Source organism: Pongo pygmaeus, chromosome 6 (assembly GCF_028885625.2).
Source record: "Pongo pygmaeus isolate AG05252 chromosome 6, NHGRI_mPonPyg2-v2.0_pri, whole genome shotgun sequence".
NCBI classification, from domain to species: domain Eukaryota; kingdom Metazoa; phylum Chordata; class Mammalia; order Primates; family Hominidae; genus Pongo; species Pongo pygmaeus.
The window spans coordinates 38,660,526-38,948,883 of NC_072379.2; the positions used below are offsets into that span (position 1 = coordinate 38,660,526).

The 288,358-nt window shown below is 44.0% G+C and overlaps 2 protein-coding genes and 2 long non-coding RNA genes across 6 annotated transcripts; 2 read left to right on the plus strand and 2 right to left on the minus strand.

The window, feature by feature from the left end:
* The first annotated feature begins 3,848 nt into the window (after window positions 1-3,848).
* HUS1 (HUS1 checkpoint clamp component) lies at window positions 3,849-26,242 on the plus strand. 2 transcript variants are annotated; one of them, XR_008503738.2, is made up of 9 exons: window positions 3,878-4,083; window positions 4,736-4,863; window positions 4,958-5,134; window positions 6,724-6,831; window positions 7,883-7,957; window positions 14,211-14,310; window positions 15,609-15,728; window positions 18,081-18,239; window positions 18,905-26,242. XR_008503738.2 is itself a non-coding variant. In XM_054495770.2 (8 exons), exons 1-8 carry the CDS (start codon window positions 4,032-4,034, stop codon window positions 18,161-18,163), a joined length of 843 nt encoding a protein of 280 aa, XP_054351745.1. In that variant the 5' UTR covers window positions 3,849-4,031; the 3' UTR covers window positions 18,164-26,242. The 2 variants fall into 2 exon arrangements, 1 of the variants encoding a protein (XP_054351745.1); XM_054495770.2 differs by having other exon boundaries at window positions 3,849-4,083; window positions 18,081-26,242.
* Window positions 26,243-33,072: 6,830 nt separating this feature from the next.
* On the plus strand, window positions 33,073-214,302 carry PKD1L1 (polycystin 1 like 1, transient receptor potential channel interacting). The gene is made up of 56 exons (XM_063667326.1): window positions 33,073-33,185; window positions 38,041-38,156; window positions 40,901-41,025; window positions 44,212-44,324; window positions 49,245-49,365; window positions 49,958-50,175; window positions 51,760-52,082; window positions 73,415-73,588; window positions 75,703-75,822; window positions 76,336-76,504; window positions 77,033-77,272; window positions 79,117-79,249; window positions 91,095-91,301; window positions 95,226-95,407; window positions 98,537-98,758; window positions 101,159-101,319; window positions 103,255-103,623; window positions 104,654-104,713; window positions 107,258-107,434; window positions 108,538-108,615; window positions 111,719-111,861; window positions 113,143-113,263; window positions 115,358-115,469; window positions 122,731-122,926; window positions 124,074-124,130; window positions 130,416-130,628; window positions 131,458-131,685; window positions 133,706-133,816; window positions 133,932-134,089; window positions 135,735-135,835; window positions 141,888-142,080; window positions 143,880-143,963; window positions 145,784-145,991; window positions 148,371-148,477; window positions 149,287-149,503; window positions 151,878-152,051; window positions 153,719-153,829; window positions 153,923-153,995; window positions 154,575-154,621; window positions 155,707-155,869; window positions 157,609-157,744; window positions 158,837-158,921; window positions 159,359-159,535; window positions 161,494-161,612; window positions 167,817-167,927; window positions 173,559-173,682; window positions 175,013-175,096; window positions 175,730-175,902; window positions 176,972-177,206; window positions 179,440-179,544; window positions 180,617-180,757; window positions 185,669-185,803; window positions 188,128-188,358; window positions 192,837-192,998; window positions 196,187-196,357; window positions 213,894-214,302. The coding sequence occupies exons 1-56, from the start codon at window positions 33,142-33,144 to the stop codon at window positions 213,915-213,917; spliced, it is 8,382 nt and encodes a 2,793-aa protein (XP_063523396.1). The 5' UTR covers window positions 33,073-33,141; the 3' UTR covers window positions 213,918-214,302.
* LOC134739843 (uncharacterized) lies at window positions 47,044-48,911 on the minus strand. The gene is made up of 2 exons (XR_010126885.1): window positions 48,537-48,911; window positions 47,044-47,810 (listed from the first exon to the last, which is right to left on the minus strand). It is a non-coding gene; the product is annotated as an uncharacterized LOC134739843 (long non-coding RNA).
* LOC134739842 (uncharacterized) lies at window positions 192,764-225,759 on the minus strand. 2 transcript variants are annotated; one of them, XR_010126884.1, is made up of 3 exons: window positions 225,496-225,759; window positions 210,159-210,369; window positions 192,764-195,394 (listed from the first exon to the last, which is right to left on the minus strand). It is a non-coding gene; the product is annotated as an uncharacterized LOC134739842 (long non-coding RNA). The 2 variants fall into 2 exon arrangements; XR_010126883.1 differs by having other exon boundaries at window positions 209,757-210,369; window positions 225,496-225,746.
* Between the last annotated feature and the right edge of the window lie 62,599 nt (window positions 225,760-288,358).

Here is a 288,358-nt window from a genome sequence, read left to right on the forward strand (position 1 = left end):
GTCATGAGTTTGAGACCGGCCTGGCCAACATAGTGAAACCCCATCTCTACTAAAAATACAAAAAATGGTCTTGGGTGTGGTGGCAGGTGCCTGTAATCCCAGCTACTCGGGAGGCTGAGGCAAGAGAATCGCTTGAACCCAGGACTCGGAGGTTGCAGTGAGCCAAGATTGCACCATTGCACTCCAGCTTGGGCGACAAGAGCAAGACTCTATCTAAAATAAAATAAAATAAAATGGGAATAATCATACTTATTTTACGTGTGTTTATATTATCTAAGTGGTGATATCAGTGCAGCGTGCTATAAAATGAGAGCTATTTATCTCACCCTACTGATCAATAATATTTAAATAGTGCTTTAAAGGCATCCAATAAATGTTGATCACCCTCCTCTTGAGTGGGGGCTGGTCCCCTTCCTTAATCCCCATCACTCACCACCATGCCTGACACTTCTCATGTGCTCCACAAATGTTCATTTAGAAAAGTATCTATGGAATTTATTGAAGAATTTTTTTGACACCTAAAAGAGGAGAAGAGTCTTTGAAGAGCTGCTTAAGCAAAAACCCATCTCTTAGAACAAGTACAATTCTCAAAAGACATTCATTCATGCCACCTGTAGGGTATGCTTTCCTTCATTTTACAGTTTTCTCATGTTAAAAAAAGACGACAAATACTGCCTTTCAAATTTGATGCGTAACATCTGAGCTAGTCACGTTGTTTCCCTTGGGTAATTTTTCCAACATTAACTGCTAATAACAGGGCTGCAAATTGCTGTCTCTTCCCCCAGGGACTAGAGAAGATGAGTAAGTACCTGAAAGAGACTGGCCAAATACTTACCTAGACAGAGTTTACCATCTGCAGCTGTAGAGAGGTTATTTCCCTTACTTCCAACTATATGCATCCTGAATGACATTTTATTTGCACCACTGTTTATTTCAGTTTCTAAGACAAGATTAAGGCATTTACCTCCCCACTAAACAAACTTAACGAACAGCGTCAACACTGTTTCCCAAATCATTGTGTGACTGAATTACTAATCACTGATATTTGGCAGTTCTTAAGTCAGAAGGCAATTTACTGTAGCTAGACGAGAACATGAATATACATTGCATTAGAAAACTCAGTGGTACATGGGGTTTCTAGAAATCTCTAGAGATCACATTCCTTCCCTCAAAATCATTTGGAAAGTAGAGAAGTAGTGTCAATATATTTAATTGTCAATTCTGAAGTTAATGAATTAATTTGCTAAACCTGTTTAAGAAAATTGCAAGAGCACATAAAAGATTCCTTTCTTCTTCCAAGAAAAGATAATTGCAGCTTTATTTTCTGTTTCTTGAGTCAAATTCGTATATTATTTGGGCTTTTGTCCATGCAGAATGTATCATATCACATCTTCTTAGGAAGTTTAAAAAATTGCTTTATCAGTTTTTATGGCATAAAATTAAGCAATTTACAGTAAAGATCAAGATGTTACAAAACATTCTTTACAAAGTTTATTTAGATACATTCTTTAATTATATTCATTTATCTATTAGCAGCCACTTTATTTAATGTGATGCTCAATTCTTCAAAACTCATTCATGAGGAAATTTAAAAACATGGTTTTTCCTGAAGATCATATGGGGCAAATAAGAAATGTTGGCATGGCCGGGCGCGGTGGCTCACGCTTGTAATCCCAGCACTTTGGGAAGCCGAGGCGGGCGGATCACGAGGTCAGGAGATCGAGACCACGGTGAAACCCCATCTCTACTAAAAATACAAAAAATTAATTAGCCAGGCCGGGCGTGGTGGCAGGCGCCTGTAGTCCCAGCTACTCGGAGAGGCTGAGGCAGGAGATTGGCGTGAATCCGGGAGGCGGAGCTTGCAGTGAGCCGAGATCGCGCCACTGCACTCCAGCCTGGGCGACAGAGTTATGCCAAAAAAATGTTGGCATAACTTTTTTTTTTTTTTTTGAGACAGAATCTCGCTCTGTCGCCCAGGCTGGAGTGCAGTGGCAGACCTCGGTTCACTGAAATCTCCGCCTCCTGGGTTCAAGTGATTCTCCTGCTTCAGATTCCTGAGTAGTTGGGATTACAGGCACAAGCTATCACGCCGGGCTAATTTTTGTATTTTTAGTAGAGACGGGGTTTCATCATGTTGGCCAGGCTGATCTCAGACTCCTGACCTCGGATGATCCACCCGCCTCGGCCTCCCAGAATGCTGGGATTACAGGAGAGAGCCACCCTGCCCTGCCTGTTGGCATAACTTTGAAAGTGATCTATTAAGTTTGGTTTGGCAAACACTCGCATATGACAATGAAGATTAGAATTTTGCTTCATGTTATGGTCTTAAAATAGGCAAAAACTGCAATTTTTGTATTTTGCACCTTTTTATTATTATACTTTAAGTTCTAGGGTACATGTGCACAACGTGCAGGTTTGTTACATAGGTATACATGTGCCATGTTGGTTTGCTGCACCCATCAACTCATCATTTACATTAGGTATTTCTCCTAAGGCTATCCCTCCCCCAGGCCTCCACCCCCCAACAGGCCCCAGTGTGTGATATTCCCCTCCCTGTGTTCATGTGTTCTCATTGTTCAACTCCCACTTATGAGTGAGAAAATGCGGTGTTTGTTTTTCTGTCCTTGTGATATTTTGCTGAGAATGATGGTTTCCAGCTTCATCCATGTCCCTGCAAAGGACATGAACTCATCCTTTTTTATGGCTGCATAGTATTCCATGGTGTATATGTGCCACATTTTCCTTATCCAGTCTATTATTGAGGGACATTTGGGATGGTTCCAAGTCTTTGCTACTGTGAATAGTGCCACAGTAAACATATGTGTGCACGTGTCTTTGAAAATAATCTGGGCCTGGTGCGGTGGCTCATGCCTATAATCCCAGCACTTTGGGAGGCCGAGGTGGGCAGATCACCTGAGGTCAGGAGTTCGAGACCAGCCTGGCCAACATGGTGAAACCCTGTCTCTACTAATAATACAAAAATTAGCAGGGCATGGTAGCTTGTGCCTGTAATCCCAACTACTCGGGAAGCTGAGGCAGGAGAATCCCTTGAACTCGGGAGGTGGAGGTTGCAGTGGGCCAAGATCATGCCACTGCACTCCAGCCAGGGTGGCAGAGCCAGACTCCGTCTCAAAATCATCATCATCATCTGCATTATCGTTATCTTGATTCTATATGTCAAGTTAAAGACAAGGTTCTAGTCTCCTATTTGCAAAGGACATTAAAAATAACAATTGTTAACACAGATAATCTTTAGTCTTTGAAAAACCAAATTAGATACAATTGTTGCTTCATTTCCCCCTTTAAAATTTCTTTCCTTTTAAAAAAATCCTAATGACATTATTTATGCTAATAAGAATTTTATCGGATGTAATAAAGTTCGTCTTGAGGCAAACTGCAGAATTATCACTTAACGTCAGTGTTCTTTAAGCATCCCGTCTTTACCAACTAGCCAGTAATATGTTCAATTTTTTTAGAAGTCATTTGACACAATTTTCAGAACCTTAATCAACCAAGATGCTTCAATACCAAAGTACCAGTACCGTCATCTGAGGCTGGAGGGTTTAAAGCTGCTCTACCTTAGGTATATTTAAGATAATATTGTTTAACCTTTATAAACGATTAATTTTATTTGGATATTTTAAAATAACACTTGAAATAGGTGTCACAAAATTCTTTCAAAACGTGAATTCTCAGAACCACCTCCCCAAATCTGGGGCTTGAAGCCTCCGCCTCACTAAAAGTAGATCCCACCATTACCCGGCAGCGCGGAGGCATACCCGAAGACTGGGACCCCACCTTCCCCCGGGCGCGACCTGCGATCCTTGACCCGTGACCCCACCTCCTCTGGGGCGTGACCCCTGGCCCCACCTCCTCCGGGGCGTGGCCCGGAGGCAACCCTGGTAAGAGCCGCGTAGCCGGAGCCCGGCGGAACTAGTGTTCGCGCCGCCGTGTTTCCGGGCGGGGACACTCAGGGGGCGACGCTTGTCTGTTACCCACAGAGGCCTCCCGCGGCTGCGCCAGGCGCGGCCATGAAGTTTCGGGCCAAGATCGTGGACGGGGCCTGTCTGAACCACTTCACACGTGAGCAGGGAGGCCGGAGGGGAGGGAGGGAGGAACGGAAGGAAGCAGTGAGTGCGCGGTGGGGACCGCGCAGGAGGATCAGAACGGGGATGGGCGCCGGAAGGGGCCGCGGGAGGATGGGGCCGGGATGGGGGTGCTGGTGTAGGCCGCGGGAGGATGGGGCCGGGAGGGCGCGGGGCGGGTTGGAGGGCACTTGTTGGGGATGAAGGCGGCTTTCAAGGGACGTTTCTGAAACTTGATTCCGATCACGTGGCTTTAAAAAAAAGCGGCTACTGCTCCCATAGACGGCTTTATCAGGCATTGACATTCCTTCAAGGCCCCATTCGTCGCTCCACCCTGACAGTGCCTAACCTTGCATTTAACTGTGTATTGCAGTACCCAGTAGTCAATAAATCCATGTTGAATGAATGAATGACTGGTGGGTGCCTGTTTTCTTATTTGAACACTGATGATGTGTGCTGTACATCTCCCCTAGTTTGTTGGGAGAATTGCGTGACATCAGGGGTATTAAAGTACTTTCCAGTGTGATACCAACGTTAAGTGGTTATTTTTCCACCGAGAAGTTGATGAACAAGAAATTCTGCAAAATAAGTTGGTCTCTAGGATACATGATGTGCATTTTAGTAACTCCTTATTTTAACCCCTGCTTTAGGAATCAGTAACATGATAGCCAAGCTTGCCAAAACCTGCACCCTCCGCATCAGCCCTGATAAGCTTAACTTCATCCTTTGTGACAAGCTGGCTAATGGAGGGGTGAGCATGTGGTGTGAGCTGGAACAGGTGAGCAAAAGCTTCTGAGAGGCCTGCACACTCTGCAGATTGTCACTGGAAAGATCACAAATACCCTCCCTCATCCCCAATTTTTTTCCCTTAGGAGAACTTCTTCAACGAATTTCAAATGGAGGGTGTCTCTGCAGAAAACAATGAGATTTATTTAGAGCTAACATCGGAAAACTTATCTCGAGCCTTGAAGACTGCCCAGAATGCCAGGGCTTTGAAAATCAAACTGACTAATAAACACTTTCCCTGCCTCACGGTCTCCGTGGAGCTGGTGAGTAGGAGAGTCAGGGTTTCTGACACAGAAGTCTTGGCCTCGAAGGAATAGACATAGTTAGCCCAGCCTTTTTAACAATAAATATTGTTGAAAGCTGTTTGGTTTATTTAAATTTAAAGATCTGGTCCATAACTATATTTTGCATTAGAGTTAGTTCCTCCTCATTTTAAAATTATGTTGTTATCCTATGCATTCAGCTAGAATGCTGCTTTTTCCAAGCTGTAAAACTTCCAGCCTCTCTGTTTCTTGTAGTGGTATTGTCACCTTGTCTAGAAATCATGGTTTCTATCCATTTTCACCTTTAACATGTTTTCTCCCCACTCCCACCCTGCCTCATCTGCTGTAATAACCTTTAAATGGCCCCTCATTCTTCAGTGTACGTATGTTTTATATGCTACTGCCAGATGAATTTAGTGCACAGCTGTCCTCCAAACACACAAATACACAAACTCATGTGCACACATACAAGCCAGAGTTGCCCCCCTTCCTACTCATAGAATGAGGTTCGTATTTCCTTTTTTTTTTTTGAGACTGAGTTTCTCTATCACCCAGGCTGGAGTGCAGTGGCGCGATCTGGGCTCACTGCAACCTCCATCTCCCGGGTTCAAGCGATTCTTATGCCTCAGCCTCCTGAGTAGCTGGGATTATAGGTGTCCGCCACCACACCCAGCTAATTTTTGTATTTTTTTAGTAGAGTCGGGGTATCACCATATTGGCCAGGCTGGTCTCGAACTCCTGGCGTCAAGTGATCCACCTACCTCAGCCTCCCAAAGTGCTGCGATTGTAGGCATGAACCACCGCGCCCGGCCCAGCTTTCTTCATAACTCTCAACTCTTTGCAGTCAGGCAGTTCTCAGAGCTAATTAGGGCATTTCATGTCACAGTATAAGTTTGGTATGTTTTTTCTATTGCTTAAGGAAAAGCAAGATAGTAACGTATAATACTTTTTGTCCGAAAGTGCAAGATATTTTGGTCTGTGAGTCTCATAGGAGCCCCTAGAAATAAATACAGTTTGCCTTTTAACTGTTTAGAAACTGCAGCACTCTGAGTGTCCTATGCCCAAAGAATGGCCTTCTCTTGGTTGCCTCAACATAGCAGGCTTGCTTCTTTCTGCCTCACGGCTTTACATGTGCTGTTTCCCCAGTCTGAAACCCTGTCCCCTTGTTCTTGTCTTCCCATGGCTGCTGCTTCTCCTGCTTTTGGTGGTATCTGAAATGTCACCTCCTCAGTCTAAGGAAACTCCCCCACACTCACCCTGGTCACTGTGGTGTGCTTTCTCACGGCTCTAATGAGCATTTCATACAATTTCATTTGTTTGCATTTTTATTGATCTGTTTGTTCCACTGGAACACTAAGGACCTTTTTGTCTTATTCACCATGCTTCCCAGTTCCTGGAAGCACCCAGAGTCTGTTCCATAAATATTGGCACCATCAATATTGGTCGAATGGCTTTTGAGTGAATAAATTGACAGCATTCCACTTAGATTTGGTATTTCAACTTTTTTGTCCCGGGTCTTTGGGTTTGTTTTGTTGTTGCTTAATATTAACAACATAAAAACATTTTTAAATTAATTCTTTTCTTGGCAGTTATCTATGTCAAGCAGTAGCCGCATTGTGACACATGACATCCCCATAAAGGTGATTCCTAGGAAATTGTGGAAGGACTTACAAGAACCGGTGGTCCCAGATCCTGATGTAGGTGATGCCTGCAGTCCTGTTGTACACCCCACATTAAATGGCATGACTTGAATTCTCTAATTTTAGTTGTAGTCTTGGAGTATGTTTTATTTTTAAAGGATACTTAACGAAAACATTAGAATATTTGCCTTTTGTTATTTACATAAAGCATCTTAAAAATGTTGCATATGATAGAAATGTCATGCCATCCTGTGTGTAGAAAATGTCTCGCTCAGTAACATCACTTAAAACAAAACACAACTGAAATGATACTTTGGAGGACAATTAGTATTTATTAGTATTCTTGGCCTTAGACACCAATTTGGGTTTCACAGGACTTGATCTTTTCCTCAGCCGGTCAGGAGCGATATCTGGATGTGCAAGAAAGCCAAGAAGAGAGGAATTTCATGGCTTAGGGCTAACATGGGCTAACAGTCATGCTGATGGTTAACCCTGGAGCCCCTGAAAGTAAAGATGATGCCAAAGGGCCCATTTCCTCTTGCTCACAATTTATTTGAGAAGAAAGTACAGAAATATGCTGGGTAAAATAATTACTTGACTTTTACTAGACGGCACCTACACTGATTTTGAAAAAGCCTGTGTTTTATAGAGCACTCTTGGTAACAGTCTCAGGTGTGATGCAGTGACTGTCTGCCATGTTTTTGCACAGAGCATGGAAAAGGCCCCTGAATCATAGGTGTAAATGTCCCTTAGAGGAGGGCCTCCTGCTGATTGCCTGAGTTTTATTCCCCCTGGACCAGTATAGGGTCATCTCAGCTGAAGTGCCCTATTCCTTCTTGAGCCAAAAGAATGCCCACAGGGACATGGTTGCTGAGGTAACCAGAGGCAGGCATTCCATTCTTTAATTTTGCTTGAGCATCCTTGAGTTAGTGAAATAGAATTGGTTTTCTTTTTATATTTTTAAAAGAACTTTATTCAGAAAATTGTAAAATAGTATCCCATAGTTTTTGAGCATGCATGTGTTCTAGAGTTAGTTATGGGGCCCTTGTCATTACTAGAGTATATTAATATTTTTAATACTTGTGCTTTTTTCTCATTGGTTTTGTAGGTTAGTATTTATTTACCAGTCTTGAAGACTATGAAGAGTGTTGTGGAAAAAATGAAAAACATCAGCAATCACCTTGTAAGTCACAACTTCTTTAGAAAAGAACTCTGAAGTATTTGGTGAGGTGGCGTGGGTTCTCCAGCTCACCCTGCGGCAGTCCATGCAGGTGGACACCTCCTAACCGAGTTCCCGCTCATGAGGACCTGGCCTGGTGCTGAGAACCTGCAGATTGCTAGTTGGATTTAGAAACCTAGTCCAATAGTTTTCAACTCTAATTCACTGAGGAAAGCTTTTATATTTGCCTTTAATCTGCCTGTTTTTCCTCTTATATTTTGGATGAAACATTGTATCTTTTTTTTTTTTTTGAGATGGAGTCTCACTCTGTTGCCCAGGCTGGAGTGCAATGGTGCCATCCCAGCTCACTGTAAGCTCCGCCTCCTGGGTTCATGCCATTCTCCCACCTCATCCTCCCGAGTAGCTGGGACTACAGGCACCTGCCACCATGCCTGGCTAATTTTTTGTTTTTGTATTTTTAGTAGAGATGGGGTTTCACCGTGTTAGCCAGGATGGTCTCGATCACCTGACCTCGTGGTCCGCCCACCTAGGCCTCCCAAAGTACTGGGATTACAGGCGTGAGCCATGGCGCCCGGCTGGAACATTGTATCTTTTACCTGCTAACGTGCCCATATTTTTCTGTGAGTCACTGATATGACTGACAGTGAGTTTGGAGTTTCCTGTCTGTATGGCAAGTGTCTTTCAGTGAGCCAGGGACAAAGATATGCCACACCATAGCAGCCTTTATTCCAAGCACACCTCACACCAAGCTAGGGGGCACTTTTATATTTCTGTTTATTTTCTGTTTATTTTGTGAAAGTCTCCTATGGGCACATGGCTCGAAATGTTACAGTGTGTGACATTGGTGGGAAATGTGTAGATTATCCTCATTCATACCTGGGATTATTGTGAATTCTTCCTTCACTCACTGCCCCTCCCTCCGCCCCCTGCTCCCTCCTTTCCCTCTCCAAGAAACACCCTTGGTTATGTCCCTGAATCTTCTAAAAACCACTGTCCACCTGATGAAGCATAAACTTTTGATCTTCACAGTGTACCAGGCCACCTTTGTAGCCACATCTCTGTTGTATTGCCACACCCTCCCTGCAGAACCAGGCTGGGTTCTGGTACTCCCCCACAATGCCTCTTCTTTTTTGTTCAGTTTCTTTGCCATTTTGCACATGGCTTCTTCTCTCCATCTCCCTGGAAGGCACTTAGCCATTCTCATGCTTCATCACAGACCTTTCCCCATCACCCCTCTGGAAGCTCCTCCTCCGTGGAGCTGAGCTGTCCAGTGTACATGGTAAGTCACCTGCTAAGATCTCTGAAGGTCTCATGAACCACCAGCTTCTTGATAAGGGAAACCCCATCTTAATCATCTTTGTGTCCCAGCTGCCCAGTGTGGGATTGCCACTCAGTAGGCAGCAATAAGTGTTGCATGGATCTGGAACAAAATTTAGCTTAAAGAAGTCTTTGAAATCACAAAAGTATTTTGAAGCCTAGAAAATGTACATTGGACTGGTTTTTTCTAGAGTTCTACTCACTAAGAGCAATGCTGTCATTGGACCTGTGTAACTCAAAGCTTTTCCATCATAACTTAATCTATAAAATCTGTTCTCCTTGAAGCAGTGTGCACTGTGCTGACATTGGTGTCACCTGTGACTGCAGTGATGTTGATCCAGTTACCAGGCTGGCTTCATCTGGGGATACCCTGGGGACTTCCAGAGAAATTCAGAGAGGCCCAGGAGAGAAAAGACAGGGCCGTTAATTGAAGGATGGCATTTGTTTGTTCTTTCTGTTCAATGAAAATGAGTTAGCAAGGTAGAGAGGTAGAAGGGTAGCTTAGAATCATTAGAGGTGTTTTATTTTCTCTTTTTTTGGAGTTTAAAAAAACAGAAATGTTGTGGAGAGGCTACTACAATCTGGAATTACTAAATGGAAAGTTATCAAGTTACTGTAGCAAAGTACATAATGAGGTCTTCCTGGGTATCCAGAATTCTGTATCTGAATATTACAGTCAGTAGAATTAAGGAAAATGGGTAGACTCAACACACTAAAAATGCCCACCTTCCCATTAGAGATGCCCAGTCACTTCCTTTCATTAAATGCGAGGTGTGACTGACGGGGTGGGTTGTATGTGACTCATGCAGGAGCAGAAAAAGAAGCAAGAACTGGAGGGAATCAACATCATGTTCTAAGACATTGCTTGTAAGTTCTACCATGCGTGTGAATCCCCTGGAATCTGGTTAAAGTGCAGGTTCTGATTTGGGAGGTCTGAGCTGGAGCCTGAGGCTCTGTTTCTGACCAGCTTCTGGGGGATGTCAATGCTGCCTGCCTTCAGACCACATCATGTAGCAGTACTTTGTGATGTGTGCCTGTATTACTTCATTTTCACACTGCTATAAAGATATTACCTGAGACCAGGTAATTTATAAACAAAAGAGGTTTAATTGACTCACAGTTCTGTATAGCTGAGGAGGCCTCAGGAAACTTACAGTCATGACAGAAGGCAAAGGTGAAGCAAGGCACGTCTTACATGGCAGCTGGAGAGAGAATAACACAGGAAAAACTGCCATTTTTAAAACCATCAGATCTCATGAGAACTCCTTCACTATCATGAGAACAGCATGGGAAAAGCTCCCCCAATGATCCAGTTACCTACCACTAGGCCCCTTCTCAGCACTTGGGGATTACAATTGGAGATGAGATTTGGGTGGGGGTGCTGAGCTAAAACAAACCATATCAGTGCCATACTATATTGTACTTCAAATGTTATCTGAGAAACGGCTTTGCAGGGTCACCTAATGATAGAAGCCAGAGGGTCTACGTTTAGGAGTCATGATGTGGAAGAGGGGAGTCATTGGAGCCACACGCCTGGGTTCAGCTCCAGGCTGCGCTGTGCAGTGAGTACCCTAGTGCTGGGTTCTACCCCAAATGGGGATAACAGTGCAGCTATGACAGGGGCTTTGTCACTTTTTATAAATTTAGAGATAATTTTTACTAGGTGCCCAGTATAGTCAGCATTCCATAAACAGTAGGTGACTATTTTAAGGAAATCATTGAAAGATCTTACCCTGATACTTAAGAAATCAAGTGTGTTGTTGTGCGTAATATTCCAAATAACTGAATCATAAAATAGACATGAGTGACCAGTGTTCAGAGAATTAGTTGTTTGTTAGTTTCTTCAGTAAGTATTGACTTAAGGCCACCATGTGCTAGGCACCAGGTGTTAATGGTTAGGAGGGAGTTGGAATCTGATGTTCTGTTACTGAGATTTTTAGGAATTCGAAGAAAACGCAAGAGAACATTTAAGCCTGAAGTGCATCTAGGACCATTGCAAGTTGCATTTTTTAATAAGTATTTATTTATTTATATCTAAAACCATTGCTTTTCAAAACAATGGGAATTTACAGATCTTGGGTGTGTGGTTGTTTGGAACAAATGAGCGTAAGTCATGTGTTAGCCTTAGCCCCACTAAGCGGTCTAGCATATTCACAAAGATTGTTTTATATATTTTATTTCAGTCAACTATTCTTCCAGATTGTAGGAAAGCGGGTTAGGAAATATAACAATATATTTTTTGGATTAGTGAAAGAAAAGGGTTGAAAATGAGTATTTCTCATTCAAAGTAGATTATAGTACAGGTAAGTTTGGGGCACTATTTTTCTATTAATGTGAAAAGCTCAGAAATAAGAGCTCACCCAAGTTAGAAAAACTTTGTTTCTGGAATGAAAACTATTCAGAGTTCACCAATTTTAAGGAATAAGAACAAGGAACACTAAATTGTATTCAATAAACATGGACACTGATACAGAGCCGTGCAGACAGGGTGCCTTCTCTGTTTTCTCTGTGGCACTGTGAGGATGGAATGGCCCTAAATAAGACCAGTTGCTAGGTGGCACTTTCGTAGTACTAGATGGCAAAAAGCTGTCTAGCAGACTACACACTGGCTTTCCAGAGACCTCCTAGGCTTTAACATTGGGCAAATATCAACATCAAAAAGAGAAATAACAGGTACTGGTTCTTTTAGGAGGAAGTTTCATTGTAGGTGTGGGAGTGGACCAGGATAGGTTAGCAAAACCTCAAACCACACTGTGGCATATGCTTCATTTCTAGGTTCCATCCAATTAAAAGAACTGATTGGTTGTTGGGGTGGGTAGAGGAGCTTCAAAGGAAAGGAGTCCCTTGTGACCCGTGGAGACAGTCCCAGGGCAGCAAGAGCAGGAGTAGAAGAGGGGTGCCCGATGGTATGTAAGGGGGTGGCAGAAGTCTGGTAGCCTGGGCGTGTGGAGTTTGGCTCAGCCATCCTCAGTCCTGGTAACCCAACAGCAGCCCCAGACCCTTCTGGATTTGGACATTTCATTTTCCAACATGTGAGTTTATTTTCTAAATAAATGGCTATGTTCTCGTGAGATTCTAAAGGCCTTATAGTCATATTAAATAATGTATTTATGACAAATGGTTGATTTTTATAAAAATAAGACACTGATTTCCACATTCTTTTCTCGTTTTCCTCCTTCCTGTTTTGTAATGGTTATATTATGTCTACATCATCAGAGCATAAAATTTTATTACCACACGTTATTCTGTCCTCTTCATTCCTCTTGTTTAGTTTTGGTTCTAAAGGTCAAAATAAGGCTCACACTGTTTATGCTGTAACTTCTCCAATGATTTTTTTGGTTATCAAAAGCCTATTCTCTAGCATATCACTCAAGAAGGACTCACAGGAGTAGGATTTCATTGGTTATCATGTGTTTATAATGTCAGTTTGGCTCACTGCACTGCATTGTCTGCTGGTGTATATTATTGCTATCAAAAAGACTGACTCCATTCTGATTTTGTTTCATAGCTTGGATTTATTCCTTTGAAAGTGGGGACTAAATACCCTGGGGATTTTTCCCATTTTCTTTCAATCCAATTGTCTTGACCATCCGGGGTCAATTTTCCCAGGTGTGTGGTGTGTCCTTTCAATATGTGGGCCAAACTCTTCATTCAGGAAAGTTTGGAGCTGTAGTTCATAGCATTTCTTTTCCAGTGCTTTGTTTTTCTTCTGGGACTCAGAGGGCTTGGGTCTTCTCCACCATCTTTATTATTGTCTGTCAGATCCTTTTTATCTCTTTGTTTCTGTTTGGTAAATTTTATTTTTCTCTTTTCCATCCCAGTTTCTCTTACTATTCTCTCTGTGGTGCCTATTTGCTCTAGTCTTCCTTCTAAACTAGTTTCTGTTTCTGAAATTTTTCCTTAAGTTTCTAATTACTTCCTGTGCTGTCAGCTGTGTTTTATGTGCGTGCTCTCTTGTCATCTCATGTCTGAGCTTCCCTGATTCTGATTTATGTTGTTGTGTCATAGCTTCTATTACTGTTCATTTCTTTCTTTTTTTTTTTTTTTGCGACAGAGCGAGACTCTGTCGCCCAGGCTGGAGTGCAGTGGCGCAGTCTCGGCTCACTGCAAGTTCCGCTTCCCCGGTTCATGCCATTCTCCTGCCTCAGCCTCCCGACACACCCGGCTAATTTTTTGTATTTTTAGTAGAGACGGGGTTTCACCGTGTTAGCCAGGATGGTCTCGATCTCCTGACCTCGTGATCCGCCCGCCTCGGCCTCCCAAAGTGCTGGGATTACAGGTGTGAGCCACCGCGCCCGGCCGGTTTTTCTGGTTCTTTTAGGAGGAAGTTTCATTGTAGGAGTGAAAGTGGACCAAAATAGTTTTCTAATTTAATGACTCTAGAATTCTCTATTCTCTGTAACCACAAAATATTAAAACATGCATCTTCACCACGTCCCCAGGACTTTCTGAGATCTGTCCCTCTTTTTCCTTCATTTAAAGTTTCATTCCCTTTTTTTTTTTTTGCCTAAGGTGCCCATTCTGCTCAGTTGAGGCTCTTACTTCCCATGGTTCCTTCTCAGTGCAGGACTCTCTCCTGCTGTGAGGGAATTCTCATCAGCTCCACCCAGCCCTCCCTAGAGCCCTGCCCTTGTGCTGCTGTAGTCTCCTGGCAAGTCCTCTCGGAGTTCCACCTGTTTTCACATCTTCACTGAGTTCTTCATTCCGGGAGGCAGGCAGGGGGACTTCCCCTTTGAGATTTTTGGGAGATTTCTGAGTTCTTGGCTCTTGGGCCTTATCTTCTCACTTTCGCTGATAGCACGGGGGTCTCAGTGTGCTCTGAGGTGTTTTGAGGTTTTGTAGGGTGTTTTGTCATCTGGTTGTGTGAAAGCTGTTGCCCATGGAGTTTTTTTCCTTTTGTCTTCCTTTTCTAAAACTATGTAAAATACTCAATTTGCAGGTTATTGAAGCAAACCTAGATGGAGAATTGAATTTGAAAATAGAAACTGAATTAGTATGTGTTACAACTCATTTTAAAGATCTTGGAAATCCTCCATTAGGTAAGTTTTCTAGTGGGTTATATTTTGCTTTTGATAAGTTAATTGTTTCAGATAACCTACCTATTGAGGTCTCTTCATGTAAAAAGGTTGAAATTCAGTTGACTTTGTTTCATGCTTGGGTGAAGAACAAAGGAATTGAGATTGGACTACGTATCCCTGTGGTGTAGTGGGGCAGTTAGCCACCAGGGGGAGAAGCTGTGCTACCAAGTAGCTGACAGATCTGTGCAGGGTCTCCATCCTCTGTAGAATTCGGATTAAGTTAAATAACCTCCAAGATGCCTTCCAGCTATTCAACTCCTGTCCTACTCCTAAAGATTTCTATTTCTCACCTGGCATGGATTCAGAAAGGTAGATACATTTGTTCTTATATTCTCCTCCTTCAGTTACTTCCATATGTATGAAATTAGTGTAGCAGATGCAAAACTGTTTCACTTGATCACATTTCTCATCTCATACAAGGTAATAAGGGACGATAGAGTCAGTTCAGCAAGTGGGGAGAGAGGGGACAGTTGGACAGTTTGGTGAGTCATAAGCCAAGAGGGGGTTAGAATCATGGCTGGAAAGTGGCAGCTGCACAGTAGCAGGGGCTTCCTGAGCAGGAAAGCAGGCAAAGGACCAGGGGAGAAACACCTGGGGATGATGAGAAAATCATTTTATGATACATAGGTGTGCCAGAACCAATAAAATCGGCCCTAGTCACATTTAGAATTGTTATTACGAGTCTGCTTGAATATAAACACAGATTTTAGCATAGAGTTGGAAGGAATTTTTACTTTCTAGATAAGAGCATCCTAGTCCAGCAGAGTGAAATCCATACGGTTATGCCTTTGATAATATTGTGTAAAGTGATTCATTCTGATGTCACTCATTTTGTTTCTTTTAATAAACATAAGGTGGGACTTACCTTTGGTACTTTCTCAGAAGTAGAAAGGATGTCTTCTTTTTTTTTTTTAATTTCGCTTTAGAATGACAGGCCTTGTATTAGTTAATGTATATATTTTCACTCTTAAAATACATAGTGAGTACAAATAAATACAATTTTCTTTGATCTAAAGAGGGAGATTGAGTTATATTTCAAGTCCCCTGTAAATAAAGATGCCCTGGAAATTATCATAGTATTTTAAATAGTTAGGACCTAATACTTAATGAATGACAACATTTATAAGTTGCAGTATTTCTTCAGGATGCTAAAATCAGTGCTAAAGTGAATCATTTATTTAAGTAAAATGCATTGAGTATCTCCAGGTTTCCTGTTACATGGGAGGATGTTGTGTTTAAACGCATTCCTATCATTTTAGCCTCTGAAAGCACCCATCAAGACAGAAACGTGGAACACATGGCTGAAGTGCACATAGATATTAGGAAGCTCCTACAGTTTCTTGCTGGACAACAAGTAAATCCCACAAAGGCCTTATGCAGTGAGTGTGCTTCTCTGTTTTGTTTTTCATATTCTTTCATATTCTAAATACTGCAGTCAAGTCTAGTCTGATTTTGCATATAGTCTCATAAATCCAAAAAAAAAAAAAAAGCTCAATTATGTGGACTTTAGCTTCCTAGAACAGTGGGGTTTTTTTAATTTTCCTAGATTTAGAAGTACCTAAGGTGGCAGCAGAGAAACAACCCCTGGGCACTCTGTTAGGGCCTGAAACCTGCAGCCACACTGGTTGGTAGGTGGGTTGTGTGCTGCCTCAGTTGGCCAGTACACCTGGAGATGCCATCGGGAGAATGAGTGCAGATCATCCCACCTTCTCCATGGTCATCTAATTTGACCTACTCGGAGTGCCAGACACGGTTTGGCTTGAATTTAAGTTTTCTCTTGTGATGCCTTGTTTCCTTTCTGTGGCTACGCTGGCCTGCATTCGCTGCCCCATATCTGTCCCTTGGCTGCTGGTTGTTAACAGTTGCCTCTTGATTCTGGCTGGGCCCCATCTTGTGAGGTCACACACCTGCTCCAGCGCTCTTCATCTACTGACCACACATGAGAAAGGCATTACCTGCCAAGAGCTTTTCAAGGCATTTTTGTCAACTTACTGCTGAAATCACAGCAACCTAAAAGCGACTGCATCCTGGATTTGAAGTTCCACGTTTTGTAGAATAGCTCCCAGGCGGAGCTGAGAGGGAGGTTGGGCCAACACTGCACCTCATCCCCTTCGGATCTGCAGTGGAATGTAGAGAAGGAACAGAAGATTCTAGGTGGCAATGTCAACGACCAGCCCTTTTGAATGAGAGACATGAAGAGAATCAGAAGAGACCATGGGAGAGGCGATGGGTGTTTGGGAACTGGGGAAGGTGTCACACAGTTGGAGTGATCTGCACAGAAGGAGATACCACCAGAGAAGCAGCTCTGAGGGTAGAGATGGAGAAGCTAGACTAGGGCAGATCATGGGGAGTTTTGGGGTGAGGTACCTGTGCTGCATTTTAAGGAACTCTGACATGGACGATGTCATATTTCTAGGGCTGAGCATAGTGGGAGCTGTGTGGCAGTGCAGGGTCCTTAAAGGTGCTTCTGAGAACGTTGATGTGCATGGAGATGGCCTGAAGGTCATGTAAAGGGACTCCTTATTCATAGTTTGGGCTGGGCTTCATGGCTGCACTTCTCCCAAGCTCCTGTACAATGCCCAGATCCTTGGTCCTGACAAGCACAGTGTGAATGGTGAGAGGGTGAAATACCCCTCCTGTCTGCACAGTGTGGAAACACAGGGTGTGGCGGGCCCCTGTGCTGCACAACATCAGTCTTTGAACTTGGTATTTTGGGGACCTTCTGAATCCAAGGCTGATGAGGAACACAGAAGAGTTCTTATCAAAGGTGGTTGTCTTCCCAACATTCACTTTGGTGTCCCCCCATGTAGCAGAGAAAGGAGGACCAGCAAATTGTGATGTAGCAAAAGTTTTTTTTAAGAAACCCTAGGTTGAACTTCTCATACCTTCTTAACTTCACAAAGCCCCTTTTCTGTCTCTGTTAGTCTCCTTCAGGTGTCAGCTCAGTTGTCCCCTCCTCTAGCTAGGTCCTGCCACCCTCAGTCTCTGCCTCTCCTGTGCGCTTGTACCACCTCTCCTAAAGAATGTTTGTCTTCCTGCTTGTCCTTTCTGGTCCTTTCCCCAACCTCCCATCTCCTGGGATTGGCCTCTCTGCAGCCTGCTCACACATGGTTTCTTGTCACTCACTCATATCTGCTGGAGAGCTTTCCTCGGCTGCTGTGCTGCAGCTCCCCGAGCTCTCGGTGGTTGTCACACTGTGTGCTCCTGCCCACCCTCATGTGCTCTTTACTTCCCTGCTTGGTTGCATGCCTGATGCCTTGGATTTTAGCCATTACCCATCGCCCTCATGGGATTGGCAGGACTGTTGAGATGCAGGGATCCATCCCATGTAGCAGTGTGTGACACAGCCTGCCCCAGGTGTTAGGGGATCCTGGCTCTTGGCTCTTCTCAGCACAGTTCCTCCACTCACTGGTGAGGAGCTGCTCTTCCCTGCAGAAGGATGCTCATGTGGGTGAATGTGGTTTGCCAGGAAGCCAGCCTGCTGGGTGTTTTGCCAAGGGCTTGGGCCGCTTCACTCTTCCTCTCCTCGCACAGGGAGCCGCCAGGGTTGGGGCCGTGATGCAGCCTCAGCTGTGGCAGTGAGAGTGAGAGACTGTGGTCTCTGCAGCTGCCTCAGGGAAGACAGATGCCTACAACAGGAGGTGCAGGCTGGGAAGGCTGTTCTGAAAAAGTAGAGATCAAAATGTGTGCACTGCACTAGGTCTCTAAAATCATGGCTTTTCTCTTCCCAGATATTGTGAGTAACAAGATGGTGCATTTTGATCTGCTTCATGAAGACGTCTCCCTTCAGTATTTCATCCCTGCGCTGTCCTAGCACCCTGTTGCTGGAGTTGGCATGCAGAGACTTTGTCAGGATGGGAGAGGCCATAGGCGTTGTGTTCTGATCACTGGTCTGTGTCCTCACAGCACTGCACATCGACACACTGTACTTATTTGTCCCTCTCTAACATTTTAACTAAAAGTTGATTTAACGACACACAGTTGGATAAACATATCACTTCATGTTGCTCATGTCTGTTTTGTTTTGTCTTGTTTTGTTTTATTTTTAAGACACTGAAAAAAAAAGCCAGAATTTATTTATTCAGACTTTAAAGAACAATTTCTCATTGATGTTGTGAAAATCCTTATGTATTTAGACTTGGTGTAGTAGCCAGAATTCGTAAAGCTCTTACCTGGGAGCTTGGTACTTTCCCTCCAGGCAGAGGCTCTAGCTCAGCATGGCCTGTAGCGCACAGTCAGTCTTGCATTTCAGTGTGTTCACCCCACTTGCTCCTGCCCCTTGGAGCCCAGTGTGACACAAAGAACAGCCTCTGTCACCCCGCCGCCACTGCCTTGGTTACTCAGAGCGCTGTGGGGTGTCACAGCTACAGCATTTGGAGTCTCTCTCTTGCTGAGGACTCAAGCCCACCTGAGTCCACTCCCCTCTTGATGTCTAGAGAGCTGGCCCAGGCAACACAGCTCTTAGCTGGGTGCTCCTTCTGCCATTCCAATTAGTTTCTCTCTGGGGCCAGTTTTGGGTTTAGGTTGTAATTCCTTATATTTCTTTCTTCCACAGTGCATCGGATCTGTCGTTCTGGAAAGAAGACCCTTCTATTTAGAGTAGAAACAAATGAAACTTCTAAGGTATCATCAAGTGTGTTAAGTGATGAGACCATATTTCTTTGATGTTTCTGAACATCAAAGCTGATTCAGTTATGGTAGATGTGCTCATTGTCCCTGAAACATACCCGTCATATTTCCTATTATAATTACATCTCATTGTCCTGTGGAGGTGGACATGATAAACATTATCTTTTGTTTTCTTGTTTTGTTTTGTTTGAAACAAGGTCTCACTCTTGTCACCCAGACTGGAGTGCAGTGCCACAATCATGGCTCACCGCCTTGACCTCCTTGGCTCAAGGCATCCCCCCACCTCAGCTTCCTGACTAGCTGAGACTGCTGGTGTGCGCCACCACACGCATCTAATTTTTAATTTTTCATAGAGACAGGGTCTTACTGTGTTGTCCAGGCTGGTCTTGAACTCCTGAGCTCAAGCCACCCGCCCACCTGGGCCTCCCAAAGTGCTGGGATTACAGGCATCAGCCATCACACCCATCCATAAACATTATCTTAAATGTCACATTACAAAACTGAGACCTACTAAGTTGCTTAGGATAAGATGAAATTGGAAGACTAGCTAACATGAAAATTTATATTTTGGCTTTTTCATGTTTTTTGATAAAACCACTGTATTTGAATGATTCTTTTGATGTTTCGGTTTCTTTTTGAGACGGAGTCTCGCTCTGTCGCCAGGCTGGAGTGCCAGTGGCGCGATCTTGGCTCATTGCAACCTTTGCCTCCCAAGTTCAAGCGATTCTCCTGCCTCAGCCTCCTAAGTAGCTGGGACTACAGGCGCATGCCACCATGCCCGGCTAATTTTTGTATTTTTAGTAGAGACGGAGTTTCACTGTGTTGGCCAGGATGTTCTCGATCTCTTGACCTCGTGATCACCCGCCTTGGCCTCTGAAAGTGCTGGGATCACAGGCGTGAGCCACCACGCCTGGCCTATGTTTAATAATGTTGAAATAGGATGGAATATTTTGTTAAATTAACATTTTAAAATTAGAAGACACCGTTTTAATTTTTAAACCCTTCCTCCTCTCATTGTAACGAAATTAATTCCAGCTGCAGTGAGAAAACTTAAAAATCATGATACAAAATGAAACAATATCTGAAAGTAGTTTTATAAAACTGAAATTGCTGTTAAAGAGAATGTGTTAGTAGACTTAACCATTTGCTCTATATGATGTTTATTATCAAATACACATAATTTTGAAGATTTTAATGAATGGCTTAAGATTTTATCTTTGTGTAGAATGTGGCTAAAGAAACCTTAGTTGAGATTCAAGAAGTTGGTGTCTGTTTCTGATTCTTATCACAACTTGCTACTTAGTGTCTACCAAGTCCTCCACCTCTTTGCTCCTCAAAGAGCTGTGAAAAATGATGGCAGGAGCCGGTACAAAACCACAGACTTAGAGAAGGGCACAGTGCTGCTTTTATTGAATGATCTACCAAGGTAAAATTTTGCCGAGTTAAGAAATAGCAATTTCATCCATTTAGGGGATTGAATATAATTTGAAAAATTAACTTATTTCAAGACTAACATCTCAAAGTGTTGAGACCTTTTTTAAAATAGCTTTCTGGATTTTGAGGCATACTTTTACTGGCTGTGATTTATAAGAATTTGTGGTTTGTGGAGTACTGTCCTAAATGCCAGGGTAAAATAAGGCAGTCCCATGCCTTGCCTGCCCTGGGCTCAGGGCCTCACATCCTTTTGGTAGGCACATCTTTTCTCTCCTCCCTTGTTCTGCTCTCCCCCAGCATATACCTCCTAGCCCCAGGCAATTACTTGTCTAATATCTATCTCTATATACTTGCCTATTCTGGTTTTTAGCTTTTTTTTTTTTCCTGAGGGAGACAGGGTCTGGCTCTGTCCCCCAGTCTGGAGTGCAGTGGTACAGTCATGGCTCACTGCAGTCTCAAACTCCTGGGCTTAAGCAGTCCTCCTGCCTCACCCTCCCAAGTAGCTGGAACTACAGGTGTGTGCCACTGCGCCCAGCTAATTTTTATATTGTTTTGTAGAGGTGAGGTTTTGTACGTTGCCCAGGACTCCTGGGCTCAAGCAGTCTGCCTGCCTCAGCCTCCCAAAGTGCTAGGATCACAGCTGTGAGCCACCACACCCAGCAATTCTTTTTATCCAAGAATTTTATCACCTGAGTTTTGAGGTCATTCTGTGCCATATCAGAGACACTTAAGAATTTCCCATTCCAGTTGCTCCTGGCTAGCATCCAAGTGGCCCTGCCGTCGTCCTCCAGCCCTTCCTTGGCCCAGCAGGGAACTGCTTAGCCATCAGGTCTGTAGGCTGAGTTTACAGTGAGGGACTGTGCCTGGTGTGAAGGAGCCCACTCTTGGGGACCTAGAATGTGGCCTCAACAGTAGTCCTGGGGCTGGGGTTCTGGTTCAGCCACTAGGCAAAGGTGTTTAATGACATTCATGTTCTTAGTGTATGTTGCCAATTTAGCAAAGCATCCATCGTTTTGAAGAGATAACAGTTCAGTACTTTTTAAAACAGCTGTATTGAGATATAATTCACATATCACACAATTCAACCATTTAAAATAGACTGTCTAGTGGTTTTTAGTATGTCCTCAGAGTTGTACAACCATCACCACTATCAATTTTAGAACATTTTTATCACCCAATAAAGAAACTTCTTAACCATAAGTAATCATTTTTCATTTTTCTCTCCTCCCTTATTCTGCTCTCCCCCACCATATACCTCCTGGCCCCAGGCAATTACTTGTCTAATATCTGTCTCTATATATTTGCCTATTCTGGTTCTTAGCTCTTTTTTTTTTCTTGGGGGAGACAGGGTCTGGCTCTGTCCCCCAGGCTGGAGTGTAGTAGTACAATCACGGCTCACTGCAGTCTCAAACTCCTGGGCTCAACCAATCCTGCCTCACCCTCTCAAGTAGCTGGAACCACAGGTGTGTGCCAGTGCGCCCGACTAATTTTTGTATTTTTTGTAGAGATGAGGTTTTGCCACATTGCCCAGGCTGGTCTCAAACTCCTGGGCTCAAGAAATCTGCCTGCCTCAGCCTCCCAAAGTGTTAGGACCACAGGCATGAGCCACCACACCCAGCAGTTCTTTTTATCTAACTCTAACTATATATCGTTGACCAGGATCTGCCTTCCCCGCTGCCCCCAAACACTTAAGCATCTGGTAACCACCATTCTACTCTCTCCTATGAGATTTGCTTTTTTAGATTCTAAATATAAGTGAGATCGTGTACTGTCTGTACCCGGCTTATTTCACTTAACATAATATTTTCCAGGGGTTCAACCATGTGGTTGCAAATGACAAGATTTTGTTCTTTTTTATTGCTGAATAGTACTCCATTGTGCATATGTCCATTTTGTTTATCCATTCATCTCTTGATGGTCACTTAGGTTGCTTCCATATCTTGGCTATAGTGAATAATGCCGCAGTGAACGTGGGAGTGCAAGATGCCTTTTTGATGTACTGATTTCATTTCCTTTGGGTAAATACCCAGTAGTGGGATTGCTGGATCATATGCTAGTTCTATTTTTAATATTTTGAAGAACCTCCCTACTGTTTGCCTTAATGGGGATACTAATTTACATTTTCTCCAATAGCATACAAAAGCTTTTTTTTCTCCACATCCTTGCCAACACTTACCTTCTGTCTTTTTTTTTTCCAAGAAAGGCCCAAACAAAACTAATATTTTATCTTTTTGGTAATGGCCACTTTACCTGGTATGAGTTGACTGAGGTGATATTTCATTGTGGTTTTGATTTTCATTTTCTTATTGATTAGTGATGTTGAACATTTTTTCATATACCAATTGGCCATTTGCTTGTCTTTTGAGAAGTCTATTCAGGTCTTTTGACCATTTTTAAATAGGGTTATTTGTTTTCTTACTATTAAGTTGTTTGAGTTCCTTTTATATTTTAGATATTAAACCTTTGTTGGATGTATACTTTGCAAATATAACATTTTCTCCCATTCTATAGGTTGTCTCTTCACTCTATCGGTTGTTTCCTTTGCTGTGCAGAAGCTTTTTAGTTTGATGTAGTTTGATTTGCCGATTGTTTGCTTTTGTTGCCTGTGCTTTTGAAGTCTTGTTCATAAAATTCTTGCCCGTATAAATGTAATGAAGCATTTCCTCTGTGTTTCCTCTAGCAGTTTCGTAGTTTCGGGTCTTACATCTATGTCCTTAATTCATCTTGAGTTGATTTGTGTATATGGTGGGAGATAAGGGTTTAATTTCATTCTTCTGCATATGGATTTTCAGTTTTCCCAGCATCATTTATTGAAAGACTGTCCTTTCTTTTCAATAAATGTGTGTTCTTAGCACCTTTGTTGAATATCAGTTGGCTGTAAATGTGTGGATTTATTCCTGGGTTCTCTGTTCCATTGATCTATCTGTTTTTATACCAGTACCATGCTGTTTTTATAACTTTAGTTTTATGGCATATTTTGAAGTCAGGTATTATGATGCCTCCAGCTTTGTTCTTTTTGCTCAAGATTGCTTTGGCTATTCAAGGTCTTTTGTGGTTACATACGAATTTTAGGATTTTTTTTTCTGTCTCTGTGAAGAATGTCATTGGTATTTTGATAGGAATTGCACTGAATCTGCAGATTGCTTTGGACAGTATGAACATTTAAGAAATAATTCTTTCAATCCATGAACACAGGATAACTTTCCATTTATTTGTGTCTTCAGTTTCTTTCATCAGTGTTTTATAGTTTTCATCCTAGAGATTTTTCACCATGGTTAAGTTTCTTTCTAGATATATATATATATTTTTTATATTGTATTGTAAATGGGATTTTCTTGATTTCTTTTTCATATAGTTCACCATTAATGTATAGAAATGATACTGGTTTATGGCTGTAATCCCAGCACTTTGGGAGGCCAAGGCAGGTGAGTTGCTTGAGCTCGCGAGTTTGCCACCAGCCTGGGCAACATGGCAAAACCCTTTCTCTACAAAAAAATACAAAGTTAGCCAGGTGTGGTGGTCCAAACTACTTGGGAGGCTGAAGTGGGAGGATTGGTTGAGCCCAGGGGGTTGAGGCTGCAGTGAGCTGTGATTGCAACACTGCACTTCAGCGTGGGCAACAGAGTGAGATCTTGTCTCAAAAAAAAGAAATAATACTAGTTTTTGTGTGTGGGTTTTGTATCCTGAAACTTTACTGAATGTTTTTTAGTTCGAACAGTTTTTTTGGTGGAATCTTTAGGATTTTCTATACTTACGATCATGTCATCTGTAAACAGGGACAGTTTAACTTCCTCCTTTCCAATTTGGATGCCTTTTCTTTCTCTTGCCTAATTGCCTAATTACAGCATGTTCCTATTCTGTAAATGTTCAATGAACTAGAGAATGATTCTTGGGTAGTTAATATTGTCAATGTTGATGAACTCTTTTCCTTCTCTGAAAGCAGCTACTTTCTTGGAGGTTTCAATTCTGCATGGCAATTTGCAGCATTTGTAGTGGTACTGCTCCACATTTTACAGCTTTATGAAGAAGGTGTTTACTTTTTTTGGAATTACCTTGAGACATTTCAAACTGTGCAGAAGATAATGATATGCACGAAAGCAAATGTCTTGCAGTTTGCTATAACCACTTATACATCATCTGGCTCTTGAATAGCTTTAAGTCAGCTTTTAAATCTCACTTGAATTTGAGCAAAACCTTCATCTTTATATGTATCTGGACAAATTACTTCAATTGCTTGACAGTAATGACCAATCAATTTATTTAAAATAATATCATTTAGTAGGACAGTGTTTTTCTCTGGTTTGAGCAACAAATTCAACCAGTCCTCTGGGTTGATCATCATCATCATCATTTGGTTATCAGTTCCTGAGTTATTTTTACCAGGGAGTTTTATACTTTTAGATAGCTATTTTGAATTATCTCAGGAATATCATATATCTCTGCCTCTTTAGAGTCAGTCACTGGCACTTTGTCTGTTTGGTGACATCATGTTTCCCTGACTGTTCTTCATCTTTGTAGTTATACATTGATATCTGTGCATTAAATATGTAGGTATTTATAAACAGTCTTTGCAATCTGGCTTTGTCTGTGATTGTCCTTGTACAGTAGGTCTGTCCAGAAGTTGTAAGCATACTGTCTTTTTTGGTCTTTAAGCCCGTGAGCGCTACAGCCCGTGTAGTGCCAAATGGTGCCCTAAGCCCAGGTTCCCTGCAGTCCACTCTGTGATTTGTTTGTTGATTGCTGTGAGCCCCACCCCCATTCTTTGTTTCTAATTTACACCTAGCAGGCTAACCCTGCTGGCACCGCAGTGCTTCCAGTGGGAAAGGACCATAGTGTGCCCCTGTGAAGAGTCTCAGAATGGTGGGGAAGGTGAATGCCCACCTCCCACTCTCTTTTCCCACTGTAGAAACTGTGATTCCAGAGAAATTCTCCCAGTGCGGTGCTATGTGGTCTTGCGGGAGGGGTGTTATGATCAAACAGAACCATTCTCTTTACCCTCTGATCATGGTTTTTCTTGGCTTTGTGGTCCAGTGAGTTGTCACAGCTTCACTCCCAATTTCTGGGATATTCAGGGCAATAATCTTGCCACTGGGTATTTGCTAGTTGAAATTATGTGGTGGGGAGAGAAGCCAGTAACTTTTACTCCTCCGTTTGGCTGATGTCACTCTCGAATTCTGTACTTTCATATGGATTGTAATAGGGAGGGTCTAAAAGGAAGCTTCAGTTTTGGATTTTTAGAGCTTCTTCTAAGTACAATTGTTGAATCAAGAGATAAAAGTGGTATGTTATAACTGGAAATACCCTGAGATTAAAAAGGAGATAAATTAGCCCCACTAGGACAGTGCTATTGGGAATGTGAATTGATATCACTTTCCTGGAGTCTAGTTTAGTATTTATTTTATATGGAATGCCTGAAAAGATGTGTGTCTCCTTTGATTCAATACTTATAGGAATTTACACAAAGGTTATAATCAAAGATTATACAACTGTTATACTGGAAAAACATGAAATATTCTAATTATGAATTAATTGGGGATTGGTTAAATAAACTATGGTTTGATATGCTCTAAAAAATAATGTTACAGAAAAAAGTGTACTGATACGGCAAAATGTATATGACTTATAGTTAAAAAAGCAGGTTAGATGTTGATAGATACAGTATGATAGAAAAAGATCAGGAAGGTATATGCTGACATTTAAATCTGGATATTTATGAGTGTTTTTTATTTCAATCTTTGTACATGCATGTATTTTCTAAAAATTGTATTACTATCTTTGTAATAAAGTAAATTATTTTTAAGGGACTAAATAATAAATATTTGTTACTTGAGTGCCTTATACATTCACTTGGCAATTACAGTTTCCTGAACATTGGACTTCAGACTCTTCACAGCACATCCTTATTTTCATAAATAGAAAATTAAACTTTCTATTTGTCACTTTGATATTATGCCAGGTTTAGAATACTGGAGTCTCGATCAATAAGGTGGCACCACATTGCAGAATCATCTCTTTTTACCATGGGCCCAACATGGATGAGGATCAATCAGTATCTGTAACAGTCTTTGCAGTGAGGTCAGAGTGACCACTTATTAAGTTCTAGGCTAAAAGATCCTGGGAGAGACCAGCCACGCACAGGACTTCACAAATCACTGGACAGTAAGGAAGATGACCCTGTGGGTAGCACGAGAAAATGTAGCCGTCTTCCTGGAATCTAGTTCCTATTCGCCTGTAGCACCAAATGAACCAGTCTTATAACCATAACCAGCATATGTAGCTTGGAAAGATGCTGAATTCCACACCCTAAGACCTGGGAATGGATTTTAGCTCTTTCCAGCGTCCTAGTCTTGGGCAAGTCATTCAGCCTCTTGAGACAGTTTCTCTAACAGTGACTAAACATGCTGACCACCTGTGGTGGTTGGAATAAGAGGAAATAGCATTACTCATTGGCAGGTTTCTAAATTGGGAAGAGTAAAATGTGAGCATTTATAAGCGGTCTTAGTCTGTGTTGTGTGGCTATAGCTGATTCCCACAGACTGAGTCATTTATAAAGAAAAGAGAGTTATTACAGTTCTAGGGGCTGGGATGTCCAAAGTAAGGTAAGGGGATGCATCTGGTGAAGACCTCCTTGCTGTATTGTCCCCTGGCAGAAGGGCACAAGGCAGAAGTGGGTGCAGGAGACAGAAAGGAGGCAAGAGGGGCAGACCATCTTTGATAACAACTCATTTTCATGGTAACAGCATTAAGCCATCATGAGATCAGAGCCCTTGTGACTTCATCACTTCTCATCAGGCTCTACCTCCCAACACCACTGCAGAGGACCAAGCTTCTAACATGAATTTAGGGGACACACTCAAACCATAACATAAGCCTTACCAAACAAAACAAGCAAAAATTGGCTTTTTTCTCAGTGAATATATGCTGCTAACCAGAGGCTGCCAGTTCACGTCAGCACACAGTGCAGACTGGGTGACTTCCATGGCTCTTCCGAGGCTCATAGAGGTTTGGTTGGCGTGTCTTAGCACACCATGACATCATCCAGTGACCTTAGGGCTCAAACCTTGTGACCAGACAGCCCTGCATTTCTAACCTCAAGCTATTTAAAAATTTAAAGGAATCTACACATATACACTAACCATTTTTTACCAGACTAGTTTCAATTTAAAATTATCTGTTTGGTTATCTTCCTTATTGAGAGAAAATTCTAGTGAAGTCTTCTGGGGGAGGATCCTCCCCTTACAGGGGAAGAAAAACAGATGACCAGACACAAGTGAGAACCAGAACTGAGTGAAGGGCATCTACCTTGTGTTTTTGTACTTTTCTGTGTTCACTTCTTTCACTGTTTGCAAATAAACCCTTCCAAGGAGGCAGAGGACATAAGGGGCCCTTGTGAGGGAAGTGCTTGATGGGATGCTGGACTTCCTCATTAACACTTCACCTAGTTCAAATTTGGCCTTCCCACAGCAGCTCCTACTTGGGGCTTTACCAGTTTTTGGAGCATGCAGTCTTAAATCTGGAAAGAAATGCCCAGTGTGATTCTTAGGTGTTTGGTGGCTTAACCTGTCCCAAATGACAGGTGGGCCTCCCTTCACACTGGACAAGTCTAAAATAACCAAGAGAAACAGTGGTGCTCCAACTCAGCTCCATGGGGAAGCTGAGAGGGACCATGGGACTTGTCCTGGGTCTGCCTTGGAATGTACCATCGTACGATCTGGGCTCACATAAGTAGCAGTCCTTTCCTAAGAGGATTCTATTCATACTTTATGAAATATCAGTTTTCTATATCAAATAATCAGTGTGGAGAAACCACTCCAGACGAAAGGACAGACTGATGAAAACAAGGTGGGCGGGTGAGGGTGAGGAAGCTGAGATGATACGGATAATTGTATACTACTCAAAATATGTGCTTGAGAGCCTAAAACATCACCCCATGTAATACATGTGTTGTGCTTTTCTTAACAATTGCATTGGAACAAGATAAATGCAAAGGTGGTTATGGCAATTCCCTATTTGTAATGTACTTTTGAGACGGAAAAATCAAAGTGATCACCAAACTCTAGTGCTGAAAGATGATTCCTACTGTGAGCATCGCATTCCTTCAGTGGAATTGCTGCATGTGACTTTTCAGAGAGAGAACAATTAGGGTGTGGTTATGTTCCCCTACACTCCAAGTGGCCAAAGGACCCAAGGCATTTGGGGGCAGCCTATCAAGGTGTTTAAATATCAAGCCGTGATATTTAATTTTATTTTAAAGCCAATGGAAAGCACGGAAGACTACAGAAGAGAGAGGGGCCATTCATAATTCAAATTATTGAGGATTTTATATAAGACAAAGTACCTACTTTTAGTCCCAGGTATAGCAAATTTGTCTTTTCTAACTTGACAATGGCTTTAAAAGTGTCCCATGATGCCCTTCCACTGCAAATTACAGGGCACTCAGCTATTTTTAACAAAATCATGATACTTCAATAACTATGTTGTTTTTCTTTATTGGAGCTACTACTGAGCTTCACAGATAATTGACACATATTTCCCTGCAAATTAACATCACTTAGGACATACTCATCTCAGAGGAAACGGCCCAGAAGCATATTGGGGTGAAGGGAGGCTAAGGCCCCAGAGCTCTTCTGGGCAGTTTTTTTTCTCAGGGGGTGCTTATGATTGGCTGTTTGTCCCAAGATGCTAATGGAGGCAGGGAAGGCTCACTGCTCCAGCCCATGGGGCGGAGCAAAGCCAGTCCTTGTTGCTTCGGGATCCATTTATGGGCTTTCTACCTGCGCTCACTTCCACAAAGCTACCCCTGATTTGAATGCTGATCAGCAGCCCCATGGGAGCAGCCTGCTTGCAAATGGGGTGGAGGGGGCTGATCGCAGCCTTGCTCCTGCTCTCCTTGGTGCAGCCCGCTCTGGGGACCAGCTCAAAGGATGGTAAGTTTGACATTCTACCAAGATCTTATCAATTTTTCTTTCTTTTCACCACAATTAATTACAAAAATTTGCCCAAGCACTATGTTTGTCTCCATGAGTGTGATGGGACCCAGAGCGTGGGCTGGGAGTAGGGATAAGCTGTTAATTAAAAAAAGATGTAGAATATCTAAAGGTAAATGAGTAGAGGTCCACAAGCTGCCTCAAGGAACAGAATGGAAATGACAGTGACTGGCAGTCTTGCTAGGAAGGGACATGTCAGCATGTGCGACTGCTCATCCAAAGAGAAGAAGGTCAAGTGATGCTGGCCGGCCAGGTGCTTTCCCGGGAAGCTCCATTTGGAGGTGAGAAACCGAAGCAGGCAGAAGATGAGATGATAATGATCAGAACCTGGGCTTGCATTGAAACCTGAGAAACAAAGCTGGTTGCTCATGATAACCATCATTCTAGTGTTATTTTTCCTTGTATATTTTATGTATACACTTGCCTGAGTTGCAAATGTAATATTTCCCCAAATCTGAAACCTAATATCATTAAATGCCATCTATTACATCTTCAAGTATGAAAACCCATGTGAGAACAATTGCTGAGGTTTCCATCTGAGGAGGAACCCTGTGCTGTGTAAACTGCAGCTCTGTTTGTGCGTTTTTACACTGTGAACTGTGTAAACACCTGTGTTTGCTTTTCTACTTTGACTATTGAAAGTCTTCAGGCAGTGCTACCTACTTTCAGGTATCCATTCTGAACTATGTGCATACTAAGCACCTTAAGTCTGTGGAGTAAGGCAGGGGTTGACTAAGTGAACTATTACCTAAGAAGCAGTATTAGAAACTAAGTATTAAATCTGAAATACAGAATGTGGCTTAAAACACAAATTCTAAGGAGGTGCCTTTTGTTTAAAACAATGAAGACAAAGGGAAAGACCTCCCAGGATCTCTACCAGCCAGGGGGTTCTGTCCTTGCACATTGATTTCATGCAAAGAAACGATTTTTCTTGTGTTTTTTCCTCCTTTCATCAAGGTCAGAAGGAGAGTCAAAATCCTGATCGAGTCTTTGTTTCTCAATGAGGAGCTTAGATAGTGATTTCTTAAAATGGGCCATATTTGGAAGCCATTTACCTAATTTCATTCAGAATATTTTTACTTAAAGCAGTTTTTAAAACTCGACGTTTTCCAGTTTGCTTGGCTGCATCCACGTCTCACCTTAAGCGGCACACCCCTCCGTCCTCGGGAGGGAAGCAGTGAGTTTGGTTCTGTGTTGTGCTCCCTGTTGTACCAGTGCAGTGCTCCGCAAACCCCAGGTGGAGGAGTACGGCCCAAGAATGTAGATGAACTGGGAACCCCTCCCTTGTCTGGATGCAGGTGCTCTGAGGAAACAATGCTGGCTGCACTGCCCGGAAAAAGAGGCGAGGCTGCCCAGCCCAGCGCTGGCCCCGGGGGTGTTCTGCAATGACGGAAACATTGTATAGTTTGTATCTTGGCTACTGAGCCCTTGAAATCTGGCTAATGATGGAGAAGGTAAAGCTAATTCTTTTTTTTTTTTTTTTTTTTTTTTGAGACAAGAATTTCGCTCATTGCCCAGGCTGGAGTGCAATGGGACGAAGTTGGCTCACCACAACCTCTGCCTCCCCGGTTCAAGCGATTCTCCTGCCTCAGCCTCCTGGATAGCTGGGATTACAAGCATGCACCACCACACCTGGCTAATTTTTTTGTATTTTTAGAGGAGACGGGGTTTCTCCAGCTAATTCTTAATTCTATTTAATTGTAAGTAACTTAAGCTCCAGTAGCTGAGAGTGGCTATGAGAGTGCCTCCCACGTGGGGCAGTGCAGGCATATTTCTTCCCTCAATTATGTCACTTTCTTTGCTCCTCCTCATTTCCTGGCATCTTTGGTTAGCACTGCTGGCTTCAAAAACATCACGAACTTTAAATGTAGGCCCTGTTCTCAGGATGTCCAGCCCCACAGGGAAGGAAGAGGCAGCAGCAAGGTCAGAGCATCCAGGTGTGCATGTGGGTATGGATGCCAGCCCAGCAGGCAAGGTTGCACAGGTGTCTTTACCCAGTGGACTCTGTTTAGATTTGACAGGAAGGTGTCAGAGCAAATCACAGGGGCTTCAGAAAGAAGGGATTTTGTTCATTTACAAACTGTGGTTTGCAGTTTATCCTTTTCTTGGTCACAAGCGCATTTGAAAGTGTATTGCTAATGAAATTGGAAAGTATGCATTTCCCCCAAATCTGAGATTTACCCACAACAAGCACAGTGGGGACAAAGCCAGCGGCACTGACAAGGCAGTGTGAGAAGAGCAGAGGTGGCAGCAAGCCCCAGGAGACAGGTGTGTTAGGTCAACAGCAGGCCCCTTAACCCACCACAGGTCTCTGGTTACTCACCTCATCGGCAGCAAAGTTCCAGAAAACACAGTATCCAAGGCCGGACACCCGTAGCTTGGTTCATCATTGTTCAAGGGGTCTGTGTTCCCATCTGAGAAGGAGCTTGTGCCTGAAAACGTTCCCACTCTTCTTGGTATCACTCTCTTCAGAGTAGAGAGAAAAATTATCTAGTTTTCTGAGTAAAACGTTAAGTTTTCTAAAATCTCTGAAGGTTTAAATGTTGGTATAAAGAACTAAGGCAACTAATAAGTGCTTTAAAAATATAAGAGAAAATGTTTTGTAATGGAGAGAACTCAGTCTGACCCACCAGTTGCAAATAAGGAGAGGTGCAGGAGGTTCGGAACCAGATCATTCCTAGGCTCTGCCATAAGACAGAGTGTGCCTAGTGTGTGCCTTGCCAGCCTTCCTTATGAATGCTCTTCTGCTGTTGTGGAAGGTATCCTGTTCCCCAGTGCAGTTGTGGACAGTTACAGCTTTTTTTTTTTTTTTTTTTTGAGACAGAACCTTGCTCTGTTGCCCAGGCTGGAGTGCGGTGGCACGATCTCGGCTCACTGCAACCTCCGCCTCTTGGTTTCAAGCAATTCTCCTGCCTCAGCCTCCGCAGTAGCTGGGACTACAGGTGCGTGCCACCATGCCCAGCTAATTTTTGTATTTTTAGTAGAGACGGGGTTTCACTATGCTGGCCAGGCTGGTCTCGAGCTCCTGACCTCGTGATCCACCCACCTCGACCTCCCGAAGTGTTGGGATTACAGGCGTGAGCCACCACGCCCAGCCAACAGTTACAGCTTTTTATTCTCAGACCTCTCTCAGCTTCCATGTACAGTCTCTCCCTTGAGTAGTGATCTGTTTCAGGCAGCCACAAAGATCCCTACCTAAAACACACTTTTGTTTTGTTTTGTTTTTGAGGCAGAGTCTCACTCTATTGCCCAGGCTGGAGCACAGTGGTGCAATCTCGTCTCACTGCAACCTCCACCTCCTGGGTTCAAGCAATTCTCTCACCTGAGCCTCCTGGGTAACTGGGATTACAGATGTGTGCCACCACATCTGGCTATTTTTGTCTTCTTAGTAGAGACGGGGTTTCACCATATTGGCCAGGCTGGTCTCAAACTTCTGGCCTCAAGTGATCCACCCGCCTTGGCCTCCCAAATTGCTGAGATTACAGGCATGAGCCACCACGTCTGTCAAAAGCACACTTCTTAGGAAGGAATTTGTCTGACAGTGTTAGGAAAACAAAAGCTGTTTCTGATTGGTAAAATGTTACTGGAGTTTGGATTTTTCCCTCTGTGTTTGATGTGTGTCCTGATAAGAGGTCACAAATACAGAAGCTGGAAGCATTAAGCTCTATTTCTTTGTCTTCCAGAGGATGTAGGAAGAAGCTGGTCTGCTGACTGTGATACTCGTGACCAGCTTGCACAGGACATGGCTGAGGAGGCAGCCCAAAACATTTCTGATGACCAGGAAAGGTGAGTTAGCACTGTTCTCAGAGGATTTGGTAAGCTTGATTTTAAAGTATGCATTCAGAAATTTTCTTTCAAAAGTCATCACCTCTAGGATGTGGGCTCACTGTGGCACGGGTGGAGGGCCTGTACCAGGAGGCTGCATTTGGCCGGCAGGGTCAGTTCAGAGGTTGGAGTTGGTGTTGAGAATGGATGTTTTTCCTGAAGGCTTTTGAGAAGACTCCAAGCGGATGCCTTCAGCCATGAGAAGTGCTGATTGCTCTTCCTGCAAATGCAGGATACCTTCCAAGTTCCAGGACTTTCTGCTCCCTGGTAGTAGACAAAGTTAAACTATCTGCTTGTCTGCTAGGTCCCTTGCATGGAGACCAGGAGAAACCTGGCGCAGGAAGAGATCATGGGTTCTTGGCCCAGGGGTCTTATTTCTTTTTTTTTGAGACGGAGTCTCACTCTGTCACCCAGGCTGGAGTGCAGAGGCGCGATCTTGGCTCACTGCAAGCTCTGCCTCCTGGGTTCACGCCATTTCTCCTGCCTCAGCCTCCCGAGTAGCTGGGACTACAGGCGCCCGCCACCACGCCCGGCTAATTTTTTGTATTTTTAGTAGAGACGGGGTTTCACCGTGTTAGCCAGGATGGTCTCGATTTCCTGACCTTGTGATCCGCCCACCTTGGCCTCCCAAAGTGCTGGGATTACAGGCATAAGCCACTGCACCCGGCCTCCATGGGTCTTATTTCTAAACCCTCTGCCCCATGCTCTGTGCACGCCAGTGCCCATGTGTTGTCGAGGCTGGGCAGCCTGTGTGCTCTGCTGTTGACTGTCTCATGGCAGTGTGACATGGTGCAAACCTCCATGCCCCCTTTCCTGGTCATGAGGCCAGCAAGGCGACCTGCCTGTGGGATGTGGTAAGGACCCAGGTGGGTCCCTGCTGTCCCCTGGCCTGGCATGATGGGAGCCTGTGCCTGCAGATCTTGCCCAGTGGGGTACCCCGCCGCTGCAGGTCACTTTGCCTCCTCACCCCCAGATTTCTCATCCCGAAAATCTGAGTACCCCTGTTGTCACATCGGTAAACTCCAGAGGGTCGTTATAAAAATCAGTATCCTTGATGAATGCTTGCTGTCGGCGTTTCTGCCTTTGTTATCTTACTGTCTTTGTGCTATCACCATCATTTTATCAAAGAAACCCAAAGCAAACCAGGATGAGAAAATGAGGCTGCACGTGTTTACATGTTGACGGGGTTGGCCACATTCATGCTTGGAAATTTCTTTGCCTTATGTCACTCACTGCTGCCAAGCATTGTCTGATTTTGGCTACAATTTTTTCCCTTACTTTTTTTGGTTACCTCATGTTTCTTTTATTCCAAATGCCCATGCTCCTGCAGACTCCCAGAGCCTTGATGTTGGCCCAATTTGACCTTCACTCTTATCAGTCAGGGAATTGCAAGGAATTACCCCTTTGTCCTTAGAAAGGAAAGAAAAGCTGAGGAGCGGAAGTCGCTGACTTGATGTTTTTTCCCCTGTATATTTATACATCTTGTACTTGCAGACCAACTAGTTCATGCACACACTAGCCATTGTAATTGGTGTCGAGGCCCCATTTCTGAAGTCATAGCCTTTTGGGGTTTCCTGAGTCACCTAAAGCAAGACAGTGGCTGATCTTGTTCATAGAAACAGAAGAGGTTTCTTGACTCTCCTGTATCCCTCATTTCATGGAGTTAGGCCTGTAGTGTCTCTGTGTGTGTGTGTGGTATAGGACATGTGTGTGGGTGGTGTGGTGTGTGGTCTGTGTGTAGTGTGTGGTCTGAGTATGTGTGGTATGGTATGAGTGGGGTATGGTGTGTGTGTGATGCATGGTGTGTGCTGTGTGATGTGTGTGTAATGTGTTGGTGTGTGTGGTGTTTGTGTGTATGGTGTGTGTTTGTGTGGTGCGTGGTGTGTGGTGTGTGCGATGTGTGTGTGGTGTGTGTATATTGTGTGTGATGCTGTGTGGTGTGTGTGTGTGGTGTTTGTGTGGTGTGAGTGTGGTGTGGTGTGAGTGTGTGGTGTGTGTTTGTGTGGTAGGTATTTGTCCTAATGCTCTCCCTCCCCTTGCCCCCACCCCCCGACAGGCCCCCAAAAACACTCACTCTTAGGGGATTCTAAGAGATCTGTCATGTAATTCAAACAAATGGCTCAACTAGTTCCCTTGAGGCACATGATGCCTGAGAGACTGTGTTTGAGCCATCAGTATCATGCTGTTCCCCAACAGTCACAGTTAACTAAGAGGAAGCCAGGTACCTCTGTGAAAATGGTGCTGATTCTGTGCCAGGGCCTGGGGGCCTGCCTACTCACAACACCAGGAAAAAGAGCCTCCCTTGTATTTAAATTATCTCCCCCTTCCATTTTTTTATTTGAAAAGACCTCTGAAATCTCAAGGAAAATTAGCTTTGCAGCACTATCCTTGGCGCCTCTTTGAGTGGAGGACACACCTGTTGGGGATGTGCTTCTCACCTTCTGAGACAGAAAGTTACTTCTCAAGGGCCAACTGTGTCCCAGGAACCAGGGCTGGTGTTTTCTGTGTGTAGCACTTGGAAGTTATCCTGTTCTGGGGGTGTCTGGGAGGGTCTCGGAAGCTTGTGTGGGCCCAGAGTGGTGGGCAGTCTCACAGCTGTGGACTGTGGGGCTCACGTGGTGGACAGAGGTTAGGTTGGTCCTTTCCTTAATTTTATTTGCCTGCTAGATCATTGCAGAAATCCTCTAAGTCTGATCTGGTCTGGTCTGTGTGATTCCAAAGTTGTCCCCTTTTCTATTATTGTTATTTTTTATTTTCTCATTTCTCTGGCCTTTGGAAGACAAGCATAGTTGAGAGTAGACAAGGAAATCCTTGGAATTATTCAACAGTTTGAGGCCTTTGACCTAGTGACCATCTTCATCTTCAAAATAACAGCTTTGCACCTCCCTGCAAACTTTCCTCAACTATAAATAGCATCCTCGTCTGTCCTCTGGTGGCGGCTTCTTGGGCATCAAGAACCAGGCTTGTAAAAATGGGGTGAAACTATCCAGTTTTATCTTTGTAGAAACCTTGCTTAAGATAAAGTAGATATTCTCTAGACTTTATAGACATCTAAGACAGGTAAAAAAGAGAATTCTAAAGAGCTGAATGCATTTTTCAGGGGAAAGAACAAAGGCGAACACCTTTAGCAGCTGGTTACCAAACATTTAGCTAATACAGGGCGGCCCTTTCTGGAATGACAGTCCTGGCAGCAGCCCCGTGAAGTAGGTCTGTGTCGTTCCTCTTAAACAGAGATGGAGACTGACACAGAGAGGCAAAGTGACTGCCTGTGTCTAGAAGAAGTGGATGTAGAGCCTGCCCTTCTCCTTAGCACAGCAGCCTACATGGAGCTGGGAACTTGGCAACGGTTCCTATTGCCCTGTCGCTGGGAATGGGCATGGAGGAGAAACCCAAATCACACCATCCATTTCTGGCTGAATCAAGACCACAACCCAGGAAACCCGCACCTTAGTTTAGGACTATTTCACTCGCTGCACTTGATCTTTCTCAAGTCGATTGGTACCAGACACAGATACCTCAGGACCCAAGGAGCTACAGGCTGAAAGGGAATGACCAGGTACTAGATGATGACCCACAATGATCTCTGCTGACAAACATGAGAGCAGCAGACAGCTGTCAAGGCCTAGGGAGTCCAGAGGGAAAGTCGCCAGCTGTGCCAAGGGGCAGAGCTCTGGGGCTGACTTAAGCTGCAGCTTGAGCTCTGGAGGCACACTTGTAGAGAGCTTTGAAGGAAGGTGCCAAAGAATTGGCATCGGCTTTGGGTGTGCTGAGAACCGGTTTAAACGTTGGCTCTGCCTCTCACTGATGCTGTGAGCTTTGCTGAGTTAATTTGTTTTGCTGGGCCTCCATGATCCCATCTGCATTAGGCTGTTCTTGCATTGCTATAAAGAAATACCTGAGACTGAGAAAGGAGGTTTAATTGGCTCATGGTTCTGCAGGCTGTACAGGAAGCATAATGCTGGCATCTGCTACTGGGGAGGCCTCAGGAAGCTTACAATCATGGTGGAAGCTGAAGGGGGAGCAGGTGCATCACGTGGCGACAGCAGGAGCAAGAGGAGGGGAGAAGATACCACACACTTTTAAATGACCGGATCTTGGAGAACTCACAAAGACAGCACCAAGCCATGAGAGATCTGCCCCCGTGATCCAAACACCTCCCCCCAGGCCTCACCTCTAGCATTGGGGATTACAATTCAACATGAGATTTGCACAGGGACAAATACCAAAATGATATCAGCATCTTAAAAAGTAACTGCACAGAACCTCTCAAGTCTGTTGTGGAGATAAACAGGGAGGATGCCGTGCAGTGCCTACTCTGTGCCTGCGCTGGGGTCTCTCCCCAGGGTCATGGGTTCCATGCTGTTCTTTTCTGCAGCATGCCAGATCCCCACGGGCTGGAAGAACGTGCTCTTAGGGCTGTGAGTGAGCAGCAGGAATGGGGATGGTGAGGCAGGAAGAGAGGAGGAGGAAGAGGAGCCCTGGAGGCTGCCAGACCTTGCCCTGGAAGGTCAGCTCTGTGCATCTGGGCAGGAAGCCCTGGAGGCAGCAGGAAGAAAGATGGGTCTGTTCGGAGGCTGTTTTAGTAGTCAGATGGGAACTATATTTCAGTTAATCTTCCAAAACAGACCCTGAGTTTGGGAAATATGAAGTGAAAAGAACCATAGATGCCAGTCTTTTTGTTCATATGGCAGCCAATTGTGTACTTAATACATTTGTGGCAGAAATATGGATATGGATGGAAGAGTGGTCACAGGTTGGCTGTGATTAAACGATTGTACTTAATTTAATTTTCCTCTGGTTATTTTCTTTCCCTTAGGTGTCTCCGGGCTGCCTGCTGCCTTTCCTTTGGTGGTGAGCTGTCTGTGAGCACTGACAAGAGCTGGGGTCTTCATCTGTGCAGCTGTAGCCCTCCCAGAGGTGGATTGTGGGTCGGTAAGGCCTTGGGAAAGGAGGCATGGCCACCATGATAAGAATGTTGCTTTATTTCCCTGGTATAAACAGGACATCTTCCACATGGGAATTTCATTTTCTGCTTTTAAGAAACAGAAGGAAGGTCAGAGTGATCTCAAACCGGCTGTTTTGCAAGTGCCTCTAACTTAAATAGTCCACATGCCAGGATGGTATATTTTTAACTCCTTCACTGGGCCCCACCCCTGACTTTCTGCTTTAGGAGGTCTGGGATGAGGCTGAGGAGCTCTGGGAACCACACTTCGAGAACAACCAAGACTGTAAGTGGGGCCTCCCAGAGCCCAGTGAAGGGGATACTTAGGTTACAGGAGGTGTCTGCATGGTCACAGGTGTGGGGTTTTCCTCCTCGTCCTTAACACAGAGAGTATCTCTGTTTTTAATTTTTTAAATGAAAATTCTAAAGTGTTGCCGGAAACGTAATTGCCAGGATTCCTTAAAGTAGAAGGAATTTTTGAGTTTTCAACTTAGGCTACACATTTGGTAGACCTGAGAAACTGATTTTTAAAATTAAATCTAAAAAAAAATTTAAATTTCTAAAGAGACGGATTTAAATGGAGTGTGTGTGGTGGGGGGGGGGCGCGCGGGGCAGGAGGTGGGTGTGCGCCTGGCATCAGTGTTTAAACAATGCAACGCCAACTCTTTTGCAATTCTTATGTTAAGGTCATGTGGAATTGTTACCTAAATGCCAGGGGTTTGCCTGACAGCCTGCTGCTGCTGCTTACGTACAGAGCGTAATCACCATGGAGACAGTGAGGATTGCCAGGGAAGAAAGCTTTATCAGGTGCTGCAGATGAGGAGAAGGGAGCTAAAGTCTCAAATATGTCTCCCCATCTGACTAAAACTTGGGGGTTTATATAGCAGGGAAGGCGAGAAAACAAAAATTAGAGAGGGATGAGGAAGCAGTCTGAGGAATGAGGGGCCTGGCTGGATGCAGGGATCTGGTGGGTCCCTTTCCTGGGTTGGTTTCCTGAGGGAGGAACTCAGATGAGATGGATGTTAAGTTTCAAGTTTTAAGACTAGTGGAGTCAGTTTCCATGTTTATTCAAAAAACCTACAAATATCAGTTCTGTGGGACAATTAGGCCAATTTCAGGATTAGTTTTACTCACTTAGTTTATTTCTCCTTTTGTAACATACTTTATTCAATTTTGTGATTTTATGTACTTTTTATGATTTTTTATTTATTTTTTTCTGCTCAGGGGTGTATCCACTTTTTTTTCCAGATAATTTGAGCACAGTGACTTTGATGACTAATTGGTTTCAGAGAAATATGAGTCACTTGACTATTCTAGTTTATTCCAAAACATTTTCTAAATATTTCTTCCTCTCAGATGTGTCCAGTTCAGGAAATTACTTCATACCTCTTGGTGCATCCAGCCTGCGTGGGTGGGTGCTCAACGGCACTCGATGGCATTTGTAGCACGTCACATATTAGGCTGGGAACATGGCCTTTGATTTTTCCTCAGCTTTTATTATCACAAGATATTAATACACTGGACTCTTGACAGTAAATAGTGACTTTGACTCACAATGTTAAGACTGGATTTGATATTGTCCTAGGCTAAACTTGAGAGTGTCCTGGGAGGCTAGGGGAAAGCTAACTGCCGGCACCACTGCTGGGGTGCAGGGATTGGAAGCCACGTCCCCTGTGAGGATGGCCCAGCCCTGGCCTGGAGCTCCTGGAGAACGTGCTGCTCTCGGCGGCCTGCAGGCCTTTGGGTTCCTTCTAGCCTGAGCAAATCTGGCCAGAATAAGAGACTGGGGTAAAGAGAGCCGAGGCAGAAACAGGTTTCCTTGCAGGGACTCAGGTCTAAGAGAAAAGCAGCAGGGTGCTCCAGTCCCCTCTTCACCCGCCACCCCTACTTCGTTCCCCTCCTACCTGGGGATGAGAGGGGTGGGGGCTTCAGGGAAAGCAGCTCTTGCACCCAAGGCAGTCGTCTGGCTTCTTGCTGAGAGTGGCTCTGTGCAGGGCCAGGTCTAGCAGAAATATTTTCTTTTAACTTTTATTATGGACATTTTCAAACATCCGCATGAGTAGAGAGAATGACATCACAAACACTCAAGGACCTGACATCGCTGGCGACAGTTGTCAGCTGTGCGCAGATCCTATTCCAGCTGCTCCCACAGACATGGGATGTGGCAGGACCCTCAGCCTCCCAACCGGGTGGACACTGGCTCCGCTCACTGCCCGGCCTTCAGCCCTCAGAGATGGGAGGAGTGAACGTCAGCCAGGTCCGCGCTACCATCAGGGCCAGATTGCCTGGGTGGGAACATCCTGCTTATAAACTTTGGAGTGTCTTTAATGGTCTTCCTGTTTGTCCAACAGCTCCCCAACCACTCCTTCAGACTGTGGTGTTGCCCTCTCTACTACACACCCCTGAGCAGGACCTTTGACCCTCATTATTTTATGACCAGACCACTGGGTGTTTCTGGAACAGGCATTCATTGTCAGCGTGGCTGGTGGTTGTGCGTTTCCTCATATTGCTTAGTGTGGGCTACACCTAAGACATTGTTTAAGCAAGGAAATAGAAAGAAAAGACACACAGCAGGACATGGCAGCCCAAGGACACGCATCTTCGTGATCATCCTGTTGTTAGGCCCAGGTGGCTTTGACCTTATGTATAACTTAGGGCTTCTCCAGCTTTATTTTCTCACCTTCCCAGCATATTGCAGTCTTCAGAATGTTTGCTTTTTTTTTTTTTTCTCTAGAGGTCTATGCTAATCATGTGCTTCTTATGAGTGATGGGAAGTGTGGCTGTCCTTGGTGTGCTCTGAATGGAAAGGCAGAAGACCAGGAATCACAGAGCTCATCCTCATCAGCTTCCGGGCAGAAGGTATTCCTGGATCTGGGGAAATTAGGCTTTTCTTCCTGAATACAGTACATGTACAGTACAGCTAAAAAGCACCTCCATGTTTCATCAGGAATTTATCAGGGATTGTTTTCCTATCGTGTGTTTGTGCCAGTGAAGCAAGTGTGACTTATAAAGCCTTAATTCAGCTCCAGAGCATAGTTCCACAGATAAGAAGTGCAGGCAGGGCTAGCCCAGCCCAGAGGAGTAGGGGATAGCCCTCAGATGGGGAGTGAGGGGTAGCCCTCAGGTGGGGAGTGGGGGCTGCCCCTCAGGTGGGGAGTGGGGGCTGCCTCCCAGGTGGGAAGTAGGAGGGTAGCCCTCAGGTGGGGAGTGGGGGCTACCCCCGGGGTGGGGAGTGGGTGCTGTCCCCCAGGTGGGGAGTGGGGGCTGCCCCAAGATGGCTCCAGCACAGACAAGGCTTCCAGCAGCCAAAGCACTGAAACCCTGCTTAACTTGCGCAGTGTGGGGAGCTCTTTGAAGACCCCTATTAAGACTGGGCTACCTGGATGTTTGTGAATTCCCTTGCATCTGTTTATCAGAGTAGCTAACAGGGCTTGAGTCTGAAGGCCTGGGCAATGCCCTGGAGATGGAGGAGAAGCATGAGAGGAGTGACTCTCACATCTGGGGTGGGGGCCAAGAGAAGAGTGAAAACTTCTGAGTGAGACATGCTTTTCACCCAGAATGAGCATTGGTTCCAAAGGGACATGCACAGACAGCCCAGAGTTGTGCGTTTCTAGTTCAAATTTAAAGAAGCCAGTTCTCTTTGAAGCTCCCAGAACCTCTGCTGTCCTGGGCAAAGACTCTCCTGCAGCTCATTTTTCTGTATTCCTCATGCAGAGCAGCGTTATTAAACCACCCCCTCCTTAGCACATCCATCTGAGTTTATATTGAAATGAATTTGATCTCAACCCACAGTGTTTGTGTTTGGGAGCTTTTCTCTGCTCTGCCATCACTTTTGTCAGCGAAAGTTCAAGGAGGCATTTTTAGGTTCCCAAGGAAGGATATTTAATAAGATGAGCGTCTGATGGTCCTGAGAACAGGAGACCGGGGAGAGGTGTTTTAGAGGGGAGGTGATATTACCTGTGTTTCTCACATTACACAATGTAAATAGCCACATACAGTGACTTCCTGAGGCTTTTAGTGCCCTCACCTCCAAACACAAGGGGGCAAACAAACCTCACGCCTCTTGAACACTTGGTGCAGATCTGCTATGCAGAATCACCTAGGGAGCTTAAAAGTCAAAGAAACCAAACAAAACCACACACAAGCCCTGACTCTGAAGATTCTAACAGACGTGCTGTGGCGTGGCTCAGGGTGATGGTGCTTCAACCCCACCCCACCCAGGTGACTCCAAGGTTCAGCCACCTGGGACCTCAGCTTTGGGCATAGATCGATGCCTTTAGGATTTGACCATCATGTCCCAAAGGCCTTGGTCCTGGTGAAATGTGCAATCAGGGGGCTCTCTGGTTTTGGTTGACTGGGAGACCCATTTCCAAGCTGCATTCTGGCCGCTCTGCTCTCTACAGCCCCAATGGGCTCAGGCGAAGGTCAGGGCCATACACCGGGCCTGGACGTGCTGGGCAGTTTGCTGATTAGGCATAGTTATAGGATAGTGTTGCAAAGCCCTGTGTCTCCCATGCTGCTCACTAGCACATGCCTTTTAGGGGTTGCAGGTACGTGCAGCTGTCTCAGCCCCTGGGTTTCACATCCTCAGGAAACTGCCAGGATCTACCCAGGTCCTGCTCTGGGAGGCCACAGTGGGGTCCCCTGTTCTTGCCACAGAAGAGGGGCGGGTGCCAGGCGTATGCACTCAGGCATCTTTCAGCTGGCATCTTTCAGCTTCCACTCTGGCCTTCTTGACACCTTCCTGTGTTGTTCTCCTGAAAGATGAAGCACCTGATGTCCTGTAGTTACAAACCTGTAAAAGGCCCACAGCACAGGGAGCTCACATCCCAGAGAGGGGCGGGGCCATTGGTTAACCTATACTAACTTCTTAATTGGCTGAAACTACTTGTGGTAACAGTTCTATCAAGAGCCAGAGTGAGGGCCTGGGCCCTCAGTCTGAGGGATGGTGGCTGCTTTTTGTAATCATGTCCACAGTGGGGCGTTGTCTGGGGACAGACGTCCTGCGTAGGAAACAAGGTAGCCAGCTTCCTGTAGGCCAAAAGTGTCCCCCTCCTCCTGTGCCATGGGCACCTCCCTGCTTTTCCAGTGCCACCGGGATTGAGGTTTTGTCACAAGGAGAGCTGCACAGGTCCACGCAAGGTAAACAGAGGCCTCATGACCAAGATGGGCTCCCAGCACCCCTCACCTGCCCTCCAATGCCCCCACCCCACCTAAGCTCTCAGTGTGCGCAGGCCAAGCAAGCCCCATGGCGTTGTCTCTTGAGTTCTCGCTCGGGCTCCATCTCGCCTCCAGTTCAGCAGCCAGCCCGGCCACCCCATAACCTCAGAGGTGTTCACCCTCTGCCTTCACTCCACAATCAAGACCTGCCGTCCTCATAGCCCTCTGAGTGGATCTCCTGCTGCCACTCCTGCCTGCCAGGCTCTCTTCAGTACCGCAACCACACTGTTGCTTCTGCGCATTGGAGCGTGCCACTCTTGTGCTCAGAACCCTCCATCTCATTCAGAATGAAACTCCAGGTCCTGAGTCTGACCCCACTTGGCCTCCCGTAACTCTGCGGTCACCTCCTGTGCTCTCCCCCACTTGTGGCTGCAGCCCCACGAGACTTCTGCTGCTCCTCCAATGAGGCAGGTGTGCCTCCACCCTCGGCACAGCTCTGCATTCCTCCTCTTCCAGCTCTGCTTAGACATCGTCACACAGAGCGGCCTTCTCTGACCCTGTGTATAAAAAAGCACGGCCCTCCTCCCCCCACCCCGCCCCGACCCCGCACGAATCCCTCCTGCAGCTCTATTCTTCCGCAGCACGACCCCCAGCAGATGCTGTTATGGCTACAAGTTTGCTTTCTGGCTTCCTCCGGCAGAACACGAACCCTGGGAGGATGAAGCTGTCTGCTTTCCTCGCTGTTGCTTCTCTGGTGCCCAGCACAGTGCCGGGCTCACAGCAGGGGTCCACTGCTATTTTGTTAATGAAGTAATATTACTTTCCCAAATGTACTGGGTTTTCATAAGCAGCTCTCTCACGTTATTTTATTATTTTTTCTTACAGAACATTTGGAATACAACTAGTGAAGCAGCATTAAGTGTTGTTAATGAAAAAACACAGGCTGTTGTTAATGAAAAAACACAGGCACCTCTGGATTGTGATAACAGTGCTGATAGGTATGTCAATGTACCATGGCGAAATATTGCTTTTCTGAACATGCAAATGACATGGGACTTACAAAGAATTGCTCAGATGTGAAAGTCGCTGCTTGTTCCTACATGGCCCGAGGGTGGGTTAGCAAATGCAGCTCTTAAATTGATGGAAAAAAGAATGGTGTTCTGAAGTTAATTTGCAGGAGTAGAACAGGTAGTATGACAAACCCCCAAATGCTGGGAGCCGTAGAAGGTGATGTCGTACAAGAATCATCATCATCTCTATTATGAACTCTGGGAAGGAATATGGTGAGCCTTCTGGGTACAAGCACTCAACATGATGGTAATTGGTTATTTCATGGTGCATAACATACAGACTTTAAAACAGCATTCGATGAACCTTGAAGACATTATGCTTTGTGAGATAAGCCAGTCACAAAAAGACACATCCTTTATAATTCTACTTATGCGAGGTCTCTAGAGTAGTCACATTCATAGACACTGAAAGGAGAGTGGGGTGGTTGCCAGGGGCTGTGGGGAGGAGGAATGGAGGGTTGCTTAATGGGTACAGAGCTTCAGTTTTGTAGGATGGGAAAGTCCTAAAAATGTACTGCACAACCATGTACATGTGCATACACTTAACACCACTGAACTGTGCCTTCAAATGGTTCAGATGGTAAATTTTATGTTATTGTTTTACCACAATTTAAAAAAACACAATAGCACCAGGCAATACAAAATTTAAAGTAGGCATAATTTAAAAAAATAGTTGGCCTTCTCTAATGTCACCCTGTACCTGAAATTGATGATTTTACTCCTTCTAATGGAAATTAAGCATATAAAGAACAAATGTAACTTTTCTTTCTTAAAGGAAAAACATGGGTAAATATAGATGTTTGTTTTCCTCGTTATTATTCAGTTCCACTGTTTTCACTGATGCGAGTTTTCCTTTCATGTTACTGTTCAAAGGCAGTGACTGGTAGTGGCCCATCAATGTTGCCAAGATCACATTTCTTTCTGATCTACCTCCAATCCACCTGATCTTTACTCTTGATCTGCTGCTACAATATTGCTCCTTTTATTTATTTGTAAAATCCTCAAACCTGACAAGACAGGGGGCAGGGCAGAGCATGAAGCTGGCACCATGCCCTGGGAGACCACGGGCCAAGTCCAACCTGTGACCATGGACACACATGATTCAGCCCCTAGGTGGAAATTTAGGAAAAGAAGAATCCGTGACAGCCACCTGTGAGGGCAGCCCACGATGCACACCTGACTGTGTTCCCCACCATTGCAGTCTCCGAGTCTTTGCTGACAGCAGTATTGGGGAGAATTGGACCCCCCAGATGGTTTGTGACCCAGACACTTGGATGCGTGGGCCCAGGGCTGTTGTTTTTCAGACTCCATTTTGCTAACAATAAGCCTACCTTTTATGGCCTGATTTGTCTGTCTGTCTGTCCCCCGGAAATCTGATCGCTGAGGCCCTGTGTAGCATCCATTTCAGGGTAGAGCATCTCTGTGTGAAATTCTTACTTCTTTTGGATTCTACTGGGTAGATTGCCACATCCCCTGGAGCCCCAGTTAAGAAAACTCATTCTTTGCAGCTTGAGCAGAACGATTTTCTCCAATGCTAGGGTCAACCAATGAAGAATTTTGCAGTTTATTTTTGAGAAATTATTTCCAGCGCACCAGCATGGCACATGTATACATATGTAACTTACCTGCACATTGTGCACATGTACCATAAAACCTAAAGTATAATAATAATAATAATAAAAGAAAAAGAAAAAAAAAAATTTATCTGAAAAATAAAATTAAATGTTGGTATAAAAGAAAAAAAAAAAAAAAAAAAGAGAAATTATTTCAAGACTTAGCTAAGGTGTAAGTAACTGTTCAATTAGAGAGAAATATTCAAGTGGAATCAGCACTCCCTGGGTGCCGCCACAGGAATGTCATTCTTGTCTCTCTGCTGAGGCCTGGCAATGCAGGCAGGGCCTGTGAATACACACAGGACACAAGAGCAGGATGGGGTCTCCCTGTGTGGGAGCTCGTTGACTCCACCTCCCACCTCCTGCTTAGCTGCCGCGGTCTGTCTTGGGCACTCACTGGTTACAAATCCGAAGTGCTTGGGTGAGCAAACCTCTGGCCTGTGTGCTTGGTTAGAAGGAAAGGGTCTTCCTTCCTAGCAACAGAAGACCTTCTTAGCTGTGAGCAGACTGAAGCCTGGTGGGGGTACTCTTATGTCTGTCTCCAGAGGCCTGAGCGCAATCCCCCCACCCCCAAGCCAGTCCCTGTTCCGAGGCTCTTTACTTTTGTGATTGAATCACAATCAATAAAAGCCTGACACTGTGGAAAGACACAACCATGCATGGACCTTAATCTGGATAGACACGGGTGCCCTTTTCTTTTTTCCCAGGACTCAGCTAAGACATGCAGGTTTGTTGTTGTTGTTGTTTTCCTAAAGAAAATCACTACATTAAGAACTAAAGGGATATAAAAGGAAAAATAGGAAGGAAGTGACTAGGATGATGAATGGACTAAAAATATGTCACATTGGGAACAGCTGAAGTGACTTCAGATGTCCCTCTGGGAAGACAGAAGATCCAGGTTGACATGCCATTGGAAGTACCTGGAAGTGGGCTTCATCTGACAGAGTGGACAGCATGTGAGCCCCTGCACCACAAGCCCCAGAGCCGAAGTGTCATGAGTAGTGCAAGGTTAGAGATAACTGGGTCCACTCATGTTTGTGTCTTTCCACAGTGTCAGGTTTTATTGATTGTGATTCAATCACAAAAGCCATGAGCTACATGGAGCACCTAAGGAGGCAATTCTCTGTAGTATTTCCCATTACTTTGCAGCCAGAGCTGCGGGCACACAGGCTGATGCCACTCCATAAGTCAGTCAGTATTGCAAACCATACATAATAGTATACTTAACCTATAAATGTTGTAAGCTAAACATTCCATGGCAAACAAAGTAACATTTAACATCAAGAAGAAAAAGTGATAGGAGAAAGGGTTAATGAACCAGTCCAGGGGGAGCCAAGAAGACAAAAGGAGACCCAGTCTGGACCGAAGTGTTCATCAGTCTTACAAGAAAATCTTGAAGGTAGCAGAGCTTCTGGCGGCAGATGCCAAGCTCTCATCACGAGTGACTGCAATAAAGTGGCGGTTAAGACGGCCATTTGGAGCTATTCAGGCCTAATCTTGTATGGTCACAGGGCCCTCTGGTGAGAACCGGCAGTGGAAGGGTGTGCTTTATTTTTTTATTTGTTTATTAAACAAAACATCTTCTCCTTGTTGGCAGAGTGCTCTATGAAAAGAAATGGAGGCTTTTTCTAAGATGGAGTTAGTTATGTCATGGGTACACCATACATGAAAGCTGATCATGGTGAAGAGAGGGTTGGGGACAAACGGGGCGGCCCAGGCAGTGGCATGGTGGTCACTGTGAGCGTCCAATGGCCAGGACGTTGCGTTGGATTTGAGGTGAAGTGCAGTCCACATTGGTGACCTAAAGAAAGAAACCGAGGCAAAATTAATAAACAGGGAGTTTATTTGGGCCAAGGTCGAGCACTGCAGGATGGGAAACACTGGGAAGTGCTTTGGAAAACAAATGAGAGGCTCAAGTTTTAAAGAAAAAATGACGACTCAGGAAGGGGGCAATTATAGAAGTTGTTCCTCAGGAATTCTCGTTGGTTTACAGAAATAACATTGGTCAGTGATTGGCTATACATTGTTGAACTGTAAGGTGAATGGCATTTTTTGGCTACTTGGCGTCGGTCAGTTTATAGCCCACATAGCAAGTGACTTCAAGAGGTCATTATTTAGCTCAAGTGGAGTGAGACACGACTACTGTCATATTTTAATGCATCTCTGGGCCTGATCATTTAAAGGGACTCGCATTCCTCAGATAAAATGTTTCTTTTTCTTTCTCATCATCTAATAGTTTACTCTGCACCAGGGCAGGTCTATTCTCTGAGCTCCATGCTGACAGACACGGACAGTGAGCCTCAGCTGAGGCACTAGAATGATGACTCTTGTGTAGGTGGGGACTGAGCTCCAGAGCCTCTGACCCAGGGCCTGTGTCCCGCAACGTGCCTACACCACCTCTTCTGCAGATCAGAGCAAGCCCAGAGCCAGGCAGCTGCAGGCATCGGAAATACTCGTCGTGGATTTTTCTCATGCAGGATTATAATGCTGTCCTAGCCTTGCCACAGCCTGAGACAGAGACACTCACCTCATTGGAGCCATGTCGGGGGGAGAGAGGCTGAGAGTAACGCTGGTCTTGCCAGAGGTGGGGCCTGGAGCCGCCGCCGAGAAAGGAACCTGCTGTGCCTCACCCCCTCCTGCAGGGCTCGCTGGGGCTCATCAGCAGGGTGAGGTGGTGATAACAGCTGAAAACAGGGTCCTATGACAGGGGACACGAAGATGACCGGCTAACTGACCCTCGTCCCTGCTGGCCAGAGGCATGGTCCTTGAGTCCCATTCCCAAGCCCTGCCTCCCTGCCAGGTTTGACTGCACTCGGAATAAGCAAGTAGTTACCACCAGGCCTTCCGCGGTGCCCCCCTCAGTCACTGCACCACAGTATGTTCCAGCCAAGTCCATGCCCCACGGGGCAGACAGAGCATGTTTTGTACGTGACTCGCCCCTTTGGGTGAACTGTCTGAAGCAGTGGGCGTGGATTTTAGTCAATGGTTTAATAAGCTCTACTCTACCTAAGACTTCTCCCTCAAGTGCCTGCAGCAGCCCCGCTGGTTTGGCTTCTAACCACATCATATCCCCATGGTCAGCCTGGGTCTGACTCCCAGGAATGGGCCTGTGATCACAGCAAGGGAATTTCCAGCAAAGCCTCGTGAAGGGCATGATTCATAATCAAATATGCCAGGTACGTGACTGAAACATGACCGGATTTCCTTTTCTTTCTGCACTTTCCTTCCCATACAGAATTCCCTACAAACCTATCATTATAATCGCAAGGGCCTGGAGCAGTGGTGGCCCCAGGTTCCATCACAGGCGGCTGTGTGCTACTGGGACCGCAGACAGCACATTCTCTGGTCTTCTCCTGGTTGGTATCTAACCCCTGCAATTGAATTTCATAAGAAAGCTGCTGGTGAGCATCTGATGCATACAGGGGAGACTCACCCATATGTAGGCAGCCTCAGAGTTTGTCAGTGAACCATATTTTGCCTTTCTAAGTCATTTGGACACTGCTCAGGCAGTTTGAAGGCATCACTAAAATTTGTCACCACAGTAAGGGAAAATAGACTTTACATTTTTGCTGTCTGTAAGAGTGCCATCTCTCAGCTGACAACCTTATAGAGTTATAGATGACCTTATGCAATTGCTAATTTTCTATTGGCTTAGCTGAGGGGGTAACATGAACTTCTAATACTAAGCAACCCTGAAATTCCTGATCAAACATGATCAAACATGCCTCAAGACGCTGTCTTGGCTAGTATGCTGGAAAGTGTGAATCCTACCACTCACGACATAGCGCCAATGCACGGGGCCAATTTGTGGTCACCCACCCAAATAGCAGAGACCTCAGCAGCAGTGGTGCTCTTTGTTAAACTGGCTTTTTGAGCATGGGGGACATCATACTACTGATGCCAGACGAGGCCATTCAATAAACCCTGAACTGTTCTTAAACTTTTAAGCTCCAGGGCACCACTTCTGCAGCAGCTCCCTGCAGCCTGAAGATGGAGGCTTCCTGCTGTGTCCTGAGACTGCTGTGCTGTGCGGAGGATGTGGCCACGGGGCTGCTTCCTGGGACTGTCACCATGGAGACCCCCACCAAGGCGGCCAGACCCACTCAGACCAGCTCCCAGCGAGTGCCCCTGTGGCCGATTTCACATTTTCCCACTTCTCCCAAAAGGTAAGGTGAAGGAGGTGTGGAGGTCAGCACCACTTCTCCATCCCCAGTCTGGAACCATCCATGCCCAATCAGGTGATTTTAGTATCTTCGTTGTTTGCTTTAATTATAGTTGCAGTTGAGTCCAGTGACTTTCAAGTTACGATGCTGTAGACGTAATTGGCCACTATTTGCCATCAGGAACCCATGTCACTTGGTTGCCTTTATGTTTCCCATCAATCACATACTGAGACTGAAACTTTGTCTGACTGTGTATATTTTGTTGTTGTTGTTTGTTTGTTTGTTTGACAAAGTCTCACTTTGTCACCCAAGCTGGAGTGCAGTGGCTTGATCTCGGCTCACTGCAACCTCTGCCTCCTGGGTTCAAGCGATTCTCCTGCCTCAGCCTCCTGAGTAGGTGAGACTATAGGCGTGCACCATCACACCAGGCTAATTTTTGTATTTTTAGTAGAGATAGGGTTTTGCCATGTTGGCCAGACTGGTCTTGGTCTCTTGACCTCGTGATCCACCTGCCTCGGCCTCCCAGAGTGCTGGGATTACAGGCCTGAGCCACTGCGCCCGGCCGACTGTGTGTATTTTATTTTATTTTATTTTTTTGAGAGTCTTGCTCTGTCACCCAGGCTGGAGTGCAGTGGCGCGATCTTGGGTCACTGCAAGCTCTGCCTCCCGGGTTTATGCCATTCTCTTGCCTCAGCCTCCCGAGTAGCAAGGACTACAGGCGCCCACCACCATGCCCAGCTAATTTTTTGGATTTTTAGTAGAGATGGGGTTTCACCATGTTAGCCAGGATGGTCTCGATCTCCTGACCCCGTGATCCGTCCACCTATGTGCATTTTTAACGGGACATGCACAGCACACTGGGAGAGGAAAAAAAAAAACAACATGGGAGCATGAGAATTGGCCATTAAGATACTTAAGCCATTTCTACCTCCACGATCTTCCTTTTCCTGCTTTCTTTAATCTTTCGTTTATGCCACGTAATGGTACCGACACCATGTGCTTTACTCAAGACCAGCTTTTAACACATAAATGATGATCATGAAAGTCCTGTGTGATTGGAAGCTGAGACTTGAGTATCCTAGACTATTCCCAACTCCCCAACCAATTTGCAGCACAAGGAGCTAGGGAGAAATGTAGAAAGGGTGGCACCCACCCTCACGGGGAGCTTTTCGCAAAAACACAGGAAGTAGTGACTTGTGGGAGATACCATCTTTCATGTCCATTAAATAAGTGATGAGAGAAACTCTGCCTTTTACTATTACTAATGTAGCTACAGCAGTGACTCCCAAATGTTTGCTGACCTCAGATTCACCTGGGGGCTTGCTGGCACCACCCCAGTTTCTGACCCAGTGGGTCTGGGGTGGGTCAAGAATTTGCATGTCTCACAAGTGCCCAGGTGATGCTGATGCTGCTGGCCCTGGGACCCCACTCTGAGAACCAGTGGAAGTGAAGCCTTTCATCAGGTTTCTCAGACTTGGCTTCTAGCTGGCTGGACCCAGGCCAGGCTGCTTGGCTTCTGCCCTCCCACCCCACCTGGTGATGTGGTCCACTATCATGAAATCTGAAGCCTGTCCCTCTCTCCCACAGCTCCCACAGCCTTCCGCCTGGCACTCCTCGCACCCCCAGCTTCATGGCATCACAGTCTGGTTCTGAGATCGTCTATCCCCCTACTCAGCATCCTCCTGTGGCCACCCTAGCTCGAAATTCTGATAACTCCATGAACCCTGTTCTTGATTGCTCCCTGGAAATGGAAGCTCGGGCACCTCCAAATCTGGGATTCCGTGTTCATATGGCTTCTGGAGAGGCTCTGTGTCTGATGATGGATTTCGGGGACAGTTCTGGGGTTGAAATGAGGCTACACAACATGTCTGAGGCAATGGCGGTGACTGCCTACCACCAGTACTCAAAAGGTAAGGTGCACGATGTCCTTATCAGGAGCCTGGGAAGGAGATCCTGAGCTAGGGGACCCAAGAGGCAGTGTTGGGAAAAGAAAAGAAACTGCATTCCGTTTCTCTGGACTCAGCCAACCTTCCTGGCTCCAAGAATAGTAGCTCAGTGGTGCACTGCGGACGTAGGTGGGTTTGTGCACTGTTTTGCTGTTTTGCACTGTGACCAACTCTACATACTTCATTGCATTTAATCTTTCCACCTGCTTTGTGAGGTAGATGTGGTGAGGCTGGGGATTTGCCCTGAGGTCCCAAAGCTAATGTACTGGCACTTCATCCTACACAGAAGCAGAATTCTAAAAATAATAACTATTGAAAAATTACTTAAATTGTCCTTCAAGTTCATGCACACACGTATACACACACACAATGTTCTGTATGAATTCGTTTGCACTAAAATTTTCAATATTTTGTAGTCTCAACAAAAGTAAGAAAAAATTCTTTACATTCCAGTGTTGGACCCATTCTACTCAGACAACTACTAAACCCCTAGAGATGATGATTGGGGGTGGAGGGTGAGTGGAGAGTTCTGATACTTTTCCACTTACGGACAGGATTTAATTTTTTCTTTTTTTTTTTCTTTCGTTCTTTCTTCCTTTTTTTTGAGACAAAGTCTTGTTCTGTTGCCCAGGCTGGAGTGCAGTGGTGTAATCTCGGCTCACTGCAACCTCCACCTCCCAGGTTCAAGGGATCCTCCCGCCTCAGCTTCCCAAGTAGCTGGGATTACAGGTGTGCACCACCATGCCCAGCCTATTTTTTGTGTTTTTAGTAGACGTGGGGTTTCACTATGTTGGCCTAGCTGGTCTCAAACTCCTGACCTCAAGTGATCTGCCTGCCTGGGCCTCCCAAAGTGCTGGGATTACAGGTGTGAGCCACTGCACCTTCCCACCGCCCCCCGCCCCGGCCTTTTGTTTTTAAAGTTACTTTTTGAACATGTACATTCTCATGGTGTAAACTCCCACATTCTAGAAAGATACATAGTAAAAAGTCCTTTTCTATTGACACCCAGTCAACTACTGCCTTCTACTTATTATATCTTTTATGTGTACAAACAAGTATAAGTGTTGTTTCCCCTCCTTTTCACAAATGGAAGTATACCACGCACAGTATCCCACTCCTTGCCCACTTAAATGCATATCCATATCTAGACGGGCTTCCCTGTCTACACAGAAAGAGCTTCCCTGGCTTTTGGTGTGGTTGCTGAGTAGTCCATTAATTTAATGGACCAAATCTACTCAGCTCTTTCTTTTTATTGGTGAACATTGAAATTGTTTCTGATCTTTCAGTATTGCAGACAACATTGCAGTGAATAATTACATGTGTATGTCATTTAATGGAAAGCCAAGATTGTTGCCTCAAATGCTATGTGCATCTGTAATTGACAGTTAATGCTAAATTGCTTTTAATTAGGACTCCTGTCCTATTTACATTCCTGTGAACAATATAGAGATCAATATGATAGGTAAAAACAGTATCTCTCTGAAGTTTTAAAATTTGCGTTTTATTAGGTTCATCCTTGTCAACTGCCAGTATATGACCATATTCAACCAAGCAGAGCACTTTCACATTTCCATCTAATATGGGGTTTCAATGAGCTCTTTTGTTATTAAGAAAATTTGTTGGCTGGGTGCGGTGGCTCACGCCTGTAATCCTAGCACTTTGGGAGGCCGAGGTGGGCGGATCATGAGGTCAAGGGTTCGAGACCAGCCTGACCAACGTAGTGAAACCCCATCTCTACTAAAAATACAAAAATTAGCTGGGAGTGGTGGCACGCCCTACTTAGGAGGCTGGGGCAGGAGAATCACTTGAACCCGGGAGGTGGAGGTTGCAGTGAGCTGAGATCGCACCACTGCATTCCAGCCTGGGCGACAGGACAAGACTCCGTCTCAAAAAAAAAAGAAAATTTGTCTTTTTAGTACTTTTTTTTTCAATTTGTCATTTGTGTTTTGGTTTTACTTATAGTTTTTTTTTTCTTTTCATGTAGGAATTTTTAACTTTTATTAAGTATACTTTATCAACCTTTTTTTATGGTTTCTGAGTTTTATGTCATAGTTAGAAATTCTTTCCTTACTCTAAGTTTATGGAACAATTCTCTCATGGTTTCTCCTAGAGTTTCTATTATTCTGTTTTCTCATTTAAATATTGAATGCATTTGAATATATATCCTGGCATAAAGCCTGCATTATAGATTCCATTTGACTGTTTTCTGAATGGCCACCCATTTGGCTCAGCATCATTTGCTGGAAGATTCCATTGCCACACTGATGGGGCGTGCTCCCTCTACCTATGCTGGCTTCCTCTCTGCCCTCAGGCAGTTTGCTGGCATCCCTTGTCACTCATCTTCTCTAGCATGGCCACCCATTTGGCTCAGCATCATATGCTGGAATTCGGTTGCCACACTGATGGAGTGTGCTGCCTCTACCAATGCTGGTTTCCTCTCTGCCCTCAGGTGATTTGCTGGCTTCCCTTGTCACTCATCTTCTCTAGCGTTATTCTTGCCATTTTTGCTTGTTCCTTTTTCCACATGAACTTTAGACTCACACTGACTAGTATAAAAATATCTTATTGATATTTTTATTTAAATCATGTGTTGATGAAAAGAATAAAACCAAGTAAAATTTTTGAATGGATTTATTCTGAGCCAAATATGAGTGACCATGGCCTGAGGCACAGCTCCAAGAGGTCCTAAGAACTTGTGCCCAAGGTGGTCATGCTACAGCTTGGTTTTATACATTTTAGGGAGACGTAAGACATCAATCAATACATCTAAAAGGTACATTGGTTCTGCATGGAAAGGTGGGACAACTCGAAGTTGGGGGTGGGGGGAGGCTTCCACGTCATAGGTAGATACAAAGATTTTCTGATTGGCAAGTGGTTGAAAGAGTTAAGTTATTACCTAAAGACCTGGAATCAATAGAAAGGAGTGTCTGGGTGAAAATAAGTGGTGGTGAAGACCAAAGTTTTTATCATGCAGACAAAGCCTCCAGGTAGCAGCCTTCAGAGAGAATAGATTGTAAATGTTTCTTATCAGCCTTTAAAACGTGCCACACTCAGTTAATTCTGTCCTAGATCAGGAAAAGATCTGGAAAGGGAAGGGAATTCTCTACAGAACATAAATTTTTCCCTGAACTCCTGGCCTCAAGTGATCCTACAGCCTCAGCCTCCCAAAGTGTTGGGATTATAGGCATTAACCACTGCACCTGGCCTGAACATTTCTTTATATGGAATTTACATGTTGCTTGTATGATATTTTATTTTTTGCACTATTGTATTATAAAAGGGATATTTTTTCCCATTTTGTCCCCAAACTGGTTGTCACTGGTATATAGAAAAGCTGCTGCTATTTGCTGTGGATTTTGCGTCTCCTCTCTTCATAGGACAATTTCAAAATGTCAAATATATTTTGGGGTAAAATACTTTGATTTCTTTCAGGGCCTGCTGTCTGTCATGTTGGTATCTTATTGCTACAAAAAGTCTGTTTTGTCATTCTTAAGGCCTCTGTTTAAATGTTAATGCTTGTCGGTTGTGCCTGAATTCCAAAGGGAGGAGGGTATTGTGGGGCATGTCTGACCCTCCCTTCCCATTATGGCCTGACCTCCTTTTTCAGGTTAACTTTGGAATGCCCTTGGCCAAAAGGAGGGGTCCATTCAGTAGGTTGGAGGGCTTAGAATTTTATTTTTCGTTTACAAATGTTTAATATATAAATTAATTTATGTAGAGTCTTTATATTTAAGAGTTTCCCCCTGCATGAACTGCCCTGTTCCTGTCCATTTTTCCATGCATCTTTCTTTAAAAGTATTTTAAACATTTCTGTTTTTTCTTTTCTTTTCTGTTTTAATAGAGACAGGAGTCTCACTATATTGACCAGGCTGGTCTCAAACTCCTGGCCTCAAGTGTTCCTACAGCCTCAGCCTCCCAAAGTGTTGGGATTATAGGCATGAACCACTGCGCCTGGCCTGAACATTTCTTTATGTAGAATTTACCTGTTTCTTGCATGATACTTTATTTTTTGCACTATTGTATTATAAAAGGGATATTTTTTCCCATTTTTTTTCCATTTTGTCCCCAAACTAGTTGTCATTGGTATATAGAAAAGCTGCTGCTATTTGCTGTTGATTTTAGATCCTCTTCTCTTTCACTGAATTCTCATGTTGTTTATAGTTATCTTGAAGTGTATTCTTTAGTGTTTTTCAGCTATGTAAACATATTAATTATGAATGGTGATTATCAACCTCTCATTTCCAATTTGACCCCTCCAGTTTCTTTCTCTTGTTTAATTACAATGGCTGATACTGCCAGAACCGTGTTAAATGAGATAGATGATGATGGGCATGTCAGTCTCAAGATCCTTCCAGTGTTTTTGAACTGCTTTTGCAGAATTATAAGTAATAAGAGTGATCTAGCATGACTGACTCCATCTTGCTTCTAACTTCACAGACTAAATATTTTTCTTGCTTACTGTAATGCAGAGACCAAGATAACTATGAGAAGGATTAGGTTTATCATTAAACTTGGAGGCAGAGGAAACTGGCACCCTCCTTGTCTGAAGATTAAAGCCACATTCATAAGGCAAGGTTAAAATTATGATAGGGGTTTGGACTTTGCTAATGAGTAGGCATTAAACCATAACCTGCCATTGCTTAGTTTGTGTTTCTATAGGTTGTCTATTGCCCCAGAGTCATGTAACTGAGGTTTGCAAAATGTGTAACTTTCCCAACTACTCCTATAAATAACATCACTATTGTGAAACCTAAAGATCTGATTTTGAGATTTTTTTAGATTTAACATTTCAGTAGACCAAGAGACACCATCTAGTTCTAAGACTACCCCCTCACATCCTGCCAAGGAACTAACTCAGCTGCACAAAGACAGTTTGAGATGCTCCTGTGATTTCATCCCAATTGTTCAGCCAATCATTTGTTCCAGTTTCCCAGAACCCTGCTGGGAAAGTACTTTTTAAAAAGTACTTTTACAAAACCCCAGACTCCAAATTCTGGGGGAGACAGGTTTGAGAACTTTCTCCCTGTTCTCCTTGCTCAGTAGGCCTGTGATTATTACATTCTTTGCTGCAACACCTGCTGGTCTCATTAGTCTTTTTTCAGGGCAGTGGGAAAAAAGAACCCATCAGGCTGTGACATTGTTCCATTAAACTTGATACTAGATTTTTGACAGATATAATTTATCATGTAAAGGAAGTTTTCATTTTTTCCTCTCTTAATGAAGACTTAGAAAAAATAAGAGTTGTTGATTTTGTTAAATTCTCTCCAGCATCTGTGAAGCTGATTTTATAACTTTTTTCTTTGCTTCTTTAGAACTCCAAATCTCATGTATTACATTAGCCAATATCTTATTGACTCATTCTTGAATTCCTAGGGGTGAAAAACACTTGATTTTGGTGAATTACTTTTTGATTATGCTATTGCATTCAGTTTTCTAACACATTATTCATGGTTCTTCCTCATAAATGGCGTTGGCTTCTAGTCATTGATTTTATTTGTTTATTTATTTATTTTATTATTATTATTTTTTTTTTGCCAGAGTAGGCACAGATTTATTGAAGACAATTCACAGAATGGGAGCAGGCTTGAGCAAGTGGCTGCTCAAGAGCCCCCTCAATTAGCGTTTTTTTTTTTAAATTTATTTCCATAGGTTATTGGGGAACGGGTGGTGTTTGGTTACATGAGTAAGTTCTTCAGTGGTGATCTCTGATATTTTGGTGCAACCATCACCTGAGCCATATACACTGCACCCTATTACTAGTCTTTTATCTCTCACCCACCTCCCACCCTTTCCCCCTGAGCCCCCAAAGTCCATTGTGTCATTCTTATGCCTTAGCATCCTCATAGCTTAGCTCTCACTTATGAGTGAGAATATACGATGTTTGGTTTTCCATTCCTAAGTTACTTCACTTTGAATAATAATCTCCAATCTCATCCAGGTCACTGTGAATGCCATTAATTCATTCTTCTTATAGCTGAGTAGTATCACAGTTTCTTTATCCACTCATTGATTGATGGGTATTTGGGTTGGTTCCATGTTTTTACAATTGCAAATTGTGCTGCTATAAACATGCATGTACAAGTATCTTTTTCGTATAATGACTTATTTTCCAATGGGTCAATATCCAGTAGTGAGATTGCTGGTTCAAATGGTAGTTCTACTTTTAGTTCTTTAAGGAATCTCCACACTGTTTTCCATAGTGGTTTACATTTCCACCAGCAGTATAGAAGTGTTCCCTGTTCACTGCATCCACACCAACATCTACTGTTTTTTGATTTTTTGATTATAGCCATTGTTGCAGGAGTAAAGTGGTATCGCATTGCGGTTTTGATTTGCATTTCCCTGATCATTAGTGATGTTGAGCATTTTTCATATGTTTGCTGGCCATTTGTATATCTTTTTTTTTTTTTTGAGAATTGTCTATTCATGTCCTTAGCCCACTTTTTGATGGGATTGTTGATTTGTTTGAATTCATTGTAGATTCTGGATATTAGTCGTTTGTCAGATGCATAGATTGTGAAGATTTTTTCCCACTCTGTGGGTTGTCTGTTTACCCTGCTGAATGTTTCTTTTGCCATGCAAAATCTCTAGTTTAATTAACTCCCAACTATTTATCTTTGTTGTTATTGCATTTGCTTTTGGGTTCTTGGTCATGAAATCCTTATGTAAGCCAATGTCTAGAAGGGTTTTTCCAATGTTATCTTCTAGAATTTTTACAGTTTCAGGTCTTAGATTTAAGTCCTTAATCCATCTTGAGTTGATTTTTGTATAAGGTGAGAGATGAGGATCCAGTTTCAGTCTCCTACATGTGGTTAGCAAATTATCCCAGCACCATTTGTTGGAAAGATTGTCCTTTCCCCACTTTATGTTTTTGTTTGCTTTGCTGCGGATCAGTTGGCTGTAAGTGTTTGGGTTTATTTCTGGGATCTCTATTCTGTTCCATTGGTCTATGTGCTTATTTTTATACCAGTCCCATGCTGTTTTGGTGACTATGGCTTCATAATATAGTTTGAAGTCAGGTAATGTGGTGCCTCCAGATTTTTTCTTTTTGCTTAGTCTTGCTTTGGATGTGCAGCATCTTTTTTGGTTCCATATGAATTTTAGAATTGTTTTTTCTAATTCTGTGAAGAATGATGGTGGTATTCTGAAGGGGATTCCATTGAATTTGTAGATTGCTTTTGGCAGTATGGTCATTTTCACGGTATTGATTCTACTCATCCATGAGCATGGGATGTGTTTCCATTTGTTTGTGACATCCATGTTTTTTTTCAGCACTCTTTTGTAGTTTTCCTTGTAAAGGTCTTTCACCTCCTTGGTTAGGTATTCCTAAGTGGTTTTTTTTGTTTGTTTTGTTTTTTTGCAGCTGTTTTAAAAGGGGTTGAGTTCTTGATTTGATTCTTAGCTTGGTCTCTGTTGATGTATAGAAGACCTACTGATTTGTGTACATTAGTTTTGTATCCAGAAACTTAGCTGAATTCTTTTATCAATTCTAGGAGCTTTTTGGATGAGTCTTTAGGGTTTTCTAGATATATGATCATATCATCAGAAAACAGTGACAGTTTGAATTCCTCTTTACTGATTTGGATGCCCTTTATTCCTTTCTCTTGATTGCTCTGGCTAGGACTTCCAGTACTATGTTGAAGAGGAGTGGTGAGAGTGGGCATCCTTGTCTTGTTCGAGTTCTCAGAGGGAATGCTTTCAACTTTTTCCCATTCAGTATTATGTTGGCTGTGGGTCTGTCATAGCTGGCTTTTATTATATTGAGGTATGTCCCTTGTATGCCAATTTTGCTCAGAGTTTTAATCATAAAGAGATGCTGGATTTTGTTGAATGCTTCTTCTGCATCTATTGAGATGATCATGTGATTTTTGTTTTTAATTCTGTTTATGTGGTGTATCATATTTATTGACTTGAGTATGTTAAACCATACCTGCATCCCTCCTATGAAACCCACTTGATTTTGGTGGATTATCTTTTTGATATGTTGGATTTGGTTAGCTAGTGTTTTAAGGATTCCAGCATCTATGTTCATTAGGGATATTGGTCTGTAGTTTTCTTTTTTGGTTATGTCCTCTCCTGGTTTTGGTATTAGGGTGATACTGGCTTCATAAAATGATTTAGGGAGGGTTTCCTCTTTCTCTATCTTGTGGAATAGTGTCAATAGGATTGGTACCAATTCTTTAAATGTCTGGTAGAATTCTCCTGTGAATTCGTCTGGATCTGGACTTTTTTTGTTGGTAATTTTTAAATTAATATTTCAGTCTCACTGCTTATTATTGGTCTGTTCATGGTATCTAATTCTTTCCTAATTTAAGCTAGGAGGGTTATATCTTTCCAGGAATTCATCCATCTCTTCTAGGTTTTCTAGTTTATGTGTGTAAAGGTGTTCATTAAGTAGCCTTGAATGATCTTTGGTATTTCTGTGGTGTCAGTTGTATTATCTCCTGTTTTGTTTCTTGTTGAGCTTATTTGGATTTTCTGTCTTCTTTTTTTGGTTAATCTTGCTAATGGTCCATCAGTTGTATTTATTTGTTGAAAGAACCAGCTTTTTGTTTTATTTATCTTTTGTATTTTTTGTTTGTTTCAATTTCATTTAGTTCTGCTCTGATCTTGGTTATTTCCTTTCTTCTGCTGCGTTTGTGTTTGGTTTGTTCTTGTTTCTCTAGTTCCTTGAGGTGCGACCTTAGATTGTCTGTTTGTGCTCTTTCAGACTTTTTGATGTAGGCGTTTAGGGCTATGAAATTTCCACTTAGCACCACCTTTGCTGTGTCCCAGAGGTTTTGATACGTTGTGTCACTATTGTGGTTCAGTTTGAAGAATTTTTAAATTTCCATCTTGATTTCATTTTTGACCCAGTGATCACTCAGGAGCAGGTTATTTAATTTCTACATATTTGCATGGTTTTGAAGGTTCCTTTTGGAGTTGATTTCCAGTTTTATTCCACTGTGGTCTGAGAGAGTGCTTGATACAATTTCAATTTTCTTAAATTTATTGAGGCTTGTTTTGTGGCCTATCTTATGGTCTATCTTGGAGAAAGTTCTATGCACTATTGAATAGAATGTATATTCTGCATATGTTGGATGGAATTTTCTGTACATATCTGTTAAGTCCATTTGTTCCAGGGTATAGTTTAAATCCGTTGTTTTTTTTTGTTGTTGTCTTTCTGTCTTGGTGACCTGTCTAGTGCTGTCAGTGGAGTATTGAAGTCCCCCACTATTATTGTGTTGCTGTCTATCTCATTTCTTAGGTCTATTAGTAATTGTTTTACAAATTTGGGAGCTCCAGTGTTAGGTGCATATATGTTTAGGATTGTGATATTTTCCTGTTGGACAAGGCCTTTTATCATTATATAATGTGCTTCTTTTATGATTATATAATGTCCTTCTTTGTCTCTTTTTTTTATTGAGGAATATTAGAGTAACTGTATTTATTTCTACATAAAAATTACTCTGAAACACAAAAGCTCAAAATAACAATCATTTGTTATCTTATAGTTTCTGTGGGTCAGGAATTTGGGAGCAGCTTAGCTTGTTGAATCAGACTCAGGGTCTCCCATGAGGCTGCATTCAAGATGTGGTTTAGGGCTGAAGTTATTTGAAGGCATGATTTGCGCAAGAGGATTTTCTTCCAACATGGTTCACTCAATGTCTTTCAAAGAGAGGCCTCACTTCTGGCTACAGACAGCAGGCTTCAGTTCTCTGTCACATGGCTGTCTGCATAGTGGTACTTGAGTGTCCTCACGATATGACAGTTGGCTTATTTCAGAGCAAATGATCCAAGAATCACACAAAATCTGCAGTGTTTTCTAAGACTAAACCAGAAAGTCACACTGCATCATCTTCAATGATTCATTAGTTACACAAGTCATCCCTATCAAGTGTTAGAGAAAACAGAGCATGAATATTAGGAGATCAGGATCATTGTGGGTTATCATGGAGGCTACTAAATTGAAAAACTTTAACATTAAAGATTATATTAATCATTTAATAATATCTTAGATCCCTCTTGATTATTTTATTTAAATTGTGGAAGGGAGTTTCCCCAAAAAATTTTGCCTTCAAGGAAATCCCAATTTAAAGTAAAGGGAAATAAATTTAAACATTTTTATGACTTTCATGTGACATAAGTGTGTAAATGTTTAGCATATATTTCTTTTTTTTTTATACTTTAAGTTTTAGGGTACATGTACACAATGTGCAGGTTAGTTACATACGTATACATGTGCCATGCTGGTGTGCTGCACCCATTAACTCGTCATTTAGCATTAGGTATATCTCCTAATGCTATCCCTCCCCCCTCCCCCCACCCCACAACAGTCCCCAGAGTGTGATGTTCCCCTTCCTGTGTCCATGTGTTCTCATTGTTCAATTCCCATCTATGAGTGAGAACATGCGGTGTTTGGTTTTTTGTCCTTGCAATAGTTTACTGAGAATGATGGTTTCCAATTTGTCCATGTCCCTACAAAGGACATGAACTCATCGTTTTTTATGGCTGCATAGTATTCCATGGTGTATATGTGCCACATTTTCTTAATCCAGTCTATCATTGTTGGACATTTGGGTTGGTTCCAAGTCTTTGCTATTGTGAATAGTGCCACAATAAACACACGTGTGCATGTGTCTTTATAGCAGCATGATTTATAGTCCTTTGGGTATATACCCAGTAATGGGATGGCTGGGTCAAATGGTATTTCTAGTTCTAGATCCCTGAGGAATCACCACACTGACTTCCACAATGGTTGAACTAGTTTACAGTCCCACCAACAGTGTAAAAGTGTTCCTATTTCTCCACATCCTCTCCAGCACCTATCGTTTCCTGACTTTTTAATGATTGCCATTCTAACTGGTGTGAGATGGTATCTCATTGTGGTTTTGATTTGCATTTCTCTGATGGCCAGTGATGATGAGCATTTTTTCATGTGTCTTTTGGCTGCATAAATGTCTTCTTTTGAGAAGTGTCTGTTCATATCCTTTGCCCACTTTTTGATGGGGTTGTTTGTTTTTTTCTTGTAAATTTGTTTGAGTTCATTGTAGATTCTGGATATTAGCCCTTTGTCAGATGAGTAGGTTGCGAAAATTTTCTCCCATTTTGTAGGTTGCCTGTTCACTCTGCTGGTAGTTTCTTTTGCTGTGCAGAAGCTCTTGAGTTTAATTAGATCCATTTGTCAATTTTGGCTTTTGTTGCCATTGCTTTTGGTGTTTTAGACATGAAGTCTTTGCCCATGCCTATGTCCTGAATGGTAATGCCTAGGTTTTCTTCTAGGGTTTTTATGGTTTTAGGTCTAACATTTAAGTCTTTAAATGGTGCTGGGAAAACTGGCTAGCCATATGTAGAAAGCTGAAACTGGATCCCTTCTTTGTCTCTTTTAACTGCTGCTGCTTTAAAGTTTGTTTTGTTTGATATGAGAATAGCTACTCCTGCTTGCTTTTGGTGTTTGTTTACATGAAATGTCTTTTTCTACCACTTTACCTTAAGTTTGTGTGAGTCCGTATGTGTTAGGTGAGTCTCTTGAAGGCAGCAGATGGTTGGTTGGTGAATTCTTATCTATTCTGCTATTCTGTATCCTTTAAGTGGAACATTTAGGTCATTTACATTCAACGTTAGTATTGAGATGTGAGGTACCATTCCATTCATCATGCTATTTGTTGCCTGTGTACTTTGGTTATTGGTTTTTGGTTTTTTAAATTATAGTTTTGTTTTATAGGTCCTGTGAGATTTGTGCTTTAGAGAGGTTCTTTTTTGATGTGTTTCCAGGATTTGTTTCAAGATTCGGAGCTCCTTTTAGCAGTTCTTGTAGTGGTAGCTTGGTAGTGGTGAATTCTGTCAGCATTTGTTTGTCTGAAAAAGACTATGTTTTCTTCATGTATGAAGCTTAGTTTTGCTAGATACAAAATTCTTGTCTGATAATTGTTTTGTTTGAAGAGACTGACCAAACCCTTTCAGCTTATAGGGTTTCTGCTGAGAAATCTGCTGCTAATCTGATAGATTTTCCTTTATAGGTTACCTGGTGCTTTTGTCTCACAGCTCTTAAGATTCTTTCCTTCATCTTAACTTTAGATAACTCGATGACAATGTGCCTAGGCAATGATCTTTTTGTGATGAATTTCCCAGGTATTCTTTGTGCTTCTTGTATTTGGATGTCTGGGTCTCTAGCAAGGCTAGGGAAGTTTATTCCCCTCGATTATTCCCCCACGTATGTTTTCCAAACTTTTAGATTTCTCTTCTTCCTCAGGAACACTGATTATTCTTAGGTTTGGTCATTTAACATAATCCCAGACTTCTTGGAGGCTTTGTTCTTATTTTCTTATTCTTTTTTCTTTGTCTTTGTTGGATTGGGTTAATTCAAAGACCTTGTCTTTGAGCTCTGAATTTCTTTCTTTTACTTGTTCAATTCTATTGCTGAGACTTTTCAGAGCATTTTGCATTTCTATAAGTGTGTCCATTGTTTCCTGAAGTTTTGATTGTTTTTTATTTATGCTATCTGTTTCATTGAGTATTTCTCCTTCACTTCTTGTATCATTTTTTGGATTTCCTTACAGTGGGCTTTGCCTTTCTCTGGTGCCTCCCTAATTAGCTTAATAACTAACCTCCTATTCTTTTTAAGGTAAATTGGGGATTTCTTCTTGATTTGGGCTCCTTGTTGGTGAGCTAGTGTGATTTTTTGGAGGTGTTAAAGAACCTTGTTTTGTCATATTACCAGAGTTGGTTTTCTGGTTCCTTCTCATTTGGGTAGGCTCTGTCAGAGGGAAGGTCTAGGGCTGAAGGCTGTTGTTTAGATTCTTTTGTCCTGTGGGGTGTTCCCTTGAGGTAGTACTCACCCCCTTTTCCTATGGATGTGGCTTCCTGAGAGCTGAGCTGTAGTGATTTTTATCTCTCTTCTGGATCTAGCCACTCAGCGAGTCTACCAGGTTCCAGGCTGGTACTGGGGGTTGTGTGCACAGAGTACTGTGACGTGAACCATTTGTGAGTCTCTCAGCCGTGTATACCAGCACAGTATTTGGGTTGTCTCCTGGGTCCTGCAGGAGCAATCCACTTACTTCAGGGAGTCTGTGGGTCCTCTCAGCTTTCCTGATTTATTCCTGCAGTCGTTCTGGAGCAAAAATTCACTGTGCGAGCCTCCACACACTGCTCTGTACATCCAAGTTGGAGCTGCAATCTAGTCCTGCCTCCCGTCCACTGTGATCCCCCATTTATTTATTTATTTATTTTTAATTTATTTATGAAAAGTGGACTAAGACACCTAAATCTTAGAACCCAAGTTCCACTTAATGAATAGGTCAACCCTAGAAAGAACTCAGAAGGTAACAGCAAGACCTGTGATTCTAAATGCCAAAATCCTTAAAGGCATTTGCAAATGCAGTTGAAAAATAGTCCAATTTTCCAGTTGCCTCATTACAGCTTTTCTCCTCAATGGCAGGTATGTAGATAGATAGGTACTGGATCACCTTCAAATGGCTGGTGCAGAACAATTTCTAGTCATTGATTTTTGTGCAATAGTTTTGGTCTTTGATATCAGTGCTGTGTGAAAGTTTTCTTTGTCTTTTATTTGTCCTGAAACAGTTTGAATAGCATCAGAAATATATATTCTATTTTGGAGAATTTCCTTTTAACCCTCTGGGACTGGTACTTTCTTCTTACTGCCGTTGGAATAGCTCACCGATACCTTCTTCTGTTTCTTATATGGAAATTCATCTGTTAAGAATTTTAATTTCTCCACTAGTTAGTTCTTTCAAGTTATTTTTTCTTGTATAATTATCTATTTAATTTAGGTTTTAACATTTTTTTGCATAGAGATGAGCAAAATAGGCTTTTATAGTTCTTTTATTTTAATTGGCATCTGTATTTTCTTCTATCATTTTTATTTTATTTTGTTTTATTTCTTTTTCTTTCCTTAATTGGTTGGGTAAATTTTCATTAGTTTATTTATCAAGAACTAGCTTGCAGATTTTGTTTATTCCACATTTTCCCCTAGTTTATTAATTTCCACTTTTATCTTTATTTTCTTCTTTTTGCTTTTATAGGTATTTTTTTTTTCTTCTTTTACATTTTCAGTTGGCTATGTCCACTTACAAAGAAGCAGAGACACAAAATACAACTTTAAAAGTTTACTTGTGCCAAAATGAAAACAGCTGCCAGGAAGACTCAGACCCCAGTAACCTTGGATATGAGCTTATTTCTGTCTTTGTCACCAGTATGTTTTTAAAAGCAAAAAGAGGCCACAAGGAGTGGGCTGATATAAAGCTGTTTGTCAGGAATTTTCACTGGTTTACACAGATGACATTGATTAGTGATTGGCTATACACTCTATGGGCTACCGTGTCCTGTGTGTGGCATTGTTAGGTTAATTTATAGCCACTCATGGGATAGCTAGCAGTTTTAAGACAGGATTCCTTAGCCCAAGAAGGGAAGTGGTCTGTGACTGCTGTCTCATTCCCACGCGCCTCTGGGGACTGATCATTTAGAGGAGGTTTGCATTCCTCAGATAAAAGCTCCTTTTCTTTCTCAGATGCTAAATTAGTTATTATTTACATTTAAATTTTTCACATGTCATGTGGCCTCTTTTGTGAACTGCTTTCATTATTAATTTCTAGTTTTAATGTAGCATGATAAGCCAATCTTTTCTCTGCTGTTTTAATTTTAAGTCCTGATGTTGTCTTTATGGCTTAAAATGTGGTCAGTGTTAGGAATAAAAATCCATGGCTGCTCAGGAGGTTACAGGGAGTTGCAGCCCTGTGTCCCTCCTGTACAGTGAGTGTGGGCTGGCTCCAGGTATCTGCTATCTGCTGAGCCCCTTTGCTCACCCTTTTCCGTGGTCCTCATAACCACACCCCACCCACCAGTGGGAAAGGCTGATGAGGGAGAGGGGATGTTGGGGGGAAGAAAAGAGAGAGAGAAAGAGAGGGAAGAAGGGGAGAGAAAGGAAAACAGATGGAGAGGGAGGGAGAGAGAGAGGCAAACATTGGGTAAGATGAGGTTGAGGATCAGGATTCTGGGTGATCCTCCCACATGGCTGGCCCTCTGTCGTGAGTAGGAAAACATAACCCCGTTTTACCCTTTTCACTGGAAATCCCAATTCCTTGAACAACCCAGGTGGCCCAAGCCTCTTCCTTTGTGTCTTCTGCCCTGCCTTGCCTGTGGAGACCCCTGCAGCATGGTCACTCCCACCTCATCACACAGCTTCTCACAATTTTGGAGATTCTTTCATTTGCCACCTTTTGGAATCACTGTCCTAGATGTTTCTCTACAATGGACTTGGCTTTGCTGTGTGAATCATTCTGATCATTCTTATTTGAGATACGTGAGTTTAGTGATTTTTGTCTTTATTGAAATGACAGATGTTTGTCATATTTTACATTATGGGCTCTGTGTACATTTTAAAATACATTTCATTAAATAGTCTTTTCTTTCTTTTGTATGTTCATCTGAGTTAGCCTTCTGATACTTGAAAGGTTTGTGCCTTGTTTTAGTTGACCCCTTTTATTTATAAAATGTCCTTATCCCTCTGTTTCTTTAGGGTATCCATTCATCAGCTACTATGAGCAATGATGAAATTAGCATATTTCCCATCTTCCTCTTCCCTTCTCTCTTCTTTATCACCAACTTTACTCATTTTTTTCTCATATATGCTTTCACCTTTCTTAATTGCTTTGTTAAATCTTCATGTCTTTTGATTTCCAGCAATTACGTATGAGGCAATCTGCATTATTCCACAGCTCCTACCTCTTCTCTTCCCCAGCCCAAATTTCATTTACTGTATGATTTCTACATTGTCAGAACATGAAATATTTACCTTTTTTTCTGCTACCTATGTATTAGTTTGTTCTTACATTGCTATAAAGAAATACCTGACACTGGATAATTTATAAAGAAAAGAGATTTAATTGGCTCACAGTTCTGCAGACTGTATAGGAAACATTGATGTGGGCATCTGCTCAGCTTCTGGGGAAGCCTCAGGAAACTTACAATCATGGCAGAAAGCAAACAGGGAACACACACGTTACATAGCCGGAGTAGGAACAAGAGAGAGGGGAGGTGCCACAAACTTTTAAAAGACCAGATCTCATGAGAGCTCACTATCATGAGGACAGTATCAAGTGGTAGGGATTGGGGGTGACACTAAACCATTCATGAGAAATCTGCCACCATCATCCAATCACCTCCCACCTCCTTACCACCAATGCTGAAGGCCCAACCTTCAATACTGGGGAATGCAATTTGACATGAGATTTGGTGGGGGCGCAGATCCAAACCATATCAACCTGCTTCCCCACATTAGTCTTAGTTCTGGTTCTAGAGCTAATATATTCGGTCCTCACTCGGCTTTTTTTTTTGGCATGGTGTTCCTGTTTGGTTGTCTGAAGTTTGTCCTCTAGTAGATTTTTTTTAGGAAAATTCATGGAATAAGCTTCCTCTAAGTTCCCATATTCAAAACTGTTGCTGCCATTATGTTGGAATGACAGTGTGCTGGCTCTGGACTCCTTGGACACATGTTCTTTTCCTGGGGAATCTGGTTGTCTTTCCATTCTGTTCTCTCCTGTAACCATGGTTCTCCAAGTGTGGCCCAGGAGCATCATGACCATCTGAGACTGGCTTAGAATACAGACTCTAAGGCCCACTGCAGACCTACTGAATCAGAAATTCAGCTGGTGGCCCTGACACTCTGTCTGAAGAAGCCTCCCTGAAATTCTCCATTCTCTTTCTTATCTTGTGGTGATTCCAAAGTCAGCCTTCTTTTTCCCCCCTCATTGATTAATGTTTTTCTGTGATTGTCAAGACAATTATTTCTTTTCTTTTCTTTTTTTTTTGAGACACAGTCTCACTCTGTCCCCCAGGCTGGAGTACAGTGGCATGATCTCGGCTCACTGCAACCTCCACCTCCTGGGTTCAAGCGATTCTCATGCCTCAGCCTCCCAAGTAGCTAGGATTACAGGCATGCACCACCACGCCTGGCTGATTTTTATATTTTTAGTAGAGATGGCATTTCACCATGTTGGCCAGGCCGGGCTCGAACACCTGACCTCAAGCGATCCACCTGCCTCAGCCTCCCAAAGTGCTAGGATCACAGGTCTGAGCCACCGCGCCCAGCCAGTAGTTATTTCTTTATTTGCAACTCCAGCAGCTTTGCCAGGATGTGTCTAAGTGCTGGCCACTCTGGGTCACCTTTCTCCAGCACATGGTTTACCTTTTCAATGTGTCCTTTGTTTCAGGAAAGATTTCTTGAATTAGATTTTTACATTGTTTCTATTCCAATATGTCAGCTTTCTTTTTGGGAGACTGGAATACATCTATTAGTTCTCTTTTGTCTTTTAAAATCTTTTTTGTTTTTCCTTTTTCATCTGGCCCGCTCTCGTCATATTTTCCTCTGCATCCCTTCTTTTGTGTTCTGCATTTTCCGTTCTCCATTATACCCTGAAATGTTGACTTCGTTTCCTTCATTTCTGCTCTCTGGTCTTGCATGTCAGAAGATAATGATTCCTCAAGTTGTTCAATCTTGTTCTTGTGGACAGTGTTTTTCTGATGAATTATCTTAATCTATTATGAGTATTTCCTGAATTTTCCCTCTTGACTCTTGTAGTATCTTATATGTGCTGAATGGTCTTTTCTGCCTTTATCCTTCCCTCCCTTCTTCTTTCCTGCCTTCCTTCGTTTCTTCTTTTCTTTTTTTTTTTTCTTCACAGCATTACTCATAAAGAGTTGCATTTTTTCTGAACTAACTGCAGGTGGAGTGTGTGTGTGTGTTGCCTACACACATGTATATGTGTTGATATTCACAGCCACTGAGCCCTTTGGCAACTGATTTCTCACTTTAGGACGTTTTCTGTTTTTCCTTCAGTAGGGTTCCTGCTCATGCATGCTTGATATTTGCCGCTTTTAGCAGTTTTTGTATCCATTTTGTATTCTGAACATGCTAGCTACATCCTAGTTTCACTAAACAAAAAGAGAAAGAGTTTTTATTTTTATTCACTGTTTTCCTTTTTGTTTTTGGATTAACTCCTAGAAGATTAAGTAGAAGGCAAACATGTCTCTATTTCACATCAGGACTTGCTCTATTATAATAATTTTAAGCATCTGCAACTTTGATACGTATTCATTGGTTTCTTTTGTTGCTTTATGAATAAAGTAAGGAATTGGTATTTGTATTAGGCCATTCTCCAATTGCTATAAAGAAATACTTCGAACTGGGTAATTTATAAAGACAAGAAGCTTAATTGGCTCACAGTTCTGCAGGCTTTACAAGAAGCATGGTGCCGACGTTTGCTGAGCTTCTGGGGAGGCTTCAGGAAGTTTACAATCATGGTAGAAGGCTACAGGGCAGCAGGCACATCACACAGTGAAAGCAGGAACAAGAGAGAGAGTGAGATGCCACACACTTTTAAACAGCCAGATCTCAAGAGAAGTCACTCACTATCACAAAGACAGCACCAAAGGATGGTACTAAACCATTCATGAGAAATCCACTCTCATCATCCAGTCACCTCCCACCAAGCTCTACCTCCAACTTTGGGTATTACAATTCGACACATGAGATTAGGGAGAGGTAAACATCCAAACTATATCAGTATTACATCTTCAATCAGGGGTTAAGTCTAAAGTCAACTTGAGGCTAGGCGTGGTGGTTCATGCCTGTAATCCCAGCACTTTGGGAGGCTGAGGTGGATCACCTGAGGTCAGGAGTTCGAGACCAGCCTGGCCAACATGGTGAAATCCTGTCTCTACTAAAAATACACATACACCAAAAAATCAGCTGGGCATGGTGGCGGACACCTGTAATCCGAGCTACTTGGGAGGGTGAAGTAGGAGAATCGCTTGAACCCAGGAGGCGGAGGTTGCAGTGAGCTGAGATCATGCCACTGCACTCCAGCCTGGGTGACAGAGTGAGACTCCATCTCAAAAGTACAGTCAACTTGAAAGTAAGATATGCCTGGCCGGGCGTGGTGGCTCACACCTGTAATCCCAGCACTTTGGGAGGCCGAGGTGGGTGGATCACGAGGTCAGGAGATCGAGACCATCCTGGCTAACACGGTGAAACCCTGTCTCTACTAAAAATACAAAAACAAAATTAGCCAGGCATGGTGGCGGGCATCTGTAGTCCCAGCTACTCAGGAGGCTGAGGCAGGAGAATGGCGTGAACCTGGGAGGCGGAGCTTTCAATAAGCCAAGATAACGCCACTGCACTTTAGCCTGGGCGACAGGGCGAGACTCCGTCTCAAAAAAAAAAAAAAAAAAAAGAAAGTAAGATATGCCTAAGACTTGGTCACAAAGATTTCCAATGCCAAATTCCTCTGAGTCCGTGGAGTGTGTTCTTAACTATTATATAAACTGCCTTTTCTAACTTGTGGTCATGAAATCTGCCTTTTGACATGAAACAACACATAGCACACTCTTAGTTAAGTTCTGGTTCCTGTGCATGGGATGACCTGCATGGGTATCTGTTTCACTTTGTACTTGTCATGAGGAGCAGTATTGTAAGAAAATTGCAATAAAGTTACGAATGGTGTCTCAACATTTGAGATATAGCTTCCAAGATGAGAATACAATTTGGGAAAGTGTACCTATTTCTTCTACATGTTAATCTGAGTTGTGCTTAGAGTAGGATGCCCTTCTCTGTGGCCTCTGCTTATCACAGTATTCCCAAATCCTCGTGCATGCTACCATGCTCACTATTCTTCCCCAGAGACAGACTTTTACTCTTTAAGGTCATTCCCTTTTTTCTTATTATTATGCTGCTAGTAGACCCACATATTATTCCATATAACTTGGATGCAGCAAGTGAAGAGAGAAATGACTATCTTAATTCCTAAGAAAGCATTGCATACTCTAGGCCTAGAGCACGTTGTTTAACCTTTTGAGCTTCAGTATCCCATTTTGTAAACTTGATTGGTCCTTTGATAACATTTACTGTGTATGTACTAAGTGTTCTGTGATGAGGTTTGAGGAGAAGAAAGACAGAGAACGTAGTGAGTCTGAGAGGGAAGCCCGGTCCACGTTCCGTAGTCAGATGCCTGTTGAAGCCAGTGATTCTGCCTGGGTCATTCAAAGAGGCTCATGGTAGGTGGGAGCTGGCCAGATGGAGGTGCAAAGAAGGATGTTGTAAACTGAGAGAAGACTACACAGGGGCATATTTGTGATGGAGACCAGCCGTCTGAGCAGTGGAGCCTGGTTCTGTGTGGCTGATGAGTCAGGTGTGGGCCTGGTGGAGTCAAGGATGAGTGACTGGGACCAGCTCAGCTGAGGGGGAAGGGGTCACCTACAGATTTGCTCCTGTGACACATGAGGAATCACTTAACATTTTAGAGCTGGGGAATGACATGATCAAATGTACAGTTTAAGAATATTGTGTAGGGAGTTGAGGTTAGAGAATTGCTAATGTCTTTCCAGTTCAGTGGAATCGTATCAATAGTCTATTGCTGTGTTAACAAGCCACCCTAAACTTAGTGCCTTAAAGCATAACCTTTTATTCAGCTCCCAGTTTTGCTGGGAGTTCTTCAGGTCTGAGCTGGTCTTCGAGGGGCTCACTCACAGATCTGTGGCCAGCTGCCAATCAGCCAGGTGGCTCTTCTCCTGGAGGTGACTGACCCTCAGCTGGGGCCATGGGGGGACTCAGTCATGTGTCTCTCATCCTTCAGCAGACTAGGCCAGGCTATTCACATGGCAATGACAGGGTCCCAGTGACAATGACAGAGGTCCTAAGACAAAAGAGAGGGCGAGCCCCAGTGTGCAAGCACTTTGAAAATCCACTGGCCATCTGATTAGCACTGATTTGAGAGGTGAAGCAATAATCTTCTCCACTTAATGAGAGGAGCCACAGAGCCATATTATAGTTATATTGTAAGTATGTGAAAAACAGGTAAGGGTTTGGGGCCATTTTTGTCATCCACCATCATAGTTATTTGATATATTCCTATTTGGCTGTTTAAGTATTATTTGTCTAGCTGTGGGATAACTAATATCTATTTTCTTCCTTATGAATATTTCCTATTGCACAGGATTGGCAACATAATTCTCAAGGCCCAGTGGAAAATGAAAATGCAGGACTCCTTGCTAAAAATAATTATGAAGAATTTCAAGATAGCAGAGCATTAAATCAGTCACATAGCTCTGTTGCGTGAGGGGCTCTGTGCAACTGTATGTGTCACATGCCCATGAAATGGCCCTGCTGCTACAAGAGATAAGAAAGATCACCTTTCCTGTATCAGTTCCCATATTAGTCACCCATTATGACCATTCTACAAATGTTAACTGTTATGCATGTTATTAAAAATTCATCAAATGTCTGTTGTTTCTTATTTTTCCAGAAGGAGTCTATATGCTCAAGGCTGTTATTTATACTGAGTTTCATGGAACTGAAGTGGAGCTTGGGCCTTATTATGTGGAGATCGGCCATGAGGCCATGTCTGCGTTCATGAACTCCAGCAGTATCCATGAGGATGAAGTGCTTGTCTTTGCTGACTCCCAAGTGAATCAGAAAAGTAAGACCTATGTCTGGAGTCTGAGCAAGCACACCTCAGCTATAAATGAAGCAGGGCATCTCTGCTTTACTTATACTGTTCAAGTTATAGCAGTTCTAAATTCGATACAACATCCTTCATTCATTCTTCCCTAATTCAGAAAATATGTCTTGCAGAATACTGTGTTCTGAGGGAAAATGAAGATAAAGTCATACAAAGTCTTCATCTCAAGGAATCTCTTATCTTAGTGAAAACATTAAGATATGTGTAGGAGCAAGATGAGACACGACCTTAAAAATGCTTAGGAAGGATATGGCTAAGGGGCTGGGAGATTTTAGGAGACAGGAACTTTATCTAACTGTAAGGACAGGGCACATCTGAGGTGGGAGCTGGCATACATGATGACCCTTGCAGCACGGGCTGGAGGCACATTTTGGTCAGACAGCATGGCCTTGAACTAAAACAGAATTGAGAAAGCAGCCGGTGCTCATGGAGTGTGCCAGGTGCACACTGATGCATTGATGAAGGACAAAATATCCATTCCACTTTACCCACTGCTAATGCCTCACTCGTATCACCCCAGTTTATCCTCACAGCTACCTGTAAGGGAGGTATTCCCTTCATGTCAGTTTTGTAGAGGGAGGGGCCGGAAGCTCAGAGGCCAGTGGGGGTGGGAATGGGGAACTCCAGCCACTTACTGTAGAGAAAAGAGTCCCTACGCTTTACAACACAGCAAATGGGGAGCCAGCCAGAGGCACTCCCAAAGTGCCCAGCCTACAGGGATGGGATGATGGCGTCACGTTTCCCAGAAACAGGAGGATCCAATGGCAGGATGAGTCCCAGTGAACTCATCCATGTAAGAATTCTTTCCAGCTGTTGCACACAGTGGCTGTACCTGTTTATAATCAGACTAGTAAGAAACTCTCCATCCAAGAAGTTATGACATATTTATGGAAGATTTTTTTAACCTGTTTGCATACCCTAACTAGCGAGTTGGTCATTCATATTGATTTGTCTTATCTAAACCTGAATAAATAAGCAGCACGTCTAGTCAGTGTAAGAGCACAATTCTTGTAAATCTCCAGTGGTTCCATGCCAGGATTTAGAATAGAAAGGTTCAAGTTTGCATCCAGCCCTACAGATTGATAATAGGGTATTCTTGTGCAAATCTGTAAACTGTATCTTTTTTTTTTTTAACACTTTTGATTATCAGATTGTGCTCAGAATTAATTTTCAGGCATGGTTAATGAGACCATGTGATATTTATTTATCATATATCTATTTTTAGTCATATGATATTTATTTTTCAAAAATTCTGATGCATTGATGAAAGACAGAATATCCATTCCGCTTTATCTCTGTTATAAACAAGTATTTTCTCTTTATAAAGAGGAAACTATGCAGAAGAACAGTAGTAATAATAGCCTTCCTTTCTTAATATCCTTTTATGATAAATGAGTTGCTCTAAATCTTCTTAGACATCACAGTACTGTTTCAGAATCTGATTCAGTGTTTGGTATCCACCTCCATATGTATGTACATACATATGTACATGCGTGTGTGGTATGTAATAGGGGGATATGTGTGGTATGTGTGTACATGTGGTGCATATGTGTATGGTGCATATGCTGTGTATGGTGTGTATATGGTATGTATGTGTGTATATGCTATATGTATGGTATGTGTATGGTATGTGTACATGTATATATACATATATGCACAATCTTACATTACATCTTATAGGACTTAAATGCACGAGGCTTATCTTTAGACCCCTATTTAAGAACTCCTGTGAAGTGAAGACTACTTAGTGTACATATTGAGAAATACTTTAAAAACAAGGCCATCTATCAAAGTAATTGACATATTTCAAAGGAATTGACATATTTAATACCATGTAGGGAGTTCTCAGATAGAGAAAATATACAAAGAAAAATGTAATGACAGAAATTTTGTGATTAAGTTTATGTTTCCCAGGTATGTCTGATTTCAGAGACATACCTAGACATGCTTAGAATTTTGAAATTTATTGAGATTCAAAGAGGGAAAATTAAAAATGAAAAATACTGACTGTGTGTTGCATGATAAAAATGAATTAATTTTAATACTATTATCTCCTTTTTTTCTCATTTTAGGCACTGTGGTTATACATCACTTTCCATCTATTCCTTCATATAACGTGTCCTTTATTTCTCAGACTCAAGTGGGTGACAGCCAGGCTTGGCACAGCATGACTGTCTGGTATAAGATGCAATGTACGTCTTTGTTTTAATTCCAGGTTTAACAAAAACCTCCCTCGCGCAGTCAGCTGAGATTAGGAAAGCCGTAGGCAGCAGCAGGTTTTGTTATCAGCCTGCCCAAGAGCCCCATTTGTCCTTGAACAGGTTCTTTATTCACCTGCCATTTGTTCTGGGACTTTTCTGAAACCACAGGTATTAAGGCTCCCATCTGAAGGAATGGGAAGGTGGGTTATCGGGACTGTTATCTGCCAGCTCCATGTGTACGCTTTCTAGCAGACTCCCAAAAGGAGTTGGCCCTATGGCCTTAGGAGCTCCTCCTGTGCAAGCACTTTGGGGCCTTTGAACCAGGGCCAGCACTGCCTACCGCGTGCCCACAGCTGCATCCTTGCTGCCAACCTGCATGCGTATCAGAGCTTCCTCACCATCACTCAAGCCCATGACCAAGTGGGAAAGTAGAGGTACTAGTTTCTCTGGAGATTCCAGCCCTCCTGTGTTGACATAGCCACACTTTCCTTTCTTTTGCCACAGCCGTCTCTGTCTACACAAATGGAACTGTGTTTGCCACAGACACAGACATTACATTTACAGCTGTTACCAAGGAAACAATACCCCTGGAATTTGAGTGGTATTTTGGAGAGGATCCACCAGCGAGGACAACTTCAAGAAGCATTAAAAGAAGACTCAGCATCCCCCAATGGTCAGTAAAAGTAGCAGTCCTGCTGAGTAGCTGTTTGTGCCACAGCCTATACTCAGTCTGAAGATCACCATGCTGCTACTGAAGGCATCTTATGGCTGTTGCATTTGTATTATAATGGGCCACTAGGTCCTTCTGTGAAGCAAACTCAACATAAGATTTAAGGGAAGATTTAGTTCATTTCTCTTCAGCTTGAACTAAGGGAACTGGTGTAGGGCTTTGAAGCAGATAGTCCTAGGTTCGAATTCTATCTTGGCCACCCACGTGACCTAAGAAATTCCTCATCTAAGAAAGGGCAATGATGCTTACCCTTAAATGAATTAAATAATGAAGAAGGGGCAGTCAAAAATATCAGCTCCCTTCTCCTCAATAAGATGAAAATCACTGGATACTTTGGTCGTTCTTACAAATTAAAATGCTGCCTCCCCCTCCCCCGCCTTCCTCTTGAAGTATAGCAGACGGTTTCTCTAGATCTGACCCTGTTCTTGTCTCGCCATCTGCCTTCGCTGCCCTCCTTTCCCCGTCCTGCAGGTATCGTGTGATGGTGAAGGCTTCCAACAGGATCGGCAGTGTGGTCTCTGAGCCCCACGTCATCAGGGTGCAGAAGAAAATTGTGGCCAATCGGCTCACCTGCCCCTCCTCAGCTCTGGTAAATGCCAGTGTGGCCTTTGAGTGCAGGATCAACTTTGGCACAGATGTTGCCTACCTGTGGGACTTTGGGGACGGCACCATCAGCCTGGGGAGCAGCTCCAGCAGCCATGTCTACAGTAGGTGAGCCACTGCAAGGCAATGGAGTGCTCTCTACAGACAGCGTGGGAATCAGAGTCTTAAGGCATCAGCCCTTGGGTTCCACATAGAGACCTGCCTGTCAGTCAATGTAGGTGACAGATGATTACACAGAGACAAATAAGACCTGACCATGCCTCTCAAGGAGCTCCTAGTCCAGGGGAAAGACAAAGAGAAAAGAGATGCTTTCAGTACAGGGGCTGTGGCTGCAAAGGAGGCCTGCGATGCGGTGGGGATGGCTCATTGAAAGTGGTATCTTGAGCTTGACAAGCGAAAATGGGAGCGAGGATCCCAAACAGAGACAAGGGCCTGGGCAAAGGCACTAGGTGAGGTGCCAACAGGAGATGTTTGTAGTGACTGGCAAGATGTATATAGAAGGGTGAGATGAGTGTAGGTTGGTAGATTGTGAAGGGCCTTGATGTCATATGGAAGAACATGAACTCTGTCCTTTAACTCTGCATTTACTGAGTGCCCACTGTGTACCTGGGACAAAGCATCATGGAGATATGTTGAGGTGCAGACTGGCTGGATCATCTCATTCCCAGCTGAGCCTCTAGGGTGAGTTCTAGGACCCAAGTGGGTTGAATCCTTTCAGTTGGGAGACACACATCGTCAAGGCTGAGCCTCAGGCTGGCATCAAAACTTTATGCTGCTGTAGGGAAATATCAAAGGGTGCAGAAGTATCTAGAAAATGAGGTTCGTGTAGGCAGTGGCATCAGGGAAAGATTGCAAATTTCCTCCAATGCAGGATTTCCATGAGAACCCATACTGCAGCCTCTCCACACTTTGGTGGGGACTGGATGGCCCCATCACTAACTATGGATTCAGGACTTTTTCATCAGAAATAGATTTTCACATGAGGAAAGAATTGAGCAGTAGTGGCTTGTTGATTGGTGCATGCTCAATTGAGCACATGGTGGCCTAGGTACCTGGCAATGTACTTGGTTGCTCCAGGAGCCCTTTTGTGCCCTAAGGAAATGACATGGTTTATTCGGTGCCTCCACTGTCATCTCTAGAGTGTGCCCTGGGCGCTCTGACAACCTGAGAAGACCGTCCAGTCTTCATTCTTATCAGTAGGCCCTACCTTTCTTGCTGGAGCTCCAGGATGGCAAGTGATATTCTCGTCCTTGCAAACTCAAATTTGTGGTCTTCTGATGGGAATATTTTTCTGTTTCAAATTCAGAAGTCTTAAGTAAGTATCCATGTTGCAACATTTGCAAAATAACCATGTATTTCCTTAGTAAAGCACTACCTGCTGGGTCAGGAGCTACCCAGCTCTCACCTCCAACTGTCCTGAATCCCTCCACAGCTGTGACCCGCTCCCCTTCCCTGGAGACAGGCTATGAATCTATCCTGTCCTTCCTGAGTTTGTAGGACTCTAAGATATTGGTCAGGAAACCTGATCCATGGAGCAGGAAATAGAACAGGAAGACCATCCCCAGAGACCCCCCAGTTGTGGGTTGGGGTACCCATCACACAGGGAAAATATATAGATCTGCTCTGTTGTCAAGAGGGGCCAGGTCATGGCTGTGGGGATGGTTGCCCAAAGAAGGAAGCAACACGACTCTCACAAGGATGTATTGTTTGCGTATAGCATGTGACATCAGTCTGGGAGTTTGGTACTTGGCCTGAGCCAGTCTGTTGGTTAATTGATGAAAGACCTCTGTGGAAATCAATCTTGGGACCCTTGCCTCTTCTGTTCTTATTCATTGGGATGACTTGCTGTCAAATACTATAATTCTGCAGATAGCAATGGGTATGAAGAGTGAATGAAAGCCTGACGTTCATCAACATCAATCTGTTCATTTCTGTGCTTTCCACCCTCCCAGGGAAGGAGAATTTACAGTGGAGGTCCTTGCCTTCAATAATGTCAGTGCTTCCACCCTAAGAAAGCAACTTTTCATCGTGTACGAGCCCTGCCAGCCACCCCTGGTGAAGAACATGGGGCCTGGGAAAGTCCAGGTAGGCTCAGAGTCTGGGAAATCCTCCACCAGCCTTTTTTCAGCCTCCCTCTGAGTTGGGACCACTGTTTGGAGTGGTGAGAGTTTGGGGAATGAAGCGAGGCTTTGTCTAGTTTATCCTGCTGCAGTTTACACAAAGGAGCACCTATAAGGGCTTCAGAGTGGGTGACCTGGGTCCTCGGGGGAGGGAGGGCTACCCCAGCCTGGACAGGAGGAGACAGCGTCATTTCTGGAGTCTGGCATGTGAATAAGTTCTTTATTCACCTGCATTACTCTGGCATTCAGCACAGCTCACTTTAAGGAGCTCTTTCCTTTTCCTTTCCTTTCCTTTCCTTTCTTTTTTTGGATTGTGCTAAGAACTGTAGCATTTTCAGGAGAATGAAACATTTGAATATATGTAACACCAAAATGAAAGGACATGATCGGTTATCTGTTGAACACCTATTCTGGGTTAGAAAAAAATAGGGTTGCTTTTTATTTCTTTCATTCCTCTGAGGCCTGTGATTTAGAGCAAAATTTCCTTTTCAGGGCAGAGGTGCTCAAATGACACATGGGAATTAAAATCCGTGACTGAGCTGCATTTGCTAAACTGCTTTCTATGGCATCTAACCCCAAGAGGTCAGCCCCCAGAGGGTGCTGGTGGAGATCAGCATGCAGAGACCTAGTGCCCGGGGCAATCTGGAAAGGGTCCCGGCCCCCACACGGCCAAGACCCCTGCCCACCTTTAGACCAGCGAGCACCCACGCTGTTGGGCAGGTCTGCGTGCTGGGGGAACGTGTTCTCTGGGTGTGAGATTTGGACCCAAATAGCAAAGGGACTAAAGCAAAAGGCACAGCAGGAAAAAGCGCAGACCCTAGGCAGGAGGGCTCTGGCTCCCGTCCTGACTCTGCTGTTAGGACGTGGGACAGAGTGGTTTTCTTGAGTTTTTTATCTGTAAAACATTGTTACTTTTATTTTCTTATCTGTAAAACACAGAAAATAAGATTGATAATTTCATTTTTTCTTTTCTTTTTTTTTTTTTTTTTTTTTGAGACTCTGTTGCCCAGGCTGGAGTACAGTGGCATGATCTCGGCTCACTATAACCTCTGCCTCCTGGCTTTAAGCGATTCTCCTGCCTCAGCCTCCCAAGTAGCAGGGATTACAGGTGTGCACCACCATGCCTAGCTAATTTTTATATTTTTAGTAGAAATGGGGTTTTGCCATATTGGCCAGGCTAGCTGGTCTTTAACTCCTGGCCTCAATTGATCCACCTGCCTTGGCCTCCCAAAGTTCTGGGATTATAGACCTGAAGGACCCTGCCCGGTCATTTTTTCTTTATTTTACATGTTTTCTAAAAGTATAAAGAAAAAAATGAAATCATCTCAAATCCAGGCAGTAGGTGATAGCCACTTTTGTCTAATTATTTATTTTCAGTATTTTTCTAAGGCTTTTTATATGTGGTATGTGTGTTTGTCACAAACCTGGGTTGCAGTGTGAGCATTTTCTTTTGTTATTAAGCAGCCTTTTGATTACATAATTTTAATGATGTCCTACTGTTAAATCATGCATAAAGATTATACATCAGTGTATAATGTCCTCTGATTGAACAACTGTTGTTGCCAGTTTTCTTTCTTTTTATTTATTTATTTTTTTTGAGACTGAGTTTCCCTCTTATTGCCCAGGCTGGAGTGCAATTGCATGATCTCTGCTCACTGCAGTCTCCACCCCCTGGGTTCAAGCTATTCTCCTGCCTCAGCCTCCCAAGTAGCTGGGATTACAGGCACTCACCACCACACCCAGCTAATTTTGTATTTTTAGTAGAGATGGAGTTTCACCATGTTGGTCAGGCTGGTCTTGAACTTCTGACCTCAGGTGATCTGCCCACCTTGGCCTCCCAATGTGTGATGAGCCACCATGCCTGGCCAAGTTTCCGGTTTTCTATCACTACAAATAACTTGGCAATACACTGTCTGTACATTGTCCTGCAAGTGTATGGCCTTTTCACAGGAATAATTACTACAAGTTATAGAATTGAAGAACACAATGCCTTTCCCAGAATCTTGACAAGCCTAGAGATGTTCTTGTAGCAGCTCACATGTGTCCTCTCTGAGGGACCAACTCTCACTCTCACTAGGCATTTCGTATTTTTGAATGTTTATTATTATGAATGAGCTAAAAATTGGCATCCTAGCATTAAAATTTGCTGTAACCCATATAAATCTGGGAAGTTTTGTGACAAATCTTAGAATGATATCATATTCAGAATAGAAACAGTAAAAAGTAATTGGAAAGTAATTTTAATTATAACTAAAGTCACTTAAAGAGCATCAAAAGTAAACTTTCATTTATAATGAGCACCAAGATTCTCAAAATCCCATTTCTCAGCTGCCTCCAGGTTTTTCCCTTTCCAGTTTTTTTTTTTTTTTTTTTTTTTTGAGATGGAGTCTCACTCTGTTGCCTAGGCTGGAGTGCAGTGGTGCAATCTGGGCTCACTGCAAGCTCCGCCTTCCAGGTTCACACCATTCTCCTGCCTCAGCCTCCAGAGTAGCTGGGACTACAGGCGCCCACCACCACACCTGGCTAATTTTTAGTATTTTTAGTAAAAACAGGGTTTCCCTGTGTTAGCCAGGACGGTCTTGATCTCCTGACCACGTGATCTGCCCACCTCGGCCTCCCAAAATGCTGGGATTACAGGCTTGCGTCACCGCGCCCGGCCTTCCCTTTCCAATTTTTAGGGAACCTTCAAGAAAGAAAAAAAGCCCTCTGGGGGAGACCCTGCACCCGGTGTCTGCCCCAGGGTGGAGGGGCCCTGGCCAGGAGACACTCTATCCTGAGGCCCCCTACCCTGGCTTGCTCCTCCATGCTTGAGGTGGAATCTGGCTCCAGCCCAAAGTAGGGGATGTGGAGGGGCTTCAGAAAGACAGAGTGTCTGGGAGGGATAAGGGGTGTGGATGGGTAGACACTAATATTTCCCCCCATATCCTTGTCCTTATTGGCTTATTAAAGTGAGCAAATATGCTTTTTATATATGTATCAGCTACTATTTACATTTAAAATTCTTTGTTATGGAAATTTTAAAGCGTAAATAAAAGTAGAAAGAATAGTGCAACAAACCCATCACTTTCAGAGACTAGCAGGGTCATATCAGAAGGTTGCCAGAGCCAGGTCAAGGAGAGTGCCCCAGGCCCCTGATGGGCTACTTGGAGCATCTAAAAGATAACATCTACAATTGAATGAATAATGCTAATATTTTAAAAATAATTATGCTGAAAGAGAAAGAGAAGCTTCTCCTGTTTCCACCAAGCAGGCAGACACAAGTAACATATTGGTCGCCTTTGGAAGTAACTAGTGCCCCAACTTCTTACTCTGAATGTTGGTAATTAAGGGAAAGAATTAAGCATTTATTCTTATTTTCCTGACCAAACTATAGTTTAGGAAACCTTGGGTAGAAAGAATCAATATCATGAAAATGGCCATACTGCCCAAGGTAATTTATAGATTCAGTGCCATCCCCATCAAGCTACCAATGACTTTCTTCACAGAATTGGAAAAAACTACTTTAAAGTTCATATGGAACCAAAAAAGAACCCGCATCACCAAGTCAATCCTAAGCCAAAAGAACAAAGCTGGAGGCATCACGCTACCTGACTTCAAACTATACTACAAGGCTACAGTAACCAAAACAACATGGTACTGGTACCAAAACAGAGATATAGATCAATGGAACAGAACAGAGCCCTCAGAAATAATGCCGCATATCTACAACTATCTGATCTTTGACAAACCTGAGAAAAACAAGCAATGGGGAAAGGATTCCCTATTTAATAAATGGTGCTGGGAAAACTGGCTAGCCATATGTAGAAAGCTGAAACTGGATCCCTTCCTTACACCTTATTCAAAAATTAATTCAAGATGGATTAAAGACTTAAACATTAGACCTAAAACCATAAAAACCCTAGAAGAAAACCTAGGCATTACCATTCAGGACATAGGCATGGGCAAGGACTTCATGTCTAAAACACCAAAAGCAATGGCAACAAAAGCCAAAATTGACAAATGGGATCTAATTAAACTCAAGAGCTTCTGCACAGCAAAAGAAACTACCAGCAGAGTGAACAGGCAACCTACAAAATGGGAGAAAATTTTCACAACCTACTCATCTGACAAAGGGCTAATATCCAGAATCTACAATGAACTCCAATAAATTTACAAGAAAAAAACAAACAACCCCATCAAAAAGTGGGCAAAGGATATGAACAGACACTTCTCAAAAGAAGACATTTATGCAGCCAAAAGATGGATGAAAAAATGCTCATCATCACTGGCCATCAGAGAAATGCAAATCAAAACCACAATGAGATACCATCTCACACCAGTTAAATCATTAAAAAGTCAGGAAACAACAGGTGCTGGAGAGGATGTGGAGAAATAGGAACACTTTTACACTGTTGGTGGGACTGTAAACTAGTTCAACCCTTGTGGAAGTCAGTGTGGTGATTCCTCAGGGATCTAGAACTAGAAATACCATTTGACCCAGCCATCCCATTACTGGGTATATACCCAAAGGACTATAAATCATGCTGCTATAAAGACACATGCACACGTATGTTTATTGTGGCACTATTCACAATAGCAAAGACTTGGAACCAACCCAAATGTCCAACAATGATAGACTGGATTAAGAAAATGTGGCGCGAGGGGGAGGAGCCAAGATGGCCGAATACGAACAGCTCCGGTCTACAGCTCCCAGCGCGAGCGACCCAGAAGATGGGTGATTTCTGCATTTCCATCTGAGGTACCGTGTTCATCTCACTAGGGAGTGCCAGACAGTGGGCGCAGGTCAGTGGGTGAGTGCACCGTGCGCCAGCCGAAGCAAGGGCGAGGCATTGCCTCACTCGGGAAGCGCAAGGGGTCAGGGAGTTCCCTTTCCAGGGGTGACAGACAGCACCTGGAAAATTGGGCCACTCCCACCCGAATACTGTGCTTTTCCGACGGGCTTAGGAAACGGTGCCCCAGGAGAGTATAGCCCGCACCTGGCTCAGAGGGTCCTACGCCCACGGAGTCTCGCTGATTGCTAGCACAGCAGTCTGAGATCAAACAGCAAGTCGGCAGCGAGGCTGGGGGAGGGGCGCCCGCCATTGCCTAGGCTCGCTTAGGTAAACAAAGCCTCCGGGAAGCTTGAACTGGGTGGAGCCCACCACAGCTCAAGGAGGCCTGCCTGCCTCTGTAGGCTCCACCTCTGGGGGCAGGGCACAGACAAACAAAAAGACAGCAGTAACCTCTACAGACTTAAATGTCCCTGTCTGACAGCTTTGAGGAGAGCAGTGGTTCTCCCAGCACGCAACTGGAGATCTGAGAACGGGCTGACTGCCTCCTCAAGTGGGTCCCTGACCCCTGACCCCCGAGCAGCCTAACTGGGAGGCACCCCCCAGCAGGGGCAGACTGACACCTCACACGGCCGGCCAGGTACTCCAACAGACCTAAAGCTGAGGGTCCTGTCTGTTAGAAGGAAAACTAACAGAAAGGACATCCACACCAAAACCCATCTGTACATCACCATCATCAAAGACCAAAAGTAGATAAAACCACAAAGATGGGGAAAAAACAGAGCAGAAAAACTGGAAACTCTAAAAAGCAGAGTACCTCTCCTCCTCCAAAGGAACGCAGTTCCTCACCAGCAACGGAACAAAGCTGGACGGACAATGACTTTGACGAGCTGAGAGAAGAAGGCTTCAGACGATCAAATTACTCCGAGCTATGGGAGGATATTCAAACCAAAGGCAAAGAAGTTGAAAACTTTGAAAAAAATTTAGAAGAATGTATAACTAGAATCACCAATACAGAGAAGTGCTTAAAGGAGCTGATGGAGCTGAAAACCAAGGCTCGAGAACTACGTGAAGAATGCAGAAGCCTCAGGAGCCGATGCGATCGAATGGAAGAAAGGGTATCAGCCCTGGAAGATGAAATGAATGAAATGAAGCGAGAAGGGAAGTTTAGAGAAAAAAGAATAAAAAGAAACGAGCAAAGCCTCCAAGAAATGTGGGACTATGTGAAAAGACCAAATCTACATCTGATTGGTGTACCTGAAAGTGACGGGGAGAATGGAACCAAGCTGGAAAACACTCTGCAGGATATTATCCAGGAGAACTTCCCCAATCTAGCAAGGCAGGCCAACATTCAGATTCAGGAAATACAGAGAACGCCACAAAGATACTCCTCGAGAAGAGCAACTCCAAGACACATAATTGTCAGATTCACCAAAGTTGAAATGAAGGAAAAAATGTTAAGGGCAGCCAGAGAGAAAGGTCGGGTTACCATCAAAGGGAAGCCCATCAGACTAACAGCGGATCTCTCGGCAGAAACCCTACAAGCCAGAAGAGAGTGGGGGCCAATATTCAACATTCTTAAAGAAAAGAATTTTCAACCCAGAATTTCATATCCTGCCAAACTAAGCTTCATAAGTGAAGGAGAAATAAAATACTTTACAGACAAGCAAATGCTGAGAGATTTTGTCACCACCAGGCCTGCCCTAAAAGAGCTCCTGAAGGAAGCGTTAAACATGGAAAGGCACAACCGGTACCAGCCACTGCAAAATCATGCCGAAATGTAAAGACCATCGAGACTAGGAAGAGACTGCATCAACTAACGAGCAAAATAACCAGCTAACATCATAATGACAGGATCAGATTCACACATAACAATATTAACTTTAAATGTAAATGGACTAAATGCTCCAATTAAAAGACACAGACTGGCAAATTGGATAAAGACTCAAGACCCATCAGTGTGCTGTATTCAGGAAACCCATCTCACGTGCAGAGACACACATAGGCTCAAAATAAAAGGATGGAGGAAGATCTACCAAGCAAATGGAAAACAAAAAAAGGCAGGGGTTGCAATCCTAGTCTCTGATAAAACAGACTTTAAACCAACAAAGATCAAAAGAGACAAAGAAGGCCATTACATAATGGTAAAGGGATTAATTCAACAAGAAGAGCTAACTATCCTAAATATATATGCACCCAATACAGGAGCACCCAGATTCATAAAGCAAGTCCTGAGTGACCTACAAAGAGACTTAGACTCCCACACATTAATAATGGGAGACTTTAACACCCCACTGTCAACATTAGACAGATCAACGAAACAGAAAATCAACAAGGATACCCAGGAATTGAACTCAGCTCTGCACCAAGCAGACCTAATAGACATCTACAGAACTCTCCACCCCAAATCAACAGAATATACATTTTTTTCAGCACCACACCACACCTATTCCAAAATTGACCATATACTTGGAAGTAAAGCTCTCCTCAATAAATGTAAAAGAACAGAAATTGTAACAAACTAACTCTCAGATCACAGTGCAATCAAGCTAGAACTCAGGATTAAGAATCTCACTCAAAACCGCTCAACTACGTGGAAACTGAACAACCTGCTCCTGAATGACTACTGGGTACATAACGAAATGAAGGCAGAAATAAAGATGTTCTTTGAAACCAACGTGAACCAAGACACAACATACCAGAATCTCTGGGATGCATTCAAAGCAGTGTGTAGAGGGAAATTTATAGCACTAAATGCCCACAAGAGAAAGCAGGAAAGATCCAAAATTGACACCCTAACATCACAATTAAAAGAACTAGAAAAGCAAGAGCAAACACATTCAAAAGCTAGCAGAAGGCAAGAAATAACTAAAATCAGAGCAGAACTGAAGGAAATAGAGACACAAAAAACCCTTCAAAAAATCAATGAATCCAGGAGCTGGTTTTTTGAAAGGATCAACAAAATTGATAGACCGCTAGCAAGATTAATAAAGAAAAAAAGAGAGAAGAATCAAATAGATGCAATAAAAAATGATAAAAGGGATATCACCACCGATCCCACAGAAATACAAACTACCATCAGAGAATATTACAAACACCTCTACGCAAATAAACTAGAAAATCTAGAAGAAATGGATAAATTCCTCAACACATACACCCTCCCAAGACTAAACCAGGAAGAAGTTGAATCTCTGAATAGACCAATAACAGGAGCTGAAATTGTGGCAATAATCAATAGCTTACCAACCAAAAAAAGTCCAGGACCAGATGGGTTCACAGCCGAATTCTACCAGAGGTACAAGGAGGAGCTGGTACCATTCCTTCTGAAACTATTCCAATCAATAGAAAAAGAGGGAATCCTCCCTAACTCATTTTATGAGGCCAGCATCATCCTGATACCAAAGCCTGGCAGAGACACAACAAAAAAAGAGAATTTTAGACCAATATCCTTGATGAACATTGATGCAAAAATCCTCAATAAAATACTGGCAAACTGAATCCAGCAGCACATCAAAAAGCTTATCCACCATGATCAAGTGGGCTTCATCCCTGGGATGCAAGGCTGGTTCAATATACGCAAATCAATAAACATAATCCAGCATATAAACAGAACCAAAGTCAAAAACCACATGATTATCTCAAAAGATGCAGAAAAGGCCTTTGACAAAATACAACAACCCTTCATGCTAAAAACTCTCAATAAATTAGGTATTGATGGGTCGTATCTCAAAATAATCAGAGCTATTTATGACAAACCCACAGCCAATATCATACTGAATGGGCAAAAACTGGAAGCATTCCCTTTGAAAACTGGCACAAGACAGGGATGCCCTCTCTCACCACTTCTATTCAACATAGTGTTGGAAGTTCTGGCCAGGGCAATTAGGCAAGAGAAGGAAATCAAGGGTATTCAATTAGGAAAAGAGGAAGTCAAATTGTCCCTGTTTGCAGATGACATGATAGTATATCTAGAAAACCCCATTGTCTCAGCCCAAAATCTCCTTAAGCTGATAAGCAACTTCAGCAAAGTCTCAGGATACAAAATCAATGTACAAAAATCACAAGCATTCTTATACATCAATAACAGACAAACAGAGAGCCAAATCATGAGTGAACTCCCATTCACAATTGCTTCAAAGAGAATAAAATACCTAGGAATCCAACTTACAAGGGATGTGAAGGACCTCTTCAAGGAGAACTACAAACCACTGCTCAAGGAAATAAAAGAGGATACAAACGAATGGAAGAACATTCCATGCTCATGGGTAGGAAGAATCAATATCATGAAAATGGCCATCCTTCCCAAGGTAATTTACAGATTCAATGCCATCCCCATCAAGTTACCAATGACTTTCTTCACAGAATTGGAAAAAACTACTTTAAGGTTTATATGGAACCAAAAAAGAGCCCGCATCACCAAGTCAATCCTAAGCCAAAAGAACAAAGCTGGAGGCATCACGCTACCTGACTTCAAACTATACTACAAGGCTACAGTAACCAAAACAACATGGTACTGGTACCAAAACAGAGATATAGATCAATGGAACAGAACAGAGCCGTCAGAAATAATGCCGCATATCTACAACTATCTGATCTTTGACAAACCTGACAAAAACAAGAAATGGGGAAAGGATTCCCTATTTAATAAATGGTGCTGGGAAAACTGGCTAGCCATATGTGGAAAGCTGAAACTGGATCCCTTCCTTACACCTTATACAAAAATCAATTCAAGATGGATTAAAGACTTAAATGTTAGACCTAAAACCATAAAAACCCTAGAAGAAAACCTAGGCAATACCATTCAGGACATAGGCATGGGCAAGGACTTCATGTCTAAAACACCAAAAGCAATGGCAACAAAAGCCAAAATTGACAAATGGGATCTAATTAAACTCAAGAGCTTCTGCACAGCAAAGGAAACTACCATCAGAGTGAACAGGCAACCTACAAAATGGGAGAAAATTTTCACAACCTACTCATCTGACAAAGGGCTAATATCCAGAATCTACAATGAACTCCAACAAATTTACAAGAAAAAAACAAACAACCCCATCAAAAAGTGGGCGAAGGACATGAACAGACACTTCTCAAAAGAAGACATTTATGCAGCCAAAAAACACATGAAAAAATGCTCACCATCACTGGCCATCAGAGAAATGCAAATCAAAACCACAATGAGATACCATCTCACACCAGTTAGAATGGCAATCATTAAAAAGTCAGGAAACAACAGGTGCTGGAGAGGATGTGGAGAAATAGGAACACTTTTACACTGTTGGTGGGACTGTAAACTAGTTCAACCCTTGTGGAAGTCAGTGTGGCGATTCTTCAGGGATCTAGATCTAGAAATTCCATTTGACCCAGCCATCCCATTACTGGGTATATACCCAAAGGACTATAAATCATGCTGCTATAAAGACACATGCACACGTATGTTTATTGCGGCATTATTCACAATAGCAAAGACTTGGAACCAACCCAAATGTCCAACAATGATAGACTGGATTAAGAAAATGTGGCACATATACACCATGGAATACTATGCAGCCATAAAAAATGATGAGTTCACGTCCTTTGTAGGGACATGGATGAAATTGGAAATCATCATTCTCAGTAAACTATCGCAAGAACAAAAAACCAAACACCGCATATTCTCACTCATAGGTGGGAATTGAACAATGAGAACACATGGACACAGGAAGGGGAACATCACACTTCGGGGACTGTTGTGGGGTGGGGGGAGGGGGGAGGGATAGCATTGGGAGATATACCTAATGCTAGATGACGAGTTGGTGGGTGCAGCGCACCAGCATGGCACATGTATACATATGTAACTTACCTGCACGTTGCGCACATGTAATGTACCATAGAGCCTAAAGTATAATAATAATAATAATAAAAAGAAAAAAAAAAAAGAAAATGTGGCGCATATACACCATGGAATACTATGCAGCCATAAAAAATGAGTTCATGTCCTTTGTAGGGACATGGATGAAATTGGAAACCATCATTCTCAGTAAACTATCGCAAGGACAAAAAACCAAACACCGCATATTCTCACTCATAGGTGGGAATTGAACAATGAGAACACATGGACACAGGAAGGGGAACATCACACTCTGGGGACTGTTGTGGGGTGGGGGGAGGGGTAGGGATAGCATTAGGAGATATACCTAATGCTAAATGGCGAGTTAATGGGTGCAGCACACCAGCATGGCACATGTATACATAGGTAACTAACCTGCACACATTGTGCACATGTACCCTAAAACTTAAAGTATAATAATAAAAAAAAAAAGAAAAGAAAATTTTTTTCTCCTCTCTCCTTTTTTTTTTTTTAACAAAAGAACTTTTGTGCATCTCAAATCAAACAATTGCACAAAGGTATGTTTTGGAGACAATAAGGGAAATTTGATTATAAACTAGGTTTAAATTATACTAAGAACTTATTGTAAATTTTTAAGGTGAGATAGTAGTGTTGTGTTGATGTAGGAAAATTCCCTTAGTTTTTAGAGATGTATATTTAGTATTTAGGGGTTAAATGTCATGATTTCTGAGAATGACTTAAGAATATTTCAGTGAAGAAAAAAATAGGGAAAGCAAACATCTGTTGTGTATACTGCAAATGATTTTCTTATTATATTGATTGATTTAAAAAATTTATATATACACATAGGTGCCAAAACCCAGGAGCATAACATTTATATTTTTGACATTTGGAAACTTAAATTTTTTATGTAATCAAATATCAGATATCTTTGCTATTTTTCCATTAATTTTGTGCACAGGAAGTTTTTTCTCATAAGTATATAAATATTTACTCATTATTTTAGTTTTTTTTTTTAACCTTTTATTTTTGTCTATAAAATAGATGTAGTATTTATTCTGGTGTTGTCTAAAGCCCAGCCCTAAGAATACCATTCTGTCATTATGCAAACAAATAATTGGAGATCTACAGTTAAGACTAAGTTTCTAGTAATTTACCAGTACATTAGATGTGATGGACATTTTAATGAGACATCTTCTCTTCTTGATACTTAGATATGGAGGTCTCAGCCTGTGAGGCTGGGAGTGACGTTTGAAGCTGCAGTCTTCTGTGATATTTCCCAAGGTCTTTCTTACACCTGGAACTTGATGGACTCTGAAGGGCTCCCTGTCTCCCTCCCTGCTGCTGTGGACACTCGCAGACAGACCCTCATCCTCCCGAGCCACACCTTGGAGTATGGGAACTACACTGCCCTTGCCAAGGTCAGCTCGCTGACTTACTGCTCTACTCGCTCAGTGAAACCCGTGCTTCTCATCGCCCTGGAGCAAGAGCTCAGCATTTGGAATTCAACCCCTGTTCTATCCAGGAAAAGGGAGGTTGTTTAAAAAAAAAATCTGGATAGGATTTTAAGAGAAATGTTTAATTCCCCCAAAGAGAACAAACTATGTTCAAATGCAGTCAAAGCAATTGATGAAAAACTCCTTCCAATGTGTATAACAAAACCTTCCTGTGTACCTAATTTGAATAAGCCCTGTGCTGGTGCTGGGATGTCAGGAGAATATGTGGCCCTGCCATTTAGGGGCCAATCGCCCAGAAAGGAAAGGGGACGACAGTTAGAGGGCAGGGCATCCAAGAGGCACTCACACTGACTGCCTGGCACTTCGATTCTCAGCACGTGCTTGGTGCATTTTGGCTGGAAAAAGTGGTGAAAATATGCGAGTTAAAAGAAGGAGAGGTAATTTTTAAAAGAGTAGGCTTCAAGAAAGAGGGTGCTGAAAAGAGAATCTGTCCACAGACATAGAAAGGGATTGGGAGGGGCAACAGCTTGGCAAAGGCTAGAAGAAGACAAGGGATAGTGAGCAGACCCTGGTGGGAGATTCTGGGATCAAATGGCGCAGTGGGCAGGCCAGGCTACGGGAACCTGATCAGGGACCCTCAGGATATCTGCAGCAAAGGAGCTTTGTTCTTTGAAGCTGTGGGTCATGCAGTCCTACTGAGCACAGTTCTATCTGGTGCCTTGTGTGGCTTACCACAGAGCTCCTCGGCACCCAAACTGCCCTGACCTTGCCTGAGGAAGCAAATCCTCCCAATCTGTGCTGGGATGTCACAGCGATGGCAAATGCTGGAGTTGCCAGAAGCTTCCTCTCAGTGTCTGTACTTATCTCATTGCGAAACAGGCAGGTTACAATGGGCCAAGTGACAGCAGGCTGCAGACCAGGCTTAGCATAGCATTACTTCAGATGCAGGTTGTAGGAAAAAGCAGAGCTTTCCCAGCAGGCTGTATACTCTTCTTTAGAAATGTTGATTGGGAACGAGTAGGAAACAGACTGAAGGATGGGATGTTGGGAGAGTGTTAGTGAAGGTGAGAAGTCATTAGAGGCTGAAGCAGCAGGCAGCCGGGGAATAGAGAGCACAGCAGGGTCAATGTCAGGGGACCTCGGGGTGGTGGGGAGCATCTGACCTGATGAGTGGCTAATTGTAATAAGCCAAGGGGAAATGCAAAGGAAAATCTGTAATACTGAACGAGTAGAGGAGGGTGAGGCTGCTCTTCATTTTCCTGATGAAAACAGAACTATTTGTACCTGGCTGTGTGCTGGGGGAGGGATCTGGAGATAAATAAGGTCTTTGCACACTTGCATGAACAACCTAGTAGGGGAGGTAGATAGAGCCTGTAAACTAAAAATAAAATCCTAAGGTCCCCCAATCAACTAAACAAATCCCCTCTTGGCCAAGGGGACCCAGAAAAACCTTAAAAAATAGAGTTCCTGGCCATAGTGGGACTCAAGGTCAGGTATGCCTCATTATGCCCCCTCCCTTTCACAGTTTAGACACAACAACTGACCAACATTAATGTTAAAATAGAGATTATAAGACTGACAGAACGGACTCTTTTTTTTTTTTTTTTTTTTTGAGACAGGGTCTCACTCTGTTGCCCAGGCTGGAGTGCAATGGCTGCAATCTCGGCTCACTGCAACCTCTCCCTCCTGGGCTCAAGTGATCCTTCTGCCTCAGCCTCCTGAGTAGCTGGGACTACATGCACATACCACCATGCCTGGCTAATTTTTTGTAGAGACAGGGTTTCACCCTGTTGCACAGGCTGCTCTTGAACTCCTGGGCTCAAGCAATTTGCCTGCCCTCAGCCTCCCAAAGTGCTGGAATTATAGGTGTGAGCCATCATGCCTGGCCAGGTCATACTCTTTATGACAATAAGATACGAAATTATAAACAAGACCTAAGGCGATGCTAGGCACGAGTGAAATCACACAGTCCTACAATTAAAAAATAAACTATGTTCCCATTGCCACAGGATTTTTCTCCCTTTTTCTCTATCAACTAAACAAACACTAGCCTTAAAATAAACAATATTAAAACAATTACAACTCTACAACCACCAAACATCAACTAATTAACCCCCATTCCTCAAGCCATAACTATGACTTTAATTAAACAAAAAACTAATTTCTATAACTTTTTCCTAATAAAAAACACCAACCGTAAACTAATTCTGCCCAGTTTGACTACGCATTTAAGTGCCTTCATGTCCCTACTTTACCTTTTAACATAAAAGACCTAATTATAATACATTGCAATATTGTCTCCACCCAAAAGTAAACATAAAACACATTTATATGTTTGCTTATTACACAAAAACACAATCCTCTTCCATAGATATCCATAGCTCCTATATCCTGTGAATACGTGATAACGCATTCAACTGAAATTCCTGTCTTACCCCTCCCTCCCTCCTCCAAATACTTACCTTCAATTTTTTAGCCAGAGACTACACTTCCTGCTTACAGATTATAATCCCTTTCTTAAAAAATAAAACTCTGCTTTCTAAATATATAAACTACGTAATTTTTAAATTAAACCCCGCAAGCCATAGAAGATGTGTCCAGCCTGTGGGACAGGCCAGGCAATGGGAGCTCCGAGGGAGGTTTGGCTGTGAGCCGGGAGCCACTTCTGTAGTCTTCAGTGTCTTTGCAGGGGGTCCGTGTCTTTCTCTAGGTCTTGGAGACCTTCTGACAGATAAGGTAACTTCTGCTGTCTCTGACCTCACAGTCAGAGCCTCAGGTTTCCTTTGCTCCTGACCAGCCCTGCATCTTCCCCAAGCAACTTCCTGCTTGGTGCCTCCTCCAGCCTTTGTATATACTTGGAACATTCTCAGCAGCTCCTTGGAGCTGGAGAGGCTGAGCAAACAGAGGTTGAAGGTGGAAATGAGAGTTCTGATCCTACAGCTGTTCCGTTGTCTTTGGTCCTACTCAGGAGACTGATCAGCAGGGAACTGTGTGCATCTGAAGAAAATCTAGAGTGATCAAGGCTGAGACCCAGTGAAAGAACAGCAAGTATTACACTGTATTTTTTCAAATTGCATCAATTTTTTTTGACAGGGTCTCACTCTGTTGCCCAGGGTGGAGTGTAGTGGTGTGATCTCAGCTCACTGCAACCTCCCCCTCTGGGCCTCCTGGGTTCAAGCGATTCTCGTGCCTCTGCCTCCCAAGTAGCTGGGACTACAGGCGCATGCCACCACGCTCAGCTAATTTTTGTATTTTTAGTAGCAATGAGGTTTCACCATGTTGTCCAGGCTGGTCTCAAACTCCTGAGTGCAAGCAATCCACCCACCTCAGCCTCCCAAAGTGCTGGGATTACAGGCATTAACCACCGCGCCTGGCTGCATCAAACTTGTAAAAGAACAATATGAATGTTTTATTTATAACATGTTCCACTATTCCTGGGTTTAAAAGTATTTGTCTTAAATTTCGTTTACATTTCCTAAAGTCCATGATATGTTTGGGGGTTAGAAAGAAGCAGCTGTAAGATAGGTGAAGGAAGTTGCACAAAAGCCAGGAGCCTGAAGGATTCACTGTGGAAGGAGGAGGTTTGAAAATTATAAAATGTGCACACATGGAAAGTCTCTGTTGTGTTCAAAAGTTGGCTAGGAAATGCCCAACTTTGTACATTAACACAAGCTTGGAAGGAAGATGTCCGTGCTCTTGTGGACTCCGGTCACAGCTCTCATGTCCCACAGTAGAGTGATTATTTTGACTAGCAAGACTGTTTTAGTTGGAGCCAGGGATGCATTGAGACTCGTTGGCTTCCTTTCTAATTTTCAGATGAGCGTGTTTCTCCAGCGAGTCCCTGCCTTGTCCCTGCATGACATCCCCTGTCCTTCCTTGCTCCTGCAGGTTCAGATTGAAGGCAGTGTGGTGTACAGTAACTACTGTGTGGGCCTGGAGGTGCGATCCCAGGCCCCTGTCAGTGTGATCTCCGAGGGCACACACCTGTTCTTCTCCAGGACCACCTCATCCCCCATTGTCCTCAGAGGGACCCAGTCCTTCGACCCTGACAACCCTGGGGCGACTCTCAGGTGAGCACCACCCACACACACAGCTGTGCAGCTACTCAGACTGCGCATTCTGCAAATGCAGGCTCTGGAACATTGGAGGCTATTAATAGTTTTAAATTCTAAGCACATCAACTTTCATAAGTTTAACTGCTTTATTTAGGATCAAAATATAAGGGAATTGAGGAAAAGAGTGGAAGTAAAATGTGAGTCGCTTTTTAAGGTGGTGTTTAAAGAATGATCTGTTTTGGAACATGAGGTTTGAGTGTCACCATTGTTAAATTCTTGGTTAGTGAGATGCCGTAGTGTGTGGAAGGCTTGGTTTCCACGAGTTGCTCATCTCCAGGTAGATGGGTCTCTTGTTGCTAGAGGCTGCCCCCAGTTCAGCACTTGGTCCTCTTCTCCATCCACACCCCTTCCCACCTATGGCCTCAGCCAGGGTCCTGATGTGGATCCATCCATGATCCATGTGCAACAGCCTCAAACAGGAATTCTCTGTTTAGACCATTCTCCAGACTCCGGGCTGTGAGATCCGGCATCCCTACAGCACCCCCTCTGGACAGCCTCGAGACATCTCAGCCACACACTTGCCTTCTGTACCCATGAAAGGACCTTTCCAGTTGCTCAGGCCAAAATCTTCTCTCTTTTTGTTTATTTATTTATTTATTTTTTGAGATAGGGTCTCACTCTGTCCCCCAGACTGGAGTGCAGTGGCTCGATCTCAGCTCACTGCAAACTCCGCCTCCTGAATTCAAGCGATTCTCCTGCCTCAGCCTCCTGAGTAGCTGAGACTACAGATGCACGCCACCATGCCTGGCTGATTTTTGTATTTTTAGTAGAGATGGGTTTCACCATGTTGGCCAGGCTAGTTTTAAACTCCTGACCTGAAGTGATCTGCCTGCCTTGGCCTCCCAAAGTGCTGGGATTACAGGCGTGAGCCATCATGCCCGGCCACAGGCCAAAATCTTTACCAGCATCTTTTACTTTTTCTTTTTCTTTCTTTTTTCTTTTTTTTTTTTTTTGGCCCTCCCTTAAACATCGGTTCCACACCACCTCCCCTACCCCAAGTACATTCTGGTTTGAGCTGCCAGGGTCTTGGGCTCATCTCCATAAGATCTCCTGGCCAGTCTCCACACCTCCATCCTCCCCTGCAGCGCTGTCTCCAAGGCAGGGATGGGTTCTTTTACTAGTATTATTGGTTTTTATTCTTTTTGATTTAGGGGATATGAGTCCAGTTTTGTTACATGGATATATTGGTGGTGTTAAAGTCTGGACTGTTAATGTAACCATTCCCTGAATGCTGTACATTGTACCCATTAGGTAATTTCTCATCCCTCACCCGCCTCCTACCCTCCCTCCTTTTGGAGACAGATTCTCTTAAAACAGTCAGAAGAACTTTACTTCACAGTTCGACCCTCCAGCACCCCCTTTTTACTCAAGAGTAAAAGCCAACGTCCTCACAATGCCAGTGAGGCTGATGTGACCTCTCCCAACCCATTGCAGCTTCAGCTGTCCCTTCCTGCCTCAACAGCTCACTGCTCAGCCTGTTTGGCCTTCCTGCCCCTCCTTGGACTTACCCAGCTTGCATCTCTCTCAGCTCTTTACAGCAAGGGTTCCTTCTGCAGCTCATCACTCAGTTCAGCAAACATCTGCCATCACCCCCTTCCTTTCACTCATTGCTCAAATATCACCTTCCCAGTGGGGTCCCCGCTGAGACTCCAAAATGACAGATCCTGCCCTGATTTGTTGGCATCTTTCTTCACAGTAGTCACCCCTGACATCGAGCCTTTGCTCACTTACTATGGTCACTGCTCTGGAAGGCAGGTCTCTTATCTTGACATATCCCCCATGCCTGGAACGTAGTAGCTAGTCAGGGAATATTTATTTATAAAGCAACAGATGAGTTGCGTTGTTTTCCCAACCCCTGTGATCGCACATATTTGCTGTATTCCAGGTGTGGGATTTGGTGTTTCTTGAGTTGAGAGGGGTCAAAAGGCTGCTTGGACTCACCAATTTGATTCATGCACATGTTCTGGGAAAGCCCTCAGCCATCTGCAGACTTCCCTGCACCCAACCTAAGGAGACAGAGGCTGTGTCTTACTCATCTTCACATCCCTATGCCCTAGCACCCGCACAGTGCCCAAAAACAAGAGCTCCATGTGAGGCTGCTGAAATGAGCTGAATTTGTTCCCTGGGAGTATAGAATATTCCAGCTAAGTCCCGGGGCAGTTGCTCTGCACAGCCTGTGAGCTGGAGGCAGTGCTCCTGCTAAGCAGGGTAGTTCCTGAGCCATCACAGTGCCTCTTTATGCAGGCTCTGGAAACAGAAAGGTCTAGAATGAGGTGCCTGCACACCAGACAGAGAAATGCTCTTTAAAAGATCAATATCAGTTCACATTTAGGTGATACCTCTGAAAAGGGCTTATGGCTGCGGGATGGGGCCAGGGCTTCCTAGCCACAAACATTTCCATGGCAGCATTTCCTCCCTACTGGAACTGTATGTTTGAGTGTGCATCCCTGCTAGAGCAAGACTGGCTCAAGGCTGGGGATGACATCTTCCTGCTTGACCTGGACGGAGCAGCCATGTTTATCTCGTTGGGTGTGGCAATTGTTGTATTGCAGAAAGACTGTGAGACTGGGAGGAGAGATGCCTGAAGTCCATCTCGCAGACCCCTCACTAGCTGTGCTACAGGGAAACACTCTGAGGCCTCCCAAATACATTTTCTTCCGAAAATTGGGCTCACATAGCATTCTTGTCTGTCACATGGAGCTGTCATGAGGATGGGGTGCAGTGTTTGGGACATACTTGAGGGCAGCACAGCTGTGTGACTTGGGAAGTGGCAGTGATGTGAGCAGAGGAGGTCGCTGTGCGCAGAGAGGGGTAGGAAGCCTGGGGCGGCTGGAAACAAGGCTGTCTGGAGTCAGGCCTCAGTGAGTCAGGAGGGGTGGCCTGAGCCCACCCCAGATGATGGTGGTGCTGCACTTTTGCAACCTCTCACCTCGCTTACAGGGGAAAATGTGGGAAGCAATATCTCTTTCCCAGCATGTGTCCCCTGTGGTCCCGCTCACCTGGGGAAAACCCATGCGGTGACACACGGTAGTCCCTGACTCTGCCTGATACTCCCCTCAGCCACTCTGATGACTTCTCCAACAGGTATCACTGGGAATGTGCCACTGCCAGCTCCCCAGCACATCCCTGCTTCGACTCCTCCACTGCACACCAACTGGACGCCACGGCTCCCACTGTTTCCTTTGAGGCACAATGGCTCAGTGACAGCTATGATCAGTTCCTTGTGATGCTGAGGGTCTCCAGTGGTGGCCGGAACTCTTCTGAGGCCCAGGTGTTCCTGTCCCCCTACCTTGACTCGGCATTCAGGTACCACCTGCCCTGCGTTCGGCACAGCTCAGCTCACAGGTGTTTGTTCCCACCTGGTGCTAGCATCAGTGAAAGGAATCTGCTGTGCACAGCAAGCAGTTTGGAGTTTGGCCATGCAGGATTCTCACTGCAAAGGAGGAGGAGAAGACTGTTCAGAAAGCAGCTGGGGAAGCAGTCCCTGCTTTCGGGCTGATGTCTGGGCAGCATCTGACAGCCAAGCACACTAGCTAAAGCTGGCACAGCCGGGGGTTCCAAGTGGAACCTCAGCAGGAACCCTCCTATCACAGCACCTGCCCGAAAGATCGGGGACTGTCCTGGGGCTTGGGGCTGAAGCCAGGAGGCAAAGCCATCAAGTTCCCAGCCAGGGGTTTCAGGGCCATGCCCAGGCCTTCCAAGCATCACAGGGCACAGGGGACAGCAGTGTGGGCCCAGTTGTGATGTCTGAGACTGTGAAAGATGCAGAGGCAAAGAAGTACTGTGCCCCAAACCCAGAACCCTTGTAGCGCTGAGGCCAGAACAGCACCAGTGGGTGTAGTGCAGCCCCCGGACACCAAACACAGGATACCAGGACCGAGCCAAGTGCAGGAAGGGTGTGAGTTGCAGCTGTTTCCCAGCCTCCTCCTCTAAGGGGTTTGGGTCATTATGTAAGTGAGCATCAGGATGGAGCAGGAGCCCAGGTCCACCTGCTTTGGACACTCTCCTGTGGGAGCTGCAAGCTGGCACCCACCCAGGAAGCAATGCTGGGACTGACCCTCTGCCCATAGCCCTATATGTCACCTGGAAGGCCCCAGGCAAATTGAGCTCCTTCCATCATGGATGGTAGGGGCAAGGGGCCTGGGCAGTTACTATGGTCCTATTTGTGGGCTGGGTGGTTTGGGAAGGCTTCCTGGAGGAGGAAGCAAATCTGCTATCCTCAGAGATCAGAAAGACTGCTTTGAAGGTCATTCCCCGGACTGGAATTCAGGGTTTCAAGATTAGAGCCATGAAAATAAGGCTCAGTAGATAAGAGTGGGCCATGCCATGGTGAGCCCCAAGGTCACACAGTGCTGCCCAGGGGCCCCCCCAGGTCCGGACTACTGACTGTTATTTGAGGCTCCAGATATGTATTAAAAGTGAAGAAATGCCAGGTACAAGGCTACAACAATTGGGGCACAATTTAAATCATTAAATTTAACAAATTAAATACTTTTATTCCAAAAATGTAATGTACTATATACCTCTGCTTCTCATGAGATAATTACACAATTTATTTTAAAATATTTTTTCAATATGCGCCAAAGCTGTTGGGTGAACATCTTTTGATCCCGTCAGGAAGGTCCAGGCCTATGTTGGATGATGTCCCCAGGAGGTCTGGAGCTGGAGGGACCTCTCTTTGCCCATGTCCGTCTGCACCCCCGTCACCCCACTGTGCACCCACACAGATGCACCCTTTCACACACACACACACACACACACACACACACACACTGGGTCCAGTGCTGGGCGAGGACGCTGTGTGGCCCCTCCCATCATGGCGCCTCACTCTGTGCTGGGCGTCGAGTGCTTAGGCCTTGGTCTGAGACGTGGGCTGTCAGGTGCAGGGTATAGGATGTTTGCATGGGAGACACCAGGTACCACACACACCCCAGAGTATCTACCGACCTTGCCTTTTAAAACCTCCCTATGTCCCACAGGAAATAAATCTGTTATATCCCAAACCACCCCCGTGATATTATGAAAAACCATAAAAGTGCACTCTGGAAAGTGCTGGGTCAGCAAAGAGACTAGAGGGCTTGACAGAAGGCAGCCGTGGAATGCAGGCCCAAGGGAGGTGGGTGTCGGGTGGGCGTGGGATGTGTGAGCTGCCCAGGACCCACAACCCTGCACAGGGAAGAGGCGGGGCCGAGGCAGTGGAGACATCTTTCTCTGTGAGCATCTGAGGCTGTGTGGGAATCACAAAGGTGGACGGCCACGGGGAGGGTTTGGGAGGGGATGGGTTTGCAGCTGGTAGAAGTAAGCCCTGAGGCAAGGCAGCGAGGAGGGATCACGTGGTGGCAACTGCTCTAGTGTGGAGAGCTGGGCCAGAGCCCAGGCTTGGAAACAGAGGGACCTTGGCCAGGCCCAGCTCTGCCCTCACCGCTGTGTGACTCGGACAAGCTGCACAGCCTCTCTGAACTCTGTAGGGTGACAGTGTCCTTGCCTCACTGGATCTCACAGTGTTAGAGCAGATCACGCGAGTGTCGAGCTTGGCGCAGTGTTGGCCACTCCATATGTGCCATCATATGTTCTGTGACATTGCTATTGAAGTCCCTTAATAAAGATCCAAAGTAGGGTGATTTAAACATGCCTAACATGAATTAATGTGACCAAAGAACCCTCACATTATTTTCCTAAGATCTCAAGCCAATTTACATATTTCAGATTCGTCCACATCTCCTGGGTCAGCTTTAAAGACACCTTCATCAACTGGAATGACAAACTCTCTCTTCAAGCTATGTGTGAGGACTGCAGTGAAATACCGAATCTATCTTATTCCTGGGATCTCTTTTTAGTCAATGCAACAGAAAAGAATAGGATAGAAGGTAAAAAGGATTGATAGCTTTATTTTGTTGTCTGAGGGAAAAACTCAGGGTTATTGTGAGATTGCTAAAATGTTGCAAAATGCATTTGGTATGACCCAGTGTGTCTGATCTGCCTGGTGAATGGTCTGTCGTGCTTCCCCAGCCCCTCTTGCCTCTACAGTCCGTGTGAACACTTGTGAGGCACCAGCAGAAGAGGTGACACACTCAAGGGCTGCTTCTGACCTCAGTGTGATATGGAAGGCTGCGCCCAACATCTGTGTAGGCAGTTTTATTGAGCTAAAGCCACAGTTCAGAAGGACCTGCGATGTGACACACTGCCCAGAGGGCTGTGTCCCTCACCACCTCATCTGTCTTTTGGGCCAGCTGCACAGTGAGGAATGAGCAGAGGAACCAGGGCGGAAGGTTCCAGTCCTTCCTCCCACACTACCAGCTGGTGGCTTTAAGCAATTCTAAGATTTCATTTTCTTGGGTGAAAGATGAGGATCCTACTGTTTCACAGAGTAGTATCAGGGCTAAGTAAAATGTGTCAGAGCGTGCTGGGCACTGGTGTCAGGACACTGGGTGCTGCAGGACACGAAGGTTTGAACCAGGAGCGAGACTGATTTCTCACTTGGCACTATTTGTGATCAGAGAGGTGGCTGTGAATGGCAAACAGAGGAGCTTTATTTTTGAGCTGGAGAGCCAGCTCCTACAACAGAGCTGGTGCCAAGCCCCCGCTGACCTTCACATTTCTTAAAGCTCCCCTCCATGAGGCCATTCAAAGCTTCCACAGGTAGAGCTTTGGGTACAGCTGGCCTCAGCGGCTACAGAGACATGAAGACATAGAGGGTGATTGTGCCCTTCTTGGCAAGAGAGGCATTCCAAATTCTTTTAGGTAAATTTAACTTTTCTGAATCAGAGCCCATGCTGAATAAATTAGAGGAACTTGCAGTGGAAACACATACAGTGGTTAGACTTTCAGCAAAGTAAATCATGGCCCTTAGATATGTCTCAAAGTATTGGGCTCTCCCATGGTTGCAGGTAAAAGCTTGCTTTATTGAGAGGCCATTTATATGCTCATGGTGTTTTTTTCTTTGCTATTCATCCTTTATCATAAATTCTAACAGCAGTTTTGAAAACTATTGTACTAGATACTTGCTGTATTATTCCCTTCTTGCACTGCCATAAAGGAATACCTGAGACTGGGTAATTTATAAAGAAAAGTGGTTTATTTTGGCTTATGGTTCTGCAGACTGTACAGGAAGCATGGTGCTAGCATCTGCTCTGATGAGGCCTCAGGAAACTTTTACTCATGGTGGAGGGCAAAAGGGAGCTGACACATTACATGGTGAGAGAAGGAGCGAGGCGGCAGGGCAGATGCCACGCTCCTTTAAATAACCAGACCTCCCACGAACTCAGAGCAAGAACTCACTCATTACAGCGAGGAGGGCACTAAGTCATTGGTGAGGGATCCACTCCTATGATTTAAACACCTCCCATCAGGCTCCCCCTCCAACACTGGGGATTATATTTCAACATGAGACTTCGAGGGGCAAAACATCCAAACCATATCACTTACTGGCGGGTAGGGGAGTGAGGATTAAGAGAAACCCCATGCACCCCAAGTTTTTTCTAGAATACCCATGACTAAGTCATGCCTGGGAGTGCATAGGATTCAGCAGACCCCTCCCCCCTGACTTGGGAGAGCAAACATCAGGTGCAATCGCTGTGAATCCTGCCTTCTACTTCCATACGTGTGCTTCCTGCTGTTGGCCAACACGCCAACACAGAACACGCCAACACCACACTCTGTGCCCTGTATCTCTTAAGTGTAGGTTTTCAAATTCACAACAGATTTGTTTATAACGTAGCATCCTTGTATAGTCTGTAGACTTTTTAAGCAAATATTTTATATTTTTGCTGCAAAATTCTAACACTGCCAAACGTTTGCTTAAGTTCCCTTCTGCAGAGTAGTGGGGCTGCTGGGCTCGCTGGGACTCAGTGCCATTTCAGAGTCATCACAGTTAAACCTGCTGCCCACTGAGCCTGGCATTGCAGATCCTGATGCAACGACCACACCATTCTCACGGGAACCTTCACCTGTGACCCTTGGCCAGCCTGCCTCTTCAGCTCCAAGGGGAACCCCCAGAGAGCCCATGACTGGAGTCTACTGGATTCCTGCTGCGGGGGACTCTGCAGTCCTGGGGGAGGCTCCAGAGGAAGGTTCACTAGACCTACAGCCAGGGCCACATGGCAAGGGATCACTGATGACTGGCCTCTCTGAGACAAGTCAGCCCACCCACAGCCCTGACCCTCACCTCTCTGGTAAGTGCCACTGTTCCTGCATGTCATCCCTCTTGTCTGGGCACCAAAGTTACCTTTGGAAGCAGTGAATCTGGTGGGCAAGGTGTGAGATCACATCAACACGGGCCTTTAAATCAGAAAGCGCCAGGTTCACACCCACCACTTGCTGGTTGTGCAATAGTCATCGAGTTTCGGATTCCTCATCTCTGAACTGGGAAAATGACAAACCCATGGTAGGTTCTGAGGCTGCAGTGAGGTCCCGTGTGTGCAGTGTCTGTGCTACAGTAGTTGTTTACTCCACACCGGCTTCCTCATCCTTCTCCCCTGCCCTGGGATCAATTGCCTCACTTTATCATTGGGTTTCAGGGGGACAGAAACCATTCTGGTACTTAAAAAATGGAGAGAAAAGGTAATGGTGAGAAAAGCTCTGACCTGGCATCTGTCTCTCCGTCACTGTCCCCAGCTGCTTACTGATTTTGCTGCTTACTCTTGGGTGATGGTGGTCTGACGCTCTGCATGCTCTTGTCAATTCAGCTGTGCTCCAGGCCTCCCAGACTTGGCTGGCTGGCTGGAGGGACCGCTGTGAGCTCCTCTGCCTCTGGGAAAGGAGGGCTGAGGGGACAGGAGGCGACATTTGCAGCAGGGCAATCTTATGTCCATTTCTCTCCTTCTAAAAGAAAAGAGAGAGACATTTTCTCTAAAAGAACAGTAAAAGACTCACTTGAAGACAGGATGGGATGCTGGGTGTGGAGGCAGAGACCCACATGTGAGCCTTGGTCTCAACTTAACTCACTGGGTTATTCTTAGAAACCACAAACCTACTGGAGCTCCATCTCCTTACCCTGGGGACCTGGGTCAATGACACCTGCCTTGCCCAGCTGTCATAAGGGAGGGAAGACACCACCACTGAGGGTATTTTGTAATCCACAGAGCAATGTATGGAGTCTAGGAATACACCAAGGACAATGTGACCCATCAGGGGGAGCTGCTATAAATTTCAGGGGATTCTGTGATTTTAAAGGAAACATTATGATTTTGTCCTTTCATATAGATTTTGAAGCCTATTACAGTGATATTCAAGAAGCAATACCATCGGGAGGAAGACAGCCAGGTGACTGCTTCTATGCCTGCTGCTTCTCTCCACTCAGCTCTCCTCCACAGCCTTTCTGCAATCTGGATTTCCCACCTGCTCCCTTACACAGCCACTAAGAGCTCCACGGAATCACAGGGAGAATTTGAAACTCTTACATGGAACGGTCTGAACCAAACCTTTATTTCTAGCTCCCTTCTTTCTTCCCTTCTCTCACCCTATGCTCCAAAATCCCAAGAGTAGCCCCAGGCCCAAGGATGAGCATCCCAGCTCTTCCATGCCTTGGTCATGGAGTGTCGTCTGCCAAAAATGCCTTCCTCCACATCCTTCCTAAGTTATCTGTTCAGCGAGCCTCCTCCTTCAGGTCTGGCTCCATTTCTCTCTGGGAAGTCTTCCTCAGGCTTGTCTTGTAAGGACCACACTCCCCCCACCTTCCCCCCGCCAAAACACACACACACAAGCTCAGTATTTATTCCCTCCTCTGGGAAGCAGGTGGCACCTGGCACTTAGTGGCTTTTTCTGTGTCTGTGTCTTCTGCTCTGAGCTCTTCCAGGAAAGCTTCCATGGCCAGCTTATTCTATGTTCCCAGATGGATCACAGTCCCTGGCACATTGGCACTCAGTAAACACATTGTAGAATGAATTGATGATCAGTGAATGACTTATTCATCTATCGAATGAACATATGTTTGATCAACGAGTGACTGATTTATCTGTCTAGTGAAGAGATAGATGTCTAGTGAATGATTTATCTGTCAAATGAGTAGGTAAATGACTTATTTGATGAATGAATGGATAAATGGCTGATAAGTGAATGATTTATCTATCGAGGGAATAATGGATGATGAATGAATGATTTATTCCTCTGATTTGCGTCAGTGTTTCCTTCAACAGTCCTCCTCAGCTGCTTCCAACTGCATGGCTTCTCCAGCCCTTCCCACGTTCCTTCCTGTGTGTCATGCTGTTCTTGGATGAGATGGTCAGTCAGGTGCAGCCACAGAGGAGAGAAAAACAAAGAAAATACTCCCAGGTCCTAGAGACAAGAGGCATGGCAGGCCACGCAAGGCCACATGGGGAAGCTGCAGGGAGGTCAGGAGGCAGCAGACAGGAGCAAGGGGAGCACTTAAGCCAAAGTCTTTTTTGGGGTTTCCACAGGAAAGAAAGGCAAGGCCAAGGCAGGGCTGGGTGAATAGTTTAGAATGAGCTAGTTTAATTTCAGTAGATCCTAGGCCTAAGGGTGGTCTCTAGTTGCCCAGGATGATTTGTTGGGGTTGTTTCTGGATTGGTCAGTTTTCAAATCAAAGACACATTGCAGGCTGGGCCTTTTGTAATCTCTAAGAGTTGGCTAGCCTCAGCCCCAGGAGAAGCACTCTCTCCTTAGCCAGAACACTTTTGTTTCATTTTGTTCTTCAGTATATCAAAACATCATCATACAGAATATTTAGAAGTCTTTACAGTACACACACAGATCTGTTGTAGAGGCTCACATTCATACTCACAGTAGGTGCTTAATCAATACAACTGAATGAATGAAGAAAGATCTGCCTTTGTATTGCATTTATAAAATTATTCCTCCTTACAACATTTGTGTTTTATTACTATATCTTGCTTCAGTGATCTTGGTTTCAAGTCTTAAAGGAGCTTCCTTAGCCTAAGTGAAGTGTAGCAACTCCTTCTTGCCTAGACCATGCAGGAGCCCTTCCTTTGCCCTCGCTGCTTCTCTTCTTGCTGCCTGCAGTCATCTCATCACGTGACAGCCAGAGGACTCTTTTCACCACAAACCAGGCTGTTGTCACTCTCCTGACAGGTCCCTCCAGTGGCTTCCCAGGGCACTCAGGACAAAAGCCCATGGCTGTGTGCCCAGCATGATGTGACCCTGGCAATACCTCCAGCCACGTTTTTCCTCCTCCTGTCCTCCCTCCCTCCCTCCCACCCTCCAACCACTAGGGAAAATCATTCCCACAGCATTTTGGTTTTACTCAACCTGGAAACTCCTTGCTTCAGATATTCAAAGAGCTCCTTCTAGTCTTAGTCTTCAGAGAGGACCTCCCTGACCTCCATCTCAAAAGGACTCCCTTTCCATACCCCTCTCTCTTCCTCTGCATACCCCGCCTTGCTTTCCTTCATTACCTGACTTTATATTATTTATTTATGTATTTTCTCATTTATTTTTCTGACTGCCTCACTATTAAACTCCAGATAGCAAGGACACCATTGATCTGGTTCACGCTGTGTCTCCTGTTTCTAGACTAGTACCTGGACTTAGTAGACCATAATAAATCTTGCAGAAGGAAGGAAGGGAGGAAGGGAGGGAGGCAGGGCAGGAGGGACGGAAGGAGGGAGAGAGGGAAGGAGGGAGGGAGGGAGGGAAGATGCCTTGGACCACTAATTACATGATAACAAAGTACATCTCTTAAATATGTTTAGCTGCTGAAGACGTTATATTAGATATGTGGTATCCAGCAATAGTACAAATAGTTATTAATGTCAGCATTGAATCACTAATGCTTTAAGATCATCATGACTTTTTTTCTTTAATGTCTATTGGCTTGGCTTATCTTCCTAGAGAAGGACACCAGCTTTCCAGGATCAGGACCTAGCTTGAGTGCTGAGGAGAGCCCTGGAGATGGGGATAACTTGGTGGACCCCTCCCTGTCTGCAGGGAGAGCCGAGCCTGTCCTCATGATTGACTGGCCCAAGGCCCTGCTGGGCCGAGCAGTTTTCCAAGGCTATTCATCCTCAGGTATGAATGTCCTCTTTGTACTCTGCAATTTGCAGTGTTTCTGAAGCTTTTAGATATCAGCCCTCAATTTCTTCTGAACTTTTCGTTTTACTAGACAAGTATTTAGAATTGTGGTACCTTTTCTACTTGGGCTTATTCTTCTATGGACTATGGCCTGAGACTCTTCTAACAAAAGTAAAGTTAGTGTCTGTTGCTACCAGGAGATCCATGTGTGTAGACCAAAGGGGAAGAGGGGCGCTGCCAAGTGCTGCATGTTCTGTGCGCCCAGACACCTTGGTGTGCACCTTTTCTGTGACGGCCTTTTGTAGGGTGGTCAGGGATTTACATGAATTGGTCAAAATGAAGCTGCTCCTGAAGAGCGATTGAATTTCTAATGGAATTTCCCAGCCCAGACATGGTGGTTTTGCTCAATTTGTTGGATTTCCCCCTTTCGTGGTAATACATGTGATTGTGCCATCCTTACAGACCTCTTGGGGAGGATCTGGATTTCACACTATTTTTAGATAATTTTGCCTTCACCCTTTCCTTGAAGCATTTCGAGAGGTACTATTTTAAGATTGTAATTTTAGAAACTGTCCGTGTTTAGATCATCAATCTTGTATTTCTGATCTCTCCTTTTTTCAGGGTAAGTAGGGTGAGGTCAGCCTCTCCCTGCTAAGGAAGTAATCCAGTCACCACGGTCAGCAGTTACACCCAGGCTAAAAATTGTCCATAACCAGTATTCTGCAGACTTAAAAATAGCTTCAGAATTCCTTAATCACACTTTATAGTATGATTAATAAAATTGCCAAATTAAACATGAACATAATTATAAACATATAACATAAGATCCTAACAGAATTCTCTTGTTGCTTGGGACATTAGTGTCATTTCTGAGCCAGGGATGGATGGACCATCCTCAGTAATGCTTCTGCTGGGCAGGAGAAGCTGTTTATAGAAGGCAGTAACCAGCAACCTTTCCAAGCAGGAGTGGCATGTTTCACTAGTATCTATGTTAATTTCACCCCTGGGGGAAGAGTGGAACCCATTTCCAAGGACTCTGTGTGACCTCTGTCCCTGAGACCACTGACTGTCATTTCCATGCAGCCACGTCTTTTCTGCAGGTATTACAGAACAGACAGTGACAATCAAGCCATACTCTCTGAGCACTGGAGAGACGTACGTCCTGCAAGCGTCTGTGGGTATGTTACATTGTCAGTTGCATTTCTGAGAGGATGAGGAGTCCTGCTGCATCTCTGTGAGTTTACTCTTCCTAAGGAATGGGGTGCAGGTCTACATCAGGGTAAAGGCTAAGCAGTTGCCTTTTTAAAAAATTACATATATATAGGGCTGGGCGCGGTGGCTCACGCCTGTAATCCCAGCACTTTGGGAGGCCGAGGCGGGCAGATCACGAGGTCAGGAGATCGAGACTATCTATCCTGGCTAACACGGTGAAACCCCATCTCTACTAAAAATACAAAAAATTAGCCGGGTGTCGTGGCGGGCGCCTGTAGTCCCAGCTATTCGGGAGGCCGAGGCAGGAGAATGGTGTGAACCCGGGAGGCGGAGCTTGCAGTGAGCCAAGATCACGCCACTGAACTCCAGCCTGGGCGACAGGGCGAGACTGTCTCAAAAAAAAAAAAAATATATATATATATATATCTTATTTATGCTAGACAACTGCACAAGTTGATTCCTTTCCTGCAAATCTGTCAGTAATATCTCTCTCTCTCTCTCTATTTAAACCCTGAAAAGGTGTTATTACTTGTTTTGTGCCACTGATGTTCATTGAAATTCACCCACAGGCCTCGCCTTACCCTTGTGCTGCATTCCTTCTTGCGTTTCCATGCCTATCTCAATCTGAGGTCATCGTTTTGCGGAACTTGTAGACATTTTCCCCCATTTCTAGAGGTTTTCATTCCATCTGACAAGCACAGTGGGCTTAATAATTTTTTTATTTTTATTTTTTAATTTTTATTTATTTTTTTTGTTGAGACGGAGTCCCTCTGTCACCCAGGCTGGAGTGCAGTGGCCCGATCTTGGCTCACTGCAAGCTCCGCCTCCCAGGTTCACGCCATTCTCCTGCCTCAGCCTCCCGAATAGCTGGGACTACAGGTGCCCGCCACGATGCCCGGCTAATTTTTTGTATGTTTAGTAGAGGCGGGGTTTCACCATGTTAGCCAGGATGGTCTCAATCTCCTGACCTCATGATCCGCCCGTCTCAGCCTCCCAAAGTGCTGGGATTACAGGATTACAGGCGTGAGCCACCGCGCCCAGCCTTTTTTTTTTTTTTTTTTTTTTTTTGAGACGAAGTCTTGCTCTGTTGCCCAGGCTGGAGTGCAGAGGCACGGTCTCAGCTCACTGCAACCTCCGCCTCCCAGGTTCAAGCAATTCTCCTGCCTCAGCCTCCCAAGTAACTGGGATTGCAGCCACCTGCCACCACGCCCGGCTAATTTTTTGTATTTTTAGTAGAGTCGGGGTTTCACCATGTTGGCCAGGCTGGTCTCGAACTCCTGACCTCAAGTGATCGATCCATCTGCCTCGGCCTCCACAAGCGCTGAGATTGCAGCCATGAGCCACCGTGCCCAGCCAACAGTTTTTATCTACAGATAGGTTTGGTTCAACATCCACAGTTTTGCATTAATCAAAACCTACCAGGAATTTGCAAACTTGCATTCTCTGTGAACTCTGTGTCATGCAATTGGGAAACCCAAGGTTCACTTTATCCTGAGAACTGGCTGGGCTGGGCTCAATGAGATCCCTGAGGGTCATCTTGATTCTCACAGTTTCTATAAACATCTGCCTGCCCCTTCCACGTTTAGCATTTAACAACTAGCCCTGGGTCCCTGCTTTGGGTACAAGACGGGCAGCATTTGCTTTTGTTTCAACAAATACCTTTTGCCTTTGGCTGTACCTTTTTCTTTTGCCTCTGAAATTTGCCCAAGTGACAAGTCTAGAGACAGTTCTCTTAGCTGGGCCATATTCCTTAATGGTGCAGGAGACACGTGAGAGTCTCTCCATGGCCCATGGGCCCGGTCAGTGTCCTTGGCTGGCTGCCAGGTGGTGCACTCAGGCTCCAGATCTCCCGTCAGCCTCCTCTCCCGCAGCCTTGCACACCCTCGCTGACTGCTGCCTTCCCTTCCCGTGCTCTTCGAATAACACCAGGCCCCCTGGTGACTCTAAGTCTTTCCCTGTGGTTATTTTGGCTGGAATGCCCATTCTTTTCCCCACATCCCTTCCTAAGCCCATTATAAGACTGATACCCCAAGACTGCTCGCTCAAATGTGTCTTCTTTTGTGGAGATTCCCTGGTCAGCCAGGCAGGATTCATCATCCTTTTCTCTTGGGTTTTACTTTTGTTATGAGATCTGTCTTCCATGGTTAATGCGACTGTTAAATAAGATAATACAGAAACAGTGTCTAGCAGGGCACCTGGTGTGTAGCAGAGGCTCAATAGATGGTACCTGCTGTTATGATGAAGATGATGATCATCAAGATTTTAAACCATTTGACATGTAAATTTCATTTCTATAATCCATCTCAAGAAAAATACATTAAACATTTAAAAACTATATGTATGAGAATAATCATTATGGGATGATCAATAATATCAGAAAATGGAAAATTAGCAAAATGTTTAATCGTTGGGGATAATAGTTGTGCATATTAGGGTATATCTGTTCCATGTAATCTTATGCTGCTGTTTATAACAGTGATTTTGGATGCTCTATGTCAGCATGGAAAATAGTTATGATATTAATATAGTTAATAAAACAAAATATAAAATTGTATTGGTGCTATACATTCAACGAAGCTGTACGTATGTGTGTATGTGGCTAAGGTTTTCAGAGAATCCAGCAGAATGGAGAAAGTTTGCTTTGCTGGGTAATGGGTCTGTTAGCATCATCTCTCCCTTAGGCTTTCGGTTTCTGTCTGGGTGGTTGCCATGTGATTCCCAGGTAGGGAGACACTTCTGTCTCCCCAGGGCCTAGGATGGTACCTGCCCCACCCAGTGAGTGTTTGTTATATTAATGAACGCTATAGGCAGTGGTTCTCAAACCCCAGAACTTCAGAATCCCCTAAGGGTATGTGAAAACTATCACTGAGTCTCAGTTTCTGAGTCAGCAGGTCTAGGGTGGGGCTCCAGAATCTGCATTTCTGACAAATTCCCAGGTTAGTCCGATGCTGCTGGTCTGGGGACCCTACTTTGAGAACCCCTGCTATAAGGTTTATCTATAAAAACTTATTCCTATGCTGCTGTAATTCTCCATCATGGGTGAAACCCCTGCTTCATCTTTCTCTTTAGCTTCGAAGCATGGCTTACTGGGTAAAGCTCAGCTGTACTTGACAGTCAACCTGGCTCCACGGGACATGACCTGTCAGGTGCAACCCCATCATGGTCTGGAGGCACACACCGTCTTCAGTGTCTTCTGCATGTCTGGAAAACCGGTACGTGGACAACCCCATGTCTGTCCTGAGAGACCCCAGACAGTGGCACCTGGCAGTCACAGCAGTCATGGGTGCTGTAGGAATGGACAGCGATGTCCTTCCCACCTGTGAAGGATTTCAGCCTGCAGTTGAATGTTGGGAAGTTGGTTAGGCATGAATGGGCTTCCCCACACACTAATGAGAGGAGTGCAAAGTGGTCCCCTGGTTGAGAAGGTTCAGAATTTCACAAAGAGACAAGGGTCTGCTCACCAGGAGTCGTGGCAGGGCACCCACTGCCCTGCAGCCTGGTTAGAGCAGGGGCCTCCGTTAATGCTGCCCCCAAGAAAAAGGCAGGCACGTGACCGAAAGTGAGGAGAGGAGGCTGGCTCTTTCCCTCCCAGGGCACATCTCTAACAAGGACTTACCCTCACTCTTTCTCTGGGCCATGGAGAAGGCCACTGTGATTTTGTTGCTCAGGGTCTTGTGAGGGTAAAATGAGAGGATGGATTTAAAAAGATGAATGCAAACCAGCCTGGCCAACATGGTGAAACCCCATCTCTACTAAAAATACAAAAATTAGCTGGGTTTGGTGGTAGGCACCTGTAATCCCAGCTACTTGGGAGGCTGAGGCAGGAGAATTGCTTGAACCCAGGAGGTGGAGGTTGCAGTGAGCCGAGATCACGCCACTGCACACCAGCCTGCGAGACAGTGTGAGACTCGTCTCAAAAAAAATTTAAAAAAAGATGAATGCCTCAGGTGTTGGGCAGGCAGGACAGGAGCCTGTGATATTGTGACCCTGGCACTGCCCTCTCCATCCTCTCAGCCAGGACACTGACCTCCCTGCCCTTCTGCCTGACCCCTTCTGTAGGAAGCCCCACCCTTGTCCTCCAGAGGGCCCAGACCATGGCCTTCCCTTGAGGCACCCCCACCCCTCCCTCCTGCTCCTCCTGCTGCCTGATGCCCAGCAGTGGGGAAGCTGAGGGGCAGCTGGGGCCCTTCACCCTGAGGGGGCTGTGACAGTCTGATTTGTGACTGTGGGGAGGTTCCAGGGCAAGGAGAGGACACAGACACTGGTGGGGAATCTCAGTGTTGTTTGAGGAGCCCTTTGGGCTTGGTGAATGGAGAGCCATACAGGGCCCAGGGCTCTGGGCAGCTGGGAATGCTGCTTACCTCACTTACCCTCTTCCTGGCTGTAAAGAACGGCCTTGGTACAATGAAGGCTCAGCTGTGTGTGTATGTATTGGGATGTCATTCACAGTGTGTTCATTTATACTATTTTTGCTCCCTTGGACTGGATCATAGGACTTCCATTATGAATTTAGTTACCAGATAGGAAACGCCTCCAAACACACTTTGTACCATGGGAGAGACACCCAGTATTATTTTGTGTTGCCAGCTGGTGAGCACTTGGACAATTACAAAGGTAAGCTATGGTGCCAGCTGGAGTCACTAGCTGTGCCGACCTGGAGTTCTAAACCTTTTTTCCTGGTTTTCAAAAACTAAACTGTGTCTAGAAAATAAAATCACCTTGATCAGTTTAATGCTTTTCAGTTTAGGTTTATTATCTACCTTTTAGTGCAGAAAGAACATTAGTAATATCGATAAATTAAATCAGTTTTTTGTATCTTAAATTTTAACTGAAATATACTGTAAATGATAAAATGCCAGAGAATGTTTTTTCGTATATAAATTAAATATTTAAAATCAGGACATTTCTTATTTACTAATGAAATATGTCATATCTGGTGAATCTTGCATTTATTATGGATGAAACCAAATCAAGGTATTCTCCTAAGGAACAAAATGTGGGGTAAATGAATGTGAGTTAGCATGTTAGTAACATAACCTCAAAACAAAATGAATCCCACAGTGTTTACAACTTTCTGCTCTGACCCTGTTCCTGAGGTTGTGGTTACTTCTAAACCAGTCCCTTGGAACTGGCTTCAGCTGAGCATAAGAGACATGCAGCCATTTAGGAAGGTATCTTGACATGCGCAAACCCAGGCTGGTTAAATAAAAATCTTGGGAGGTGGTGACTTTTTAAGTTTCTGTTTTACTTTTTAAACGCCTGGAGGATTCTGATGTGCAGGGAAGGTTGAGAGTCACTGATCTAGAAGTTTCTTTGATTTGGACTGGTAAGATTATTAAAGCCTGAAGTCTGAACCAGTTCACTCACTTGATTTATTTAAGTTTCACCTCTCCTTTAAGGCAAGCTGAAATTCCTTCTTCTTCGTGAAACTTTGCCTGTCACCTTCAGTTAGAAACACTTGCACCTTCTTCTAGATACAAGTCAACTAAATTGAGCAAAACTTCTGAGCAGGGCATTTTGAGATCTTCATAATGGTGCTCTGCTTTGTATCACAGTGACTTTGTACTCCGTTTGATCTTGACTTTTCTTGAAGTCAAGCTGCATACAGGGTTATGTGAGACCTAGGCTGGGCAAATGTCCCAGTAGAAGGACCTTGGGCCAGGGCCTCAGCTCTGTGTTGGAAGTAAAGGTTTCTTAACATAAATTTACAGACTAAATTTCAGGTCACAGTCCCAGAGCAGTGTCAGGGTTAGTGATGTTACTCAAATCATTCACAACCATGGTATTTGTTTACAATTGTCAGTATCAGTACAGCCAATTCCTATAAATACCTGAACTCAAGATTTATAAGGGGGCGAACATAAGCAAAATAAATACAATATAGTAAATACTTAATACATACCTTTTCTTGTCCCATCTTTTGCATGAGTGAGTATGGCACAGACTCAGCTTGTCAAAATAAGTGGAGTCTTGCCTAAAAACTGCTCCTTCTTTTGGATTTTCTATATCCATGCATAGGACCAACCTTATCTGTTAAGGGTATTTGTTAAAATTGCTGCCTCCAGAGCCCACCTAGTATCCGCTGACTCAGGATTGTGGGGAGAAGATGGAGCACGGAATTTGCTTGTAGACAAGATTCCTGGCGCTTGGGCTGCAAATGTCCATAGACCACATCTTGAGAAGTGTTAACCTCCAAAATTAAGTCCCCAATCCTTGGCACTGGGTTTCATGTTGAGAATGTTGTTATAAAGATACATAGGGCACACCTGGGCATCGATCTTTCTGTGTGGTTCCCATGACGGTGCCTGTGGCCCTCAGCATCTGGCCATCACCTGCACTCTGAGCCTGATCTGCAGGTCCCCTCACCACTGCCCTGCACCCCTGTTACATGAAGGAATTCCCGGGTCCCCCAAATAGGTCTTAGGTCTTTTAAAAAGTCCCCTCTGTCAGAATTTTTCTTCACCTTTTTTCTAGGCCTGTTAAATTTCTATATATCATGTAGGAACTGGTCAAACTATAACCCCAAGCCTTGACAGTTCATTGCCGAGTTTGTATTTCACTCCCTGGGCTCCCTGTGGCCCGGAGCGCAGCCCCTTTGTCAGCACTTGTCACAGTTTTAGTCATCCAGAAGATACTGTCTGTGTGTGAAGAAGCATCTCTGTAACCCACATGTCCAAGATGACCCTCTTCTGACATGTTCCCTCACAGTCATGGTTTCCACTGAAATCACAGATGGCAAAGGCTCCAAGGTCCAGCCATGCACTGTGGTGGTGACTGTGCTGCCCCGCGACCATGGAAATGACTGTCTGGGCGAGGACCTGTGAGTAACACAATGCCACACAGGCATCCTAACCATTGTTTGTATTTCTTCCAGAGTGGACTCTCCCCCAAGTTGTTAACAAGTGTCAAAAACATGTCAGGAACTCATCTTCTCAAGATGGAGCAAATAAAAAAGTCCGGGTGCTATCACTGCAATCCTGCTCACTCATATTTGCATGGCATTCTTGCAGGTGCTTCAGAGCCTATAAAGCCACTTTCGTCTTTATTTTTTTTTTTTTTTGAGACAGAGTATCCGTCTGTCACCCAGGCTGGAGAGTGCAGTGGCACAATCTCAGCTCACTGCAACCTCCACCTCCTGTGTTCAAGTGATTCTCCTGCCTCAGCCTCCTGAGTAGCTGGGATTACAGGTGTGCGTCACCATGCCTGACTAATTTTTGTATTTTTAATAGAGATAGGGTTTCACCATGTTGGTCAGGCTGGTCTCAAACTGCTGACCTTGTGATCCACCCGCCTCGGCCTCCCAAAATGCTAGGATTACAGGTGTGAGCCACCACGCCCAGCCTCACTTTCTTCTTTTCTAAAAACAGTTTTTAAAGATATCATTTACATTCCACATGTTCATCCATTTAAAGTATGCAACTCCTTGGTTTTAATAATTTATTGAATTATACAACCTTCACCATAAGCTAGTTTTAGACAATTTTTCATCATCCCGTGAAAACCTTGACTTATTAGCAGTCACTCCCTTTACCCACCACCCAGCTTCCTCCCACCAGCCCCAGACAACCACAGATCTATTTCATATCTACAGGTTTGCTGATTTTGAACATTTCATATAAATGAGATAATATAACATATGATCTTAAGTAACTGTCTTTTTTCACTTAGCATATGAACGTTTTTGAGTTTCATCTATGTAGTAAAATATATCAGTACTTAATTCTTTTTTGTTGCTGAATACTATTTTATTGTATGAACATATCATATTTTATTTATTCATTAATTAGTTGATGAATGTGTGGGTTGTTTTCACGTTTTGGCTATAGTGAATCACACTGCTATGAACATTTATGGGCAGGTTTTTGTGTGAGTGTGTGGTTTCATTTTCCTTGGGTAGGTAACTAGGAGTGGAAACAGTGTCCTATGATAACTACCAAACTGTTTTCTGTAGTGGCTGCACCATTTTATATTCCCACTAATGAGGTATGAGAGTTCTGGTTTCTTGATATCCTAACCAACACTGGTTATTGTCTTTTTGTTCACAGCTGTTCTAGTTAGTATGAAGTGGTATCTCATTAAAGTTTGGACTTGCGTTTCTCTAATAATTGATGAGGTTGAGCATCTTTTCATGTGCTTTGTATATCTTCCTTGAAGAAATGTCTGCTTAGTACTTTACCCATTTTTATGTAGGTTATCTGTATTTTTATAATGAATAACCTAATTAAAAGGTTTGTTTCTTGATTCTCAAATTCTATTCCATTAGTCTAAATGTCTCTCCTCATACCAGTACTATGCTGCCTTGATTATTATAGTTTAGTAGTAAATTTTGAAACTGAAAAGCCTGAGCCCACTAACTTTGTTCTTTTTACAAGGTTGGGTCTTTCAGGTCTCTCATATTTCCATATGAGTTTTAGAATCAGCCTGTCAATTTCTGCAAAAACAAAGCAGCACAGGCATGGCACAATGGCTTTGGTGCTGGCCAGCCTCTCCAGCCTTGCTCTGGCTGGGGTAGACTGGGTCTCCAGGCTCCTGCTGCAGGGGGGTAGAAAAACAAAACAAAACAAAAGCTAACTGGGATTTTCATAGAGATTTGTCAAGTCTGTACATCAGTTTGGGGAGTATCTTGTATCCTATAACCCTGCTGAACATGTTTGTTAGTATTAATAGTTTTTTACCGAATTCCTTGAGGTTTTCTCTATATAAGATCATGTCATCTGTCACTAGAGATAGCTTTACTTCTTTCTTTCTAATCTGGATGCCTTCCATTTCTTTTTCTTGCCTAATTCTCTTGACTAGAACCTCCAGTTCAATGCTGAACAGAAGTGGCAAGCGTGGAAATCCTGGTCTTCTTCTCAGTTTTAAGGAGGAAGCATTCAGTCTTTCACCACTTCATATTAATGTTAGCTAGAGGTCTTTCATAGACAACCATTATCAGATTGAGGATGTTCTCTTCTATTCCTAGTTTGTTGTGTGTGTATTTCATTATAAAAAAGTATTGGATTTTGTTAAATGCTTCTCCTAGGTCTATGGAGACAATTATATGTTTTTTTGTCCCTTAGTCCATTAATTTGTTACGGTTTGGATGTTTGTGTCCTCTCTAAAATTCCTGTTGAAACTATCCCCAGTGCAACAGTAGTAAGAGGTGGTGCCTGTAGGAGGTGATTAGGCCATGAGGGTTCTGCTCTCATAAATGAAATTAGTCACCTTATAAAATGGCTGGAGGGAACTAGATAGGCCCTCTTTTGTCGTTCTGTCCCTTCTGTCATGTGAGGTCACAGCCTTCTTCCCCTCTGGAGGAGGCAGCAACAGGTGCCACCTTGGAAGCAGAGAGCAGCCTCACCAGACACTGAGCCTATTAGTGTCTTGATCTTAGACTTCCCAGACTCCAAAACTGAAAATAAATTTCTGTTCTTCATATTTTACCCAGTCTCAGGTATTGTATTATAATAGCACAAACAAACAAAGATGCAAGATATATAAAATTGATTGATTTTCAGATGTTGAGTCACTCTTACAGTCTGGGAATAAATTCCATTTGGTCATGATGTATACGTCTTTTTCTGTGTGCTGGATTTGATTTCTAGTACTTTACTGAGGATTTTTGTGTCTATGTTCATAAGAGGTATTGGCCTGTAGTTTTCTTTCTTTTCCTGTGTTGTCTTTGTCTGGTTTTGGTATCAGAATAATACTGGCCCCAATCAATTTGGAAGTGTTCCTTTTTTTTTTTTTTTTTTTTTTTGAGACAAGGTCTCCATCTGTTGTCTAGGTTGGAGTACAGTGGCACGATCATGGCTCACTGCAGCCTTGACTTCCTAGGCTTAAGCCATCCTTCCACCTCAGCCTCCCAAGTAGCTGGGATTATAGGCACATGCCACCATGCCTGGCTAATTTCATCATGTTGCCCAGGCTAGTCTGGAACTCCTGGGCTCAAGCAATCCTCCCACTTTGGCCTCCCAAAGTGCTGGGATAACAAGTGTGTGCCACCACACCTAGCTTCCTTTGCATTCAACTATTTGGAAGATTTTGTGAAGGATGGGTAGTGATTCTTCTATAAACATTTACCAGCAAAGTTATTTGGACCTGGCATTTTCTTTGTGGAAATTTTGAAATGACTAATTCAGTATCTTTACTATTCAGATTTCTATTTCTTCTTGAGTCAGTTTCAGTAGTTTGTTTCTTTCTAGGAATTTTCCATTTCATCTACATTCTCTATTTTTTTTGGCATACAGTTTTGTATGGTGTTCTCCTATAATCCTTTTTATTTCTATATGGTCAGTAGAGATATCAATTTCATTCCTGATTTTAGTAATTTAAGTCATCTCTTTTTCCCTCTCTTATTTTTTGTCTGTCAGTCTAGCTAAAGATTTGTCATTTTGTTGATGTTTTCAAAAAACCAGCTTTTGGCTTCATTGATTTTTATTGTTGTGGTTGTTTTTCTATTCTCTATTTCATTCATTTCTACACTAATTTTTATTCTTTTTTTCCCCACCTTGTGCTTGCTCTGGTTTACTTTGCTCTTCTTTTTTTTGTTTCTTAAGGTGAAAAATTAGATTATTGATTCGTCATCTTCTTTATAGCCCATTTATAGCTTTAAATTCCCTTCAAGCACTGATTTAGCTGCATCCAATGTGTTTTAGAATGTTGGTGTTTTCATTTATTAATCTCAAAGCATTTTGTAGTTCTTGTTGCAATTTCTTCTTTGAACCATTGATTATAATATTTAGGAGTATGTTTTTTACTTTTTCACATATTTGTAATTTTCCAAATATCTTTTGTCATTGATTTCTAATTATTTAATTCCATCATGGGCAGAGGATATACTCTGTATAATAGCGGTAGTTTAAAATTTATTGAGTTTTGTTTGTGGCCTACTATATGGTGTATTCTAGAAAATGTCCCATGTGCATTTGAAAAGAATATGTATCTGATTTTGTTGGCTAAATGTTCATTGGTTATCTGTTAGGTCTAATTGATTTATATTATTGTTTGAGTCTTATGTATCCTTGTTGATTTTCTGCCTGGTGGTTCTATCCATTATTGACAGTATTATTGTTTTGAGTTTTCTGTCTGTCCCTTCAGTTCTGTCCATTATTGCTCATGTATATGGAACCTGTTGTTAGGTCCCTGTATGTTTACAATTTTTTAATCTTCCTGGTGAATTTACCTACATTATCATTAGAAAATGTCCCTCTTTATTGCTACTGTTTTTGTCTAATTTCTTTTTTGTCTGATATAAACATAACCACTCTACATGCCTTGCTGTTACTGTTTGCATGTCTCTTTCCATCCTTTTACTTACAACCTAATTTTATCCTTGAACCTAAAGTAGTCTCCAGTAGACAGCATATAGTTGAATCTTGGTTTTGTGTATAGTCTTATAATCTCTGCCTTTTGGTTGGATCATGTAATCTATTCACATTTAATATTATTATTGATGTGGTTGGATGGATTTATGTATGCCATTTTGCTTATTTTTTGCATGTCTCATTATTACTTTGTTCCTCTATTTCTTCTTTACTGCCTCCTTTTATGTTAAGTATTTTCTAGTATATCATTTTCACTCCTTTAATAATTATTATGTATTTTTAGATATTTTCTTAGTTGTTGCACTAAGGCTTACAATATACACCTTAACTTACTAGAAACTACTTCAAATTTATATTAATTTCAGCAAGATGTAGAAAATTTACTCCTCTATAGATCCATTTCCTCTTCCCTTTTTGTGTTATGATTGTTATGTGTGTTACATCTATCAGTGTTACAAACCCAACAGTCCAATGTTATAATTATTGTTTTATAAAATTTTCTGTCTTTTTATTTTTTCTTGAGATAGAGTCTTTCTCTGTTGCCCAGGCTGGAGTGCAGTGCCGCAATCTTGGCTCACTGCAACCTCCGCCTCCTGGGTTCAAGTGATTCTACTGCCTCAGCCTCTGAAGTAGCTGGTATTACAGGCATGTGCCACGACGCCTGGCTAATTTTGTATTTTTAGTAGAGATGGGATTTCTCCATGTTGGTCAGGCTGGTCTCTAACTCCCGACCTCAGGTGATCCGCCTGCCTCGGCCTCCCAAAGTGCTGGGATTACAGGCGTGAGCCACCGCGCCTGGCCAGTTTTCTTTCTAAGAAACTGGAGAAGAGAGCACAAATATATTTTTAGAAATTGCTTTTAATGTATGTTAATCTTATTTAGTATTTTTGTTTGTCTTCATATCTTCCTGTGGCTTTAAGTTACCATCTAGTGTCATTTCTTTATTCTTATATAGTTTTATTCCCACCTCCCTTATTTGTGTTTTTTTTGTTGTTTTTTGTTTTGTTTTGTTTTGCCTTGAGATGGGGTCTCACCCTGTCGCCCAGGCTGCAGTGCAATGGCACAATCTTGGCTCACTGCAACCTCTGCCTCCTGGATTCAAGCGATTCTCCTGCCTCAGCCTCCCAAGTAGCTGGGATTACAGGCGCACACCACCATGCCCAGCTAATTTTTTGTATTTTTAGTAGAGATGGGGTTTCACCATGTTGGCCAGGCTGGCCTTGAATTCTTGACCTCAGGTGATCCACCCACCTCAGCCTCCCAAAGTGCTGGGATTACAGGCATGAGCCACTACGCCTAGACTTTGTGTTCTTGTTACATTATATTTCTGTGTGTTATGGGCCCAACAGTACAGCTCTGTAGAAATGTCTTTATGCAATGGCTTTTTAAATAAGAGAGAGAAAAAGATAATTCATGAACTTAATTGTTCAACATTTCTCTGAGCTGCCATTCATTTTCTTCCTACTTTTTTCTTCCTGTTATTTATAATCTCTATTGCTCTGTCTTCAAGTTTCTAGATTCTTTCTTTTCTCAAATTTACTTTTGAACATTTCTTTTGTTATAATTATTATACATGTAACTTCAGAATTTCCATTTGGTTCTCTCTATAACTTATAAATTTATAGCTTCTATCTGTTTATCAATAGTCTCTATTTGACTAAACATTGTTCTAACTTCCTTTGATTTTTAAAAATATGGTTTCCTTTCATTCTTTGAATCATGTTTATAATAGCTGTTTCAAAGTCCTTGCTAATTCCAACATCTGAGTCTCCTCATAGGCAGTTTCTATTGCCTGCTCATTTTTCTCATGTTTGGGTCACACTTAATGTTTCTTTGGATGTCTCATAATTTTTCATTGATAACTGGACATTTTAGATAATATATTGCAGCCACTCTGGGTATCGGCCTACCTCCTTTTCCTGGGCTTGTTGTCATTGTTTTTGTTTGTTCGGTCATTTGTTTATATGTTTATTAGTTTGGCAAGACGAATTCTGTAAAGTATATTTCCCCTTGTTGTGCAGCCAGTGATGTTTCTGCTCAGATTTGTTTGTTCTTTTTATCTTTAGCTTGGCTTCCTAGGGTCTTAGTCTCCATAAATCACTTATTGGTCAAGGGTGAGCTTAAGCATATGTGTATACAGCCCATGATGTATTTTCTAATCAATTAGAACATGATTTCTAATTAATTTACTTCTTGCAATGACCCACTGCGGTGTGTCCAGATGAAAATTTCTATTTTATACATTTGGAAACTGAGGCTCATTTATTCTCTTAAACAATATTCTTGTGCTCATACAGCAAATAAATTGCAGAACAAGGGCTGGAACTGGCCTTTGACTACATGTATAGGCCTCTTTTCACAATATTGTGTTATCTTTTCCAGTGCAAGTAAGTATGCTGTTTGTAAATAAGTAAATAAATGTGCAATTATTGAAACCCGAAGTCATAAACTCCGGCTAGCTGTAGTGTGGTGGTATCTCTGTCTGGCTCTGGAATACATTGCTTCATTTGCCATGATGCTTCTATATTAGTATCTGGTTCCTTGTGCCTTTTTTAGTTCTGATAAAAGGAGTTTTTGTAAAATTTTATATTATGAGTTACAACGTCTTTTTAGAGTTTCTGTTGCACAGACCAGTTCTCCTTTGTATCATTCTCTTTCTACCCTGCCCTGTCCAAGAGGTATTTTTGCAACAAATCCCATCCCACTCTTGGTAGGCAGGGTGAAAAGTTTTGCCGTGTGTTGGAATAGTAATGATAACACTTGTGTTTCCTTCAGGTATAATTCCAGCCTGAAAAACCTTTCTACCCTCCAGCTGATGGGCAGTTACACAGAAATTAGGAACTACATCACTGTGATCACCCGAATCCTGAGTCGTTTGTCTAAGGAGGACAAAACTGCCTCCTGCAACCAATGGTCACGAATACAGGATGCATTAATTTCTTCAGTATGCAAATTAGCTTTTGTAGATCAGGTATGGCCCAGAGGAGGGTGACTTTAGTGTCTGTAAACCTTTATCAAGTGGCAGGGCTCATGACTGGCTGGCTCACTAGCAAGTGGTCATGCTTATGAAACACAGGCAAGAAATGAGACCAAGACGGCCAGCCAGCTCAGCTCCCATACATGGCTGTGGTCTCTCTAGTCAGCTCATATGTATCACAAATGAATGCTGCTGGTTTATAAAAGAGTGAATGACCAAGTCAGTCATTGTTACAGATAATTCTGCTAAAATTTGTGTAAGTTAAACTTACGTAAAACAGTCTGATTTTATCTTGGAGAGTTAAGTTCATGATTTTGTGCAACTTCTGAAGAAATTACCATGTATTCAAATGTGACTGTCCTTGCTCACAGCATTTCTGCAACTGCTATCTTATAACTGTCAATAGAGAATATTCACATCTACAAAGAATATATCTTATTTCATTACAATTATAAGATACTTCACTTGATGTAATTTTTTTCTCATTCTTCTTGACTCTTTTTAAAAATGTTGCTTAGCTCTGGCCGGGCGCAGTGGCTTAAGCCTGTAATCCCAGCACTTTGGGAGGCCAAGGCAGGCAGATCACGAGGTCAGGAGATCGTGACCATCCTGGCTAACACAGTGAAACCCCATCTCCACTAAAAATACAAAAAAAAAAAAAAAAAAAAAAATTAGCCAGGTGTGGTGGCGGGCGCATGTAGTCCCAGCTACTCGGGAGGCTGAGGCAGGAGAATGGCATGAACCCGGGAGGCAGAGCTTGCAGTGAGCCGAGATCCCGCCACTGCACTCCAGCCTGGGCGACAGAGCGAAACTCCGTCTCAAAAAAATAAAATAAAATAAAATAATAAATAAATTGTTGCTTAGCTCTGCGCCCTTATTTCATCAGCCCTCGTGTCAGTTCCCTGATGGAGTGTGCTGAGGATGTCAAGGGGGCACACAGGAGAGATGCTGGATTCCAAGGAAAACTGGAGACAACAGTAATGGTCTCTCTACAGAAGGTCTGGCCTCCAATTGGTCTTTTGGCCAAAAAGCAGGGAATCTGTACTATTTCTACATAGGCAAGCTGTAACTTTAACCCAAACAAGCTAATTTCCCTCTCCTTGCATTTTCTTTTTGTTTTATTGTTGTTTCTCCTGGTCAGGAAGAAATGATTGGTTCTGTTCTCATGTTGAGGGACCTCGTGAGCTTCTCTAATAAGGTAAGTGCAATTTTTTCCCAAGAATATTTTCCTGCTATTTTATATAGTTTTGAGGGACATGATCAGTTCTTGAAAAATATACTGTCCAGAATCATAGTTTGACACTTAGATTAGAAATGTGATTTTCCCTTAAGAATTCATCTGAATAGCAAACCCCATCTCAGAAATTTTCAATATAGAAATTTGGAATCCAGGCAAGGCACAGTGGCTCACACCTGTAATCCCAGCACTTTGGGAGGCCGAGGCGGGCGGATCACGAAGTCAGGAGTTCGAGACCAGCCTGACCAACATGGTGAAACCCTGTCTCCACTAAAAATATAAAAATTAGCCGGGCATGGTGGCGGGCACCTGTAATCCCAGTTACTCAGGAGGAGTACTCTACTGAGACAGGAGAATCGCTTGAAGCCAGGAGACAGAGGTTGCAGTGAGCCGAGATCGCACCACTGCACTCCAGTCTGGGCGACAGAGCCAGACTCCATCAAAAAAAAGGAAAGGAAAGGAAGGGAAGGGAAGGGAGGGGAGGGGAGGGGAGGGGAGAGGAGGGGAGGGGAGGATGGGGAAGGGAAGGGAAGGAGGGAGGGAGGAAGGAAGGAAGGAAAGAAAGAAAAGAAAGAAAAAGAAAAAGAAGGAAGGAAGGAAGGAAAAAATTTGGAATCCCAAAGTAGAAATGGTTGAGAACACGTACTGTCCATGCTATGAATAATTTTGGGGAGGGGCTTGTTCTTTATTGGTAACACATGGCATTGGGTTTTTCCTTCGTCACACCTTCTTTTCTTCTTGAGTCTCTGGCACACTTTCCTCCCCATCGGCCAATGATCCCCCTGCATTGCTGCTTCAGAGATGAGAAGAGCACGCGTCATCCTCTCATCTACCTCCAGTCTGTGAATTTAACTATGGCCACGCTCTGTCACCATAGAAGGAATCTCCAGCCCCTGCATGGGCTTCTCCCTTTATTTGTGTGGAGCTCTCCTCCAGGCTCACCTCATTGCCCCTCATCTCAGTCTGAGTGACGGGTGCCCCAGTGTTGGACGATGCCCAGCCTGCATGGATGCAGGTGGCACAGTCCCGCTCCTGCCCACCTTGCCTTCTCCGGAGTTTGTCTCTTTTCATTTTCCAGTCTTTGCTGCTACTTCCACTTCTCTCTTCTGAATGATCCTGCACATGCTTAGAATCTCACTTATTTTTTTAAAAAATCCCTCCAGTGAAATCAAACCTGCTTCCAGCTTCCACCTAACTTTCATGTTCCTCTTCACAGCAGAGCGTTTAAAAAGTGAGTTCTGAGCCTGCTGTGGGCTATACTTGCTGCCTCTTGTTTGTGTGTGTGTGTTTTTTTAAGAGACAAGGTGTTGCTCAGGCTGCCTCAAACTCCTGGACTCAAGCCATCCTCCCACCTCAGCCTTCTGAGTAGCTGGGACCACAGATGCACGTCACCACACCTAGCTTCTCATGCATTTTAGACCATCAAACTTTGGCTTCCATCTCCATCCACACTGCCGCTGCTCCTGCCAAAGTCACAGCAGATCTCTATCTGACCAAATCCACTGGACACCCTCTGCTCCCCATTCTCTCCCTGCCGGGGACCTTCTGTGGGGCTCACCCTGCTTTGGGGGACATGCTCTTCTCTAGGCTTCATGACACGGTTTCTTGGTTGGCCTTGTTGACTGACCCCTGTTGGCTCTTCCCGTCTACAGTTACGTGGTCAGTATCTCAGAGCTTTGTCTTGGGCCTCCTAGATTCTCCGTCCACACCTCCTCCCTGTGTGATCTCATCCACTACTTCCACTTTACATCCATCTGATAGGGACTCTGCAACCTACACCTCCAACCCAAAGCTGACTCAAGCTCCCCAGACACGCACGTATAACTATACGCTCTCATTTCCACATGGGCCGAAACTGCACAGACCCAGCATGGCAGAATGGGCTCCTCCCCCGACCCCTTCCAACCCCGTGTTCCTCCTACTTTCCTTAGCCCAGGACAGGGCAGCACCGTCCATGCAGAATCCCATGTTAAAGCCCAGGTGTCACCGGAGTCCTTTCTTCCCCTCATCCTTCACTTATAACGAAGTCTTATCTGTTCTTCCTCAAACACATAGCTAGAATCTTCCTACCTCTCCTGCCTCTACTGCCCCTCACCCAAATCCAAGCAAACGTCATTTCTCATCCAGGATGGCAGTTTCTCTCACTGTCCTGTCCTCTCTGCCTCCTCTCAGGCCACCTTAGAAAACAGGCTACACACAGCAGTCGAGTCATTGTAAAAGCCTGAGTCAGTGAGTGCCACTCTCCTGCTCAACACTCCCCGTGGCTTCTTGCATGCGGAATAGAAGCTAAACATCTTATGCACCTGCAGTGTCTGGCTCCTTCTTTCTTTCTGTCCTCCTTTCCTGGCTTTTCTCCCACTTTCTAACCATCCTCCAGGGGTACTGCCTTGATCCTTTTCCTGCTGTGCCCTCCCATTGGCTTTTCTCCCACTTTCTAACCATCCTCCAGGGGTACTGCCTTGATCCTTTTCCTGCTGTGCCCTCCCCTTGGCTTTTCAAATAGCTGACCTTTCATTGACTCAGCACAAATGCTACTTACTTTCTTAGAGACGCTGTCCTAGACCCACTGTCTGAAGGTAATTATTATTATCCTCTCTTCCTGTTACGGGCTATCCCCTTCAATATTTTCACAACAGCAACTATCTCATTTATTTCTTTAATGCTGCTCTTCCCCCACTGGAATGTCAACTCCATGATACCAGGGATCTTCCTCTTCACCACAGAAATACCATAGGTGTCACGCATGGCAGGAGCTCAGGAGAGATGGGCAATGGATACAGGAAGGGGGCTAAATGGCCCTGTCCTCCTACCATCCCTCCTGCCTGAGTCTCCCCTCCTCATCTCAGGCTGCTCCACTCCAACAACCTCCAGTCTAGGTGGGAGGGCATCATCATTCACCTCTCTTCTGATGATCTGTCTTTATAAGCAACACACCTGGTCATGCCATCTGTTTGTTCAGAGTACTTGATGGCTTTCTAGTAGTTTGAGGACAAAATCCAATTGTTCTTTTTTTTTTTTTCAGACAGAGTCTCACTCTGTCGCCTAAGCTGGAGTGCAGTGGCACAATCTTGGCTCACTGAAACCTCTGCCTTCCGGGTTCAAGTGATTCTCCTGTCTCAGCCTCCCGAGTAGCTGGGATTACAGGTGCATGCCACCATACCTGGCCAATTTTTGTATTTTTAATAGAGACAGGGTTTCACCTTGTTGGTCAGGCTGGTCTCGAACTCCTGACTTCAGGTGATCCACCTGCCTCAGCCTCCCAAAGTGCTGGGATTACAGATGTGAGCCACCACGCCTGGCCCAATTGTTCTTTTTTTTTTTTTTTTTTTTTTTTGGGACAGAGTCTTGCTCTGTCGCCCAGGCTGGAGTGTGGTGGCGCGATCTCGGCTCACTGCAAGCTCTGCCTCCTGGGTTCACGCCATTCTCCTGCCTCTGCCTCCCCAGCAGCTGAGACTACAGGCGCACACCGCCACACCCGGCTAATTTTTGTGTTTTTAGTAGAGACGGTGTTTCACTGTGTTAGCCAGGATGGTCTCGATCTCCTGACCTTGTGATCCGCCCGCCTCGGCCTCCCAAAGTGCTGGGATTACAGGCATGAGCCACCGCACCCGGTCCCAATTGTTCTTTGTATCATACGAGGACTTTACCCATTTCCACTTGACTCTCTGCACCTCACTGTGCACACAACCCAATGTAGGCATCTTCCCTGTGTGGGCATTCGGGATGCCCCTTATGTCCTTGAAATTGTATGTTTTCCCATAACTGGAGCAGGTTACTTCTTCCCCTGGAAAAATATTGCTTTCTCTTCAAGGGTAGATTCAAATGCCACCTTCTCCGTGAAATCTTCACAAAGGTCTGAAGGCAGAGTTCATTTTGTTCGAGACAAATTTATACGTGACTTTGTTTTTAGCACTTCAACACCTTTGATTTGTAATGTCTTTTTGTGCATCTGTCTTGCAACTTTAGACTACTTATCCTCTTAAGACACAAACTGTATTAGTTATAATAATGTTAGCTGCTATAACAGATAACCCTGGAATCCCAGAAGCTGAATACAAAAGATGTTTTTTCTTCATTCGCACACATTCCGTAGCAGGTGTTCAGTGGGTGGTCTCCCTCGTGGTGACTCAGGGACTCTGGCCTCGTCCATCTTGTGCCCCCAGTACCTCCACTCTGTGGCTTCCTAAGTCAGGGGAATAGCACATGGAGAAGGTATGCTGCCTGTCGGTCATGTGGCCCCGCAGGTGTACAACTCGCTGCACTCACCTTCCCCTGGTGAGCGTCACATGGGCTCACCTGGACTTGAGGGACCTGGGAAATGGAATTACTTCCCAGCGATGACCCTACATGAGGCTCCAGAGCATGAATCTGGTAGAGATCAAATCCTTCCCACCATTGTCCCTCTCTTGTGCATCTCTGAACCCCGGGGTCTGCCACAGTTCTTAGTTCAGAGTGGGAAATAAAAATGAACATGATTGTCCTCTTAAAGTGACCATTCTGATATTTTTGGTCGAAAAAGTGGGCATCGTGAAAGTGAGCATAATATATTCTTTAAAGCACTTGTTTAATTTTAAAGACTATTCTTTCATTTTAAGTCCTAATATCCATGGTAAGCTACCTCATGTAAAGGGCCTTTAATAGTAGTTTAAACGCATTTCCAAATTAGTTTAATCTTATTGTGGTGGAAGAACTAGATTTTAAAAGGTTTATCTAAGCCATTAGATATCATTGTGGTTAAATAAGCCTGGCCAATAGAAAACAGAATCTCAATTTCATTTCATGGACACACATTTATTTAGCAATTGCTAGGAGCTGCTAAGGTACAAAGAAGAAAAAGATTAGTCTGTGTCTTTTAAGCATTGATGAATGAAGTTGCAAACAGATATATTTCAATAAATGTGCTTAGTCCTACGCTCAGGAGAATGACAAAATTCTGCATAAACACAAGCAGTGATACAACTGACTTTGTCTCGTGGACATTTGAGGTTGGTTTTAAAAGATACGTAGTAAAGAATCATAGTTTTGTTAAATGTGATCATGGCATTGTGGGCATATTTTTAGAAAGAATCCTCATCTATCAGCACTACACACTAAAGTGTTCATGGATAAAAATAATATCTGAGCTTTGCTTTTTGCTTTGAAATATTTTTTTAAAGTTAAGTAGAGAATAGAAGAAAAAATATTCCAGTGAATAATTGTTAAAGTTGGGTGATAGACATATTATACTACCATACTATTCTTTCTATTTTGTGTAGGTTTGAAAGGGGACTACATTAAGAGTTCAGGAAAATAGGCTGGGCATGGTGGCTCACACCTGTACTCCCAGCACTTTGGGAAGCTGAGGCAGGTGGATCATGAGGTCAGGAGTTCAAGATCAGCCTGGCCAAGATGGTGAAACCCCGTTTCTACTAAAAATGCAAAAACTATTAGCTGGTCATGATGGTGGGTGCCTGAAATCCCAGCTACTCGGGAGGCTGAGGCAGAGAATTGCTTAAACCCAGGAGGCGGGGGATGCAGTGAGCCAAGATTGTGCCACTGCACTCCAGCTTGGGCGATAGAGTCAAACTCCGTCTCAAAAAAAAAAAAAAAAAAAAAAAAAGTATGTCTTTAGTCCCAGCACTTGGGAGGCTGAGGTGGGAGGATCATGTGAGCCCAGGAGTTCAAGTCTGCAGGGAGCTATGCTTGTGCCACTGCACTCCAGCCTGGGTGACAGAGTGAGACCCCATCTCTAAACAAAAAGAGAGAGAGAAAGAAAAAAGAGGAAAAGAAACAGAGAGAGAGAGAAAAGTAGGATTGGATTCTTCCAGTCCAAATGAGGGTAAAGGTACTGCAGGTAGAGGAATCTGGAGGGCATCAAGAAAAAGCCTCGATTCTTTGGGTACAATAAGAGATTCAGCATGGCTTGAGAATAGAATGCACATAGGTAATGGGGAGGGAGAAGGCTGTGGGAGGAGGTGGGGGCCAATTTGTGAAGGGATTTGCAAAGTGGTCTTTGGAGTTTAAAACAAATAACATCTTAAAGCATACAGACCATTTATTTTCCTTTGGTCAAGAGGCCGAATATCAAAAAGCAAGTTGTTACTTAGGAAGTTGGCCAATAATCACCTAGAGACCAAACCTGGACTTAAATCCAGTTCTCTCAGCCTGTAGTTCAGTCATTTTAATTCCTTATAATAATGAAAGAGGCAAGAATATATGCATCATATGCCATGAGGCATTTTATTTACATTTTTTCTGTTCGTGCAGCTAAGCTTTATGAGTGCAGTTCTCATCCTCAAATACACCCGGGCACTCCTTGCTCAAGGCCAGTTCTCGGGGCCATTTGTGGTTGACAAAGGAGTGAGGCTTGAGCTCATCGGTCTCATATCCAGAGTCTGGAAAGTCTCTGAGCAAGAAAACTCGAAGGAGGAAGGCTATCTACATGAAGAAGGAATTACAGTCATCTCAGATTTATTGTTGGTAAGTCACACTTTTTCTCCATCCATAAAAATATTGTTTCCCTCTCCCAGGATGTTAACCTGTATTTGTAATTGCTTCTCAAAACCAAAAACAGAATCAGTTTCTGAAGTACTGTGTTTATTTTTCTGGGTGGCAGTTTGGTATTTGGAGACTTTCATTTTGAATTTTAAGTATTTCATGGTAATATTAGAATGTTTCCAGTGAAACCTTGCTTCTATTTTATCCTTTTTTTGTTTTGGTAGATTTTCATTTGGGATATTTGGGATGTTTGACTCAGAAACATTATTTCTCAGGATACCTTCTGTTTTTTTGAGGAATGATGTGAAGTAATGCAAATGATTTATTGCATGCAGTAATTTTAAAGTAGCCCTGCTGATACATAACTGCTTAAAAAGGCCAAAGTTTATTTCATTTATTTCTGCTCTGGTAACTTTGGAAATTGTCTCCGAGACTTATTTATTTTTACTTTATGAAATGGCCAGTGCTTTCAAGAAGCAGTAAGTGAACAGGCTTCTGGCCTTCCTCTCCTGCCAATTTAGCATCCCTCTCCAGTCCTGCTGGCTTATTTAACTGATGGCTTTGGGAAATCAGCAAGTAAATAGTCTATCTGAACCTACTAATAATCATCGTCATTACTCACAAGTGTTTAAGAACATTTGTTGCCTACTTACCCAGCACTGAGCCCTAAGACCTGCGCTCTTGCTTCCTGCCATCCAATCTAACTTGAGATGGGCTTTTTAACTACTTTTCCCCTCTCCCCTAGTCTGGATTCAAGACAGTTTGCACATTTGTGTTATAAACATCCCACTCCCTATGCTCTATGTTTCAGGGTTGTCTCTCTTTGAACCACGTTAGCACTGGGCAGATGGAGTTCCGGACCCTTCTTCATTATAACCTTCAGAGCTCTGTCCAGAGCCTGGGATCTGTCCAGGTGCATTTACCTGGTGACCTTGCTGGACACAATCCTGCTGGGGTGGAGACACAGAGCCCATGCTACATTAGCCAGCTCATACTCTTCAAGAAGAACCCATATCCAGGGGTCCAAGCTCCTGGGCAGGTACAAGCTGACAGATGACCTGCCACTTCTAATGACCATTTCAGATTTGCAGTAATTGGGCTTTAATGACAAAAAGAGAAACTAGGTTGGCATATTTGCACCTGTTTTTTTCATGTTTGCACCCTCTCAGTGCCAAGAGGGGCCACTTAGAACATGTTGCTGACTCTACTCCTCTTAGAAGATTAGTTTCTTCAGAAAACTCCTGGCAAAGCTAGATGTCACTTGTATCTGGGACACTGGGCCCATTCAGTGTTTCCTTGAGGCCTTCTAATCCATTGTCAGAGAACAGAAGGCTCTGGGGGGTTGCAGCATGTGATGCAGTGATTATGCAGGCATTCTGGCCAATCATGTCTTTAGAACGATGAAGATATGGGTCTAACATCAAATGCGGAGTATACCTGAATGACGCTTAAGAAGGGGCTGCTGAGGACATGGCAGTGCTTACCCCGCATCCTCCCTGCTCATCAGAGAGGCACAGCTGGGCTGAACCTGCAGGGTGGCCCCTGGCTCCCTGAGAGGTCAGGAGGAACAGGGGACCACAGTGAAAGGGGGATGTGAGGATGGGGAAGTCAGGGAGGATTGTCCCAGCCACTTGGCAGTTTTGTAGACATTCACTCGGAAGCTTTGTGAATGACCCCAGGGTCACCATGAGTGAGTTTGGAAGGGCAGAGAGCAAGGATTCTCTGTATTTCAGTAGCCCCAGACCCCAGTCTGGCTCAAGTACATGGCTCATTTGGTGACCCAACAAATGTCTGATGGATGTATGGACAAATTAACGAGGTACATCTTATTTTGGTCAAAAAATGCTCATCTTTTATAGCATTTGCTTTTTTAAATGGAAATGGAAATGGCTAATCAGCATATGAAAATAATTCAAACTAACAAGCAATAAAAAACACAAATTAAAATTTTTTTTAACTTACAAAAGTGCAATTACTTAAAAACACTTACTGTTTGTGGAGGTGCAGTGAGTAAACCAGGGCGTTCGGCAGTGTGACCTTTTGGAAAGCGCTTTGTAAACTAGGCATCCAGCAACAACCTGGCCTACACTGTTACACTTGTAAGAATCTACACTAGGAAAATGAGAAAAGATTTGTTCAGAACAAGATGTCTTGTCTTATTTACTCAAAACAATATTATTATAACTCAAATAGAAATGTACCTAAGTGTTCAACATAGGGATAGAGTTCATATATAGCTAATTGATATTATGTCAATCAGGGAATTTTAGTAATTTGGGAAGACTGCAAAAATATAGACAACTGAGGCCGGGCACGGTGGCTCGTGCCTGTAATCCCAGCAGTTTGGGAGGCTGAGGTGAGTGGATCACCTAAGGTCAGGAGTTCAAGACCAGCCTGACCAACATGGTGAAACACCCGTCTCTACTAAAAATACAAAAATTAGCCGGGTATGGTGGCACACACCTGTAGTCCCAGCTACTCGGGAGGCTGAGGCAGGAGAATCGCTTGAATCTGGGAGGCAGAGGTTGCAGTGAGCCGAGATTGCACCACTGCACTCCAGCCTGGGCGACTGAGCAAGACTGTGTCAAAAAAATATAGATATAGATATAGATATAGATATAGACAACTAAATTGTCTGCCAAATATGTACTCTATTACATAGCAAAATTTGATACTCAACATCCTGAAATATGATTTCTATGAGCAATGAGACTATAGAATAGCTATTCTTCACTCTTGTATGTACTTTTCTATACCTTCCTGATTATCTACAATGAGCAGATATTTCTTTTTTATTAGCTTTTAAAATAAAAAATACTTCAAAATACTTTAGAAATTATTAATTTTAATAAGAATGATGCAAATGAAGCATTATATTCACTCCAATCCTGCCATCCTGACTAGTAAAACTGGTTTATTTTTGTATGCTAGCTTCTAATATCAGGCATATAATTTTATGTAAGTGTAATAGCAGCACCATGATACTTTGGTTTGCTGCTTTTCTCACTTAAGTCCACTGCTTGCTGTCACTTGCTCTGAGATGGTCTTTGTTCCCCAAGATTGGTGGAGTTGTGGGCCTCAACCTCTATACCTGCTCCAGCAGAAGACCCATCAATAGGCAATGGCTAAGGAAACCCGTGATGGTCGAGTTTGGGGAGGAAGATGGCCTGGTAAGGAGAGCCTTTCTCAGTATCTCTGCTTCATTTAGGCTGTGCTGGCTGATTTTTAATGTGTTTATTTTACCAAAGGCAAATTTTGCTTAACTTGTTTTCTTTGTGATGACAGGATAATAGGAGAAATAAAACAACATTTGTATTGCTTCGGGATAAAGTGAATCTCCATCAGTTCACTGAGCTTTCTGAAAACCCCCAGGAATCTCTACAGATAGAAATTGAATTTTCCAAACCTGTTACAAGGGCATTTCCTGTCATGTTGCTAGTAAGGTGTGTTGATGGTGACGGCTACAATGAGAATGAGATTGGAATAAGACATATTGTCCTGAAGAATGTTTTGTGAAAAAAAATCAGTGAATTAAATTGTGTTTTTAAAGCAATAATGAGGCTCATTGTTTAAATAAGTTGTTATCTATTCTGCTGTTCAGACAGTAAGCTTCCTGACTTCGGTTTTTGAGTTTGGATTCCTGCCTGTTAACATTATTAAAGTGAGAAGCATTAGAATTATTAGTGATAATGCATACAGTCTCATTCAGAAATCTAATTCTTTCAGTATAGGTCTGAGCAAGATTTCTTTTTATTTTTCCAAAAGGAGAAAATGTGTTTAAATTTATATATCTAAGGAAACTTGATAAAATAATAATTTTTCTCAGGAATGTTGAGTTTATGAGACTTGTATAGGCCCCAGTTAATAAATAAATTACCTGGGAAGGTAATTGACTACTGGGAAGGTAAGTGACTATTGAAAAGATTCTTTGAAATTCTACAGCAAAGTTGCTAATGGAAACCACCAGTCTGCAGAGTTCGTTGGAGGTCTGGATGGGCAGGGCCTTGATCACCTTCCTTCTCCGAGTCCCTGTGTGTTTAGTCTACATGGCAAAGATGCTCACTGTTCTACTGCTCCTGGTTGGTTAGGTAGGCATCTCAACTAGATTAAAGGGTTCTCGTGAGCAAGGCTGTATCTTATGCAGGCGCTGTCCACACAGCCCTTAGCACGCAGTTTAATCTGCTTGTTGGCCTGACTCTCATTCTGCCAAATTAGCTAGGCATTCGATGTCTAAAAGTGGCTATCTGCTTAGAGTTTGGATTTTAATTTAATTCTTTAAGTCACATGCAGAAAAGGTAAATCAGTTCTGAGGAATTTCTGAATCTAACTACTAAGACTACTACTTAGTCTAGCTTTGTGCTTGCTATCTTTTATCTGCAAACAGGTTACGGTAAAGAGTTAATTCAAACATGCAAACATAGGTGTGTGTGCTGCAGTGCCCCTCCCTAACCACGTTAGCCAGTGCTATTTGTCTTATTCCTACAGACTGTGCTGGCCATTCTTGTACTTGTTTGCTACTGAAGTGTTTGTTCGTTTTTTGGTTTGTTTTTTTTGGTTGGTTTGTTTGTTTTTGAGATGGAGTTTCGCTCTTGTCGCCCAGGTTGGAGTGCAATGGTGCGATCTCAGCTCACTGCAACCTCTGCCTCCCAGGTTCAAGTGATTCTCCTGCCTCAGCCTCCCAAGTAGTTGGGATCACAAGTGTGCATCACCACGCCCAGCTGATTTTGTATTTTTAAGTAGAGATGGGGTTTCACCATGTTGGTCAGGCTGGTCTCAAACTCCCAACCTCAGGTGGTCCGCCCACTTCGGCCTCCCAAAGTGCTGGGATTACAGGTGTGAGCCACCGCACCTGGCCAAAGTGTTTGTTTTTAATGAGATGCAGGGTGAAAGTGTTATGTAGGAGTTTTTACTAAGAGACCAGGTGGTGTTGTGGAATTAAGCACATTGACCCTTTTTAGTCCCAGGCTAACTCCTTGCAGTGACAAGGATGTTTTGCACAAATTGAGTAAACTCTTGATAGAAATTTGACTAAAATCTTTGAGAGAGAAGAAAAAAATGAGAAATCCCTATTTTGTTTTTATCTCCTAGATTCTCTGAGAAACCTACTCCCTCTGATTTTCTTGTGAAGCAGATCTACTTCTGGGATGAGTCAATTGTGCAGATTTATATACCTGCTGCTTCTCAGAAAGGTCAGTCAACAAGGCGCCTTATTTTCCCATTCTGTTTACCTGATTAAACATCCCCTATAATCTTTGCATGTATAGTGGTGTCTTTCTTTATTCATGACAAAAACATCAGAATCCTTTCTCTGCTTGCTTATAAACAAACTGCTCCACTATAGATACCACACATGGAAACTGCCCCATGATGAGCGCCATCCTTGTGACGCAGTGGCTGGTGCTGCTCACTGCCCTACCCATCTCTTCCAGGTGGTCTCCGGCGCCTCCTCCTGATCCTTAGGGCTCTGCATGTGCTCAGGCTGAGTCTTTGCCTGCAGCACCCTCCTGCCTTGCTTCCCTCAAACTAACCTCTGCTGAGCTTCCCTGACCTCACAGTTGACCTAGGACTTCTGAGACGTCTCTGTATCTCACGTTATCAATAGGGCACCGGACCCCCTCTGAAGCAGTGTGGGGGCAGAGTGTGAAGTTTGGGGCTCACCCCTTCTCTGTGGTCTGCCCCTGGTGGCTTAGGATTCTGAGGCTCAGCAACCCCCTCCCCAAAAAAGCAAGAAACTGGAGCTCAGTGGGCTGAAGTGGCACCCACAGGCAACTTACCAGACACGCACCTTACACTGACTTCCACAGGCCCTGGCCCTGGAGAGGAGCTGGCTTCTGACTGTCAGTGAGTGGGCCAGACCCATTGTCTCTACATTTTTACTGGGATATAGTTATTTTCTTCTGAGAACCAGTATTTGTTTCTTTTAAAAATGAATCAAACTGTATTGTTCATCAAATTCAAATTCTCAATGGCATTTTTTAATGTTGCATTTCATGTGTTCTTTTTCACAGTTTTTATTGTAATTTCAAGCTGATAGAAAATTAGAAAAATATGTACAACATATACCCGTATCCTTTTCCTTGAGATTCACCATTTGTTGATTTCTGCCACATTTGCCTTATCTGCGTGTGTACAGGCGTGCACACGTGGGTAGGGGATGTTTTTGAGGGAGAGGACAAGCCGTTGGAGAGAAAGTTGCAGGCCCCATGACATACCACCCCTAAATACTTAAACATCTTATGAAAACAAGGGCATTCCCTACAAAACTCAGCACATTATCATAAGGAAAAAAATCAACATTAATTCAAGAATATCTATTCTGTTATCCACAATTTAAATTTTTAAAATCCCCCCAAATGCCTTCTATAGCTCTTTATATTTTTTAGTCAGAAGTAGGTCAAAGTTCATGAATGCATTTTGTTGCTGTGTTTTTATATAGTCCCTTTAAAAATCTACAACACCCTCCCAATTTTTGCCTTTTTTTCAGGCTTTTTTTTATGAGCTTAGGTTAGTTATTTTCTGAATGTCATACATTCAGGAAATTGCCTGACTGTTTCCTCATGATTAAATTCAGTTCACAGATGATTGGCAGCATATTCCATAGGCGATGGTGTTAAGTTTGGTAATTTGCTTGGGGAAAGAACCTCCAATCTCTCCATTTTCCCCTTTGTGAGATGATACTTGTGAGACCATCTTAATATCTTCTTCCCTTACAAACTGTCACCCCATGATTTTAAGGATCCATGGGTGATATAGGTACATAGAAGGCTACAAAATGATGATTTTCTAATTCCACCATGAATTAGCTGGCATTCTTCAGTAAAGAAGAGCTTCAGTCTCTCTCTATCTTACTCTTGCTCTCTTGTCTCTATGGTGCATAGTATTTCTTAAAAATTCAATGTGTTAAAAAAAATTCAATGTGTTTAGTTCACCTCCATTATTTTACTTTTTGATGCACAAATTATTCCCGTGGGAGCTCCTCTAAGATGCTTCCTGAGGTTTTCTTGACATGACATCACGATCCTCAAGTGCTTCTTTACTTTCTGGGACACCAGGGTGTCCTGGCTTATCCTGTGTTTGGCCAGCCCTTCCTTGGAACCGGCCATGTCCTCAATGAGGCTTGGTTCATTGATGGGAAATGACATTAGAACACAAGAACTGTGCATCAAATTTGCTCATTGCTATTGGGGCGTCATTGATTTAACGTGTGTGTGTGTGTATAAAATGAGTTAATGACAATGCCTTAATTCAAATCCAACACCCAGGGTTCCTTCTTACTTTCTCCCACTGTGTGTTCAGATCCCCATTCTCCTACAGTGAGAATTCCAGTTGCCAAAACATGAGAACTTGAGAGCCAGTTTCCAATGAGCAAAATTCACTTTGCTCTGTCCTACAGTATACACAAAATCGTTTTAGAATTAAAGCACCTGTACCCCTAACAATCACAGATACAGTTCAATATTTCTTTCTAGATTTTTTTGTTTAGTTTTGACTTCATATTCTTACATGATATATTACAGTAAGAGTACATAGTCAAAAGTTAGTTGAATTAATTAATTATTTTCTCTGTGGGGTTTTGCTATACATTTTATATACAGCTAGGTTCACTTTTTTGCATGTACTTAATGCTAAGGCTTACTTTTATCCTTTTTTTTTTTCTTTTTTGAGACAGAGTCTTGCTCTTGTTGCTCAGGCTGGAGTGCAATGGTGTGATCTCGGCTCACTGCAACCTCTGCCTCCTGGGTTCAAGCGATTCTCCTGTCTCAGCCTCCCGGGTAGCTGAGATTACAGGCATGCACCACCAGGCCCAGCTAATTTTTGTATTTTTAGTAGGAACAGGGTTTCACCATGTTGGTCAGGCTGGCCTCGAACTCCTGACCTTGGGTCATCCATCCTCCTTGGCCTCCCAAAGTGCTGGCATTACAGGCATGAGCCACGGCGCCCGTCCCCATTTTTTAACATTAATTTATGCTTTGCATTTGTGAGACATTTTTATTGTTCAAATGTCTAAAGCACATTTAAAGATGTATGTATTCAGAGCTAAATCTTCCAACAGCCTTATTCTTCTACCTTGTTATCACCTAGTCCTTATGGGTAATTGTTTTCATTTGTTTCCTTTATTTTATTTTATTTCAGTAGTTTTTGGGGAACAGGTGGTTTTTGGTTACATGAATAAGTTCCTGAGTGGTGATTTGTGAGATTTTGGTGCACCCATCACCCGAGCAGTATACCCTGCACCCTATGTGTAGTCTTTTATCTTTCACCCCCTCATCCTTACCCCTAAGTCCCCAAAGTCCTATTATGTCATTCTTATGCCTTTGCATCCTCATAGCTTATCTCCCACTTATAAGTGAGAACCTAAAATATTTGGTTTTCCATTCCTGAGTTACTTCAGTTAGAATAATGGTCTCCAACTCCATCCAGTTTGCTGCAAATGCCATTGTTTTGTTCCTTCTTATGGCTGAGTAGTATTCCATGGTGCATACATACCATATTTTCTTTATCCACTTATTGGTTGATGGGCATTTAGGTTGGTTCTGTTGTACTAGTTTACATTCCCACAAGCAGTGTAAAAGTATTCCCTTTTTACCACGTACACACCAACATCTATTATTTTTTGATTTTTAAAAATTATGGCCATTCTTGCAGGAGTAAGATGGTATCTCATTGTGGTTTTAATTTGCATTTCCCTATTACTTAGTGGTGTTGAGTATTTTTTCACATATTTTTTAGCCATTTACATATCTTCTTTAGAGAATTGTCTGTTCAGGTCCTTGCTCACTTCTTGATGGGGTTATTTGTTTTTCCTTGCTGATTTGTTTGAGTTCCTTATAAATTCTGGATACTAGTCCTTTGTCAGATGCATAGTTTGCAAATTTTTTCTCCTACTCTGTTGGTTGTCTGCTTACTCTGCTGATTATTTCTTTTGCTTTGCAAGAGCTTTTTGGTTTAACTGGGTCCCATCTATTTATTTTTGTTTTCGTTGCATTTGCTTTTGGGTCTTGGTCATGAATTATTTGCCTAAGCCAATGTCTAGAAGAGTTTTTCCGATGTTATCTTTTAGAATTTTTACAGCTTCAAGTCTTAGATTTAAGTCTTTGATCCAGCTCAAGTTGATTTTTTACACAAAATGAGAGATGAGGATCCAGTTTTATTCTTCTACATGTGGCTAGCCAATTATCCCAGCACCATTTGTTGAATAGGGTGTCCTTTCCTCACTTTATGTTTTTGTTTGCTTTGTCAAAAATCAATTGGCTTTAGGTATTTGGCCTTATTTTTGGGTTCTGCATTCTGTTCCATTGGTCTACATGCCTATTTCTATGCCAGTAGCATGCTGTGTTGGTAACTATAGCCTCGTAGTATAGTTTGAAGTCTGGTAATGTGATGCCTCCAGATTTGTTCTTTTTGCTTAGTATTGCTTTGGCTATGTGATTCCATTTGAATTTTAGGATTGTTTTGTCTAGTTCTGTGAAGAACAATGATTATAATTTTTTTTTTTTTTTTTTTTTTGAGACTAGAGTTTCACTCTTGTTGCCCAGGCTGGAGTCCAATGGCACAATCTTGGCTCACCGCAACCTCCACCTCCTGGGTTTAAGTGATTCTCCTGCCTCAGCCTCCCGAGTAGCTGGGATTACAGGCATGCGCCACCACACCCGGTTAATTTTGTATTTTTAGTAGAGACGGGGTTTCTCCATGTTGGTCAGGCTGGTCTCGAACTCCCGACCTCAGGTGGTCCACCTCGGCCTCCCAAAGTGCTGGGATTACAGGCGTCAGCCACTGCGCCCAGCCTCAATGATTATAATTTTATGGGAATTGTTTATCTTATGTTTCTTTTTGGGAAAATAAGCCCATGCATACCCACATTATTTCCTCTTATTTCTTAACACCCATTTGCCTTGTGCTTTTCTTACTTAAATTACATATTTAGAAATCACTCCATATGTATTTATTCATCAATATCTTTTTTTTTTAACTTCTATGTGCTTCTCCATTGTATAGATGGACCGTAGTTTATTCAGCCAGTCTCCTATGTATTCACATGGAAGACTTGTGCATATACTGTATTACATGTAGGGGGAGGAGTGTATCTTCAAGTTTAATTCCTAGATAGGCCATTCCTGGGTCAAATGGTAAATGCCTATGTGGTTTTGGTAAGTATTGTCACGTTTACCTCCAGCAGTGTCTGAAGCTGCCTGTTTTTCCACTTCTTTGCCGAAAGGATGTATTTTCAAGCTATTGAGTTTTGCCAGTCATATAATTGAGAAATGTTCATTTTAATATGCATTTTATATGAATTAAGTTGGGTATTTTTTCATATATTTAAAGCCATTATCCACTTTTTTTCTGTGAATTGTTCATATATGCCCACTTTTGTATTGAGTTTGTTTTTTCTTGATGTTTAAGAGCTCTTTATATGTTAGGGCTATTTTTAAAATAGTAATTTATCCACCATTTCTTGTAAGACTCATAGATTTTGAGCCACCGTTCGAAATTTATTTCTTACGTCCAGATTATAAAAGAAGTCATTCATGTGTTCCTTAGTACTCGTGCAGTTTGTTTTTGTTTTTTCTTTTATATTTAGATATCTGATTTGCTAATGTTTATTATTATTTTTTATAGCATGAGGTGCCCATATTTTTACAAAGGGCTAATGTCTAGTTGTCCCAACACCACTTATTAAAAAGTCTTGGGCAATTTTTAAATAAATAGAATGTTAAATACTTCTGCTTCTAAATACAAAAAGTAGGCTAAACATAAAAAAAAATGATAGGCTAAAACTCCATGGGTCATTGTGCCATCCTTACCAGAATGGGTTCAGACCCCGGGTATACTGAAATTTCGCAGGCTGGCTGACAAACTGGCGAGGAGCAGGAAGTGGGCTTGAATGGCAGCTAAAGAAACTGACTCAACCCTCTTCCATCCCCACAGGGTCAGGGGGTGTGGCCTGTTTAGGGTGTCAGGGGGCACTTGGAACATAAGGGATGCTAGAAACACTGTTTTTCTTCCCAATTCTCTACCATTCCTCAATTCATATCTGCATCCAGGAGCTTTGACTGGGTGGATTTAATCCAAATTTAAATGCTTCAGGGACAGGAAATGGCTAGAATTTGATGCTGTCTTTCAGTTCTTGCTCATCTGTAGTCCTTGTCCCCACGTATCTGCCTACTCTGTCTGTGTTTGAAATGGAGAATGCCTTTCTGCAAACCTCAGGTTGTACTTTTTATTTATGTTTTCTCTTTTTAGATGCCCGTGTAGGCTATTTATCCTTATTGGATGCTGACTATGATAGAAAACCTCCAAACAGATATTTAGCTAAGGCAGTGAACTATACAGTACATTTCCAGTGGATCCGATGCCTGTTTTGGGACAAGAGAGAGTGGAAATCTGAACGTTTCTCTCCACAACCAGGGACTTCTCCTGAAAAAGTGAACTGCAGGTATAGACACAATTGAGAAAGAATCTGAGATTTTTAGTAAATGACTGCATTTGGCCCAACCCCTAGAGCCTTTCCTGAACCTTGTCCATAAGAAGCTGGAGCACTCTTGGTTTGTGCAACTCTCCAGCCTGTGTCAGTTCTCTCATAGCCAGTTCGTGTGTCAGCCTTGGTTCTCCCACTCTATGGGCTCCCAAGGAGCAAGGGCTGCTTTATAGACTGTCCTCGTGTTCCTCCTTCCTGTGGCGACTGTCATGGAGGAGGTTTTTAGTAAGTGTCTGTTGAAGACATGAGTCAGTGGATGAGTGATAGATGAACCTATCAGTTTTCTTATCATAGAAGTGCTGACATCCTCTGAGTAAGCGGTTTGTAGTCAGGCAGGTGGGACCCTCAGCTCTCACCATGCCCCCATGTTGCCCTGAGAGTCCCTCATCTTCAGAGAACCCTCCACAGCCTGGTGGTGAAGGTGTGCTTTCTGAAGCAAGAAAAGTTTCTGAGCAAACATGAACGGCCTCCTCAGGAATTTCTGGGCATATGAGTCATGTCACTAAATTAGAAATTATTTGTCATCTAGCTGACAGACTAACAATTCTATAAGAGGCTCAGTTCATTCTTTTTTGTTGCCCTTACCTTTCATTAGGATAGAGATAAACAATTATTAGGCATATTTAGAAACAGAAATAGTCATTTCCTTTTAAAAAATAAATAAGCCATAAGACATTATATTTTGTGATTTCCTGTTAGGAGGCAAATATATCCAGATCATACCTTATCAGTGCAATTCATAGCCGTTTTGATTTTCTTATGTTTCACTCTTAAATTTTTCTAATGCCATTGCTAGGAGCACATCCAAACTTACTGGTAATGGCCCAATATTTTGCTTCAATATTAAATTATTGATAAATGCATTAATGCAATCATTCATTCTCCATTACATAACTACTCTCTGCTAGGCACTTTTTTATGAGCCAAGGGTACAAAAATGAATAACAGGCCCGGTGTGGTGGCTCATGCCTGTAATCTCAACACTTTGGGAGGCCGAGACAGGTGGATCACTTGACGTTAGGAGTTTGAGACCAGCCTGGCCAACATAGCGAAACCCCATCTCTACTAAAAATACAAAATTAGATGGGCACACACCTGCAATCCCAGTTACTTGGGAGGCTGAGGCACAAGAATCACTTGGACCTGGGAGGTAGAGGTTGCAGTGAGCTGAAATCACACCACTGCATTCCAGCCTGGGCAGCAGAGCAAGACTCCATCTCAAAAACAAACAAACAAACAAAAAATTAAAATAAAATAAATCAATAACACATAGGACCTGCTCGCAAGATAATGAGGGTGAGATAGACTTTACTTTTAAAAAAGGAGACAGTGTTTACAGTGATTGTCAGGGTAGGATATTTGTAATGCCAGGGACTGGCACTTAGGCAGAGGAGTTGGCCGGAGCTTGACTAGCAGCAAAGCTAGGCTGTGACTGGGACCCGAGAGCCTCAGGCTGCAGCCATGCTGTGGAGGGCTGTCATGAAGACCGCCATGTGCTCTGGAGTCTTGCATCTCAGGACAGCCTCCATGGGAGCCGTGTGCCCCAACACACAGATGTGAAGAACTCTGGCACATCAGAAGAGTCCTTCATTTCTAACTTACGTTTCAGGTGAATCTTTTAAACTGGGTCTTAGTCATAAAGTTATCATTATTGCACTCTTTCTTCCTTTTCACATTCCTTTAACCAACATGCCATTACACTGTCAACAGCTGCTCTCTCCACACATTCTGTATCCTCATCCGCATTTCCCTCCTAGCTACCATCGCCTCGCGGCATTCGCTCTCCTAAGGAGAAAGCTGAAGGCCAGTTTTGAAGTGAGTGACATTTCCAAGTTACAGAGGTAAGTTCCATTTCCTACATAAAGACTTCATAGACTTTATTTGTTTTTCTGTTCACTCAGGATGCCCACATATAATTCCGGGGGTGCTTGAAATCCACATTACTTACTATCATTGCGTTTTTGAAATGTGCATATTAGTAGATAATTATCTTTAAATATTATATAGTTGAATATATATGTATATATCTTGTCTCTCTATACTTAAATTCACTGATGAGGGATTTATAAACACAAGAAAGTCAACATACTTTTCATACTTTTAAATTTAGTTTTAGTTCAGTGTGAGTTTGGTCAATTATTATTGATAGGGTTGATATCTACAATGACAATAATGCCTAAAGAGCCTGTCCTGGTTTATGTTTATTGTCATAGCCTACTTATTAATAGCTCCCTCTTTCTCTCTCTGGAGTATCCCATTTTAGATAATAGATTTAAAATGTACACTATTTTTATAGCCACTTTTATATGAAATGGTTATATTTAGACTCTGAGATATGAGTAAAGTGAATGTAAGTTGATATGGACAGGAACCTTCCCTGTCTTATTCATCAGTGTCACCCTATATTTAATACAATGCTTAGAGTAAATATTTGCTGAATGAATATCTAGGGCAGAGTCTGCATTTTCTGGGGTGTTGAGAATTTTTTTCTCCTTATATTCATATAATAGGAAACTCTACATTACTTTATTATTTCATCAATCATATTACTTTATAGACTAGTTGGTGGACCAGATAATTAGTAAATAAGACATGAACTGCTAATGCAACAGATGTTGGGGTGCAGAACAGGTCACTGGTCATTCAGTGATCAGGGCTCAGAAGACAGCAGCCTCAACCATGGTGTCTGCGGCATTGATACCACTGGGGCTGGGGCAAACCATGGGGGAAGCAGCCCTGGAAGATATCCAGAGAGAAGCAACACCTGAAGTTCTACAGGGGCTATCTGGCCAGAATCCGAAAGGTTTCAGAGTATTGTCCAGGTGGAAGGATATGAGCACCCTGTAGAGCTCATGGGGCAGAGCTCTGAACAGGCTCTATCTTGGTGGGAAAAAAGATGGCAGGTGAGAAACCAAGAGCAGAGCCCAATCCTCAGATGAAATCAAAGAGCAGACTGCCAGGGGATGGGGCGGGCAACATCCCCGTGTGACATAGACCCTGATGCCCACCCTCTGAGATCCCATCAGACATCTGTAAGACTCCAGTTAGGTTAGAGTCCCTGCACAGCGCTTGGTATGAATGTCATTCTACGGATCTGTGGGCTTTCAGTGATCTCTCCCCAGCCAGTGTTGGTGCCTGGGAACAGGTAGGTAGAGGCTACAGGTAGGGAACAAGCAGCACCATCCACAGGGGCGGCGGGAGGCACAGGCAGGGTCTTCAAAACGTCACCAACGTCTCCTGGCCTTGTTCTGCTAGCAGGAGAGGGAGAGAGGGAGGAACATAATGGCACCTGCATGTTTCAAGAATTTTGTATATTTGTATTGCTTAATCTTTACAATAGCAGCAAGATTGGCATTCTTAGCCATAGTTCACAATGAAAGTTCCTCAGAGGCAGCATGGCACAGCCGCCTAGCACAGAGGCTGGTCCATGACAAGGTTTCTTTGGCTCTGGAGTCCATGCTTGTGGGATGCTGCTCACTGGATCACAGGCCAGCTCCCTGCCTTCAAAGCCCTTCTAACTCAGCTTCCAGCAAGTGTAAAAATGTATCAGTGAAGCCCAGCAGGGACTTTTGTGTGTAAGGGGCTAGGGTTGGCAATCAGTCTTTTCCCATATGTCTATTTTCATGAGCAATTTTCTTTATATCTCTCCTTTTGTTTATAGCCACCCAGAAAACTTGCTTCCCAGTATTTTTATTATGGGTTCTGTGATTCTTTACGGATTTTTGGTCGCTAAAAGTAGACAAGCAGATCATCATGAAAAAAAGAAAGCTGGTTACATCTTTCTGCAAGAAGCTCCCCTGCCGGGCCATCAGCTATATGCGGTCGTCATTGACACCGGCTTCCGAGCTCCGGCCAGGTTGACCTCAAAGGTAGCTCGAGCATCTGGGGGTACTCTTTGATGGTGTCTAAGCAGTGTCAACATCAGAAGTGAGGATTTGGTGATTTGGCTGCCCCATCTGTCACCTATCACAGCAACCTCATCTCATTGCTGAGGCAAGGCTTGCCTGCCCTTTCCACTGCCCTCCCTTGGCCTGCACATCTGTCAGGGTGAAGAGCAGACCCCTTCACCTTCTGCAGCTGCTCCAATCCCTTCTCCTTCTGTCTCCACGGTGGAAAGCAGCCCGGGGAGATATGTTCTGTCTCTGAGTGGATCTTTGAGACTCTGAGAATGAGTTGTACTCTTCTGAGTTTGGGGCCGAAGACGACAGTCCCAGAGAAGCTGGTGGAGGATGAAGGCGGGGTGGGAAGAAGGATGCAGTGGAGGAGGAAGAAATAGGCTAGCACTGGGCCCAGTGGAGCAGGGGTGCCGTGGTGAGCTGTGGAGGTGAGGTCTGCAGGGGCGGAAATTGAGCCCGGGCAGAGCCATGTGCAATTCAAAGTGCGTGTGACACAAATCCCTCAGAGAGGGAGACTCCCTCTGCCCTTGGAACTCACACTCCCGTTTCCTGAGGGAACTATGGTTACTTTATGGAATCAATAGGATTGGGGTGTGGATGTGAAAGAGTTAGATGGGAGGATGAATGAGATGGGGTGCCACAGTGTAGTAGGATAGATGGGGACACAACACATTTTTAAAGCTTATGTGGTCCTTACTCACCATAAGCCCTTCATCTACCAACTGTATATTTAAATTGTCTATCAGATAAACATACATGTATATATTCACAAGCAATGCATACACATAGGAATGTTCTTAACCTAACAAAGGAAGATTTAGTGGTGAAGCTTTAGATGATTTCTAAGGGATGTCTGCTGTCAGCACTGCTATTTATCATTGTACTAGCAATCCTGGTAAAAACAATAAAGCAAGAAATAAAACAGGAATACAAGGTTCCGAAAGGGAGAAAGAGATGGTTCTTCACACAGGATGAAGTTGTCTACATAGCAAATGAAGAAACATCTTCACTCTAATGATTAGCACTAATAACATTAAAGAAACTTGCTGAATTTGTGATTAAGAAAAAATCATCAAAATAATCTCTACAAAACAGTAATAACTATTTATAACATGAAGTTGAAAACAAGAACCTCTTTGTCACAGTAAAAAATGGTGGGGTGCCTAGAAGTGAATTCATCAAACCCCACATACAAGACCATCATGAAGGAACTATCCCTGAAATGCATAAGAGATCTAAATAAAGAGCTATGTTCATGGATGAGAAAGCCGATTTTCCATTGTCATTTCTCCCAAATTAATCTATAACATTAATAATAATAGTGTGAATGAAATTCTATTGATATACCCACTTTACAAATGAAAACCTAAGGCATAATGAGGTTAAATCCAATTAAATCTGTTCATAATTCCAGGAAGGTGTTTTGTGGAACTTGGAAAACTGATCCTAAAGTTCAGGTAGAAAAGAATACAAGAGAATTACAAGACCAGTCATGCCAACTCTCAAGAGAAGAACAGGGCAGGGGCCTCCCAACTCGATATCCAGGCTTATTTTGAAACTATAGTACCTGAGATCGTGTCGTGACCCCAGGAGAGGTACTGAGGAGGGATTTCTAGGGAAGACTAGAGGAAAGGGTGCACTGTTTCAAAAAATATTTTGGAACAATAGCTGTCCTTGTAGAAAAAGGTACTATTAAATCTTTACATCATACACACAAAAAATGAACTCCAGAACATTAGAGACAGAAAGATGAAAACACAAAGTTTAGAAACTAGTCAAAGAAAATATACACTTTGGAATAAGGAAGGATTTCAGAAACAGAAATATCTTTCTTAAATGAAAATTTGATAAGTGACATTACATCAGAATTGTTCATTTCCGTGTGACAGAAGATACCAGTGAGGAATGACAAGCCCAGCCAGATTGGCATGTGCCTCCCCAGGGTGTGCCCGCAGGTGCATGGGTACCCTACTGCCTGTCCACGCTCCTCTGGCGTCTCCCCGCCAAACCACAGGGAGGAAAATGGTGTGCCCACCGTGGTGTTCTCCTGCCCTCATGAGAAAACAAATGCCCTCCCAAATCCTAGTTGGGATCTGGCTTTTCTAGATCAAATAGGTGAGGAAATGGCCAATTCTACCAGGCTCCACTTCGAGGCCCTCCTGTGGCTTTCCAGGGAAGCCTGGGACTGGACGTGCCCCGTCATCCCCTGGCTCCAGGCTGTGGCACTCCACCGTGCAGACGGTTTTGAGGAAGGGTGGGACGCTGGGAGAAAGTGCGAGGAAGCCCTGCCCAGCATTGCATGGTGTCTGCTGTGAAATAGCCTGAGTTCCTACCCCTGTTCTTTGTTTTGAGGTGTACATTGTTTTATGTGGCGACAAGGGACTGTCAGAAACCAAGGAGCTCTCCTGTCCAGAGAAGCCCCTGTTTGAAAGGAATTCCAGACACACCTTTATCCTGAGGTATTCCAAAATATTTCACTGCTAGATTTGGGAAAGAGAGGCCAATCAGAATTGGTGTAACCTTATCACAAATACAAAACAGTAGAATACATAACATTGGTCTCTAATAGTGAGCATCGATTTATATACAAACAATTTTATGATGTATTTTTACAGTTTGTTATTCTGAGTAGATTAAACAATAGGTTTATGCGAGGCAAGGAAGGAAGGAGGGTGGGGGAAGAAGACTTACTGATTTTACATACTAGTAAAGTTCATAATCAGTGTTTTCTATGACACTAAAACTTCTGACCTTAACTAGGCTTGTCCTCGGTTTGGAAGAGCGAGGACACATGGTGTCACAAAGATGGTGGGGTTGGAGAAAGAGTGAATTTAACAAGATAGGATGCAAGCACCCGGCGTCTTAGAAAATATGAAAGGACTGAACTAAATTATTTTTTCTCCTGGTAAATTTCATGTATGATATTTATAGGTTTGGAGTATTATGTCTTCATTAAGAGAGAAAAGGTTAACTTTAGACTAATCCACACCAGAGACAAATACATGAACAAGAGTTGTGTGACTCTGGTTTGGGAAAGCTGGTGGATATTGAAGGCCTGAGTGCAGGGTCACTGTGCTTGGTGGGATTTCCCATCCTCTGGCCGGGTTCCAGGGGGCTTCACATGTCACTCTGCATGTCAGTCACCTTTGACATGTCCCATCCACACTCTGTGGGCCATCAGTGCCTTGAGGGTGAGCATTGGGGCTGATGGGATGCCAGGACCACACCGTCACCCACCCGGCTGAGACACTGCCGTGTGTGCCTCCAGCGCTCCTGCCCAGCTGGGCCTGCTGAGGAAGATCCGCCTCTGGCACAACAGCCGTGGGCCTTCCCCAGGCTGGTTCATCAGCCACGTGATGGTGAAGGAGCTGCGCACGGGACAGGGCTGGTTCTTCCCTGCCCAGTGCTGGCTGTCTGCCAGCAGGCATGATGGTCGTGTGGAGCGGGAGCTCACCTGTCTGCAAGGGGGACTTGGCTTCTGGAAGGTAGGCTCCCTCCAGGTGGCCTCTCGTGGCGCACCCGGCTGACCGGCAGAGCATGGCACCTGTCTCTGCTTCGCTTGCCACAGTTGTGTCTTTGAACTCTTCTAAAATGTATTCCTCTTTTCTTAGTTAATTACCAAGATATAAAAATATTAAATGATACATTCATTAAGTGGCCATCCAAGCATGGATTAATTACCCTTCACAATTATTAATTATTGCAGTAATGCTTCTCTGTAATTGTAATAGCATTTCTGGAATTTATGGTTGCTGGTGGTCTGTGATGTCTAGAGGCCTGTAATTAAAGACTTTTCAGCACCCTGTGTGTGTCCCAAACAACCTAGATAACTATCAATAGAGTAATTACAGATGTGGTACAGATGTGGTCAGGTCCAGGATGGCAGGAGATGGCCAAAGTGACAAAATAACAGATAACCTCACAAACTAACCATGGAAGTTGTGATTTTTGCATGTCCTTTCCGTCTTTCCCTGTATACAAACACATTTCATACAATTGTGATGATAATGTCACGCATTTTGCTTGCTCTTTCTTTCTTTCTTTCTCTTTTTTTTTTTTCTCTTTTTGGAAATGGAGTCTCACTCTGTTGCCAGGCTGGAGTGCAGTGGCACGATCTCGACTCACTGCAACCTCTGCCTCCCAGGTTCAAGTGTTTCTCCTGCCTCAGCCTCCCGAGTAGCTGGGACTACAGGCGCACGCCACCACACCTGGCTAATTTTTGTATTTTTAGTAGAGATGGGGTTTCACCATGTTGGCCAGGTTGGTCCTGATCTCTTGATCTTGTGATCCTCCCGCCTCGGCCTTCCAAAGTGCTGGGATTACAGGCATGAGCCAACACGTCTGGCTGCATTTTGCACTTTCTTATTCAACATTTTAGAGTAGGTCTCTTCATGAATTTTTAAAACATCATTTCAGGGCTATATAGTGGCCCACTGTGCATGACCATTTGCTGAAGACCTGTTGGGCATTTATAGCTTTCTTTCATTTATGGACAATGAATGTAATGGACAAAATTGTGGGAACTTTCATGTGTGACTCTGTGTTCCTGATGAGTACTTCCTGAAGCTGGGTCTCAAACAGTGGTAAAAGCCCAGTGAACTCAGACAGTCCCCAGTGTCGCTGGACCTTGCCAGGCCACTGGGCTTTCTTTCCGACCCGCCCTATTGCCACCTGCCTTGACGAGAGGCCCAGGCTCAAGGCCTTGGCATTTTCAGGCCTGACATATTGCTAAGCTAGTAAGAAACATGATCACAAAGGATTTGAAACAAGTTTTCAATCAGCCACAGCATGTGGAAATTCTTCAACATCTAAAACTGAAGGTCCATTCAACTGGGGCTTCCCCTTAGATGACTGTTTCCATGTGAGAATGACTGTTTAGCTGAGGAACCGTAGTTAAAAATGGGAGACATATGTTGCTTATCCTCCAGCTATTGTGCTTGAGAGCTTTTTGTGAGAAACATAGGCTTATTAATTTAGTCACGTATAAGCACTTGTGTGTGCTGTGAATCAAGCGTTGCTTGTTGGCTAGTCTATTTACATAAAGAAGATATATTCTCGTTCTGTTAGTACGATTTTTCTGGCATTTGCTTCTGTGCTCAGCTCATATTCCATAACAGCAGTTCTGTATATACTTTTGTTTTTTCTAGAACAATGTTGAGCCCCATGCATTATTTAAATTGAACTGGAACTTAAAATTTAGTGCAATTCCTAAGCAATGTATCTCCCACTGTGTGCCAGACACTGTGGGCTACTGAGGACAGAGGTGGAGGTGACTCAGCCCCACTCTCAGTGCACTCAAAGCCCAGTTGAAATTAACTGTGTTGCCAGGGAAAGTTCTGAGAGTGGAGGGGTTTTAGGAAGTCTCTTAGGAATATGAAGGAGAACCAAGGAGAGACTGATCAGAAGCTCTGGAGAGAAGTTCTCCTGAGGCTGGGAGTGAAGGCATTTGAGAGCCAGACAATTGAAGCTTGGAGAAGCATGTGCCAAAGCTCAGGAGGTGCCAGGGGAAGGCCAGGTGGGCCAGAGTCCAGCGTGATAGGAGCGTGGCTGGAGCGAGGGGGCTGCCAAGGAGGCGGAAGGATGAGCAGCTTCGAGAGGCCTAGAGTGAGGTGCTATTCACCTGCACCCACAGCCCACCTAGTACCCAGCTAACCAGCCAGGATAACAGAGCCAGAGAGTGTGGGGAGTGCAGTGCCGTCTACCTTCACCGTGGCTCACCTGGTACACAGCTAAGCAGCTGGGATGGAAGAGCCAGAAAGCTTGCGGTCTCTGCTCAGAAGATCACTTAACAGTCAGGATTTTGCTTTGTTGACAGAAATGCCCCGTATCAGGGAACACTTCTCCTGCTTTCCATTTCAGCTTTTCTATTGCAAGTTCACAGAGTACCTGGAGGATTTTCATGTCTGGCTGTCAGTGTACAGCAGGCCCTCCTCCAGCCCCTACCTGCACACGCCGCGCCTCACTGTGTCCTTCTCCCTGCTGTGCGTCTACGCGTGTCTCACTGCCCTGGTCGCTGCTGGAGGGCAAGAGCAGGTGAGAGCCATCGCTTTTCCTTACAGCAGTTTCCAGATCCCAGACTACACTGTGGCCCCTTTTTGCCTAAGAAATCAACAAAGCTCACAGTCCTCCGAGAAAAGTTTAAACCAGGGGAAGCAAGCCTGGCTACCTGGGGACCAGAGAAGGAGCAGAAGGGCTCTGCCCGGTGTGGCACTGGGTGGCCCTGCACAGCCCTGACTCTGCTGCCTCGGTGGGCAGCTGCTGTGTGGGAGCTCGTGCCCAGGCCCAGCAGCAGAACTTTTCCAGACAGGCTGGCAGCCAGTTGTCTTTGAGAACTTGAATTTTTTTTAAGTTGGCAATTCATTTAGATTTTAAATAAATCCTCTGGACAAAAGAACGTAGAACCATTCTGATGGCCACATCTTCCCTCAAGATGCCAGTTTGCACTGGCAACTCTGGTCTGATTGTTCCTCATGAGATGTAGTAAATTACTTCCAAATCAGTGTCAGCAGTTAAAATGGAGAGTCTCCCTTTCCTGAGGAAAAAACAACACAGCAGGACGTGGGCTGAGGGAAAACTGACTTGTTTACTACGACAACATCATGGCCATTCATGCACCCGACGCACTGGGTTCCCCGCTGGGTCGTGATGCAGCTGGAGAATGTGGTGACAAGGTCCGTTTCTGAGGTGGGGGTCAGCGACCCATCCATGGGACAGCCGGGCATAGTGGCTCCTTTATGACACCAGGTATCAGAGAGGTCCAATAACAATTATGGATTGGTGGGATTAAAAAAATAACAGCGCACAGAATTTGTAAAAAGAGGATAAAGAAATATCATCAAGTAGCAGGAAGGGAACAGCTCTGTCCACCTGGAAATAGACCAGGGCCTGTGGTGAGGAAACCTACGGTCGGCCTCTTCTTTGAAGCCGACATGTCTGGTGTTGGACCACTGACCACTTCTCTCTGTTCATTGGTACTTTGTGGGTTTTGATGCCTTGCTGGATTGTAGCCATAATTCAATCCATGGAGCACGTGCCTGGTAGAGAGTGAGTGCTCGGCAAGCATTTGTTCAATCCAAAAGGATTTGTATAAGAAAAAAAAAAATGATTTCTTGTGTTTTTTTCACTCCTGGGGTAGAAGGGCCTTTGCTGGATTCCTTCTGCTTGTATCCACCATATCAGTTCTATACATAGTTCTATTTTTTTCTTAGAACAATATTGAACATGAAGCATTATTTAAATTGAATTGTGGCCGGGCGCAGTAGCTCACACCTGTAATCCCAGCACTTTGCAGGGCCGAGGGGGGCAGATCACCTGAGGTCAGAAGTTTGAGAGCAGCTTGGCCAACATGGTGAAACCATGTTTCTACTAAAAATACAAAAATTAGCCAGGCGTGGTGGTGCATGCCTGTAATCCCAGCTACTCGGAAGGCTGAGGCAGGAGAATCACTTGAACCTGGGAGGCGGAGGTCGCAGTGAGCCAAGATCTTGCCACTGCACTCCAGGCTGGGTGACAGAGCAAGACTCCATCTCAATCAATCAATCAATTGAATTGTAACTTAAAATTCATGATTCATGAAGAGAGCACTTTAATTAAATATAATGTATGTATTCACATTACATGTATTTGTAATTACACAATGACTGCGTTTTAAGCGGGACTCATATTGAGTTGATGTAATGGCTGCTGTTGGTTTGTTGCAGCACCAGTTGGATGTCAGTCCCACCCTTGGATCCTTCAGGGTGGGTCTCCTGTGTACCCTCCTGGCTTCTCCAGGGGCTCAGCTCTTGTCCCTGCTCTTCAGGCTCAGCAAGGTACCTGCGACTTGTCCTCATGGCCCTATTCTCCTGAGCAGCCCCTTCATTGCTGGGGAACACGCTTGGTGAACCACCTCTTTCCTTCTGCAGGAAGCCCCGGGGTCTGCCCAAGCGGAGCCGCACAGCCCACTTAGAGGAGGAGCACAGACCGAGGCACCCCATGGTAAATGTACATTAAAACTCTCAGAAACTCTCCGTGGGGCTGAGCCTTTTGCACCAATCTACTAAGTAGAAATTGCATCTTCTGCTTTCAATTTGCATTATGTTTATTATGAGTAATGTTGAGCATCATTTCATATGTTTAAAAGTCATTTTATTTTCTGTGATCTGTCCATTTTATTTGCCCACATTTATATGAACCTTATAAAATCCTTTTTTTTCTGAGTGACGTATAAATACTTTTCACCAGCTAAGTAAAGTAGGTCTTTGTCAGATGGATAGTGAATCCATTTTCTAGTTGCCAGTGCCATTTATTTTATTAATTAAACATTTTTCTCAAGCTGCCATGTTTCCTTAGGGCAGCCCCAAGTGGGTGTGAGGGTTGCCCAAGCCAATATCAGGATTGAAGCATCAACAAAAGTCCTCGTTCTAGCCTTATCCTCTCAGAAATACTCATTCTGGCTGAGTCAGGAAGGAAGTATTTGCTGAAGGAAGTAGTGTCCCTGCTAATCCTTAAACATATCCCTGTTTAAATGTATCACCCCAAAGCATCATACATTGGATTTTTATTTTTTTGAATCAGGTCCTAATTCCTGGAGAAGGATATCAGACGCACAGGAGCCATGCAAGGTAAATCAATCATTATGCACAGCAGCTAATCTTCTAGCATGAAATGCAAACAATTAGATTTCTCTGGCATCCTCCCTTGGCTATGGTCTGGCCATGGATGGGTCAGGCTCAAGGTGAGACAGACACAGGAAAAGATCAATGCAAGACCTGTTGTGCTGGCTGGGGGCCGTCCTCCCTAGAGGGAGGTCCGTTTCCCAGGACACATGCCACGGCAACCCAGCTCTCCAGGTGGGTCAGAGAGAAGGGGTCTCAGCAGAGGCCTGAAACAGGAAGGAAGTGAAGCCCAGCAGAATTTGGAAAGCCCTGTGTGTCTACTCAGTAAATACCAGCAGGACCATGGGAGGGACACTGTGGAGCAGCAAGGCTTGGGGTGATTGCTCAGTGAGCTTCTCCACCTCCTTGTGAGGAGGGGGCTCAGAGAAGCTGCCCCAGTGCTGGGAGCTCCGTTCCAGGTCTCAAAGAGGCCTGTGACACAGGGCAGTTGGAGGGCAGCTTCTAATGGCACAGCTTCAGCACCCCATTGCTATAGTGCTTTTCGGATCTGTGTGACTGCCCCTTTGCTTACGTGGGATTCTGCTCTGTGGGACCTGTGAGGGCACACATGGTGCCCTGTTTGCCAGGCTCTAACTCTCTGGCGGCAGCTCCAGCGCTCCTGTTCCTGAGGGTGGTACTCTCGATCCGCTGCTGGAAACACAGTGTGTCCCCCATGCCCCAAACACCATGCCAGAGCTCTGCACCCTCCCCACTTGGAGGCTTTGTTCAACCCATTGCTCTTGGCTGAATTCCCTTCTGTGGCAGGGTCATGCCTCCCAGAGAACCAGGTGCAATCACCCTGACTGCATGGAGCTGCTATTAGGCCACCAACATTTCCCCAGGGGCACCCACCGTCCTCCAAGGGGTATGAAGGAGCCGGCTCCCAGGCTGCCTGTGCTTCCTCCCTCAGAAGTCTTTAGAGGCCTGAGCACCACACCCTGCCCAAGCCAGGCCTGTCCTCTGAGAAGGCAGCAAGCCACACCACTGTTGAGCGTCACATGTGAAGCCCTGTCTATGGAGATATTAACCTTGGCATGACCTTGTCATTCTAGCATCCCGCATCAGCCATTCTCTCTGGGAATGGCAGGGCCCAAAGGAAGGCAGCAAGTGACAATGGCACAGCTTGTCCAGCCCCTAAGCTGCAGGCTCATGGGGCTGACCACAGCAGGACTGCTCTGATGAGGAAGAGCCACTGCTGCCCTCCCAACACTCAAGGTAACTGTGGCTTGCAACCACAGCCCCCTTCCTGCCAGTCCAGCAGACCTGCAGCCATTGGGAGAGGCAGGGCAAGCAGAGTCACAGTTGGGCGAAATGTCACTGAATACTCTAGTCTCATCTAAAAACCAGGCATGGGCCCACCGAAAACTGAGGCGTCCAGCTTTCCTCCAAAGTCTTGGTGCTTTCTGGCAGGTACTTAACATAAGTTTGGTCAGATCTTTTTAAAAGCCAATAATACACTCATAACCTTTTTAAAGTATTCTGGAATTTGAAGCTTTGCATTTTTTAATGCTAATGACAGTGAACGATAGTCCCAGCTTCCAATTATGCTGGAATCTCAGCAATGAGCTGGTAGAGGCAGGGATTACCCTAGAACAACCAGGGCTGTGCCCAGGGAGATTGAATCCTGCTGCAATTCTAGGAGGGTGGCCAAGTGATGGCAAAGAGGAGACTGTGGTGGGCCTGGCCTGGCAGGGGTGTGTGGCTTTGGGATCCTAGAGCCACGTGGTACATGAGCAGATGGTTTTCTTGAGGCTCCAGCTCAGCCCACGTCCTGGTGTGCTGGATTCAGGTGCTTGTTCACAGTGGCTGGCAAGGCCTGTGCGTGCAGCTATGTTTGGTTGGGCCCATGCTGCACAGCACCTTACACACAGTGAGGCACAAAAAAGATCCTTTCTGTGAGTGAACAAGCTTCAGGCAGGTGAGCCTTCAGTGTAGGCACAAGTATCAGCAGCAGATCGGAAGGGAAACTCATCCCAAGGACTTAGGACCCTCCCAGACAAGCTGGACACATGGCCTGGGCTGGAAGGGAGCACTCAGGAGTGCAAGGCTCACACTGGCAGACCAGCCACCGATGAGGTTGTGGAGAAGGTGTGGCTCAGGACGACACCACTGTCCCAGCCACAGCTCACATTCTTTGATTTATGTTCAGCCAGTGTCCCTCGGTTTGCCTAATACCAGCTTCCCAGCAAGAGCTCCTTAGTTGTTGAAAGGTGTTGTGCTCAATTGCCCTAGGTTGACATGGCATCCTGCCTCTAAGAGCAGTTGCTAGAAAACGAGCTAAGACGGCTGCACCCGGAGGTATGAAGAGCTGTATGGGGCAACCTTCTTGTCCTATACCTGGCCCTGGGGAAATCACACAGCAGAGAGGGAAGGATGAAAACTGCAGGGGACCAGTCACAGCCCTGTCCCTTGTGGTGTGTGGGACTTGATCTAAATCAGGGCAGACCCTCAGATTCCAGGTCAGCCTGCTTAGTTGTTTGGGATCTGAAATGGAAACTGACCCCTCTGCCTCTGATGTTGGGGACCCATAGGTCCCTATGCAGATCAGAAGAGGAGATCCCCAAAAGCCTTCTGAGGGCACAGCAAGGCAGGAGTTGCTGCTCACCACCCCCATCCTGACCCCAGACCCTTAGGTGAGCACCAATGTCCCAGCTCAGCAGTCGGGCAGGAGTTCCCTTGTTCTCAGCCTGTGTGTTCTATTCAGGACCCCAAGGGGGACTGGAGGAGGCCTGTGGCTAGGAAGGCCCTCTGCTTCACTCAGTCTGCTGATTCAGATCTTAATGTCACCTGGAAACACCCCCAACCCCGAACACACTCAAAAATCACATTTAACCAAATGCCTGGGCACCCTGTGACCCAGTCTAGTTGACACCTAAGATTCACCACCACACTCTGCGTGGATGGAGATGCCGAGGTCTCTTAAGCTGCCTTGTCTCTGTCCTACTCTTCCGCAGCACCCAGCAGTGGTTTGGAGGGACTAATGCTCCAGTGGTCAAGGGCCCTTCAGCCTTGGTGGAGCTCTGCAGTGTGGGCCATTTGTGGGACCACTTCTTTGGCCTGCAGTTTGGGGACAGGATTTCTAGCCTACAGGTGAGCTGTAGAGTTTTTCAGACATCCTCAGGTCCTCGGATGGAAAGTCTCACATTTGTAAATAAATCCCTGCATTTCTGGGAATTCATCAGATGCAGGCTCCAGATGTCACTATTGCTAGTTTCTCCCACATTTCTCCCTCCCACCTCCTGGGGTAAATAAAATCCTATGCAGATCCCAAAGAGTGGCTTGGCCTGGCCAGCCCTGCTGCGGCAGCAGGCCCGGATGGGGTCCAGATATTAAACAAGAAGCTGCAGGACGCCCGCCCAAGGAAAGAAGGAACCCAGCTGCAGAGTTCCTGAGAGGAGCAGGTTCCCAGCCAGGAACTCTGGCTAGAATATACTGTTCATGGTCTCCCATCATTTGAAAAAGCATATGCCTTTGGGACAGGGATTATGATGCATGTGTCACAGATTCTGATCCTGTCACTCCGGCACATGGTACCTCTCTGGCTCCTGTACAGCTTGGACTCGCCATCGGAGACCCCAGGGTCACTCAGTATGGTTCATAAACCACAAAGAGTAGCTGCAAAGCCAAGGCCCTTTCTTCCCGTCTCTTCCCTCTCCTCGACTGTAGATGTTGAATCACTCTGTGAGGATGGGCAGGTACTTAGACCTCTCTTGTGCCTCAGTTTGCTCATCTGTAAAATAGGAACATCAGAGAGCTTAATTCTTAGGGCTTGGGGAGGAACAGCTGAAATATGAAAGCAGTCCTGTTAGCATCATGCCTGCCCCTGCGGAGCGCCCGCCAGCATCCAGCTTTGTTGTTGTTGCTGATGTTATTATTATTATACCCCAACCCATTTTCCTCCCCCTTCCCCTCTCTGTGCTCTGTCTCATCTGCCTGTTGGGTTTTCCTTTCTCTTTCCCACTAGGCAGCTTCAGGGAGGTCGATGTCCTCTTGGCAGACAGGGGTTCCCCTCCGATGAGCAGAAAGACACTGCCCATGTCCAGCACCACCCCCACAGCAGGCTTCCTGCCACGGCGAGGCCATGGGCCCTCTCAGACAGTGTCCCTGTGCTTAGGCAGCAATGACTGCTGGGTGGCCTGCTCCCTTAGAGGGTGCTGACCACCACACTTTCCCTGGGGGCAGGTTTGGCCAGGAGCAGTGTGTGCGGTGGCTGCACCTGCTGTCCCTCTCCGTGGTCTGCTGTGTTTTCATCACCCAGCCACTTATGGTAAGAAAACCCTCCATGGTAGAAGTGCCTTCCATCAGCAGGGGACCTAGATGGGAAGGGGAAATAGAGGCTTCATTTTGGTTGTGTATGACTTTTCTTTATACCCTGATTTCAGCTGTGGTGAGAGAGAACCAGGAGCTAGGCTCTGTGCTAAGCTGCACATGGGCCTATTCTTTAATCCTTATAAAAATCTTTGAGGAGGGAACCACTTTAACCCACATTTTTTATTTGAGGAAATTGAACTCAGAGAATTTAGGTCTCTTGGGTGAGGCCATGCCTGGTGAGTAGTTGGGCTGGGAATCCAAGGCAGTGACTACTGGTGTCTTTAAAACTGGGAGATGGAGTCCTGTTCATGATTAGGGGACAGGAGGACAGCTCTGTGTGGAATGAACACAGACACAGGGCGGCTCTTTGCGCTGGCATGTTTTTCCTTCCAGGTATGCCTCATGGCCTTGGGTTTTGCTTGGAAAAGAAGAGCTGACAACCACTTTTTTACTGAGTCTTTATGTGAGGCTACCAGGGATCTGGACTCTGAATTGGCAGAACGTTCCTGGACTCGCCTCCCCTTCTCTTCAAGCTGCAGTATTCCTGACTGTGCAGGCGAGGTTGAAAAAGTAAAAAAAAATTACCTATGCGGTGCAAATTGAGATTTAAAAAACTACTTTATGTTCTATCATGCATATCTGAATGTAGGCCTTGAATTCAGATTGGGTTGCATCTTTGGAGACCCATGGGATGTCTTAATTTCTTATGCTTCTTTGCACATACCTATATGATAGATGAACACATAGGACTTTTTTTTTTTTTTACTCCAATCCTAAAGAAGTTAGAGCATCAAGAAAATGAGCATATTTTAAAATACTGAGGCAAATGAGAACTCTAATTCTTGGCCATGATTTTGGAGAACTTTTAGGCCATTTGCCCTTCAGTGAACCCACAGAAAATGTACTCCTCCCCATCCTTCCTCCCTCCCTGCTTTCATAGCTTTGTCCCTTCCTCCCTCCCTTTCTTCCTTCTTTTATTCAGTTTTGCCTGTTGTATGTGTAGCATTCTGTTGGGCAGTGTGAATGATATGAAGGAAGAGAAAGGTCTACTGGCCACCGCAAAGACGTTCACAGGCTCATTGACTTAGTGCACATGAAATGCACGTGCAATTCTGTACTCTTGTAATAACCACAAGTCACTTATGACCAAGGACCCAATCCCAGTTCATTTAGAGTCAGATCCCAGTCTGGGCCTCTCCTCATCTCCACCCTCCTCGCAAAGGATCCTAATAAACTCCATGTCTAAGGACCTGTCTGAGGCCTCTCAGCCCTGCCTGAAACCAAGGCTGCTGCTGCTGAAGATGGGTGGTTCACACAGGCTGTGTACTAGTCATTGTGCTGTTTTACATCTACACTGTATTTACATTTATCAGATCATTTGTTCCTTATAACACCTTATGAATTAGGCAGCATCACTGTACCCCATTTAAAGATGAGGTGAAGCGATTAGACCCAGGCTACACTGCAGTAAATGGGAGTCTGGGGCCCAAACCTGGCCCACCTTGCCCTTTCTTCCTGCAAACCCACCCTGCAGCACCTTAGCTCTTGAGACGCAACGTTGCCCTGGTTCCCTCACACCTGTTGGATCTCAGCTTTCCTTTCTGCTTGGAAGGCTTTCCTTCCTCTTCTCCCCTCGTACAGCTGTGCCCTGCTGTGCTGCCAGTTTGTTCATTTTCTTTCTATCGTCCCAACCTCAGAGGTGAGGCTCCTTCTAATAAATTCAGCCTGATCCTGAGGGCCAGGCTGGCATCTCCAAACCTATGCATGGCTCATTAGCACCTTAGAGTTGGGGTGCTCCCCTATACCCAAGCCTCCCCACGGATCTCTCTGCCACACATGTTCCTTTCTCAGAATGGCACAACAGCTGAAGGGAGTAACTTAAGCCCCAACACTCTGCATGTGCAGCTTTATATTGTTCGCATTCCTGCTGTCAAGTTCCTAGAAGCCCAGAGTCTCTAGGAGGAAGGACTGTCTCTGATTGCTCAGATGTCCCCAGTGCCTGATCCAGTGAATGTGTGTTGAATGAATGAATACCTACAATGAGTTCACTTACCTGGCTACTGTTATGCCCTGTCACGAACAGAGTATGAAAGTAAAAATGATTTTTGAAAAAAGAAAAGAAAGGTCATTTCTTGCTAAGACTATACTTTAAAATGATTTTTTCATACATTGAAAGTCTCTAAGAGAAAATACTGTGCCAGTGCCCAAGATAATTGCTGCTGTAATTTGACGGTAGTAGACACACCCCTCATGTACAGCAGCTCTTTGTAATAGCCCAACTGCAATCCCTGCCAAAAAAAACTTGCCTGGGACATGAGCAGATTTTTAAAAATAGGTCTACCCCCCGTCTCTGATCCCTTCCCCAACAACCTGGTCTATGTTATCCATACAAAGTACCTCTTTGTTCCCAAATGCCAGGCTGAAGGCACAGCACAGCAATGACTCATTCCTTGGCTTGGCAGGAACACCAGGGGCCTCTCTCCTTCCACCCGCCAGCCAGCGGCTCACAGCGCTCTTGTCCCTAACAGGTCTTGGCTGCCCGACAACAAGCTCGCCACCTGCGCTGGGCGCATCCACCATCCAATGCCCAGCTGAGGGTCACCAGAGAGAGGATGAGGAGAGAGAGTCGCACACGGGCTGCCCTGAGGTGGGTGGCGGCTTCTGTCGGGAGGGCTTGCTCCACTCCAGCTCCCTTCTCGGAGGCAGCGCCCTGCTGCCGCTGATCCGCCTGGGAGATTGTTCTCCTCGAGAAGTGGGGAGTGGAGGTGGGGACCCCCTTGCTGTCCCCAGAGCCATCCTTATTTATATAACAACCTGTGCTGCCCAGCAGATGGGAGGAATTCAGGGAAACAGAATTGAAGTCAGAAAACTCAGTTCCACAATTTGCCCATGATGGGAAGTTGATTAAGAAAGCTTCCTCCTCTGGGCCTCAGCTTCATGCGTCCAGCATGGATTCACACACACGATTGGATTTCATCCCACCCCATACGTGTGCTTAGCACATGGTCTGGGACTTCTGCTTCTCCAGCTGGGGCACACAGGGATGTGGAAGCTGTAAGATAAATGCAACACCTCTTCTTAGGGCATGGATTTAGCCCAGTGACAGGTTATTTAAAAATAAGCTTAATATTCAGCTATGCACAGCTATGTTATGGTTCTCATAAAATATTTTGAATTCTTTTAGATAAAACACAAACCTTAAGCAATATCATGCTGTGGCAAAGCTCTCCAACTTCTAACTCCAACACATTTCTCTCAGTGGTACCATCCCCCTCCCATCATGGTGGTGCTGAATGGCAGCCACTACAAGGAGCCTTCTCTAAATGCTAGCCAAAATCCCTCTTCAAATTCAGAACACGAATTCGGTCTCCTACAAATCTTTCTCATGTAGTTTGTCAAGGACTTGGGAATTTCTGATAGTTTTGAAAAAAATGGCATGTCATAGAAGCACTTCCAACCATCTTCCTTAAAAAACAATCCCTTCATACAGTGTGGCACACCATTAGCTTCCCCTTAAATATTTTCACATCCCTTTCCAAGGAGAAGAGCTGTGGTTGTGTTAGGATGTCACATTTAAAGGAGAGTGGGAGAGGAATTCCAGGAAGATGGAGCAGTGGCCAAGTTTTTTAATCTTATCAAACCTCCACATAAAAATAGAGTAATTAAGATAGCAAAAACAAAACCCATAGAAAACATGCACAACAAAATTAAATGAGTTGGCCTCCACCACACACACCTCCAAAGGCACTCAGGTGGGGACCAATCAGAGAGTGCACCCACCCTATAGCTCAGCAGCTACAGAACATGGTGGAGGGAAGGATGGGGTACTTGATGTATCTGAGAATAGGAGAACTCCAAGTTCCTGTAGGTGTTGTTCACTGGGAGTGTGGTGGGCGCATCTTGAAGGAGTTTGCAGAGTCAAGTTCACAGGTGAGTGCAAGGTCTGGAGGTCTGGAGCTGCTGGGCGAGCCCAGCCCTCAGAACTAACCAAACCCAGCTCTGCCAGGACATAGCCCTCTGGGGTGGGGTGGCTGGGGGCGCTGCTGGAGGAAGCATCCAAACCAAGCAAAACAGGCCCAGAGAAAGCATTTAGGAAACAGGCAAAACTAGTAAAGTATTAGGTTATAAAATTAAAAGACAAAAACCAATATCATATTTATATACAAGCAAAAGTCAGAGATTTAATACAAGACCATATTCAACAAAGCAAATAATAAATACAACAAAATATGCTTAGGCATAATCTTAAGTATAAGTTTCTCTAAGATTTCACTGAGGAAAACTTCCCTATGACTTAAAATCCAGACACAAAAAGGGAAAATAAAAATAAATTGGATTACATAAAACTTGAAGAAGCGAAAGAAATAACTCCTATGTCAAAAGAAACTATTTGTAAAATAAAATGGCAGTGACAAACTAGGAAAAAATACTTGTAACAAAATTTTAGTATTGTTTCTTTCTTTCTTTTTTTTTTTTTTTTTTTGAGACAGAGTTTCACTCTTGTTGCCCAGCCTGGAATGCAGTGGCTCAATCTCAACTCACTGCAACCCCCGCCTCTCAGGTTCAAGCGATTCTCCTGCCTCAGCCTCCCAAGTAGCTGAGATTACAGGCATGTGCCACCATGCCCGGCTAATTTTTTGTATTTTTAGTAGAGACAGGGTTTCACCATGTAGGTCAGGCTGGTCTTGAACTCCTGACCTCAAGTGATCCACCCACCTCAACCTCCCAAAGTGCTGGGATTATAGGCATGAGCCACCACACCTGGCCTAAAGGACCAGCAACTCTTTAAGACAAAAAAAAAAAAGTGGACTGGAAAAGTGAACAGAGAGTTCCCAAAATAAAAGAAGTTCAAATGGCCCTTTCACTTACAGTAAGAGAATTGCAAATTAAACTGTGAAAATCCAAAAATGTGACCACATACTCTGTTAGTGAGGCTATGGCAAATAGAGCATTTCACACAGTGCTGGTGTGAATGCAAAATGGTACAGCCACTATGGGGGAAATTTGAAGTATCTACACAATGATAGATTCATTTACCATTTATCCAGCATCCGCACTTCTTACAATCACTCTTACAGACACAGTAAGTAAAACATGAGCATATCCATGCACAAAGCAATTTATATGGGACCTTTTGTAATGAGAATATCCTAGAAATAATCCATATGTCTTGCTGGAGGGACAGGAACACAGTGGAGTAGTGTCCAGCTATGTAGAAGCATGAGGACTATCCCTCCAGACTCCTAGGGAAAGGCCTGCAGTATTCTCTGCAGGAGAGAAGCCAGGTAGAGGAAAGCGGGTGTGCTGTTCTGCCCACTGCTTAATGAAAGGGGACATGAATATGCATGCCTGTAGATCCGCTCACCCTAAATAAAACAAGGGAAAGGCAACCCAGGCACCTTTAGGAAATATTAATAGTTACTTATGGGGAGAGAAGGAATAAGATTTTTTTAAATCTGTGTTAAGGTTAAAAATTCGACCATATAAACCTAGTCTCTAAGGACAGAAAAGAACTAGGGGAAAAAACTCTAAAGCTGTTTTCACCAATCGTATTGTTAGTGGAGCGTTAGTATCTTTATTTTCATTGTTGATTTATTGTGGGGTAAAGGAAATGAAGAATTCTGTTATTTTCTAATTCTGTCATTCCTGGTGTCCTTTAAAAGTGGAATTCTTGATATGAGAGAAAGAAGGTACAGATTTGAGTTCAAGGAAGTCAAAACTCTGTAGTCCTGAATTTGAATTGAAAGTATAGGTATGGAATCATGTGGGGTTTTAAAAAATATTTTTCTAGATTTTTCCAGCAAGAAAAGCCCTAGAAACAGCCCAGAAGCAACACACAGTTTTAGCACCTAGATTTGGTCCGCCAAAAAGAAATAGGAGTAACTAGGATTCCTGATTTGAAGTTGGTGATAGAAAATGTACAAGATGAACCTGGAATATTTCTTAGGCAAGGGAGCAATTAATAACTGCTAGAGTCATTGTCAGAGGACCAAGAAGCCAGTTTGAAGAGGCTCACATTTGTCAAACATGGGGTAATTTGACATCAAGATTAGAAACTACTGAATTGAAGTTCATGAAATCTATCTAAAGCCATGAGCTGGTAACAACACCCACAATGTAATTGATCAGTGTTGGTGGACACCCAGAAACCAACTTTATAAAAGCCAGTGAAAGTCTGCCTTTCCTACACAGACTGTACCCCTGGGAAACCACATAACAGGAGGGGGGATATTTCTCTTTAGAGAGAAATTCCAGCTAATGAATGAGGACCAGGCAATAGAATTAGAGCCTGGCCATTTTTGCAGTTTTAATGAAGTAATGAATCTAGACATTGCTCATTAACAGTGGTCAATATAAAAGAGAGAAGGAGAGAGAGAGAAACATTAGACATTATGTGTGTTTTCGTGGGAAAACACCATCATCTATGAGGCAACCTATCCAAAACAGTCCAATCTTAATCTGATGAAGTGATTTTGCCAACTTGTAGTTTACAGTAAGAGTATATTGATATCACCACGGAAAAGCAAGACTCTGAGAACTCTACAGTACAAATAACCACTTGCTCAACAAATAGATCGCAAAGAAGCAAAAATAAATAGAGATGATACCTATGGACTGGAAGAGACATGAGGAGGAAAGTAATTAAATGTAATTCGCCATATTAACAGACTAAATAAGAAAAACCACATGCTCGTCTCAATAGAGGCAGAAAAAGCATTTGATAAAATTCAACATTAATTCATCCAAAAAAAAGAACCTCTCAGCAAACTAGGACTAGAAGTAGGAATAGAAAAGAGTTTCCCTGAACTAATAAAGGGTATCTATGAAAACTCGACACCTAATATCATACTTAATAGAGAGATATTGAATGTTTTTTAAGATATCGAACAAGGCAAAAATGTCCTTTCCGATCACACCTATTGAACATCACATTGGAAGTCCTAGCCAATGCAATAGGCAAGAGAAAGAAATTAAAAACATACTGATTTGAAAGGAAGAAATAAAACCATCTATTGGCAAATGACATAAATCGTCTTTGCAGAAAATCCCAAATAATTTACAAAAAAAAAAAAAGGGGTTCTGGAACTAATAAGTGAATTTAGCAAGTTTGCAAGACACAAGTCAATATAAAAAAGTAAATTATATTCCTATATACCAGCAATGAACAATTGAAATTTAAAAAGGAATACTATTTACAACAGCGCCAAATAAATGAAGTACATGGACGTAAGTCTAAGAAAACACGTGCAGGATCTGTATGTTGAAAACCACAAAACACTGATGAAAGAAGTCAAGAAGATCTGAATAAATGGAGAGATAGACTGTGTGCGTTGATTGGAGGACTCAGTAATGTTTAGATGTCTATTGTTTCCAATTTGATCTGTAGTTTCGATGCAATACCACAGCTTTTTTTTTTTTTTTCAGACGGAGTCTCACTCTGTCACCCAGGCTGGAGTGCAAGAGTGCAATGGCGCGATCTTGGCTCACTGCAACCTCCGCCTCCCGGGTTTGAGCTGTTCTCCTGCCTCAGCCTCCGGAGTAACTGGAATTACAGGTGCCTGCCACCATGCCTGGCTCTTTTTTTTTTTTTGTATTTTCAGTAGAGATGGGGTTTCACCGTGTTAGCCAGGATGGTCTCGATCTCCTGACCTCGTGATCCACCCGCCTTGGCCTCCCAAAGTGCTGGGATTACAGGCGTGAGCTACTGCGCCCGGCAAAATACACAAGCTTTTTTTTTTTTTTACAGATATTGACAAACTGATTCTAAAATTTATATGGAAAGCAAAAGAACCAGAATAGCCTAAACAATTCTGAAAACAATGAGCAAAGTCAGAGGACGGACACTATCTGACTTTAAGACATACTATACAGCTGCAGAAACCAAGGCAGCATGATGTTTGGGGACAGATAGACATGCAAATCGATGGAACAGAATAGAGAACCTAGGAATAGACTTACCCAAATATGCTCAACTGATTTTTTTTGGCAGAGAGAGAAAGATGATCCAATGGAAAAAGGATGATCTTTTAAAAATGGTGCTGGGGGCCGGGCGTGGTTGCTCATGCCTGTGATCCCAGCACTTTGGGAGGCTGAGGCAGGTGGATCACCTGATGTCAGGAGTTCGAGACCAGCCTGGTCAACATGGTGAAACCCCATCTCTACTAAAAATACAAAAAATTAGCACGGCGTGGTAGTGGGTGCCTGTGATCCCTGCTACTCCAGAGGCTGAGGCAGGAGAATTGCTTGAACTGGGAATGGGGAGGTTGCGATGAACTGAGATTGTGCCACTGCACTTGTCTAGGTGACAGAGCTAGACTGTCTCAAAAAAAAAAAAAAAGTGCTGGGAAAACTGGATATTGATATGCAAAATAAATAAATAAATAAACCCCAACACACACCTCACACTTTATACAAAAATTTCCTCCCAGGGATTTAAAAGCCGAGTTTCATTTAAAATCTTTTGGCCCGGCATGGTGACTCACGCCTGTAATCCCAGCACTTTGGGAGGCTGAGGCAGGCGGATTACCTGAGGTCAGGAGTTCTAGACCAGTCTGACCAATATGGAGAAACCCCGTCTCCACTAAAAATAGAAAAGTTAGCCGAGCGTGGTGGTACGCGCCTGTAGTCCCAGCTACTCGGGAGGCTGAGGCAGGAGAATCGCTTGAACCCAGGAGGCAGAGGTTGCAGTGAGCCAAGATTGTGCCACTGCACTCCAGCCTGGGTGACAGAGTGAGACTCCGTCTCAAAAATAATAATAATAATAATGATAATAAATCTTTTGCAAATTGAAACACTCAGGTACCTACATACAGGGTCTGTATGGATGCTAACTTAAAAACTCTTCTTACAGAGACATTTCCATGGACATCCTCATGCTGCTTCTGCTTTTGTGTGTAATATATGGGAGATTTTCCCAAGATGAATACTCCCTCAATCAAGCTATCCGGAAAGAATTTACAAGGTAGGAGGTTTGGGTAACTCCTCCAGATCTGGGGCCATTGCACTATTCCATAGCCTGTGTGCACCTTCGCCATGTTTCACATCCCACATATGAAACACTGGAAAGACTGTCACCATTTCCCCAGTATTAATAAAACCTCCCTCCATTCACAGACTTTGGACACGTTCTTAGCATCTCGTTTGGGGTAAATAGTAAAACAAGGATATTTGAAGGAATTTTAAGTTCTGTGCCAAAACAGGGTCTTGCAGTTTCTTTTTTGCTGGAGACCTCAGAGTTCTATCAAAGCCTATAGTTGAAGTTCATAATAACTGACACTCAATTTCTAACAGTTTTTTTTTTCCTTTTTGAAACAGTTTTGCTCTTGTCACCCAGGCTGGAGTGCAATGGCGCAATCTCAGCTCACTGCAATCTCCGCCTCCCAGGTTCAAGCGATTCTCCTGCCTTAGCCTCCCAAGTAGCTGAGATTACAGGCATGTGCCACCACACTTGGCTAATTTTTTTGTATTTTTAGTAGAGATGGGATTTCACCATGTTCGTCAGGCTGATCTTGAACTCCTGACCTCAAGTGATCCACCTGCCTCAGCCTCCCAAAGTGCTGGGATTACAGGTGTGTGCCACCATGCCCAGCCTTCAGTTTCTAACACCTCTCAAGTTCTTGATCATTTCTCAAGTTGTTCATTTGCTTCTTCCTCCTCCTTTCTGTAAGTAGCAGATGTTGATCATAGGTAAATCTAGCAGAACTGAAAAGTGTAAAGCAGAAAAATTTCCTTGATACCACCAGGCAAAGGCAAGCATGATAGCATTTTGTTGTGTCATATTTCTTTTCCATGTCTCAGTGCTTCTAAAATTGGGATGCATATTGTCATCAACAGGTGCATTTAATGTAGTCTTCCTTTTATTTCTGAGAGTTGTTCTTGAATCCACGGTTAGGCTTTATTTTCACCTGCCACAAATAGTCAGTCTGATAGTCCTTTCAAGGCAGTGTGGCTTTGAATTATAAAGTGCATGATACGAAATAATATTGGTTCTTTGCTATGATTTCAATGCTGGTAAATACAATAATTCAGTGTGTTCCAGGAGTTACCTTATTTACCTTGGTGAATATTTAAAGACACATTTATGCAGCAACTCTATGAGTGTGTTGCCTTTGACTAAGTAGTTCAATTTGACGTAAATAGTTTTTGGTTGGATTTTTTGGCAGAAGTGAGTGGCTGGAAAGTCAATTTAATTTTATCAATTATTTCAGAACATATTTATCTTTATTTTTTGTGAGAGAGGGTTATTCATACGCAGCAAGATAATGGCTAATGGATATTGTCCCCTTTGTCAGTGTTTTGACCCACTCGTAAGGTAAGACCTGGAAGTCCCAGTGCTATGAGTCTGGGTGTTCTGTAGCTCAGCAATCCAAGTGTTTTTTTTTTTTTTCTGCTGAGCATTGTAATAGTGAAATTAAGTGGAATTTTCCGCCTCCTCATTTGTGAAACCAGCAGTTATTTCCATCCGTGACCAACTTTTCAGCTCTCCTATCTGTGCAAGTGCACAGCCTGTGCCAGTAGGTGGTGCTGTGTGCAAAACAAAGTGATAATTTGGGTCCTCAATGGAAATGGAAATCTAAACATGAAAAACCTCTGGCTTTTGCTAGTTTATTTTTTATCTCACATTTCACAAGTCAACATTGTTTGACATATTTCTCATATGAATTGTTGCTTCTTGATATTCAAATCAGAAATATCGCAGCTGAGATAATGTTTGTGAGATCTCTCAGGTGCACATGAGATTGATGTGCTCACATTCACAACTCCTGTGGGTTTGCATAGATCTTATGTTTCCCACAGGGATGCAAAACCTCACTGCCTCTGGGTGCTCTGGCCACCAGGCAGGGATATATAAGTGAACCGGTTGGTAATGGAATGTTTAAAGTGGACCCTCTCCATCTCACCTCCTAGCCCCCAATACCTAATCCTGAAACATCAACAACAACTGAGGGTTTGGCATTTACTAGCATTCCAGATAGAGAAGCTGAGTAAGCCCAGGAGTGGAAATGGATGAAACAGAGTTCAGAGACTGGGCCCCCAACTCATGTTTGGTTGCCAGGTAACTCTGGCAAGTGCTTGGACTTAGCATCTTCATCTATAAAGGGAGGGAACTGGACTACTAAGTACCTTATGTCTTAAGAAGTCATTGCGTTCTTGGATTTTGCCATATTTAAATTGTATTTGAAGTGTTTCTAAACTTATGGAAGACTTCATGAAATTCCAAAAAAAAAAAAAACAAAAACAAAAAATAAACCAGCAAATAAAGCAGCAATCAATGAAGCAGGAGTTCTATCCAAGTGCCATAAATGTAAAATAACAGCTGATTTTATCTTTTGTGTTGTTTAGCCAGCTTTGTGGGCTTATTTTATATAATTGCGGTAACTAATACAGACAGGGCCAGAATACTCCTGGCTCATTTGGTTCACCACCTGCACTTTGGGTGTGCCAGGAGTGAGGTGTGAGATGTCTACAGTCTGGCCATTGGGCCTTTTGGCTTTGGGTTATTTTCAGGGCTTTTTAACTTAGTTCCTTAATGTTATTCCAATAGGGAAGCAAGTGTCAAGAAGTGATACCATTTCCCCAAAAGTGGTGCAAACTCAACATGGCTATAATGTCTATACTTTATTCTTTAAAAACACAGAAAATGGAGCATATTAGTTGCTATAAATGTACAATGTTTGTCGTCAAATCATCTTGCTTCCCACAGCAGATGCTCAACACTTTCCTCTGTTGAAAATTCACCTCCAGCCATCCTTTGCCTCTTTCCTACCCTCCTGCCCTTTTCCCTGCATCACTGTGCCCCCGGCTCATTCATCCTTTCCTTTGGCGTGAATATTTGCAGAGATGTATCTGCTCACCTTATGCCTCCCATCTCTGTCTCCATCTGTGTTCTCCTTTCCTGATGCCTCTCTGTTGCTTCATTCCACCCTCTGGGTGCTCTGGCAGGCCTCCAATTTGCTCTGCATTTGATAGTTTGACAAAACTTGTAGAGAAGTCCAGAGTTAAGAACCAGCACCCAATAAAAGACCTGCAAAGATTAAGTTCTAAAGATGTATAAACCAATGAAGATCAAATACTTGAAAGGATAAGAGATCATTTCTTTGTAAGAAAAAGGAAATAAAACCAGTCAGATAAATTAATTCACTAGACTTTTACTCATACATGCTATGGAAATTTTTTTTTTTTGAGACAGAGCCTCGCTCTGTTGCCCAGGCTGGAGTGCGGTGATGCGATCTCGGCTCACTGCAGCCTCCGCCTCCCAGGTTCAAGGAATTCTCCTGCCTCAGCCCCCCAAGTAGCTGAGACTACAGGCGCCCACCACCATGTCTGGCTAATTTTAGTGTTTTTAGTAAAGACGGGGGTTTAGCCATATTGGCCAGGCTGGTCTCAAATTCCTGGCCTCAAGTGATCTACTCACCTCAGCCTTCCAAAGTGCTAGGATTATAGGCCTGAGCCACCGTGCCCAGCCATATGGAAATTTTCGAACACATTTATAGTATATATAGATGATTGGTTGAGGCTACTGCATCTCTTTATTACTCTACATACTAGTGACACTTATTTGTCTTTGATTTTTTTAATATTGTCCAATTATTGTCATGACTATCAAGTTTTAAAAAACTTTTTCTAAATTATCTGCAAAATCTGCTCTGAATCAACAGTGGAGTGTCCGTTCTACACCTTACCTGTAAACATAGTCTTTGTGGTGTGCTGGAAACAGTTAACAACTGGAGAACAAAAGCACTGATTTATAGCATCTGCCAGCCAATTTCCGTGGTGTAAATCCTCCCACCATGGTTGTTTGTTTGTTTGTTTGTTTGTTTTAGATGAAGTCTCACTCTGTCACTGAGGCTGGAGTGCAGTGGCATGATCTTTACTCACTGCAACCTCTGCCTCCTGGGTTCAAGCGATTCTCCTGCTTCCTGAGTAGCTGGGATTACAGGCGTGCACCATCACGCCCGGCTAATTTTTTGTATTTTTAGTAGAGACGGGGTCTCATCATTTTGGCTAGGCTGGTCTCAAACTCCTGACCTCAGATGATATGCCTGCCTCAGCCTCCCAAAGTTCTGGGATTACAGGCATGAGCCACTGCGCCCAGAACCACCATGGTCTTTCACACCACCAATGTGACATCACTGAACATGGAGTTGGGAGGAGTTGTGCAAAATTGGCTCTCACAGTGAGAGTCGGCTCCAGGCCTGCTATCTACAGCCCAACTTTGCTCTCAAGCCTCGTTTACCAAAGCCATAGCTATCATCTGAATGACTCATAGTGTGTTCATTCTTTGGAGTAGTCTGGATCTGGTGCTGGACCAGGCATTCAATTGTGTGTACTTGGGTGACTTTCTAACTTCTTCTCACCTTATGACAAAATTCCTTTTTCTGAGAACTATTTTGGTCTCCCCTTTTTGTGGAGAGAAACCTGGATGAAACAGCCACATCAGAGCCATTTCTGTTTGCTGAGGGCATGTTGATGAGCACCCCATCCTTTCCATTCTTCGGTGATTCTTCATGGGAAGCTATGTATGAGAAGGTTTTTTAGAGTTAGGTGAGAGGTACTTTGCTTTCTCTTAGGAACACTTGATTGTATCCTTTTGCCTCTGGCTGTAGCTCAGAGCCAAATGGACACCCTGCTGCTGCCATGCACAGCCTTGGCCTGTGCATGTGGCTTTATAGCAGTGTCTGAGCAAACTAAAAATGATAAATTTTGTTCATTTGACATTATTTCAGTGCTCCCTTAAATCAGTTCCTTGGTGGAAAAATGAAGCATATCTATAAACATAATAAAGAAGTTAATTGGAAAGAAAACAGACTAGTGTTTGTGCCAACACTGCACTTCATCTATGTCTTCATATCCGCCACTCACAGGCATCTTGGGAGGCCAGTCACATGCTGCGCCCAGTCTGCAGTCGGTGCAGAGAGAGGACTGGGTCTTGGTCTGGATGTCCCAGAGCCTCCCTTGTCTACCCTAGCCCTGATGCTCCCTCTGCACCAGCCCTGTGGCCCCGACACCTTCCCACCCTTTAGGGTTGTGGAAGCCCTCACCGTCCCCTCTGCCTGGAATACCCTCCCTCAGATGACCAAGGGCTCCACCCTCACCTTCAGGTCTTTGCTAGATGTCACCACCTACTGAAGCCTTCCATGGCTGCTGGAACACCTGCTTACCCCACCACTTGCCTGTCTTTCCTGCTTTTTTTTTCCTCCTTCATATTTGTCACAACATAGTATATATTTGCTTATTTATCTTATTTGTTGCCTGTTTCCCCATAGGAGGGCAGAGAATTGATTTTCTGTTTCCTAGTGCCTAGAAGAGTGCCTGACACCTAGTAGTTGCATAGTAATGTTTGTTGAGTGACTGACAGAGTGAGCAAATGAACAAGTGCTTCACCCACCATTCTCTCTTATCTCCTGCTACTAAGGAGCAAAGTGAGTTCCAGGGTTTCATGCTTCACGCTGCAGGCAGCTTGAGTTTAATTCCTGCGGAGTACCTGAAATCTGAATGAGAGAAAAATTGGCAAAAAAACATGCTTTTGTTCTCAAGTTTAGTTGTTCTTGTTGATGCAGAAGCAACTTTTTATTTTTGTTCTTGCATTAAGAAATGCCAGAAACTCCTTGGGTGGCCTGAGAAACATCGCTGACTGGTGGGACTGGAGTCTGACCACACTTCTGGACAGGCTGTACCCGGGAGGCTCCCCATCAACCCATGTGCCGGGGGCTCAGGTGAGCTTTCCGTCTCCTCTTCATAGGAGATCATCTCAGAAAGGCCATCTTGCAGTGGGTGAAACAATCACTAATGCTGAACTGCAGCACTGCGTAGGTTCTTCAATGACCATGCAGGTGTAAGGCCGGTGACTCTCCAGCGGGTCCCAGCAGAGCATCCTGTTCCTTTCCTGTCAGAACCCGTTGGCCCCATCCCATTACACCCTGCTGAGCTGCATGGGATTCTCCAGATTCCTGCGCTTCCCAGGCCTGAGATAGACACAGGGGCTATGGCAGAGCCTCAGGAGCCCTCAGGCTGATGGGGTATGAGGTCAGGAAATGGAAGATTCTAGTTGCACATGCAAAATACCCTGACAAGGAAACACAAGAACCACCCCAAAACAGAGGAAGTGCAAGGAAGCTTCCAGAAAGAGGAGAGGTTGATCCCAAGTTCTGAAGAAAAAGTTAATACGCATTTTGCATAATCCCATTCCTTGCTCATCTTTTATTTTCAACCCCTTTCCCATGTTTAAAAATGAAATATCCTGCGGACAGTGGCTCACACCTGTAATCCCAGCACTTTGGGAAGCCGAGGCAGATGGATCACAAGGTCAGGAGTTCGAGACCAGCCTGGCCAACATGGTGAAACCCCGTCTCTACTAAAAATACAAAAGTTAGCTGTGTGTGGTGGCCTGTGCCTGTAATCCCAGCTACTTGCAAGGCTGAGGCAGGAGAATTGCTTGAACCCGAGGGGTGGAGGTTGCAGTGAGCCAAGATCATGCCACTGCACTCCAGCCTAAAAATACAAAAATTAGCTGGGCATGGTGGTGCATGCCTGTAATCCTAGCTACTTGGGAGGCTGAGGCAGGAGAATTGCTTGAACCCGGTGGATGGAGGTTGCAGTGAGCTGAGGTCACACCACTGCACTCCAGCCTGGGCGACAGAGCTATTCTCTGTCTCTAAATTTAAAAAAGAGAGAGAGATATATTTGTCCATATTCCTCGAGCAGTTTATTTATAATTTTATTTTGTTGTATTCTATATAGTCTCTTGGGTTGATGACACTGGAGAAACTTTCAAAAAAGATGAAAGAGAGCATTCTCATGTGACGCAAGTTACAAACATCATTTGAACGTTAATCCTTTTCCAGGACAATTCTAGGGAGGTTGTTGCTGCCTTCTTAGAATGTTGGTTATATCCCTAAAATGGTATTGGAAGGAAAATAAAACTCTGACCTCTATGGTAGTAGGTGGAGTTACCCAGAGCATCCCCACGCCTTTTGAGCACCGCTTGATGAGGAGGTTCGAGGTCCACAGCACACCCAGTCCTCATCATCTTTTTTCTCCTTTCAGCCTGGAGCTCTTGGAGGAAAATGCTACCTAATAGGCAGTTCTGTAATTAGGCAGCTAAAAGTTTTTCCTAGCCATTTATGCAAGGTAAGATGTTCCTTTTCCTTTTGCTTCCAAAAATAAATGGAATTAGAGAAGTCTAGGCAACACTGGGGCAGGACCCTGGCAGATCATTTGAACTTCTCTGAGAGTTCAGTGGTGATTGGAATTGTCAGTGCCAGGGCTGGGGAGAGGGCAAGCCTCACCCTTCCTTCCTTCCCCCTTATGAACCCTTTCCCAAAGCCTCTTCCTTGGCATTCTGCTGCAGGTTTCTTCAATTCACTTTTTGGCCTTAGAGACTGGCATTCTAGGCAAAACTAGGATATTTAATCAAACAATCTAAAAATAGAATATTCACATATCTTTTTCTAATGGGGAGGGTGTGCCCTGAGACAGGCATTTTACCTAGCATCTCATGATGGGGAAGTCTTCAAGTGGTCTAAGCCTTAGACCCTTACACATTTCAGATGCCAACCTTCCGTGGATAGAGCCTTGATCCTGTAGCTTGAGCTAGAGTCTGTAGACCACGAAACAGGCTGCAGAATGAGCCTATGAGGAGAGAAGGGCGCCATGTTGCAGGACAGAGCAGGTGTTCACGTGTGGCCAGGCCTGGAGACCCCAGATTGCAGGGTAGCCTTGGGAATAGTATCTGTGTCTTCTGACTGCTGGTTTGTTCTGCAGCCTCCCAGGCCATTTTCAGCACTCATCAAAGACTCTATTCCTACATGTATTCCCGAAGTTGGAGGCCCTGAGAACCCCTACCTGATAGACCCAGAGAACCAAAACGTGACCTTGAATGGTCCCAGGGGCTGTGGAGCAAGGGAGGACTGTGTGCTCAGCCTGGGCAGAACAAGGTCAGTGAGATTCGAAGGGCCGGGACTCATCCTGCCTGCCGCTGCCACTCCAGCTCGGGTGCCTGCTGGACGTGGCGCATCTGCAGCAGGTGCGGCCTCCTGACAGGCCCGCGAGGTCAGCACACCACTGCCAGGGGCTCCAGCAAGACTTGTCATTGTTTTGAATGATAGAAACGTCACACAGGCTCAGGCCTCCATGTGGGAGAGCACAGAGCAAACGTTCTTTCAAAAAGTGGTTGCTAGAACATCTGTAGCTCACGGAATATAAGGAGCATTTGTTGCATGCTGACCTTGTGCCAAGCTGGGTGTTTACTGTCTCATTTAATCCTCACCCAGCTCTGTGGAGTAGGCCCTGTGCTACTTTTCCCACGTCCTGAGGGTGAGGGGTGGAGGTTCAAGGGCGTAACAAGCACGACCCCATGTTGCAGCTAGGTCTGAGGTCAGGCCGCCTGCCCCATCCAGCCAGTCACACTGTTGTCCACAGCCACCCATGGCTCCCCGAGCAGCGTGCACCTCACACTGGGTTGAAGCTGTGCTGACCCAGTGGTAACACAGATGGTCTTAGACCAACGGGAAGGTCTAGACAGTTACAATAATGTGTGCCTTTGAGTAATACTCTTTAAAAAGGGAATGATTTAATTGTTACTAAGTACAGGTTAGTATTTAGTAACTGCCTTCTCCCAGCTTGTTTGTTCCAAACAGTGGGGACTCTAGAAAAAAAAAGAAAAATGAATATTCTAGAGTCCCTGGAGAGAGACAGTGGGCATCTCTGCCTCACATGGGGTGGGGTGGGAAATGGAGGCCTCTGTTCTCCAGGTCCCTCCTGCCTGAGGGTCCCCTGGGCTGCTGCAGGGAAGAGGGTGGGGCAAGGAGAGAGGACAGACGGCTATTGATGAGGTCTCTTAGACACAGAGGGCCATCTGTCCTGCCCCTTGAAGCCCAGGCACTGTGTGTCCTTGCGAAGTCTAGCATAGGGTGTTCCCAGCATGGGACCTGCAGCTGGGAGCCTCAGTAGACTTCTGCGCCTTCCTCCCTGCCCTGCCCTACCCCAGTGTATGCTGCTTTACAGGCCTGAAGCCCACACGTTCCTGTCCCGACTCAGGGCCAGCATGTGGATTGACCGCAGCACCAGGGCTGTGTCTGTGCTCTTCACCCTCTATAACCCTCCAACCCAACTCTTCACCAGCGTGTCCCTGAGCGTGGAGATCCTCCCTACGGGGAGTCTCGTCCCCTCATCCCTGGTGGAGTCATTCAGCATCTTCCACAGCAACTCAGCCCTGCAGTACCACCTCATGCTTCCCCAGGTGAGCTGACCTGCCTCTTGGGCCTCCTGGAGGTGCACAGGAAGATGGGGCTTCACCTGGGCTGGGCTTCTCCACCAGACAGGACTAGTTCCCTACCCTTTCACCCACCCTTCCGGTCACACTCTTTGTCACATCCCCTTCGTGCGGCAAGCATCACACTAAGGGCTGGGGCATGAGATGAAGAAGACCCCCAGTGGGGAAGCCAATCTTCACATGTGTGGCAAAGGCAAATATAGAGCTGTCTTGAGGTACCAAATTCATCACGGGAGAATTGGGCCTGACGTTTAGATCCCCCCAGGGATTTAGCTCAGGCTGCTGTAACAGAATAGCCTACACTGGGTGCTTTAAAAAGAGACATTTATGACCAGGCGCAGTGGCTCACGCCTGTAATTTCAGCACTTTGGGAGGCCGAGGCAGGCGGATCACAAGGTCAGGAGTTCAACACCTGCCTGGCCGACATGGTGAAAACCCATCTCTACTAAAAAAATACAAAAATTAGCCGGGCATGGTGGCATGCGTCTGTAATCCCAGCTACTTGGGAGGCTGAGGCGGGAGAATTGCTTGAACCTGGGAGGCGGATGTTGTAGTGAGCCAAGATCGCGCCACTGCACTCCAGCCTGGGCAACAGAGCAAGACTCCGTCTTAAAAAAAAAAAAAAAAAGAGGGAGACATTTACTTCCCACACTCCCAGAGGCTGGAATTCCATGATCAAGATCAAGCCTGGTGAGATTCTGGCGAGGGCTCTAGTACTGGGAGATGGCCGCCTTCTCACGGTGTGCTCACAGAACCTCTTCTTTGTGGGTATACACAGGGAAAGAGAGCAAGAGAGAGCTGTCTAGAGTCTCTTTGTGTAAGGACGCTAATCCTATAGGACCAGAGCCCCAGTTAACCTTGATTACTTCCTTAGGGGCCCCATCCCCACATGTATCCACACTAGGAGTTAGGGCTTCCTCCTGTGAATTCAAGGGAACACAAATCTTCAGTCCACAGTACCCAGAGTTTTGATGAGATGGAATATGTCCACATAGCTTCACCGAGCAATCCAAAACGCCAGAAGTCACTCTGAGCTATTCCCTGGGAACTTTCCTGATTTTCTGCCTGTAGTTGACTTTTCTTCTATGAAGAACTAAGTCCTGCTGACTTTTCAGGTCAAGGTTACTTTGCTTTAGCAGTGAAGAGAGGGGAGTCTCAAGAGGTTTTAGACTCTAGGGACTGTTCAGTGACCCGGTAAAGGCTGAGATTTGTGTAGAGCTCAGCTCGCGCTGGTGTGGGCAGAATGGAGGGTGGGAGCATGGGCCACTGGTCAGGGTCTGCCTGGGGGAGACACATAAAGTACTTACCTTGGGCATCAAATTTAAGGGGCACCACAAATACTTGGTTATCAAGGCAAACAGTATTCTGGTGCAATATTTATAAACATCAGAATTCATATCAAAAAATCATATTGGACAAAATATGGAAATTGTAGGCAATGGCAGGATGTTTTCCTGATAGTTTCTTTGCCTCAGGCTCCAATAAGGCTCAGAACAGCACTGCTGTTAAACACCTTGCAGCACCCAAAAGTGAACCCTGCTTTGATTATGTGTGTAGCTCCTTACAGCAGGCCAATGGGACACAATGCACATAACTCCAACAGAGGACAGAGAAGATGCATAAAGCCCTGCTGATGTGCTTCAGTTCCTTGCAAATCCATAACTAAATTTGAGTTTGGATTAGTGATTAAAGGCATGAATCAACAGGTAACTCACCACTGGAGAGAGAATCACATACAGAACTTTAAGAAAGTGCTTATAAGGGAGCTTTAGAAGACTTTACTTGGCTGAGAAAACTAATATATATGTATATATAGTTCATATGTTATCTATTTCACATGTACACAGAAACTCACTCTTTTGAGTGGTGCCAAGGAAGGACTGGAGGATTGGCATGGAGGTCGGGAGGCCTAGTGGCTGTAGATGCCCGTACTCCATGCTTTCCCTGAGTGCAGAGACCATCTCGGGTTCTAACCCCTGGCATGGAGTTTCTGTGAGTGCTTGACTTTAGAGAGGCACCAAACCACCCCAAGTGCCTACAGAAGAGCAAGTTTAGGATTAAACCTCTGCAGAACAGGAAATGGGCTTGCATCCTAGCTACTCAAAGGTGATTGGCAGGGGAGCTGGTCACATGTTTAGACCTTCAAAAAACAATTTATCAGCATTCCTGTTGATCTTGTTGTTTACATTCTCTCCACCAGCTGGTCTTCCTGACACTCAGCCTGATCCACCTCTGTGTTCAACTCTACCGTATGATGGACAAGGGTGTCCTCAGCTACTGGCGAAAGCCAAGGAACTGGCTGGAGGTAGCCTCTCTAGTGTCATTTTCTTTTGAAAAATAACAATAAACTGTTTATATACTGAAAAAATAATTTAAATAAGAAATTGATTGTGCACTATCTACTGCCAACATTATTGCAGTTTTCTCCCTCTGTAGTGTTAATCTCAAAACAGCATTTGAGATCAGGCATCATTTAGTGTTGTTACAGTTAACGTCATGTACCACACGAATTTCAGCCAAGGTGGTGGTCCCATAAGATCATATGGTGCTAAGAAATTCCTGTCACCTAATGACATCTTGATTCTGACCTTGCATATAGGCCTAGGCTAAATATGTCTGTTTGTATCTTAGCTTTTAATAAAGAAGTTTAAAAATAAAAAATTAAAACAGAAATTTTAAAAATAGAAAAAAGCTTTTGGAATTAGGATATAAGGAAAATGTTTTTTGTACAGCTGTAAAGTGTGTTTGTGTTTTAAGCTGTGTTATTATAGAGTCAAAAAGTTAAAAAAATTAAAAAATTTTTAAGTAAAAGGGTTACAGTATGCTAAGGTTAATTTGTTACTGAAGAAAGAAAAATGTTTTACAAATTTAGTGTAGCCTAAGTGTGCAGCATTTATAAAGTCTACATTAGCATACAGTAATGCTCTAGGGCTTCACATTCACTCACTGCCTCACCCAGAGACACTTCTAGTCCTGCAAGTGCCATTCATGGTAAGTGCTGATACAGGTGGACCATTTTTTACCTTTTGTACTGTATTTTTACTGTATCTTTTCGATGCTTAGATATAGTTAGATACACCAGTACTTCACTGTGTTTGATTGCCTATAGTATTCAGTACGGGAACACGCTGCACAGGGTTGTAACCTGGGAACAATAAGCTGTCTCATATAGCCTAGGTGTGTGGAACTGTCTGTGTTTGCATAAGTGCACCCTATAATGTTCCCCCAAGGACAAAATCACCCAGCGATGAATTTCTCAGAAGGCATCCCTGTAGTTAAGTGACTCATGACTGTAACTTACAAACACATGTCACATGGGGTGCCAGGTAAGCCCTTCCTCAGGAGCCATCTGAGGACCTTTCTCTTGGATGTTGCAGCTCTCCATGGTTGGAGTGAGCCTCACCTACTATGCAGTTTCTGGCCACCTTGCTGCTCTTGCTGGAGATGTCACTGACCAGTTTCACAGAGGACTTTCCCAAGCATTTATGGACCTCACCCTTATGGCATCATGGAATCAGGTACACGGTGTGCTCAGGGCCATACAGATAGAGGCCATGCACTGTGATGCCATCCAAAAGGCAGAGGTCACACAAACTCTAGAAGGTGCAAGACAACAGATTTGTTCCATATTGAGAGATGATGCTCTGAGCTGGCAGATGGGAGTGGCCAGGACAGTGAAGGGCCTGAAGAGCTTGAGACGTGCTTTGAACACTGGGGTATGTGGATTCTGCGTGGAGCAGAACTCAAGAGCCTAGAATTCCCCCAGTGCCTCCAGGGGACGCTAAGGGGCACAGGAAGCAGGTGTTGATGCAGCGTGGAGGAAGGAGACTAGCACTGACTTGCTTAGACACACCATTTTCTCTCTTCATCCTGGCGACAGTCAAAAATGCAGGCAGTATTAGCCGCTTTGCAAGTGAAGACACCAAAGCTCACAGAGTATCAGGTCCCTCAACAGAGGGAAGTCTGGTTTCAAAGTCCCTGCACCTCCTTCCCCTAGGCAGCCCTTCCTGCAGGGAATGGTTCCCCACAGGGATGGGGGCTCCTATCAGGAGGACCAGGCAAATGTGCACAGATGGGCCTGGACGAGCCCTGGGGAGAGGGCCAATGAGACAGAGGAGGATCCCCCCACAACAGCATGGGACACTGCCTTCCTGTGGTGGTGGAAGATGAACCCACATGTTCTGCCTCCTTGCCCTGCTGCCTTCAGATCTAGCCCCTCCCCTCCCCTACCCTCCTTGTCCTCCTTTGCCCATCTAGAGGGCGGTCAGGGCCCCAGGGCCACCCCCAGGGCTGGATGAGTCCTATAGCAACTAGAGAACAAGGGCCAGTTCACCTCCATCTTCACGCCCCTTCTCCCCAGGTCCATCCATCTGCCCCACAACCTCCCTCTCACCCCTTGGCTCCTGTCCGCTGTGTAAGGAGAACCAGGCAGGATGAGGCTCATTTCCTCTATACTTCTGCTTCCTCCACCAGTGCCCCAGTCCCTGCCTCTTTGTTGGAGATCATTTTGTTGCAAGCAAGAGAAACTCCCTAGGCTAGAGGAAAGAAACAGGTTCTAAAGGAGCCCAAGCAGAAGATTTGGCTTTTCTCCTGAAGTAAAAAATACATGAATCTGATGAGACAGAACACTCGCACAAGCAAGGCAAAGCAGCTGTCACTCACAGATTGGCAGGGACAGCAGAAGCCTGGGCTGCATGGTGAGCCGGTGCCCCCAGCTCAGGAAAGCTGACCAGGGTGGAAAGAGTCCCGTCTGTGTGTGTCCCGACAGAATCTCGTCTGTGTTTGTCCCGACAGAGTCCCGTCTGTGTGTGTCCCGACAGAGTCCTGTCTATGTGTGTCCCACTTGCACCACTTCAGAGAGCCTGGAAAGCTGCCTGCCCTGAAGTTTCATAAGCTGGGGGAACATAACATGCTGTGCTAAAGTGTTAGAGGGCATCCTCTTCTCGGAGGAACTGACCAGAGCCCACGCTCTTCCACGTAGTTCCTCCTTATCTCTGGATATTGCATTCCTAGCACATTCAACAGTTATTGTGAGAACTATAAGCAAGAAAAGGGGAAGAGCTGGGCTGGCCAAGGCCAACCAGGGACCTGTTCTGCAGGCACTTATCAGCATCTAATGAAATCTGCATTAAGCAATTATTTGGTTTACTGTCTTCCCCCACAAGGCTGGAAACTGCAGAATAGAGAATGTATCTATTTTGTTCACTACTGCTCCCCTGGTACCAATATTAGGGCCTGATGAGGACTGGCTGCTTAATTTATTGGCATCTCTCTCTGGGACAGACAGCAAGCTTCCTGGTCTACCTTTTATAGTATAGCTCTGCTAGTCAACCCGCTTCCTACTATTTGAGTTCTGGCTTACCCACGTAACTGTGGTCTTGCATGGTCCTGTCGGCTACACTGCCGACATGCCTGACACTCCCTTGCCTGTGCTTAAAGGCCCACAGATGGTGGCTGGCTTTCTGTCTCTCAGTGCACAGCTTACAAGAGCATCTGATTAGTCACTGATTGGCCAGCAGGCATGGGCCTCAGGAAGACCGGGCAGAGTGAAACACTTTGTAGGATGTTCTTTTCACCTGATGTGTACAGGGGAGGTTTTCTAGAAGCAAGAGTAGGGCAAACATGAATCTGGTCTACATACTGACCTGGTGACTTGGAGTAAATAGCCTCCTCCTGACTTCTGACCTTGGGAAGTGAGTTCATCCTTATATCCCTTTTCCCCACTGATGTCCTATCTTTCTCATTATGTTCCCTGCCCCTGCCAGAAAAACTTACCTGGGGAGAGTCCCTCTTCCCTGGGGATCCTGTCTAAGGCAGATGCCAATTTCCAATTCTTCAATTAGCTTCTGAGAAGAGCCGACATGTATTGAGGTTCACTCCTGCCAGGCACTAAATTCTATATAGTCAAGTGTATGTTAAGCTATCCAACCATCTAATGAAACAGGTACTAGTATGCCACCCATCTAGACCGAGGCTCTGAAAAGTTAAGCAACTGGCACAAGGTCACTCACATTGACATAGGAGCTGCACTGGAACTGGCCTCTGATCTTGGGGTCCTGGGTAGCTGCATTCCTAAGCACAGAACTATAATGCAATGGAACGGCCCTCCAAGGACATGGTCCACACTGTCCTGACCCAGGAGCGCTCAAGGCAGGAACCTGTATCTCACACCATTCAGCTGTATTGTTGTGTTGCTGTGTGTTCAGGGCCAGCTTTTGGGAAATGTGCAGTGTAGACAATGTTTGTCTTCTGAGGTGCCCTCGTGTACCCGTCTCTGTTTTGGCACCTTGGCCTGTGCCCACACTACGGCTTTCCCTCCTAATTCCACTTCTGTGGGCACCTCTTGTGCTGTTTGTCAAATTATTCTCTGTAGAGACAGTTAGAGGAATTTAGCTCTAACTTCAATGTAGGCTGCATCCCAGGTGCTGGAAGAACGAGTCGTCTTCAAGATAAACACAAATGACTTTCTAATGATGGAATTTAACACCCAGGATTAAAGAGCTATGATTTGAGTGTGTGAAAATGAAAGTGCACAGGCTTTAGAATCAGCAGACCTAAAACTCGCTCCCAGCTCCTCTTTGACCACGTGCCGTTGGGCAAGTTTCTTAACTTTCTTCAAGTCTTAATAAGGTAGAACTATGATACATATCTTGGGGGTTTTGCTAGGATTTGAATGTGTGTGTGTGTGTGTGTGTGTGTATTTGTACAGGCACATTCAAACATATCCTTGGAACAGCTTGGCACCTAGCAGATGTTCCATAAATGAAATTCATAATAATGGCAATTACTCGGAAGGCTTTATGGCATCCCTCAATCAGATGGAGGCAAGAAAGGGGCCCTTCCACTCTGTCCACAGGAGGTTTATAGCCGTGTTGTCCAATAGTCACCACTAGCCACACGTGGCTATTGAGAACTTGAAATGTGGCTAGTCCAAACTGAGATGGGCTGTGAGTGTAAAATACTCACTGGATTTCATAAACTTAGTATGAAAATTAAAAATGTGCTGGGCGCAGTGGCTCACGCCGATAATCCTAGCATTTTGGGAGGCCAAGGCGGGCAGATTGCCTGAGTTCAGGAGTTCAAGACCAGCCTGAGCAACATGGTGAAATCCTGTCTCTGTTAAAATACAAAAAAAAAAAATAGCCACTGTGGTGGCATGTGCCTGTAGTCCCAGCTACTCGGTAGGCTGAGACAGGAGAATTGCTTGAACTCACCAAGAGGCAGAGGTTGCAGTGAGCCGAGATCCTGCCACTCAAGCCTGGGTAGCAGATTGAGACTCCATCTCAAAAAAAAAAAAAAAAAAATTAAAAATGTAAAATATCTCAATAATTTTTATGTTGGTTACATATTGACATGATGCTATTTTATATGATTTTACATGTACTAATTTAAACAAAATATATTATAAAACAAATTTACTCTGTTTAATTGTACTTTTTAAAATGTGACTACTAGAAAAATTCCACCCATAACTTGCATTGCATTTTTCTTGGCCGGTGCTAGCTAAAGCCCCATTCATCCCCATTCACCCATGTGCGGCCCTGCCTGCTCTGAAGGGAACCTGAGGGGTGACAGCCACTCACAGCTTCTCTAGGTTTTGGTTGTCAGAAGTCATTGTTGACTTTGTCCCAATTACTGAGGAAATAAAACAAACAGAAAACCTTGATTCATTGCCCATATAGATTTTAAACCATCCAGCTGTCATTTCTTTTCTCTTGGGCTTACAATTTTGGTGAGAGCATATGAGATCATACACCCAAAAGTACTTTCCCCATAAGCCCCTGGTAGGGAGGGGAGAAGGGAGCAGCCTTCCTAGAGGCCTTGTGAATGTGGACGAGTCCGTAAGGCTGTTTGCCCCTGGGTCTGCCATGCCCCCAGTTGTACTATGTTTGTCTGTTCACACTGTTTATCTGAGCCATAGACTCTAGAGCTATAAAAGGGGAGTGCCTCCTGTATTTGCGAGGATTACGTTTTTAAAAACCTACTTGGAAAGTGTTGGTGCCCTATTCTGTACATGTATCCGGGGGGAAGGAAATAAAGCATGCACCAAATACTTCTTTGAGTCCCCTCCATGGTGATGATTTTCTTATAGCCCAGTAGATTGAGGCGCAGACAGGGAGAACAGACGTGGGGTGGACAGAGTCCCATCTGTGTGTGCCTGCTAGACCTGCTCCATCCTGGTGTTCAAAGAAATGGCCAGGCCAGAATTCAGAGCAGGTCTTCTCAAAATGTGTTATGATTTGTATTTACCCCTAGTTCCAACTCATTCTCCTCTCAGACATCTGCACTTGATGTCCCTCGGAGACTCATGGGTCTATATAACATCATCAAATCCAGTGAACTCTTTATGCATGACTGACAGCTGTGAATATGTCTGCACCTTTCAGTGACTGGCATGGCACACTGACTGTTCTGTTCTTCTGTCTCAGAGGGCTCGATGGCTCCGGGGAATCCTCTTATTCCTCTTCACATTAAAATGCATCTATCTTCCTGGCATTCGAAACACAATGGCATCCTGCTCCTCCATGATGCGCCACTCACTCCCCAACATCTTTGTAGCAGGGGTAAGAACTCTCACCTTTATCAGGTGATTTCTCTTGTAAACCATTGATCTGTGTACTCTTGTCAGCCTTTCTCAAGGGAAAAACAAACTGCTCTCAAGGTAAACACCGTCTAGAATTCCAGTCTTCTAATCCCTTACAGTGTGGTTTTAGATAACTGATATCAATAGTTACATAGTACAACAATAACCATGATTTATGAAACACTTGCTCTGTACTATACCTTACAACAGCGTGTTATTATTACTAATATAAGTAGTTATTATCACCTACTGAGCTATCTCTAAGTGCCAGGAATGGCACTTTGGGCCTCTCATAGGTTACTTCATTTAACTATCACAACCAAGCTATCTATGGGCAGGCACAGTTCTTCTTAGAAGATTCTCAGGATTTCCTGGCTCAAACCCCAGGGCACAGCCAAGTCTTCCTCCAGGGCTAGCCCTGAAGTCTGGTCTGGAGGGTGAAGCTCCAAATCAACAGGTCCAGAGTACAGCTTGGAGCCCTGATGAAGTTCCTGGGGTGCTGTTGATTCCGATCTGGTCCCAGCAGGGAAAGAGCTTTCTCCAACCTGACAGGCCCTAGTACAGCACAGAATTGCAATCAGGGCCGAGGGAAAGTCTAGGCCAAGTTCCCTGAGTTAGGAGGCTCTGGCTGTCAGGATCCAAGCCACACAGGACACCAAGCACAGGTCTCCTGCTCCAGGGAAGGGGTTCCCCAAGCCCTATTCGCCTTACACTGGAGGAGCATGCTCAGCAAACCAGGGCAGAGAGGACGAACCTGAGAGTCAGAGAGCGCGGCATTTGAACCTGGCTGTCCCACGCTTCAGCTCACTGTTGTTAGCACCAGCCAGTTGCCCAACCTCTGCCTCCAGAAAAAGCATCGATGATGTTTGCCCCGAAGGTTACTATTGGCCTTTGAGATTATATGCATGTAGAATTTATGGAGTGATTAAACTAGTCATTATTAAGACCATTTAGCAACACGCAAAAATGCTTTTTTTTTTTTTTTTTTTTTTTAGATAGAGTCTCGCTCTGTCACCCAGGCTGGAGTGCAGTGGTGCAGTCTCAGCTTACTGCAAGCTCCACCTCCCGGATTCATGCCATTTTTCTGCCTCAGCCTCCTGAGTAGCTGGGACTACAGGCGCCTGCCGCCACGTCTGGCTAATTTTTTGTATTTTTAGTAGAGATGGGGTTTCACCGTGTTAGCCAGGATGGTCTCGATCTCCTGACCTCGTGATCTGCCCGCCTCGGCCTCCCAAAGTGCTGGGATTACAGGTGTGAGCCACCGCGCCCAGCCAAAAATGCTTTTATGTAACGAAAAAAAAAGCCCAGAATATAAATAATTTGTGTCCAAATTAAGTAGCAGAATTCTAACTGTGCAGCAAGTATAGATGCATAGGCATCAAGAGGAGACCAGGAGACCACACAGCTCAATTTGTCCAGTTGTAGACTCATAGATTGTGCTTTCTTTCTTCTGAGTTCCACTGATGTCTGATTTCACTTGTGGAGTAAGTAATACTAAAACGAGTCCCAGTGCATTCGTAGGAAAGTCTTTGGGTACCTGTCCAGGCTTGTACATGAATCCAGCAAGGACCCACACAGAACGCAGCCTGTGACTACAGCTGCAGCTAGGTAGGGCCTGTCTGTAGGCCTGTCCACAGTCTACACACACAGCCCCATGTGGACCTACGGGACGACCGCCTGATGGTCTGACATCCAGGCTGAGAAAATACTTGTCAGCACCAGAGCTGGTTGGAGCAGATGGGGTGAGAAGCATGAACGGAGCCAGTGATACAACCCCTCAGATCCCAGGCCAAGTTCCCAGTCTGTTATGACAACCAGGACCATGAAACTTAACCTGAACCAAATTTACATCAAAATTGGAAAGGCTTCCTGATGCTTCCTAAGTGATTCATTTTACTAAGCTCTGGCCAGGTGCGGGGGACATAAAGATCATGAGGGAGCTGCCCCCTCATGGCAACCATGGCCTCCTAAGGGAGCCAAAGGCCAGGGGAGCAGGCTGCTTGTCACCACAGGCAGAGGAGGCAGCTGAGGAGAGGAGAGGTCACTGGCAGGAAGAGCCCTTGGAAAGGAGGAGGGAGACCAGCCACAGTGTGGGAGGCTGGTGGGGTGGGAGGAGGGAGGCCTGGGAGACGGGTGAGAGGGCGACATACGCCTTTTGGGTTCAAAACCAGAGATGACATGATTGATCCACACTCCCAAAACTGCCCCTCCAAGTTTGTCTCTATTTTCAACATTTGGAAGTTGAGTCTTCCACTCCTAAGAAGAGGTGACAAGGTCAGTGCTCACTGGATTTTCTTTCTGCAGCTGGCGGGGGCCCTGATGCTGGCCGCCCTCTCCCACCTGCGCCAATTTCTGCTCTCTATATGGGTTCTACCACCTGGCACCTTCACAGACGCCTTCCCCACGCTGCTGTTTCATTTTCCCAGAAGAAGCCAAAAAGACTGCCTCCTTGGCCTTTCCAAGTCTGACCAGCAGGCCATGGCTTGTTACTTTGGGATCCTTTTAATAGTCTCTGCCACACTGTGTTTTGGAATGGTAAGTACACACGTCCCCAACTTTCAAGTTATGGTTTGTAAAAGTTTCATTTGCTGTTGGGGTGAAACTCTGGTCCATGTGGACAGGGCCAGGCAACACAGGCCAGATCTCATGGTAATGAATTCCTGCCGTCCAGTTCACCTGCCCTGGGAGGTCAGGTCAGTCAAACACAGTTAGTTTGACTCTCCCTTACTCTAGAATAGTCCAGCACGAGAGCAGCCACCCCAGGGTGCCACCTCCTCCAGGAAGCTTCCCTGGCCCCCCTCATTCTGCACTGAATCACATCATTTCTTGCTGTGAACTTCATCTGCAATCTCACACTGCCTCAGGGGTATCTGTTGCCTTTTCTCAATCTTTCCATCTTATCAGAGTTGCACTCCCATCAGCCACCTCCACTGGACGTGTTCTCCAGGCTAGGGGCTGAAGGAGGAATGGCTCCCTGTTTCATGCCGTCCTACTGATCTGCCACTAGCAAATCTAGTCATGTCATACATGGCTTAAACTCCTTCAACGGAAGAAGAGGCTCCCCCTTGGTCTTGTCCTGTTGCCTGGACTTGGAGTCAACAGATTTAGCAAATAAAACTGGAACCCAGTTACGGTTAAGTTTCAGTAAACAATGGAAAAGTTTTCAGTATTAGTAAGCCCCCTACAGCAGTTCAAACATATTTATGTTAAAATTTATTTGTTGTTGACCTGAAATTAAAATGCAGCTGAGTGTCTTATATTTTACCCCTACCTGTCGAGGCTCCCACCTGCTCTGCCCAGCCCGACCCAGGATTGCTATGCCCACATTGCAAAGGTGGAGCTCATCACTTCCATTTCCAGAAGGCCCTACAGGTGTTCCTATGGAAGGCTCAGGGTTGGGACCCCTGCTCTGTGCTTGACTAAGCCTATAGGCTTGCTGTCCATACTTACTGAACATGCCATCCCTCAGATCCCTCCACTGTGACTCGTTCAGCGTTAAGTTCTAAGACAGGGTCAGTGTGGTGTTCCCTCTAGAAGCTCTCCCAGCACCGATTCTCCCCTGGACCCCCAAAGGCTCTGAGCATGCCTCCTCATTGCACTCATTGTCTTGTGCTGTTGATTTTTGTCTCCTTTTGAACTCTAGCCACATTCCTAGCAGGCATATTGGTGTGCCTGCCTTCTAGGGTAGTAGTTCCTGACACATTGTAGAGCCCACTGCAAGTTCAGTAATTTGAATATTCAAGCTTTTTAAGTGGATAAAAGTTCTCTGCAGTCCTTAAAAGTCTACTGGTATTCTAGTTTAGTAGCTAGAGGGAAACTAAAAGTTTCCCTCAGGCTACTCAGGCCCGAGTCCTTTGCTTTTATCAATGATCCTAGCTCCCTACTCTTGCTCATCCATGAATGCATAAATCCATTGATCACCCATCCACACACCTACTCACCAAACTAGTTACCTGTCCACCTATCCACCCACCCATCCATCCATCAATCCACTCATTTGTTCATTCATGCACTCATTCATTCAACAAAAACCTAAAGAATGCCCGTTATATTCAGGCAATGGTGAAACAAATATAATAACTGGTTCCTGCCTCAGGGAGCTCACAGTCCATAGGGGAAGACTGGCGTATACAAATAATTATGGCAATTTTTATATTTTGAATACAGTTTTTCAACTGGATATGTGATTTGTAAACCTGTAGCTTCTCCTTTTATTCTCTTAATAGCATCTCTACAGAGCAGAAGTTGTAAATTTTAATAAAGGCCAGTTTTTCAATGTTTTCTTTTATGGATTTTGCTGTCGGTGTCCTGGTTCAAATGAATTGCCAAACCCAAGGTCACATATTTTCTCCTATTATTTTCTTCTAGAATTTTTTTTTTTTTTTTTTTTTTTTTTTTTTTTTTGAGACAGAGTCTCACTCTGTCGCCCAGGTTGGAGTGCAGTGGTGTGATCTCAGATCACTGCAACCTCTGCCTCCCAGGTTCAAGTGATTCTCCTGCCTCAGTCTCCTGAGTAGCTGGGATTACAGGCATGTGCCACCACACCCAGCTAATTTTGTATTTTTAGTAGAGACAGGGTTTCGCCATGTTGGTAAGGCTGGTCTCGAACTCCTGACCTCGTGATCCTCCCGCCTCAGCCTCCCAAAGTGCTGGGATTACAGACGTGAGCCCCTGCACCCGGCCTTTCTTCTAGAATTTTTATAGTTTTATGTTTTACATTTAGGTTAATCATCTGTTTTAAGCTAATTTTAGTAAGATGTGAGGTATGGAACAGAGTTCCTGTTTTTTATAAATGAATATCCAATTATTCCAGCACAATTTTTTTAAAGAATATTTACTCCATTGAATTGGCTTTACAACTTTGTCAAAAAGCAATTGACTGCATCTGTGTGGATCTATATCTGGGTTCTCTATTCTACTCCATTGATCTTTCCTTTAGCCAATCCCATGAGGTCTTTATCACTCTGTGGCAAATCTTAAAGTAGCATGGATGAGTCCTCCAGCTTTGTTCTGTTTTGATTATAGGTGTTCTAGCTCTTTTGCCTTTCGATATAAGTTTTAGAATCATCTTGTTACTATCTTTTTAAAAAATCATGTTGGTGTTTTGATTGAGCTTGCTGTGGAATTATAAATCAAATTTGGGGAGAATTGGCATCCTAATAATATTAAGCTTTTTCAATCCTAGAATTCTGTATTTCTCTCCATTTATTTAGATACTCTTTGATTTTTTTCATCACTGTTTTATAGTTCTCAGCATACAGATCCTACACAATTATAGGCAATTTTAAAGCCTAACTAGAAGTGTCCTCAAAGAACAAGAAACTTAGATCAGAGACTCATTTATTCTTCCTAAGGAGACCAGGGAATCTTCATACAACAGGAGAGGGAGCCTTGATGAGGAGTTCCACTCATGGTGACGACTCCTGAGAGCAGCATTTTAGATACGGGGCATGCAGGAAGGGCCATGCTGGAGTTCTGGGTCAAGTGGACATTATGTTGAAAAGGATGGTTGGAGTCAGGAATGGAGGGCCTTGAATGTCATGCTTAGGCACCTGGATGCTATCTTCTGAGACAGGCAGGCAATATTGCATTGACGTCTCTGGGTGCAAGAGTCAGGCCTTGCCGTCCCCCATGGGTGTTTTGCTGGTAAAGCCGGGAGGCCTCAGACCTACACACCAGTGGCTTACCCTTTCAGGCTCCTGAGCATCTTTGCAGAGTTCTGAAACTTTGTGAGGGGTTCGAGGGATTTGGGGACCAATCAAGAACAAACTTATGACCACAAGAGATGATAACACACACAAGCTTTATCTGGGTAATGTTTTGAAGTGTTTCCATGTGGGGGAACTCCCTCATGCTTCATGCTATGAAACCATCCACAGGTTTACAGCGTAGGGGCCAAGAACAATCCAAAAAGGAAGAAGAGCAAGGGCAATCTCAGGGGAGAGAGGCAGCAGAGAGGGAGCTTACCCCTTAGAGGATGCTGCTTAGCAACATGGAGGGGAGGCTCTGGGTCAGAAAGCTCCTGAGGCCAGCAGCAGCTTGGGGCCTTATAACATTATCAGTGGGTAACAGCTGTCCCCTGAGGTTTTGCAGGGTGTGTAAAGCTGACAGGCTTTAAATGGCTAAAATGTTTGTTTGGGTGTTTTTTTTTTGTTTTTCTGTTTTTTTGTTTTGAGATGGAGTCTTGCTCTGTCGCCCAGGCTGGAGTGCAGTGGTGCAATCTCGGCTCACTGCAAGCTCCGCCTCCCGGGTTCACGCCATTCTTCTGCCTCAGCCTCCTGAGTAGCTGGGACTACCGGTGCCCACCACCACGCCCGGCTAATTTTTTTTTTGTAATTTTAGTAGAGACAGGGTTTCACCATGTTAGCCAGGATGGTTTCGATCTCCTGACCTCATGATCCACCCGCCTTGTCCTCCCAAAGTGCTGGGATTACAGGCGTGAGCCACCGTGCCCAGCCCTGTTTTGGTTATTTTTTAAACAACTGGATGTGTAAAAATTTGAATTTGGTACCAGTAGGCTTTTGAGCTTACAGCTTACAGCCTGCAGTGAAGAAATAAACCACCTGGAGGCTTATAGAGCACATGTTGAGGGCACAACAACTTGCTGAGCCCAAGACCCTTTCTGGTCTCCCAGGCACAGGCACAGGCCTCTCTCCTGAGACTCACCCACAGCTCAGAATGGCCCACCAGGGGACACCGAAACTGAGACACAGACTTTACATATGGGCATGCACATCGCGTTGATAATCTCAGTCTCCAAAGTTAGATACTGAAAACAACCTTTATAATACAATGAATTTCCATTGCTGAGATCGTCTTACTGCCATTTAGTTCAATTCAGGAGAGGTATTTTCCTGATTTTGCTTTTTTTCACCAAGAAATCACTATTTTACCAAAAGGTCATAAAGTAGCATCATCAGATATAATCTCCATTGCATAGTTTATCATATTAACAAAGCTCTTTATTTAGGCTGCTAACATGAAATTTGTCTTTATTTTTTTCTTTTTCCTAGCTGAGAGGTTTTCTCATGACTTTACCCCAAAAAAGAAAATCTTTTCAAAGTAAATCTTTTGTGAGACTTAAAGATGTCACTGCTTATGTGTGGGAAAAGGTCCTCACCTTTCTGAGACTGGAAACACCAAAGTTGGAAGAGGCTGAGATGGTTGAGAATCACGTAAGCTGTGAGATCTTGGATTACTGAGCATGATAGCACACACTCAAGATGATGGTTTCATTGCAGAATTTTGCTTTCAGTTATCAAAGCATGAGTATGTTTCCATGCCACATCTCCTTGCAAAGCCACAAAATTAGTCTCAATCATAGTGGAACTCACGGAATTTTCCCTTGCAATTCCAAAACACTTTACAGATTACCAAGCACATTCTCCTGCATTAACTCACTATATCCTTATAGTGACCTGTACGGTTGGAAAGACAGAGTTTATGGTCTTCTCCAGGACACAGACATGCTGTATTCTGTCCCCTGAGTTAGAGTTAGTCATTTGCTTTTGGTGCCTGCTATCAAACCCAGACTTCTATCCAAAACATGGAGCCTTAGGTGCATTACTTGAGTTCAGTCACCCCAGACATGCATGTAAACAAATCAAACCAGGTGTTTGCACACTGAATACTCACTTTCTTCCATGGCTGATGTATTAGTTCGTTTTCATACTGCTGATAAAGACATACCCAAAACTGGGAACAAAAAGAACTTTAACTGGACTTAATTTCCACATGACTCGGGAGGCCTCAGATTCATGGTGGGAGGTGAAAGGCACTTCTTACATGGTGGCATCAAGAGAAAAATGATCCAGATGCAAAAGTGGAAACCCGTTATAAATGATCAGATCTTGTGAGACTTCTTCACTATCACAAGAATAGCATGAGAAAGACAAGCCCCTATGATTCAATTACCTCCCACTAGGTCCCTCCCACAACATGTGGGAATTCTGGGAGATATAATTCTACTTGAGATTTGAATAGGGACACAGCCAAACAATATCATTCTGCCCCTGGCCCCTCCAAATCTCATGTCCTCACATTTCAAAACCAATTATGCCTTCCCAAAAGTCCCCCAAAGTCTTAACTCGTTTTAGCATTAACCCAAAAGTCCACAGTCCAAAGTGTCATCGGAGACAAGGCAAGTCCCTTCCGCCTATGAGCCTGTAAAATCAAAAATAGTTACTTCCTAGATACAATGGGGGTGCAGGGATTGGGTAAATACAACTGTTCCAAATGGGAGAAATTGGCCAAAACCAAGGGGTTACAGGCCCCATACCAGTCCAAAATCCAACAAGTCAATCAAATTTTAAAGCTCCAAAATGATCTCCTTTGATTCCAGGGCTCACATGTAGGTCATGCTGATGCAAGAGGTGGGTTCCCATGGTCTTGGGCAGCTCTGCCCCTGTAGCTTTGCAGGGTACAGCCTCCCTCCTGGCTGCTTTCATGGGCTGGCGTTGAGTGTCTGTGGCTTTTCCAGGTGCACAGTGCAAGTTGTCAAAGGATCCACCATTCTGGGGTCTGGAGGATGGTGGCCCTCTTCTCACAGCTCCACTAGGTCCCTTCCACACTGCCCTAGCAGTTCTCCATAAGGGCCCCACCCCTGCAGAAAACTTTTGCCTGGGCATCCAGGCATTTCCATGCATCTTCTGAAATCTAGGCTGAGGTTCCTAAACCTCAATTCTTGACTTCTATGCACCCATAGGCTCAATACCACATGGAAGCTGCCAAGGCTTGGGGCTTCCACTCTCTGAAGCCACAGCCCAAGTTGTACATTGGCCCCCTCTGGCCATGGCTAGAGCAGCTGGGACACAGGGCACCAAGTCTCTAGGCTGCACACAGCACAGAGAACCTGGGCCCAGTCCACTAAACCACTTATTCCTCCTTGGCCTCCAGGCCTGTGATGGGAGATGCTGCTGTGAAGGTCTCTGACATGACTTGGAGACATTTTCCCCATGGCCTTGGGGATTACCTTAGGCTCCTTGCTACTTATGCAAATTTCTGCAGCTGGCTTGAACTTCTCCCCAGAAAATGAGTTTTTCTTTTCCACTGCATTGTCAGGCTGCAAATTTCTTTAACTTTTATGCTCCATTTCCCATTTAAAATGGAATGCTTTTAACAGCACCCAAGTCACCTTTTGAATGCTTTACTGCTTAGAAATTTCTTCTGCCAGATACCCTAAATCATCTCTCTCAAGTTCAAAGTTCCACAAATCTCTACGGCAGGGGCAAAATGCCGCCAGTCTCTGCTAAAACATAACAAGAGTCACCTTTGCTCCAGTTCCCAACAAGTTCTTTATCTCCATCTGAGACCACCTCAGCCTGGACTTTATTGTTCATATCACTATCAGCATTTTTGTCAAAGTCATTCAATAAGTCTCTAGGAGGTTCCAAACTTTCCCACATTTTCCTGTCTTCTTCTGAGCCCTCCAAACTGTTCCAACCTCTGCCTGTTATCAAGTTCCAAAGTCACTTTCACATTTTTGGGTATTTTTTCAGCAACACCGCACTCTACTGGTACCAATTTACTGTTTTAGTTCATTTTCAAGCTGCTGATAAAGACATACCTGAAACTGGGGACAAAAAGAGATTTAATTGGACTTACAGTTCCACATGGCTGGGGAGGCCTCAGAATCATGGCGAGAGGTGAAAGGCACATCTTACGTGGCAGCGGCAAGAGAAAAATGAGCAAGATGCAAAAGCGGAAACACCTGATAAGCCATCAGATCTCATGAGATCTTATTCACGATCACAAGAATAGCACGGGAAAGACCAACCCCCATGATTCAATTACCTCCCCCTAGGTCCCTCCCACAACACAGGAATTCTGGGAGATACAAATTCAAGTTGAGATTTGAATGGGGACACAACCAAACCATATCAGGTGATATTTAAGCATCATCCAGTAAGGTTCTGAAGGCAGTCATATGTAATCACGGTACTGTACATTTTGATAGGGCTTTATTCTCTGTCATGTGCTTCCCCATCCATTATTGCCTTATTTTTTTAATAGTGCTCAATAAAGATTTATTAATTGAAAGGATGAAAGAGTGACCTCATTTTCCCATAGCAGCACAATGCATTACTGCCTTTAAATCCATGCAATAGTTTTTTTATGTAGGCATTATTAACTGTAACATTTACATGTATATCTGTATATGTACATTATTAATGAAGCAACTGAGATATAGAGACGTAAGAGTAGGCCCAGCACCCAGGTCTTCTAACTGCAGGCAGATTCAGTATGTTTCCTAACATAGCCCAATACTGTCTACGGATGATACCCCTAAATGCTTCACATAATGAGGAAAGAGGGATAATGAGATTCTTGAATGCATTTACTAATCTAATTTTCTTCCCTTCAGAATTACTACTTGGATGAATTTGCAAATCTGTTGGACGAACTTCTGATGAAGATTAATGGTTTGTCTGACAGCCTACAACTCCCCCTTCTGGAAAAAACATCCAACAGCACAGGGGAGGCAAGGACAGAAGAGAGTCCCTTAGTGGACATTTCTAGTTACCAAGCTACTGAGGTAAGACCATGCAAAATTATTTATGTCAATTTTCTTTATAGCAATTTAAGTTCTAAAGGAGTTTTGGAATAGTTGTTTTTCCAAATTATAAGGTCCATTTGCATAAATATTCTCTAGATATCATACTGCTGATAAGATATGCTCTGGCCAGAACTAAAGAACCACTTAAAAATTTAAAGTTCATGATGTGACTTCCAGTTTAAAATGGTAGCATAAGTATCTATCTGCCCCTTATTTCTGATTACAACTGAAATCAACAAGGAGACTGAGAAACAGAAATGGAAACTCGATCTTCCCAGAAACAAAAAAACCCCAGAAATCTATGGTCCAGAATATGACCAGTAATCTCAAGAATGGATGCCAAGAACAGTAAAACTTAGACCGAAAGGAGAAAGGATGCTACCATTTCCAAGAGCACACAGACTTCTCCAAGTTAGACAGTGTATCTGGAGGAGCCAACAAAGGCCCCTGGTTTGGAAGAATAGATTATAGAGCACAAAAGAGTTTAAGGAATCTCCCTGAGACCTAATGCCACAGAGTTCCTGGGACATAGGACTGAAGGACAAAACATGCAGGAAGCCGTCTTTGTAGGAAGCTGTTTGTTGATGTGGCTGCCTAGGGGAGGAACTATTGGTGGTTCACAGACCTGGAGTCACACTACTTGCAAACTATAGAAAAATCAACACCAATAGACACACCATGTGCCAGGTACACAGTGAAAAAGAAAGATGAGTGCCGCGCCCCAAAGATAAATAGCTTCCAGTGGTAACTTCCCTGAGATCCAGAGAGATACTCTGCTGGCCCAGAGCAGTCGTGTTCACATGACTGAGTGGCAATGAAGGAGCTCTCTGAAGGCAGAGGAGAACACGAAGTACCTGCTATAAGCTCTCTGCCCCAGCCCTTCCCAGGCCCTAATTCACAACAACCCAGGGAAGAACACCGTTTATGAAAAGATGAACTTCCACATGTAGAGAGGAGTAGTAATAATAAAAGCAAATAATTATTGCATCTATGCAAATCTGCTTCAGGAAAAAGCAGTATGTAAAAATGACCAAAAGTGAAGATGAAGGGTATAACTTTGAAAACAATTGCCATCAACAGGTAAAAATTGTAACCGAGATGTTCTCCACACAAAAGGTAAGTTAATGAAAAAAAAAAAGTCTCTTTGAAATGACAGTTTGAAGCCGAGATGAAAGAACTCCAAGATGAAATAAAAAGACAATGAATTAACAGAGTTGAGGAAAGAAATGGAAAAGAAAAAAATAAAGCAAATGGATTCACAGAAAAGAGAATAAACTATATGGATGACATATTTGGGAAAATTCTGCAACAGAAAAAAAGTTAAAATTGATTTTAGGAAAAGTAATACACATGGAAATCAGACCAGGAAGAATGTGTGTAAGACATGAAAAGGGTATCTATAATTAGTGTCTCCCCTAAAAAAGCCCAGAAAATTTGAACAGAAAAAAAATTTTAAAATATAATTTTAAAAGACTTTACTGGAAAAGAGATACAGACCTATATATTTAAAAAGGAACTATGTCCCAGGGAAGAAACGGATTCACATCTATTAAAACTAGAACATGGGTGGGTGTAGTGGCTCATGCCTATAATCCCAGCATCTGAGAGGCCAAGGCAGGAGGATCACTTGAGCCCAGGAGTTCAAGACCAGCCTGAGCAATATAGTGATACCCCATCTCTCCAAAGAAAAAAAAAAACCTGTGGTCCCAGTTACTCAGGAGGCTGAGATGGAAGGATTACTGGGGTCCAGGAGGTAGAGGCTGCAGTGAGCGGTGATCCAGCCTAGGTGACAGAGTGAGACCACATCTCAAAAAAAAAAACAGAAAACAGAAAAAATAAAAATAAAAAATAAAACACACTCTAATAAAGTCGCTGGACTTAAAAAAGATAATCCTACTGAAAGCTAGATACCTCCTACCCTTGAAAATCAAGTCACCTCCAAGTGAGTTAAAATTATTTAAGTTATGGCCCAGCGTGGTGGCTCACGCCTGTAATCCCAGCACTTTGGGAGGCCAAGGCAGGCGGATCATGAGGTCAGGAGATCGAGACCATCCTGGCTAACACAGTGAAACCCCGTCTCTACTAAAAATACAAAAAAATTAGCCGGGTGTGGTGGTGGGCGCCTGTAGTCCCAGCTACTCCAGAGGCTGAGGCAGGAGAATGGTGTGAACCCGGGAGGCGGAGCTTGCAGTGAGCCAAGATTGGGCCACTGCACCTCCAGCCTGGGCGACAGAACGAGACTCCATCTCAAAAAAAAAAAAATTACTTATTTAGCAATTATTATTATTGTTTTAATTATAAAAAACTGTTTAAATGTGCATATGAAAATTGGGCAAATGATAGCAAAAAAAATAATTTTTAAGAAAAGAAAATATAATGACCAATTTTGTAAAAAATAAAATAAAATTGGGCCAGGCGCAGTGGCTCATGCCCATAATCCTAGCACTTTGGGAGGCCTAGGTGGGCGGATCACAAGGTCAGGAGATAGAGACCATCCTAGCTAACACAGTGAAACTCCGTCTCTACTAAAAATACAAAAAATTAGCTGGGCGTCATGGCACGCGGCTGTAGTCCCAGCTACTCGGGAGGCTGAGGCAAGAGAATTGCTTGAACCTGGGACGCAGAGGTTGCAGTGAGCCGAGATCACACCACTGCACTCCAGCCTGGGCAACAGAGTGAGACTCCACCTCAAAAATAAATAAATAAATAAAATAAAATAGAGGATTTATATAGAGAAGAAAAAATAGGATAGTATTTACTATATTTGTAACATAAAAATGAAAGAATTTAATTAAAAATTTTAGAAGAAAGATAATTGCATGTATTTATATTTAAACCATAAGGTATATATTGTTATTTTTGAACGATAGGATTAGAACAAACAAAGGACAATATATACTGCTAATTAGTGCTTAGCAGAAAGCACTGACAGACGAAAACCCATGGTATATAGTGTGGAACAACAACAAATAAAAGTAAACTAAGTATGTGTTCAACTCAAACAGGAAAAATTCACAACACACACAAATATACACACAGACACACACACTAAGCAAAACAGAAGGAAAGAAGTTGAAAGAATGAAAGTATAATTTAATGAAATCAACAGCAAAATGAAGTAATCCAAGAGATGATTCTTTCTACAAACAATTAAATTGACAAATTATTGGCTAACATATCTAAATATGGTGAACAAAGTGAGTACAATTCATATACAAAATAAAAATGAGAAACAGAAAATAACCTTAAGGAAATTAAATAAATTATAAAATTTTGGAAGGAGAGAACAGTTATCATTGTTTATTATGCAACAAACTGACTTGAGTAGAGACAGAAATCTGAAACAGTATTTGAAGTTCTATCCCTCCAAAAGCACCAGTCCCAGATGGTTTCACAGAGAAAATACACCAAACTATTAAGAAGCATGTAAGTCCAGAACGATCTTCAAACTGCCACAGCAGAGACAGAAGAAAAGCTTCTGAATGTGTTTTTATGAAACAAGCAATTTATTGATCTAAAAACTGGACAAAAATATTCCAAATTAAAAATAAAACTACATGTCAGTCTTATTGATTTTTGATACCAAAAATGTAAATAAAACATTAACAAATAGAATCCAGCAGCAGATTAAGAAAATTATATCCCATGATCATATGAGTATTAAATCAGGATATAAATGTTTTAATATTAAAAATCTGTTAATAGGCCAGGCGCGGTGGCTCACACCTGAAATCCCAGCACTTTGGGAGGCTGAGGTGGGCAGATCATGAGGTCAGGAGATCAAGACCATCCTGGCTAACACGGTGAAAACCCGTCTCTACTAAAAATACAAAACAAATTAGCTGGGTGTGGTGGTGGGCACCTGTATTCCCAGCTACTCGGAAGGCTGAGGCAGGAGACTGGCTTGAACCTGGGAGGCGGAGCTTGCAGTGAGCCAAGATTGCGCCACTGCACTCCAGCCTCGGTGACAGAGCGAGACTCCATCTCAAAAAAAAAATTAAAATTAAAATTAAAAAATATATACATTATATATATTTTATATATAATATATATTTATTATATATAATATATATTATAATATATGTTATATATTATGCTATAATATATATTATATATATTATATATTATATATTATATATATATTATATATATAATATATTATATATTATTATATATTATATATATTATATATAATATATTATATTATTATATATTATATATTATTAATATATATTATATATTTTTATATATTTATATATTATATATATTTATTATATATATTTGTATATTATAAATTTATATATATATCTGGCCTGGGTGTGGTGGCTCACTCCTGTAATCCCAGCACTTTGGGAGGCCAAGGCAGGTGGATCACTTGAGGCCGGGAGTTCGAGACCAGCCTGGCCAACAAAAATTAACCCAGCCTGGTGCACACCTGTAATCCCCACTACTCAGGAGGCTGAGGCACGAGACTCTCTTGAACCTGGAAGGTGGAGGTTGCAGTGAGCAGAGATCGCACCACTGCATTTCCAGCCTGGGCAATAGGATAAATAAAATAAAATAAAAATATATGAATAAAATAAAAATAAATAAATAATAAATAAAAATAAATGAAATAAAATAAGAATATATTAATAACCTTCACCAAACAAGGAGGAAGCTATCATTTTATTTTTTCCATGGCTGCATTTGATAAAATTCAACATTCATTCCTAAGTTTTAAAACATATTTTTAATAAAAATGAAATTGATATTTTTTTAAAAAATAGGAATATAGCTCAAGTTAAATGTCAGTATTATATTTAATAATACAACATCAGAGCCTTTACCACTAAGGTTAAGGACAAAAAGATTGTCAATTCAAAAGTCCTACAACAAGCCGGACACAGTGGCTCCCGCCTACAATACAAGCCCTTTAGGAGCCCGAGGCTGGAGGATCACTTGAAGCCCAGGAGTTCGCGACCAGTCTGGGCAACATGATGAGATCTTGTCTGTACAAAAAATACAAAATTAGCCATGTGTGGTGGCATACACCTCTAGTCCCAGCTACTTGGAAGGCTGAGGTGGGAGGATCACTTGAGCTGGGGAGGTCAAGGCTGCAGTGAGCCATGATTATGCCACTGCACTCCAGCCTGGGAAACAGAGTGAAAACCTGTCTCAAAAAGCAAATGAAAACAAAGTCCCACCACAGCATTTTAAAGGCGTATGGCTCATCTCTTTCCTATAAACCCACTTAATTTGTTTATATATTTTATAGCTCATATAGCTAGCAAGAACTTTAAATTTATAATATGGTTGAGCAGTCTTTTGTATACACAACACACACTATTGTGAGTCCTTATACAGTTACAACACAATACTAATTTCCTATGGCTGAGAAAAGAATGTCCCTTAAATGATGGTGGAGGCTTGTAGGTGCTGTCTTTGCCCTTATGACTTACTTTTCTTGTGTATGAGTGAGACGTTTTCAGCAGCAATGCAATCATAACTTTGGTTTCATTCCACAGGAAAACACAACGCTTTCTGGACTATCACTTTATGAGGTATTTATCAAAAGTATGTTTGGCAAAAAGTTAATGCTGCCAAGGGTAGGTCCCTCTCACCTGGTTCCCAGGTGGGTTTCTGCCTGCAGAACTCAAGTTTCTGCAACGTGAGTTTAGCTGGCCTCCCTGGGAAAGAACCAGGAACGTCATTGGTCTTGGAATAGGCCAAGCAAGCTGGACTTTACAGAACAGACCCTCTTTTGTGTGAGGGGATCTGAGGAAACAATTCGTTTGAATTTCCTAACTTCAAGGCATTTGTTTCTTCATCTTAACCATTAATAGTTAAGATTTGTATCTTTATAAACTAGAAGGATTGGATGCCTGGAGCTATCAATAACCACCTACAAATCATATTGTTCTTTGTATTTTTAAAGTGACTCATGGCAACAAAATGCGGTGAGTTGCCAGCCCCCACCTTCTCCCCCTTGCCAGCTCGGCCCCCTTAACGGTTCTTGGCACTCTGTGGCCTCTCAGCTATGTAGCCTTGGACCCCGAAGAGAGCTCCCAGCCAGGGGCTGCTGCTGATTGGGCCGAAGGACCTCCGAGCTCTTGCCCTGCTCCCTGCTCGGGCCTCTTCTGCACTGCGATGACTCACCACTTTGCAGGAGCTGGCTGAGCCACCAGTCAGTGAATGCAATTTAGAGATGTCAGAAGGGTTTTTCCTCCACATATTTTCCTCTTGATTTGCTTTTCTGAATACCATTGCATAAGGCAGGAACATCCAGAGGGGAGCGCCTGACCTCAGAGCACAGAGTCTCTCCTAGAGGATTTTTGCCTGTATTTTTTTTCAGTGTAATTCCTTAACACCTACCAGCCAGGAGGAAGGTGAGATGTTTTTTATAACTGTGGAAAATCTGCATTCCCTTTCACATTTGGGGTCCCCAACACAATTTGTGAAGACTGGCATACCACAGTCCGCAGCCACTTTTTTCAGCAAGGTTTGTGCTCTGAACTCTGTCGGTCAGTGTTACTTAGGAGCAGGAAGACATCAAGAGGGTGAATTTTCTCTCAGCTTCTTCTTTTAACTTGCCAGTTTGTAGAATAATGAGAAGATTTAGAATACTTAGGTTTTCCCAATGCATTTACATAGCCCCCGTCACAGGTGACTGTCAAAGAAATTTACTGAGCTCCCTCAAATCCAGAAGTTTTTGTAATTATAGTTGGGTCCTGTAAACTTACTGAATCTTCATTGACTTCGGTATTTTCTAACAGATGATGTAATGTATCTGAACACTAAGTTTGAATCCTTGAGGAAGAAACAGGCTAGAAGGGGCTTTTTAAAATGAAATATTGGCCAGGCACGGTGCCTCACACCTGTAATTCCAGAACTTTGGGAGGCCAAGGCAGGTGGATCACTTGAGGTAAGGAGTTCGAGACCAGCTTGGTCAACATGGTGAAACCCCGTCCCTCCTAAAAATACAAAAATTAGCCGGGTGTGGTGATGGGCGCCTATAATCCCAGCTACTCAGGAGGCTGAGGCAGGAGAATCGCTTGAACCTGGGAGGCAGAGGTTGCAGTGAGCCGAGATTGCACCACTGCACTCCAGCCTGGGCGACAGAGTGAGACTCCGTCTCAAAAAAAAAAAAAAAAGGAAATATCAACTCGGCCTGAACATGCAGAAAGTATGATGCCCTAGAGATGCCCCAACTCCTGCTGATAAACATGGAGGTCACGCAGGTCTGAGGGTTGAGCAACTGTGGAGTGTGATTCAGTTTTAACCACTGGCTGGGTGACTGTGGGAAAGAGACTTCTTCATGTCTTTACATCCTACTCTGTAAAAGGAGGACAGTAGTAGAGCCTCTCCCATGAGACCGCTGAGAGAGGTAAAGGAGTTAAAGGAGTTTGTGTCTGCATGCTGTAAGTGCTCTCTATAGCTTTAATAGAGACTATTAACACTTTCACGTTTCATGCATTCCTCAAGTATTTTTGTGCCAGGCACAATTCTAGAGGCTGGGGATCCAAAGATGAACAACATTGACTTGAAAGTGAACTATGTCCACTCAGAAAACATTATATTCCTGGAACTTGGAAAATACAAATCTCAAAATTATGGACAAAAACCTGAGCAACTTTTGTATCCACCTGGACCTATATTATGATGTGTTTCTTCATGTGAAGCCAAGAGGGGTCAGTAAGGGTGCAAATATCAAGTTCAAATGAGGTATGCTCAGGAAGAATGCACCCCATAATTCCCAGACTTCATTCAGTATGTTAAGTACCAGTATATTCCTGGACTTAACTAAAAATGATCATTGTCACCTGCTCTCACATCCTGGTTCTGCCCTTGCTAGCTGAGTTCTCATGACTTTTTCTCCGCCACTGTGGCTTCCACAGAGCCCAGCACTCAGTAAATATTTAGTGAACTGGTTATTGAGCAAAAAGAAGTGGTGGGTGATGTATATGGATAGAAAAGGGCAACTAATAAAGCAAGCATGGGAAAATGCTAATAGGTGGCTCTGGAAAGGGTAGCTGAGTGCTTCTGAATTACTCTTGTAACTTTCTTGTTAAGTTTAAAATTATTTCCAAGTGAAACGCTTTTAAAAAGAAGCTATTGTGGGTTGGGCGCAGTGGCTCATGTCTGTAATCCCAGCACTTTTTGGAAGGCCAAGGTGGGCAGATCACCTGAGGTAAGGAGTTCGAGACCAGCCTGGCCAACATGGTGAAACCCCGTTTCTACTAAAAATACAAAAAATTAGCGGGCATGGTGGTGGGCGCCTGTAATCCCAGCTACTTAGGAGGCTGAGGCAGGAGAATCTCTTGAGCCTGGGAGATGGAGGTTGCAGTGAGCCGAGATAGCACCATTGCACTCTAGCTTGGGTAACAAGAGTGAAACTCTGTCTCAAAAAAAAAGAAAAGAAGCTATTGTATTACTCAAGTAAAGAGATGACAAAATGATAGGGTCATAGTTGTGAGATATGATTTGTTTTAATGGTTCTTATTGTTTTTTCTAAGCTTTTCTATGTTCCTAAGTATGTCTTGGAATTTTCCCATGATAGATATCACAAGAAAAGCTAATTAAATTTAAAAGAACTAGATATGGCTTACAAATACTTAATATGTTAGATGTGGGAATAACTTAAAACCTAAAGAGAAATGTTGAAGCAGACAGCCTTCTGAAATGAATTATCTCTGGTTTCATGGATTATACTAAGGCTTCCCGGGATGACTTCACAAGCAGGAATGTTTTTATGGCTGCTGATTCATTCCTTCCTGGCAGACATAGCTCCAATGAAGTTGAAATATTATTGTTAATCCCTTTTATTTAGATGTGTGCTAGAATGGCACTCGAGGCACTAAGGATATAAACCAGGGCTTCTGTATGACTGTGAACACATAATTCATTTACTTGGGCCAAATTGTCTCCTAGCAGGGTTCAAGAAAGTTGAATTCTCAAGGACTAAAATACACTGTCAGCTGGCTTCTTTTTGAGGTTTCTATTTCAATTGGAGTCTTGCAAACTACAATTATTTCCCAAAAGAATATGTAAAATACTGCATTAGTTTGCTAGGGCTGCCATGACAAAGTGCCACAAACAGAAATTTATTCTCTTGTAGTCTGGAGGCCAGAAGTCCAAGGCCAGGGTGTCAGCAGGGCCACACTCCCACTGAAGGCCCTGGTGAAGGATCTGTTCCAGGCCTCTCTCCAGCTTCCCTTAGCTCCTTGGCTTGTGGCAGTGTAGTTCTCATTTTTACAGGGCATTCTCCCTGGGTGTCCAAATTTTCTCTTTTTATTAGGACCCATAAATATTTGAAGAAAGTATTATAGTTTTCCATTAATTCTACCTTTTTGAAAAATTTAGTTTCACTAATCTGACAAAAGTAAAACAAAATACTCAAAAAAATTAGCAAACTCTTCTTTTTTACTCTGTGTAGATCTTAATTTATAAATGCTTTTATAAGAATGATGTTTGTATGTTAGTACATGTTGATTATCATTAAAATTATAAAACAAGTAGATTATCTGAGTATTTGACTGTGGAACAGATCAAGTAATAACAAAAGATGATTTTTTTGCCATTTTAAATAATACTTTTAAATAGAAATGCCACTGGGTCTTCCCTAAAATACTATATAGCTATCAATGTATACTCCCAATGGCTTTCTAAGTTACAGAACACAGGAATGTAGGAGAGCCTCTGAGGTCAGGAGCTCCTGTTGCCTCCTCCTCAGGTAAGTGACTCATTCTCAAGGGATAAAATCACGTAAGAATCCCCAAAGACATACCTCATCCATGTCCAAGCACAACACCTTTAGTAAAGATCAAATCCATTTCCCCAGTGGTTTGGGAGTGAGTGTCTATTTGGTACTCACTAGTACCAAATAGTGGTAAAATCTAGTACAGCAGTTCCCACTGGTTTTGCACTCTTAGCTATGTCTCGAATAATTTATTACTCAACATATAGTTGAAAGGCTTGACAATTAATTGGTTTTAAGTAGGACCAAGGAGAGGAAAAATTAGAGCAGATTCAAGGGTTTCCCTGTTACAAAGCCATGTTCACTCAACCAGTATCCCAGTAGACTTTTCTTGAGTGGAAGACAGAGGGTCCAAGTTACAGCTAGCACACATGGGTGTACCAATGTCATCATTCACTACACCAGTGTGGGGATTTATTCTATCTGCTCTTCAGAATTCAAGTAAATATAGAATGAGGTTGTACAAATCTCTGGGACTGTAGGGAGGAACTCTTTTCTCATGGTGACCTTCTTCCTGGCTTCTCTTGCTAGTTTAGAATCAATTTAAGTATTACTGAAATACTAGCCCTTGTCCTTGAAAAAGTAGAGCCCTTAGGAAAGTTTTCTGCTGCAGTTGTCCTGAGTTGAATAATTTTCCAGAGATTTGTGCTTGCCAGGGCCTCCTTGCAGTCTCTACTTTCATAAGTTACTGTGTTTTTTTGACCAACATCCTGGTCCTGTTGCCAGGCAGGAGTAAGGAAATGTGATTATTAAAGTTTAGAAATATGCACTGACCTTTGAAGGACCTACCAACACCCTGCACCCTGCAGAAGTTGAGCATCTTTTTTCAAAAGCTGCGGGTGACATTATTTATAACTCTCATAGGCAGCTGGTTTCTTGGATGGTGGGTCAGAGTGGAGAGGGGAGGAACTGGATGCCTTGCACAGAAGGTGGTTATACTATACTATGCAGCCACAGCAATCCACACCATGTGGTCCTGACAGAGGGGAAGAGACAAAGATCCTTGGAACAGAATAGATCCCAGGAATAGAGATCCCAGAATGGACTCACACAAATATGCCAAACTCATCTTGACAAAGGTGCTGAAGCAATTCATTGAAGGAAGAATAACATTTTTGACAATGTTACTGACGCAATTGAACATCCAAAAGCAAAAGAAAACAAAAAGAACTTGGACCTATACCTCATACCGTATACAAAAGTAATTCAAAATGGATCATGAACAATGTTTTATGCAAAACATGAAACTGTCAAATTTGGGGGAGAAAAAAACAGGAGAAAATCAGAAATTGGAACTTCGAAAATTAAAAATGTTTGTTCTGGCTGGGTGTGGTGACTCACGCCTGTAATCCCAGCACTTTGGGAGGCTGAGGCGGGCGGATCACTAGGTCAGGAAATCGAGACCATCCTGGCTAACACGGTGAAACCCCGTCTCTACTAAAAATACAAAAAAATTAGCGGGGCGTGGTGGCAGGCTCCTGTAGTCCCAGCTACTTGGGAGGCTGAGGCAGAATGGCATGAACCCAGGAGGTGGAGCTTGCAGTGAGCCAAGATCACACCACTGCACTCCAGCCTGGGCAACAGAGTGAGACTCTGTCTCAAAAGAAAAAAAAAAAAAAAACCTTTTGTTCTGCAAATGACTTTGTTGAGAGGATGGAAGGACAATCCACAGACTGGAGGGAAATATTTGCAGACTGCTTGTTCAACAAAGAACTAGTATCTACAATATATAAAGAAGCCTCAGAATTCAACAGTAAAAATGTAAATAATCTAATTAGAAAATGGACCAAAAAAATGAATAGACATTTCACTGAAGAAGATGTACAGATAGCAAACACATGAAAAGATGTGACTATCACTAGCCGTTAGGGAACTGGAAATTAAGACCATAATGATATCTCACTACATAACTTAGAAAGACTAAAATAAAAAATAGTGACAACACCAAATGCTGGGAAGAATGCAGAGACCACATCACTCATACATGACTGGTGGGAATGTAAAATGGTACAGCAACTATGGGAAATAGTTTGGCCGTTTCTTATAAAATGAAACATGAAAACTTATCACCCAGAAATTATCTGGATCATAGATCCCAAAGAAGTGAAGACTTAGGTTTACATAAAAACCCGCACATGAATGTTCACAGCAGCTTTATTTGTGACACCTCTGAACTGGAAATAGCTTTCACTGAGTGAATGGTTAAACAAACTGTGGTCCCTTCATATTATGGAATGCTACTAAGCAACAAAGACAAAAAGACTATTGATCCACATAGCCACCTGGGTGAATCTCCAGAGAATTATGCTGAGTGAGTGCAAAAAGCCAAACTCAAAAGGTTACATACTATATGATTCTATTTATATAACTTTTTTTTTTTTTTGAGATGGAGTCTTCTGTCACCGAGACTGGAGTGCAGTGGTACAATCTCGGCCCACTGCAACCTCCACCTCCCGGGTTCAAGTGATTCTCATGCTTCAGCCTCCCAAGTAGCTGGGCCTACAGGTGCACACCACCACACCTGGCTAATTTTCGTATTTTTAGTAGAGACGGGGTTTCACCATGTTGGCCAGGTTGGTCTTAAACTCCTAACCTCAAGCCATCCACCCACCTCAGCCTCCTAAAATGCTGGGATTACAGGCGTGAGCCACCACGCCAGGCCAATATAACATTCTTAAAAATGACAAAATTATAGACATGGGAAGCAGTTTGTGGTTGCCAGGAGTCAGGGATGAAAAGAAGGTGAGGAAGGAAGGAAGAAGGCTTAGGTGCATCTATAAAAGGACAGCAGAAGGGATCTTGGTGATGGAATGTTCTTTACGTTAATTGTATCAATGTCAATATCTTGGCTGGGATACTGTTTTGTAATTTTGCAAGATGTGACCGTTGAGGAAAACCTGGTAAAAGGTACATAGGAGTGTTCTGTATTATGTCTTACAACTGTGTGTGAATCTACAGTTATCTCAAAGTAAAAAAAAATAATTAAAAAATAACGAGGTAGTTATAGCATACAAAATTACAATAAGTTGAAAATGGTATTAACTTAAAAACCAGTGCAAATATTAATTATTTTTCCTAGCAAACAAGAGAATAGTCCAGTCACAAATGTGCATAACAAGTGCTCTTTCTGGGCACCTCCTTTCTCCCACCCAGCCCATGGTTTATCCTTTCCCCAAGTATCTTTCATAGATGAAAGCTCCAAAGCATGAAGGCATCTGAGCTTCTGCAGTATTTGGACATCCTGAATTGCTCAGATTTCTACCTAATGAGATTTTGGCCTCATCTGTGGGCCCCGCACCATATGTTCGCACTTGCTGCTGGACCAAAACCCAAATAGGGGTGGAGGGAAGAGCCTGTGTCATCTTAGACTCTGTAAAGGTGGAGCCGTTCTCAGACGCTAAATAAATTTGAGTTATTTGGGACAAGAGTAATATGTTTGTATCAGTAGCCAAATATCTCCGTAGAGAATACCAGCAAGAAATGTGGGTGGAAGAGTAATTAGAGAATCTGACCAAGCCACAGAGATACAGGAGCTGAGCCTGAGTTATGGACTACTCCCACTGGTGGTATCATTGAGTTGGCTGACAACTTGCTCCTCAAAACACACCATGTTTCAGCATAATTTAACCATAAAAGTCTCACCAGCATTTTGAACAGCATCGTATCCCAGACAGAAATTGACAAAGGAAACTGAGTCTGCCAGTGGCTGCAAAAAGCTGTCCACACACACCACCTTGATAATTTGATCTCTGCTCTCAGGTGATGGAGACTGTTTGATTAAAAACATGCAGCCATCTGACCTATTGGCAAAACATCTGCCATCAGCAGTGTCTGATTTCTTCCACTTTTGGATCCACATTTGCTGCTTAGCCTAAAAAATAAGTGGAAATGTGTGTGGCGCTGGGCAGCGCACAGTGGTGTGTTTTTGGCATTCTTCAGAGCAGATAAATTACTTGAGTGAAGGGTAGGAAAGAATTTGTTTTCAAAGACTTGAGATTCTCTCCATAGGACAAGAACTTCTAGTTTAGTTACTAATGTAACAACCTGTTAGCTGAACATCATTCTTTAAAAGGATATGATCGCCAGTGTCTGTTCTGTGGGCACGATTCTTTCCAGAATAAAAAGTTCTGCCTTGCATTTGAAGTAAGTCCAGTTCAAGAAGAGCACTGCCTTTGAGGTCAGTGGGAAGTCAGTGTCCAAGCCTGTTCCACAGCATGCTGGGTCGGAGAAGACATTCATGTGCTGAAGGCCAGTCCTGAAATTCAAATTCTTATGAGACTAAGAAACTCATACAAAGATGAGGATGACTTTTAAAATCATAAATCTCCTATATATCAGTATTACACAGTCTCCTTTCAATTGCCCTTATCTCTATACTAGACTTAAGCACACTGGAAGTTGGTAAATCATAGGTCAAAGACCTTTACAGCAGATCAAATACAGGTGCATTATTGTTTGTAAGGGAAAATGTTTTCTTCATCTTCACCTGTCTGTGGGCTATAATACCTCCTTGATGAGCCACCAGGTCTGTATTATCTCCTCCATGTGACTCACTGGTGTTTCGTTATTCTAATCATGAGTGACTTCAACTGCTGTCATTCTTTTCTTCCCTTCTGATGTTGAGTCATAACCTGCTCTGTAAACTCCACCAAATGGAAGGTCTTTGCCCCGGAATCAAAATTAATCATTTAACCACTTCTCCACATGATAATCTCTCACACATGTGAGGAAGTGTTGTGTTCTTCCTCCCGCCTTGGCAGCCCTGGTGGTCTTCCTTCCCCAGCCTAAGCCCCATCAGCCCCCACCACCACCATCCTCCCATGCCGTAGCTTTGAGTCACCTCATCTGCTGGTTGGCTCCTGGTGATTCTCCTCTGGCCTTGTTTGTACTTCTTGTGTCTCCTCTTAATGATAAACAATAGTCCAGGAGTACCAGGATTAGAAAAAATATGTGCTATGCTAAATGTTGATGGCTACCAGCATCCATCTCTGTCTGTCCCTCACTGCCCAAGCTTTGTCCAGGCCCCAGCTACTGCCCAGGTACTGACGCCACCTCCCCTGCAGCTCCTCACAGCCCCTACAGAGAGCAATGTGCCCTGCTTCTGAACTTGCTCCTGAAGGCATCAGGCATGTGCCTCTTCACGCTCTTTTTTCTTTCCCAAGTGTAAGTGATACCTGGAGCAAGATTAGAAGCCTTGTGCTGAAGATGACAGAGCTGCCTTTCTAGGATGAGAACTGTGCCAACTTCCCCCTGCTTATGTGAAAAATAAACCTTGATCCTGTTTTGCTCTGAGGAATCTGGGGGCTCTTTGTTATAGCAGTAGCATGTCTTTTACCTAACTAATTTCTCACACTTCACACTTGCCTTAGAAACTATACTTATACTAATGCAGCCCCCAATTATATTATTATTTATAACCTTTGACAATGGTTTTGACTGTAAATGATATAAAACATGACCCTAATTGACTGAAACTGCAAGGAAATATGTTATCTACAAAACCAGAAGTTGAGAGGTAGGGCAGATGCCATCTCTGCATTCTGCTGTGTGCTGGCTTTGCCTCAGGATGGAGGACACCCTGCTTGGTTGCAGGATATCTGCTACAGGTTCAGGGATCATATCCAAAGATGAAATGTCCATGGAAGGAGGAGACCATCTCCCTCGGTCTTATCATTAGATATGAGGAAACTTTTTCACGAAGTCCCCAAGAATATTTTCCCTCAAACTCATTCCTAAATTGATCATGGTGAAATGGAATTATCGTGATTAATTTAGACTAATCATTTGGGATAGTCAGAATTTAAGTGTCAGCCGGGCATGGTGGCTCATGCCTGTAGTCCCAGCACTTTGGGAGGCTGAAGTGGACAGATCACTTGAGGCTGGGATTTCCAGGCTGGCCTGGCCAACATGGCAAAACCCCATCTCTACTAAAAATACAAAAATTAGTTGAATGTGGTGGCGCATGCTTGTAATCCCAGCTACTCAGGAAGCTGAGGCAGGAGAATTGATTGAACCTGGGAGGCGGATGTTGCAGTGAGCCAAGATTGCACTACTGCACTCCAGCCTGCGTAACAGAGCAAGACTCCTTCTCAAAAAAAATAAATAAATAAAAATAAAAAAGAATTTAAGTGTCAACCAGTAGGATCTTTGGAGGTCTCAACACCTACCCGTCCTTAAATTTTATTGCTGAGCAATGTCTTTGCTCCTGTACCTTTCTCTCCATAATGGTGCTATTTATTCCATGGTCATAAATGCAGTTCTTCATTATTATTCCTGTTAGACTTCCTATGTTTATCACAGCATTCCAGGTCAAATTGGATTCTGCTAACACTTATGTTCAACCTACCTCCCAGCTTCAAAACTGAATCCTATATTTACCAAATACCTACTATGTTCTCAGCACTGGGGTATGAAGAAAAAAATTCCTCAGCCATCTCACAATCCAGTAAAAGCAAATGAGCAAACAGGTGTGGAGATGTGCTAGTCTTGGGGCCAGGCTGAGTCAGCTGCTGGAGCAAATTAGGGTGCATCAGAGCTGGAGCTGAGAGACCTGGAGGAGAATTCCTCAAGGGAGAAGCAGCCAGTGACAATGGGGGACCCTGGGTTTTGTTTTTTTGTTATTGTTCTTGTAATGTCTTTATCTCATATTAGTATCAGGATAACGCTGTCCTCCTAGAATAAATTTGGAAATATTCTCTCTGCTTCAGTTTTCCGGATGGGTTTGACTAGAATTGGAACTATTTCTTTCTTAAATGTTTGATAGATTCACCAGAGACGCCATCTAGAATTGAAGTTTTTTGTTAGAAAATTTTTAACTATGAATTCAATTTTTAAAGAAGTATAGGACTATACAGCTTATTTCTTTTTGAGATAACTTTGGTAATGAGTATCATTAAGGAATTTTTCTATTTCATCTCAGCTGTGAAATGTATAGGAATAAGTTGTCATAATATTTCCATTTTATCTTATCTGTAAAAAGTGTAGTGTTGTCACCTCTCTCATTCCTGATATTGGCAATTTGTGTCTTTGTTGTTGTTGTTATTCTGATCATCCTGGCTAGAGGCTTATCAATTTAATTGATCTTAAGGAACTAGCTTTTGGTTTCATTCATTTTCTCTATTTTTTTTTTCTGTTATCTACAGCACTGGTTTCTGCTTTGATCTTTATTATTTATTTATTATTTACTTTTTTCTGTTTACATTGAGTTTAAGTTGTTTTTCCTTTTATAGTCTTTCACATAAAAACTGAGGTCATTTAAGACCTTTCTTCTCTTAATATAGGCATTTGGTGCTACAGATTTCTCTCAGAGTATTGCGTTAGCATTCATCCCTGAATGAAAATGATATGTTTTCACTTTTATTGAGATAAAAATACTTTCTAATTTCCCTTTTGATTTATTCTTTGATTCATGGGTGATTTGGAAGTATATTATTTAGTTTGCATGTATTTTGAGATTTTCCTGATGTCCTTATGTAACTGATTTCTAATTTTATTCTGCTGTGGTCAGAGAACATCCTGTGTCTTGAATCATTTGAATGTTATTGAAGCTTGTTTTAATGGCCCAAAATATGATCTAACTTGGCAGATGTTTCATTTGAACTTTAAAAGATTTGTATTCTGCTGTTGTTGAGCAAAGTGTTCTGTAAATGTCACCTTGGTCAAGTTAGCTGATGGTGGTGTTCAGGTCTGCTCAGCACTTGCTGCCTTTCTGCCTACTTGTCCTGTCAATCACTGAGAGAGGGGTGTTGTTTCAGTATGTTTTTCATTTTTTCTTTTTAGCCAGCAGACATCAAGGACTTCTGAGGAGCCTGGTACCTTGCGTAGGCACTATGGACCCTGTTTTGCTTAACCCACCCAACAGCCAATTTTAGCAGACATCCTGGTTTTGCAGGTGAGAAGAACTGAGGTACGAAGAAGTTTTGTTAATTTTTCCAGTTCATGCAACAAGTAAATGGGAAACCAGGATGAAAATCAAGGTTTATCTGTCATCAGACTGTTACTCATAATCACCATTCAGAGAGTTCAGATGTGGGACAAGATTCTAACTCCAGCCTTCTCCCAAATGGTTAATTTGCCAGTTGCCCTAGAGTTACATGTCGTCTTGTTTGTTTTACTGAATCTGTCTGAGTATTAAAAGCCTCGTATCTTGTGAAATTTCTTTTAGGTCTAATAAAAGCGATGAAAGAGACCAGGATAACGTTCTAATATTTAGATAAGATTTTTGAAGTAAAGTCCTTATTTTGTAAATTTCACAATTGAATCTTGCTAGATTAATAACTCATCTTTCCTTATTTACTAATTCAATATAAAATGGTTATTCAAACCGAACTTCGAAGTTATCTGGGCTGCTGTTTTTGAATCCATTTAAAAACCTACATGCTCAGATCAGAGTTTGCTAAGGAGATTATTAAGTTTGGAATGCATGCTATATTTTTGGATTCTAAATAGTTTCAAAGTGCCTGGTTTGGCATGCATATCAGTGACAGTGGGTAGAAGTGGATGGATAGGATGGAGGTGCCTCCAGCGTCATGGAAACACACTGTGCTGTGGCTTCCCCATGGACCTGGGGCTGCACACTGGGAAAGGACAGGGGTAGGGGGTCTGGCAAGCAGACCTGGGAAAGATTTTCAGTGTAATCATTTGTTATGTAGAAACTGAGCAAGGGGCATGGCCATCTTAATCCACAATTACCTCATGGGCAAAATGGGAGTATAATGGAACCTGCCTCAAAGAGTTTGTGTAAAGCATGTAGCACAGTGCCTGATGACACATGGCATCTCTGTGTCATTGATTTGACCGAAGCTAATACGAATTCTCTGTGTGCGTTTATGTATTTGAGAATGTACAGGTCTCCTCAGGGAGTAAGTTGTATGATTGGCAGGCTTTGCCCCATTTCCACATTGATGGACAGTGAGAGCGCATCCAGACTGGAGACCTCTGCATGAGCCAGGGCTGCCAGGTGGTTGGGTGGCTTGGAGAAGACTCCTCCCTTCCCCAGTGAAGTAATAAGGCATCACAACATACATCTTCATCCAGTTATATCTTGTTTCATTCCATCAGCTATGCTTTGACAGACTCTTTTCATGGATTTTTTCATTCCAAATACTTTCATGAAGCACTCACCATGTTCAAGAGCTTTGAAAAATACAAAGAAAGCAAGACCCATGCCCGTTTTACAGGCAGCTGTTTTAGCAGGGGAAGCAGTAAGTCCAGCAGTGAGTTCTGTATAGGGAGGGTAGAACCAATCCCAACAGAGGTGACACTGGCAGGCTGCTGCCTTTCCCATAGCACACAGGATGCAGGTTAGCAGGGTTAAGCATGCCCGAGGAGCTTCCAGAGTGGCTCTTCTCACATGCTCTCGGTGGTCTGGATGAGGAGGTGATGTATCATGGAGATCAGACAGTCTTAAGATGAGGCTGCGTTACAGAACGAGCCATTGTGAGAACCTTTGGGATAACTTTCACTTCTGCATACCTTAGGCCCACAATAGTGACGGTAATGAACATGGTGACAGCATCGCATATAGGAGGTTACCTGAGCAAAGCACGCTGCTGGACTGCAGTATCAAGTTACCACAAACTTAGTGTTTAAAACAACACTAATGTGTCATCTTACAGTTCTGGAGGCCAGAAGTCTGAATGAGTCTCACTGAACAAAAATCAAGCTGCCATGAGGGCAATGTTCCTTCTGGAAGCTCTAGGGCAGAGTCCATTTCTTTGCATTTTCTGGCCTCCAGAGACCACCTGCAATTCTTGGCTCATGGCCCCTTCCTCCATCTTCAAGGCCAGCAATGGTAGGTTGAGTCCTTCTCACATCCCATCACTCTGACACAAACTCTTGCCTCCTGCCTCCACTAATAAGGACCCTTGTGGTTACATTGGGCCTGCTGGATAATCTAGGATAATCTCTCATCTCAACGTGGCTGACGAGCAGCCTTAATTCCATCTGCAGCCTTATCCCCTTTGTTATGTAGGAAACGTAGGTGCCGAGGGTCAGGCTATGGAGGTCTGGGAGGAGCAATTGTACTGCCTCCCACAGAAGCCTCCCTCTTTTACAAGAGCTTTTCAGGGCACAGCTTTTGCTAACCCCACTTCACAGGAAACAGAGGCTAGAGAGGGCAAGTGGCTGCTGTGGAAAGGGAAATGCCATTATGTGCCAGTGCATCTTCTAAGGGCTACTGCTTCAGCTCGTTTGCTCTTCACCACTCTGTTATTATCATCCATTTCACAGGTGAGTAAACTGAGGTCCAAGGGTGGTTAAGCACCTTGCCCAAGGTCACACAGGGAGTAAGTGACTAGCTAACTCTCTAACCCACGGTCCATGTGAGTCCTTAGTGAGGCAAGTGGACCTGGGAGAAGGTTCTGTAGGGGGACATTATTAGGGAACCCACCCAAGGGGGAAGGCGTGAAAGGAACTGTCAAACCAAACCTGTAGAAATGAGGACGTTATTGTATCAATTGCTGCATTTGCCCCCATTGGTCACGTTGATTTCTAGCAATGGTTGGGAATGATTGGTCACCCTGACCATTTTAGAACTTCGGAATGACACACATTTTTAGCAAGTAAAGTTGCTTGGAGGTGGTAGAGGGGCTGATTGCATGTTTTTATACAATTTGGGGCTCACATTGGGCTCAGTGAAACTAAGCTAATATGCAACTTCACAAAATAAACACAATTAACATTTTCCCATAGGCGTGAGAGGAGGAGCTCATGAGATTGTTTTGTTAAAGTGATTTGTAAACTGTGAAATTCTGCACAGACAACCACTTTGTTTTTTCACCACACATCCAGGTCCTAGCAGCTCCTTGCTGTCAGAGCCTGCTTAGAGGGGATTGGCCTGGCCTCGAACCAGTGACAGCTAAATTCCTTCTGAAATCTATGCACTCTGTGCCTGCTCTGAACGTGCTTCTCCCATGGGCATTTCTCCACTTCTTTGATAAACTATTATTTCCTCAAAACGGTCTTTCATTCCATCCCATTGTGTAGAATATGTAATTAAATTCTATTCTTGCTGAACTTAGCTGTGTGACCCACCAGGGCACAGCCAGCTGATGCCACTGGGCTCCCTTCATCCAGTTTTAACCTGCGCCCTGAGAGTTCTCGTCCTTTAGACCTGGGATCCTGTTTCCACACCACAGGGAGAAGCATGAGAAAAACAGGGACATTTCCTAGGAATCTGGTTGTACAGTCACGTATGAGACAAGTGGAAAAATTGCTTAAGGCTTTATTTTTGTTTTTATAAAAAATACTTTCATTGTGAACAGGAGTGAGTTCTGTTTTTCTATTTCCCTTTCTACCTGGCCTCTCTCCATTAAAAAACTAAATCAAGACAGTGTATAAAAAAGGATGTCCAGACTACACAGTAGTTAATAAAAAGTCATGGAAAGAAAAGTAAATGACCCCAGGAGGAAAATTAATCACTGAAGTTAAGCTGCTGATGGCCAAGATGAAGAAAAGACTGCAGCAGACACAGCCCTTGCTGTTAGAGAGCTCTCCAGTGGAAAACACACACTGGCTGCCATCACACCATTGGGCATGCACCCCTAGGCGCCGCCCAGGCTTCTCAGAACACTGCAGTGAATGAACAAACGTGGATTTCGGAGCTCACAGTCCGGCATTAATTTTGAAAAGGAGTTTCTCACATGACACCTTGTAGAAAGAACTCTGAACAAAATTTCAGGAAACTGATGTTATCTGGAACTCATTCTCTTACCACAATGTGACCAATTAGATATACAAAAGGTAAAAAGATAATTTGAAAACAGTCATATCACTGAAAATTTAAAATAACTCTGAAAAAACTCATGAATTACAGAGAAAAATCACAATGCAAACTAAATTATATGATGCATCTCAATCAGTATTTAGAAGGAAAATTATATTTTAAATATATTTATTTAAAACCAAGAAAGTTTAAAAATAAATAACTTAAAATGCAACTCAAGAACTTAGAGGAAGATAAATCAAATAAACATAAAGAACATAGAAATATGGCCAGCATAGTGCTCAGGCCTGTAATCCCAGCACTTTGGGAGGCTGAGGCGGGTGGATCACCTGAGGTCAGGAGTTCGAGACCAGCCTGGCCAACATGGCGAAACCCTGTCTCTATTAAAAATACAATAATTAACTGGGCTTGGTGGTGCGTGCCTGTAGTCCCAGCTACTCGGAAGGCTGAGGCAGGAGAATCACTTGAACCTGGGCAGTGAAGGCTGCAATGAGCCGAGATCACGCCACTGCACCGAGATCACGCCACTGCACTCTAGCCTGGGCAACAGAGTGAGACTCGATCTCAAACAACAAAACACCATAGAAATATAAAACTTAAACATATAAGCACATAAATGAAAAACAATGAAACAGTAGAGAAACTCAACAAAATCAAAAGATGATTTTTTGAAAGAATGCTAAAGCAGATAGATTTCTAGCAGAGTTGATTTAGAAATAATGAGAAAAATAACAAAAAACATGAAACAGCAAATTCAGACATCATAAAGATTAAAAAATGAGTAAGATAATCCTATGAACAACTTTATTTCAATACACTTGAAAACCTAAATGATATTTTTTAGAAAATATAAATAATTTGACGGGGAAAATAGGAAATGTAAACCATAGACATTAAATATATAGAATTAGAAATCTAATGGTACTCAAAATTTCTAGAGCATTTTTACAAGCAAATTTTACCAGACATTCAAAAAACAGATCTCTTTATCTCATACAAATTTTCCAGAGAATTAAAAAAAGAGGTAAAGTTTAGCAACTTGTTCTATGAAACTAGTATAATCTGGATTTTTAAAAACTTAAGAACATCATACAAAAGTGAAAATGATAGACCCATCTTACTAATAAACATAATTTCAAATATCTTAAAATAAATTCAGCAGTGTATAAAACTAACGTGATGACAAGTGGGGTTTTATCCTGAAGATGGAAAGATGGCTTAACATCAGAAAATATGTTAATGTAATCCACCACATTAAAGATTAAAGGAAAAAAGGTACTTGGCTGGGCTCAGTGGCTTGCGCCTGTAATTCCAGCACTTTGGGAGGCTGAGGCAGGCAGATCACCTGAGGTCAGGAGTTTGAGACCAGTTTGGCCAACGTGGTGAAACTCCATCTCTACTAAAAATACAAAAATTAGCTGGGCTTGGTGGCCCACAACTGTAGTCTCAGCTACTTGGGAGGCTGAGGCAGGAGAATTGCTTGAACCCAGGAGGCGGAGGTTGCAGTGAGCCGAGATTGCACCACTGCACTCCAGCCTGGGAGACAGAGCGAGACTCCATCTCAAAACATAAATAAATAAATAAGTACTTCATAAAATTCAACATTATTTCATAATAAAACCTGTGCAAGGAAACCAAGGTGGCTATCCTCCAAAATCATTAGCAGACATCATACTGAATAGTACAATCTTAGAAGCATTCCTAGGAAAACAGAGGACAGGACATGGATGTCTGCTATTTCTGCATGTGTCCTGTAGGTTGAAAACCAATGTAATAAAAAAAAATGCAATCAACTAGTAAGATAAAGCCAATGGAATAAGGTGCAGAAAGGATAAGAATAGAAGACGATGAAACCAAACAGTCCTCAGTTGCAGACAACATACTTGCCTACCTTCCTTCCCAAATCAAGACAGTCAACTAAGAAAACTTCTTAGAAGATCGACATAAAAAATGAATACTATTCCTATACACCAACAATTAGAAAATGCAAAAGGAAAAGATCTTATTCACTGTGGGGGAACAACAACAAAAAGAAAATTATGAGTGTACCTAGTAAATCTAGGAAAACATGTACATACCTTTCATTTAAAAAAAACCCCAATGCTTATTGAAAAACTTTAAACCTGAATAGAAAGACATCCCATATTTATGGATGGTGTTCATGTCAAATGAATGTATAAATTCAATGCATTTCCAATCAAAATTCCAATGCAGGTCTATGTGAAACTTGATACATTGATCATAAAATTCAAATGGGAAAAGAAAGGGCCAAGAATAGCTAAGATAATTTTTATAACGATAGCAAAATGGAAAGACTTAGATCTCAACTCAGTGCAACTATTACCAAAAAAGATTTTATCTTTCCCAATGGAAAATTTTGCTTTTTCATTCATTCATTCATCCATTTATTTGTCATGTTTTAAAACTCCACTGTGTCCCAGGCTCTATTCTTGGCTTTGAGAATAGATCAAACAACAAAACCAACAAAATGCCTACCCTCAGGGTGCTTACATTCTAGCAGGTGGGTCAAGTAATAAAAAGAATACACTACAATCGTGGACAGTGGTGAATGTTATGAAGAAAAATTAAGTGAATTAGGGAGGACTCCATTTTAAAGAGGGTTAAAAGGGAAGGCCCCTCTTGATAATGTGATGTTTGAACAGAAACCTTGAATGAGGTTCAAGCAAGCTGTACAGCTCTCTGGGGGAAGAGAAATAGCAGAAAGAAGAAACAGCAAGTGCAAAGGCCTGAACTGGGAACACAGTCAGTGTGCAAGGAATCACAAGTGTTTCTGGAACACAGCAAGAGAGAGAGAAAGCGCAGTAGAAAATGAGGTGCAAACTGCAACCAGCAACCAGGACATAGGAGGTCTTATAGATACAGTAAGATTGCGAATGTTATTCTGAATGTGAGCAGGGAAGAGCACAATCAAATGTATTTTTAAAGACATAACTTGGCCCGGCGAGGTGGCTCACACCCGTAATCCCAGTACTTTGGAATGCCTAGTCGGGTGGATCACCTGAGGTCAGAAGTTCGAAACCAGCCTGACCAAGATGAAGAAATCCCATCTTTACTAAAACTACAAAAATTAGCCGGACGTGGTGGTGCATGACTGTAATCCTGGCTACTCGGGAGGCTGAGGCAGGAGAATCACTTGAACCCGGGAGGAGGAGGTTGCAGTAAGACGAGATTGTGCTATTGCACTCCAGCGTGGACAACAAGAGCAAAACTCCTTCTCAAAAAAAAAAAAAAAGAAAGAAAGAAAAAAGACATAACTCTGTTGCTATGTAGACAAAAAACTGTAGGGGAGCAAGAGATGAAGGGGTAAACTAATTAGGAGGCCACAGAGTAGTCCAGGCAAAAGGTGGCGGTGGTTTGGCCCTGAGTGGCAGGGTTGGAGGAGGTGATGAATGGCTGGCTTCAGAAAGTCTGTTTTAAGCTAGAGCTGTCAGGATTTGCTAATGGATTGGATGTCAGGCACGATAGCCCCAAGGTTTTCAGCCTGAGCAACTGGCAAAGTGATATATGATACGACGGAATGAATATTTTACATGTCCTCAGGGAAGGAAGGAGCATCCACCAAAAGTTGATGAGACGACTGGTTGTCCACATGTAAAAATAAATTAGATTCATACCTCACCCTGCATAAGAGGTTAAGTTCCCCATGTATTGATGACCTAAATGAAAAACACAAAAACTTTCGTATTTTTTTCCTTTTTCTTTTCTTTTTTTTCTTTCTTTCTTCTTTCTTTTCTTTCTTTCTTCTTTCTTTTCTTTCTTTCTTTTTTTTTTTTTTTTTTTGAGACAGAGTTTTACTCTTGTTGCCTAGACTGGAGTGCAGTGGCACTATCTTGGCTCACTACAACCAGCACCTCCTGGGTTCAAGCAATTCTGCCTCAGCCTCTGGAGTACTTGGGATTACAGGCACCCGCCACCATGCCCACTAATTTTGTATTTTTAGTAGAGACGGGGTTTCACCATGCTGGTCAGGCTGGCCTCAAACTCCGGACCTCAGGTGATCCACCTGCTTCGGGCTCCCAAAGTGCTGGGATTACAGGAGTGAGCCACCGCACCTGGCCTAAGTTTTATATTTTAAAAAGAAAAATAAGGCACTTTGGGAGGCCAAGGCAGGTAGATCACAAGGTCAGGAGATTGAGACCATCCTGGCCAACATGGTGAAACCCCATCTCTACTAAAAACACAAAATTAGCCAGGCGTGGTGTCACGCGCCTGTGGTCCCAGCTACTCAGGAGGCTGAGGCAGGAGAGTCACTTGAACCTGGGAGGCGGAGGCTGCAGTGAGCCGAGATCGCACCACTGCACTCCAGCCTGGGCAACAGAGCAAGACTGTGTCTCAAAATAAATAAATAAATAAATAAAATAAGAAAAATAATTATGGCCTTATTTATAAGTAGGACAGGGTTTCTTAAACAAGATGCACAAGCAAAATAAAAATAATTAAAAATAAATAAACTTTATTATTTAAAGCTTATAAAATGTTCTCCAAAACAAAAACCCAAAAACAAATTGAGAAGACAAGCCATAGAGTGAAAGGAGATATTATTAATGCATATAAATGACAAAGAATTAGTACACAGGATATACAGAAAACACCAAAAAAAATCAATTTGAAAAGGACACACCTACAAAAAAAGGCAAAATATATGAAAAGGCCAAGGACCGAAGAGGAAATTGAACGATCAGTCCAACAAATGACAATTGCTCAAACTCATCATTAATCAAGGACACACATAATGAATAGCCTGCATCATCGTTTGATACTTATCAGCTTAGCACAAATGAAAGTGTCTGACAACACAAGAGTTAGTCAGGAAAAGAAGACGCAAGAAAATTCCTATATGCGACTGGGAATTGTCAATTCCTGAAATCACTGAGGGAAACAATTTGGCAAGAAGCAAATCTGCTTCTTGGATGTACGGTGCAAGGAGACAAATGGCAGTGTTGTTTATACATCTATAAGAGCTAACACTTGGAAACTTTTGGAAGAAACAGTCCTCCACAGGCTTCCTGTTCTCCTACAGGTCTTACTGGGTGCACCAAGACTATAAAGCCTTGACTCTTCTTTACTGGATCCATTTTTCAGGGTCGTAGTTGCAGGGAGGAACCTCAAAGGAGAGGGCTTGCCTACTGCCTGCTGTAGGTCCACACGGTGCCCCAGCTCAGTGGTCCTCTACTGTGACTTGACCCAATGCATGTGCGGGAGTCATAGGGTCTCTGCATCACCCCGTGGGCATCAGGGCTTGGGGCACCAGTGCAAATACACTGACACTGGCCATTGCTTTAGCTGTGACAAATAAATGAAGTCTTTTGTCTCTGATTCAGAAATCTTAAGTCTTCTGCCAACATCCATGAACCTGGGGCAGCAGCCTCACTTGTGAATCTGTAAGTAGTGAGTGAAATCTCAGCCTCTTCACAGTTCTTGACAGAAGCCACCCAAATATCCATTATCATCATCATGATTAAATTGTATGATTCACGTGAAATGGAGACACAGCAGCGATCCTTTTGAGGGGACTGCCCCTCTTCCCAACGAAGCATGGAAATAAAGAAAAATCTTGAGTTCCTTTGAGGGAAATTCTGGGTACCTAGCTAGCCCTGAGGAGTAAGTGAGCAACCTGATAAGCAAGAAGGTAACAATAGCTGAAGACAATAGCCAAGGAAGTTAGAGCCACCAAATGTTTGGTTCCCCATAGAAACTAAAGACAACATCTTAATATATATCCCTGAGTTGTTTTCAAAAAACCTGGACTCCCACCAAATGGAAAATGACATCTGCTGGCACATAGACCTTAGATAACAGAGGAACTGGGGACTGAACTCTGACTGCCATTTTTTGCTCTGAATTTCTTCCTGAGTGGCCTGGAGGAAGTCATGCCTACAGGTCGGAGCTCAGCATTCCTTTCTGCGGACCCCTAGGCTTTAGACAAAGTTTCACTCCCTTAACCAATTCGCAAATCAGAAAATCTTTGAATCTACCCATGACCTGTGCCTCGCCCCACACTTCAAGATATCCCACCTTTTTTGGCCAAACCAATGTAAGACCTCCATGTATTGATTTATGACTTTGCCTGTAACTTCTGCCCTCCCACCTTTAAAAACCCTTACACTCAAGCCATTCAGGAGTTTAGGTCCTAGGCAAGAGCTATCTGGTTCTCCTTGCTTGGTGCCCTGTTATAAATGCCTCACTTTTTTCACTGCAAATCCCACTGTCAGTGTTTGGCTTTGCTATGCCAGGATGGGTGGACCCAAGTTCAGTTTGGTAACAATGAAATGCAATACACTAGTTAAATGGATGTAGCTACATCTGTTGGCATTATTAAATTGCAAAAACATAATGTTCAGTGAAAAAAGCTTGTTAGAGAGTGATGTAATCAACAAAAGTTCAATACTTTGCTATATATAGTTTATGGAGCCATTCATCTGTAGTATTAATATAGCGTCATTCTGTGGATGAAAAACATCAGTTTAAGGACAGGGTGGGAAGCATGGAGAGGCTTCCATGATCCTTGTGTGTGTTGTTCTTAAGGAAAAAAGAGCTGATGCAAATCTGCCAAAATGTTGCAGTTTTGTGTGTGAGAATATAGGCGTTTATTATGTTGTTTTTATGCTTTTCTGGATATTTGAAGTCATCCATAGTTTCAGAATATCAGTGATGATGGAGCTTCCCATTTTGTACCATCAATCTGTCTAAGAGTCACAGAATTACCTCACATTTCCCTTTAAATATGAATCTTGGTTCTCACAGTTGGAGGCTTAATGTTTCCAAAGGTCTAAATATGGTTTTTTGTTTTTGGTTTTTTGAGACGGAGTCTCGCTCTGTCACCAGGCTAGAGTGCAGCGGCGTGATCTCGATTCACTGCAACCTGCACCTCCCGGGTTCAAGAGATTCTCCTGCCTCAGCCTCCCAAGTAGCTGGACTACAGTCATGCACCACCATGCCCAGCTATTTTTTTTATTTTTAGTAGAGACAGGGTTTCACCATGTTGGCCAGGATGGTCTCGATCTCTTGACCTCATGATCCTCCTGCCTCAGCCTCCCAAAGTGCTGGGATTACAGGCGTGAGCCACCACGCCCAGACAAATATGTGTTTTTGTGGGTGGAAACTTCTCCCAAATTAAAACATCCTCTATACCAGAAACCTGGGAAAAAAACATCATTAATTGGCCTGACAGGAAATCAGACAGTTTTGTTTTTTTTTTTAAACACACAAAAAAACCATTAAAGTCCTAATGTGGAGGCAGAGAAAAGACCCATGGTGCTCACTGTCTGTGGCCTGATGCCTCCATCTCTTTCTGCGGGGCCTTTGTCCCGGGTCTCCCTCTCCTGACCCAGATGAATGAATGAAATCAACTAATGTGTACACAGACTCTGTGTACATATGGCTTTGATTTGGGAGAAAAGATGAATCACTCTGAGCTGGTAATCTGATCTTTGCCCTTCTGCTAGTAAACAGTTGAAAGATAACTCAATACATTCTCCGTCTGCCTTTTAAAACCAGAATAGCAAATAAAAGCCCTAGAGGGGCCTGGTTTGGATGGGGGAAGCCATTTATCACCTTCAGGGAAAAGAGAATGTGAATAGGTCCACATTTATTCTCCGGCCCTCCCGTGGCCAGGACAGCCTTAGAAATACTCACCTTGTTTCAGTTAGCAGGCCAAGGGTCAGCGGTCAACAGGGCTGCTCCAGCAAGCTCTGTGTGGTGCCTCAAACAGGCCACACAAAGAGATGCTGTTTAAAATCGGAATTCCTTTCACCCTGAGTAAGTTTCCAAAGCAAAGGGGTCACCCGGTGAGTGTTGGTGGACTCCTCACTGTTTGTCCTGCCTCTTGCTACAGAGGACATCTGGCAAAAGCAGATCAGAAAATGAAAGAAGTCTGTCCCAGGTCTGCCCTCCCCAAGTGGTGGAATTTCTCATGTGATTGTTGCTTGGGGTGTGCCACTCTGTACTTGAGTAGGTGGAGGGTGAACAGACTGGCTGGCTATGAGATGAGAACAGGATGATGATCATTCACTGGGATGTGTCTGGCCAACTGGGAAGAGTCAGGTAGCTCAAGGCCTGGAGATTCTCATCAGGGAGAGCACAATGGGGCCAGGCCTACAGCTGAGGTCCAGGCACAGAGGCTGGGCTATGAGAACCAGTGTCCTCAATGACTGTGACAATGACATGTCTTCTATCACCACCTGCTACCACGAGGCCCCAGCCCCAGCTGACCTGTAGACTCAGATCTGGGCCTGACAGGGAGGCTTGACTTCAGCCCCTCTCATGAACAGAATCCACAGCACCAGGGCTGAGAGTGGTGGCAGGCCCCAGGAACAGTGATATCCAGTAGAATAAGCGTGACCCACCCCAGCCCCCCACAAACCAGAGGGAGTGCTGGGCACCTCCGCCCAGCCTCAGGCAGCTGACTTCACTAAAGGAGGCCAAAAGGAAAGAAAAAGGTGACAAGTATGTTTTGATGGCTGATGCGCAGGCTCCCAGAGAACTTTCAGAAATCAGCTGGGAGTTGGGAGGATTTTTGAATTGTCCTCTTGCAATAGCATATTGAAGAAAAACTAGCTAAATATACTTTACGTGTAATTCCATGTCAATATGCATGATTTCTTAGGTGGCAATCAAAGGCTAGGAGTTCCTGTGCCAAATGGTATTGCCAATATTAAGGTTCTCAATACAGTGTATATTCTGTTGTATTGGTTTGCTAGGGCTGCCAGAACAAAGTTCCACAAATTGGTTGCCTTAAACAACAAAATGTATTGTCTCACAATTTCTGGAGGACAGAAGTCCAAGAACAAGGTGTTGGCAGGGTTGTTCCTTCTAAAGGCTGAAGGAGAATCTGTTGCAGGCCCCTCTCCTTGGCTTGAGGACAACCATCTTCTCCCTGTGTCTCTTCACATCGTCTTCCCTCTAGGCATGTCTGGGTCCAAATTTCCCCTTTTTATTATTTTTTATTTATTTATTTATTTATTTATTTTAAATTTTTTTTTTTTTGAGATGGAGTTTTACTCTTGTTGCCCAGCCTGGAGTGAAATGGCACAATCTTGGCTCACTGCAACCTCCACCTCCCGGGTTCAAGTGATTCTGCTGCCTTAGCCTCCCAAGTAGCTGGGATTACAGGTGCCCACCACCAAGCCCAGCTTTTTTTTTTTTTTTTTTTTGGTAATTTTAGTAGAGACGGGGTTTCTCCATGTTGGCCAGGCTGGTCTCAAACTCCTGACCTCAGGTGATCCACCCACCTTGGCCTCCCAAAGTGCTGGGATTACAGGCATGAGCCACCATGCCTGGCCAAATCTCCCCTTTTTATAAGGACACCGGTCATATTGGACTAGTCCTATTGGATTAGATGCCCACTCTACTGTAGTACGACCTCATTTTAACTAGATCACGTCTTCAAAAACCCTGTTTCCAAATGCAGTTGCATTCTGAGGTACTAGGGGTTAGGATTTGGACATAGACATTTTGGGGGACACAATTCAACCCTTATTTGCCAAATCACTTTTTAGAATGACTAAGGCAATTAACAATCTTATTAAAGTGAAGAAACAACCCACAGAATGGGAGAAAATATTTGCAAACTACCCATCTGACAAGGAATTAATAACCAGAATATATAAGGAGCTCAAACAACTCAACAGGAAAAAATCTAGTAATCCAATCAAAAATCAGAAATGAATAGACATTTCTCAAAAGAAGACTTACAAATGGCAAACAGGCATATGAAAAGGTGCTCATCATCACTGATTATCACAGAAATGCAAATCAAAACTACAATGAGATATCTCACCCCATTTAAAATGGCTTTTATCCAAAATATAGGCAATAACAAATGCTGGTGAGGATGTGGAGAAAAGGGAACACTAGTACATTGTTAGTGAGAATGTAAGTTAGTACAACCACTATGGAGAACAGTTAGGAGGTTCCTCAAAAAACTAAAAATAGAGCTAGCATATGATCCAGCAATCCCACTGCTGGGTCTATACCCAAAAGGAAGGAAATCAGTATATTGAAGAGATATCTGCACTCCCATGTTTGTTGCAGCACTGTTCACAACAGCTAAGATTTGGAAGCAAATTAACAGTCCATCAACAGATGAACAGATAAGGAAAATGTGGTACATATACACAATGGAGTACTATTCAGCCATAAAAAGAATGAGATCCTGTCATTTGCAACAACATGGATGGAACGAAACTGGAGGACATTATGTTAAGTGAAATAAGCCAGGCACAGAAAGACAAACACCACATGTTCTCACTTATTTGTGGGATCTAAAAATCAAAACAATTGAAATCATGGACATAGAGAATAGCAAGGATGATTACCAGAGGCTGAGAAGGATAGTAGAGGACTGCGGAGATAAGGTGGGAATGGTTCATGGGTACCAAAAAAAAAAAAAAAAAAATAGAAGAATGAATAATACCTACTATTTGATAGCACGACAGGGAGACTATAGTCAATAATAATTTAACTGTACATTTTAAAATAAATAAAAGTATAATTGGATTGTTTATACCACAAAGAATAAATGCTTGAGGGTATGGATACCCCATTCTTCCTGATGTGCCTATTTCACATTGCATGCCTGTATTAAAACATCCCACGTACCCCGTAAATATATACCCCTACTGTGTACCCACAAAAATTAAAAATAAAAAAATTTTTTAAATCTTGTCAACAGTGTATTAGGACATTGTGTTGTTGCAATTTCCTTAGCATCAAGTGCCATCTTTAAAAAAAAAACAACAACAACAAAAAACTTACTGATAGGCTTTTAGAGCCTGGTAATTCACTCTTTTTTCTTTTCTTTTTTTTTTTTTTTTGCTCCGTTGCCCAGCCTCGAGTGCAGTGGCACAATCACAATCTCGGCTCACCGCAACCTCCACCCACTGGGTTCAAGCGATTCTTCTGCCTCAGCCTCCCAAGTAGCTGGGATTTTAGGTGCCCGCCACCACACCCAGCTAATTTTTGTATTTTTAGTAGAGACGAGGTTTTGCCATGTTGGCCAGGCTGGTCTCAAACTCCTGACCTCAGGTGATCCACCCACTTCAGCCTCCCAAAGTGCTGGGATTACAGGCGTGAGCCACTGTGCCCAGTCGGTAATTCATTCTTAAGTAAACTGACCATATATGAATTGGCCATTTGAGTTCTTTCACAAAATATAAGACTATTTCTCCCCTTATAGTAGCTATTGTTGAATAAGATGCCAAGAAGGACAGCCAGCAATACTCAGTGCACAGAGGCACTGGCAGGATTACCGGGTTCATCTCCACCTCACTAACGCCCTCTAGAGGTCACCATGAGCATGGTACAAAGCAATTTAGAATCAGAAGCACAGGGGTTCAAATCCCAGCTCTGGGACTTTCTAAATGTGCTCTTTTTCCAACCTTTTGAAGCCTGTATTATCTTATACGAAAAATCTTATCCTCTTCACCCAACTTTTCGAGGATTAAAAAATCCTCACATGGCATATTGCTGCACCACACTCTGTGGTGCATTATGGATGTCCAGTAATGTGCGTGGACCCTAAAGCTGCTCTGAGGACCAGATTCTCCCCATGGAGTAAACAGGCCACAGGTCTTTAAGGGAACCAGATGCTCGTGAACAGCAGACCATTCATATGGATTAGCGTGTTTCTGCAAGGAAGAAGAGGGCTTGATCATCTCATTATTTGTTTCACGTGTCAGAATTGAATCACAGTGGAGCATTCATTGACCTAAAATTAAATTACTTGTCATATTTTTTATTCAACCATTTCCTCCTTTCCTTGGTAAATATAATTTTTTCTCATTCTAATGAAGCTCCTTGGAAACATCAAATCACTGCTTTATTTTAATCAGAATAATTAACCAGTGATGGATGAGGCACAGGTAGCACGTGGATTTGATGGGGGAGTCTTCAGTAAGCAAAGGATGGTGCCAGGGTGGTTTTACATTGGTCCTTGGAAGGGTGGTGAAGTTGTGCCCACACCCCGAAGTGTGTAAGATCGACTGTGACTCCTGGTGGAGCAAGAAAGCAAGGCTGTGAAAAATATAAATTGTCGTATCATTTTCTCAGAATCAAAAGACAACTCTAACTCAATAATTACCTCTGGGTATCTATTCTCTTAGAAGTCAAGGAAAACCCTATCTATAGAATATATCTCATCATCATTTTATCCTCATAAAATAGATTCTTTCAAATCAGCCCCACTTCCAATTTTGAAATGGATCTTACCCCTTTTCAGATAAAGTCTGAGTTCATTGTGCACCTTCACCTTTCTGTATGTAGGTCTTGGTCACACCAATGGACGCACCAGGCCCAGGCTGTGGGCGCTTCCTGGGCTCTCTGTCTGTCACTTCTCCTGAGCCCTAGAGGAACACTGCACCCAGCTGCAGCATTTCATACACCCCTGCACCCCCAGGGCACGGCCCAGAGGGAAACTTGACTCTTTGGCTGCTTCAGTGTATCTGGCCTAAGACCAGAGTTCCTGCTTTGGCGATCAGTCATCTACACACCAAGGTCCCTGAGATCTTGCCATTTTTCTAGAGTAGTCCCCAGAGAGCAGGACTCAGAGGCCCAACCTCAGGAGACACTTCTGTCTATGCCTGTCTCTCTCTGTTCTGTCTCTCTTTCTATTTCTGTGTCTGTCTTCCTCTGTCTGTCTCTGTCTCTCCTGTCTTTGTCTCTCTGTCGCTCTATCTCTGTCTCTGTCTCTCTGTCTCTGTCTCACACACACTCCTCACATCTGTCACTTCCTTCCATAACCCGTGGGGTACAGAGGAATATATTTTTCTTTTTCCCTCACAATCCTCCCCACAGGTAGTAAAGATTGTGTGTGTGTTTCTATTTTTCTCATGCCTTCTTAATTACTTGACTGATTTGCTTTGGGAAATCAAAGCCAGCCGGGCTCAGGAGTTTTGTTGTTGATTGTTTACTGTTTTGCTTTGCCACTGTCATGTCCTTTCTCGGGTGCAGTAGAGATCTAGCTATTGCTGGAATGAAGAAAAGGGAAAGGGGAGAGGGAGAAGGGGAAAAATAGCAGGGAGCAAAAAGAATTTGACCAATTTCTGAGAAAAGTGTAAAAATACTGTCTTCCCACACCATGAAATGCCTGCATTCCAACAGCAGCTTTGTGGGTGAGAGTGATGGTGATTCGGTCCCGTGGCCAGCAGGGCAGCCAGCGAAGGGCTGGGCCATCCTGCAGGAACAAGATGTTCTGATGCAGTGTGGGCGAGCATGCCTGACTGTGGGGAGGAGCCGCCGCGCCTGCAAACAGGAGTGCCATGAGACACTTAGTGGAAAAAGCATTTCTGATGACAGTCTCCATTCCTGGGCACTTTCAGATGTTTTATAAAATTTTCCAATGTTTATTTCAACTGTCAAGTATATGATGTTTTCTTCATTTTACAGCAGAGGAAACTAAGGTATCAAAAGACTAAGTAACTTCCCCCAAAGTGTGCCCCTAACTCTTGAGTTTCCTATGACAGTGACTGGCCCAAACATCCATCCGACATCTCAAGCCAGAGGCCCAGTTCATCCTGGACTTCCCATCCTTGGCCACTTTCTCCCCCGACATCCAATCAGTGAAGCAACCCCTGTTGCCGGCCACCCACCATTTGCCTCCACCTGCTTCAGCCACCTTGTTTTCCGCCTGGGTTTTTACAGTGGCATATCCAGGTGGTTTCCTGCCCAGTCAACTCTCCAATCAGGCTTTAAAAATATTGTGGCCAGGCGCGGTGGGTCACACCTGTAATCTCAGCACTTTGGGAGGCCGAGGAGAGTGGATCATTTGAGGTCAGGGGTTCGAGACCAGCCTGGCCAAGATGGCAAAGCCAGTCTCTACTAAAATACAAAAAAATTAGCCGGGCATGGTGACTCAGGCCTGTAATCTCAGCTACCTGGGGGACTGAGGCAGGAAAATTGCTTGAATGCGGAGCCAAGATTTCACCATTGCACTGCAGCCTGGGTGACACGGCGAGACTCTGTCTCAAAAAAAAAAAATACATATTTTATATATATTTGGCCTTCTCTTTTGTCTAATGGGGACACCCACTGTAGGTTTTACTTTCAAAGAAGTCCCATTCACCTCCATTCTCAGGAAGAATCATGATGATTTTCTCTCTAGACAGTTTGTTATAGCATTAGGCACACGTCTGAAATTCCCATTTTCTCACCATCAGACTGAAGCATGTTTTTCAGAACTCTAAAATAATTTAAAGTTTATGAAGCCAGGATGGTTTTGATCTAGATATATGGCCTTAGCAACCAAAAATATTTTTTCTTTTAAAAGTAATCTATTTTATTTTACCTGAAACTTGGAAGACACACACAGTCTGATCCATTTAATTCTTTGATGAGAATTAAAATGTCAGTGCATCAGCCTGTTTCAACTTTCCACATGGTCATTCCAAAACTATGCCAAGTATCTTTTTGTTATGTATTTTCTGAGCCACAATCTGGGGCAGAGACTGAAGCTTGCGGGCAGGGCATGGTGTGGGCGAATTACAGCGTGGAGCTCCAGGGTCACCTCTGGAGTCCTCCACTGGCTCTGAACAGTGCTGTCTGAACTCTTGAGACACCCTGAACCCCATAGGCAGCAAGATCCCAGGAGGAACAAAGGTTAAAGTATATAACAGGAGGCAGGACATTTGCCTTCGTTTTTGGAAATATTTTTTAAAGTAAGAAATAAGGGCCAGGCGCGATGGCTCACGCCTGTAATCCCAGCACTTTGGGAGGCTGAGGCGGGCGGATCATGAGGTCAGGAGATCGAGACCATCCTGGCTAACACGGTGAATCCCCGTCTCTACTAAAAATACAAAAAATTAGCCAGGCATGGTGGTGGGCACTTGTAGTCCCAGCTACTGGGGAGGCTGAGGCAAGAGCATGGCGTGAACCCGGAAGGCGGAGCTTGCAGTGAGCCGAGATCGTGCCACTGCACTCCAGCCTGGGAAACAGCGAGACTCCATCTCAAAAATAATAATAATAATAATAATAATAATAAATAAATAAATAAGAAATAAGGAGCTCTCATTAAGCAGAAAGTGTTGGCTGTTTCCTGACTCTTTTGATGTCACTTCTGCTCCATCCTCGCCTGCTCTGCCCTTTGCCCTCGTAGGCTACGGCTCCCCCAATCTCCACCTCATTCATCAGGCACTTCGGGCATCCCGAGCAGGGCATCATGCTGGTTGTTTGGCATCATTTTCTCCTTCTTCAGCTCCACTAGGTAGATACTGTTCACTCTTCCCACATGAGGTTCACCATCTTGCCCGTGGCCTCGGACAGCAAGCACTAGAGCTGGGATGGGAGGCCAGGGTCTGTACATGTCCTTTTCTAAGCCATGCTGCTTTAAGAACATGATAGCGCTGGAGCTCCTGAACGCTCAGACTTTCAGCACATCAAGAACTGGGATGACTTTCAGCACATCAAGAACTGGGATACATCTTCATGATGAGATAGTTTAATACCTTAATCTCCCTATGGGGAAACGAAAGTTCTGAGAAGATGGGCTGCCTTCAAGTTGAACAAATTCAGGCTTGCAATCAGAGGCCTGATTTGAATCCCTATTTTGCCAGTTTTTCTCACTTTGGATAAATCTGGTACTCCCCACCATACCCTGGAAATCAGATACTAGTATATCATTCATAGGAATCAACCGAAATCATTCTTACAACAAGCAGTCTTTACTGTCTATTTCCCGGTAAGTAAGCACTGAGGTAGGGACTGAGTTTAGGGTCTGTTCTTCAACATAACTCTTGCCCTGATGGGTCCTATGTCTTGTGAGGTAGGTACTTGGAAAACAAATGTCAAAAATATACCATTAAAATTGTGCTGAGATACGCAAAACTCCTGGCACATAGTTGATTTCTCCATAAATGATCTCCTTACTGGCTTAAAATCTGACTGTTTAAAAACAGAATCATGGGCCAGGTGAGGTCGCTCAAGCCTATAATCCCAGCACTTTGGGAGGCCAAGGTGGGACTATCACTTGAGGCCAGGAGTTCAAGACCAATCTGGTCAATGTGGCAAAACCTGTCTCTACTAAAAAATACAAAAAGTAGCTGGGCATAGTGGCGAGTACCTGTAGTCCCAGCTACTGGGGAGGCTGAGGCAGGAAAATCGCATGAACCCAGGAGGCGGAGGTTTTGATGAGCTGAGATCATGCTGCTGCACTCCAGCCTGGGTGACAGAGTGAGACTCTGTCTCAAAAACAAAAACAAAATCGTGAAAAACAGAAATATACAGAAGATTGTTCTAGATTAAAGAGACATGACATTAAAAGGCAATGTAAGATCCTTGACTGGATTTTGTATTTTAAAAATCTATAAGAAGGCCGGGCACAGTGGCTCACACCTGTAATCCCAGCACTTTGGGAGGCTGAGGGGGGAGGATCACCTAAGGTCAGGAGTTTGAGACCAGCATAGCCAACGTGGTGAGACCCGTTCTCTACTAAAAATACAAAAATTAGCCGAGTGTGGTGGCATATGCCTATAATCCCAGCTACTCGGAAGGCTGAGGCACGAGAATTGCTTGAATCTGGGAGGCAGAGGTTGCAGTGAGCTGAGACTGCCACTGCACTCCAGCCTAGGCGACAGAGGCAGACTCTGTTCAAAAAAAAAAAAAAAAAATCTGTAAGAGATATTTTGGGGACAAAGGAAAACATTTGAATCAATAGTAAGTTTCTTATTAAGCATAATAATGGCTTCGTATCATATAGCAGAATGTTCTTGGCGAGGCATTTACTGGTGAAGTGTTATGATGTCTGTCACTGTTTTTAAATGGTTCAAAAATATGCATGTATATATGGGCAAGTGCTTCAGGACATTGGTTGGGGTAAAGATTTTTTGGGTAAGACCTCAGAAGCACAGGCAACAAAAGTGAAAGTAGACGAATGAAATTATATCAAGCCAAAAGCTTCTGCACAGCAAAGGAAACATCAACAAAGTGAAAAGACAACTTATGGAATTGGAAAAAATATTTGCAGACTTCTCATCTGACAAGGGATTAATAACCAGAATATGTAAGGAGCACAAACAACTCAAATAGAAAAAAAAAATAAGTAAAATTAAAAAAAAATCTGGTTGAAAAATGAGCAAATTATCTGAATAGACATTTCTCAAAAGAAGACATACAAGTGGCAAACACACATATGAAAAAATGCTTCATATCACTAATCATCAGGGAAACCCAAATCAAAACCATGGTAAGATATCTGCCCAGCCCTGTTAAAATGGCTGTTATTCGCCTGGCACAGTGGCTCACACCTGTAATCCCAGCACTTTGGGAGGCTGGGGTGGGTGAATCACCTGAAGTCAGGAGTTCGAGACCAGCCTGGCAAACATGGTGAAACCCCATCTCTACTAAAAATACAAAAATTAGCTGGGCGTAGTTGTGGGTGCCTGTAATCCCAGCTACTTGGAAGTCTGAGGCAGGAGGATCGCTTGGATCTGGGAAGCAGAGGTTGGAGTGAGCCAAGACCATGCCATTGCACTCCAGTCTGGGTGAAAGAGTGAGACTCTGTATCAAAAAAAAAAAGTCTCTGTTATCAAAAAGACAAAAGATAATAGATACTGGCAAGGATGCAGAGAAGGAAGGACGCTAGTACACTGTTGGTGGGAATGTACATTCTTACAACCACTATGGAAAACAGTATGAAGGTTGCTCCTAAACCTAAAAATAGAACTACCATATGATCCAGCAATCCACTGCTAGGTATGTATTCAAAAGAAAGGAAATTAGAATATCAAAGGTGTATCTGCACTCCCATGTTTACTGTCACACTGTTCACAACAGCCAAGATAGAGAATCAACCTAAATGTCCATCCACAGATGAGTGGATAAGGAAAATGTGGTATGTATACAGAAGGGAATATTATTCAGTCATTATAAAGAATTAAATTCTGTCATTTGTGGCAGCACAGATAGAACTGGAGGTCATTATGTTAAATGAAATAAATCAGGCACGAAAAGACAAATATCACATGTTCTCACTCATATGTGGGAGCTAAAAAGATGGATCTCGGCCAGGTGTGGTGGCTCACGCCTGTAATCCCAGCACTTTGGGAGGCCAAGGTGGGCAGATCACTTGAGGTCAGGAGTTTGAGACCAGCCTGGCCAACATGGTGAAAACCCATCACTACTAAAAATAATAAAATTAGCCGGGCATGGTGACCGGCACCTGTAATCCCAGCTACTCAGGAGGTTGAGACAGGAGAATTGCTTGAACATGAGAGGCAGAGGTTGCAGTGAGACAAAATCACGCCACTGCACTCCAGCCTGGGGGACATGCAAGACTCTGTCTCAAAAACAAAAGTGAATCTCATGGGGATAGAGAGTGGAATGGGGGTTACCAGAGGCTAGAAAGGGTAGTGGGAGGGGGAGGATGAAGAGAGGTCAATTCATGAGTACAAAGATATAGTAGAAGAGGGAATAAGTTCTAGTGTTTGGTCACACAGTAGGGTGACTGTAGTTAGCAATAGTTTATAATATGTATCAAAATAGCTAGAGTGTGGATCTGAAATGCTCCCAACACAAAGAAAATATAAATGTTTGAGGTGAAGAATATCCTAATTAGCATGATTTGATTATTACACATTGTATATACATGTGGCAAAATATTACATATAGCTCAGAAATATGTACAATTATTATCTATCAGTAAAGATATGTTTAAATATATATGACAGGGAGAAGGAAGAGAAAGAGATTGAGAGAGAGCACAAATGTTGAAAAACATTAACATTTGGTGAATCAGGTGATGTTTATATAGGTATTCAATGTATTAGCCTCTCAATGTTTTTATAAGCTTTGAAACAAAAAAAAAAATGAGAAAAAGTAAATGTTAAATCAAATCCTTTCTAGGAAAAGAAATGAAGTAGAGTCCTGTAGTTCCAATCAATTTGTTTATTTTGGTTCTCACCATTGAGTGTGGATCTGAAGTGGCTCCTCTCACACAGAGGTGGTGGAGGAGTGGCCACCTGGCACCTCTGTGGTTTGCTGAGACACAGCAGGGGTGGAGGAGTCCTTCTCCTTCCCCATGGGAAAGGGTGTGCATGGCTTCCATTTCCCACTATGTCAGGAGTTGGTTCCTTCCGGTGGGTTCTTGATCTTGCTGACTTCAAGAATAAAGCTGCACACCTTCATGGTGAGTGTTACAGCTCTTAAAGGTGGCGTGGACCCATAGAGCGACCAGCAGCAAGATTTATTGTGAAGAGCGAAAGAACAAAGCTTCCACAGCGTGGAAGGGGACCCCAGTGGGCTGCTGCTGCTGACTGGGGTGGCCAGCTTTTATTCCCTTATTTGTTCCCACCCACATCCTGCTGATTGGTCCATTTTTCAGAGTGCTGATTGGTCCATTTTACAGAGTGCTGATTGGTGCACTTACATTCCTTTAGCTAGACACAGAACACTGATTGGTGCGTTTTTACAGAGTGCTGATTGATGCATTTACAATCCTCTAGCTAGACACAGAGCACTGATTGGTGCGTTTACAATCCTCTAGCTGGACAGAAAAGTTCTCCAAGTCCCCACTCGACCCAGGAAGTCCAGCTGGCTTCATCTCCCACCACCAGGACCCCAGGTTATCCCCACTGTTCCCAGCCTGTCATATAAGTTCCTGGAGGAAAGCACACCTAATTTTCTTGCCAGTTTTGCTTGTACATTTCCCCAGTAAATCTGGGTTGGTATCTATGGCAAGAGAGTCTGGCGTTGCCTGGGCCCATCAGCCACACCACCTCACAAGCAGAGCCTCCTGCAGGGAGGACACTTCTCGTTTGAGGGAGAGGGCAGCCTTCTGTGACCTAGAGATCCCTAGAGGTTCTTGGTAGGCACACAAGAGTTTACCCTGTCTTCATCACCGTCCTCCCCAGGACCACACGTTCTCTCTTTCGGTTATCACTCTTTGGCTTGCTCTAAGCTCTTCTTTGACTTGCTCTAGCTCCTTGTGGTATAGCACACCACAAGAACCACATCTTTGAAGGCCACCTCCTGTCGTGTCTCTAATTTATCTTTCAATCTGGAAAACCTGTGCCTCCTCCAAGATGAGGTTTCTGCAGTGAAGCTGTGCAATATATTTATACAACATCTACTGCTTTATGTACCATGCTGCCCCAAGGCACAGTAATCAATTCCAAGAAAATGAGCTCAAATACTTGGTTCCAAAATGGAAAGTGAAATTCAACAGAACAGCCAGCCCTGCTTGATGGGATTCTTTCACATCACCATTACTACTACTTTATCTCAAAAGCTTAAAATACTACTTGCCATAATTATCTCTAACATTTAGGTGGTGAACATATTTCACCAGGAAACTCTAAAATGACACTCACCCCTCAACAAAATCTTGTGCATATCTAAGACGGACATTCCTTTTGATTCAGTAATTTTACCTGCTTAAACATATCCTAAAGAGGCCGGGTGCGGTGGCTCAGGCCTGTAATCCCAGCACTTTGGGAGGATGAGGCAGGCGAATCACGACATCAAGAGATGGAGACCATCCTGGCCAACATGGTGAAACTCCGTCTCTACTAAAAATACAAAAAATTAGCTGGGTGTGGTGGCTCACGTCTGTAGTCCCAGCTACTCAGGATGCTGAGACAGGAGAATTGCTTGAACTCAGGAGGCAGAGGTTGCAGTGAGCCAGGATCACACCACTGCATCCACCCTGGTGACAAGCAAGACTCCATCTAAAAAAATAATAATAATTAAAAAAACACATACTAAAGAAATAATCATAGATCCAGTTTGACTTCTTTGCCATTGGGTAGAATCGGGCAGACTGTAATCAGAGACACCACTGTCTCCTATGTGAGAGGTGAGCGCACCCCCAAGTGGATATCGCCCGCTAGGATTTGAATCTCGAACGGCAGTACAAAGAAATGGAAATGATTGCGGTTTCACTCCAAGAAAGAGTGCTGTGCCCTTGGGTCCTGCCCATCCAGCCCAGTATCAACCTCATGTTAATTATAAGAGACTCCTTGGTTCTGTGAGCCCCCAGGGTTGGTATAAGCCCCATTTCACTGAATATAGACAAGGTTGGTGCTTTTGTTCACAACCAAGGAAACATGCAACAAATATAATAAAGAAGCCCATTTGTCAATCGTATTAGGTAAACTTTCCTATCCCTTTCAATAATTCCATTAGCCAGCATTCCAATTGCAGATTCATCTGAGTTGTTCTAATCAATTAAACCGGATTATCCCTATATATGTTTTTGTAAATCTAATGTTCTGTCACTGTCTTAAAGTGAGAGTAGCCATAGCTAATAATGTCACTGGTGCCCCTCCAGCCACCTGCTGCAATGGTTTTGCAGACCCCCACACCAAAGAACAAAACTGCAAACCCAGATTTGCCTTACCTAAAGAACAGCTCTAGTTCTAGAATACCTCCCTGACCACGAAGCCCACTCTCCAATGGGCTACTTACCCTACCAAAGCCATGAACCACCTTGCATGTTACACTGTCTAATTAATGTTAGGTCCACAAGCCAGGGACCTTTCTAGCTGTCACCCTAGACAGCTATCGGGATTCCCAGTCCCCAACACAGCACCTGACCTCAACAGGTATTCATCAATATTTATGAAATAGGCAAGCAAAAAAGCAAATTAGTATGCAGCACCTACAAACAAAGAAAAAAAACTAATGGCATAATTGAAATAGCTTATAGCCCATGAGCATTAAAAGGATAGTAAAAGAATATTACGAACGATTCTATGCCCACAAACTTGATAACTTAGATGGACCAATTTCTTGAAAGATACAATCTATCAAACTCATTAAAAATAGACAAATAGACCTATAGTAAATAAATTGAATGCATAATTAATAACCTCCAAAAGAGAAATCGCTGAGCCCAGATGGTTGATTGGTAAATTTCACTAAACACTCAAGAAAAAAATTATGCCAGTTCCTTATAATGTGTTCCAGGAAATAGAAGCAGAGGAAATGCTTCCTAACACGTTCCATGAGGCCAGTATTACCTTCATACTAAAACCAGACAAAAGCATTACAGGAAAGGAAAACTACACACCAATATCTCCCATAAACACTGATGCAAAAATCCTCATCAAAATATTAACAAATCAAATCCAACAACATATAAAAAGAATTACATGCTATGACCAAAAGGCAGTTATTTCAGGTATGCATGTCTGGTTCAATATTCAAAAATCAATTAGTGTAATCAATCACAGCAATAGGCTAAAAAAGAAAAATGAATCTGTTAATTTAAAAAAAGGGAATATGGGAAAAAGCTGTTGCTAAGGAAGGTATTGTCCCCCTAAGAGAATCAGGTACTTAAAATTCTCCCTATAAATATAAGATTTAACATCCTCCAAGCTAGATCAAATATATAACCCATCAATTGCCCTTGAGTAACCTTTCCTGTCCATGGGTCGCTGGGCAGAGTTACTTGCTTGGCTGAGAACCCTCAGGCCCACTGGGAATCTCAGCCAGCCTGCCTCCTAGGCCCACTCATCCTCTCCCTCTTCCTGCCATCTCTCTCAGGGATGGACACCACTGTGACCCTGATTTGGCAAGAAGGAAACTTGGGTGTTATCCTTGACTTCATATCTCCTACCCAAAATATCCCATAGATGTATCTTCCTTGTTATTTCTGGATTCTGCCCCCTCATCTTAGTCTTTATTTGAAATACTACAGTTAAAGCAGCACAACCTTTCCCCAAGAATTTTATAACATTCTCCTAACTTATCTCCTTTCCTCAGATCTTGCCACTCCAGTCCATTTTCCAATCAGTATCCAGAGTTAATTTCCAAGAATAAAAATCCGACTTTCATACTCTGCTTTAAGCCCTTCACACCACAACCTGGCTTTCCTTTCCTCCCTCTCTATTACCCAGGATCCAGGCATAATAATCCACGGGGACCCACCAGCGGTACTCTCTCTCTTCCTGGTGTGTGTAGGGCACCAGTTGTGCCCACAGCACCGTGCTAGCAGCTGGGGATGCCTTGCAAACCAAGCAGAGCTCCTGCCTCATACAACAGACATGCTAGTAGGGAGAAGCAAATGAGATGTGTCAACAAGCCCACGGGCAGACAAACAGAATGCTTCCAGGACCTTACAGATTTTATGAAGAAGATAAAATGGTTAATGGGATAGAGATTTCCCAAGGGTAGCCACAATAGTAACATGAAGAAACATTTGAGTAAAAACTTTGTAAAGAGGAGGCAGCAGCATGAAAATCTGGGAGAATGGAGAAGAAAAATGGGAGGAGGAGAGAACAGTTAGCCAGGGTCAGATCACAAAGGGCCTTGTGGTCCTCCATTGGAAGGATAAGAATACTAGGGTGATGGGACCGGACGCAGTGGCTCACGCCTGTAATCCCAGCACTTTAGGAGGCCAAGGCAAGTAGATCACCTGAGGTCAGGAGCTCAAGACCAGCCTGGCCAACATGGTGAATCCCCATCTCTACTAAAAATACAAAAATTAGCCAGGCATGGTGGTGCATGCCTGTAATCCCAGCTACTCGGGAGGCTGAGGCAGGAGAATCGCTTGAACCTGGGAGGCGGAGGTTGCAGTGAGCTGAGATCATGCCACTGCACTCCAGCCTGGGCAACAAGAATGAAACTCTATCTCAAAAAAAACTCCATCTCAAAAAAAAAAAAAAAAAAAAATACTAGGATGATGGGAAGCCACGGGAATAATGAGATGTAATCAGAGCAGATATGTGTGTTGCCTCTGGCTCTTGGCTAGAAAAAAATCAAGAGTGGAGGAAGACAGGCAGCTCTTGCAGTAGCCCAGTTAAGAGGTGGCCATTGCTGGATTAGGGCAGTAGTTGTGGCTCTATTCAAGCTGTGTTGTGGAATTAGAACCCACAGAGTGAACCGGATATGGGGGCGGAAGGAACACAGAACACAGAACACAGAAGCTGATCTGATCCTAAAATTACAGCATGTTGGGGAAGGCTCGGCAGGAGAAATCAGGAGCTCTGTTTGCCATCGCATTTGACACTCAAACAGAGGTTCAGAGTAGGCTATTGGGTGCCTGTGTCGAGAAGCAGGAGAGAGGTCCAACCAAACACATTCCTAATGTTTAAAGACATGGTTCTTACCAAGATGACCTAGGGGAGTGAGAGAGAATAGAGTAGGGGATTAAAGACAGAAATCTAAGTACAGTTGTGCATTCAGGGTTCTTCTGGAGAAGACCACCGCCTCCCACAAAGGAGATGCAGAAAGAGCAACGGAGGAGATGGAAGAAGCATCAGGAGGGTGTGCAGGCAGGGAAGGAAGGCTGGGAAAGAAAGTGTGCCAGGACAGGCGTAGCCAGAAATGGAGTGGGGTGCTGCTGACAATGCACTCAGGTAAGAGCTGAGCACTGACTCCTGCCCAGACAAGAGGTGGATCACTGCGACGGGGGACCGGTGAGTGTGCAGCCTGGCCAGAGTGGGGCAAGCAACCAATGAGACCTGTGGAAGTAGAATAACCACAGACAACTGGGCAAGGAGTTTGGATAAACCCTGGCTCAGGAACGCCTCATCTGGAAAGTCATGTTGGACACTCAAGGCTGGAGCAGACATGTCCTGTGTGCCCTCAGCCCACTCAGAGGTAACAACAGCTTGCTGGCCGGCTGGTCTCAGCCCTGTCTGGAGGCTCCTGCAGGCCATCTTCACTTGGGCTATAGCTTCCATACCCAGCACTGCTCTGGCACCTGGGAACCATCAACCAGCATTTGGAAATCAGGCAAATTACTCCAGAATGTGTAAAGAATTCTCAAAACTCAACAGAAAGAAAGCAAACAACCCAATTGAAAGGTAGTAAAAGGACAGCCAGAGGCAGTGGCTCACACCTGTAATCCCAGCACTTTGGGAGGCCAAGGCAGGTGGATCACCTGAGGTCAGGAATTCAAGACCAGCCTGGCCAACATGGCAAAACCCCATCTCTATGAAGAATACTAAAAATTAGCTGGGCATGGTGGCGGGTGCCTGTAATCCCAGCTACTTGGGAGGCTGAGGCAGAAGAATTGCTTGAACCGAGTGACGGAAGTTGCAGTGAGTCGAGATTGAGCCATCACACTCAAGCCTAGGTGACAGAGTGAGACTCCATCTCAAAAAAAAAAAAAAGAAAGAAAAGTAGTAAAAAGACCTGGATACTTCAGCAAAGTACCCAGGTCTTTTTACTCCACCAAAATATCTAGGTCTTTTTACTACAGGTGGCAAATAAGCACATAAAAAGATGTGATGTTCAACATCATCAGCCATTAAAGAAATGTGAATTAAACCACAGTGGGATATTACATACTCATTAGAGTGGCTGGGATAAATACTGACGATATCAAGTGCTGATGAAGGTGTGGAACAACTGACAACTCTATATTGTTGGTGAGAATACAAAATGGTACAGCCATTCTGGAAAATAATTTGGCACTTTCTTATAAAGTTAAGCATACATTTACCATATGACCCAACAATCCCACTACTAGGTATTTACCTTCAAGAAATAACCTAAAGAAATTTAGGGTGTTTAAAGTCTGACACAAATGTTTATAGTAGCCTTATTCATAATCAACCAAAACTAGAAACAACACAAAGTCCTCCAGTGGTTGAAAGCGTGTTACATCCATACAATGGAATACTATCAGCTCTATAAAGCAAAGGACTATTGCTATATGCAGCAAGAAGAATCTCAAAGACATTATGCTATGTGAATGAGGCCAGTCTCAATAGATATTATTGCATTGACATGACATTCCGGAAAAGACAAAATTACAGCAACACAAAACAACTCAGTGGTTGCCAAGGATTGGGGTAGGGGTGCCTCTAAAGGATAGTGTGAGGGGGGGTTTATGGGTCAGGTGCGGTTCTGTATCCTGATTGCCATAGCAGTCATATAAATCTATACATGTGCTCAAATTCATAGAACTATACACAAAAAGTTAATATTACTGTGTGCTACTTTAAAATATATCATTTAAAAATCATCATTTGCTGAATGGATGAATATATGAATTAAGTTTATCCTCAATAAGACTAGTTTTCCAGCATTTCTTAGTTATTTTGCTTCATTCTAAACAAAATAGGTGAAACTTTTGGGCTGGAAATGAGAAATTTCATCCAGAACACTTTAGAGCTTGGCCGGCTGCAGCGTGCTGTCTTCCTTTAATGTTACTACCATGGGTCCAGAGCTGCAGTCTTCTCAGGCCTATGAACATTGCCCTGGTGCAGCCTTTCTTCTGCCGGCCTGAGAAGGCTGGGCTGGACCAGGTCCCTGCTCGGGGGGGAACCCTGGTTCTGAGACGGTGGGCAAGGCACCCCTCCTCCCTGAGACTCAGCTTCCCTACCCAGGAAATGGATCAAATAGCCCAGTTTACAAGGTGATCGTAAGGATCATGTGAGAATATTTTCTTTTTCCTTTTTTTTTTTTTTTTTTTTTTGAGACTGGGAGTCTCACTCTGTCACCCAGGCTGGGGTGCTGTGGAATTATTTCGGCTCACTGCAACCTCTGCCTCCCGGGTTCAAGCGATTCCCCTGCCTCAGCCTCCTGTGTAGCTGGCACTACAGGCGTGCGCCACCACGCCCAGCTAATTTTTGTATTTTTAGTAGAAACGGGGTTTCACCATGTTGGCCAGGATGGTCTCGATCTCTTGACCTCGTGATCCGCCCACCTCGGCCTCCCGATAGTGCTAGAATTACAGGCATGAGCCCAGCCTGTGAGAGTATTTTCTAAAGTGCCGTACCACGTAGAACGGAGGCCATTCCGCGTCCCATAGCCACTAATCTCTTCCTCAACCCTTGCATCCATCATTCCCCTCAACCAGGCCCGAAGAGCTCCCCCAGCCTCACCCATCACCTCTACCTCCACCCCTCTGGGCGTCCAGGGCTCCCTGTCCAGGCTGCCCTGCCACTGTAACCTGACTCCACCTGTGTGACAGCACGGGATCTGGGCGCTGGCACCTCGTTTGGGGCTGATTAACAAGCTGCAGAAGGTCTCCAGATACAGCCAGCTACAGGCAAGCTCCTTGCCAGCACCAGATCTGCCGATTATCTGTGTTTTCCTTGGGGGAAAGAGAGGAAGTGGGCTGTCAGTAAAAGCACACTCATTTATTTTAATAAATTGTTGTGAAAAGTAAAACAAACATGACCCCGCTCAGAAAGGGTGACTCTGATGCAGAGAGAGCCTTAGGAAGGAGAGGACGACCCAGAAAGGAGTACATGGACGTTTTCCCCTGGGTGAGGCCAGCCGGCCGCTCTAACCACGTGTGCTGTTGTTCACCCAGGGTGCCGGCGTTCCGTTAGCAGCTTGGTATTTTTGTTACAGGAAGAGCTCATATAAATTATGAAAATTAACAAGATCCTGTAAACAGGTGAGCAATAGGCACAGATAATTCCCAACAAAAGAAAAAGAATTAGGGAACACGCATATGGGAAAATGTTCAATCCTACTAGTGATTAAAGAAATAAACATTAAAGTAATTAGGTTATTTCACTGTCTATCAAATTAACAAAACTTTAAAAATAATATAATACCTAAAGCTGGTAAACTCAGGGAAACACATATGATGCTGGTAGACTTATAAATCAGTACAAACATTTTCTTTTTCTTTTTTTCTTTTTTTTTGAGATGGAGTCTCTGTCACCCAGGCTGGAGTCTTGGCTCACTGTAACCTCCACCTCCCAGGTTCAAGGGATTCTTCTGCCTCAGCCTCCCTAGTAGCTGGGACTACAGGCGTGCACCACCATGCTCGGCTAATTTTTGTATTTTTAGTAGAGATGGTGTTTCACCATATTGGCCAGGCTGGTCTTGAACTCCTCACCTCGTGATCTGCCTGCCTTGGATTCCTAAAGTGCTGAGATTACAGGCGTCAGCCATCAGCAACACAGAACAGCTCAGTGGTTGCCAAGGCCATACAACCATTTTCAAAGGCAATCAGGCAGTATGTACTAAGAACCATAAGAGATAACCATGCCTTTTTTATATATATATATTATACTTTAAGTTTTAGGGTACATGTGCACAAAGTGCAGGTTTGTTACATATGTATACATGTACCATGTTGGTGTGCTGCACCCATTAACTCATCATTTAGCATTAGGTATATCTCCTAATGCTATCCCTCCCCCCCCACCCACCCCACAACAGTCCCCGGTGTGTGATGTTCCCCTTCCTGTGTCCATGTGTTCTCATTGTTCAATTCCCACCTATGAGTGAGAACATGCAGTGTTTGTTTTTTTGTCCTTGCGATAGTTTGCTGAGAATGATGGGAGATAACCATGCCTTTTAACCTGATGTTTAGATCATTTAACCAGTAATCCATATCAGCAAATCTTACTAAAGAAAATTCTGAGTCCTGGCACAGTAGTTCACATCTGTAATCCCAGCACTGTGGGAGGCCGAGGCAGGCGGATCATTTGAAGTCAGGAGTTTGAAACCAGCCTGGCCAACATGGTGAAACCTTGTCTCTACTAAAAATAAAAAAAATTAGCCAGGCATGGTGGTACATGCCTGTACTCCCAGCTACTCAGGAGGCTGAGGCAGGAGAATTGCTTGAACCCGGGAGGTGGAGGTTGCAGTGAGCCGAGATTGCACCACTGCATTCCAGTCTGGGTGACAGAGTGAGACTCCGTCTCAAAAACAAAATGCTTAATATATATTTTTAAATGACCAAAAGAAACAACTCTAAATATACAAAAACAGTACAAAGTTATTCATCACAGTATGCTACTAAATAATCTAACTATCTTTGGACTGTTTTAAACCTTTTACAAATGGTCAAAAAGAATTATAAATATTCTGGTGGGATATTTATGATCTAATGTTGAATTAGAAAGCAAGTTATCAAGTTGTTTATATACAACGGTTCAATTATGCAAACATTTGCAGAGAGACTGGAAGAAAAACATGGCACTGGTGGTCGTATTTTGATACTTAGACATTTAATTTTGTATTCTATTTAACTTGGTATTTCTAATTTTTTTAATGAAAATGTGTTTTTAATGAGAAAAATAAACACAGGAGGCATAAAGAGGGGCTCAGCTCTTCCTAATGACCCGGCTGCTCACAGATCATTCCTGAGAGTGTCTTCATCTTTCTTGAGTCTATTTATGTTGTCAAACCACATGACCTCCTGGGTAATGAATTCCTTATGTCCATCCCTACGGTACAAAGGACTGCTTCTCTCCTCCGGAATCTACCTTTTCAGATTCTAAGCATGCCCCTAGATCATGGCAGTATTTCTGTATCAACTGATTAGCTAGTGTCCAAGACCACAGGTCCTGTAAGAATTCTATAAACCCCAAACCCTGGTAAAGCATAAATTAGTATAGCCAGGGCATAGTCGTTTGGCAACATCTAGGAAAATTGAAGATGCTCACATCCTGCAGCTGGCATTTCCCCGTCTAAGAATATTCCACAGAGAGCCAGGCGCAGTGGCTCACGCCTGTAATCCCAGCACTTTGGGAGGCCAAGGCGGGTGGAGAGGTCAGGAGTTGAGACCATCCTGGCTAACACGGTGAAACCCCATCTCTACTAAAAATACAAAAAATTAGCCGGGCATGTGGTGGGCACCTGTAGTCCCAGCTACTCGGGAGGCTGAGGCAGGAGAATGGCGTGAATCCGGGAGGTGGGGCTTGCAGTGAGCCAAGATTGCGCCACTGCACTCCAGCCTGGGCAACAGAGCGAGACTCCATCTCAAAAAATAAAAAAGAAAAATAAAAAAGAATATTCCACAGAGAAACTCACACAGGGAGCCCACACCACGACCTCTCAAGTCTGTGGGTGCCCAGGTCAGGTTGGTGCAGTTAACACATTTATACGGGAGAGTCTTTTGGAGAGGAACTTAGTGAAGAACCAAGAGTGAAGAGTGGTGAGGTTGGAGCCCCAGCTGAGGGGGAGGTAAAGGAACACCTTTCTGACTGATTCTGGAGGAGGTGGGAGGACACAGGAAGAGTTCTCAGAGTCTGGAGGAGAGTTTCTGGTTTGGGATCAAGGCAGGAGGCAAGTGATGGCTCTCTTTCTCAGTAGTGGCAGCTCACCTGCTGGGGCAGGTTGGGGCGGGTAGAGGGCAGGAGACCTGGCTTGGGGAGACTTGACTTGAGGAGGAAGAGAATTTTCCTCACCTCCATTAGACTTTATTGCAGTATTATTTGCAACAGCCAAGATATGAAAACAACCTCCATGTCCATTGATAGATGAATGCACAAAGAAATTGTGATATATATTCACATTATTCATATTATTTACATGTACTGTAGTCCCCGTTTTGCTTTCCAAAGTTTTAGTTACCCTGAGTCAACTGCAGTCCAAGAATAGATGAAACAATTATGAAATAACAAGACATTCTGAGAGAGACCACATTCACATAACTTTTTTTTTTTTTTTTTGAAACAGAGTCTTGCTCTTGTCACCCAGACTGAAGTACAGTGGCACGATCTCGGCTCACTGCAACCTCCACATCCCCAGGTTCAAGCAATTCTCTTGCCTCAGCCTCCCAAGTAGCTGGGATTACAGGCATGTGCCACCATGCCTGGCTAATTTTTGTATTTTTAGTAGAGGCAGGGTTTCACCATGTTGGCCAGGCTGGTGTCGAACTCCTGACCTCAGGTAATCCACCTGCTTTGGCCTCCCAAAGTGTTGGAATTACAGGAGTGAGCCATTGCACCCGGCCTCACATAACTTTTATTACCATATGTTGTTATAATTGTTCTATTATTTTATTATTATTCATTGTTGTTAATCTCTTACTGTGCCTAATTGATAAATTAAGCTTTACCATAGGTGTGTATGTAGGAAAAAACATAGTTTGTATGGGGGCTGGTGCTAGCCACAGTTTCAGGCATCCACTGTGGTTCCTGGAAGCTATGCTGCTCAGGTGAGGGGGGACTACTGTACAAAGCATTTACATGAGACTGAAAGAAAACAGAGCAGAATGGCAATAGTGTCATGGTCATATTTTGATCCTTGAGCATATTTAATGTTTTGTTCTGTCTAATTTGGCATTTCCTTTTTTTTTTTTTTTTTTAATGAAAATGTCTTCCAGGTTCATCCACGTTGTTGCAAATGACAAGATCTCCTTTTGAAAGCTGAATGATATTCCATTGTGTGTGTGTGTGTGTACACATTAGTACATTTTCATTTCTGTACAACGGCCTCTGAGCAGCTTCCAGGCCCCCTCTGCAGAGGAGGGGTTTATAAACACAAGTAGAAAATAAATAAACTGTCTGCTGAGTAACGCTTATGCCACTTCCACATAGTAAGGCTTCCGTTCTTATGATCGTGTGCCCGGAACTTGGGCCACCTGCATTAAGTCCCAGGGGCACAGGGACCCTGTACCTACACCTGCGGATGATTAACTGGGGGCGGGGGGCAGGGGCTGGACTTTTGAGTCCAGCTGCTTTGTTCCCTGTCAAGCCACAGATGAGATTTAGACGTAAAATAAGTAAATAAAATTAATAAAAATAAAAACGCAGCCCTCCTGGTTGATGTTCCCAGGAGCCACCGTGTATCAAAGCCGAACAGCCAGTCTCCCAAAGTGACCATCCTCTCGTCCTCTCATTGCACTAAGGAGCCAGTTCTTTTGTGTCGCATAAGAAAGCCATAGAGAAAATAAGGAGCCCTCCTGCTGAGGGAACACTGCAGAGAAAGAACTGGAGGCAGAGAAGCAGCAGCAACAAGCAACAGATCCTCAAGGCTCGGGGCAGGCGGGCCTCACGGGGAGGCCAGCGTGGGTCAGAGCAAGAGGGAAGGAGGAGACCACATCAGGCCTGGGCCGGTCCACCCAGGCTGTGTTTAGTTCAGTGAAAGTCTCCATACCGGAGGGCTTCCCGGCCCCACTGTGGCCCAGGTCAGGACATCAGGAGAATGCCACTCAGCCCTCGGCCTCCCTTGGGCATCACCTGGGGATACAGAGGCACCTGATGGGACCTGTCCCCTGAAATTTCGAGGAATAAGAAGTGTGTTCCTCCCAAAAATACTGTGCATGCTCTGTGCCAGACATTCACCATGCTGGGAAATATCTGGGAACTGAAACTGACGAGAATCCCTGTCCTTGTGGGGCAACAAGGTAAATTTGCATCGTCTTAGGAGGTAAATGCTGCATCGTCTTAGGAGGTGGGAATTGCTATGGAAAAAAGAAAAATTAGAGGAAGGCAAAGGGGACCAGGAGTGTGGTGTGGGCTAGTGGATGGCAAGTGTCAGCATCAAATAAGTTGCTCCAGAGAGGCCTCTGCAGATGGTGTCATTTGAGCAGAGACCTGAGGGTGATGGGAAAGCAGACTCGGCTGGGCCTATGGGGCAGTGTCTCATGCCCACAGGATGACGTGCAAAGGCCCGAGGACCTGAGGTCAAAGGCCAGCCAAGGCCAGGCTGCTGGAAGCAAGGGCGAGTGAGAAGGGGCAGGAGGTGAGGGGGGTTCTGGTGGAGGGACTCAGGCTCTGTCCGTGTGGGCTCTGCAAAGAGCTCTCCCCTGCTTATTGAGCGCAGAGGCAGAGACCCTGAGGAGGCTGTTGCTGTGACTCAGGTGCGAGTGTGGCTTAGGCCCACAAGAAGGGTGGGGCAGCCCCCAGAAATGTCCAAGTCACTCATTACGGTCACACATCGTATAGCATAAAAGTCAGATTCTATTTAGAAGTTTAACAACTCAGCCACTGATGTGATTATTGTTCAGTCTTTGGTTTGTGAGGCTCATGGAGCTGGTTTCTTGTTAAACACTTTACAAAAGGTGGAGCCACATAGAGGAGCCATAAGACACCACAGAGGGGGAAACTCAGGGCTCCTTTGATCCAACTGCTCATTTTACAGACAAGGAAAGTATGACTCTGGGAGATGGCATGGTTTCCCAAAGCCAGGCTGTGATTCTCATGCTTGAATTTGCACACATGCCACCTGGGGCTTTTGGTAAAATGAAGATTAGAATTCAGCAAGTCTGGCGTGGACCTAAAGTTGTGGACTTTCTAACCAGCTCTCCAGAGATGCTAAGGCTGCTGGTCCGGGGACCACACTTTGAGTAGCCACAGTCTGGACTAGATGGGAGGCTGCAGTGAGAGCCTGGGGAAGTGTGGTTTAACATTTTGAATCAGGAAAGCTATGGGCTGTAGGATGCAGACACCAGTCTTGCTACCCACCTGAAGATGAGGATCTGAAACCAGGGAGGGCAAAGGCTGTGAAGCCCAAGTGAAAGATGGACCAGCCCCCACATAATTGAGGCGACTTGCAGCAGATGTGAAACACTAGGAACATCATCATGGGGCCGGAGGACAGGTGTGGCCTAAAAGGTTCCTCACATGGTCTCAGACAGGGCAGGGGGTGGGAGATACTCACATCCATACCCTTAGCCTCTGGCTCAGGACCTAGAAATTGGAACAAGCTGGGCCACTGTGAGCAGCTCAAGACTGAACACTAAAAAGGCTCCGCTGGTTCTGTGTTTCCCACGAGAGAAGGGCAACATGAGCTGAAGGCAGATGCCCTTTTGTCCCTGTTGCCACTGTCTGCCCTGCAGCAATGAATGAATGTCAGCTGTGCTTTTGGCAGACCACAGAGCCAAGCCTGGAACATTTAAGTTGCACAACGGTCCTGCTTTGTCAGATTGTGACTGAGGCAGAGGAATGGTTCCCTCCCTCTGGGCTTGTACAAAGAGGGAAAGGATGGAGGTGGGAGCCGAAGCCTCCCTCCAGGTCAGGACCTGAGCACTGGCTGCAGGGAAGTCCGTCCTGCTGCCAGCTGTTCAGACATGGAGGCCCCTCTGTGGGTCCCAGTTTGCTCCCCTCGCTTGCTCTCCACATCCCTTCTCACAGTTGGCACTCCCAGGTAAGACAGCCCTTGGTCAGATGGGCCCTGTTGGGGACTGATTATTTTAAATGGCTAAAGTGAAGAGTGAATGGGGAGTAAGGAGAAATTGAGGGGAATCCCCACAACATCTCTGCAATCTGCAGAATAATGACCCCCAAAGATGTCCATGTCCTGGGCCCTAGAACATGTGGGTATGGCACCTTACATGGCAAAGGGGACATTGTAGATGTGATTAAATTAAGGGTCTTGAAGTAGATTGTCTTGGATTGCGGGGCTGGGCCCAATGTCATCACAGGATCCTTATAAGAGGGAGGCTCAGAGTCAGAGTGGGAGATGTGACAATGGAAGCGGAGGTCAAAGAACAGAGGGAGAGGGATGTGAAGATGCCGTGCAGCTTGCTTTGAGGATGCGCGAAGGAGACACAACCCAAAAATGTGGACGGCCTCTAGAAGCTGGAAAATGCTGGGCAATGGATTCTTTTTTAGAGCCTCAGAAGGAGCACAGCCCTGGGGGCCTTTCTCATCTCCAGAACCCTAAGACAATGCAGTTGAGCCATCTTAAGCTACTAAATTTGTGTTCCTTTGTTATAGCAACAATAGGAAACAAATAGAATCTCGTGATTTTCTAGGATGAGGCCAAGATCATGAGGACTCAGCTATGGCGGGTAGGGGGCTTTGAAACTTGATGCTTCCCCAGTCCAGGGCATGTTCTCAGCAGCCCAGCAGCCAACTCGCTGATTTGTAGAGAGCCCTAATTCCTGCAGGCGTTCATGTGTCTCGTTTAAGAGAAAAGCATCTCTCTCTCCTGAACCCTATCAACCCTCAGAAAATAGTCCATTAGAAATATGAGACATCAGCCGGGTGTGGTAACTCATGCCTGTAATCCTAGCACTTTGGGAGGCCGAAGCGGGTGGATCACGAGGTTAGGGGTTCAAGAACAGCCTGGCCGAGATGGTGAAACCCCATCTGTACTAAAAATACAAAAATTAGCCGGGCGTGGTGGCGGGCACCTGTAATCCCAGCTACTCTGGAGGCTGAGGCAGAGAACCCAGGGTGCAGAGGTTGCAGTGAGCCAGCCGAGATCACACCACTGCACTCCAGCCTGGGTGACAGAGTGAGACTCCGTGAAAGAAAGGAAGGAAAGAAGGAAGGAAGGAAGGAAGGAAGGAAAAGAAAGAAAGCAAGCAGGGAGGGAGGGAAGGATGGAGGGAGGGAGGGAAAGAAAGAAGGAAAGAAGGAAGGGAGGGAGGGAGGAAGGAAGGAAGGAAAGAAAGAAGGAAAGAAAGAGAGAGAGGGAGGGAGGGAAGAAAGAAAGAAAGGGAGAGGAAAGAAAGAAAAAGAAAGAAAGAGAGAGAAAGAAAGAAAGAAAGAAAGAGAAAGAAAGAAGACAGGGAGGGAGGGAGGAAGGAAAAGAAAGAAAGAAAGAAGAAAGAAAGAAAAAGAAAGAAAGAAAGAAAGAAAGGAAGAAAGAAAGAAAGAGACATCTTGGCAGTGGAAGGCAGTGGCCACGCCTTCCTGCTTGAAGTCTGGGCAACCTGCTGTGTCCATCCTGGAGAAAGGAGCCCTTGAGACCAGCATATTCTTAATGTGTTGCCTGCTCATGGTGAGAAGGTAGTCAGGAAAAAGAAGCTCACACCTTTGTTTCCCCTCCACTCTTCACTCTCCCATCCAGGGAAGACACGCTCTGTAGGTTACAGCGGGCAGGCATGGGATCCCACGGCCTAAGGATGAAAGTGCTCTGTTGGAATTAAGCACAGAGGAGTACACATTGTGGAAGCCACTAAATATAAGTGAAACAAGTAACCAAGACTGCTGGCTGCCCTTCCTATCTACTCTCCCTTTTCCCTTGGGAACAGAATTGCAGCTCTAAGTGGAAATACAAACCCGCATCCCATACACCCAGGTACTTGCATGCCACTCAGTCTGACAGATGACACATAAGTGGAGTTTGTTAAGCAAGATTTCTGCAATAGCTCCTTAAGAGATGGACAGAGCTCCAACCCAGGCCCCCCTTAAACCTGTTCCCCCTATTCCTGGAATCTGAATTTGAGAGCTGGATCTCCAGCAGCCACCTTGATTCATGAGAAGCTTGTAAGGGTGGGAGCCATCTGGAGAGGACAAGCAAAGCAGTGGGAGAAAAGAAACCCAGGTCCCAAGTGGCCCTCAAGTTTCCATAGCTTCTCTGGATGCCTTGCCTCCAGACTGATTTTATGAAAAGGAAGAAAAGAAGCTTTTATCTTGTTCCCCCCACTGCACCGCCCCCGGTCTCTATTAATAGCAGCCGATTGCAATTCTAACTGATGTAGCACATACTGGAAATAGCATTGCACAAAAGTAACGTAATAGGTAAATAGTCACTGTGGATCAAACCCCATCTCCGCAGTCCTCCCTGAGATTTGGGACCTTAGCACATGAAGCAACCTCTTTGGGCTTTGGTTGCCTCATCTATAGATTGGGCTGTTCATGAGGCTGAGTAGGGAGGCCGTTGTAAAGCACTGTGTTTAAGATGCATTGGAAATAATCAGCTGTTTAGGTCAGAAGTAGGATGACTGAGTAAATGCTGGGCTATGTTGAAAAAGATAGAGATATCCTATATTGAGAACAGCAAATCATTAATAGGGTGAACTAGAAATGACTTAGACTCTGACGGAACATCAGTGCCTTGCCTGTGGACGGGCTGGTCTCACCTGCACACACACAGCGTTGTGATGATGGTGGCCAGCAGGAAAGCTCCCTGTCCTGGCCAGACTGGTGGGGGATCTGTAGCTGGTGACCTTCTCTGCTCTCCGGCTACGAGTCAGCCTATGTCCTGGGCCGGCAGGAGGAAGGGGCAGGGAGCCAGGTCGGGTGGAAGCCCAGAGCCGGATGTTTCTTTTGCCTCTAAATGTCCTGTGTACACAGACCCCCGTCACCATTCAGAAACCCAGAACTGAGGTGACAGGTGACAAAGCTTTCTGTCTCCAGCCCAGACATCCGTTCCTCATCTCTGTCGTTGTCATCTCCTCTCATCACGTGACCACAGTTAGACAAGACTGACCACATCTAGAAAGAGTTTCTCCCAGTTACACATTCACCAGTTTGGCCATGGGCTTTGCTGGAGTTATTCAAGCACTAAATCATCCATCGCTCAGCAAATATTTAGGGATCACAGACCATGGGCTGGATACTACTTCTTTCCAGCGAGAGAAAACTCAGTCTGTGGTGGACCAACAGACTAAACATGCATTTTATAGGACTCCAGCAGCTGAAGGTGGCTTCACCTGATACTATCAAAGTAAATTTTATTCTTCATGGCAAAGTCTCCACTGAACAGTAATGATTACTGTAATGAACGATTAAGGACTCTTTGTATATGCCGGGTACCCTGGTAACTGTTTTACACCGTTATATTGATTCAGAACAAAAAACCAGTGTAGAGTTCCTCGTATTTTTTTAGTCTGAATTTACAGTGAGATTTGGTGTTGGCAGTAAACCGTGCACGTGCAGCAATACCTGTTGCCCACTGAATACCATGGTAGCACGAGGAGGGATGTGGCTGCCTTGGAGTAGATGGAAACAGGAACCCAGCATTCTCTGTACTGGACTCATTACATATTCACATTCTCCAGCATGGGTGATGTTATGCAGTTAGCTTTTTAAGAATAAAAATTTGGCCGGGTGCAGTGGTTCACGCCTGTAATCCCAGCACTTTCGGAGGCTGAGGCGAGTGGATAACCTGAGATCAGGAGTTTGAGACCAGCCTGGCTAACATGGTGAAACCCTGTTTCTACTAAAAATACAAAGAATTAGCTGGGCGTGGTGGCATGCACCTGTAATCTCAGCTACTTGGGAGGCTGAGGCAGGAGAATCACTTGAACCCAGGAGGCAGAGGTTGCAGCAGGCCAAGATCACACCATTGCACTCTAGCTTGGGCCAAAAGAGCGAAATTCCATCTCAGAAAGAAAACAAAACAAAAAGAATAAAAATTGGAGGTAGGGTGAAGGAAAGAGCAATGAAAGAACCGCATTGCAGTAACTGCTCAGAGGAGCAGCCCCGTATGCAGTTGACTGGCACTTTGGGAATGACAGGGCTTGTCTGCACAACCTTCCAACCTAGCTCCAAGGCTCCAATGCCTGGTGTCTGCTTTCCCTATGAGAAATACCTTCCCACCTACCTTCCAGGCTGCAGAGGAGGGCAGGAAGTCTGTTCTGTGGCTTGCTAGATTCTTTTAAGTTGACGAACACCTGAGGAGGCGTAAAAAGCTGCCCAGCCTTCTTTACCCACTCTAGATTTCTGTGCTTCCTTCTGATTTTGTTTTTTGGTTTGTTATTATTGTTGTTGTTTTTGAGATGGAGTCTCACTCTGTTGCCCAGGCTGGGGTGCAGTGGCACCATCTCGGCTCACTGCAACCTCTGCCTCCCAGGTTCAAGCGATTCTTCTGCCTCAGCCTCCTGAGTAGCTGCTATTACAGACGCCCGCCACCATGCCCCACTAGTTTTTGTACTTTCAGTAGAGACAGGTTTCATCATATTGACCATTTCATCATATTGACCAAGCTGGTCTCAAACTCCTGACCTCAGGTGACCCACCCACCTCCACCTCCCAGCGTGCTGGGATTACAGGCATGAACCACCGCACCCTGACTGATTTTGTTTGTTTTCTCACAAACTTGTAATTCACAGAATCTGCATCTCAAAATGGGGTGAAAACTTAAGCTCACCTTGCCCAACTAGCCCCTCTACAAAAACTTCAGTTAATTAATCAGTCTGCATGGATATTAGGTGTCAGGGTGTTTGTGGAAGTGACCTCTACAGAGTTCTGGCACCACATACAAGGATCAGAACAAAATTTCAGGGTGAGACTCCAGGATCCAGGCTAGAAGTAAGGGATGGATCCCCCAAGAATGGCACCAAGGGCTGTGGCCTCAGAGCACCCCACTGGCCAACCAAAATTGCTTTGGGAGAGACGATTTGAGAGGCGGTAGACAGAAGCACGCTGCAGGGAGAGGTTTGCACATGTTTGCTGTGCAGTCGATAGTGACAGTCCTGTGTGCAAATCCTGCCCCATCCAGGATTCGCTGTGAAACATGGAGGAGACACATAACCCTACTGAGATTGTTTCCTCATCTGCAACCTGGGCTAACAACTGTGCCTCTCTCAAGGATGCCAAAGAGTTCAATGCAATGACAATCCAATAGGCACATGCATTTTGCATATTGCATGGTTATGGCACCTGTCTATTTAACTCATAGAGAAGGTGAGGAATTTAGACCCAGGTGATCGAGAGGGCTTTGAGAAGACAGATCTGCCTTGTTTCTCTCTTTGAGCCTCTCTTTCCTGATTTCTCAAATAAAAACTAGGAAATGTCAAGGCTGGAGATGACCTCTGAGGTTTCTTCCACCTGGAAGATCCAGCTTGAAAAGCAAAACCAGAACAAAATGAACACCCCATGCAAGTTCCTGAGCGGAGATGAAGCCAAGCAGATTTCAAGAGCCTTGCTCTTGTTGCCCAGGCTGGAGTACAATAGCACAATCTTAGCTCACTGCAACCTCTGCCTCCTGGGTTCAAGCGATTCTCTTGCCTCATCAGCCTCCCGAGTAGCTGGGATTACAGGCACCCACCACCACATCTGGTTAATTTTTGTATTTTTAGTAGAGATAGGGTTTCACCATGTTGGCCAGGCTGGTCTTGAACTCCTGACTTCAAGTGATCTTCCCACCTCAGCCCCCCAAAGTGCTGGGATTACAGGCATGAGCCACCACACCCAGCCATTATCCAACCAATCTAATGAGGGGTCTCACAGCAGAAGCATGATGAGGTTAGCCAGCCATGATGAGACCATGTACAGGGTTCCAGGCAGGGGAAGAGCCAGGAGGCTGAGGTGCAGACCAGGCAAGCCCAGTTATCTGGCCAGGGAGGCCTGGGAGTCGGTGCTTTCAGCCTCTGTCCTACTCTCCCAGAGCTGCCGTTGCACAGTTCCACAAACCAGGTGGCTTAAACCGCCTAACTCTACTCCCTCACAGCTCCAGTTCTGGAGGCCAGAGGTCTGAATCAAGGGCCGGTAGGGTTGTGCTGTCTTTGAAGGCTCCAGGGGAGGGTTCCTCCTGACTCTTCCAGTTTCTGAGGCTCCTGGTGCTCCTTGGCTCATGTGCATCACTCCAAGCGCTGCCTCCATCTTCCCGTGGCCTCTGCCTTCTGTGTCTGTGTCCAGCTTTCCCTCTTCTTATAAGGACACCAGTCTTATTGAATCAGGGCGCACCCCAGTGACCTCATTTTAACTTGATCACACCTGTGAAGGTCCTATTTCCAAACAAGGTTACATTCACAGTTAGTGGGGAGTTGGGACTTCAACGTATTTTTTTTCTTTCAGAATTAAATTTTATTTCACAATGAAAGAAAACATACAAAAGGCTTAAACTTTCCCATGTTACAGTACATTTCAATGCAATAAGACATTTCACATTATGAATAAGATCCTGCTGATGTGAATACTGGAAACAGTAGTTTATGTTCTTCAAGGCAACAGACAAGGACTTGGTAAATGAGTCCTTAAAATATTTAAATCCAGACATAAATGTATGGCTTCATTATTAACCATTCCTTGATCAGTGAGCACCCATTTAAGATGCATTCTTAACATTGTTCTGGTCAGTTGGAATACAGAAAAAATAATAATAATAATAACCAGTTCAAAAATATCAAGCGTACATTTTTGCTGCATATTAAACTGTGTGGTTAGTACACCTTGTATACATATAAGGCTCTAAACTTTATTACCCATAAATTTGTTTTCAAATGTCAGCATACCTTTTGGGGAACACCATTCAACCCATGGCAGTGTGCCTCCTCAAGGAAGGATGGAGCACCTCAAGAAGTGTGATGAGCGCTTCAGCAACCAATGCGCACAGCCTGGTTGTCATGTGTTTCCTGGGTTCTGACTCCCACCTGCAGTGGAGCCTTGGAGACCCGGGGACTGAGAGCAGGAGGAATTCCTGCTCCTGGAGGGTGCTCCCCTAGAGCCAGAGACAGCTTGGAAGACCACTCCTCCCCATGTGGAAACTTCTCTTTGTGAAACCCCCTCCAAGCTGCCTTGCCTTTGGGCAGGAAGCCACCCCTGATTTATGGAAATTCCTGAGAATGCCTTCAGCTGGGACCTCAATCTAGCTCTGAGCCCGGAGGCACCAGAGCTCCTTGGCAAAAAAAAACCAAGCCGTCGAAATGTGCGTTAATATGATGGGAAACCTTCTCGGAGGAAATTGGGAGAAATATCTGTGAGTTATGAGTCATGGGAGGTCATGGGAGATTACAAAACAAGGGAAATGGAATAGATGCCCGAGGTATCAAAATGAAAATATGAGCAAAACGTTGAGGAATTGTCTGATTTCACTGATCATGATGAAACCACAAAGTGGGAGCTGGGGCACCTGGCCCACTGAAGTGGGAGTACTTGGGTGGACATGTCCATGTGGTATTGGGGGAGTGTGGGGTGGGGTGGGAGGAGGAGTACCCTACTTTTTGGTGATCAGAGTCAGCCGGCCTCTTCATAAAACCTGGAGCAAGTAGCTGCCTCTCATCTTGCAATTCTCTTTAGAATAAGCTGTACTTGATATCTTCTTTGTCTGAAGTTTGGGGACCAGCTATCAATTTCAGGGGAACAGAAGAAGTTCTTCTTATGATCCCTACAACTATTAAAGAATAAGCGTTAAAGTTGGTGTAATTATGATAGTCTTGCTAGTAACAAATCAAGGCTTTTAACTGTATTTGTTTTTAAAAGAGGTATGCTAAATCTCCTTCCTACAGGAAAATAAACAGAAAGAAATCAACCTTAACTCTGAGTTTATGAGAATCTACCAAGAGAAATTTGGTTGCAAAAATGAGTGTGCACCCACGAGGATGGCTAAAATACAATTTTTAAAAAGACAATAACAAGTGTTGGTAAGGACGTGGAGAATTTAAAAGCCTCATACACTGCTGGTGGGAATGCAAAATGGTGTAGCTGCTGTGGAAAACAATCTGGTGGTCCCTCAAAAAGTTAAACATAGAGTTCCCACATGACTCAGCAATTCTACTCCGAGGGACATGCCCAAGAGAACTGAAAACATATGTCTACCCAAAAACTTGTACGCTAATATTCATAGCAGCATGATTCCAAATTGGCAAAAAGCAGAATCAACCCAAATGCCCATCAACTGATGAATGGAAAACAAAATGCATTCCAGCCAGACAATGGAGTATTATTCAGCTATAATAATGAATGATACATGCAACTGATGCATGCAACAACACACGCCCGAAACTTGAAAACGTGGCTCTCAGTAGATGTGTATTCCAGAATTAGATTATGGTTATGATTCCACAACCTTATGAAGATTGTAGACATTGATAATGGTGGCGTGTATGGTATGTGAATTATAACTTAGTAGAATAAATGACAAAAGTCAACGGGAAAGTGAGGGTGCAGAAGTCCTCTAGTTTACTGAAGGGGGATCGTTAACATTCTAACTGACAGAAAGAGAAACGCCTTACCCTGGAGCTCTTGTGAGATGCAGTGGCAGTGGAGGCTGGGGCAACACCAACCGTTGGAAAGGAAGGGAGCCATGGGCACTCACGTACGCTGCTGGTGAAAATGGGCACAACCACTTCAGAAAACCCTTGGAAAGCAACTACTAAGTATGAACGTTACACAAACCTGATACCCTAGAAACTTCCTTCCTAGGAAAAGCCCAACATTGATGCGAGCACATAGACATAAATAGACATCTAGGAATGCTTACAGAGGCATCATTTGCTGTAAACCAAAACCAGGGAATGAGGAGGAAACAGCCCACCTTTTCTGTTTATTAAGATTCAATCCTTAAGCTAGAGTTTCAACTTGAAAGCCATCAGCCCGTTGATGAAATTGCTAAAAATACAATAAAAATTTTTCAATCTGGAGTTAAAATTTGAAAACAGCATGAAGTTGTAGGCGGCCTACTCTCTCAAAATTCAAAAATTTCATCCATAAAACTTTATATCGATCCCTAACTTTCAGAACTAAAGCATTTCGAGATTATAACTAGTCTGATTCTCATCTAAACTATAACCACATTAAACAAAAAAGTATGAGTCTTTCAATTGGGCAGTCATTTTTAGTTTAAAAATATCTTTTTAAATATGAGCACATCTGGATCTTCTAATCATAAACAACTCCTTTTTAAAATGTGTTTAAAAAGCTTTTATTCCTCAGCAAAGGAATTGGATCTCTTTGTTGACTTTAACATTTGCAGAGAAGATGTTGAACTAAAAATTCTTAATGTATCTAGATATTTAATTTTGTTTTATAACTTCATAATTCTCTTTACTGATTCTTCACTCCTCTAGCATTTAATTTTAATTTGTTCACTTGTGTTAATTATAGGTTAAGGTCTGTGTGTGTAAGCTTATATAAGTGTGTTCATATTTTTGTGAGAGAGACAGTGAGAGAAGGTTTAAAAAACAAAGGAGAGAGTGAAAGAATGAGAAAAAGAATTGGAATGAGAGAGAGAATATATGTAGTATAATTGATGCAAAGTACTGCATCAACATACATGATTACTTCAGGGCTATTCAGCACAATTTTTTAACTGTTTTTTAAAAAAAGCTGGCAGGACATGGTGGTTCACACCTGTAATCCCAGCACTTTGGGAGGCCAAGGCAGGCAGATCACAAGGTCAGGAGTTCGAGACCAGACTGGCCAAAATGGTGAAACCCTGTCTCTACTAAAAATACAAAAATCAGCCGGGCATGGTGGCGGGCACTGGTAAACCCAGCTACCCGGGAAGCTGAGGCAGGACAATTGCTTGAATACAGGAGATGGAGGTTGCAGTGAGCTGAGATTGCACCATTGCACTCCAGTCTGAGCAACAGAGCAAGACTCCATCTTAAAAATAAAAAGAAAGAAAGAAAGAAAAGAAACAACAGGGCACTCTATCTTGTGGAAAGATGAAATAAACCGACTTTTCCCTAAGCATAACTAAAAAGCCTGAGCACTGGGTATTAAGCACAGTAAGAAGACTCTGAAGGTAGAAAGAAGGCAGACTGTATAGAGACTTTGGGCCCCCACTGAATGGCTCAATGGTGAGTTCTTTGGGGCATCTTCCTCTTGCCTCATATATATCTCAGACAGAGAGATGGAGAAGCCAATGACCTGGAGATGCCAGTGGGCACAGACAAAAAAAAAAAACAAAACACAAGAAGAGCCAACTCTCTTAGGACCCTTGTGGCAAATTGTAGTCAACCATATCCAGAAATCAGTGTCTTTCATTGCAAGAAGAACAGAATAACAATTTCATTACTATGGTAATAATCTGGTTTCTGTGCTTAATGTCAAATAACAAGTTGCTATTGCTAGGTTGATATTGTTCTGAATATTGAGGAAATGTGAAATCTCTTTATACTTTTATAATAAGATTTCCTATTGTTAATCTATAACTAGTCCAGCAGAGCTTTAATTTCCTCCTAATAGGACATTTAAACATTTACCAGGTTATGGAGAGTTCAAAAATCGGGTTTTCAATCAGCAATTCCTAATTCAACTTCTGCTCTCTACAGGCTAACACACACTAATGAGGAACATTGCTTCTTTGCAAACCAGAACAGCAACATGCAGAGTAATCAGTTTAGCCCTGCACCCTCCAGCCAGAATGCCTCCAACTGGCTCAGCTACAGATGCACCTGGCTGGATGTTAAATTGTTGAAAGAAGAAGCCATTGGTTGGAAACTCTGTGTTGGCTTTATAGTGGAGCAGCAGAGTGAAAAAACTAATAAATACATAAAAAACAAAAACAGAACTGGGAAACAGTTTTGGTGCCAGCCAGTCCAGCTGAGAAGAACCAGCCTCCACTTGATCATGCCTGCTGCCATGCCTACCTTCCTTTGGTCTCTGACTTCTCCAGCAACATGCACGGAAGGGCACCTGCTCTATGGGGCATGGCATTGACCTTCTTCCTCTCACTCAATCATCCCAGCCAGCCTATAAAGTAGGTAGAGCGACAGCTTCACTTTGCAGGTGAAGAAATTGAGGCACAGACACCTTAAGTAATGTGCCAGAGGACACCAGTGTTTTACTGGCACCAAAGCCTATTCTCTCAACTGCTGGGCAACACTGTCTATGTTTCAACTCTTCTTTTTTTTAATTGACTCTCACATCTCTCCATGCTGACCGTTGGCCTAATCCCCATGTATAATTCAGTAAAGGTAAAGGTTCTACAAGGAGCCAAACACTGTGTTTAAAATATTACGCTTCCCAATTTGTTTAATCCAAGTTTGAAATGTAGTCTTCTTAGAAGAAAGAGACTTTCATGCAATCCTCCATGAGTGTAAACTTTGTGTTCATAGCAGAACATTTGATGAGAATCAGATCAACGGTGTTCCTGGCTGTATCCTGAGTACAGTATTCCACATACAGTATTCTGTTTTGCTGGTTGGGAGCAGATTAATCATCTAGGAGAGGTTGAGTTGACAGAAATGGACAGATCGCAGGATGGAGAGCCTGCCCTTCCAAGCTCCGCAGGCCAGGGGGAAACCCCTGACACGTGGGGGCTCGGCGGAATGACTTACTGAACAAACACACCATGAGCTGAGTGCCCAGCCAACCAGATAAAAATATCCTTCACCAGGAAATTGAGGTATCAGGCCTCAACAGCTTTTCAGGGTGTGGATTCCTTTAAGGGCAACCTTGTTCTCAAGAGTTCATTGTTTTGGTTCCTGCTGAACTCCCTGAAGGTAGTTTGCAGATAACCCCAGAAATGGGCAGGAGGGCCTGCCAGCAGCATGGAGCAGGCTTGTTTCTTTCTGAGGAGCCCAGGCCCCATGCCCTTCAGCATCACTCAAGACCACAAGGTCCCCACTCCCTGATGGAATAGCCACCCCCACCTGGCCTGGCCAGCTCCTGCAACTCCTTTACTGCTGTCTGAATCTCAGAGTCCATCAGTGTGGAACATGTCAGATTCAGAGTTGCTCAGATATTTCCCCAGAGCTTGTATAGCACCAGGACCGCCCACTGCCTGCCCTCATCATCCCAACTTGGCACCCTACCCCGCCCTTCTGACATTTCCCTCATTGGTCCTTGCACATTTCAGCTTTGCATCCAGGCTCAGCCATTTAACCTTATTTCTGGGAATCTCAGAGTGAGCACTGGGTAGGCCTGGAACCTAAATCCCATGGCTTCCATAGGCAAACGTGTCTCTTTTGTCTGTCACCAGATCAAAGAAAGGGGGAAAGGGAAGTGTTTGGTTGGAGGTGGGGGGACAGTATTCTTTCATTCACAGGCAGAGACTGGCTTGTGTAAAAGTTTCAGGTTACATGAAATCTAAGCAGTATTGAAAGAATCCTGATGACTTCATCTCCAAATGCCTTGAATGGCCTTCCTCAGCATCCTGCAGGGGCCACCCTGGGGTCGGGGACTTGCAGGCTTTTTAAACACATGGGCTTTGCCAGCTGCACTGGGTTTAGGGGACTGTTCGAAGCTTGGATGTATGTAGCTCTTTGTCAAGGGAGGCAGGCCATTTCTAACCATACCTGGCCCTGCACCCACCCAGGCTGTTCCACCTGCTTCAGGCCCCTTCCCTGCTCCTGACTCCCTGAGCAACATCACGCCACACCTCAGGGGCCAACTCGAAGGCCACACACCGGGCACGCACCTTCCCCAACGCTGCTGCTCTGAGCTGGCACAGGGGCGTCCCCACATCCTGCCAGTGGCCCTTTAGGCCTTGCCTTGTAGGAATTTCAGGAGGCCTCAGACGATTGCCCCAGGATGACAGCGCCCTTGAGAACAGTGTCAGCGTCAGACTTGCCCTGTATCCTCTTCATGCATGGCCAGTGGGAGACTCCAGTAGACACCAGAGAGGTGGACTCAGGAAAGCATGAACGAATGGCCAAAGGATGACAAAGTCTCACTCCTCTAGGGGTATGGCAATTTCCACACAGCTTTCACACCCAGTATGCCAGCGGTTCCCAACCATTTTGGCACCTGGAACCAGTTTCCTGGAAGATAATTCTTCCATAGACTGGCAATGGGGTCAGGGGAGATGATTTCAGGATGAAACAGTTTCACCTCAGATTATCAGGCATTACTTAGATTCTTGGAAGGAGCATGTAGGCCAGGCGTGGTGGCTCACATCTGTAATCCCAGCACTTTGGGAGGCTGAGGTGGGCAGATCACGAGGACAGGAGATCGAGACCATCCTGGCTAACAAGGTGAAACCCCGTCTCTACTAAAAATACAAAAAATTAGCCGGGCGTGGTGGCGGGTGCCTGTAGTCCCAGCTACTTGGGAGGCTGAGGCAGGAGAATGGCGTGAACCCGGGAGGCAGAGTTTGCAGTGAGCCGAGATCGCACCACTGCACACTCCAGCCTGGGTGACAGAGCGACTCCATCTCAAAAAAAAAAAAAAAAAAAAAACAGGAGCATGCAACCTAGATCCCTCACATGTGCAGTTCACAACAGGGTTTGAACTCCTTTGAGAATCTAATGGTGCTGCTGATCTGACAGGAGGCGGAGCTCTGGCAGTCATGCTTGTTCGCCTGCAGTTCACCCCCTGCTGTGTGGCCCAGTTCTTAACAGGCCATGGACCAGTACCAGCCTGAGGCCCAGGGGCTGAGGACCCCTGCATGAGGCCATCTCCAGGGTCACACAGACAGTTCCATTCATACTCGCTTATGGCTCCAACCAGAACCCATGGTGCATGAGACCCATGTCATGGAGAATAATGGAGTGACTTGAAATCAGGACTTCCATCTTGTACCTGGGAGGGCAAAGAGGTGACCACAGAAGTAGCAGAAGTCAAGTCCACCCCTTGGGGCAAATGCAAACAAGCCATTGGGCTAAGAAGGTAGACAGCCATGTGTAATCCCCCTGAAATGTCACTCACTACTCTTTTCCATCTATGCGCAACTTCTGTGTTCCCAGCACAGAATAAGTAAAAAGTGGGGGAAATTAAAAATTAAATGTGGAGTTAGGAGGTCTTGGCTTCTCTGTCTCCAGCTGTTGAATAGGAGAGCAGTAACGGAGTAGAAGATGATGGGCTGGATGGCGGGCACAGGATGGGGTTGAAGCATAACAGGAGGTAACCACATCAACTCATTGAATCATTTGGGGTCATCTTCAGGTCCAACTGCCAGGTGCTATGGGCTGAACTGTGTCCCTCCAAAACTCATACACTGAAGTCCAACCTCCTGGGCCCTCAGATGTGGCTGTATTTGGAGACAGGGTTTCAAAGAGGTAATTAAAGTAAAATGGGATGATTAGAGTAGGCCCTCATCCAATATGACCTGTGTCCTTATAAGAAGAGGAGATTAGGATACAGACACACAGACGGAGGACCATGTGGGGACACAGGGGGAGGACCGTCATCTGCAAGCCCAAGAGAGAGGCCTCAGGGGATTCCAGCCTGACAACATCTTGATCTTTGATTTCCAGACTTTAGGGCTGTGAGAGACGAATGTCTGTTGTTTAAGCCACCCAGTCTGTGCTATTTTATTACAGCAGCCTGAGCTAACCAAGACACGAGGGTCAATCTTATTAACACTTTGAAACTGAGGAAACCGAGGCTGTGAAAGGACTGAACTGGGATGGTTCCCAGATGTGTCTGGCTCCTCAGCGTCTCCTCTTCCCATCACACCACAACCACGGGAAGCGGGCACAGCTCCCTTTTTCCCTGTCCCAGGTAGAAAGTGCAGAAGATAGTGAGCAGGTCTTAGGCCAAGAGGAGGCACTCAGAGCCGAGCTGAAGCCCCTCGGCAGAGCTGTGTGGAGCCAAAGGAGAGTGAGGAGAGCATGGCCGGAGGAGCCCAGCACACATGCCTCCAGAGGGGGACAGGCCAACGTGAGGACAGACGCTGCTCATGGAGACTGGCCCACGGCCTGGGTGAAGGGTATCAGGGGCACAGAGTGATTCACCAAGAACTGGAGGTACCTGGAGGGGCTGGGGAAGCACAGGTTTGGGGAACCAAGTGCAGGGAAAGAGAAAAAGAGCTAGTCTCAACAGGGAGAGAAAGTGTCCCAGGTGTGTAAGGAATGTGACAGCCTCTGTCAGCGAAGTCTGGGGCTGCTGAGCACTGGACTTGTCCCATCTGGCGTCAGAGTCAAAGCACCAGATGTGCTCCCCAGGAGGTTCTTCCCCCGCAGAAGCACAGACTCCCTACAGATGAAGACCCCCTTGGGCTGGCCAGCTGTGGCCGGGGCCTTCCCAGGAGACTCTGACCAGTGGCCAGGGAAAAGGAGAGTTGGGGAGCAAGCAGCCCCATCATAGCCTTTCTGGGAGCAGTATCCCATGAGAAGGCGCTTGGAGGGACACCTGTCAGCCAGGTAGAGAAGCGTAACAGGGCCATCCTTTTCTGCCCCTTGCTTCCTGCCTCCATGAAGGCCCAAAAACCCATATCTGTGTGTAAATAGGTCATGGGGTGGGGGTGGAACTGCCACTTACTCAGCACGGTCCTATGCCAGGACTGAGCATTCATTCATTCATCATCTCAATCAACACTGAGAGCCTCCTCCATGCCAGTCACTGGGAATAGAGTGGGAAGCAAAAACAGGGCCCTGGCCCTACTGAGTTGGGATTCAGTGCTGCACACTTTCACACAAGTCAGAGACATTTCATCCTCACATCATCTCTCTAGAGTGGGCAGCATGAACTCGAAATTAGTAAAGAGATTCAGAGTGTTGGGCACCTTACCCATAGACACAGCATGGTGCAGGCCCCAAGGGTTCTCAACTAAAGGCCGTTTTGCCCACAAAGGGACATTTGGCAATGTGGAAGACATTTTTGGTGTCATAAGTGGATGGTGCCACTGGCATCTGGTGGGTAGAGGCCAAGGATGCTGCTAAACATCCTATGATTCCCAGGACATGCTCCATAGCAAAGATTTCTCCAGCTCCAAAGGTCAACAGCACTGAGGTGAGGAGACACAGCTGCAGATCTCACTGGAACTCACTCACCCCCAGCTCTGCTCACGGAGGCCCAGGATCTCCACACCCCAAGACCCTTGCAGGGGGATTGGCTTGTGGCTGCTCTGGATAACAGGCCATGAGAGGAAGTGCATGTGTCACTTCTGGACAGAAGCGTAAACATGAGGGTGAGAGACCTCCATGGACGTTCCCCCACCATGAAGGTGAAGGTCACTTTCTCTGGAGCTGGCCAAGCTTGCAGACAGGAGCAGCCTGCAGGGCTGGATTTCTGTACAAGGGACAGCTGCCCTGTGAAGTCACGGGCCCACGGAAGATTTTGTGTATGTGAGAAATAAACAAGGACAATGTGAAGCCACTGAGATTTAGGAGATGTTTCGTTACCACGGCAGAGCCCAGTCTGACCTGACAAGTACACACACTGGTGAGGACTCATGCCAACATTCAAGGCCAAGCTTCAGCCTCAGGCTCCTCACCTGCCAAAGGCATGTTGTGAGGCTCCAGCGAGATAAAGCATGTGGAGCACTCAGCATGGGAAGACAAGCCTCAAAGCCTAGGCCCTGGGCATGCTGCAGGCAGGTGGCCAGTGTCCTGGCCATCATCACCATCTGCATGCAGGGGAAGAAAGAGAGTGTGAGCTCACAGGCAAGAAGGAGGCCAGGTTTTGAGACAGCCAGGCTGGGCCCTGGAGGTGTGGGAAGAAAGCAGCGTCCCCAGCCCTGCGCTGGCCCTGAGCCCTGAGTGCACGTGAAGAATGAGGTCAATCGGCCAGCATCTTCATCTTCCTGCAATGCTGCATGAATGAAAGAAATGAATTTCAAATGACTTGGACCAGTATCTAATTATTATGATTTATTAACACCAAGTATATAAAGCAGCCCCCTGGACATGACATTCCTCATCCCCCGCCGTGAGTCTGGGAGCCTGGTGAGCCTCCTGCTGCACCCTGAGCAATTCTTTTCATTATCAGCATCATTATTATTTATAACAGCCCAGCCACCAGGAAGCAGGGCAATCACCAATCGCCATAAAGTTCGCAGCAAGTTCAAGGATCGGCCAGGAGGCCTTGAGGGCAGCTATGAAAATCAGAAAATAGCTTGGCAGTTGGGGAAAGGGGACCCCAGTGGCCTGAACGTCTCCAGAAGTTTTGGCCTGTCTGATCTAAGAGGTTCACTGACAGAAAGGTGAGCTGGTACAACTTCTGCACCTTCTCTTTCTTAAAAAGAAAAATGTGGTAAAATACACTTAACATAAAATTTACCATTTTAACCATTGTAAGCGTACAATACAGTTCAGTGATATCTAAACACATTCACATTATTGTGCAATCATCACCACCCTTCATCTCCAGAATGTTTTCGTTCTGCAAAATTGAAAGTCTGTCCCCATTCAACATGAACTCTCCATTCTGCGTCCCTCCAGCCCCTGGCAGCCACCACTCTATTTTCTGTCTCTATGAATTTGATCACTCTAGATCCGTCACACGAATTTAGCTATTCTAGGTCCCTATTCTGGGTTCCTTAAATATCACGCAGTATCTGTCCTTTTGTGCCTGGCCATTTCCTATTTCCTTTAGCAGAATGTCCTCAAAGTTCATCCGTGTCATAGCATGTGACAGAATTCCCTTTCTTTTCAAAACTGAATAACACTCCATTGTATGCATATACTACATTTTGCTTATCTATTCATCTGCTGGAGGACATTTGGGCTGTTTCTCTTTGGCTATTGTGGATAATGCTGCCATGAACACAGGTATGCAAGTATCTGCTTGAGTCCCTGATTTAAATTCTTTTGCTTGTATACCCAGCATGGACTCACAAGATCATATGGTAATTCTAGTTTTCATATTTTGAGAAGCTTCCGTACTGTTTTCCACAGTGGACACACTATTTCATGTTCCCTGCCCCCCAGCACAAGGGCTCCAATCTCTTACCACTTCTACGCCTTACTATTAGGACCTTTCGGTGATCACTATTACTGCTGGAATTCGCCATTATGGAGTACTTAACAGTGTACCCAGAACTTCCACATTCTGTCCAACTCCAAAGGTTGAGGGCGATGCTAAACTCGTAGGAGCTTTGGAACACAATCATAGTAACACTTTCTCAGATTCAAGAAGCCGCATGTGTTCTCTAAACTTCATTCTGAATGGAGATTGGTCAACAATGCTACATGAAGACAACACGTAATGCTTAATCACAGAGGAAAATGTGCAAATGTAAATGCTGTCATACTTGTCTATATAATAAACAGAAACCATACTCTCATCAGACACATTTCTTAGCTCAGCAGATTACCTTCTCCTTCTCCCTCTGGGTTGGAAGTCACTGGCAGGATTTGAAGAGACGAATCCTGGAGAGACGTAAGGTATCTTGGTTAACTGGCGGGTTTTGGAAGCAGTGCAATCCAGCCTTGTGCCCCTAGATGAAGCACCTGTTCCCTCGGAGACTGTTAGTCATGTGTAAATTGCGGCTGGTGACAGGATTTAATAGTTATAATAGTCGTCACTTACCAGGTGCTCCCTGGGTTTCAGGCACTTATTTTTAAAATTGAGAAAATTCACGTGTAATAAAATTTACCATTGTAAAGTGTACAATTCATTGGCTTTTTAAAGCATGTTTACAAACCATCATCATGATTTAATTCCAGAACATTTTCATCACCCTAGAAGAAACCCTGTACCCATTAGCAGTAATCCTGCACCCAATTCATCATCTACCCCCACCTCCTGGCAAAGACAAATTAACCTACTTTCTGTCATTATGGATTTTCTTATTCTGGACACTTAATATAAATTGAATCGTATTAAACATGGTCTTTTGGATCTGGCTTCATTCATCTAACATAAAGTTCTCAAGGTTTACCCACCTTGCAGTACGTGTCAATACTCCATTCTTCTTTATGGCTGAATAATATTTTATTGCACCTATATGCCACATTTTGTTCATCCAGCCATCTGCTGATGGACATGTGAGCTATTTCCACCTTTTGGCTATTATGAATGATGCTACTAAAAACTCTCATATGCAAATTATTGTGTAAACATGTTTTTTTGTTTGCTTTTTGGTTTTTGGTTTTTTGAGGCAGAGTCTCGCTCTGTCACCCAGGCTGGAGTGCAGTGGCACGATCTCGGCTCACCGCACGCTCCGCTTCCCGGGTTCACACCATTCTCCTGCCTCAGCCTCCCAAGTAGCTGGGACTACAGACGCCCGCCACCACGCCCGGCTAATTTTTTTGTATTTTTAGTAGAGACAGGTTTTCACCGTGTTAGCCAGGATGGTCTCCATCTCCTGACCTCGTGATCCGCCCGCCTCAGCCTCCCAAAGTGCTGGGATTACAGGCGTGAGCCACCGCGCCCAGCCTGTGTGAACATGTTTTTAATTCACTTGGGTATATAACCTAGGAGCAAAGTTGTTAGGCTGTAGGGTAATTATATGCTTAACTTCCAGACTGTTTCCACAGTGGTTATACCATTTTACATTCCCACCAGCCTTGTAGGAGGGCTCCAATTTCTCTTCTTCCTCACTGACACTTATTATTGCCTGTCATTCTGATTACAGCCATCCTGTGAATGTGAAATGGTATTTCATTGTGGTATTGATTTAATTCTCTTAATGACTAGGGATGTTGAGTATCTTTTCGTGTGTTTCGTGGCCATTTGTGTATCTTTTTTGGAGGCATGTCTATTTAATTTGTATATTTTTAATTAGGTTATTTGTCCTTTTATTGTTGAGTTGTATGAGTTCTTTTTATATTCTGAATACTGAAATTATCTATTATTCTTTGGTTGTTTGTGCTTTTGGTGTCATATCTGAAAAACCACTATTAAATCCAAGATCAGGAAGATTAAGTCCTATGTTTTGTTGTAAGAGATTTATAGCTTTAGCTCTTACATATAGGTCTTTGATCCATTTTTGAGTAGATTTTTGTATATGGTTTGAGGTTTGAGTCTAGCTTCACTGTTTTGCATGTGGATTTCAGTTGTCCTAGAACCATTTGTTGAGAAAAAAAGAGTTGTCTTTGTGCTCTAATTTAAAATCAATTTCCCATAGAAACACAGATTTATTTCTGGCCCAGACACTGTTCTAATTGCTTTTGCCTTGTAGAGTAATTGTGAAGATTAAATAAAGGGAGAGAAAATATTTTGTCCACTTCAATACTTATCCCCTACACAAATGACAAACTGTGAATAGTTGCAAGGATTTTTTTCACTTTTACAAAGCTTGATATTTCTTTTGTTTTGTTTTGTTTCGTTTTTGTTTTTTAAGATGGCGTCTCACCCTGTCGCCCAGGCTGGAGTGCAATGGAGCAATCTCCTCTCACTGCAATCTCCGCCTCTTGGGTTCAAGCGATTCTCCTGCCTCAGCCTCCTGGGTAGCTGGGATTACAGGTGCATGCCACCATGCTGGCTAATTTTTTGTATCTTTAGTAGAGACCAGGTCTCACCATGTTGGCTAGGCTGGTCTCAAACTCCTGACTTCATGATCCGCCCGCCTCAGCCTCCCAAAGTGCTGGGATTACAGGCGTGAGCCACCGCGCCAAGCCCCGATATTTCTTACTTCTATTTTAATTCGGAATAATATTTGGCATTCTTCCAGGATGGATTTTAATAGCTTATGTATTAGGAATCAACAATAGACAATAAATTTGTTATTTATTAAGTACTATTAGGTCATTAGGTTAAAAAAATAAATAGGGCCAGGAGCGGTGGCTCACTCATGCCTGTAATCCCAGCACTTTGGGAGGCCGAGGCAGGCGGATCGTCTGAGGTCAGGAGTTCAAGACCAGCCTGGCCAGCATGGCGAAACCCTGGCTCTACTAAAAATACAAAAATTAGCCGGACTTGGTGTCGGGCGCCTGTAATCCCAGTTACTTGTGAGGCTGAGGCAGGCGAATCGTTTGAACTCGGGAGGCAGAGGTGGCAGTGAGCCCAGATCGCACCACTGCACTCCAGCAAGAGAGAAACTCCATCTCAAAAAAATAAATAAATAAAAATTTAAATATATATAAATAAATAGACCTTTAACAAGTTAAATGTAAATAATTTAGTCCAACTAAATTATTAATGGATAAAGATCCCATCAAAAAAGAGACGCTTTACTTTTTCCACACAGAGTAATGATTGGAATGCTCTCCCCTTTTTCGGGTTAGACATCTGAGACATGAAAATTAAAGGACAGGCCTAGATCCAGCTGGAGAGCCAGGCACCAAGCCAGCGCCCTTTGTGCCAAGTCCAGGGTCCTTGTGTTTCATGCATGCAAGCCCTGCCTTCTTGTTTACAGATGGGAAGCCCAGCAAGTCCTTCTTTAGCAGAGGTGACAATGTTGTACATTAATCTGTAACACCAGGGGCAGTAGGCCCCCGTGTATGATTGTTAGACAGAGACAAAATAGGTGGGGTCTCCCTAATAGAGCATGCTGAGGAAAGGACTTAGGCATGGGATGAGAGGAGGTGCCAATGGTTTCTTAGTTAAACATAAGATCAAGCACTTTCTAGAAGTGTATGTTGACATGTAACCTGCCCTGCCCCACGCAGGGCCTTCATGGGTCAAAATGGCTACCCGTGGGTCACAATCAATGACCTCTGGTTACTTGACAACTGCCATGTGCCTACTTGGGTTGGGATGGGGGTGTCACACTGTGGTGGTCCACAAAAAATGAATGGAAAAGATTAGGCCTTTCTGTAGCAAAGGAAGCTTACTTTAAGTAAAGACTGAGATTGCATCTGCTGTGATCATATTGGATGTTGGTCTGCATGGCTGGAAGGAAAGAAACCTGAAAGAGAAACTATGCAAATGACAACCATCCAAGACCACAGCATCTCCCCACAGTCAATCCTTGTGTTCAAAGGACAGTTGTGTTTTCAGCACCCAATGGAACTTCCTCAAATTGCTGAGAAAGTTTTGATGGTTATTGCTGCTGTTTTATGAGGATTTATTCAATATTTCCTACATACAATACTTACAAATTATTTATTCAATATCTCCTACATAACATACTTACGAGTTCTAATTCTTGCAAGAACTCTAGAGTTTAGGTATTATTTCTCATTTTACAATTGAGAGAACTGATACTCAGAGAAGGCTTGCCAGTGTCACTGAGATTTTAGGAGATAGGACAGAACCAGAACCTGTCTATCAAAGCACAGCTGTTTTCACCCTCTGTACTGTGGATGCTTACCTCATATTTTGACTAAAACGTTTTATTTGGTTTATTTAGCTTCTGAAATTTGTATTCCGCACACCTGTCTTTATGTGCCTGGGGGGAAAAACTTAAGCATTGGAACCAACATCCCAGTGATCAGAGAGTAGAAAGAATTCATGGTTTTCTCCGCAGTGGCCCAGGTAGGGCTGACCCAGAACTCTGCTCAGAGCACGGATGTCTCAGTTGCTCTGTGTGCAGCTGCCTTGTGTGGAGTGAGCTGATCAGGAGGAATTTCTTTAGGGGAATATAAAACTCTTTGCAATCAGGATTTTCATAGCTAGCTTCAGGCTCCAGACTTCTGAGTAACTAGGTCAAGGCTATTTCAAAATTAGCAGAATGGTACTCATCTTCACTATTGGTATCTAACACTGCCCTAGAAATAGCAAGTGATTCAGTACGACAAGAAGACGAAAGAAAAATACTGGAAGTGAGAGGGTAAACTATTAGTTTATTACTTCCAGATAAACTAATTAAAATTATTACAAATTATTTAAAACTAATTTAAAATGTCTACTTAAAAATCTTAAAAGATGCCAGGTGCAGTGGCTCATGCCTGTACTCCCCGCATTTTGGGAGGCCTAGGCAGGTGGATCACGAGGTCAGGAGATCGAGACCATCCTGGCTAACACAGTAAAACCCTGTCTCTACTAAAAATACAAAAAAATTAGCCAAGCGTGGTGGCGGGCGCCTGTAGTCCCAGCTACTCGGGAGGCTGAGGCAGGAGCATGGTGTGAAACCGGGAGGTGGAGCTTGCAGTGAGCCGAGATCATGTCAATGCACTCCAGCCTGGGCAACAGAGCGAGACTCCATCTCAAAAAAAAAAAAAAAAAAAAATCAAGAGAATCAAGTAAAGATTAATTGATGAAATAAGATAATTCAGAGTGTGGTCGGTTATAATATAAATATTTAGAATTCAAAAGCTTTTTCAATATTAGCAAGAGAATATCATTTTTAATAAGTATTCTACTCACAACAGCAAAAAAATCTAAAATATCTAGGATTAAATTTAAGACTTACAGAAGGCTATAAAGAGAATAACTTGATGAATAGAGTGATATCATAATTCAGGATTCAAAGCTCAGTACCACAATATAGGCCAGGTAGTAAATATTTTTCAGCTTTAGGAGCCACATGGCCTCTGTTCCAGCTGCTCGATTCTGCCATGATTGTGTGAAAACAAAACATAAACGAGCCACCAAGCATGGCTGTATTTTAATAAAACTTTATTCACTAAAACAGCCGGAAGGCCAGTTTGGCCTGTGGGACATAGTTTGCCAACCCCTGCTACAAGTGATTGTCTTCTTCCTCAAGCATAAAATACTACAAGGAGTATTAATCTGCTTCTAAAGTGTTCCCTCTTTTGAAATATTTCCTAAGGATAGACTCTTAGAATTTTGATTCCTGGCCGGGCACGGTGCCTCATGCCTGTAATCTCAGCACTTTGGGAGGCCGAGGCTGGCGGATCACGAGGTCAGGAGATCGAGATCATCCTGGCTAACACAGTGAAACCCTGTCTCTACTAAAAATACAAAAAAAAATTAGCCAAGTGTGGTGGTGGGCGCCTGTAGTCCCAGCTACTCGGGAGGCTGAGGCAGGAGCATGGCGTGAACCCAGGAGGCAGAGCTTGCAGTGAGCTGAGATCCCGCCACTGCACTCCAGCCTGGGCGACAGAGCTCCGTCTCAAAAAAAAAAAAAAAGAATTTTGATTCCTGGGCCAGGGAAAATAAAATATATTTTGGGACACATATTGCCACATGCATTCTAAAATGTCTGCTACAAATTGCAGTGTGAGCAACTCATGAGGATAACTACTTCACGCTACCACCAGTATTAGATATTTTAAGATTGTTAAATTAATCTTTTTAAGTGTTTCAAATAGAACTTCTGTGATCGCTGTTGACGGGAAAATTTTTTCATTCTTTTTGGATTTTTTGGAATTATCAGATTACCTACTTTGTACCCGTACGCCTTGAAGTTGAAGTGAAAACATTTTTAAAATAAAACATCCCATGGGCTCTTGACAATATATGATGTATCATTTACTTTGGGGCTCCTAAACCTCAAATATTTTAGTTCTTGTGCATTTAAAGATGACCTTTTTATGTTTACTTTAAGGAATTTCCTTTGAAGGTTTTAATTTAGCCAAGATAGTTTGCAGTCAAGCTGCTATGAAGTGTAGGGACATAATAGAAGTCAGGGTTTCCCAAGCAATGTCTCCTGGCAATTTTCAAGGCACTTTACAGATATTTTAGAACACAGCTCTTTCCAGCCCTTCTCACATTCTTTCCTTAGTCATCCATTTGGAAGGTCTTGCTCCCAGGAGAGGTCAACTGAAATCGCTGAGAAGCAGCAGAGAGCGCAGGGGGCTGAGTACGCATGCAGTGCTTGTCGCCTAATGCATTTATGGCTTTTATGCTTATGAAGACAACTGTGATGCCTCAAGCTCAACTTTCAATGTAATTACCTGCCTGTGATATTGACGTGAATCCCTAGGTGATAGGTACAGGTATTCCTATTTCATTTCTGACTTGTTGGTGTCAAATGAATGGACCCGTGAACGGGACTGTCATGGGAAAAAGTGACTCAAAGATAGTATTTAGCTGCCCCGAATAGCTCACTTAAAAAAAAAAAAAAAAAAAAAAACGCAAGCAGATTTTAAAATTTTAGGATTATTGCAGCGAAGTCTTACCTGTTAAGAGCCCATGGAAAGATCACTTTCCTGAATAGCTGATGGACTGCTGTTGTAAATGTCAGGTCGGGATGGGGGTGGGGGTTGGATTTTTTAACCCATTTAGATGGAAGCCCACACAAGTGCACCAAGTCAAAGGCTCCTTCCTCAACGACTCTGCGCCAGTCATGATCATTGCTGAAATCTAACAAGAGCACAGCTTCTGCTGCATGTGGAATCCTCACAGAAACCTCTGAGGGAGATTGTTATTAGCATGCTCTTTTTACAGTGGGGGAAACCGAGGCACGGAAGACAGTACCAGTTACTTTCCTAAGAGGACTGCTTGGGCAGCAGACCTTGTGAAGAGCCTCATTCACACCTACCATGCCGTGCAGCACCCTGCGGTCAGCCTGTGGGCTAGGATCACGGAAGGGGCTGTGAGGATGCGACGGGCTCTCACCTGCGGGGCCCAACCCTGACTCCACATTCGGTGTGATTTTCTTCATCCTCCTTCTCCTCACTTCTACACCTTGTTCCTGGCCTTCTTTCAGCTGGAAATTCACACCATCCAGATTTTTAAGATTTTTTTTTTTTTGTAACAGACTTTCACTCTTTCTTTCTTTCTCTCTCTCTCTTTCTTTCCTTTTCTCTTTCCTTCTTTCTTTCCTTTCTTTCCTCTTTTTTTTTTTTTTGAGACAGAGTTTCACCCTTGTTGCCCAGACCGGAGTGCAATGGCGCGATCTCAGCTCACCACAACCTCTACCTCTCGGATTCAAGCAACTCTCCTGCCTCAGCCTCCCGAGTAGCTGGGATTACAGGCATGCACCACCATGCCCAGTTAATGTTGTATTTTTATTAGAGAAGGGGTTTCTCCATGTTGGTCAGGCTTGTCTCGAACTCCTGACCTCAGGTGATCTGCCTGCCTCGGCCTCCCAAAATGCTGGGATTACAGGCGTGAGCCACTGCGCCTAGACAGAAGTTTCACTCTTTTTGCCCAAGCTGGAGTGCAACGGCGTGATGTCGGCTCACCACAACCTCCGCCTCCCGGGCTCAAGCAATTCTCCTGCCTCAGCCTCCTGAGTAGCTGGGATTACAGGCATGCACCACCACGCCTGGCTAATTTTATATTTTTAGTAGAGATGGGGTTTCTCCATGTTGGTCAGGCTGGTCTCGAATTCCCGACCTCAGGTGATCCTACCTCCATGGCCTCCCAAAGTGCTGGCATTTAAGGTTTTTTTTAAAGAAGTGCAAGCAAATTTCCTCCTTATATAGGCCTATGGCATTCACTGAAGAGTCACAGTCAGCAGGCAACAGTCTACAGATACATATGACATCTATTTTGAATGCTCAGAGAGATTTTTTATTCAGAACTTAATTTTCAACCCTGTTTTCACACAGAAGAAAGTCCTGTGCTAACTGCCCTCTCATTCACTATTTTCTCCTACTGAATTTAACCTTTTCATGGATGCCCACACTAGACGATCAGCAACTCTAGTGGCCGAGAAGGTCCAGGTGTACCCGTGTGGCCCTTGCAGCATGCAACTGCATGGGACCCAAGGATAAGTCCTTCCTCCACTTCCAGGGGACGTTCCTTGAGGTCCCCTGCCTGCTTCTCGTCCTCCTAGGGTGGAGCCACCCTGTACCATTGAGACCCCCCAGACCTTCAGGTTCCAGACAGACCCAGGCTTGCCTCCGTCTGGCCAGGGCTCTGCTGGAGTTCTTAGGGGCCACCCACACCTTGCCTCAGGATCTGCCCTCCGCATTGGGGAGGAGACTTCTCCAGAGCCTGAGCCGGCTGTGCCCAGCTTTGCTGGAGTCTCCTCAGCTCACACAATGGCCGCTGAGCTCTGGTTTCAAGGAGTCATTTATCTCCAATCCATTCCATATTTTGGAGGGAGTCCCAGCCTTTTCTCTTTGACACATTACACTGCTGACTTGGACAGTGGAGTCTGTTTTTCTTCACCTTGTCTGGAAACTGTGGGCAGGTCCAGTTCTCTGACCTCTGGCCCCTCTGCTGGCACTGCAGGGGTTGGGAGGCTGCTCAGCCCACATGAGCCCATCCGGGCCCCTCACCAACAGCGTGATTCAGACAGTGGGGGGGTCCTCCCCCTTAACTGCAGGTAAAAGCTCCTGGGGAGATTTCTAAAAATATGGACTTATGAGCCTCACTCCCATCCTCATTTCTGACTTAAATGTCACAGGTGGAGGCTAGCAACAGTGTTGTTTACAACCTTGCAGTTCCTCTCCTATGCACTCAGTGATAGGAACCACGTCTGAGACCACAGGTGACCCCAACAGCACTGGAACCCACCCAGCCTGGGGAGCTGGGGCCCAGAAACAGGGCTGGTCCACTGGCTGGTTGCTTCCACCTCGTCATGGAGAACACATGTCCTTTCCAGATACAACCCCCAAAGCATGTCTCAGCCCTACCGAAAGCCACCGTGGCTCATCTGTTATGGGGAGACTCCCGCCAATGCAGAAAGATGTGTGTCGTCAAAGCCGGGCGGTGGGCCTCGGCAGAAATCAGGAACCTGCAGCTGGAAGATCGTGGTGTAATCAATTCAGCCATGTGCTGGACTCACCAGGGGTCAGCGAAGAGCTCTTCCCATGGGACTGAGGGCCTGGAGTCTTTGAATCTGTGGGCCCCGCAGGAATGAGAAGGGCAGGTCCTCCACTGTGCCCGAATCTCTCACTGTCTAGAGAGAAACAGGTCTCTGTGGGTGACTGTGTCAGCTCCTCTTCCTTCTGGCTCTGGCTGAAGGCTGCCTGGAGGGAAGGAGAAACAGGGCCTCACAGGCCAGACTCAGGGATGGCTTCTTCCTGAGCGCAGACAGAGCAATTCCTGGGTAAAGGTGTTCATCCACCCCTCTTTTGCAAATGGCCAGGTGGAGTGGAAGATCCCTCAGAAATGGCTTGTGTGGTGGGTCCTGAGCCCAGCCTGTGCCCCACCCCCACCTCCCACTTCCCACCAAAGCTTTGCAGGTGACATGGCTGATTCCGGCCCACCTCTATCTGCCCATGCCCCCGTTGAGGCCTGAATCATGTGCCTCTCTGAGCCCTCCCTAGCCTTCTGCCCCTCCTCCAACAGGACTTTCCATTTCCTTTAGCTTTTCTGTGCATGATCAGTCAGCCCCAGGCATCACTCAACCATGGAGACACTCTGGCCCTGGAACCAGCCTGACCCTAGAAGATGGTCAGTCAGTGTTTGCTGCATTAGGAGATGAATGCAGTTGCCTGAGGTGAGGGAAAGGCGGTGGTTGGCAATAGAGGTGGAGGTGCAATATTATCACTGTGTGACTGTGGGTGACCACCCCAAAGGAGCTCTTGAGTGATTCTCTGCTTCCTGTGGAACAGGGATAGATGCTGGCCCTCGGCCCCAGGGCAGCAAGGCAGGACCAGCATGGGATGGGCCTGCCTAAGGTGTCAGGTACAGCTGCAGAAGTAACCCTACCACAGAGTCCCCACACTAACTGCTGCCACTGTCTATAGGGAAGCTGCCAGGGCACTCCTGCATGCCAGGCTGCAATTCACAGGCCTGGTCTCTTTCAGAACTGAAAGTGGCATTGTCTACCCTTTTAACAGTTGAGATAGGCCAGGCGCAAGGCCTCACACCTATAATCCCAGTGCTTTGGGAGGCAGAGGAGAGAGGATCGCTTGAGTCCAGGAGTTCAAGACTAGCCTGGAAAACTTAGGAAGACCCCTGACTCTACAAAAAATTTCAAAAATTAGCCAGATATGCGTGCCTGTAGTCCCAGCTACTCAGGAGACTGAGATGAGAGGATCACTTGAGCCCAGGAGGTCAAGGCTGCAGGGAGTCATTTTCATGCCACTGCACTCCAGCCTGGGCAACAGAGCGAGACACCCCCAACCCCATTTCATATGAATTAATTAATTAATTTAAAATTGTGAGCCAGGCTCAGTGGCTCACGCCTATAATCCCAGCACTTTGGGAGGCCAAGGCAGGCAGATCACGAGGTCAAGAGATAGAGACCATCCTGGCCAACATGGTGAAACCCTGTCTGTATTAAAAATACAAAAATTAGCTGGACGTGGTGGCGCACGCCTGTAGTCCCAGCTACTCGGGAGGCTGAGGCAGGGGAATCACTTGAACCCGGGAGGCAGAGATTTCGAGGCAGTGAGCCGAGATTTCGACACTACACTCCAGCTTGACGATAGAGTGAGACTCCATCTCAAAAAAAAAAAAAAATTATGATAACTTTTACTTTCCTGGCTCATTTGGGGTAAATACTAAATGATGATATTAAATTATGTAAATGTTAATTAAATGTTAAAGGACAATTAAGATGATATTCATAGACCATAGGGCCACATAATGTCTCTGAAGCAGAAATAAGTAAATAAAATTCTATTTCAAAAAAACACATAACCACTGTGAAATGTTATTTGGTTGAAGGTGCCTTCTCTCTACTTTTCTTTAACTTGTTTCCTTCTACTAAAAATCATCCATTTTTTGCATCTGAGTATTTTCTGCTATGGTGGTTATGGATATTTCCATCTGACTACATCTGTATCACTTTCCTGGTCTCACAGCCCTGTGCCAAAGAAAGAATATTAAGACCCGCTACAGTACATCTTTCTGTCAGCCAGTGTATTCTATAGGAAAATCTTGAGGTCAAATGTTGTCGTATTTTAAACAGTGCTGATAGCCAGAGAGCTGCTCAGAATCCAGGCAAGCAACGCCAGTGTGAGTGCGACACACGTTGCAAGGGGCAGCTGCTTCACTGCGATGGGGTCTCTTCTGCTTACCTTGCTTTGTTCTCCCTTTTGTTCTTTTTTTAAAAATCTCTTTTCATCTTCGCACCATGTGTTCCTTTGTTTCCACCACGGCTCTATCCGTGGACTAAAATATATATATATATATATATATTTTTTTTTTTTTTTTTTTTTCTTGAGATGGGAGTCTCCCTCTGTCGCCCAGGCTGGAGTGCAGTGGCCTGATCTCGGCTCACTGCAAGCTCCGCCTCCCGGGTTCACGCCATTCTCCTGCCTCAGCCTCCCGAGCAGCTGGGACTACAGGTGCCCACCACTACGCCTGGCTAATTTTTTCTATTTTTTAGTAGAGACGGGGTTTCACTGTGTTAGCCAGGATTGTTTCGATCTCCTGACCTCGTGTTCCGCCCGTCTTGGCCTCCCAAAGTGCTGGGATTACAGGCTAAAATATATATTTTTAAAAGAAACAACAGGGGGCCGGATATAGTGGCTGAGGCCTGTAATCCCAGCACTTTGGGAGCTGAGGCAGGCGGATCACCTGAGGTCGGGAATTCAAGACCAGCCTCACCAACATGGTGAAACCCCGTCTCTACTAAAAATACAAAAAGTTAGCAGGGCATGTTGGTGGGCCCTTGTAGTCCCAGCTACTCCAGAGACTGGGGCAGGAGAATCACTTGAACCCACGAGGTGGAGGTTGCAGTGAGCCAAGATCTCGCCGTTGCACTCCAGCCTGGGCAACAAGAGTGAAACTAGGTCTCAAAAAAAAATCTGTTTTTCCAAGTCTTCTCCTTCTCCTGTATCCTCCTCTCTCCTCACTCCTCTCCCCATCCCCATCCCTCCCTCTTTTCTGTGACTTTTTACGGTTGTTTTTTTATTTTTTCTCCCTCTGCTTCCATCATGTACCATTGTTGTTCCTCAAAATAAAACTTTGTACCCTAAGTTTTTTTTAAACATTGACTTCATTTTCCCCACAATTTTGAATTTTATTTATTTTATTTTGTTGTTGTTGTTGTTGTTGAGATGGAGTTTTGCTCTTGTTGCCCAGGCTGGAGTGCAACGGCATGATCTCGGCTCGCTGCAACCTCTACCTCCCAGGTTCAAGTGATTCTCTTGCCTCAGCTTCCCGAGCAGCTGGCATTACAGGCATGTGCCACCATATCCAGCTAATTTTGTATTTTTAGTAGAGACAGCATTTTACCATGTTGGTTAGGCTGGTCTTGAACTCCTGACCTCGGGTGATCTACCCACCTCAGCCTCCCAAAGTGCTGGGATTACAGGCGTAAGCCATCGTTCCAGACCCACGGTTTTGAATTTTAAAATAAACTCCCTGAGCTGTTCCCTGCAGTGGCCATCACAGTCACGGTAGGAGTTTGAGCCAGTAAACTCTCCGCCCCATCAGAGGAGCACACCCCACCAGATGAGCGCACCCTACCTGCACCCAGCTCTCTATTCTGAGTCTGGAGTTGGAAGCTCCTTTTTCCCTTCCCGCAAAGGGCTTTCCCTCCTGCTCCATGTCAAGGGTGGGAGACGTCTGTGTTGAGAAGCAGCAGAGCAGCATAGCGGCTTCCAACGCCTCATGTCAAAGACCACCTGAGCTAAAGCGATAATTCATGTCTCTCATCACTTAGACCAGAGATGTGAAAAATCTCCACACTCCTATATTTTTCCAAGAGAAAAAGAAAACCCCTCTGAAAACGAAAACTGAGAAGTTTGTTGCTGGAGATGTTATGTGGGTGCATTCTATTGCTGTTTTTAGTCTGTTTCCACTCATCCCAGCTTCTGGGATGCCCCTGGGCAGGCAGCTCAGCTGACCGGACCACACCTCGGTGGGGAGAATGGAGTACGTGTGCTGCTGGGAGAAAGGTCACAGAATCTAAAAGCAAAAGGCCTGCTCTGAATCTCAGGTCTGCCCTTAGTCACTCAGTGTCCTTAGACAAGCAACTTGACCTTGTTGGGCTTAGTTTCTTAAAGCAAAAGTGAGGATAATCTCAAAATTCTGAGTGAAGATTTTATATATTTATAATCTGCATATATACATGAACACACATATATTTAACGTGAGACTGTATACATAATGCATAAATGCAACATTTAGTACTTACAAGAAACTCAATGAAAAATAACAATTACTCCCCCTCCCCCTCCCCCTCCCTCTCCCTCTCCCCTTTCTTCGGTCTCCCTCTCCTTTTTTCAGTCTCCCTCTGTTGCCAAAGCTGGACTGTACTGCCGTTATCTCCGCTCGCTGCAACCTCCCTGCCTTGGGCTCCTGTGATTCTCCTGCCTCGGCCTGCCAAGTGCCTGGGATTGCAGGCGCGCGCCGCCATGCCTGACTGGTTTTTGTATTTTTGGCGGAGACGGGGTTTCCCCGTGTTGAACGGGCTGGTCTCCAGCTCCTGGCCTCGAGTGATATGCCCGCCTCGGCCTCCTGGGGTTGCTGGGATTGCAGACGGAGTCTCGCTCACTCAATGCTCAATGTTGCTCAGGCTGGAGTGCAGTGGCGTGATCTCGGCTCGCTACAACCTCCACCTCCCAGCCGCCTGCCTTGGCCTCCTAAAGTGCTAAGATTACAGCCTCTGCCCCGCCGCCACCCCGTCTAGGAAGTGAGGAGCGTCTCTGCCTGGCCGCCCATCGTCTGGGATGTGAGGAGCCCCTCTGCCCGGCAGCCCATCGTCTGGGATGTGAGGAGCCCCTCTGCCCGGCCGCCCCGTCTGGGAAGTGGGGAGCGCCTCTGCCCGGCCGCCATCCCATATAGGAAGTGAGGAACGTCTCTGCCCGGCCCCCCATCGTCTGGGATGTGAAGAGCACCTCTGACCAGCCGCCCCGTCTGGGAGGTGAGGAGCGCCTCTGCCCGGCCACCACCCCGTCTGGGAGGAAGTGAGGAGCGCCTCTGCCCGGCCGCCCCGTCTGGGAAGTGAGGAGCGCCTCTGCCCGGCCGCCCCGTCTGGGAGGTGAGGAGCGCCTCTGCCCGGCCGCCCCGTCTGGGAGGTGAGGAGCGCCTCTGCCCGGCCGCCCCGTCTGGGAGGTGAGGAGCGCCTCTGCCCGGCCGCCCCGTCTGGGAGGTGAGGAGCGCCTCTGCCCGGCCGCCCCGTCTGGGAGGTGAGGAGGACCTCTGCCCGGCCGCCCCGTCTGGGAGGTGAGGAGCGCCTCTGCTTGGCCGCCCCGTCTGGGAGGTGAGGAGCGCCTCTGCCTGGCCGTCCTGTCTGGGAGGAGAAATTTTTCTACCTTGGGATGCTGTTGATCTATGGCCTTTCCCCCAGCCCCATGCTCTCTGAAACATGTGCTGTGTCAACTCAGGGTTAAATGGATTAAGGGCGGTGCAAGATGTGCTTTATTAAACAGATGTTTGAAGGCAGCATGCTCTTTAAGAGTCATCACCACTCCCTAATCTCAAGTACCCAGGGACACAAACACTGCAGAAGGCCGCAGGGACCTCTGCCTAGGAAAACCAGAGACCTTTGTTCATGTGTTTATCTCCTGACCTTCTCTCCACTATTATCCTATGACCCTGCCATATCCCCCTCTCCCAGAAACACCCAAGAATGATCAATAAATACTTAATTTTTTAAAAAAAAAGGAAAAAAAAGAATAATCAAATAAACAGATCTATTAAATTTCTATTCTATACAGAAAAGCATCAGGATTAACTAAAATAGAAAATTTATATGCATTAAAATTATTAGCAAGCAGAAGCTATCCTTGTAATTAGTTAATTTGCAGGTTTAAAAAATTGAAAGGAACTACCCTAACTCATTAGTTATATCAAATACCTGCAATAATGTTTCAGCGGCTTTTAAAGTATTTATTTGATAGCAACATAAGAAGAAAACTTAACAAATATTGCAAATTTGTTACATGCTAGATGTTCTGCCAGAAAACAGCGATAACAATAGTTAAATGAATGTGGCTCTTTTCCTAATACAATTTAATGACCTTGTTTACTTCCTGTTTCTTTTCTTAAATAAAACTCTTCAAAGTAAAAAAAAAAAAAAAAAAAAAAAAGAAAAATAACAATTACGACTTTATAAAGACAAAAATTCTTTGAAAATGATGAATTCTCACTGTAGAATGATTTGTGCAGTTAGGATTTATGCAGTTAATTTCCTAAGACTATATCTTTTAAAAGCTCTAATTAAGACATGACACAATTCTGGAGTTAACCCCAATCCCTCCCCACTATAAGTTGGTGAAATCCTTAGCTAGTTTCAATAGCAGAGACACTTTTCTTTTAGCACTTGGTTATGCTTGTCTATATGTTCTTCCACATACTGCATCTGTTTTAGTAGAAATTAATATCACCCTTTACATAAATTCTGTGTTAATTACAGTAAATTCTTGGTTTCAATCTTCAATTGCTCAATGCTCAGACATCACAATGTTTTCACTGAAAATATTACATTGGTGCAAAAGTAATTACATTTTTTGCATTGTTGGAATTTGTCATTTGATATTGGAATGCATTCTTAAATAAATGTGGTTATGTTATATATCATTTTAATGGGCATTTCTCACTTTACATTCTTTTGCTGATGACTTATTACTTGCTGTTTATTTTATGTTTATTTTAGACTATGAAAATGATGTTAGACCAAAAGCGAAGTCAAGCAGTTTTCTTATTCGAGTTCAAAATGGGTCATAAAGCAGAGGAGACAACTTGCAATATCAACAATGCATTTGGCTCAGGAGCTGCTAACGAAAGTACAATGCAATGGTGGCTGACGTTTTGCAAAGGAGACAAGAGCCTTGAAGATGAGGAGCATAGTGGTCGGCCATCGGAAGCTGACAACGATGAATTGAGAACAATCATAATGGTTGATCCTCTTACAACTACATGAGAAGTTGCCGAAGAACTCAACGTTGACCGTTCTATGGCCTTTCAGCATTTGAAGCAAATTGGAAAGGTGGAAAGGCTCAATAAGTGGGTGTCTCATGAGCTGACCAAAAGTCGAAATAATCATCATTTTGAAATGTCATCTTCTCTTATTCTACACAACAAGGAAGCGTTTCTCGATCCTATTGTGACGTGCAATGAAAAGTTTATTTTACAGGACAACCGGCGATGACCAGCTCAGTGGTTGGACTGAGAAGAAGCTCCAAAGCACTTCCCAAAGCCAAACTTGCACCAAATAAAGGTCACAGTCACTGTTTGCTGGTCTGCTGCCGGTCTGATCCATTACAGCTTTCTGAATCCCAGCAAAATCATTACATCTGAGAATATGCTCAGCAAATCAATGCGATGCACTGAAAACTGCAATGCCTGCAGCCAGCATTGGTCAACAGAAAGGGCCCGATTCTTCTCCACAACAATGCCGACTGCATGTCACACAACCAATGTTTCAAAAATTGAATGAATTGCGCTACAAAGTTTTGCCTCATCCACCATATTCACCTGACCTCTCACCAACTGGCTACCGCTTCTTCAAGCATCTCAACAACTTTTTGTAGGGAAAACGCTTCCGCAACCAGCAGGATGCAGAAAGTGCTTTTCAAGAGTTTGTCTAATCCCAAAGCATGTATTTTTATCCTACAGGAATAAACAAACTTATCTGTCCTTGGCAAAAATGTGCTGATTGTAATGGTTCCTACTTTGATTAATAAAGATGTGTTTGAGCCTGGTTATAATGACTTAAAATTCCCAATCTGAAACTGCAATTCTTTTTGCACCAACCTAGCTCTAGCTATCACTGTTCCTAAATTGCCATTGCACAGAACCAAGCAATACTTGAACTGAGGGATATGACTCCTTCTCACCTGTGCACCTACATATATCCTGCAGGCACTGCTGAAAGCCATCCAGGGACGGGCTCCTTCCTTAAGATGTTTGCAGCAAGAGGGCATGCATACATAGCCTAGTTTTGCCAGGAAGAATAATCTCCTAATTCACTGCCATGTGAAAGCAATCTTTTTATTTATTTGAAGATATACCCTTTATGCTTTCTTCTGGGATTCCTTTATCAAGCATTTTCTTGGCTCAATGAAATTCCTTGATATGTCATTTTTAAAATTAACAACCTGAGAACAAAAAAAAAGAGCCCTGGAAGTTAAAAAGATGATAGTTAACTAAAAAATTAAACAGAATGATGAAAGATGGAAGAAGGTGGGGGAAAAAAAAGGAAATTAGAAGGGGGAAAATGACCTATGCAAAATTAAAGGGTTATTATGGGAGATATCACATTCAACCAGTTGAAGTTCCAGAAAGAAATAAATGGAGAAAATGAGAGATGAGGTCTTGGAGAGAGGCTGAGGAAGAAAATGTCAGAGAAATACTGCCAAAAAAAAAAAAAAATTCCAGGAACTAGAGAACATGCTATACCAGATATACAGGGCCCATCAACACCACACAAGTTGTACGTCTTTTAACATTTCAGAATACTATGGAAAAGGGAGGTCCTTAAGAAGTCTGAAGACAGGAAAAGAAACAGGTCCCATGAGAAAGATCAGGAAACAAAAAAACTCCAACTTTTCAAAGGCAACACTGGAAGACAGAAGACAATGGAACAATGCCTTCAAAAGTCTGAGGAAAAATCATGTTTCTTAGAATTCTCTACTCAGCCAAATCATCTGTCAAGAGTAAGAGTACAATAAAAAAGTATTTTCTTTTTTTTGAGACAAAGTGCCTCCGAGGTTCAAGTGATTCTTGTGCCTCGGCCTGCCAAGTAGCTGGGACTACAGGCATGTGCCACCATACCCAGGTAATTTTTGTATTTTTAGTAGAAACAAGGTTTCACCATGTTGGCCAGGCTGGTCTCAAACTCCTGGCCTCAAGTGATCTGCCCACCTCAGCCACCCAAAGTGCTGGGATTACAGGTGTGAGCCACCATGCTCGGCCTAAAAAGGCATTTTGAAACATGTAAGGACTCAAAAATCTTACCTCTCTGGTGTCCTTTCCTTTTCCTAGAATATACTATAAAATACGCTTCATCAAAAAAAGGAATAAATTAATAAAGAGGCAGACATAGAATCAGCAATGTGCTGAGAGAACAGATCCTCACCACCCTCCCAAAAATGGCTTGATTTCTGCCATTTGGCAGTTTGGGTGGTATACATGTTCCCATCGTGGCTGCCAATGATTGTGGTTTGCAAAACTCCCAAATATTTAGCAATCAGTTTTAGAAAGTTAATATAATATGAGGTGGCCCCAGCACAACATTGGATCCAGGAAATAAGGCCTGATCCAGGCCTGATACACAGCTGTCACTCAGGATATTCCAGCCTGAGAATATCCTGAATGACAGCTGTGCAGCAGGCCTGGGGGCAGCCAGTGCAGGCTGGAGCAGGCAGACATGCATATTCAAG

Excerpts from the sequence above, each read along its gene's own strand:
- HUS1 (XM_054495770.2), top strand. The coding sequence starts at position 4,032 with ATGAAGTTTCGGGCCAAGATCGTGGACGGGGCCTGTCTGAACCACTTC. Across the intron at positions 5,135-6,723 it reads TCACGGTCTCCGTGGAGCTG|TTATCTATGTCAAGCAGTAG; the intron begins GTGAGTAGGAGA and ends TTTTCTTGGCAG. Across the intron at positions 15,729-18,080 it reads TCCCACAAAGGCCTTATGCA|ATATTGTGAGTAACAAGATG; the intron begins GTGAGTGTGCTT and ends TTCTCTTCCCAG.
- PKD1L1 (XM_063667326.1), top strand. The coding sequence starts at position 33,142 with ATGGCTGAGGAGGCAGCCCAAAACATTTCTGATGACCAGGAAAG. Across the intron at positions 73,589-75,702 it reads CTCCCAAGTGAATCAGAAAA|GCACTGTGGTTATACATCAC; the intron begins GTAAGACCTATG and ends TTCTCATTTTAG. Across the intron at positions 75,823-76,335 it reads TGTCTGGTATAAGATGCAAT|CCGTCTCTGTCTACACAAAT; the intron begins GTACGTCTTTGT and ends CTTTTGCCACAG.